Here is a 288,358-nt window from a genome sequence, read left to right on the forward strand (position 1 = left end):
AAGGGAAGGGGAATGTTAGTGTCACAATTATTTTTCCTACGTGAAAATGAAACTAAATGCTTAATTTTTCTTGTTGTTGCCAATACGAGTGGTCCTTGACTGATTGTTTAGCAAACACCCCCTCCCCACAAGCTATTTGTGACCCAATTTTGAAGTTACAGTGGCTGCACATCCTGTCCTCTGGGGATATGTTCACATGTCGGGCACTTGCCAACTGGCCATTTATAAGAAAGACCCAGTAAATAAACAGACAATTAAGTAAGTTTAAAGTAATTCACTGGGTGGTTATGAAGACAGAGCTGACCATAAAACTTTGTGATCCCACTTTGTGAAAGTATATTAAAAAAAGAAATAAAGAAAAAATGCAAATACTTTAGTAATGGCAACGTTATGATTACAAATAATATTATGATTACACCAAGACTGTGGTATAGATGGGCTTTCTGATTCTTTAATAGCTTTGCAGAAAGGGTTTCTTTTGGTGAGATCAAATGTGCATTGTTGGAAATAAACCCTCCCTCCCCAAGAGAGTGTTTATACCTCAGTTGAAGTTATAGGAGGAATATATTATTTAGGGCATGAGACCAGAGACTATCTCTTTGTCTCTCCTTCCCTTGTTGCATACCAATAAAGAAGAGTCAATTATGGTTCTTTGTTAGCTTCCAGACTTGCTGCCTATACCTCTTCTGACTCCATAGTATAGCATAGTTTCTGCCTACTCATTCTGGACTGAACAAATCCAGATGACCACTAGATGGAAGCAAAGACTTAAGAGTTTTCTCTATTGCTCTGAAGCTGTCAGGTCATTCTCTGCTGTTTTTTTTTTTTTTGGCTAGTTCTTGAATCACTGTTATTTTTTGATACTACAGGGAAAAAAATTAGGATAGCCACAGCATGAGAGGAAAGAGGAGAAAATGGATGAATTCTATCATTAACTAAAATTGAAATTCACTGGGATCCTTGATTTTGCTAAGTGTGGAAAGCCAATAGAGAAACCCAGGGTCTTTCGGGTATAAAGGCTCAATATAAATGGTATGTGGTATCATTATATTAATGGTTATTATTGTTTTATGTTAATTTTTTAAAAACAAAAATCCATGTTAATGTTTTATTCTGTGTATTTCATGGGTTGTAATCCATTCTAAGACAGGATAATATAATAAATAAATGTATTTATTATCCTATAATAAATAAATGTATTTATTTATCATTCCTCAAGACAGTATGAAACTGAACGGTGAAACACCAACTGGCATTGGTGTTTTAGGAACCATAGGACCAATCCCATTATTCACTGAAGTTCCCCATGCCTTAGGCTGTATTGGCTGAAAGCATACTTCACAGAAATGTGTGAGTGCTAAAAAATTGTAATGTGAAATATGAAGAATGGTTGCAGGAACTGGATATATCTAGTTTAATGAAAGGAAGGACTAGGGGAGACATGAAAGCAGTGTTCCAATATCTCAGGGGTTGCCACAGAGAAGAGGGAGTCAAACTATTCTCCAAAGCACCTGAGGGTAGAACAAGAAGCAATGGGTGGAAACGAATCAAGGAGAGAAGCAACTTAGAACTGAGGAGAAACTTCCTGACAGTGAGAACAATTAATCAGTGGAACAGCTTGCCTCCAGAAGTTGTGAATGTCCCAACACTGGAAGTCTTTAAGAAGATGTTGGATAGCCATTTGTCTGAAATGGTAGAGGGTTTCTTGCCTAGGCAGGGGGTTGGACTAGAAGACCTCTAAGGTACCTTCCAACTCTGCTATTGTATTATATTGTATTGTATCATATTGTAAAGTTTACTTAAAGAAATAATATAGCACTTTCAAGCAAAGGCAGAATCCTGTTACCTGAGCAAAACCAAAGCTGGCAATTGCAAGGCATTTCAAAGTGTTTCTTTTGTGTCTGTGAGTCAGGAGATGCTATTGCAAGGCAGTGGATGTTGCCTCAGAAACAGACATGGGTCTCTTATTGTGCTGGTATTGGAGGGAATTCTTGACTCACCCAGCTTCCCATCTCCTTGCAATGGTAAGATTACTACAGAAATTCTATGGACAGTTGACCCTGACCCAGAGTTAGGCAGCTTTACTACCAGAATATGTACATTAATACAGAAGAAAACATTTTGTTTTGTGAGAAAAAGGGTGCAAATACTGACTGGAGTAACAAAAATAAAGTGATCAGTTACTAATTTTTCAGCACTGAGTGCTTTATGTTCATCTGTTCCTATGATTTTCTAATAATGGATGGTGTCTCTCTCCAAGAACAAAGCTTGCAAGTGTGTGTGTGTGTGTGTGTGTGTGTTTATTCTATTCTGATACTATATATGATTTTTCAACTTTGGTTCAGGCAGAATTTATACTTTGATTAAAACTTTGATTAGTAATATGAATCATGGAATTGCTTACTAGCTATCAAAAATCACTACTGAGAGGCTCCATGATCAAGAAGAATGAGGGAATCCTTAATTCTTATGGCTTTATCCATAAGATCAGGCCAGCTAAATGAACGCTACATTTATGGCTACGCAGCAATCTGGATAGAAAGAGGAAGTGATGACTTTGACCAGGTATGGATGCACACATAGCACCTTCTGGTATCTTTTTGATTCCAATCTCTTTTCCAGTGACACGAGCCCAGAAAATTCACAGCTGTTTTTTTTTTTTAAATGTATAGATGTGATGTTACATGTATATCCATGCTCCAAATCAATTTTTCCTTTCTAATGTGGATTGTTCATAGCCATAAGAGTGTTCAACACATAATCAGTTAAGTTTTAGTAAAATCTATTGTTTAATAATAAAGTTGTGAACAAGAGAAAACAATGCAATAAATTTTTCACATGAAGTAGGTGGAGACACATTTGATGCAATTGTAGTCCAGGAAATATTGGCATTAATATCAGTCAAATGAAACTAACTGCAAGAAGATCAAGATCTAGCTACCTACCTACCTTAGCTAGATGACTGGGAAAGTTCAGGTTCAAGTCCACTTTCAGACATGGAAGTTCAACAGGTAACTTGGACCACACTTTCTCAGCCCCATCTACTTCATAGGGCTGCTTTTTGTGGGGGAAAGGGATATAACTGCGATGAACAAACAGATAAATCAAACCAAGCAAATCAGATCAAGCTTTAAAATGATCCATAACCAATTCTAATGTAAAGGTTTATAAGATTGGAATGGTGTGTGTGTGTGTGTGTGTGTGTGTGTGAGAGAGAGAGAGAGAGAGAGAGAGAGAGACAGACAGACAGACAGACCTTTGTTAGACACATAACCTATTTCATCTGTCAACCCGATATGTAATGATAACCTAAAAATTGTTGAGAAGACATTCTTCCAATTTCCAGAAAAATGTGCAGACTTTCCTGATAAAGGTCAATTGAGTCCTGTTTGGGTTGTTTTCATTATTTTCTTTGGTCACAATTTTATAGATGGGGTGTTTTGGTGCTTGTTGGTATTTCTGTGTACACTACCAGGAATCATGCTGTTTGAACTGGGCAGTTCTACAAATCTGATAAATAAATAAAAATGCAAACATATATCACTCAAGGCCTCAAAGAGAAAAGGCAAAGATTATCCTTCTTCCAGTGATGAATAACTGATATCTACCCCTTTCCCTCCCTGCTATTACCTCTGGGTTCACATCCAGCCATAGAGTTCACCATTCTCTTTTAAATCACAGAAGAGGCAAACAAGATTTCCCCCCAGAGCATCATCACTTCCTACTTTTTCTACCTTGGGCGGCAATATTCTTTCAGATTACCACTCATATTTTTCAACTGTTACAGAACCACAGGAAAAAAAATAACAGTAGAAAATAATAGATTGCTTCTAAGAAATCACCATCTGTCTACGGCCTTTGGTAGCATTCCCTATTGAGTGCCATGAATTAGCCAACAGAATACAACTGCATTAGCGATCAAGCATGGGTGTGTGTGCTTTCAGCTCATCCTTAAGACAAAGGAAAATGTATAGTCAGTCCATTAGGTAGCTGAAATAAGAAAACAATTCCATTTTTCCTGGCATGATAATTCAGATTTAGACCCTCATTCCTATTAACATGTTTAGGTTGAAATGCCCATTTGGAAGTTTTATTATGACAGAGATATATACATACCAAGATATCTATGAGTAATTGTCTGAATTTTTTGAGGAAGGAGCTTTGCTTTAGGTGATATAAGGGATTTATTTCTTTATTAGATGAATACCTCCTATTTCATTCAACAGCTCAAGGAGTTGTACAGCAATAGCATTTAGACTTACTATATTTTTCGGCATATAAGACACACCAGAGTATAAGACGCACTAAGATTTTGAAGAGGCAAATTAAAAAAAAAAGATTTTTGCACTCTGCAGACCTCCAAAAAATGGCACAGGTTTTTTTTTTAAAGGGCATGAATAGCCTTTAGGAAGCTTGTAGAGTGCTCCTGGGGGTTGGGGGGGGGGGGGCAAAATTGAGCAAAAAACAGGCCATTTCTTTGTTCATTTCTGCCCTCCCCAGCCTCCTGGAGCACTCTGAAAGCCTCCTAAAGGCTAGGCATGACTTTCAGGCTCTCTTTTGAGGGAAAAAGTTGCATCTTATACTCCGAAAAATATGGTATATTTCACAGTCCTTTACAGCCCTCTCTAAGCAATTTGTAGTCAGCATATTGCCTCCAACAATCTGGCTCCTCATTTTACTGACCTCGGAAGGAATGGAAAGCTGAGTCAACCTTGAGCCTGGTGAGATTCGAACTGCCAAATTGCAGTCAGCAGAAGTAGCCCACAGTACTGCACTTTAACCACTGTGCCACCACAGCTCTTATATAAGATTCTTTCTTCCTATTTTTCTCTGCAACAACAACCTTGTGAAGTAGTCTATGCTAAGAGTGAATGGCTGGCTTAAAAGTCACTCAGAGAATGATTGAGAACATATTTGAACCTGTGTTCCCCTTTTCTAGGCCAGAATTGCAAACAGGACCTTCTTCGATGGATAATCATCCAATCAATGCAGTAGAGGTTAATTAGCTTCCTTGTAATGATTACTAGCATAAATGCCAAAATGAGGTGATCTTTCAGAATTTTGGAATTATCATAATATTGCATAAATACTTATGATAGGTAGAATAATTCAGTCAGGCTTTCTAGTTTAAGTCAAAACTATTCCTTTATCTCTCTCAGCATAGAACAAATTGTGAATCTATTTTTTTTCGGTCATGAAATGTTTTTTCCTTAACCCCATACTGAAAATTACAAGTTTTTTTAAAAGAACATATTAAACAAATATCCACAACAATCAAGTTTCTTAAAAACAGGAAACACCCACATCAAACTAATGAGAAAAATGCAGATTCAAATATCATTTTTAATGTATCATTCCGGAATACAAAGTTTATTGGCGAGAACTTTTGTTTTTTCTATAATTTGTTTCATAAAATTTTATAAAATACATATGCTGTGAAATGACAAGGAAACTCTAACAGAATCCATCAAAACATATGCATAGCTGGTATTTTCACTAATCCAGATTCCATATGTAGAAAACTATAGTGTTACTGAAAATCAGCATAGAGTGATTGTATAAATTTAAGCTTCCTGTTTTTTGAAAGTTCTTATTTTGCAATCCTAAATACACTTAATAGACCGAAAACCTTATTCAACTTTGGAATAAAAATTCTATAATATTTTTCCCAGTGTTTTCCTACAAGTGCAGAGTCTGCTTTTTTCTTTGGATCAACCGAATTTTGATCCATTGGCTGCAACAGAATTTGACTGATCAGCTTGTCGCCCAAGACTGACACTGTAGACTGAGAGAGAAAGTGACTGGAGTTGGCTCCAACTCAGTGTTTCTTGCTTTCTAATCTTAACCACTAGACCAAACTGGCTTTCTACCGATATAAATTATATAAACTAAAAGGCTAAAAAAACCCTATAACTATACAAATAGGAGTTAAACATGTTGAACTGAAGCTACCATATTTGCAGAGTAAACATCCAGATGACCACTGGATGAAAAAAAGAGACAGTTTTCTATATAGTTTTGCCACACCTGGTAACATCAGTTTTACACACAAGCCAAATGTATAGGATTGTGCAATATATTAGAGTTTCCGGACACAGGCCAAATGGTTTGCTTTACAATAACATAGAATAATTAACATTTTTAGCAATTGTGGGAATACTGTAACATTATTTCATTATTTATTATGGATAGAATTAAACATGAATTTATAAAACATCCTCTTGCTCCCGTGCTCTTCTATTAAAATCATGTTAGATATCAGAAGAGCAGCGTATGAAAACTTTGTTGATGTGTAGTTTCAGAAAGTCTACACTTTAAATTAAAACTGTTGAAGCAACTGAGCCAAACACTAGAAATATTACAATATGTATGAGACTACTGTTTCAGAATAATTAGAAAAATGCTTGATTATCCAAGAGTACCTGCTCCTTGAGTGGAAATTGTTCCTAAATATTTTTCTTGGGTTTTACTTGGAATCTAGTTCCCATGTTTTGGCTGAAAGGAATTTGCAAAGCCGATGAGGTTAAAGCATATGAAAAACATCTGAAAAATAGCTTGGTCATGAAATGTCTATTAACACCCTCCTAACATGTGGCTTTTCATAAGAGAACAAAAAACAGCCCTAGAGCGGTTTGTATTGTCAATATAACCTTCTTTAGAATATTCCAAGCCACAATGTTATTCCAATTTCTTTTCTATGATCAATGAATTCCTTGAGTACCAACCAGAGGTGGGTTGCTCCTGGTTCGGCCCGGTTTGGCCAAACCAGTAGTGAAATTCAGTCTTGGGTTGCAGAGCCAGCAGCGACTCAGGCCTGCCATGCCCCCGAACCAATTCCTTCACTGCCGCTGGGCCACTGCTGAGCCACCGCCATTTTTGTTTTTAGTGACTGTGCATGCGCAGTTCACTGTAAATTGTTCTGTGCATGCGCGAAGAACAATTTACATTGAACAGAACACATACGCATTGCCAACCGGTAGTAAAACCAGCAGCAACCCACCCATGGTACCAACACTGCCTTCTGGCACAGTAGATGCTATGGCAAAGTATGAGGTCAAGGAGGAAGAATCTAGAAATATACACATGAAAAACAATTCTTCCTAGATCTAATCTTTAACCCTGTAGAATGCAAAGCAGCTGCATGATCCATGGTCAACTTCATATTTGTCTTTTAGGAAACTATCTTGTGACCTAAGCCTTCCTTAGCTACTATTCAGAACTTGTTCTTTGTTATCTGTAAGAATATTATTGAGTTATCGCCAGTTCCACATAACATTAGCAGACCACTCTAAAATTGACTAGGAATTTTAGGTCTAGAATAGAAAAGAACTAGAATATTGCATAAATACTTACGTTAAATAGAATAATTCAATCAGACTTTCTGGGTTTAAGTCAAAATTATTTATTTCTCTCTCTCAACATAAGACAAATTGTGAATCTATTTTTCTCTGTCATGAAATGATGTTTGCTGTAACCCCATACTGAAAGTTGAGGTTTTTTTTAATAAAAAGAACACATTAAACATATCTTCATAACAATCAAGCTTCTTAAAAACAGGAAACACCCACATCAAACCAATGAGAAAAGTGTAGATTCAAATATCATTTTAATGTCTCATTCCATCGTAATACAAATAGTTTAATAGAAATAGAACACTGATTTCCAAGGATGTCTTTGGGCCTCACATAGACTCCAAAAACATTCTTAGAAAATGAATGGTGAGTGGCAAATAGCTTTCCTGTAGTCTTTTGTGAAACAAGAACGACAACAAAGCTGAGATGATAATGGTGATACTGGAATGATAGGAAGGGTAATGGGGAACATCCTCATTATCTTGTTTTGAGAGAGAGGAATGATTTGTGACAATGTACACCGTTATGGGAGTTATTTTGTGTGAGTGGCCATGGCACATTCTCTGAATGCCAAACATGCCCATCAAATTAAATTGTCTGGGATCCAACCATATAGATACCTTGGAAGCACAACACTCCATACAAAGTAAAGAAAAATCAGTTAAGGTTAGGAGCAGGTCAACTCAGTGAAAACTGAGTAAGTGTAGGATTTGCAAAGCAACAAGCTATTATATAGAAGAATAGCCCAACAGGAAATATTTGTTGGTTGTTTCTGGCAGCAGTTCATTGGTCTTGTTTGCTCTCTCACTGGCCTTTCTTCACATTATGTTGAGTTCAGGGTTGGGCCATAGATTTCTTTTCATTTATGCAGTATAAATAATTAGTGGCTGACCTAATGGACATCTATCTCACAACCATTGACCTTTGCCCTGTACTTTTAGGACTCATTACTGTAGCAAAGAGACCTTTACAAATCTGGGGGCTTGTAGAATGATAGATAGGATTTAATTACATTATTTTTCTTAATTCTTTCTAATTATGGACTTCTGTCCTTGGAATAGAAGGAACAAGACTAAAATGTTTTGCATCAAAGTAAAGGTAACTGTGTAACTAATCATCCTCAATTTAAAACATCAAACAAACCAACAAACCCAGAAATGGTAGCAATTTCCCATTTATGTTCAAATAAATGTGATAAAATCCACATTTTTGCTTGTGTTTCTTATATATAATTTTCCTGAATTATTTTTAATGGGTATTATATGTATGTATGTATGTATGTATGTCTGTATGTATGTATGTATGTATACATGTGTATGTATGTGTATGTATGTATGTATGTATGCATGCATGCATGCATGTATGTATCAGTGGTGGGTTCCTGCCAGTTCTAACCTCTTCTATAGAAGAGGTTCCACAAATCTACAGGGCCATTTAGAACCGGTTCCAGTTCCTTCCCCCCGCCTGTCCGCACATCATCAAGATTAAGAGTGAGAGGAGGAATTCTGGGAATTGAAGTCCACAAGTCTTAAAGCTGTCAAGTTTGAACACCCCTGGGTTTTTTTTTCTAAAGGGTTAGGGATGCAAGAGTCTTGTAAGTTGACAGCTTTAAGACTTGCATGCTTCAAATGCCAGAGTTTCTGAGCCAACATTTTGGTTGCTAAGCAAGAGTGTTGTTAAGTGAGTTTCACCACATTTTACAAGTTGGCCATGCCCACCCAGTCACATAACTGCCAAGCCACTCCCACCCGGTCACATGGCTGGCAAGCAACTCCCACAAAGCAGGCCACACCTACAGAAGAGGTTCTAAAATTTTTTGAAACCCATCACTGATATGTATACATACATACATACAATACAATACAATACAATAGTAGAGTTGGAAGGGACCTTGGAGGTCTTCTAGTCCAACCCCCTGCCTAGGCAGGAAACCCTATACCGTTTCAGACAAATAGCTATCCAACATCTTCTTAAAGACTTCCAGTGTTGGGGCATTCACAACTTCTGGAGGCAAGCTGTTCCACTGATTAATTGTTCTCACTGTCAGGAAATTCCTCCTCAGTTCTAAATTGCTTCTCTCCTTGATTAGTTTCCACCCATTGCTTCTTGTTCTACCCTCAGGTGCTTTGGAGAATAGTTTGACTCCCTCTTCTTTGTGGCAACCTCTGAGATATTGGAATAATGCTATCATGTCTCCCCTAGTCCTTCTTTCTCTTAAGCTAAACATACCCAGTTCCTGCAACCGTTCTTCATATGTTTTAGTCTCCAGTCCCCTAATCATCTTTGTTGCTCTTCTCTGCACTCTTTCTAGAGTCTCCACATCTTTTTTACATCGTGGCGACCAGAACTGAATGCAGTATTCCAAGTGTGGCCTTACCAAGGCATTATAAAGTGGTATTAACACTTCACGTGATCTTGATTCTATCCCTCTGTTGATGCAGCCTAGAACTGTGTTGGCTTTTTTGGCAGCTGCTGCACACTGCTGGCTCATATTTAAATGGTTGTCCACTAGGACTCCAAGATCCCTTTCACAGTTACTACTACTGAGTATGGTATCACCTATCATACATACATACATACATACATACATACATACATACATACACACATACATGCATACATACACACACACACACATGATTACATATATGAGTGAATTCTTCAGAAAAGCCACTGGGAAGACTCAAAATACCAACCTATCATGCTGTGATGCTAATCAGGAAAAACAAAGAAACAGTACTTTTCTTGAAATTGTTCCCTTTTACAGTCAGAGTAAAATGAACCGGGTGAATTGAAATCCACAATCCCTTTGAAAATGCCTGTATGTAATTTGAACTTCCTCTAAGACAATTATAACAATGACTTAAGAAGTTGTGTGGAAAGTATAAAAATAATTAACCAATCATTTTAATTTTGTTTGTCAATGCCTAGTGCAAGGATACAAAGTGAAAGAAATTGAAAGACAATTCCTGGTATGAATATTCTAAACCACACATAATTTTATGAATGTTATAAATATTTGAGCTTACATACTATAGATCTCTGATTCTCTATTTGGTTTCTGTCAAAACAAAGAAAAAGGAGATTGTATTTCGAATGGAAAGTTTTCTGTGATAAGTAGAACAAGAAATAAAATTATTGTGTTATAACAGTGAAGGACAATAGGCAGAGATCTGTTCTGGAATGATGTTAGGAAGTTTTGTGTATGGAAGCATTTGTATAGCATAACTGTAGAGCACTCTCTATCATTTTGAATTTTCTCATCGTAACTATTGAATTTCACATTACTTCATAAAAAAGTCTATTACACAACCAATTGTAGCACAACATTCACCACCTACAATTAAGATAACATTTCCTTCCATTACGAACATCTCCAAAACCGCCATGTTATTGCAACCCCTTGTAATCGCTTTAGCCACAAAACAGCACCTCCCCCACGCCCAAACTGTCTTAAGCAAGCTCAAAAATCCAGAAGAAAAATCTGGAAGTCATTTACAACATACAATATAAATACAATGTGAAAATCACTATGCACAATGAGCTATTAGAGATTTGGCAGACTACACATTTGAACATCAGTTGGCATTCTGATGATATGAAAATCTGTTAATTTCACAGCACATGGACAAGTTCAACCACAATTTCAGCTGGAAAGCTGTTGACATTTTAAATAAATGTAGACCCCAATAATGCAAGAGAATATATGTAACTCAGAATTGAGCTGTGAGATTCTTGATGTTCTCTAATTTGATTGTCTTTTTGTAGACATTTCACTATCAGTCTGGATAGCATCATTTGTGCCGTGACGTGGAAAATGAAGTTGGTGGCTGGTTGCCCTATCATCATTATATGAGCTTGGCAGGGTGTGTAATATTGTTCTTCAATTGGCATGCTGTTGTCTGTGACTTATTGTGATTATGAGGTGCTGATTCCTGCTTGTCTGGTGTTGGTATGTAAGCATGCAGTAAGGGAGGATAAACCCAGGGCTGTTTTCTCCTTTCTTTGATCTTTGGTTATTTGTTTGGAATATTTCATAATTAGAGTCACTTCTACATGTCAACTGATTGCTGATTTGTCAGAGTGCCAAGCATCTAGGAATTATCTTACATTCTTATTGCTCTTTGGCAATATCAACCCTTAATGTCTCAGCTTGGGAAAAGGTGGAAAAGGTAAAGCTGCCTTTTACCAGATCAAATTATTTGTGTACCTGAGCCAGCATTTTGTTTCATTTTGTTTTATTTTCTCACAAAACAGTCTTACAGCATTACAGGATAGAGAAAAATAATTTCTAGACAAAAGTACAAGAACAGATGATGGTCAATAAAAAATGCTGATGATCATGTTCCTCTTTTTCCAATTTCATTAAAGTGCTAGACAAGGGTTCCAGCTAATCTTGAATTCCTTTCCTTCCTTATTAATGTATAAAATATACAATATTTAACTTGATCTTCATTAATAAAACAAGCTTAAATATCATATATGAATAGATAGTAGCTCCTACCCTATGTCAGTTAATTTTGAACCCAATCCCAGTAAGAGCTCATTGACCCAGTGTTCTTGTTTGAAGTCAAGAAAACAATTGACTGTAGAGGCATACAGTTTGCAATGAGTTTTATATGCATCACTAAGAGAAAGATGTAATATATATATAAAGATGCCTGAAATTAAACAATATAAAACACCATTTGAAAATGAATTGTGAACAAATGAGGAACATGTAATTGCAAAAATGTATAAGCATCTGTTAAGAATTGAAACTGAAGATGAGCAAGTTAAGAGAAAATGGGCTTTGCCCATTGAACAAATGGGAAAGCATGTTGATAAGTGGATTGAAATTCACATTGTGTTATAATTTAAGAGAGAATTTTTATAAAATCACCAGACAACTCTGTGACTAGTTGGATCATCCTTTGAGAAAAAAGTCTGATATGATCAGAATGAGCATTAAATTTTAGGCTGACAATTTTTTAAATCTCAATGCTAGATTGTCCTGTGATCATCTAAGAAGTGTATATATCATAAATAGAAATATAATTATAGTGACAAACGTACTTCAATAATAAGTCAATACTTTTCTAAACAGATAAATAGAATGACTATGGATGGCCAAAAAAGCAGTAGGAATAGGTGTGATTTTTGACTTTTTGCTGGTTTCCCCATTCACTTTGCTTATGGAAAGCTGGTACAGATCATCAGAAAGGGACCACGGGGATGGCCATAACTTTCTGAATAAAACTGGTGTGCACCTTGTTGAAATAGTTCCATGGGAATAAAAGGTCCTGAATGTTTAATTCATTCATTAGGTTAGTGGATTTTATGTACCTTGATTTCTAAATGAGAACATTTCATGGGGTATTTTTTTAAAAGGAAGCATGATTGTACATGATTTTTATGGGTGAAACCATGTGATGGGCTGAGCTTTGTTAAAAGAAGTGATAGATTAGGAATAGAGAGGCCCAGTTTGAAACCCTCACTGATCTATGGAATAAGCTCTCAATCAAGAAATAAAATAATCTTACCTACTACATTTTCTCTTTCATTGAGATGCCCCCCTGTGCCACTTTAAATGGTTCAGGACTTGGCTTCTTATTTTAGGATTGTAGACAGAAAATAATCAGCTATGAAGCAGCAGGAAACAATTAATTTTCCCAACCCTGCCACACCTGCTCTTTTAAAAAACATATTAGTGTTGTTATAAATCAAGGAAGAGGGTGTATAATAGCAGTGATGCCCTTGAAATCTGTTAATCCAGCCATTGGTGAGTGGCTTGCCAGAGCATTCGCTGCCCTTGGCTTCACCTTGGACTATTAGCTCACAAATCGGTCATTAACCAGTAGTAATGACCAATTTGGTAGGGATGATTGCTTAAATATCACCCACCTTGAAAAGAGAATTATTGCTTGAATGAAAAGTGAAGCTTTATTTTCAACTCAGTACTTTTTCCCCTTCTCTTGATGTGAGAGCAGAGAAATGAAGAATAGTTCCGCTGCTTATAATCACTGATTTGTCTTCAGAAAGAAAGAAAATGCTTCTATCTTTGTATTAATTCTTGAAATACTTATGGTATTTCAAGATGGCAATAGATGCAATCAAACTAATGTAGCTGAAAGTGACTGAAGGGATGATAGATTCTTTGTGAGGTCCAGAAATTTTGGATTTTCTGTCCACTACAAATGCATTTCAGTGCTATATCAGCCACTTTAAGTTTATTATTCCTGTTCTGTCTGTTTGAGCTCATTCAGGCCACAGAGGACAGAAGTTTAGGTGTGTGTGTGTGTGTGTATTTGTGTGTAATGAGAGGCCTTTTTCCAAATGGCTGTTATTTCCTTACTTGCAAAAGTGCCCACATTTTGACTGTAAGCTTGTGAAGATGAAAGAGCCGTTGGCTTTCTGTGAATTTAAAATGTGTATCCTTTTATACGAATCCTTTTGTTGGTATACTTTCATGTGAATATGTGCATATTAGCCTTGGTTAAAAAAAAAGTGGGATGGAATAAAATAACCATAAAACAAAATAAACAAGGAGCAGCTTGGTTACCGATGCTTTACTTCTTTACAGCATTGAATAAATTCATTACCAGCAATACAGGAGTGGCCACTGGTTTAGATGAAAAGAAATAGTGGATTTGCCCAGAACATCAAAAGAATCAGATACCATCATAAATTTGTAAGCAGGGCATGAAGACAATGGCCAGTCTTCCTTTATTTACAGTAATTGGCATTTAAAGATGTAGTGCCTCTGAATATGGAGGGCCCATGTAGTTCATAGAAATGGCTAATGGCTACTGATAGAATGTATTTCCATGAATGCAAATGTATTGACTCTGGTATACCTTTTTTCACTTGGACTTCAAGATCTCTTGTTGGCTCTTCCTTTTCTGGGGATGTTTGTGATATGCTTCCACAATGGTGGTACCCCAGTTTTGAAATGCTGTTTTCACAGAGGCTGAACAGGTGCTGTTCTTGATGTTATTTCAAGCAGGAATGGTTAAGTAGCAACTGGGCTTAGATTTAGACTTAGAATAACTTTATTGTCACTTTGAATATACACTAATTGGCATACATTACAATGAAATTTTGTTGCATACAGCTTTCAAAGGGTACCGACTTCTAATATGTACTACATAAACATGACAAAATAAACAAACAAACAAATAAATAATGCATATACCCACATATTTTATGACATGAGAAACAACACAGCCTAGTTCGGATGTATATATGTACGTGGCGAGAGAAATGAATCTTGTGAGTTTACCAGACAGATGGCATAGTGGCCTCAGATATATTATGCAAGGGAGAAGACGAATCAGATGGTCTTCTCTCAGTAACAATAATATTTAAAGAGCTGTTAAGCTTTCCTTATGACAACTGGCATGGTGTGGTGGTTAAGGTACTGAAGCAGTCCTCCCTTAGGCACGCAATAAGCTGGGTGACTTTGGACCAGTCACTTTGTCTCTCAGCCCTGATCAGCATCAGGCTACATGACATGGCAGGTTAACCAGAACCTCTTACTGTATTATATGTTTGTATCTTTGCCAGAAGATTAGGTGCGTGCAGCGCAAAAATATCTCAGCCTTGCAACCATGCAGGAAAAACACCTAGAAGAAAATCTTATAATTTCTTTGGCCTGCGTGATGGGAAAAGTTGTACAGCAAGGGCTGAATCTCATTTGAACAGTTAATCGCATTGTCAGTTTGGAGTGAAACTACAATTGAATTTGGACTATAAAACGCACATGTCTATGAACAAAGGCAATCCAAGTATGTCTAACATAATTCTGGAAAGTTATACCATAACTGGAGGGTGCTGACCTCTGAACAAACATAGGACAATGGATTAAAATGCTACTTCTATCTCAGCAAACCCATCTCCTTTGCAGCCTCTTGCTTATTCAAGGGTATTTGTACCGCAGGACAAGCCTTCTTTTGTGCATGGTTCACTATGCCGACAGCACAAGGCGCTTAGAAGCAATGTTGTCATGGCTCAAAGCAGGCAACTTGAGGACAGTACTGTTTTTCATGATATTTCTTATCTCGCTAGTCATCTAGACTGACCTGTGTTCAAGTATGTGATCATAGGCTAAATGCGTAACACAATAAATCAAGCCTGCCCTGTGCCTTTCACGATTACGTTGCCTGTGGTTTCCATCAGCTGACATATCAAGCACATATAAAACTGCACCATCGCAGCTGAAATCACCATGCTTGCAACCCCCAGAACATTCATTAAAAAAAAAGGGAAAGGAAAAGTTCTGAAGAAAAGATCGTCAATCCTTTTTCATTCCCTTGATAAGAAATGTGACTTTGTTTTATTCCTTGCAAAAGAAAGCATTCATATGGGTTTCTTTTCCCAGTGGGAATCATAACGATAAATACTGTAACATTAAACAGTCTCTGTGTAAAAATTAGAAATGGATGTGGATTTTTGTTGTTACAGTAAAGCAGCTTGTTAACCCATTTAAATAGAACATGTTCTGTATTGATGTAGCATAATATATGGAGAGAAAAAAATGGCAAGTATGTCTGGTTTTGATATTGCCAAGCCTGGTTGTTATTTGGATAGTACTACATTACTGATACATGGAATTAGTTCCACATTTCTCCTTTTACAATTAGCATATTAATACACAAAGCTGATAACATTAAAGGCTTCCATCCATGCTTGAGAACTCACAGTCTCTTCTTCCTGGAGTTGTAACACTCAGCTTCGTAAGGTTGCAGATATATCTCAGAGGTTTTCTTGAACACAATTTTCTATGCTCTGTCCCCCACTCTCTGAGTTAGAATAAGCAAATCAAGCTTGAATTCTGAATAATTACATGGAGACATTAATTGGGACTAAGGCAACCCATGTAATTTGCTATTGTTTTCTTTAGATATTTTTTTTTCTGCATAGTCAAGTGTAATACTCTGGATTCCCTAATGGTAACTCATCCATCTACTAAACAGAACCAACCTTGCTTCACTCCTGAGTTCAGATCAAGTACACAGCAAATATAGAAATTGGCTATAAAGGTGATGAAAGGAGAAATGTATTTTGAGATTTGCAAGATTCTGTTGATGTAACTTTACAATAAAGTTGAATTAGTTATCAAGCAATGTTTCTTGTCTGGTTTGCCTAGTAAAGTTGACATCGATCGTGCAAATCTGAAAGTACAATTCTCCTGTTATCATCTTTATAGTCTGATATCTTAGGGAAGATTTCTTCATAAGCCTGTTGCTTTGCCCACTGTATAGCTCTGGGCTATGCTCCCCATTATCTGGCTATTCCCTAGACAGCATCTCTTCACCAAGTCTCATTCCTCCAGACCACTACACTTATCCTTATTTTCTTGAATAGCTTTTTGAATTTCCAGTCTAGTCTATCCTTTTAGGATTCCTTGGCAGGCTCCGATCTAAGTATGGTTCAGCTCAAACCTGCTTCGTTTTTTGAGATCAACCAAGGTCAAACTCTGTGACAAAAAATTAAAAATATATACATTTAAACCAATACGAAATGTAGCCAAATCACACAAAATAAGTCTCTTCTATTACGTCAGTTTTTATGTCAAAGGCTAATTAAAGCACTGAGTATGGAATATTGACAGAAGGCAAGGGAAGAACTGGCCCAAATATTCTTGGTTTGGGATTTCAAAGCTTGAAAACAATTGCTAAAAAAACCTGTCACTCATATTCCCAGTGGTTGGAACTATGATGTCAGTGGGACTGGAAGAAAGGTATCTTATGACTCTCTTTAATACCCAGGTAGGCTTCTAAAGAAAGAGATGACTTTTTCAGGTATCTTAGTCCCAAATCCTGCAGGGTTTGATTCTTTCTGTAGAGGAATCTCCATGCTCAGCAGGCAGGTAGGATTTGCTTAGTGTGAGTCTCCCTTTTAGCCAACAACAAGCAGCCAGACAGTGAAAAAGAAACAAGTTGAAAAACAGTCAGCCGAAGTTACAAGAGAGCCGCAGTTATTAAAGAGTATGAAAATAAGGCAGGGATAGGCTTCAAAAGTTCCAGCAATGGGTTCGCTACCCTGTTGCTGGGTGGGCGTGGCCATGGCCTAGTTGGCCTCCTGCACTATGGCAGGAGGGGTGTTTTTTACCCTCCTCAGGCTCCGGAGGTTTTCCTCGAGCCTCCGAGAGGGTAAAAAATAATAGCCCTGGGCTCCAGAGGTGCTCTGGAGGCCGGAAACGGCCTGTTTCTGAACTTCTGGAACTTCCAGTAGGCCGGTTTTTGGCTCTCCCCAGGCTCTGGAGGCTTTCTTCAAGTCTCTGGGGGGGTAAAAACTGATTCCCCTGGACTCCGGAGACCCTCCGGAGGCCCTCCTGAAGCCAGAAACAGGGCCATTTTTGGACTTCTGGAACCTCTGGTAGGCCTGTTTTTTGCCCTCCCCGAGCCCCTGCACAGGCCATGCATTTACCTTGCATAATAAATGGGCCGCATGGAGACTCCTGGGAGGTGACATTTGGGGGTTCACTGAACTGGGCAGAATCCTAGCTAGAGGATCACCCAAACCCATGTGAACCCCCAGCAGCCCACCCCTGAAGTAAGGTTAGGGTATAAAAACTAGGTTTCAGTCCCAATAGAAAATCTTAAGGTATGAAACAAGGATCCAAACAGCCAGGCACAACAATTTATTCAATGAATGTAGAGCTCTTAATTTAATTTTTTAAATTTAATTTAATTAGCACTTCTAGACCGCCCCCTCTCCCAAAAGGGACTCGGGGCAGTGTACAGTCCATATCAAAAACATCATACATAATAACAATTAAAATTATTAGATGGATAAATACATAAATAAGAGGAGGATAAAATAGACAGAACTGTAATTGCTAAATAAATAATTTAAAATATACAAAATTTAAAACCCCAGTGTCCTATAAAATTAAGTCCCCTAAAAAACCAGTAGGAAATATATATGCCAGGAGGTAGACATTAACAATTATGCCAGGCCAGCCAGTCGGAACAGGTGTGTCTTCAGTTTCTGCCGGAAGGAGCGGAAGTCAGTGGTGGTTCTAATGTCGGGGGGGAGGTCATTCCAGAGGGTTGGGCCCATCACAGAGAAGGCCCTACTCCTTGGTGTCGCCCGTTGGCATTGCCTAGTGGACGGCACCAGGAGAAGCCCCTCCCTGTGAGAGCGAATTGGCCGCAGGGATGTGTGTGGGAGGATGCGATCCCGGAGTAACTAGGCCCTATGCCATGGAGCGCTTTAAAGATGGTGGTCAAAACCTTGAAACGCACCCGAAAGACCACAGGTAGCCAGTGCAGCTCGCGCAGGAGCGGTGTTACGTGGGAGTACCTGGTACTCCCCATGACTGCCCGCGCGGCTGTGTTCTGGACTAGCTGCAGTCTTCGTGTGCGTCCCACGGGAAGCCCCATGTAGAGAGCATTACAGTAGTCCAGGCGAGACGTCACCAGTGCATGAGTGACCGTGCGTAGGGCATCTCGGTCCAGAAGGGGGCGCAATTGGCGCACCAGGCGAACCTGGTGGAACGCCCCCCTAGCCACGGCTGCCACATGGTCGTCCATTGACAGCCGGGCATCTAGGAGGACCCCAAATTGCGTGCCCGTTCCACAGGGGGCGAACAACTATGGCCAGCGTTGGAGTCAGCTGACTGAACCAAGGTGCCGGTAGCCACAGCCACTCAGTCTTGGAGGGGTTGAGTTTGAGTCTGTTGTCCCCCATCCAGACCCCGACGGCTTCCAAACACCGGGACATCACTTCGACAGCCTCACTGGGGTGATTTGGGGTTGAAACGTACAGCTGAGTATCATCAGCGTACAGATGGTATTCAACCCCAAAACCACGGATGATCTCCCCCAGCGGCTTCACATATGTGTTGAACAGGAGGGGCGAGAGGACCGACCCCTGTGGCACCCCACAAGTGAGTGACCTCAGGGTCGACCTCTGCCCCCCCTGTCAACACACATTGCGACCGGTCGGAGAGGTAGGAGCCGAACCACCGTAAAACGGTGCCCCCGACTCCCATCCCCTCCAGCCGGCGCAATAGGATACCATGGTCGATGGTATCAAAAGCCGCTGAGAGGTCTAATAGGACCAGGATAGAGGAACAACCTCTATCTCTGGCCCTCCAGAGATCATCAACCAGCGCGACCAAGGCTGTCTCTGTGCTGTGCCTGGGTCGGAAGCCGGACTGGCGTGGGTCTAGATATTCGGATTCGTCAAGGTGTCGTGGAAATTGCTGTGCCACCACATTCTCAACAACCTTCGCTAAAAAGGGAAGGTTGGAGACTGGACGATAATTAGCCAGCTCCATTGGGTCCAGTGAAGGCCTCTTGAGCAAGAGCCTCACCACCGCCTCTTTCAAGGCAGTTGGTAGGAAGCCCTCACCCAATGAGGCGTTCACCAGGCCCAGAAGCCAGCCTCGTGTCACCTCCCAGGATGCCAGTACCAGCCAGGAGGGACACGGGTCCATTGAACATGTGGTGGGTCGCAGCCGTCCACGCAACCTGTCCAAATCCTTGGGGGCAACAGAGTCAAACTCCTCCCAGAATGGTCTCACAAGACTCACTGTTGACGGCTCGTCCGGACCACTGGAGGGGGCCCATCCGCTCCGGATCTGAGCGACTTTGTCCTGCAGATATTCCCCAAACTCCTCTGCTCTACCCTGCAAGGGTGCCCCCCGCGTCCCCTGTGACAGGAGAGAGCGGGTCACCCTAAACAGGGCAGCAGGGTGGTTATCCGCGGACGCAATAAGAGCGGCACAATGTCTACGTTTGGCCGCTCTCAATGCCACAAGGTAGGTCCGTAAATAGGCTCTTACCTGTGTTCGATCAGACTCGGAGCGTGAGGATCTCCACCTGCTCTCTAGACGTCTCCTATGGCGCTTCATCACCCTTAGCTCCTCGGTATACCAAGGAGCTCGGGTGGATCGCCGCCGCAGGAGAGGTCGCAAAGGCGCAACCCGGTCCAAGGCCCCAGCCACCGCCGTATTCCAGGCGGCCACTAGGTCCTCCAAACGAGCGCCGGTCAGGGCTACAGGTAGTGGCCCAAGTTCCGTCTGGAACCTATCCGGTTCCATCAGGTGCTTGGGCGGTACCAGCTTGGACAGGCTGGCTCCGCCTCCTCGCGGTGGGGGGTAGCGGCAGGGAAGTCGAGCCGGAGACATGAGTGATCTGACCATGACAGGGGAGTAATGACTAAGTCCCCTATTCCCAGATCACTCGTCCACTGTTCAGATACAAAAATAAGGTCCAGTGTGTGACCGCCCTCGTGTGTGGGGCCCTGAATTAATTGGGTCAGGCCCATGGCTGTCATGGAAGCCATGAACTCCCGAGCCACCTCAGATGCTGCTCCCGTCGACGGCAGGTTGAAGTCCCCCATGACCAAGAGCCTGGGGATCTCAACCGCCGTCTCTGAGATCAGCTCGAGGAGATTAGCTCCAGATTGTTCTTCCAGGAAAATATATTTCTTTCAGAAGCTGTAAGCTTCTGTCCTTCACCCAACTGGGCAGTTTCCATTCTATCCACAATAAGGGCTTTCTGGTGAAGGAGTCCCACTTCTAAGTTGGCAGCTTTGTCTCTAACTTCAAAGGAAGAAATGTAAAAGCCATTTTAGGTTGTTCCGTCTTAAATTATGTACAGCACGTGCAAATCCTGATTTGTTGAAGAGCACTTTATAGGTGACTTTGAAAGCGTGCTTCTTTGTGCCAGATTTCTTGGACAAATGTTCCTCATTCAAAAGGCCATATTTTATAGCTGTATAATTGCTTGCATCTCCCTCTTACTCAGTGTCTTTTTCTGTTAACTTGACTATTAATATTAAAGTTATTATAATATTAGTACATGTGTATTTTTTCTTATGTGAATTAGGATACTGTTCACAGAAATCACAACAAAGTTCCCAATATTTATAAACTGTGAAAAAGGGCACCTCCTCCATAAAAGGAATATAGTTTCTAATCTATTTAGAATTTAGATCCTAAAAGATTTAGAACTTGGACATCCAGGTGGAGATTACATGTGTGCATTCCACAACTTGCACAAATCCCCACCTTTTAACAGTATTTTAAAATCGGGATATATGTTTTTAATAGCCTATATATTCCACAGAAATTAGTATATATTCTTTGGCACGTGAAGCTGCTAATCATCCCATGCTGGTGAAACAGTCTGAACTCTGCATATGTAGGAAGCGATGGAAAATAAATGAGTTTCAGCTGGTGTTTGAAGAGTTGTCCGTTTCCCTTGCTGGAGTGTTCCAGAGAAACATCCTTTCTGATAAAGCCTCTGAGAAACGTGGAGGAGTTTGGAAGAATGGTTGGGAAAACAGGATGCTGAATGGCAGTTTTTGCTAATGCTTTGCATCTGTAAAGAATCTGGTAACGGAATCTGTGCTGGATTTGTGTTGCAGGCAAGAGGAGTGCTGGAGAACAAGGGAAAGTTGTTATTCATGGATGAAAGGGGAGAAACCAACAATTCTGCGTGCTATCAGGACTCATTAGCAGTATTTCTTGGTATTTCTACAGCTAATAATCTTGATTTCAGAAAAAAAAACCCACAATGCTATTCTGTACTCATATAGATTCTTTCATCTGAAAATTGCACAGGTTTAAATCCAACAAACATTATGGTTCCTGCTGCACCTGTTTAGATGCAACACTTCCACAGTGAGAGAGTGAATACTTTCAAATATTATTTTGCAAATGGGTAAACAAAGGTGGGCATGTCATAGAAGTAGTCCAGGGTTCCTAACTTAAGAATCCACTTCAAAGAGGCTTCCAAATGTAAATGATGAATGAGACATGAACTGAGTCAGTGGCAAAATTGTATGTAGATTACTTATGACTTTTCATAGAAGCACATTCATATTTATTAATCTCCCACCAAGTCTATCGTGAATTGACTTCCTTGCTGTTTATTCCACCTATTCAAGTGATATGTTCCATGGTAGTTCCTAGCTGGGCTTTACTGTTGTTGCATCAATGGTTGTCACAGTAAGAGCTCTACATATATAAAAAGAACTCCTCGGAGTTTAGGAGCAAGTAGCCATGAATCATTTAACAATGTTTTCACAATATTTTAAAATGTCTTTTGAAAGCAGGTTACTAATTTGAAATGTTGTGTGTTGCTTCTGCTAAAGGAAGGGAACAAATTTCAGAGAATCTTCTGTTCTGCTTTCCCTATTAAACTTAAGTGGGGTTGTAGATAGTGGTAATATCTGGAGAAAGTTGGTGACATAGTTTAGGGCAGGGGTATCAAATTCGTCATTGTGGAAGCATGATGTATCAGGACTTCCCCCCCCCCTTTGCTAAACTGGGTGTGGGTGTGGTTAGCATGTGATGCATCTGGCCAGTGGACTGGGATTTTGATAGCCCTGGTTTAGGGCATATTTATTTATTTAGTTTAATTTTTATCCTGCGTTTGTTATTTTTATAAAAAAACTCAAGTCAGCAGACATATCTAATACTCCTTCCATCTTTCATCTTTAAGACGGGATAGAACTCACAATTGGGAGTCTTTGGTGGATTTTAATTTGTTTCACAACCAGAAGAAAGCTGTACAATATTGGACGGAAATCCAAACCAGTGTTAATGAACGGATTGAAGCTAAGCTAGAAGAAAAATGACTAGTGCAATTTTCTTTTTCTTTTTGCTAGAAGTATTAGGATTCACTTAGGTTTCACAGGATCATCAAACCTTTCTGTTCTAAGCTGCATAACGTTTTGTATCAATCAATTCCGTGATATAAACAGGTATTTGGTGGTTTTCTGATTTGAGACCACAAGTAAAAGGGAGGGAGATCCGTGTCTTAGATGCCCTCCTCCAAAGATCTTGATTTTTTCTAAGTAATATAATCAAGTCCTTAGAAACTAAAGTGCAATAAATAGTATAATGCAGAGGTGAAATTCATTTTTTTTACTACTGGTTTTGTGGCCATGGTTTGGTGGGTGTGGTGTGGCTTGGTGGGCGTGGCTTGGTGGGCATGGCAGGAGACAGATATTACAAAATCTCCATTCCCACCCCACTCCTGGGGGAAGGATATTGCAAAATCTCCATTCCCATCCCATTCTAGGGCCAGCCGGTTCTCCGAACTACTCAAAATTTCCACTACCGATTCTCCAGAACCTGCTGGATTTCACTCCTGGTATAATGTAGTTGTGTATGTTGTTCTTATACAACAGCGCTAAAGGCAAACATAATCTGATCTGATGAATAGTTGTACTGATTCAGTGGAAGCTATTTTCTATCTTGTCAAATTGATTAGTCCATACAGAAAAAATTCCCCAGCATTTCCCCCTACCATGTATTGAAAGATAAGTTGCTTTTGAAATTTGAAGAATTTGTCCTAAATGGTGTGTGGTATCAGCATATTCAAGGCATGTGAATGAATATTCTGTCTTTTACTACACAATTATCTCTCCAGTGGAATGTAGCCTCCTTGGCCTCTCACATTTAATAACATTTCAAGGAAAGACATCACAAACACCTCCCAGTTTCCCCCCCCCCCACAAATTGGGAAGTATAAGTATCCCACAAGAAAAGATGTTTAATAGGAAACATCACTTCAGTTCTCACTTTAAAAATAAGGAATTCCGAAGGGAAAAAATTTGCAAGGAAGATTTAAGCATAACATAAATGTTATATCTTCAATCAATCTCAGTGTCTCGTGTCCCGGGTCTATTCTGTTTAAAGTTTGAATGATGACAGCGATGATGAGGATACTATCTGTTTAATTATGTCCGATTCCTGGTAATTTTATAGACTAGCTTTCTCCATGCTTTCTTGTCTTTTCTTACTTCTTTCAGTTATTTTATGCTCTGTCTAGGTTTGCCTTTGATAGCATCTACCTGCCATCTTTCAGGGCCTTCTAGATTTATCCAGACCAGATATGGTAGACTTAAAGTAAACACAGAAGAAAATAATCTCTTTTGGATTGGACTCTCTGTTACATATTACATTTAACAGCACAGAGTCCAATTGATTTTACCAGAATTTACATTCACAGAAATGTGCTTAGGACAACAGCCTAAAGCTATTTCTAATGATTTTTAAATTGCTCACCTCAGTTAAATGTGCTCTAAGTTGTTACTTGTTACTTCAGAGATGATTGGAGAAGAAAGAAGTTGATACAAGCTAGCTCTGTCAACTGTGCAAGGAATTGCTAAAGATCCAGAATGACTTTGGTGCATTTCTCCTGAAATACTAGGACTTAAGATCCTTTTGTATCTGCATAGAAGGGAGAAGAAAGCTGCTGGTAGAAAAACTGAGTCCCTTTCTTGTGACTTCCGTGGGAAACTTCCCCTTGCTTCTTGATTTTTCAAAAAAAAAAAAAACTTATTTCAGAAGCTTTCCTATTCTTATTTCTTCCTGGCTTGAATGCTAAGGAGGTTTTCTCCGAAATAAGCTTCGGAGTGTTTAGGAGGGGAATATATGGCTGTGAGATGGAAGGTAATGTCTCTTTTCTGAATTATAGAACAAACCGGGTTGAAAAAACAGGATGAAAAAACTACTGGAGAACAATGAGAATTTCATTAAGTTTTCCCAAGACTTCTCTTTTAGGGCTTTCAAGACTTGATGTGGATATACCTGGGTAATTCCTACTACTAGAAAGAGCCATCTCATTCTGCTTAATAGAGGAACTGGATTAGAGATCTTTCAGAAGCCTGGCCAATATATTCTTCACAATTTGTTTGTTACTAACTTTATCAGCCTGTAACCATTAGCTGAAACGGAAGCTACTCTTTTGCTTATCAATGTTTAGCAGATTCAACTGAAAATCCAATCAATTTGTGAAGGTCGAGATGGGAAAATTGTGCCTTTTGCTCCAAGAAGATTGTATGACCAGAAAAGTTCTCCCTGGGTTGTCTAAATTTTTAATTTTCTTCTTTAAAACCAACATTCTTAAAATTAAGCCTCTTTAAACTTTGCAGAATATTTTTAATGGTGCCTAGGATCTCAGCCTATACATATCTAATTTTGATTCAATTATACTTCCAACAAATCATTCCAAATCTATTTGATTTTTCAGTTATACAGGATTCTATTTTTCTTTTTGGGTAAGAATGATTTGTATGTATATTTAGCCATACTTTATGGGAAGTTTCACTACTTCAAGAACTGGAAAGGCATCCATCTGTATTTTATACTCTTCCAGAATGGACAAATTTAAATCTGATTTTTTTTTTAAAAAAATCTGAAATAACAGACTGAACCACAATGTTTAGATACAACTGCAATAAAATAAATTTATCTGAAAGTATTATGAATATACTATGTCAGTAATTATGCGGTTGGGAGAACTAGTAGGAATAGTGACTTGAGATATCTCCAACTCTGTGAAGGGAACTAACTTTCATATAGATTCCCACACAATCAAATGAACATACTGTCTTGTAATTATCTGAATAATCACATCTGTTGCTCTAGCATGAGAAAATTTAGGAAGTTATTCAAATTCCTCACATTACTGTCATTGGCACAATATGCTTTTCTTTTATCAGCCTCTTGTATAAAAAGATGTTTGAATGCATATCAACCCCATAGCATCTGGATTTGCTTAAACACATGTGCATGGAGATATATAAAGATAATATATGACTGGGCCATTCAGCAATCCAGTCCTAAATAAATTTACTGGGCAATTCATTCAATCACTTCTGTGGGATTTTAAAATTCTAGATATATTGGTTTACAATTGTTCTTAAGCCATGCAGTACAATCTTATATGCAGCAGACCTGGGGACCCTTAATATGATCTATTTCTGAGGCAGGGCACTCAGAATTGGATCTAATGTAAGCCTGGGATGGTTTCAATCCATCAAGGGCTTTTGACCCATAGTTGAAATTGTACTGTGGCAGAAATGGGAAAAGTGATTTTCACCAGATCTTGACCAGTGAGACAGGAGATAATCAAGGTCTGCAGGAGGGTGTGGGGAATTGAATTGACACTCAAGCTTTGATGGGTAGAAGTAGTCAATATAAAAAAAATATCATCAAGATAAATGTAAGTGAAATAATGACTTTTACTAACTTGAAAGTCTAACCTCTGAACTGCATTTCCCATTTAAATAACACCCCTCCCAATCCTACACAACTCCATACAAAACAAGAATGTGTCAATTTCAGGGGTGAAATCCACTTACCTTTGCTACCGGTTTAGTAGCAATGTGAGCTCATGCACATGGGCCATCTCCGTGTATGCACACTACCGTGTATGCATGCACAAAGGGTCAAAAAGATAAGGTAAGCGAACAGCGAGAGGGGGGGGGGAATCTACTGTGCCACACAATTTATATTAGCTAGAAGGCATGAAATCCTGCTTTCTACCTAATATACATCATGCATAACAGCTGATCATTGGTTTCATTTATTTTACCACTGGTTTGGGCAAACCAGTAGCATTTTTACTACCGGTTCGGGAGAACCTGACCGAACCGGTAGCATTTCACCCCTGGTCTATTTGTTATAATTAACTATGCAATATTCTACTTCTTTAGATACAAGTGCTTTTCATTTATTGCTGCTTACCAGCCAGAAAACAGCAACCTGGTTGACTCCTGGTTCTATTTTGATTTCCAGATCATCTGTCTGTATGTTGTGACTCAAGAGACTCAGATGTGATTGCAGGAAGAGTACTGAAGATATGTTACTATAATGTTAGCAACAAAGTTATTAGTAACATGATTATGGGGGGAAAAACCATGCTTGGTAGAAATTGTCTAATCAATCACTAATGTTGCCATTGCTATTTAATTAAAACTTTATTCCTCTTGCTCTCCCCCCCTTCCTCCTTGAATGTACTAATACATTCATTAAACGCTAGAGGGCAGGCTTTTCCACGTGTGAATCCAGTTTCCTGCATTATTGTTAGGTTTATGCAAATAGCCTTTGACCCAATCGCTTTGAAACAGTTGAAAATTGTATTATGCCTGGAGGCCAAACATTCAGACCACCACTTTAGTTATATGCAGCTGCCAGAGGAAATTGGGTTCAGCACAGGCTCCACTGCTGTATTTCACAGTGAGATTATCAAGTGGCAATAACTTTTGTCCAGGAAAGACAAACACAGATTTCTGGCAGAACCACTGGAAACATTTAGCCACCCACTATCGGATGAGATATAGATTATACTGGGAATTTCTCCTGACTTCCAAGGACATATTTTCAAGTGGGAAATCTCTATTTCTAGCTTTCATCCAACATCTCCATCAAATTAAAACTGAAACTCCAGAAAATAAATGCCCAGTAACAAATTGAAGCAATTTAAAGAGTGAGTTTAATGCCCATCAGTTTGAAGAAATCCATCTCTCTTGACGTGATAAAAGTCAGCAATATTGAATAGGTGTTTTTTTTCAAAAGTGTGATCTATTTGTCTCTCTAAGGATCTTTTTTCTGTCTCTCTAGGTTTGCAGAAATAGGTGGTGAAAGTACCCAGGCAGAGCCCCCTCTTTACCCTATGAAATAAAAGGGAAGAAAACAAAAACATCCAAAATTGGAACAACTACTGCGTTTTAACAGAAAATAATCATTTTAAAAAAAACATTCTGCATGGCTTTCTGTAGTCACATGCAGGTAGTCCTCGACTTATGACCACAATTGAGCCCAAAATTTCTGTTGTTAAATTAATTTTGCCCCACTTTATGACATTTCTCGTGACAGTTGTTAAGTGAATCACTGCGGTTGATAAGTTAGTAACTTGGGTCTTAAGTGAATATGGCTTCCCCATTGTCTTTGCTTGTCAGAAGGTTGCAAAAGGTGATCGCGTGACCCCGGGACCATGCAACGGTCATAAGTATGAACCAGTTGCCAAGTATCTTAATTCTGACAACACGATCATGGGGACTCTGCAAAGGTTGTAACTGAAAAAACGGTCCTAAGACACTTTTCTCAGCACTCTTATAACTTTGAATGGTCACTGTTGTAAGTTGAGGACTACCTGTATATAAAGCAGGGCTATCAAATTGGTGGCCCGTGGGCCAGATGTGCCACATGCAGTCCATGCCAATCCAAGTGCCGTAAACGGAGAAACCATTGCAAAATGTTACATGATGGCAAGGTGACTCTGCAAGTTTGACACCCATGATATAGAGTGATTTGTTTGACCTTACATTTGAAAATATAAAAATTAAGCAAGTTCAGTGCCCAATCAAAGCCAGGGGGACATGCAACCAGCTGAAATTTGCATCTTCTAATGCTCATAAGGAATTCTTCTGGGAATTAAAGCATATCTAGAACTGTTGCCCAAAGAATTCCAAAAGGATGCTTTCCAAAGCTCATTGGAATAAGAAGAGCAACCCTCTTGCAAGCATTAAAACAGCAGCATGCCCTGGAAAGGTCTCACAGATGTTCTGAAATCTTCCCCCAGCTGTCTGTCTATACACAGCCATTTCACTGGTGGTCCTGGCAGAATTGTGGCCTGCCCATGCCAATGCAGATAAGTGAGGGAGGTGGAAGATTGTACAATGCCATTTCAAAAAGAATGACACTGAAATAGGAACAGTCATTAATTCTTTATCTTTTTACCATCTGAATCCATCTACAAGCAGTCCTTGACTTGTAACAGTTCATTTAGTGACCATTTGAAGTTACAATGGCACTGAAAAAAGTGATTTATGACCATTTTTCACATTTAAGACCATTGCAGAATCCTCATGGTCAGGTGATCAAATTGAAACACTTGGCAATTGGCCAATATTTACTGTATTTATTTATTTATTTACTGTGCTTCTAAACCGCCCCCTCTCCCAAAAGGGACTCGGGGCGGTGTACAGTCCATGCAAAGAATACATCAAAATACAATAAATAGAAAAATTAAATATGTACAGTTAATAATAATAATAATAATAATAATAATAATAATAATAATAATAATAATAATAATAATAAAAAATATTTATTTCTTAGCCGCACCCTCTCCCGAAGGACTCGGTGCGGCGTACAACGAAACATATGAAATAAATATGTGGACAAAACAAACATATAACAGAGACGTATACCGAGACATACACAAGGAGGAGGTCGGCTGACAAATAAAACAATTAAAATACAGTATTTAAAAACCCCTAGATAATTAAATATAATTAAAATACCCAATAAAAACCCGTCAGGAGCGATATGGTTAAATCAAAGTTAAGCCAGGCCAGCTGCTTGGAATAGGTGGGTCTTAAGCTTAATACGAAAGGAGCGGAGGTCAGAGGTATTCCTAATATCCGGAGGGAGGTCATTCCACAGGGCTGGGCCCGCCACAGAGAAGGCTCTACTCCTAGGCGCCGCCCCCCGACACTGTCTAGTGGACGGCACCTGGAGGAGGCCCTCTCTGTGCGAGTGGATTGGTCGCAGGGATGTATGGGGCAGAATACGATCCCGCAAGTAACTAGGTCCTGAGCCATGGAGCGCTTTAAAGATTATTATCAAAACCTTGAAACGCACCCGATAGACCACAGGAAGCCAGTGCAGCTCGCGCAGGAACGGTGTCACATGGGAGTACCTAGTACTCCCCATAATTACCCGCGCGGCTGCGTTCTGGACCAACTGTAGCCTCCGGGTGCATTTCAAGGGAAGCCCCATGTAGAGAGCGTTACAGTAGTCCAAGCGGGACGTCACCAGCGCATGAGTGACTGTGCGTAAGGCGTCCCGGTCCAGTAGGGGGCGCAATTGGCGCACCAGGCGAACCTGGTGGAACGCCCCCCTTGCCACGGCTGTCACATGGTCATCCATGGACAGCCGGGCATCCAGGAGGACGCCCAAATTGCGCGCCCGCTCCACGGGGGCAAGTTGAATGCCCCCAATGGCCAATGATGGAATTAATTGGCTGAACCGGGGAGCTGGTACCCACAGCCACTCCGTCTTGGAGGGGTTGAGCTTGAGTCGGTTGTCATCCATCCAGATCCGTACGGCTTCCACACACCGGGACATCACTTCGATGGCCTCGTTGGGGTGGTTCGGGGTGGAAAAGTACAGCTGAGTATCATCAGCGTACAGATGGTATCCCACCCCGAAACCACGGATGATCTCACCCAGCGGCTTCATATATGTGTTGAAGAGGAGTGGAGAGAGGACCGACCCCTGTGGCACCCCACAAGTAAGGGGGCGTAGGGTCGACCTCTCTTCTCCTGCCAACACACGCTGCGTCCGGTCAGAAAGGTAGGAACCGAACCACCACAAAACTGTGCCCCGGACCCCCAACCCCTCCAGCCGGCGCAGCAGGATACCATGGTCGATGGTATCAAAAGCCGCCGAGAGGTCTAATAGGACCAGGACAGAGGAACAACCTCTGTCTCTGGCCCTCCAGAGATCATCCACCAACGCGACCAAGGCCGTCTCCGTGCTGTGACCGGGGCGGAAGCCGGACTGGCGCGGGTCTAGATAATCATTTTCCTCCAGATGTCGTGGAAACTGGTAGGCCACCACACTCTCTACAACCTTCGCCAAAAAGGGAAGGTTGGAGACGGGACGATAATTGGCCAGCTCCAAAGGGTCCAGGGAAGGCTTCTTGAGCAAGGGTCTCACCACCGCCTCTTTCAAGGCGGCCGGGAGAGACCCCTCGCTCAGCGAAGCATTCACTAGGCCCAGGAGCCAGTCTCGTGTGACCTCCCAGGATGCCAGTACAAGCCAGGAGGGGCACGGGTCCAATAAACATGTGGTGGGTCGCAGTCGTCCACGCAATCTGTCCAAATCCTCGATGGCAACCAAGTCAAACTCCTCCCAGATCAATACCTCAAGACTCGCCATGGACGTCTCCATTGGATCACTGACAGGAACCCAATCTTTCCGGATTTGAGCGATTTTATCCTGCAGATATTTACCAAATTCCTCTGCCCTGCCCTGTAGGGGGGCCTCCCGCGGCCTCTGAAACAAGAGGGAGCGGGACACCCGAAACAGGGCGGCAGGGCGGTTCTCCGCGGATGCAATGAGAGTGGCACAATATTGGCGTTTGGCCACTCTCAATGCCACAAGGTACGTCCTTAAATGGGCTCGTGCCTGTGTTCGATCAAATTCGGAGCGAGAGGATCTCCAACGACTCTCTAGACGTCTCTTGCGGCACTTCATCACCCTTAGCTCCTCGGTAAACCAAGGGGCTAGGGTGGATCGTTGCCGCCGGAGAGGCCGCAAAGGCGCCACCCGGTTCAAGGCCCCGGTAGTTGCATTATTCCACGCAACTACCAGGTCCTCTACCCGGGGGCGGGTCAAGGTTACAGGAGGTGGCCCAAGCTCCGTCTGGAACCTATCAGGTTCCATCAGGCGCCTGGGGCGGAACCATCTGGAACTTTCCGGTTCCGCCTCCCCGCAGCGGGAGGTAGCACCAGGGAAGTCAAGACGAAGGAGTGAGTGATCTGACCATGACAGGGGAGTGATGGTTAAGTCCCCTCCTCCCAGATCACTCAACCACTGGCCAGAGACAAAAACAAGGTCCAGAGTGTGTCCTCCCTCGTGTGTCGGGCCCTGGATCATTTGAGTCAGGTCCATGGCTGTCATGGAAGCCATGAACTCTCGAACCCCCTCTGATGCTTCTCCCATTGAAGGCAGGTTAAAATCCCCCATCACTAAAAGTTTGGGGGTCTCAACCGCCACCGATGCGATCAGCTCGAGGAGTTCGGGCAGGGCCGCTGATGTATAGCGAGGAGCCAGGTATACTATCAGCAGGCCCAACTGTCTCCCAGGCCCCCATTTCACAACAAGGGATTCACATCCGGACGTCTGTGGCACAGTAGACTCCCTCGGCTCTAAGTCCTCCCGAATAATTACTGCCACCCCACCGCCCCTTCCCTGGGCCCGGGGCTGGTGAAATGCTTGGTAGCCTGGTGGGCACATTTCGACGAGGGGAAGACCTCCCTCGTGGCCCAACCAGGTCTCCGTTATTCCCGCGAGGTCCGGCTCCCCCTCTAAAATTAGATCGTGAATGAGGAGGGCCTTGTTAACAACGGACCTCGCATTGCATAACAGCAGCCTCAGGCCCTGGGCCTGCAGATCCTGACCACCTAGAACGCGGGGGTTGGTACAAGCGACCGGGTGTAACCAGCACCCACGGTCTCCCAACCGACTGCGAGTTGTTAATCTGTCCTCGTATCTGCCCCTCCCTGCGACCGTTGGGATTAAAGAGCCCTGTATAGGAATGGTGTCCTCCCCCTCCTCCTCCCTTCCGCCCCTTCTGCTCGTGACCACACCTGGAGGCCCGGCTCTCACATCGCTCCTGGTCTGACCCACCCACCCCCCCTCCCTGGAACCCCCTAAAAACAATGTAAAACATTTGACTAAAAATCCCCTTAGCTTCCGTTTCTTCCACCTCTCGGGGTTCACAAACCCGTCATCAAGGCAGGCCCTTGTAAGAGCCAAGGGCCATACCTGCGAGAGAGGGGCCTCCCGCAGGCGGAGCAGGTCTAACCTTGAATAAATTGATAGAATATAAAAGCCCAATTGGGTAAGGGTGCAGGTAGTAAAAGTCAATAGCCAGAGGGCTAAGGTCTTAATGGGATACTAAAGCTGGAGGCTTTAGTATCCAGATAGTACTTGGAAAGAGGGCGGGGGGGAAATGTTCAAATATTCCCAAAGTGGAGCAAGGCAGAGATGTCATAAAAATGGGAAGCAGTCTAAGGTGGTTGAGGATAGATATAATTTCAGATGTGGGATCCTTAGTGGGTGGGGGGGGGCATTCTGAGCCCAGCTGTTTTTAATCTAGGCAATCAGTCAGGCCCATCCATAGCCCTGAAACGCGCCTCCAGTGGCCTCTGAAGTTCTAGGCCATCCCCAGCCGTTATTTTAGTTCCTCTCCTCACTTCTGGTTCCCCAACACATTCATCTTGGTCCCCATCCGGCGCCTCAGTAATTATTGCAATTTGGGTGAAGCTCTCAAAAATTATAGGAACATTCTCCAGGTTCTCCAGGTTCCCGGGAGCATGGGAGCAGCCAGGCTACAGCCAAATGTCCTAGAGGAGTCCCTGGCTGCAGCTCTTTCCACACCTCCAACGCTGCAGCCATTCCTGACTGTCTCCCTGATCTGCTCACCTCTCCGGGGCCTCCAGTGCCTCCTTGTCTCCTCTGGAGTCGTAGGGAGAACCTTGTTCTCTTTGGTGCCATTCTCTTGCTTTTTTCCCCATTTTTTTTTGCATTTTTTCGCAACACAGTTTAAATTTCGCGCCTTGCGCCGCTGCGCGCGCCGCCGCCATTGCCTCCCGGCTTCCTCCTCAGCCGCTCACAGCCGCTCCGCTCCTTCCACTCTCCGTTCTTCTCCGACCAACCCTGGTGGGCTAAAACGAGCCCAAAACAAGCCAGGGTGGTCGGGCTACCCAATTCTCGGCCCTCCGATGACATGAGGGCCGGCAGCAACCTCCTACCCAGTCGGGACGCTCCATGGTAAGCTTAGGAGCTTAGGAAGGCGACCGCCATCGCCGGAAGCTCCTCCTCCTCCTCCAGTTAAATATGGAGGAGGTTAAAAATAGAGTTAAAAAGAACTGTACAGTTAGCCAGTATATATAAATATAATTTTAAAACCCCTAAGAAACACACAAATTAAATTAAAAACAATACCCCTAAAATAACCAGTTAATAGTACGTCTACCAGGAGGTAACAGTTGTAATTATGCCAGGCCCGCTAATCGGAACAGGTGAGTCTTCAATTTTTGCCGGAAGGAGCGGAAGTCAGTGGTGGTTCTGATGTCGGGTTGCAGTGTCCTTAGACCATGTGATCATCTTTTGCGACTTTCTGACAGTCAATGGGGAAGCCAAATTCACTTAACAACCGTGCTACTAACTTAATAGGTGTAGTGATTCACTTAACAACTGTGGCAAGAAATGCAATAAAATGGGACATAATTCACTTAACAACTGTCTCAGTTAGCAACAGAAATTTTGGGCTCAATTGTAGTTGTACGTCAAGGACTACCTGTATTGCCCCAAACCATTTTTCCTCATATGTGAGAAAGTCACCTGTTCCTTTACTGCTGCCATTAACATCAGCTTCCTATCTATAGAGGGCAGAGCGGGTGGCCTCAAAAGACAAGAGGAAGGAGTGCTACGAAGGCATCAGTCAGATGAACTGGACTTGAATTCAAGCCAAGAAAATAACTTGAGAAAACTGTCTCAGATAAGCCCCTGGTCAGATCACAAAAGAAAAACGAGCGAAGAGGAAGTATATACATATAGACTCACAAGATCATGATACTACAGCTTTATGTTACAATAAAAGTAATGTCATATAGTATTGGTTTCTTAGAATGGTCTACCAGGTAGTCCTGGTGTCACTGTGACTCTTATTTGAATACTTCCTGTATACAAAAATTGCCATTTTAAGCTTACAGGTAAATAAGCACATTGGCTAGATTTTGATATCATGCTCATACTAAGCTTTGTTCATGTTTATGCAGCTTAATGCCCATTCATTCATGTTATATATAGCCAGTCATCTCACAGTGGCATACAATAGTACCCCAATAAGGAATATTAAGAATATATTAAAAATATTATGTATGAATTAGACCACTAAGGCTTGTTGAACAAAAAAAAATCTGTATTAACATTTTGATTTGTTTGCCTCTGTGAAAGGACATTTTAGCTTCCATTGTGAAGAGAAAAATGCTGCTTGCTGAGGACCAGTTCTACCATAGAAAACACATGTAGGGATTGAGGGGGCATATGACTGTATCCTTCCACTGTGATATGGTAGATCAGCATTTTAAAATCCATGTGTCCCATACCCTAAATGTATACAATGCCATCTGCCAAGCCTGAAAGATGCTTCCCAACTTTCACAGTTAAGAGAGCAACAATTAGCAGGCTCTTTCAGCCTCTTATTACGCAATGCACAGGAATAAAATGTGGTGAATATAGAAACATTATTTCAACATCACACCTAGTTTTGTGTTATATGTATGAGCCTTATGGCTCCAGTGCTATCCCTCTTGCCCTCCTTCTAGCGATGCTGCAAAAAAGAGATTGGAAGGGTTTTTTTCTGCTTCCATTTACAAAAGTCAACAACTGCTCATTGGCTGAGTTTACTTGCAGTGTCATTTGTTTGGTTTTCACCCAGCACTGAGTGAACCTGACCATTGTGGTTTGTAAACCACGATGTATAGCATAGATTACACATTGTAATACAAAACCAGACAATAGGTTACACAAATAATGTCTGGATTTCAGTGAACTAGATGTCCTATTATTGCCAAACTTTTGTAACAGTTTGCTTGCAACTCATCTCTATTCTTTTGACTGACGTTAATTTAAAGTCTGAAACATTAAAATTTGGAGGACCAAGAGTGGATGTCCGACTTAGGGGAAACATGATAAATACATACTAATATTCAAACACATTTCAATGATAAATACACAGCATTTTTAAAATGTAATTGATTGTTTTCAGGAACCATACTTAACACTAGCATCAGATACAAGATTTTCCCAAGGCAGAAGAGTCCAAAATCAGAATACAGAGCATCTTAAAGATCAAAAGAAGAGAACCCAACACTAATTCTGTTAGTATTGGCACTAAGGCATTCCAGAGGCAGGAGATCCCAGCAGGATAGTCTTCCAAAGTGCAATACAGATTAACAGAGTTGGAAGGGACTTTATAGGTCGTCTAGTCCAACCCCCCCCCACTCAAGCAGGAGACCCTACACCATTTCTGACAAACAGCAGTCCAATCTCTTCTTGAAACTCTCAAGTAATGGAGCTCCCACAGCTTCCAATGGCAACTTCTGTTTCATTGGTTGATGGTTCTCCCTGTCAGAAAGTTCCTCCTTATTTCTAGGTTGAAGCTCTCCTTGGTCTGTTTCCATCCATTATTCCTTGTCCAGCCTTCAGGTGCTTTGGAAAATTGCTGGACCTCCTCCCCTCTGTGGCAGCCCCTCAAATTTTGGAACACTGCTGTCAGCACTCCGTCAATGCCACTTTTAGGAGATAAACAGGCTGGAGACGACTATGCAGCCCTGAACTTCAGCCTGGGACTGTATGCTTTGCAGGGCCCAGCTTCTTCTTTTCTGTTACTTCCTCAGATTGAACCCTTTGGCCCATCTCCTCCTGAGTTAGAAATCTCTTCTTTCCCCTCCTAGCCCGTCTCTCCCTTCTCTTTACAATTAATTAGCTAATAATTTTGCGTCTGATCTGTTCCTCATTTTAAAAAAAGCCGAATCCCTGTGTTAGATCTGGTCAGAACAAAGGTGGGAGAATTTATGTCTTAATTTCAGTTCATTATGGCAGAGAGCCTCCCCTCTCATCCTCCTAATCCCCCTCCCTCCCACTCTGCTGCCATCCTTCAGCGGATCAGTTATCCCCGCGCCCCTAAAGGCTTCACTATCGGCAACGGCCCGGGCAGAGCCGTCACTGCCCTTTATCTTCCATTGCCTCATTAAGAGAAATGAACCTGAGTCTGAGAGAAATGACACCAGGGAAATAAAAATGTAATCCCTCGGTGCCACCTATAATGAATTGTTATGAAAACCATGAAAATATCTGTCTGTGGATATTGTTCTTTGATTTGAAGTCGGTGTTGTAAGCAGTAATTTTTGTCATTAAAGCTGTTAATCTGCTCAGTGCTCCTCATAAGTTTTTATGAAGAAAAACAGCCGGGCTGCCTACACGCTCGTCACAGGGATCTTCAGAGACACGTACTACGCGCAGAGTATATTTGAATAATTAGTTTTAATTACGGATGAGCTCGCTGTCTGTTTTGGCTGCAGGATTACTGTGCTTTGGATGACTTGTCCATCATGGCTTCAGGTTGGGTGGCCTCATCCTTTTAACTGGTCAAAAATCTCCCCCCCCCCCAGTGGCATCCAGGCATGCTTAACATGGCAGCAGTTCAACGAGAGGAACCCAAGTCATGTGGGCTGCATCCCGAAAAGCTGTATTTCAGAGGCAGCTTTCAGGGCTGGTGCATGCCTGACAGCAGCCGAGCTCAAAGAAAATAAAGGATGCAACAGCCAGTCAAGGATGCTTGGCAGAGACTCAAACAGTCTGTCTCTTTCTTGGACCCCTTCACCTTTCAAACAAGGGTTATATAACATTTTCTGAACAAGAGCTCCGCTTGGGTTTTTGGCATGTTGGGAATCCTGTTTTGTTTCTGCTTTAAAAGAGGGGTAGAATTAAGACAAAAAACCTGAATTCTAAAAATCCTTCAATCTCTAATAGATTGATCACATATTCCTCAATTAAAAATTGATTCAGTTGCTTTCTTGTCATTTTGTCATACCAAAAGTTAAAGCTTAGTAGCATTTTTTTTGGAAAGGCTGTAGCGATCATAGCCAAGATATTTTAAAGGCTGAATGTAGTCCTTATTATAAACCTAATTGTAATTCCCTGGTTTAGAAGAAAACCAAGTATTTCTTGGTAGAGTATAGTTATTATGTCATAGGGACCAGTGGCGGCTGAAAAAGAATTTGATTGAGACATGGAATTGGGGATTTTTCAGTCATTTGTGCTCATACTAGGTCAGTGTGGGCTGGATTAACTGACTTGGCTTGTAAACGATCCCAGGGCATCTGCCCAGCCATGTTAGTGGACAATTCATATTAGCTTAATTTATGTTAGAAACCTAAGGATCTGGAGAGATCCATAAAATACCTGCCCACTTAGTTCCTTCTGCATTGGGAAGCAAAACCACAAGAGGCTTTGACAAGAGTTCCCTGAGGGACTAATATCTAATTGTGACAGCTACCATTTGTTTGCAGCTTGCCATGGCCCAGTTATTCAGAAACAGAATGGCTGCTTGCGCACTTATTTATTGTTAGATCTGTATTGCTGCAGGAGCTCAAGATAGACTATATAACACTTCATACTTTTCTCCACTCTGTGGAAGGATAACAGACATAAAGTCACCCATAGCAGAGAGTGGACTAAAATTTCAGTCTCCCCGTTTCTGTTTGAACACCTTAACTACTATACCAAATCTTGCACACTTTTTTTGTATGGTTTTGTAAGACTTGTCCCTTTTCCCACCCTTGTAAGCTAATTAAAAAAAACCTTGGTTAGTAAGTGGAATAAAAAGATTTAAGAGGGCACTTTCTTTTTTTCTGACTGAGGTCAAATGAATTGTTGTGCTGGGTCAGGACAAACACTTACAATAATTCAAATACAATTTAAAGAAATGTAGTTACTATGATTATATCCTGCTTGATTATTTTCCAATTCTTCCAGGTTAAAAGTTACAATTTGGAGGCCAGTTTTAGGTGGGCCTTACTCTAAATACATGCATGAATATATCTGCTTTATTTTATTTTTTTGATATTTTGTTCTGAAGTCACTATAGCTGAATTTAGAGTGATTACTAAACCAGATTATTCAACATCTTACCATTGTATGCTTGAAACGAAGTAAAGGTTCAGTTGAATGGCATCTTTTACCAGTTAAGGTGATAAAAGTAAAGCTGAATTATTTCTTCAATCTTACCAAACTTCAGAAGACCAGAAAGGAAAAGATTAAAGTGTATATGTATATTGACTGTAATGAAACAGATGCTTGATAGTTTCTCCTGGTTATTCAAGAAAGTCTATCAAGGCATGTTAACAGAATAATAGAATAACAGAGTCAAAAGGGACCTTAGAGGTCTTCTAGTCCAACCCCCTGGTTGGGCAGGAAACCCTATAACATTTCAGACAAATGGTTGTTCAATCTCTTCTTAAAAACCCACAACTTCTGGAAACACGACGTTCCACTGACAGCAAGAACAATTCCACAATTGTTCTTGCTGTCAAGAAAGTTCTCCTTAGTTCAAGGTTGCTTTTCTCCTTGATTAGTCTCCATTCATTGCTTCTTGACCTGCCTTCAAATGCTTTGGAAAATGAGTTATCCCCCTCTTCTTTGGGATAGCCTCTCAAATATTGCAAGTCTGCTATCATGTCACCCCTGGTCCTTTTTTTTTGTTAGACCAGACATACCCAGTTCCTGCAATCATTCATCATGAGTTTTAGCTTACAGACCCTAATCATCTTTGCTTTTCTCTGCACTCTTTCAAGATTCTTGCTATCTATCACACGCAGGGGAAAGAACCTTGGGAGATCGGAGGAGGCAAGACAGAGGGGAATCGAGTAGAAGGCTATTGCACGCTGAGGAAAGACCCTTGGGAGATCGGAGGAGGCAAAACAGAGGGGAATCCAATAAAAAGCTATCGCATGCTGGGGAAAGAACTTTGGGAGATCGGAGGAGGCAAGACAGAGGGGAATCCAGTAGAAGGCTATTGCACCCTGGGGAAAGACCCTTGGGAGATCGGAGGAGGCAGGACAGAGAGGAATCCAGTAGAAAGCTATCGCACGCTGGGGAAAGAACCTTGGGAGATCGGAGGAGGCAAGACAGAGGGGAATCCAGTAGAAAGCTATTGCACCCTGGGGAAAGACCCTTGGGAGATCGGAGGAGGCAGGACAGAGAGGAATCCAGTAGAAAGCTATCGCACGCTGGGGAAAGAACCTTGGGAGATCGGAGGAGGCAAGACAGAGGGGAATCCAGTAGAAAGCTATCACACATTGGGAAAAGATCTTTGGGAGATCAGAGGACTGAGGGGAATCCAGGAGAAAACTCATGAGCTTGCCGCTGCTGTCTGGTGGATTGTGTGGCTGGACCTCTCCATGCTTCTCAGTTCACCACCTCCACTCCCAGGTATTGGACTTGACACCAAATTGGGCTAGGATAGTGCGGACGGGCAGGCGGGTGGGTGGGAGAGCGAGCGAGCGACAGGGCCGGGACAGGCATTCCGGAAGTTACTTCCAGGTCCACCGGTTGAATCTCCTCTCACTGGATCAGTAACTTTCACCATCCGGTTCTCCTGAGCCAGTGTGAATCGGCAGAAACCCACCACTGCCCCCCTCCCCCCAAAGAAAGACAAAGTCTAACTAACAGTGCTTTTTATCAGTCTGACCTTTCGTTTATGCCACTGACACTATGACACCCATTCCTTCTTAATAAGAACACTTGGACTAAGCCACAAAAACTCTACCAATCAAGGCATAACTGCCAACTATATGGTCATGTGTTTGTGTGTATGTGTGCCTTAAAGGTAAATACCACAGTGGCCGTGGACCAAATCAATATGATCTGGGCCCATGGAAAGAAACAGCTAAATATTAGTTGCTTTTCTTCATCCAGTTTGTATACTGTTCACAGCTACCATTTATATTGGGACGAGAGTTCGTATTAGTGGAGGGAGACAGTTCTTCCCAAAGCAGAAAGTTGATATGATGATTGTCATCATGCTTATCTCAGACCTAACAATTAATTCTTAAATTAGAGCCTAAATGCTCTCTATAATTAAGCTGTTTTCTGTTCCTGCAAAAACAAAGGCATGCCTTCTACTTGGCTGATGAAAATGGCATCAGATTTGATGTGGAGGATCTGTCTTTTGATTGGAAGTTCAGCGATGCTGAAGAGACACTCCTCACCTCACCCCCATTTTCTTTTTAATGTCATTTTGTTATCATTAAAATTGCTGGCAGGCTGCCAGTTGATTTAAATATGGGAGTCAATTTAGGAAGGATTGAGAGCTGCTCCCAATGTTTTTAGTGGAGAAGTTATAGAATGATTCCCCTGTGCATGTGTGCATTTGTCCCCCACGTGCACCCTGCCCTCTGCACATGCGTGGCAAAGACCAAAGACCAGCTGGCCGGTGGGAGGCATGCACGCATGTATGGTGGAGCTGGGCCGGGGCAACGGCTGGCATGCCTGCAGAGAATGCTCTGAGTGCCACCTGTGCCACCGATTCTAGCATAATGGAAGCAGACTGAACTCAGAGAAGCATGAAATACACTATTCAAATAAACAAGGAATATTGTTGTTTTACATGCAGAGTGTTGCACTTCAGAGAGTTTGCAGTGCACTAACCTTTGCTTCGGAAAGACAAATTCTTTTTAGAACAGATATCCCTGGCCTCTGAGTCATCTGAATGCAAACTAGCAAGCAGGTACAGCCGCCCCGCCTTTCCTCTCGCATCCAAGAACATCGTCATTTTAGTTTTTATAATGATTCTTCAGATGTGAGGACAGAGGGATGGGTGAAGAGAAGCACTGAAAACACCATTAACATGGTAGGCTGAGCCTGTTGACAATAAGTCAATGATTGTTTCTGACATGACTCTTAAGAGCAGCAAAAGGACATCTGTAGGTTGACTCATATTAATGGAAGAGAAGCATGTATGACTTGAGTCTTAGGACAGATGTCAAGTTCAGAAAAGTGTAGTTAAAGATCAGAGTAGCAGGAAACAACTTGTCAGGCTGAGGCTGACTTCCTGCATTTTATTGTTTTTCAGTTCTCACTGGCAAAGCGTGAAAGGGTAGGAAGAGACATCAACCTAACAAAATATAAAATCTTTTGGAATTTCTAGAATCAACACTAACAATGATGTATCCTCATTCAATCAAGGTGTCCTTGATAGGACATGGAAAAAGAGGAAGGAAACCCTATTTATATTGGACACAATTAAAATTAAAATTCTAAACAACAGAGAAGGAAAGAAGGAAGGTTGCAGCAGTGAATGCAAAACTGTCTACCAAGATTGCTTTGATGCATCATCATCTATGTAGAAGTAGTAAGAACAATTTGGCTGAAGTCTGAAGTTTCACAGATTTTTTATGTATTATTATGGTGCATGGAAAGTCCCCTCCATTCCACAACTATTCATGAAATAAACAGCTAGCAAAATCTGTGTTGTTTTAGCCCTCGTTGTAGTAACTATTCAAAACAGAAGGAACATATTTCAGCATTAATGGGATAATTAATGGTGGTTGACATTTTTTGTTTTAATTTTATGTTAGATATTTGTGTGTTTCATTTGCAACAGACATTCCAATTAATACAGGTAGTCCTCAACTTACAACAGTTCATTTAGTGACCGTTCAAAGTTACAACGGCACTGTAAAAAGTGACTTATGACCATTTTTCATGCTTATGACTGTTGCAGCATCCCCATGTTCATGTGATTTACATTTGGATGCTTGACAACTGCTTCATATTTATGATGGTCGCAGTGTCCCGAGATCATGTGATCCCCTTTGGCGACCTTCTGACAGACTAAGTCAATGGGGAAGCCAGATTCACTTAACAAATTGGCTACTAATTTAACAACTGCAGTGATTCACTTAACAAATGTGGCAAGAAAAGTCTTAAAATGGGGCAAAACTCACTTAACACATTTTTCACTTAGCAGCATTAATTCTGGTCTCAATTGTGGTCGTAAATCCAGGACTACCTGTATTATTTTCTATGATTTTATTTTATTATTAAATTCTGGGAGCCCTTCATGATAAGATAGTATTTCAATTTTTTTAAAAAAATCAATCGATGACATTTTCCCCTAATCGATACATTTTTGAATATATTTTCCATCTAGATTTCTCTAATAGTCACTTTTGTAAAAAAAAAAAATCCTTTTTGTATAAAATCCTGAGTTTATTTTTGGAGTCATTTTGCAAAGCATTTGGGTACGGTTTAAAAAGGAAAAAGAAAAAAAGGAAATGATAGACACAGACAAGATAATTTACTGCTGCAGTAGAGCAATTGGAATATATTTTTTGAAGGTTATGCCATGTTACTCCAAATTACACTTAAATTTCTCTTATGTCCCTAATGGGGATTAAACTCTATGCTGCTGTCTAGAATCTTTCCTCTTTTGGATCTTTCCTTTTTTTAATGAAGGATTCTATGAAGAAAGCACAGTGCTGTTAGTCCTGTGATTTGCTTCAAAGGTTTTTACATGAAATTGAGGAGTCAGGGCAGAAGTTAATAGGATGACACATATTTTGAGACCCATTTGGTGTCACAGTGCAACCGAAGAGTCAGGTTGTGTCAAGAAGCAAAACTTGCTTGATTCTTGAAGTCAGCTCAGTTCTCATCTGTACGAAACCCTTTTCCTGTTCCCACTCCTGTTTTCCTTTCTTTCCCCGTTTTGTTAGAATGTCTGCCTTCAGTGACACCATGTCTAGCTCTCTTGAAAACAGCTTTAATGAAAGAGCAAGCCACAGTGCACTGTCCAGTTCACACGTCCTTTAGGATGTGCTAATACCGCAATGAATCAAGCCATTGCTTCAGAACCTCAGTTGTCGTGTTTTATGATTGTGCTGACCCGGTGATGTCACACGGGCATCAGAGATGAGGTGTGGGGTCAGCAACATGCTGTCTCCTAGGAAACAGCAACATACCATGGGAGACAGGAGCATTATGGCCAGAAACCAGCAGCAGAGAGTTGTGAGGGGAAAAGAGCCAAGCAAGAATTCTCAAGGCTCAGTTTCACTGGCCCAGAGAGGAAATGGGGCTCACTGGTTTGCTTGCCAAAATTTTAACCTGACCTCCCCCTTTACCCCAGACCAAATATATCTACATTCTCTTTCATAGACAGGATGCAGTTGCCAGTAAACTCTGACATTGCAGTGACCCATTCGGCATGGAAATATCAACAAATCAGCCCAGGAAAAGCTATTTTCTCTCAATGGTGAGGCAGAGGAAAGTGCCTGCGTTATTGCATTTCATTTTTCCATCCAAGGACTTCCTTGCATCCTGCAATTTAATCCAACCAGTTCTGGACAACTACTTCTAAGCAGTTCTCTGAATGGACTATGCTTTAGATGAGTAAAATCTTACCTCAGTGCCTATAGACTTGACAGAATCTTTCGAAAATCAGAATGCATCAATGATTTGCAACTTTTTGAGGTGCTTCTGTCTTGACAAGAGGGCTGTGAAAGAAGCATAGCACTTTGAAAACTTTTGGGGTATATGTTTTTTTTAAAACCTGCATTGGGAAGGCAATGATGCAATATGGGCAAACCTGTATCATATATATGACCAGGATTCCCATTCCCCTTTTCACCTGAGTTTCTGGCAATTCTTAGATGCGGAGTGGCTTATTTTAAAAATAAAACTATTTTTAGATACATGCTATAAATTTTGTGTTTTGCAAAAACTATAATGGTCTGTGAGAATTTCCTTGAGAAGTAGGAGGAGGAGGAGAGGGGGAGAGGAATGAGGAACTGCAGACTAAGGACTGGCTAGGAAAACATGCAGCTTAACCCACGAAGGAAGGAAAGGGGAGAAGTGGCAAACCTTCGGAAAGAACTCTCCTAGTTTTTTGGACTAGGAAGGTGCAGTGTGGGGCAGAGAAATGCATTTTCAAACATGCAAGTTTCTGTAACTGAATGTTACAATAAAGGTAATGTTAGTACTCATGTTTGATGTTTCCTGTATGGTCCACCTTGTAGGACTGACAAAATGTGTGCCACTGACTTTTGTAACCAGGTTTAATATGAAGGCTGCTGAATCTGGGCAACGAGAGACAGACTGCGGACACGAAGTGACTTAACAGCTCTTTATTAGTAGTAATAGTGATCCAGCTTGTTTGGTAGTCGGAGGGTCCCCCTTTTATAGGGATTGGGCACGCCCCTCGACCAATCAGAGGGATACCTGTTTCCCGCTGTAGGAGCGGACCAGAGGGAAGACTTATCCCGATATATGTTAATATCTAACACCCCTCCCCTCCTAGATGGGACGTTACGGTAGGTAACGTAGTCCTTTAGGTAGGTGGGTGTTTGTCTTGCTCGGGAGGAACGTCGTAGTTCGGGTTGGGTTGAAGTGGTTTCAGGACTGGGTGTGGGTTGGTTCGAAGTAGTTGCAGGATCGGGTGCTTTTTCTATTTCCCGTTCTGGAGGTCTTGTGTCTTCGCTGCTCGGGCGTTCAGGAGTTTGTTCGGCTGCGTTGCCTGGAGGTTGCTCAGCTGCGTGCGTGTTGTCTTGTTCCACGCTTGGCTCGCCGGTGTCGTTGTTTCCTGTGATGGAGTTTTCTTGTGGCTGACTCTCTGTAGACAGGAAGCTTTCGTCTTCATTTCGAAGGTTGGAGTGTGCTAGGCGACCCCGAAGTTGATCGATGTGCCTTTTCCAGCTCCGCCCATCTTCTAGCTCCAGCAAGTATGATCGTGGACCCGTGATGCCAATGACCTTTGCCGGCATCCACAATGTCCCCCCTGTGTAGTTGTGAGCGTATACTGAGTCCCCTACTCTGAAAGACCGGATCTTACTTGTGGAGTCTGGGGGAGCCGTGGCGGAGTAATTCGGGTGGAGCCGGTCCAGGTGAGACCGTAGGCGACGGCCCATGAGTAGTTCAGCGGGGCTCCTACCCGTCGTTGCGCTCGGGGTAATGTGTTGAATGAGGAGGTAATGGTCAATGCGTGTTTGCCAATCACCTGGACCCATCCTGGCGAGGGCCTCTTTTGCGAATCGCACCATTCTCTCCGCCTGTCCGTTTGATGCTGGGTGGAATGGCGCGATGAGGGCATGCCGGATTCCCAACCCTGCTAAAAATGTTTCAAAGTGCATGGCCGTGAATTGGGGCCCGTTATCGGATACGAGGAGATCTGGCAGGCCATGGGTGGCGAAGAGTCGCCGTAGAACCTTTATGACTGCCTCTGCCGTGGTTGAAGTCATTAGGACTACATCTAGCCATTTAGAATAAGCATCTACAACTATGAGGAAGGTCTGACCCTGGAATGGCCCTGCGAAATCGATGTGTATTCGCGACCAGGGTGCCTTGGGTTTCTCCCATTCCGTGGTGGGCGCTTCCGGGGGTGCGGGTCTCGACTCCTGGCATGGGTCGCAAGTGGCCACCCACTCCTCTATTTCTTTGTCCATGTTTGGCCACCACACGTAACTTCTTGCTAACGCCTTCATCCTCACAATCCCCGGATGACCCATATGTAAAGCATCTAATACATTTTTTCGTAGAGCATAAGGAATAACAACTCAATCCCCCCACAACAAACATCCCTGTAGTACTGAGAGTTCGTCCCGTTTTGACCAAAACATTTTGAATTCCGGGCCCACATTTCCCTTCGGCCACCCCCTCCAAACCCAAGTTTGCACTTGCTTTATTAAATTGTCTTTAGAAGAGAACCTTGCAACATCGTAGGAAGAAACCGGTCCCGAATCCAAACAGTCAATGAGCAATACCAGTACTTCTGGAGTGGGGTCTGGCAGAATGTCGGGTAATGGGCAACGGCTGAGTGCGTCTGCGTGTCCTAAAGTGGAGCCCGGTCGATGAATTAACTTGTAGGAGTACGCAGCCAGGAAAACAGTCCACCTGGTCATGCGTGGAGACAGGGAGACCGGAGTGGGGCGGTTTCCCGCCAAAAGTCCCAACAGCGGTTTGTGATCTGTAATCAGTTCAAAATCGCGGCCGTAGAGGTATTCATGGAAACGTTTTACACCAGCTACGGCAGCCAGCGCTTCTCTGTCCATTTGGCTGTAGTTCCTTTCGGCCGATGAAAGAGTTCTGGAGTAGAAAGCGATGGGTGCTTCTTTTCCGTCGGGCATCCTGTGGCTGAGGACTGCTCCAACTCCGAAAGGCGATGCGTCGCAGGTCAAAACCAGCGGTAGGGTCTGACTGTATTGAACAAGCAGTGAGTCAGTGGTGAGCAGGCGCTTTACCCCGGTGAAAGCTGCAGCTTCGGATCGTCCCCATTTCCATGGTGCGTTCCTCTGGAGTAGACGGTGTAGTGGCTCAGCAACGGTCGCCTTCTGTCTCAGAAAAACGCTGTAGAAGTTAAGTAATCCGAGGAAAGCCTGCAACTCGGTCTGATTTCGTGGTGTGGGGGCGTCCTGGATCGCCTTAATTTTCTTTGAAGTGGGGTGTATTCCCTGACCATCAATTCTATAACCCAGGAATTCTACGCTAGGCACGTTAATTTGGCATTTTTCCTTTTTAAGGCGGAGACCCTTTTCTCTGATTCTGGCCAAAACAGATCTGACTCTTTTGTTTAGTTGCTCCTCGTTTGCAGCGGACACCAAGATGTCGTCAAAATATGGGACGACTCCCGGTATCCCTTGCAACAGTCGTTCCATGACGCTCTGGAACAATCCTGGGGCAATACTCACGCCGAATTGTAGCCGGTTGCATTTAAAAGCTCCCCTATGCGTCACTATAGTCTGGGCCTCCGCTGTGGCGCTATCAACTGGCAGTTGCTGGTAAGCTTGTGCCATGTCTAACTTAGCGAAAACTTTTCCCGGCCCCAACGAGTGCAATAAGTGCTGTACTACGGGCACAGGATATGCGCTCTGTTGTAGCGCGACATTAATTGTGCATTTATAGTCCGCGCAGACGCGGACTGATCCGTCTGGTTTGACTGGGGTCACGATAGGTGTTTCCCAGCGCGCGTGATCTACCGGCTCAAGGATCCCTTGTTCCACTAACTTATCTATCTCCTTATCTATTTTTGGGCGGAGTGCAAAAGGCACTCGTCTCGGTTTAAGTCGGATTGGCGCCACATTTGGGTCTAAATTAAATGATATTGGTTTGCCCACATACTTACCAAGACCGGGGCTGAACACATCCTCGAACTCCTTAAAAATCTTTTCAGCGCTGCTGTTTCTCACGGCGTTGATTCCGGTGACTTCTAATCCCAGGGCTTCAAACCAATCAAGCCCCAGAAGGTTCTGCAATGGCGCGCTGGCGATGGTCACGGGCAGCTGGGCTTCGATGTCCTTGAAACGGATGCGGAATGTGCCTTGGCCCACGATGGGGACTTGGTTCCCCTGGTAGTCTCGTAGCAGGACGTCTGGAGCACGCAGTTGGCTCTTTCTGAGGCTAGGGATAGCCTGTTTCATGGATGCCCATGAAATGATCGTCAGGGTTGATCCTGTGTCAACTTCTAGCTCGCAGGGTGAGCCCTCCAAGAGGACTGTGACTTTCAGCCTTTTGGGCCGCTTAGGGCGGACCTGATGTATCGTGGTGAGATACGTTCGCAACTCCTCTCTCTGGGTCAACTCTATCTCATCGTCAACATCCTGAAAATACTCTTGTTGAGCGTCTTGATAGAACGCTCTTTCAGCTCTCTGTGTGTATTCTCTCTGGGGATACGCTCGCTCACTTCCTTGTGAGTAGTCTCTCTGGGAATACGCTCGTTCAGCTCTTTGGAAATTTTCTCTCTGGGTAAACACTTGTGGATTTCTCTCTGGGCGCCCTTTTTGATTTCGCCAAGCCCCTGGGTTGGGCTTCTGTTGGCGGTACATGGGTGGCTGCCGTGAGGCAGGGACTCCGCTCCAGCACACTCGTGCGATGTGCCCAAGTTTGTTGCAATGCGAACAAACAACGTTCCTGAACCTACAAGTAGACCTGGGGTGATTCCCTCCGCAGCTTGCGCAGGGCGGCAAACGGGATCCGGGTCTCCCCCCAGGCCTCACGTGACTGCTCTGCATTAGGTGACTGTCCTCGAACTCGGGATTCTCGTAGTCGGGGCTTGTGTCCTCGTAGTGAACTCTGGTTTGCCTCGGTGCTGGCTGGTTTACGCTGGCCCCTCGTTGTATGGTCACCGATGATTTCTCCGCTGATTCTGACGCTCTTGCTTCATTTAACGCTGTCTGTAGGGTTAAACTCGGGTTTGCCAACAGCTTCTTTTGCAACGAAATGTCTCTTATCCCACAGATGAGCCGCTCTAAGATGTGTTCTTCCAGATCCCTGTATTCGCAGTGAGCTGCTGCTTTTCGTAGGGCTGCAACATATTGATTAACGGATTCTCCCGCCTTCTGAGTCCTCATGTTGAATTCCTTGCGGCAGACATGGCGGGAAGGTTTTGGCGCGTAATGGGTTTGCAGAGTCTGTTGCAACGTTGTCCACGATACTGCTTGTATTGGAGTAGGCGCGGTGAGGTCTCTGGCCGTATTGAAGACTTCTTTTCCGCAGTAGCCGAGGAAGATGTTTTTCTTCCTCGCATCGGTGATCCCCGTGTATTCGTTCGCTTTGAGGAAACACTCGAAACGAATCATGAAGGCTTCCCATTCGTCGTTTTCTGGGTCGAAAGGAGCGGGGGGAGCATGCATCGCCATCTTCTCTGTTTGAATTTGCCGCGCTGCGGTGATCTGAGATGGCTGTCGGAATTGCTGCCGAATTCCTGGGCTGGATCAAATCCGGAGATTCTGGAGGTAGCGTTCTTCGTCCTATCTGTCTCTCAATCCCACCTTCGTCGCCAATGCTGAATCTGGGCAACGAGAGACAGACTGCGGACACGAAGTGACTTAACAGCTCTTTATTAGTAGTAATAGTGATCCAGCTTGTTTGGTAGTCGGAGGGTCCCCCTTTTATAGGGATTGGGCACGCCCCTCGACCAATCAGAGGGATACCTGTTTCCCGCTGTAGGAGCGGACCAGAGGGAAGACTTATCCCGATATATGTTAATATCTAACAAAGGCTGTAATATGAAGGCTGTAATATGAATGACGTGGTGGCTCAGTGGCTAAGACGCTAAGTTTGGCAGTTCAGCAGTTCGAATCCCTGGCGCCATGTAATGGAGTGAGCTCCTGTTACTTGTCCCAGCTTCTGACAATCTAGCAGTTCGAAAGCATATTAAAAAATGCAAATAGAAAAATAGGAACCACCTTTGGTGGGAAGATAACAGTTTCCGTGAGCCTTTGGCATTTAGTCATGCCAGCCACATGACCATGGAGACGTCTTCGGACAGCATTGGCTCGTCAACTTAGAAACGGAGATGAGCACCATCCCTAGAGCTGGAAATGACTAGCATGCACGTGTGGGGGAACCTTTATCTTTAATATGAAGTTCTAGGCTAGGATGTGGAGCAACAGATTATACGCTGTCAAGAAAAAAAGCCCAATTCTTCTTTTCCATCAAACATGATTTACTCAACAAATGTTTTTCATATCAGAATATCTGGGAGGTAACCTGATGATGAAATTACTTCTCTACATTGAGATTGCAGCCAAAAGCATGTTTCTGAGAAAATAATTCATGATTATGATGATGACGATGATATCAATGCAATTCAGAAATGATCCAGTCAAAGAAGGGAAAGAGTTTCAAAGTCTAGGAGTAAAACAAGATTACTTTACAGGAAGAGATCCCATCAAAAGAGATTAGAGATAAAGGGGACATTTTTATGAGATCACAGGCAAAGGGGCATGTGAAAAGTAGGATTTTTAAAGCTAAATTACTAAAGGAATGTGATTTAATGGGTGGACTTCCTGATTTATTTGGAAAAATTCTGCTCAGCTCAGATTATAAATTTATTTAGAAAATGTAAATCAAATCAATATGCTCTTCTGAATTAATCCAGTATTTTATGTGTGTGTGCAAAGCACTGTTGAATCACTGGATTGGGTCAAAATTTTCCAAATAAATTTGGAAACATTTCCCCCCCCCAAAAGATTTGGAATTTTTGTTTAGAAATTCAAACTGAATTATTGAAGGGACCATCAAACTCAATTTCTTCATTGAATATTTATATAGCCTTCTAAAAAAATCTGATGATAGAGAGTTCAAACTTTCTAGAGATTAGGAAGAAAAAAAAATCCTTTGAATTTTATTCAAGAGTGTAAGTAGGTAGGACAGATGTTGGAAAAGACTGTCTTTACAGTAGGTCATTGCTGTCAACATGATGTAATGGCTGTCAAGACTGCTGGCACCTATGAGGCTTTCAACACAGAAGAGCCTTTAAGCTAACTAGGCAAGAGGAGAAATAAATGCATGCACCGGGAAGACACACAAAGACAATTTCTTGACCTCCATTGGAGTTTCAGCTGCAGAACAAGTGAAAGATGTTCCCACAGTTTTGGACTGGAAAGAAAAAAAAATTGTCCTAGAAGCTCAGCGACAAGAAGTGATAAATAAAATGTTAAATATAGACCTAGGTAATTTGTTAGAAATAAAAACAATATTGTCTTCCTAAAGACATGAAAAGAAAAACCACACTCTTCCTAGCTGATTGGGGGTCAGACAAAAATGTTAGAAGAAAATCTCTTCTGAAAATAATGCCATTTTTTAGCATAAACAGAATTATGTAAAGCTCTACGGCTAGTTCTCTCTCTCTCTCTCTCTCTCTCTCTCTCTCTCTCTCTCTCTCTCTCTCTCTCTCTCTCTCTCTCTCTCTCTCTCCCTCCCTCCCTCCCTCCCTCCCTCCCTCTCTCTCTCTCTCGCTCTCCCCATTCTGTTTCTGTTTGTTTCTGTTTATTTGGATTTATATGCCGCCCTTCTCCAAAGGACTCAGGGTGGCGTACAACATTAAAAAAACACACACATCCCAAAGTTAAAAAAATTATATACATATCCAAAAAAAAAAAAACAACCGAATTTAAAAGACAATACATTTAAAATAAGTTAAAATTAACAGGCCAGGCCGGCTTGCTGGAAAAGCCAACTTTTTAGGGCACGTCGGAAGGACCGGAGGTCAGGGATTATGCGAAGCTCCGGGGGCAGCTCATTCCAGAGGGAAGGCGCTCCCACAGAGAAGGCTCTCCCCCTAGGGGTCACCAGCCGACACTGTCTGGCTGACGGCACCCTGAGGAGGCCAACTCTGTGGGATCGTACTGGACGGTGGGAGGCTACTGGTGGCAGTAGGTGGTCTCGCAGGTACCCTGGGCCTAAGCCATGGAGCACTTTAAAGGTCATAATTAATACCTTGAATCGCACCCAGAAAACAACCGGCAATCAGTGCAGGCCGCCTAAAAGGAGTGTAACATGGGAGCACCTAGGCACCCCCATGACAACCCGCGTGGCTGCATTCTGGACCAGCTGAAGCCTCCGGGTGCTCTTCAAGGCAGCCCCATGTAGAGAGCATTGCAGTAGTCCAGGCGAGAAAGAACGAGGGCATGAGTGACTGTGCACAGAGCATCCCGATCCAGGAAGGGGCACAACTGATGTACCAGGCAAACCTGATAAAAGGCCCCCCTGGTCACGGCCGTCAGGTGTTCTTCTAAACTAATTCCCTCTCTCCCCTTCTTCCCCCCCTCTCTCCCCTCCTGCCCCCCTCCTTCCCTCCCTCCTCTTTCAAGTGGAGAACATACCTAATGTTCCTTGTTGTGAGGTAGGGCTGGGCTGAGAGAGAGAGAGAGAGAGAGAGAAACTGGCCTAATGTCACCTAGGCAGCTTTCATGCTTCAGGTGAGACTAAAACTCACAGTCTCCTGGTTTCACCTACACGAAACTAAACTGGCTTTCTTTCTCTATCTGCTTCTCTCCCCACATTGGTATTCCAGTTGTGGCTTTTATTATATATGTTGGTTGGCCAATGACCAAGTTCATTCTTTTTTTTTCAATATATGCAATATATACAAAGAGATAAACTTTCCCATCCAAACTAGTACATGCTATGATTGCCTAAACCCCAATGGGATTCCATCATATAATTAAGAGTTTAATTCCCTACTGGACTGCACATGTTGTGATTAGTCTGCAATCTATCTAAAGTGGCTAGATATATTCATATTGATAACAAAATCTGTCTCCTTATTGCTGCATAAGGGTTACCTGAGTGACTGCCTTTTAAAAAGTCTCTACCTGTCCAATTCGATCTAGTAGATTAAGCATGCTGCAGATCCCATCAGCCAAAGAGCGTGAGCTGGTGCGGATGAGAAAAGAGGTCTATTCTGCAGTAGCGCCTGCTCTGTGGAATATTCTCTTAGAGATTAGAATGGTCCAACCCTGTTAGCCTTTTGTAAGGCTTTAAAAAAACCCAACTGGGTTCCTGAGCCCGGAGCACAAGATGCATTAAGGACCCCATTTCCTGGCTTTATTGCATTTTGTATTTTTATTGTATTTCCTGGCCAAGTCTCTTGGCTGCTGTGTATATTTATTTTGGATATTTTAAATAGTTTTAAAACGGTGTTATTGTTTTAATTGTCGTATATATTTTTTGAATGGTAAGCTACCCAGCGTCATTAATTGAGATTGGTGGCTATAGAAATAAATAAATAAATAAATAAATAAATAAATAAATAAATAAATAAATAGGTGTAGGTCTTGTCTGCATTAACTTCAGTATAGGACTGTGAGATAGATTATCATTTACTGAGGAGGAAAGAGGTTGAGGCAGAGTGATTTTCTCTATGGACCAATTCATGTTTGTGGCACAGAGATGGCTGTACCTAGCCTTGTGGCTGAGCGTAACTCAGGCCGAATGGCTGTCTCCGGACAGCACTTCCAGGCCTGAGAAAGCCTGGGCCCCCTGTATTGTCTACCCCAGGGGTGTCCAAACTTGGAAACTTTAAGACTTGTGGACTTCAACTCCCAGAATTCTCCAGCCAGCCATGCTGGCTGGGGAATTCTGTGAGTTGAAGTCCACAAGTCTTAAAGTTCCCAAGTTTGGACACCCCTGGTCTACCCTATTTGCTCCCACCTTTACTGACAGTTTCCATCTCTCTGCTTCCCTTTCTCACCCTTGCAATATGCAGCTCAGAAACCTGGGGTTATGAAGCTAAGGAATAGTTGCAGTTATTCAAGCCGTTGAAGTGCAAGTATTTTTTGCAAGTCTGCTTCTTTTTCTGCCTGAGATCACATAGGCACACAAAGGAGAGAGGTAGCAGGGCAATAGCACAATGCTGCTATTGTCATTTTGGCAAAAGCAACAAGGCTTTGCAGATACTCTCCTCTTTTGAGTCTTGTCTTGCAAATTCTATGCATGCAATCACCTGGGGGCGGGGGGGGGGGGGAGACCTAATTACTTAGAACCAGTTTCTCAATGTGACTTGGAGTTTGACAGGTAGCATCTGAGAAGGCAAAGGGGTCTGTTTATATAATAGATGTTGAAGTCTGATTGTTTGTTTGGAAGCTGGGAGACTGAGTTGTGAAGACCACTATGCAACTAAGGGGGGTTATCTGAATAATCACTCCTAAGGCATTTGGCACTGTTCAAAATTTTGTTTTCCTAAACTTCCCATTACTTTGGGAATTGTTGTTTACGATAATTGTAGCTTCCTTCTGCGGTGTATTAAGAACACTTCTTGGAGTGTGATAACTACTGGGACAATGCCAAGCTTTGTTTAGGTAGAATGGGCAATTCCACGTCAACCTTCCTGGACAGGTGTGTTGTTGTGTGTACAGTTAACTGCCTTTTAAAGAAACCCTTTCAAACTCCAGTTACTCCTCTCAATCTGACAAGTTGCACTGGGGAATGGCTCAATTTTCGCACGGCACTTGAGCTTGCAAATGCAATGCCCTCAGAGCAGCTGTTGTTTCTCAGACCACATGCCAGCTCTATGTCGGTGCACAGAAAGTTCTTCAGAACAGATCCTTGGCCCTGGAACCAGGATGTTAGCATGGGAGTTCTAGTGGTTTCATGTTTTTATTTAGGCTCAACAACGTTTTAGCAGGATTTTTTGCTTTAATGAAATTCCCTGTTTTAATTTTGTTCTTCTGCCAGAGTTTCTTAGATATATGGGTGGCCACATAAACTGGATTAATAAAATAAATAAATGAATAAAAATAACCCTGCCCATATAAGGTTGTGATGGCAGATTTCCCAGTTTTGCTTCTTCTGTAGTTGCCAACTTTACAAGACTTTGATTGTACCCTAGTATTTAGCCCTGTTTTTTTTTAGCTGCTGCTTAATGGTGACAGCAATAGAAAATGTGGATTTTACGAAAACCCATTAAGGTGCATCTTATAGCTGTGCTTCAAGGCAGAATCACAAGTCTTTCTTCTGTCTTTGTTAATTCTAATTGAAGCATCGAGCTTGCTAATTAGGAGTTAATTAAGAAGTTTTATTTATTTTTTTCAACCTGTCCCATTCTAATTCTTAGAGCAAGGAGAAACACTAATATCAAAATTCAACAAAGCCAAAATACCAATTAAAAGAGTAAAATTCATTAGGATTAAAAGTATTCCACTCCAGTTTTAGTCCAAGTATTAAAAGTTATTACTTTTTAAAAAAAGTCTTTCTAATGTTATTAACTTTGTCTTATAGACACTCTCTTTGGGAAATGAGATTTAAAACAAACGGATAGCCCGAATTTAATTCAATTCAAATAACAACAGTGATAGGACAAAGTTGATGCAATCTGACAGTTCATGAACTAGTTCTAATAAGTATTGGGCAGTATCTGAAGCTGAGATACAATATTTGATAAATTTTATACTAATTCCATTTAGCAATTAGAACTTCATAAAATATCTGTAAACATCTAGTTAAAAGAGAGAAAAAAACCAACTTGATGTAAAACTTGGAATACTGGAAGGAACCAAAGATCAATTAGTCCAGTGGTGTCAAACTTGCAACAACATATTGTCATCATGTGACATATCACAATTCCCCCTTTCAGTAAAATGGGTGGGCGTGGCCAGATGTGACTCATCTGGCCCATGGGCCAAAATTTGACACCACTGATTTAGTCTAACTGCAGCCCAGTGCAAGACTAAAACATTCCTAAGTTAATGATAGTAATTGGGCCAGAATTTCCCTTGTTAAATGATGTGATTGTAAAGTGCGATGTATCTTAGCGATGGTAGTTCCAACACTTCCAGTTGCTGTTGTTAAATGTGACATCTAACATTTGCAACTTCCTATCGGCTTCCTCATTGACTTTGATTGTCAGAAGCCAACAGTTCAAATAGTTACTCAATGAGTGGTCGTCAAGCAAGGAGCACCTGTACTATCAAAGCATCCCCTATAGATGGCCTTCCAGTCTGTTTAAACATTTTCAGCAAAGGAGAGCCTACCACTTGCAGAGGCAGGAACAATTCTTACTCTTAGGGAGTTCCACTGAAATAAAGCAGCTCTGCATTGCTGTATTAGAACTTTTTATTTAAATGGATTTTTTTATTTCAAAAGCTCTAGGATGTCACACAATCCATCTATGGGTAGTTGAGTCCAAGTAGAAAGTACAGATTTATTATTACCCAATGTTACAACTGGCCATGCAAAATAATAGAGAGGAATTTAGGAGATGACAGTCATGGGATAAAGATCTGGAAACATGTAACATCAACAGGAACCCCAAATGTGGGGAGATTTGTAATGCCACTTTGAACAAAACACTTAAAACTATCTTGAGGATTTTTAAAAGCAAAAGATAAAATACAGAAGCAATAGATAAATTAACCAGCATTTATATATTTATGTTGGCTAATTTTATGTAGAAAGCCAGTTTGGTATATATATGTATGTTGGCATTCTCCCCCCCCCCCCCTCTGGGCTTATTTATTAGATGATCTTATCCACTCTGGTTTAAAAGGTATTGTGCTATCTCGAAGCTACAGTTGAGTTGATATCCAGGCCTTGTTGTTGTTAGTTGTGAACTCACGTCCGACCCATCATAACCCCATGGACAACATTCTCCAGGTCTTCCTGTCCTCTACCATCCTCTGGAGTCCATTTAAGCTCATACCTACTGCTTCAATGACTTTATCCAGCCACCTCAATCTCTGTCGTCCCCTTGTTCTTTAGTATCAGCTGGTGCTGTATGGAGACTAGCGACCATTGATTATCAAGAACAAAGCAACAGTCCCACTGATTTCCTTATTTCCCTAATGCAAATGTACCATGTCCTATGGGGATCTGAGGCAATTAAATTACACTGCTGAGTACTAAATACAATATGCAGCATGGAATGGGTTGAAATTATGGAATTTGGGAAAATGAGCTCAAAGAATACACAAAACAATGTTTGGGAATTGTTGCCTTTTTAACCCATAAATATATATGACTTGAAATTAGGGCTTTTGTGTAGCTCAAACATAGCCATTTTATTTAAAGAGGAAAGGATGAGAAGAAAGTTGGGATCTTACTCAGAAATAATAATATCCAAGTCCAATAAAAATTAAATGCAAACTTTTCCTACAAATCCACGGATTAAGCAGATGTTCTGTGTTCTGTTGGAAATCCATAATCTATCACTGGAATGTGAGACAAAGACTTAAATTTAATTAAATAAAAAAATGTTCATAGTAAAAGACTGACCCTTCTAGTTATACAACGATCAAATCTTTATAGCCTCGTATGCATTTGGGATATGTTTCTGCTGTAGGCTTGGAAACTAAGGTGACTTATAGAAGACTGAAAGGAAAGAAAGAACAAATTTTAGAGATCACAAAAGCGGCAGTAACCTGCCAGGTGTATGGAAAATTCAAGGAAAAAAAGTGTGACTCAACCACTCCAGCCATCAAGAATCTAATAAATTGGGTCACTGGGAGGGCATCAGATTTCTCATCTGTATTTTCAGATACGCCTCATCACTTTGCCTTGGGCAAAATTCTTGTCACAGAATATGACAGCACTGCACAATGAAGATATGTTTTAAAAGAGGTTGGCTGCTCTCAACATACAAGGCACATGCTTGGAGTACTGAAATCTATGTCCTTGCTGCATGCAGAATAAATACGATCCTTACATGTTACTGAAGCCCACACAAGAAAACTATAGCAGTAAGTTACTTAGATTCATGCAAAGTTATACGTGTATTTAGCTGGTTTCTGCTGCACATTTTATATGCTTAAGATTGCAACATGTCTCTTTCATGGCCATACTTACAAAACTTAAAATTCACTGAAATGCGGTTTCTGGCCATCAGAAGCACTGTGTGTCCAGTAATCTCTGCTTGAGTTTCTGCAGAAATTCATACATGCATGCACATATATGTAGAATGACCTCCATCCCTCTTCCATCCATCCAGACGAGGCTTATCTGAAAAGAAGGAGAAATCATGAGGCTTGAATTTTCTTCCAAGTAAAGAAATGAACATCACAGTATGTCCATTTAACTGACCATGGGCAAATACCCTCTAGTTGAGGAAGGAGTGACTTCACGTTTTTACTTCTTTTGACCTCAGAAATAGACAGGGAGTATTGAAATTGTGGTCCCATTCTTTGTATGTGGGGACTCATATAAAATAGGTATCTGAAACTTACCAAAGGCTCCACTAAAAAAAAAAAGAGAAAATCATGGCATTGAAAAATTGAATGTTTGCAGATTTTATGGTGTATTATTGATGGGAATGATTAATCTCTGAAGCCAGCACTAGCTGACAGGTCACAGGAGTCTATTCCCGTGCTTAAGACAAAGGACCAGCTTTTCGAAAGAACAGATTGGCAAGCTATCAGGTAGCACGAGGAGGGGGTACCCATATACTGGAAGCTTGCAGAGGTTGCAGGTTGCCTTGCCTACACTCTCTCCTTTCTCCCTGGATAAAGGCAAACTTGTTTTTGGAGGGTGTTGGAGAATTACACTGGAAATCCTAAGAATATTTGAGCAAAGCTTCTATGGCATTGACGGTGGGAAGATATAGAAGCAGGGTGTTCCATAGAACATCTGTGGACAATGATGACTCTTGCTATCTGTTCTTGCTATCTTTAATCTGTTCATTGTCCTGTGTTTGAGCCAAGAAGTCCAGATGGTGTGTTTAGGGTTAACCCCAACTCTCCTATTGTCCTTGGGTAGAGAAGCAGAAAACAGCCCAAAGTTACTGAGTGAGATCCTGCCAGATTAGACCGAAGGTTTTTCTAGTCTAGCAAACTGTTTCTCAGACAAGAATATAAACAGTTGCCTCTGGGAAACTCACAAGCTGGATGCAATGGTCAACAGCTAGTGATGTTGTTCCTCTTCTGTCCTTGATTTTGGAGGTGGCATACAGCCTGCATGGCCAACAGGAAGAAATTCATCATACCTCTATTACAATAAATAGATACAATATGTGAATACAGGGTTCACAATAATTTCAGTGGTTAATTTGTGAAAGGTGGTACAGCTGTACAGAAAAATATATATTGCATATATTTCTGATTTCAAAAGTGAATATATGAAAAATTTGTAACAGGGAGATTTCTATTAAAATCATCTACCTTAAAAATAACTCATAAAATTTAAAAAAAATGTAATATAGAGAAATGTAGGTGGAAAACTGTATCTGTTAGGGGATGTTGCAAATAACAAATGGACACATATTTTCCAATACATATCTTTACCTAAATGTGATAAAAGTTATTAATACAGAAAACCAAGGGCTAGTAATAAACTCTGGTTTTATACTTACTGGTGCAGTTATAATAGCTATTAGCCATTAGTAAATATAACTGCCATAAAACAAAGTTTGAACCCAGGTCTTTGAGACTGAAGTCTTTCCTTACCTAACAGAATGGAGTGAGAATGTAGTGTACTAACCTTGCTGACAGAAATTTATAGTGCAAGTCTGTCTGTCTGTCTTATTCCAAAATAAGTTGTATACGTCTTGTTCATTGTATTAGCTTTTATAGTCTACGTAATTGGATTGTATTCTTTTTTATTTTCATTGATTACTTTAATCTCACTTGGCTTCACTGCACAGAGTCTTTATTGACTGGAGCAAATAAATAATACATCAGTGTTCATAGCATCACAATGTAAATTTCTTTTCTTTCTTCCCACCAAAAAAATCTGGCTGCATTTTCAGCTCATTTGACTCAGCTGAATTTGGTGAGTCCTTCACTTCAATGAAACTTCCAACAAAGAACTGTCCTCAAGCTGCTTCACCAAGAAAACCCTGTCAGGTTTTCACTCTGCTCATTGCCATAAATCTCTGGAAGAATCCCAAACCCCACTCTGCAGCTTTCATGGGAAGTTGAGAACGAGGTGTGCATAGAATAGCAAATTTTACTGCAGATGTAGTTAGCCCTCATAACAGGGTTAAAGGAAGATTAGTTTCTTCTAACTTTAAGACTCTCACTCTCAATATCTATCAATATTTCTTTTAAAGACTATCTTCTTTTCTCTTGACTTTTACCATATAGGGGATTGATAGTCCCTCTTTCTTCAGATTTCTTTTGTTACAAACCCTATAAATTGCTTACAAAATGGCCCCCTCTATTTACAGGCAGGCCGCTTCTTCCTTGTTAGCGTTCTAATGATGAAGCAAAGGGACAGCAATCACATACTTCATTCTGTCATAGCCCCTCTCCCCATCTTCTTTGTGGGAGATGGGGTCTAAGAGTAGAAGGAAGCAAATGATTGTGATCTTTTTGCCTCATTCATTTATTATGGGAGAAGACTGAGTGAAAATGTTTGCCCCAAGATTAGTTGAAAACTAGTTGACTAGCGAGCCTCTGTGAATGTTTCTGGAGCTGTCAATGCTGGAGGAGAAGAATGACAGGAGCCTTCTTCCATAGGACTGACCCAAAGCAAATCAATGCTAACCACATTGCTGTTTTGAGATGAATGGAATCATCTCTTCATTCTGGTGAAGTTAAGCAATCAAATGATCCCAATTATTTCACTGAAGTGAGTCTTTGTCACTCTACACAGGACTACTAAACATATTATATTATGTCAAAGGTTGCACGCAACATCTGTTGACCAACAGTGGATGGGACTGAACCAAGTGTACAATGGTGTTTGAGTGGTTGAGGCTATGCCTTATCTCTTTTGCTTAAATCCCTTTTTCTTTCTCCTATTCTCCTTCCCATCTATTGTAAGTTTCAGATTCTTGCTAGAATAGGTAGTTGAACTGATTGCTTCCAGTGGGCTTTAGAAATTAAGCTACAACTCGTAGAAGCAAGAGCCACAAATTACTCAACCAGAGCACAGTGTGTACAAGTATCATCAAAGCACATGTACTTTTTTCCATTAGCTAAAGGCAAGAATTGTGAAATAGTTTGTCATTATAATAGTCGTAATCCCATATCCATATTTCCATAAGTATTTGTGAACAAGTCATCTTTTAAGGAAACACATGAGAAATTATTTCTCTTAGCTGATATAGCTTTAAAAGTATTTTTGTGGCTTTGAAACTCATAAATCATGACACTGTCAATATCTGAGCAATTGACAGAGAAAAGCTGGCTGTCAGATCATAGATGCAATTTTCTTAACCTGGAAAAATCTAAATGTTCCCAGTGGCCTAGCTATTTGTCCTTTCACATGACTATTAGTCAATATACTGCCAAGGAAATATATTAAGACCCCCAAAAGTCATGCATTATTATTAATAAATGAATGGAGTTATTTGTTATTTATTATTTAAGGCATGAAAACCAGCAAGTCTGAGTGTTACATGAAATATAGGATGGTTATGTATTAAGGAAAAATAATGATTTCTTGGGGTGCATTGTGTAACCCTATATGACCTTAAGCAGCAGGAGACTTATCAAATCCAAACATGTACTTTTAGAGGGTTTTTAAGTGCTATAACTGGCAAGCTATTTAATATAAGTACACCAAGCAAATTATTTATAGAAGTACTCTGGGAGTATTTTAGGATGTTTTATTATCACTTCTGAAAGCTGCTCTGTGTTATTGATTGTGGTGTTTAATATAAACTAAAAGTAAGGGGTACAAACAGGGCTTCTATTCCAAATATATGCTGGATTTGCTGCATCAAATAGATTTCAATGATGGTATGAACAATGGTTAACAATAACATATTGCAGCTCAGAGTTTTGGTGATCATCATGTTTCTTCTCTTAAAGTGTCAAAAAAATATTTCTCCCTTTCCTTTTCCTAACTGTTTTACTTCATTCTCTCTGACTATTCTTTTGGAATTGAACCTTGCTTTCTTGCATCTATGTAAGACCATTTACAATGGGTTTATGTAAGTGCCATCTCAAGAAAGGTGCAATCATTATTATTTTTTCTTGTATGCCATTAAAGTTATTTTTCTTTAAAATAGGATTCCCTTACTGTAGTCCTATTCTAAAATTATATTTATGTATGTATTTATAAGTATTTTTATAAATAACTCAAGGCAGCAAATATACCTAATACTCTTTTTGTCTCTGTTTCTCCCATAATAACTCTGCGAACTGAGTTAAGGAGAGAGAGGGGGGGGGGGGTTGGCCCAGTCACTCTGCTTGTTTTCATGACTAAGGCAGGACTAGAACTCCCAGCCTCCTGGTTTATAGTCTGCTGCCTTTACCACTAGAGCAAACTGCCCAAACTTGAAGTACTGCTAGATGAAGGAAGGCTACAACTTATTCCATTAAAATAGAATGTGGAAAAATGGACACACATTTAAAAAAACCAGATTCCCGATCAGGGTTAAAGGAATAAAACCACTTAATGATAAGAGCAGTTCTACAGTAGAAGTGATTATCCAATATGCAAGGAATTTACCTAGAAATACTGTAGGTTGGGTATTCTTTTATTCACATTTCTTCCCTGAGCCTGGGTTGGATTTGATGAACCTAATAGTTCCACCCAAGACTATCATTCTGTGAAGAATTTTAAATCCCTTAAAATAATACTTTCTTATATAACCGATGTAAAAAGTATTAAATGTGAAATGATTCAGTGTTATATAAATATTCTGTGATTCCGGTACAGCTAAAGTTAGAAGTTATAATGAAGAAAGTCCATGAATCTCAAAAGAAAGGACCAATTATGTTACACTTGGGCCTTTTTAATTCTAAAACCAAAATGTGAAAAAGGAAACAGGACCGGGATTTAAAAATAATATATGATGATCATTCCTCCACATAGTTTTACAACCTATAAAATGAATTATGAAAGATTTAAGATAGACAAATAGGTTTTTTAAAGAAAAAAAAATTGAGAGGTGATAGCTAATTTGTTGAAATCATTATCTTCAGAAGTGGTGATTCTGGAAAGCTAGATGGCTCTAAAAGAGGATTAGACAATTAATGGGGATTAAGACTATTGCAAAGCCCTTGATCATAATATTTGTATATTTATATTCTGTCTGTAGTACCAGATACAGATTTGATGGATCTGATTCTTATTTAGAAGGAATCTTCGGTGCCTCAGTGTAGCTATGTTATTCTGTAAGAAGGATCAGGCAAAACGAAAAAAAAATATTCACAGAATGTAATAATTTCATAATTTCTGTATAGACCCAACCCTGCACATAAAAAGTATTGGTAGGGGGTTCAAGAAAACCTATTTATTTCAGCATCACCCAATTCCAAATTGACTCCGGGCAGTTCACAATATAAATGAATAAGATAAAAAATACAATGAAATACATGAACAAGACCAAGTATTCAACCAACATTGAAACATATGCCAAACACAGCAAACATTGGTTTCTTTCACCCTGGGCCAAGGCTTGGGAAACATTCTGTCCTATTCTTTCACTGGTTGACTCTTACTGCAAGTGTGTGGATTAAAATAGGGCAGCTGTTATTTACAAAAGATTGAGTTATCCTATTTTCTCTCTGTGTCATTCTTTTAGGTTAGTGGGGGGAAATAGCTTTTTGTACCTTTTTCTTAATTGTTGGTACATTTAGTTGCTTTGCCTCTGGATTTCTGGACCTAAGTTTTATTATTTTCCTGACAGGTTCATCTTTCTATCCCAAACCAGGTGAGAACTCACCCATCCACCTGCAGCTATCATAACATATGGGCTTTTTATTTAGAACATGGAGAGGAGAAGCATTCAGCAAAAATAACTTTGGAACAAAAACAAAACATAGCATCTTAGAAGGTGCCCCAATTGTAAATAGCCCAGATCTGATCTTTTACAGAAGAATATTCAATTCCATTTCCCTGCTTTTCGACCAGGTGTTTGGCTGTGAGGAAATAGATGCCACCTAATTAAATCAGGAAGGGCCTTTTAAAATATGGCACAATTTCTCTGCATCTTTATTTTTCAGCAGACCTAGTTTTAAGGAAGTTGTTCTGTGTGCCTTCCCCCTCCATTCCCTGCCTGTTGTTTTCCCATTCATTTCTTTTAGAGTTTGTAGATTACTTTTTGAGTATGCCCCTTAAACACTGGGTAGAAGAGGAACTGCAAATATCAGGGGAGATGCTATATAGTCACTATGGCCAGAAGTGGGATTCTATTGGTTTGCCCAGTTCGGATTTACCGGTAGTTCTGAAGATCAGCTGAGAGCAAAACAGTTCTCTCTGACCTTCAGGTGGGCCCGCTCGCCCACCCCTAGGTTATACTCACCTATATTTCCTTGTTTTTTAGCCCAGCTGATAGGCCTGGCAGAGCTGATTGTGGCAGAGAGATTCCTCAGCTGTTTGGGCACACTTAAGCTGCAGTAGAAGGTAGGTTTTTTAGCTTTTGTTTTAACACACTGTGCACGCACTCAGAGAACCGGTTGTTAGACTGGTTGAACCACACCACTGACTATGGTTGCTGTCATAGGAGAAAATGACCATGTTAAAATATAAATTGTATGTTGCTTTTTCTATTATGCTTATTTCTCTTGTAATGGAGAATTAGAAAAGATAATCACATTGTGACAGTGTAAATGCATCTCTATAAAGAGCTGGGAAGCAAATGCGCAAATGTAAAATTGTTTTTGGAATAATCTGTTCAGTGACGGAAGCTACAAACTCTGCAAGATCACTATTGTCATTCCCATGGATGAGAATACCCATTACAACTCCCCATGAACAGATGCATGAAAGTGGTTTTTTTTTAAAAAAAAATATGACCCAACATATCCCATACACCTTCCCTGATTATTTCATATAGGTGCCTTTTTGGATAATTTTGATGTAGATGATGCAACAATGAAGCTCTAAAATGTTTTCCGGTTGAATTGAATTTGGGAGCACCAGGATATTTTTTGTTGACTTTTATGGTTTTTTTATTTTTACTGTTTTATTATTCCTTATGAGATGCCCAGATGCTGCATAAGTGGGCAGTTCTACAAATTTCTAACAGGGAGCATCTAGCAGATATTAGACTCCAACGAACTTTAACAAATGTTATTATCCTGTGAAAATCAGAACAATTTCTCATTGTACATTTCAGCTAAGGAAAATATTATAAAGCATTTTTTCTCCCTGTCATTCTCTTTCTTCAAGATATGAGATTGATGAGAAAGCAGAGTTTCCTATCCTGTAATACAGCGATATACAGGGAAATTTCACTGATCTCAACCTCCTTATACAATGACATAGAAATCCACCCACCAGCAAGTATCTCACTTAGAATGTAACTCTGCAAGGATTGGTGACAATTAGGACTTCCTACAGAACATTCCTTCTGCATGAAAGTGTTCTCTGAATAACAAATAACTTTCTACCAATTACTGGCATTAATTATTATACCCACAATAATTTTACATATTAATATGCAGGAGCCAGTCATCGTATGGAATGAGTTTTGAAAATCTAAAAAATAATAATAATGAAAAAACAACACACAGATCTTGGAAAACCTCAACATGTTTTCAAGGGATTTTCCATAATTTCCCACAATTTCTAAATATTCTTGGTTATATCCTGAATGCTGCAAACCATGATCACTGACTTAGTAGACTGAATTATGTAGATTAATGTTACTGTTTTTGCAGTTGATTTGATGACAAATAATTGTTGCATTATATCAAAAGTAAGTCTGTTCAAAAATTTGGTAATGAAATGGACCTCCTTTCTCATAGAACAAAACAATGTTTTAAAGTCCCATATCGATTCCTTTGAAAGATTTTCCAGCTAAATAATTCCTGGTTTTTCCATCTGTCACAGTATGTATATATATAGACTGTTCTTGGTAATATTTAGTTGAGAGTACTGATATACATACATGCAAACTTTCTCTTTCTCTCTTTTCAAATAAATAAATAAATAAAGATGGCTTCCAAAGGAAAAAAATGTAATAAACCATCAGACCATTATTAAATAATTACATGTTATATTGTTACTTTGCAATTTCCATTGATGCAGTATCTCAAAAAATAATAATAAAAGGAACCATGGGTCATTGTAAGAATGATCCAATTTATTATTGTACAAGGCTTCACAGTTATTGCCTGTTTGATGAGGTGCATCCTGAAATACAAGTAAATATACATGCATGGTTGAGTAGTGGGAAGTGAGGGAAATATTCTGTTTGCAGAAAGCCCCTGGCCATTCTCAAAACAGTTGTTGGGTGGGGACCCAAATTTCCCTTCCTTTGTGAGCTCATTAAATAGTATGATTAATGAACAATAATTGTCCTTGTTCAAGTCAGAGGAAGTGAATTTCTTCAGAAATTGTAATTCAGCTGCTTTGTGTTGACATCTGTCCTTGAACTTCCCTTGTTTAAGAATGACTGTCTTAATATCAGAGGCAGAGTCCCAGGAGATGGAAATGATATTTAAGCATGGCCATTTCTGACTCCATATTTGGATTTGTTTGCTTATTGCAAACAATTAGGTCTGCTTGTTTGCTATAGAATGTAGAAGGAAGTTGCTGACAGATGATGGCATGCATCACATTGAAAGATAAGCAAATGAATATATTTTGTATGTTGTGGTTTAATTTATTATGTTCTATAATAATGATTCCAAAATAGATATCGAACAAAATCAGCATCTGGGAATGCCTCAGGGATTCATTCCTCTTCTGAATTTCTGTGACATGGTCTAAAATTCATCAAGAGTTTTCCAGAACATGAACTAAAAGTTGATCTGTATATCCAGCAACTCATTTGTAATTAGCAGCTATTAAAAAGTAATTATCATTGCATTCACTTCCTGCACTTGATTTCCCTCTAATTTTCCATAGATGTATTCAATATTCTGTGTACCCCATGCATTTGGGATGGAATCTACAAAAGGTATGCCTAATAAATAAATTGAACTTTAACTACAATTAATCTTTAAATATTAACTCCATAAACAGTTACACTTCCCCAGGCTTCCTCAGAATTGATATACCTTCTTCCTGGCCTTACAAGGTTTTACTCAAGGAGCAAAAGGCAGTTATGGCCAGGACACCATTTTGTATAATAGTTGTGCTTACTCTTAGATGGCAACTCATGTCTGTGCTTGAACTATTGCAGCATATTCTACATGAATTGGCCTTTGAAGAGCATGTAGTCCAGAGTGCAACTGCATATACAATACGGTTTTGGTCACAACATGGTACACCTATGTCACAACCTGTCAGGTGAGCTAGTTTATAATAGGCTTCCAGGTGCAATTCAAAGTCCTGGTTGTCACCTTTGAAGTCTTACATGCAGTGGTGGGCTGATGCTGGTTTGAACTGGTTTTCCTCAACCGGTAGTTTAGGCGAACCGGTTGGCCCCACCCACCTGCACCGATGCTATCCGGTCCTAGATATCTCACTTTCCGACTCGATCATCCTGCCCTGCAGCACAGCTGATTTGCACACCTCTCCCATTCTACTAACCGTGGCTGACCTAGCAGGTGTGCAGGAAGTCGCTCCCATGGAAAAAGCCTAGTTTTAGGTATTGCGCCTAAGCACGGAAGGCCCGTGTGCATATTGTGCGTGTGTGTGTGTGCTCACATTTTTACCGAACCAGTTGTTAAAGTATGTGCAGCCCACCTCTGCTTACATTGCATAGAGCTAGGTTACTTGAAAGACGGTAAATCCTTAATGTTTCTTCCCATTCCATCGCACTGGAAGTCCCTTGGTGAAGCAATATCATTTGGTAGGTCTTGGGAGCAGCCTCTGCTCAAACAAATGTATGGTCTATATCTATTGGCCTTTCAGAAGGCTGGTTCTTCCACCAGGCATTGAAGTTAGGATGCTAATTTCTTGGAGGTGTGGTGTGTGTTTGTGCATGGGTTGTATGAGGGGAAATAATATTTTTATAGGAACCTTGAGCGTAGTCGTGGTTTTATTTATTTTTAATGGATTGAGATTTGTTCTCTGTTCAACACCCAGAGTTTATTTGCATAGATGGGCAGCCATAGAAATTTGATTTAATGCACAAGTATACCTCAAGTCTTCGTAGATTTTCCCACCAGTGCAGATTATTATGGCTTCCTCTCTAGATAATCATGCAAAATATAATCCTTTAGTCCTTTAAGTCACCCATAAATTTTGTGGTCAAGCAAGACCGGGTAGGCTAAATAGAGATGGATGTAAGTTTCATTCCAGCTCATATTAGAAGTTGATTGATTATATGGTGACAGCCTTGCTGCCCCAAGCTTTTTTTACTTTTTTTAAGAAGGTTTCCCCTCCCCCAAAATAGCTGTTTGTATAGTCCTCTTCATGCATTTTCCTGAATTGTTGATGTTTTAAAAAGTATAGAAAACAAGATTTTGCATATAGCCCTAGTATCCAATTCTGTGGACATTCGTTGAAAGATGTAAAAGAGACATATTGGCATTCCTTTGAGTCTCTCTGTACAACATGGGACCTTGATGTACTAGCAGTTCTGACTTTCTGGACAATAAACATGTGTTGAAGGGAAACTGCTTGCTTTTATTCTTCTTTTCAAGCACTTATATGTCCATATAAAGAAAAGTGTTCATATTTATACAACTGTATCAGGGGTGGGAGTCAAAACTGTTTTACTACTAGTTCTGTGGGCGTGGCTTGGTGGGCATGGTATGGCTTGGTGGGTATGGCAGGGGTAGGATACTGTAAAATCTCAATTCCCTCCCCAGTCCAGGGGAAGGTTACTGCAAAATCCCCATTTCTTCCCAATCAGCTGGGACTTGGGAGGCAGAGAATAGATGGGGGCTGGGCCAGTCAGAGGTGGTATTTACCGATTCTCTGAACTACTCAAAATTTCCACTACTGGTTCTCCAGAACTGATCAGAACTTGCTGAATACCACCTCTGAACTGTATCCATATACAGTTCATGCCATGCCAGTGGTGGGTTCCTGCCGGATCGCACCGGATCGCACACTCCCTTTCGGCGCTGAACCCGGAAGTACGTTCTTGCCCCGCCCCTGGCGATGGGACGACACTTGCTTGCGCTCCACCAGCTCGGCTGGGACCGGAGACGTTTCCTCAGCGGAGCGGAGCGCCTGAAAGGGACGCAGGCTCAGCCTGCCAGGCTGCCACCACTCCACTGAAGACATTGCTGAGCAGAGAAACGTCTCCGGTCCCAACCGAGCTGGTGGAGCGCAGGCAAGCGTCGTCCCGTCGCCAGGGGCGGGGCAAGAACGTACTTCCGGGTTCAGCACCGAAAGGGAGCGCGCGATCCGATGCGATCCGGCAGGAACCCACCACTGTGCCATGCCCAATAGCAACCTCAGAGAGTTGTGATTTTAAGCAGATGAATAGTGGGAACAGAGCTGCTTAAACCAGAGTTGGTTTTGCTATGTTTCATTGCAAACATTATTTCTATTAACCACTTTTGTCCACATGAAGATAATTTTGAATGAGGATGGAGAAGAAGGGAAAAATTGAAATAATTCCCCCACTGCAGATTTTTGGTTGTTAAGAAAAAAGTCAAGGGAAAGAGACACACAACTGGGTTTCATTCTTAATTTGGATTTTTGAATAGCAAAGAGGTTAATTTCCTGTTTATTTGATGCCTATGCCTCTTGCTATAGTATACAATAGTCAAATACAATATTGTTAGGTTTCAATGCAGGTGAATTGTTCACCACTCTTAGTGAATTACTAAAGAACCTGGAAGTGTTAATGACACAAAGCATTACTAACTGAAATACATTTTACAAAGTCCTGTAAATCACAATTTGCTATTGCCTTGACTTGCTGATGTGTAATCAGTCAGCTACTAACATCAGTTAGGGCTGGACTAGATATACAATAATGGTAGCAGTTTTGCCTTGAAAACTTTGCACTGTGTGGCTTGTATAAAAGTGGAATTTGAGCTTCTCATTTGCACACTCTTAGGATACATGATTGAGGAGTGTAGTATTGTCTTCTCTGTTTTCAAATTCCACCCTATCACAGGGAGTAAAACTGAATTGAAAGAAATTAAAAACAGCATTTTTGGGGATGGCTTTTAGATGTTCCTATTTTTACCCCTTTTACTTCTTATGCCACCAAATTATTCTGTCGCAGTCAATCCATGCTATTTTTTAATGTGCAACTTGAAACCCTACCTCAGCTTCTGATATATTTGCATATTTTCATTCCACTGGCACCGAGTGGAGCATTTGAGTTTACATCTCTGCATTTTTTAATGTTATGATATTTATTTATTTTAATTTATAAACTGCTTGGCTCCCAAATGACTCGTGGTGGCTTACATCTAAAAACAAACACATGAAAAAAATCCAAGAGACCAGAATAGTAAAATACCCCTCCCCCCAAAAAAAACTCCCTACCCAGTCTTGATTTTCCACGGAAATTTCTTTGTTTCTGTTTCATTGGCTTTTAATCTGATCAAGGTACAGCTTTTTTTTTTAAAAAAAATAAGGCTTTTCAGAATAAGTGTGATTATTCAGCATAACCTTCTTCAACTTCTCTTGCAACAGAGTTATACCTATTTTGTTGCTTTCTTGTGCCTGCTCTCTTTTGTGAATTCCTTCTTCGCAGCTCTTGTTAAAATTAGTTTTAATGGAAGAGTTATTGGAAGCCACCTTTGCTTTACATATGACAAACCTTGGTGGATAAAATAAGAAATTAATATACTTGAAACTACCGTATACCTTGTTGTTATTTTACTGGTTCCAACTTGCACTTGGTGTAAGTTTGTATGACTGTTTAAATAAACAAAAATAAAAATATTACACTTGTAAGATGCAATATCATCAAAGGTGAGTCTAGATGGCTAACAGACATTGAATAAAACAATTAAAATTAAAAGCTCTTTAATTTAAATTATCCAGTATCCCTTAGTCTTCCCCTGAGTTAGCACAGTGCACTGTCCAAGGTTCTGACTCTAGATAATTCTAGGTTCTCCTTTTTATCATCAATGAATCTATGAATTTGATATGACAAGATGAAAAATCTTGTCATCTCTCCTTAGTTCAGATTTCATTCCTATCCTGTCCTAACGATATCAAGAAGGACACATTTTTGTAGCACTATTGTCAAAGGTTTGCATGGGTAAATTGTCATGTCATGAGTGACATTCACACTGATTGTTGGGAAAAGTAAAAATATAGCTCTACTTTCCACAGTTGCAATAGATAACTTACCTTGTTCACATGAAATTCATAATTATTTGAATAAATAATTATATCATAAAAACCTAGTTGTATTCTAATCCGTTCTATGAACTACTTTTAATACTGAAAACCTCTATGGGAAAAAGTACTCGAGACTGTTACATGAATTGTATAAGTACTATGAATTGACAAAGAAATAATGGGGAGAATAATACATAGAGCAGGAAGGCAGATGGAGCAGAAATAAGTCCATATATTCACAAGCCTCATTTTCTCAGTAGTTTTTTAAATCACCAAATTGGATGTAAACATATTAAAAATGGTGCACATAACAACATTGCTGTTTTAATTAGAGAGAAGCAAACAGAAACAAGGAGCCATAAGCTATGCAAGTATTCCTGTTTTAATTATTTATTAGAGTCAATAAAATTAAATATTTTTATAGCAATTCTGAACAGGATCTGAAGTAATTACTCTGTCAAATTCATCAAAAATTCCCTCATCAAAATAAAAACCTTGATGTCACTGAATAATTTATAACACAAATACAGGGAAATTGTAAAGTATTATAAATAGAAATCTGCAGGGTAAGTGAACATGAATTAGTTAGGGGGTTATGTTTCTGAAAGAGGCTGTCATAAGCAGTATACATTTTTAATAAGCTGTTTTTGAGGTCTAATAATTTTCCCCCTGGTACAGTATATATACTAACATTTTAAAGAAAGGAAGAATAATGATTTAGGAGCACATCTGCTTTATGATACCTGCTGAACTGAATGAAATTGATGCACAGGGATATAAACAATACCTTGAATTAATATTTCCTACTGAATGAATAGTTGTGTCTCCATGCAATTTACTTGAAAACTAAATACATTGCGGTATATTTAGTAAGTATAGCATATGAAAAGGATAAAGTCTCCTTTGAGTCTTGCTCAGTTCCTAGTGAGTTCTTAGCAATTATATGCAAATAGGTTGGCAATGGCTTTGTGTTTGGTTGCATGATTGTTTTATTTCCCAGTTTAGGCTATGTCTTGGTATCTGGTCTCTAGTTCAACTACTAACCTTGTCAAACCTTGCTTAACCTTTGCTTAAATCAGCCAAGATGCTGTTCCTGACTTCAGCACTATGAAGAAAGAAGAAAATATTAAAATATGAATGAAAGAATTTGTTATTGAGAAGAGCATCCATACAAGAAGCCCTTTTTCTCTTTATGTATGCTACAGCTTTTTTTTATTATAAGGCAGTTTCTGAAATGTTACAGCTGTTGACCTCTTGGGGTAAACCAGATAGGAGTCACAATAATATGAGCCAATTCTACTTTATTGTAAAACTACATTGACAGAATCGTGAAAGGCTGAAAGTACAATTCTTCCCCCACCATCTTCTTTACAGCCTGACAAATAAGGGAAGGTCTCTTCTGAACCTCTTGCCCTGCTCCCTATACAGCTGCAGATGACATGGATCTTGGATAAGAATCCAAGATTACATTCTCTCTGACAATGTTCCTTCTAATTTTTTTTCAATGTGAGCAGAAAAGTATAGTGTTTGAGCGGCACATTTTCATGCCTGAGCACCTGAATTTTTTTCACAGATGTCACCTAAGACAACAACGAAATCAGTATTATTTGAAACTCAAAGTTATGTTTCATCAAGGTACCCACTTAATTAAAAGTGTTATATAATATCAGTATCACTTAACAACACACCTGCTTAGCAACCAAAATGTTGGCTCAGAAACTCTGGCATTTGAAGCATGCAAGTCTTAAAGCTGTCAGGTTACAAGACCCTTGCACCCCTAACCCTTTAGGAAAAAAAACCCAGGGATGTTCAAACTTGACAGCATTAAGACTTCTGGACCTCAACTCCCAGAATTCCTCCTCCAGTCATGTTGGCTCAGGAACTCTGGCATTGAAGCACGCAAGTCTTAAAGCTGTCAAGTTACAAGATCCTTGCACCCCTAACCCTTTAGGAAGAAAAAAGGAGTCTTGAAACCTGACAGCTTTAAGACTTGTGGACTTCAATTCCCAGAATTCCTCCTCCAGTCATGTTGCAGCGACGTCATCTGCATGGATGTGCTCCATCTTTGGTTTCTTCATTGTGGGCAGGGCTGCTGCTGAAGATGCTGATGATCCGGCAGTGCTGTTAGAGGAGGAGGAGGTGGCAGCAGTTATTCCGGTGGCGGCGGGGGCTTTGGGGCTTCACAACTATCATCAGTCGTCCCGTGCTCATCAAAACAAGTCCAGGGAGGTCCTTTGCGGGCGGCTAGTTCTAGCCGCCTGCAAAGGACCTCCCCAGCTTCCAGAGCTGTGGCAGTAGAAATCACTGCATGGCAGTTGAAAACTGCTGCGCGGTGTTTTCTTGCCATGTGTGGGGCTGCGCGGCCGCACACCTTAGAGGGAACATTACTCTCTGAATCCACAAAAAGCTTTATTCAGAAAAGAAAAGATGGGGAATTCCTCCATTTATGTTAAGGACTATAGCTAGTCCTTATTGTCTGGCTCATTCATATTTTCTGTGTGATTTAAGGTGCACAGAGATCTGAATAAACTAGACATATTCATATATTTTGAAGACATAGGTAGTCACGTTCATAACTTTATCTTTGTTATTGATTGCATAAATAATGCTGTCATGCTTAGTCCCTAGCACTTTAAAAGAGGAGGAATTTTCACTGGAAGTATGGAATAAATACTCTATTCTTTTAATACATTAATATTGAATTTCTATATTATTTACCTAGAAATCTCATTTATTTAATAGAGTTTATTGTTAGCTAGCTATGTACTGAATTGTATAGAAAGTATTTTTCAAGATATACCTACTTTCCACCATTTTGTGTAGTTATTCTTGTAATATTTCTTATAAGGAATGAATAGGTGTGAGATTCTCCATGTACTAAAACGTTTATTGACCCTAATGTATTCAGAACAGGTGGCCTATTATTCTTGTATCAATCTACTAGTTCAGAGTCAAGTATTTTAGCAGCACTGTCTTTTTGTAAAAGGTATAAGAGCAACCAAATACAACATTCAAACATAATTAGAATTACAACATTCAAACATAACTAGAATTGGAAATGGTGGAGCTATGAAGGATGAAATTAAAATAGATTTCAAAAACTAATCGTCCTGCAGCATTCTTTCCAGTATCTCTAACAGGCTTCTGTGGATGTTTTCTTACTGTTATTTGAATTAAAATGCTACTGCAGGAGTGTCCAATTCGATTTCATTGAGGCTGTATAAGGGTTGTGTTTGATTTTGGGGGGCCAGGGTGGATGTGGCCAGGGTGTGTGCAGCCAGCTTGATGTCACTCATGTCGGGGGCACCTGTGGTGGCCCACGTGCTCTGCCAGTGAAAACGTGGTCCCAAGCTCTGTTTTCGGTTGTGACGGCTTCCTGCAGCCTTCTGCCAGCAAAAACAGAGCTTGGGAAGGCTGCCCATGGCCCTCCTGAGCTCTGTTTTTGCTGACAGAGGCACTGCAGGCTGGTCCTTTGCTGTTTCTGGGACAGCCCCATGGACCAGATCTAAGTACCCCAATGGCTGGTTCTGGCCCTTTGATACTCCTGCGCTACTGCATCATTGCATGGAACAACTGTGATAATTTGGAAGTGTACCTATTCTCTATTGCTAAAAGAGATGTCTTAGCATTCTGGACCCCTAATTTGGTTCATTTTAAAGTTAGTATGAAAGGGAACTAATAATCTATTTCTTTTTTAATATACATATAACATCTTGGAGAGACTCATGATATAAATACTAAGCATTGATAGCTTTATCTCTCCATCTGGCTTTGAAATAATAACTTTTTAATATGTTTTTCCCCTTTTTATTGAGGTTGGGGACAGCTGAATTCTGAAAAAGAAATATGTTAGTCAAAGCGATAGTTGTCCTTGTGGCTTTTTCACTTTCCCATGGTTCATCCATCCACCCATCCAATTTGTATAGCTTCCTATCTCACTCAGTGACTCTAGGCAGCTCACAACAATTAAAATCATACTCAAATCACAAATGATTAATAGAAAACCTTACAAATCTATAAACCATTAATAGAAACAGCAGTAAAAACAGAAAAATAACCATAATCAGCAACAACACCTGTTAGTACCTCACAATCAATATAACCATTCAAGAGATTCTCCACAGCCACCAAACCCAAAATTCAATGGCAGAGACCTATAAAGGCCAGTAGGGTTCATTCTTTCTGCCAATTAAGTACTTTACAGACTTTGTTCTTCCTTACTGACATTCAATAGAAGATCATTCTTAGCCATCATCTAGAAAAATATTGCAGGAACCTTCAGATTTGAAATTCAGTTGAGAATTCAACCCTTTGATGGTGATGACAATTTACTGTGTATGCTGGTCATCATCACTATGGTACAAAAATGAAATAAAATCTATGGACTAGTCCTAATAAGGTAAAGTAAAGGTAAAATATGACAATATATGCTAGTCATTCCCAATTCTAGGGGGCAGTGCTCATCTCCGTTTCAAAGCTGAAGAGCCAGCACTGTCCAAAGACATCACTTCTGGTCATGTGACCGGAATGATTAAATGCAAAAGGCGCATGGAACACTGTTACATTCCCACCAAAGATGGGTCCTATTTTTCTACTTGCATTTTATGTGCTTTCGAACTGCTAGGCTGGCAGAAGCTGGACAAGTAACGGGAGCTCACTCCATTATGTGGCACTAAGGATTCAAACCACCAAACTGCCAATCTTTCTGATCAATAAGCTCAGTGTCTTAGCCATTGAGCCACCGCGTCCACTGGGCTACTAGTTCTAATACCCTCGATATATTTATAAATACTTTACTTCAAGGAAAATATATTCTATAATAATAATTATTATTATTATATCACTTGGTTTCATGTATTTTTGGGTATGGAAATTTAAAGTTTTCCATTACATTATTTGCTATTGCTGAATTATTCTTATAATTCTATTATTATCTATTTTGTTTCCTGCTAATCAAGGATGTTGTATATTTCTTTTGGAAGTAGGATAGAATAACAAAGCAGAGAAAAAGAATCCTATAGTTCTTTTAAAAAAAACTATAAATAGTTCACTTTTCTCTATTTTTCCAAGCAAAGTTCTAGTTCATCTGTAGCTGAATTAATTGGATGTGCAGAGCAAAGTTCAGAAAGTGAATAAAATTCTCAAAGATCATGAGATGTTGTTTTTATTTTCTCCTTTGTTTTAATTCTTTAAAATAAAGAAACTTTTGGGAAACTTGAAGAAAAGCTGTATTTGTATTATTATAATGAATGGAAATAAAATTATTTTGTAATTACATTCATCTTTTTGCCATTTCAGTCCTGAACTTGGTTATCTCTACAATTATTTTTACTCGTTGGGAATGTTCTGCTGAGTTTATCAACATTGATTGTCGACATTGCTTAGTTTTTTTAAAAAAATATTTTCTACTCTCTAATTAATTATTTTTACTCTCCCAATAATAGCAATAGCAATAGCACTGCTTATATACTGCTTCATAGTGCCTTTGCAGCGCTCTCTAAGCGGTTTACAGAGTCAACATATTGGCCCCAACAATTTGGGACCTACATTTACCCACGTCGGAAGGATGGAAGGTGTTAGGGATGTAACACTAGTCTTGGCTTGGCAATGTATATAAGCCATGATTGTAACAAATGTATCTGTTACTTTAAATGCTAGAGAGATGCAATTGGATGCTAATTGCTTTAAGCAGCCATATAAGGAGGAAGGAACTATTATGGTCCTCTCCCCGGATAGCTACTGATGTTCCTGACTGTTACTGTATGAGCTTTGTATTAGAGAGAAGACCGTGTATTGGATGGTGGCTAGTCTGTAACTAAGTTACCTGTCTACATGGTGAATTGTGCGTTGAGCAACTGTAACTTCACCGAGATGTAAATAGACTGTATATACTTCAAGACTGCTTATAGTCTGTTTGGAGACTATTTATCCTATTTTTGTTACGCAAGTAAAGCTATTCTTTGTTTTATCTTTGGTGGCTGTGAGTGACTATACAGCAGCTTATTCGTTACTACATTCTGCTGCTGAACTCTAGTCTCCTAACAGGGATAGACTTAACACTGGTTATGGGCCCAGTCTGACCATTGGTTCAAGGCCCAGTCTGCCCAGAGTACCATTAATAGCGATAGGGGAGCTGTAGTCGCTGCACACCGCCATAATAAGATAGCTATTTGTGGTAACTAATATTCCTAAGATGATAGCGAAAGAACAGGTGATGAATTTGTTGTCCGTCACCCGGCTGGATGGCACAAACTATGTTTCATGGTCCACGAAATGCAGTCTGCTATTGCAAAGGGCTATGGAATGTTTTTGCGTAACCTGCCAAATGTGTCTGCCTGGGATCCACAGAATGATGATGACTCCAAGAAGTTAGCTGAGCTTAACCGGGGCAATGAACGAGCAATGTGCATCATTGGACTCACGTTAGCAGACCAACAACTTGTACATATCCATGGTGAGGAATCAGCTGCGAAGTGTTGGGATACATTGAGAAGAATATATGTGCGTGACACTGTGGGAGCACATATTATTCTGACACGTAGACTATTCAGACAAGACTCCAGAAAGGAGGTGACATGTTGGCTCATTTGAACTGCATGAAAGCAATGTTCCAGGAGCTGCATGAGAAGGAGTTAATATTTTCTGAACTACACCAAGTCTACATTATACTGTCGTCGCTGGATGAGAGTTATGATGGGTTTGTTTCGTCTCTCGAGGTTCTATCCCGACAGCACCTAACATTGACTGATGTAACGTCACAACTGTTAGAAGAGTCCAGAAGGAGAGTGGAGAGAGAAACATTGAGAGAAGAACAAACTGAGAATATGAGTTTGACTCAATCAGCATATACTGTAAAGAAATGTTTTGTTTGTGGTGCTAGGGGGCATATATCTAGGTTCTGCAAGAAGGCAAAGGCACAGAACTCTAGAGAAGCTAAGAAGAAAGCTAACATTAATTTGACTAGGTTAGGAAACACACCTGTAAATGATACATGGATTATAGATAGTGGAGCGTCGATGTGCATAACTAGGAATAGACATAACTTTGTCAAAATGTCTTCAAGCAAACAACACGTGTCTTTGGCTAATGGGTGGAAGCTAAAGACAGCTGGGGAAGGAACTGCACATTGAATGTGTAAAAGAGAAATTGCATATGTTGTACGTGCGGAGACTTAAGTTTAATTTGCTTTCAGTATGGGCTTTAGTAAATATTGGTTACACAGTAACATTTAAAGTAGATACATGTCCCATAGAGAAAGCAGGTAAAATGGTTACTGCTAATTTAAAGAATGGTTTGTATGTAATGTCTGATGAAAGTGTAGTTAATTCTGTGTATACAAATGCTAAACCGCATGATGAATGCATACATTTGTTACACAGGCGTCTGGGGCATATTAACTTTAAAACATTACAACAAACGGCTAAACTAGGGGAAAGAATTAAGTTGAAGCCATGCACTAAGTATTTGAACTGTAACGTTTGCAGTAAGGAAAAGAGTAAGGCTAATCCTGCAAACAGGCTAGACGGCTTTAAGACTGAGAAACCTCTAGAAGTAGTATTTGCAGATTTGATAGGTCCCATGAAACCAAGTATTGGGGGGTGCACGTTATGTGTTGAGTATTGTGGACCACTATTCCAGGTATGGCTTTTGTTACTTACTGAAAGACAAAACGGAGACATTTCAGCAATTTTGCAATTGGATAAAGTTTGCTGAGAGAAAAACAAAACTTAAGGTAGTTACTATTGTAACTGATAATGGAACTGAATTTGTAAACCAAAGTTTCCAAACAATGGTAAAGAAAACTGGGATTCAGCATAAACGTGCTGCACCACATAGACCTCAACACAATGCATTTGTGGAAAGGAGAGGACAGTCATTGCAGGCAATGGTAAGGACGATGTTATCCGATTCAGGTTTACTGGATAAGCTATGGGGTGAAGCAATGATGTGTGCTAATCATCTTCTGAACAATGCTGTAAATGCTTCTACTGGAGAATTACCATTTACTAGGTGGCATGGTGAGAAACCTGACCTTAGCTACCTACATACGTTTGGAGTTCCTGCATGGGTTCATATTCCAGCACAGATCAGATTAAAGAGACAAACACGTGCATGGCAGTTAATATTTGTAGGTTATGATTCAAACCATAGATCTTATAGGTTTTGGGAACAAGGGACAACGAAGATCTACCATAGTGCTAATGCAAAGTTTCTGGAGCATGTTGGTTGGAACAAACTAGAAACTAATAATCAGGTAGTAATTGAAACCCGAGCAGACCAAAAGAATGAATCAGGAATACCAGAAACGAGTGATGAAGGGAAGGAGGAGCAAGTGATAAAGCAGGAGGACGTTCAGGATATAAGCCCTGAGTTACCCAGAAGGTCAACCCGTGTAACACGGCCACCTGATAGGTATCAGGCATCTGTTGCATGTAAGGTGGATAAAGTACCTGCTACATACAATGAGCTGACTACGTATTCAACTGAGGATAAAAAGGTAGGGCAAGCTGGATAGGGAGTTTAAGTCATTGCAGGATTTGGAGTGTTTGACAAGGCTGATTTACCTTCAGGTAAACATGCAAGGGGATGCAAACGGATATATAAGCGTAAAACCAGAGTAAATAGGAATTCTGTAAACCATTATAGAAGGGAATTAAATAAACCCTGATGAGTTCGGAGTTTTGGCGATGTTGATATAAAAGGTTCTATGTTTGATAAGGGATGCATTATGCATTGTATCTTGAACCTACATTATGTACTGTATTGTGTGTTATAAACCAATTGTTACTTGATATGGGAATAGAGTGTATAAAGTAAAATTATTGTATTGGAATATTGTATGTCTGAACACAATATAGCTCACCATTTTACTAAGGCACAAGGTGCTATAAAACACAAAAAATGTTGTGATGATTATGGATTGAAAATGTGAAGTTGTGTGTAAATACATTGACAACCAAAGAGGGGAGAATGTTAGGGATGTAACCCTAGTCTTGGCTTGGCAATGTATATAAGCCATGATTGTAACAAATGTATCTGTTACTTTAAATGCTAGAGAGATGTAATTGGATGCTAATTGCTTTAAGCAGCCATATAAGGAGGAAGGAACTATTACGGTCCTCTCCCCATAGCTACTGATGTTCCTGACTGTTACTGTATGTGCTTTGTATTAGAGAGAAGACCGTGTATTGGATGGAGGCTAGTCTGTAACTAAGTTACCTGTCTACATGGTGAATTGTGCGTTGAGCAACTGTAACTTCACCGAGATGTAAATAGACTGTATATACTTCAAGACTGCTTTTAGTCTGTTTGGAGACTATTTATCCTTTTTTTGTTACATAAGTAAAGCTATTTTTTGTTTTACCTTCGCTGGCTGTGAGTGACTATACAGCAGCTTATTCGTTACTACATTCCTCTGCTGACTTCTAGTCTCCTAATGGGGATAGACTTAACAGAAGGCTGAGTCAACCTCGAGCCTGGTGAGATTCAATCTGCCAAATTGCAGTCAGCTGGCAGTCAGCAGAAGTAGCCTGCAGTATTGCACTCTAACCATTGAGCCACCAATGCTCAAGTAAAGCTGTTCAGAGTTACTGAGACATAAACATCTGTTCTCATGATAGAAGAGAACAGATAATCCTACAGCTGGTGACTTTTCTTTTACCTTGGTGAATCTCTTTTGCCACAGTATGCCTAACTACTCTTCTGGGACTGTGCCATAGGTGCCAGAGTGTACAGTTTTTAGCAGTACAAGATTATAATTACAAATCTAATGGCCATTAGAGCCATAAGGATGTGAATAGACGTTACTGGAAGATTTTCTATGGTGAACTGGTTGCTGCAGAATGACTGTGGTAAGGCCATCAGAGGTCTGTAGAAGATGGCTCATTTTAATTCAATACCATACAGCAGGCTAGCTAGTGGGTTAGATGAGATCTTCTTTGTCTCTGCTAATAAGCTTCCAGAATGCTATGTTTACATTGAGCAACAGGGGGTTTGCAATCAACCTACATGTTTTTTTTAAATTACCCCCCATTAACTAATTTGATAAGATAAGGAAAGAAGGGAACTGTCCAAAGGCCAATTTCTGCACCTCCATACTAATTAAATGGAGGAATCTCTCAGCTCTGGCGGTTCTAAAAATGGTTGCAAGAAACACAACTTGAAATTTTTGTGAGAATGTTTCTGATGGTATGGGAGTGTTCCAGAGGGTGACACTCTGTCTCTATGGAAATGTGTGCTTTTGTGCCTTCTCCCCTTCCCCTGTGAGATATATCTATGCAAGACGTCTGCACAATTTTAGAAGGATGGTTGCCATAAGGATGGATGCTGTGATGAATGAAAACAGTTTACCTTTCTTCAGTTGATCTTCCAGGCACAGAAAGTGAAATATTACAAGAGTAAATGACAGATGTAGTGCACTCAGCAGTAGTGATTGAAGGACAAACATCTAATATTTTCTGAGCAACCTACAGCTATATCTCCTAGTTTCCACATATTTCATCATACTGCAAATATGCCTGTTGAAGATGAGAGAACTGAGCGGTAGAGAAAGAGGGGGGGGGAATCTGAGCTGTGAAATCACTTTGTAGTCAATTTATTTTAACATCCAAAAGTGTCATGGTTGAAGAGCACAGGTAAAATTGTTCATTATGAATCAAGCTGGAACTAACTGTCATAAAAGTACACCAATTAATGCCTCCCAAATCTTTTCATTTTAACTTTTCCTCCCCCTCCCCCCCCAAATATTTACATAGGGAAATACTCTCCAAATGTCTGGCTCACTAAATGAAAGTTTGGAAGTTTCTGATTCAGTTCACTTGGGAGGAAACTTGATTCAGTTTAAACCTCTCCATAATTTTTCTATGTCAGAGTGACTCAATAGTGGCCTTGGCTGATTCAGATGCATAACTGAGTTTTGAATTATTTTCTCAATGTTCCAATTTAAATTTAATGAATCAGTTTATTTGCTGTTTCTCAGGTTAAAAGACTAATTCTTCAAATTGATCCTAACATAACAAACATCATAACAGACTGAATTATTTGCAGAGTCCCTATTAATTATTGATTATTATCCTTTCTGAAGTTAGACTGCTTGGCCAGTTTAATCTGTATTGGAAGCCTTCATAATATTTTCTCCATCCTTGATATAGAAGTTGAAACATATTAAGACTTACAACAATGCATTCCCTGCAGTTACTGTTCGTGTTGCTGGAAGTAAGGCCCCAATATATTTAGCTGGAATCTGTTTTCTATCCTACAATTCTCAAAATTCCATACTGAAGTTAGGACTGGAGTAATAACTACTGTGGTGAATAATTCTGCATTATTCGTCTGAATGGATGCTATAAACTCATTTACATAGTCTTTGTTTCAAATTGTTTTTTAGAGCTATATATATAAATGTTCAACCATTTTGCAGCCATATCATCAGCTTTGAAAGATGTCTAATAGTTTCCTAATCAGTTCAGAGTATTGCCTAGTCCAAATATTCTGAATTAAAAAAAAACTTTTCACGTACACCTATATAGGCACGAATGCAATAGCATAACTTTTCAGGAGAGTTAGAACAAGAGAAAACAGGTTTAATTAAATAGAATCCAATGTAAGGAATAAGTTATATTTAAACTTATTTTTTAATGTGCTCATGACCTAGTTATCTGCAGGATCGCATCCTACCACACACGTCCCTGCGACCTATCCGCTCACACAGGGAGGGCCTTCTCCTGGTGCCGTCCGCTAGGCAATGCCAGCGGGCGACACCTAGGAGTAGATCCTTCTCTGTGATGGGCCCAACCCTCTGGAATGACCTCCCCCCCGACATTAGAACCACTACTGACCTCCGCTCTTTCCGACAGAAACTGAAGACACACCTGTTCCGACTGGCTGGTTTGGCATAATTTACAACGTCTACCCCCCCTGGCATATACTTTTTACTGGCTTTTAGAGGGATAGTGTATAAATTGTATGATATTTTAAATTTTATATTGTTTATTTATTAGCTGTACAGTTTTGGTCTATTTTATCCTCCTCCTATGCATACATGTATTTTATTTGGTGTTTTTTAATACGGACTGTACACCGCCCCGAGTCCCTTTCGGGAGAGGGGGCGGTATATAAGTGCTAATAATAAATAAATAAATAAAATGACTTTGTTTTTTGCTTTTCACCAGCATAGGAAGAAAGTGTATTAAGTACTATCACTTTTTTGTTTGGAGACGGTAGGTAATCAAATGTATAGGAAAAAAATGGATCCTGTTATGAGAGAAATAGTTTGATAAAGATTTGTGCAAAGAGGGAACAGGTAATTTCTATTAAGCTCAAAGCAGAATTCCCAGCAAATAATACATTGGAGAAAAAACCTTATGGATGATTTGAATTGGAGTACAGCAAATTAGGGGCATTTGTTCCTCTCTGGGTGAATTAAAAAAGTATTCCAAATTGCTCTGATTTCCTCTGGGTTTGGAATTCATATTAAGCTCATAGCCCTAGTAATTTCTCTTCTACTTTTGCTAGTATGATTTTGTTGATGGGGCTGATGAGATGAATTCTCAGATGCCTGCAGAGAAAAGCACATGCATTCCTTCAGCTAATGAAAATAAATGATAGTTTGGACAAATGACTTGAGGATAGACAAGTTGAAGAAGAAGGAAAATGTCAGCAGGCAGATGCAGCAGACAATAAAAGAATGCTGAACACCAAACATCTAAAATGTTCTGCAAAAAGTCAAACCAAGCCAAAGCAAGCTACAATCACGCACATTTCACAGGCCAATCTAAATTACAGGAATAATAGCTAGCCAGCTGCCAATGGTAAGTCGATTGCACCAAAGCAGAAGTAGCTCAGTACTTTTGAAGTTTTGAAGCCAGTTGTCCCTAGGGATGCTGGGTACTCCCTGATTTGAAGATGCATTTGGCCCTTTGAACATCCCACCCAACTCTTGAAACCCATGAAAATAAGAGAATGCTCATGCCTCCCTCTTGGCAGAAAGCAATTGAGTTCTCTTCTGTTTTGACAGCCTGCTGCATTTCTTTGACAGCCATAGAAAAATGAGTTTTCCCTAATCTGTGGTTGAGAGGGAAACATGGTACATTCTGTACTTTTGCTATTCTGCACAGAGTGGGTACCTTCTCCATGCTGAGCATGGAATGAGTCTTCTCAAGATAGGAGAACTGATGTACTTCCCAACCTGATTTTTCTGACAGAAATCAAACTGGGTTGCAAACCTGTAGGAAAGCAAACAGTTTTGCTCGATTCTTCTGATACTTACTGCAGTTTACATTGATACACGTAGCTTGTTTCTGAGCTTTTGGTTTAGGACAGTATATTTCATTTGCTTCCTTCACTCTATTTGTAAATTGCCTACTCAAAAGACTGAGTAGTTCTTTACTCAGTCTTTTTAAATAGCAAATCCAATGAATTCTTTTCAGTCAACATTTTTCAATAGAGAGTTCTTATGGAGAAAGAAGCTATCCAAATATATAGGAGAATAAATATAGATGTTTAATACAACAGTTGTTTTCAAGATTTTCCTTGTTATGATTGCACAGTTCCTCTCCCCCTTTTCATCCAAATTCAGTGCTGACTCCAAAGTCAATTGAGCAAGTGCATAAAAAGCTATTCCAATTACAAAACCCTCTTTAAAATCTCAAATACATATGTGCCTTTTCTGTTTATGAAAAAAAAATGTCTTGCACTGGTGGATATGCCGAGGAATGTGTCCAGATCTTATTTATTTATTTATTTGATTTCTGTCTTGCCTTTACTGCTTTACTCAAAGTAGTGAACTTAATATTCCTCTTTCCTCCTCCTATTTTCTCCATGACACCCTGTGAGGTGCATTGGGATCAGAGAAAGTATCTGGTCCAAAGTCACCTAGCCGGCTTTCATGCCTACGATAGGACTAGAACTCACACTTTCCTTGTTTTTAAGCTGGCATCTTAACCATTAGACCAATTGGCTTTAAGCATACAAAGTATGCTCACTGCAACTGTATTATGACATGGTAAGTTAACCCTGCTCTTACTTTCTTAGCATCCCAACAAACTTCCTAGACATCTCAAAAGCCTAGAACAGTGATGGCTAACCATTTTGTCCTCATGTGCTGACACCACATGCACACACACCCATAATGCAATACACATGTGACACCCTCCTGTGTCCCGCCTCCTGCACATACATGTGAGACACCCCCCTCTCCACTTCCCTGCCCCTTGCATGGGTTGCAACCCCCCTGTGCCCCATTGTGAGCCTAGCACGTCTCCCTGAAGTCTTCTGGGACCATACCCCCACGCTCCCCCCATTCCCTGCGCACGGGCGCACATCTCCCACATGCACGGCAGAGACTCAAAAATCAACAGGCCAGCAAGAGGTGTGCGCGCATGCACAGTGGATCTGAGCTGGGTGACGGCTCAGGTTCCTGCAGAGAGGGCTTTGTGTGCCATCTGTGGCACATATGCCATACGTTCACCATCACGGGCCTAGAAGAATGAAACCCAGAATAACAGGCATGACTTTTATATATGTTTTGTTGTCCCAGATTTCAAAACTATATAGGGCAATGATTCAGCAGCTCTCATTGCAATTTCTACCTTCTTCAGTTCCTAGTCTAAGCTTTGCATTCTCCTTCCAGGTGTCACCTTGAACCATTACAATAGCCACATAACAGATGAGTTCAGTCTTGCTTCCTATTCTGTCATTGAGAATGATTCTTGAAAGTCCCATTCCTTGCTAGTTAAAATAACAGCTGCTAAATAACATGCTGGCCATTAATCATGAGCAAAATGGATTTCACCAAGAGAGCCCGTCTATATGCCTTACAAAAGGAGGTGAGGGGGAAGTTGTACCTTTTTATTTATACATTAAGAATGATGTCTTTTATTATTGCATTTCTTTAAAAGATTATAGAGAACATCAATGGTGGCAGAATATTTTTTTTAAAAGAAACTTACAGAGAAATAGTTAATAAGAACTGCTACTTTATTTTCTGATTTACAGAACAAAGAACTTATTCTCTGTGTTATCTTTCAGTGGGTTCCTGAACAATTCTCCAAAAGTAGCAATAAACACGAAGCTGTCATGTAATAGACACTGTATTTTACACTGCCTACAGGGAATCACTTTTAAAAGTCTATAACCTACCGCAGATTTTTTATCTGAGTGGCTCAGTCACATAAAAATAAGAATTGATTAAAAAAAAAAGAGTCATATGCCTGGCTTCATCTTATGAAATGAGTGAACAATAAATTAAGGTATTATATTAAAACTTCCCCCAACGTGACAATTAGAAATAGCAGGCACAAATGATTAGGTTATCAATTTCAGGCTTTGAATGGTGTATGATATTCGTAGATTCCTTTAGCAATGGATCAATCCTGTCAGCTGTCCTACTGACCCACATACAATAAAAAGAGACACCCTTTTAAGGGTACAAAAGAAATCCACCACAGATTTTTCCCCTGACATAAAAATACCATGATCCACAAAAGTGGACTCTGCTGAAGCTGAATGCTATCCATGAACATTAAAAACACTTTTTCTCTGGCTATCTGCATTACTCTGACCCAACTACTAAATAAAATGTAGGGATGCTCTAAACCAGTGGTTCTCAACCTGTGGGTCGGGACCCCTTTGGGGGTCGAACGACCCTTTCACAGGGGTTGCCTAAGACCATTGGAAAACACATATTTTTGAAAAAAATACGGAAAACATAAAATAATCTTATGGTTGGGGGTCACCACAACATGAGGAACTGTATTAAAGGGTCGTGGCATTAGGAAGGTTGAGACCCACTGCTCTAAACAGTGTAGAAACATAATATTTTTGGGTGGGACAAGTTACAAAGTTAGAAAACCAGTTTTCCATGCAAAAAGTGTGGGTGCATACAGTAGGTGTTTGCCGCTAAGTATAGTAGATGAAACTTTCAAAAATAAAGACACAAAAGCCATCCCGCAATCTTTTTCTGCTTATGCTGCTCTTTTGCAGATGACTTTAATTTGCATAGTGTTTTCAGCTCAGTGACAACTTCAAACATTGTTTAATATCATAAATTGCTCTAATTATGGTTATAACTTGTCCCGCTTGCAGCTGTACTCCCCTCCCCCCATTAGTCCCAAATTCAGATGGAGAGAATAGACTGTCTTGGAATATATCTATCTATCTATCTATCTATCTATCATCTATCTATCTATCTATCTATCTATCTATCTATCTATCTATCTATCTATCTATCTATCTATCATCTATATCTCCACCCTATATTGTCCTGGTCTTGGTTTTGTGTAGTATTTCAAAACATCAGTTTTGATCATAGCTGATATACATGAAAGCCTCAGTCTTACCTTTGAAATTCCTGGGTTTATGGCATGTAACCTAACTAACTTAAACTGATTTAACTTGAAAACTTTTTTTAAATCATTAAATAACTATAGGATAGTGAGAATAGACAACATTATGATGGCCAAGTTGCCTTTTAGAACAACCTGTAAAACTTTAGGAGAATGACTCCTTAGCACTCTTCCTTTCTTGTTATTAGAGGTAATCAGTCAAGGCAATCAAGATTATTTCAATGGGTATTTTGGTAATAGTTTCAGGTCTTAAGCCAGACTGAAATAGAGCTATATAATTGGCTTCTTCCAAGCACCCATGGTCACAATCCTGTCTGTTACAAGTGAGGTAATGTTATTTCCTATTTCAAAATAGTGGGTTGATTAACTCTGATATCCATTAGGGACAAGGGTCTAGGGAACAACTAGTTGTCCTAACCTCTATTTATACTCTCAGGTATATTAATTCAAACTGATCTCATAAACTTTGACCAAACAGTGTTGCCATAAAATCCAAGAGCCGACATGGCGCAATGGTTAGAGTGCAGTACTGCAGGTTACTTCAGCTGACTGCTAGCTGCAGTTTGGCAGTTCAGATCTCACCAGTTCAGTGTTGACTCATCCTTCCATCCTTCCGAGCAGTGGCGGGATACGACCGGTACGCCCCAGTACGGGTGTACCGGTGCCTGCTGGGAGCACCAGGTACCATTCCGGTATGGTGCTCTATCGTTCCGGTATGGTGCTCCCGCCCACCCTCCATACCTGTATTTCAGCTGTTTGGGGCTTCAGCGCACGTGCACAGTGCGTACGGCGCCTGTGTGATGGTCTGCCAAGCAGCTGGAGCGTCACGGCCAGTAAGTATGCATGTGCATGCTGCACGCGTGTGTGCGCATGTGCTGCACACATTCATGTGGTGGACGCCCGCCCCTGTTGTACTGTACCGGTTGCAACAGGATCCGGAACCCACCACTGCTTCTGAGGTGGGTAAAATGAGGATCCAGATTGTTGGGGGCAGTATGCTAACTCTGAAAACAGCTTAGAGTGGGCTGTAAAAGCACTACAAAGCAGTATATAAGTCTATGTGCTATTGCTATTGCTATATGGTCTCTAGCAGGGCTGTCAAACTTGCAGTCCATGGGCTGTATGCGTTGCGCGCTGGCCATGCCCATGTTGGGTTTAGCAAAGTGGAAAAAAGTCGTGATACATCACATGACAACACTGTGACGATGCGAGTTTAACACCCTTGGTCTATAGTATAACAACTATGGTAGCTAATTTAAAGAATATGTTAGCAATCGTATCCTCAAAGGACCTGATAGTACAAATGTTATATTATGATAGGCTATTCAGTGGTCAGCTGAGAACTTGAGTTTAGAAAATGCCCCCTCCTGAGGTGGATTAAGTCTTTTCTGCTGCCACCACTGCTACACAGAACATATGATTTCATACACCGTATTTATTACCATTGGTGAATGCATTGGTCCAATTCATTATGTCTTCCTATTTCTTCAAACTGTAGTATGGTCAAAGTATCTCAAAACAAAAACATATTATGGTATGTTTTATGTCTTAATGGAACAAAAAACTGGCATTGATACTCAGATGTCTTCCCCAGTGTATATAGCAAAGTCTTTGAACATAAGGTCAGAAAATAAAGAGTTTTCCTCTCGCTTTTGAGGAGAACAACTTTTACCCATTTATCACACTCAACCCAATATGTCCCTGAAAGACTTCAGAACAGCTTAAGACATTCCCAGACTATATCCTTCAGGGAAGCAGTGAAGGAGATGGTACTGCTCAGCTTTACCCAAAGTAATCCATTCCCTTTGGGATATGGATCTGTGGAGTTTCATAATTGCATCAAATAGACTGAGAAATGATGCCAACTCTAATCCTGAATTTATTTATTAAATGACCTTCAGTATATTTAATTTATATTATATAATATATTGGCTACTGGAGGATTTGCAGCTCTTCCTCCACAGAAGCATATAGTACATCTTGGATACTTATTTGAATAAATAAATATATGTATTTAGGGGTTATATGTATATTTCTGAATATTTATGTGTGGTAGTTAGATCAGATGAAAAGGGCTTCCATTATTTGTCATTTTGTCTCAATTTTGCTATGATCTTAATGCATTTTTAAAGTGTGTAACTGATGAGTTTGCTATCTAGGCATTGCAAATAAATATTAGTATGACCCACTATGCCTTTTATCTTGCATAAGTCATACATTTGTCACCCAAAATGTGATCATAGCAAAAATCTATGGAATTTACATATTACCTATTTTAATATTTACTATATAATTCAAATGCACAGTGCTTTCCTAACTACCTAGAATCATATGATCCTTAAACCAGAAACTGTATCAGGAACGAAATGACCCTGGTTTCTTGATGGTTATTTTACTGACCATGAAAAGTCAAGTAATGTTGACAGGAGCTCCTGTAGAATGATTGGAGAAGCTCTAATAGAAGAGAACATATGTAGCTCAGGGTTGAAATGTGGAGTCCTTGGGGCTCTCTGAGCTTGGTTGTTTGCTTGCAGACTTTTTATTACCTGAGTAGGTGACATCGTGATGTTATCTAACTGGTTAATAAAACATCTGCAAGCAAACGACCAAGTTCAGAAAGTACCAATGACTCCATAGATTGAGAAATTTTCATTCCCCTAGAGTTGTGCTTCCCTCCCTGAGTAGACTCATTTTAGTGTGTGTACAAATGAACTTCAAGGCTTTTGGAACTCATTAGGGTTTGGGGAAAAAAAAACACCTGGAGATCTTGGACCCACCAGGAAAGTAGGATTATACCATTATTTGTTTCTATTGCTTTGCTTTCTCAAAGGCTTCAGATAATTCACAATCAGATACCATTCACAATCTAGTGCAAGTAGATTGTGAATGGTATACCTTACAGATTTGTTGAGCACAATTTTGTGTTGCGGCCTTCAATATGATCTGCAAAGAACAATTAAAACTCAGACCACAAGTCTTCTGAACAGTTTTTATCCCAGTGCTATAATTGCACTTAACAATGAATTAAAGAGCCATCATCAGTGAGCTGTTGGATAGCATTACTTGGTTTGTTATGTGAAAGCTTGGGTGATTTAGGGGCAGGGAATTTTGGTGTGTGTGTGTGTGTATTGTCATGTGTGTTGGGCCTGGTCTCTAGGTGTTATGTAAATTTTATTGTATGGGTGTACAGTGTATATACATACAATGAAAATAAAGTAGTCTTATTCTTATTCTAAAGGAACACAAGCAAGCAAGCTTTCAGCTTTTTGGCCTAATTTTCCAATGCAATAACCCAATTTACTGATGTGTGTTTGGTTTACAAAATGCTAAGCTATCATAAACCATACACACATCCAGGCTGCAGAAAGCTAGGTAATTAGGACAAGGTGTACAAATTAAACCACTCTTTTAAAACTTCAAACCAGCTAACTTCTGACATACAGTACTGCCAGGGCTTCTGGGACCAAACCCAATTAACATCTGAGTATTTTATAAGCATCATTTTAATTGCATTTGTATGCAATCGTCTCTCCAAATGCCTTTCAAGGTGCTAGCTCTTGTTCTGATTTTATTACTTCGGTGATTTAAATCCACTTTCTCTGTGCTTCCTGTTAATAATGACTAGTGCTCCTCCAAATGATAGCCAAACATAAACCAGTCTCTCTAAAGAATTATACTTTTAAACTATTACACTTAACTTTACTATTACATTAAAAAAATGTTTTCCCATCTCTATTGGAACGTAATGCCAGGCAATTATTTTGATCAAACTGTCAGATCTGCAGTGTTCTGCTAAGGGATGCTTCACTTTCCATCATTTAGTTATAGTTCTTCCTTCTGGCCTGCATAAAGTACTTTTTAGATTATTGATTATTGCAGACATTTCCCCCCATGAAAGCTTAGTGTGGTCTCTGGGATCGAGGAGGAGGGCAGCCAAGTCAGTAAAGACAGACAAGAGGAAGGGTGATATGATTGTTTCTTTGAGGATGAAAATATTCTCTTCTTTTGGGTTAAAAATATTCTCTTTTAATTTGTGGTGAGGATATAATAGTAATAGTTGCTGCTTTATGTTTTAGTCTCTGTACTTAATGAGTCAGTTGACATGTAAGATGCAAATTAATGGCTTCTTCTTTTTCTGGCTCTCATAATTGGTCTTTCCAGCAGAAAAGTGAGCATCAGTTTCCTAACAGAGTTAGGTACTGAAATTTACTGAAAAGGAAGCTTCTGAATTACCATGTGATATTTGTGGAGCTTATTAAAAGAGTAATGGAATTTACTCTAGAAAATGCCAAATCTTTTTCACACTGAGATTTATACCTGGTCTTTCAATGGTGTTCACTCTCCCCAAATTGGAGATCAATGTTATTTGAATTTAAGTTACATATAATAACATGAAACTATGAACTATGGTGATGGAGAAGACTCCCTTGGACTGCAAAGTGATCAAACCGGCCAGTCCTAGAGGAGATCAACCTGACTGCTCTTCAGAAGGCCAGATCCTGAAGATGAAACTTAAGTACTTTGGCCACCTAATGAGAAGGAAGGACTCACTGGAGAAGAGCCTAATGCTGGCAAAGATTGAGAGCAAAAGAAGAAGGGGACAACAGAGAATGAGGTGGCTGGATGGAGTCACTGAAGCAGTCGGTGTGAACTTAAATGGATTCCAGGGGATGGTAGAGGACAGGAAGACCTGGAGGAACGTTGTTCATGGGGTCACAATGGGTTGGACATGACTTCGCAATTAACAGCAACAACACTTTATGTAATTACTTCCCAAGTAGTTGATACAGTGACTCTTCCATCATATGAACAATTACTGTATACTGGAAATCTCTGGAGGGGTAAACCCACTATATGAGGGGATCACAGGTGATCCTGGGACTTCAGAGTATCCACACTTGGTACACTATGCACAATAACATACATGGTGCAATGTGTATATATGTGTGTAAGAAGAAATACTTGTGAAGAACAGGAGGAAGAGCTGCAACCAAGATAATGTCCGGATAAAAGAAATCTGAATTCTAGGCAGAACTGTAATCTGAGAAAATATCTCAGACAAGCCCCTCCCTCATGCTCATGAAGATAAAGGATAGGGGGTGAAGTGCATTCAGACTTGCATGATTCTCCTACTATAACCTTATAATAAAAGTTGTATTAGCCTGTGTGTCTTTGCTTTCCATGTTTGGTCTACCTTGGAGGGCTGGTGGCACATGTCCAAAAAGTAAACATGATGGTCATAGCTGCTTGATTAAAGTCCTGGTCCTCTGGTACATGCACGCTACATCCATGTACCCAGGGGCAGGGCTTTAGTCAAAACTAACATCTTGTCTTAAGGATCGCCAAGGATTCTCCTGACTGTATATTTTCATTCTTTGACTGGCAGTTCAGCTTTAACAACTTTATTGTTTTCTGTATTCTCAGTTCCCGTGATAACCCTAAACTCGAGGCTATGCTTAGTGTTAGCCCAACAGCCAAAGGTTGATGTGATAGCACTAGATTTTCAGAGGCTTTAAGATGAGACCTTGCCCTGGGGTAGTTCTACATTCTCTTTGTATCCCTGCCTATGGATTGGTCTTGTTCTTGTACCTCCTTCTCTTTCAAAAGCCATAACAGCGAAAGCAGAGGAAATGTCAAGATTTCTGGACATTAATTGCTAGCTTCTGTCTAGGATGTGGGTCTTGCAGTAAGCTGCAAGGATTGGGATACCTCTTCAGCTCTACACACTGTTGCTTTTGTTGGATCAACTGAAAATATACTTAAAATATATGCATAAAATGAAATTAGATTTTAAAAAAAATTTAAAGCATTCTATAAGATTAATTTCACCTTTTGCACCCTAGTATATACTCCATGGCTATTGCAATACTCTTCCAATCATCCCATCTAGCAACTGTGGTACTTGGGAGTTATTGGGTTTATATGATTCTGGGATGTGTATATTTTCCTTCATTATTGGGGCTATTCCAATGTATTTGGGAGGCATGCTGGGAAAGAGCAAATCATTGATACTATACCATTGTGGATTTGATTGTAAATGATTGAAAAATAGTTTAGACAAAGAAGAGTGTTGATTATTGGTTTAATATTTGATTTATTATTATTTGATAATAGTAACAATTAAATCATGTCTAACTTGTACCTTACTCAATCAGGTGCAGATTGTCAACCATACTATTTTTTCTAGTTGATCTTGTTGGGCAAAAAATGTCTTTAGTCTGAAGGGTCTAAATGCAGCAGAAATTTAAAAATCCACAGAGGAAGAACTAGTCTCACCAGCTCCCATGTCTGGTTAGTTTGAAGGTGACCAAAGGGTGCATTCTTGCAGAAGAAGTTGGGGAGAGGAGAATTAGAACCATTTGTCCATAACTGTCTCATTCCGTCATAATATACTTAAAAGGGGAGGAAAACTAAACCCTCCCTAGCCAAAGAACATAGAGTAATTCCAAATTCCCAACCCTGATTTTTTCTTCTTCCCCCATCCTAATTGCACTTACCTTCAGTTTTCTGTAAGTGGAATGCAACTTACAGAGAATTGATACTTGTGAAGTTACCCAGGTTGAATTTCTGCTCTCTGGAAAAAAATATTAGATCCTAAAAATGTAAATGGCTTGTCCTGTAATATTATAAACTTTTTCTCTTGACTGAATGTTTTGCCAACCAAAATAGGCAGCAGTGATCATGGAGCTGTCTGAAGTCATTCAGAAATGGTATTTATCATCACTGTAGTGTGTGTAGCGCATGATAAACATGAGTATGTACAAACCATCTGCCGTGGCATTTGGGATGCAGCGCTCAAAGGAAAGAGACATTTCTTCCTTCCAATGCATGATACATTCCAATCCTGTACGAGGAGACTTCACAGTGCCACCTAATGCTCTCCTCTACACAGTCCTTCCTCAAAATGGCTTTCATATTTGCTTTGCATGAGAATCATTGTCAAACTGAAGCTGTACTTGCACCAAATAGAAATGCCAGCTGGTAGGTGAATTATTTCTAAAACACATAAATAAAATTTTAATAATTTAATTATAATGTTTAAATAATAAATAATAGATTAAATAAATAAAAATAAATAAAGCAATGTACTTTCTTATATATTTGTTTTTCCTTGACTCAGTCAAGGAGAATAGGTGAATACACATTCACATTCTATATGCATCATGGTTTACTTATTTCCCTCTGTTGGAGCCTGCACATTGCTCATAAACTTGCCAACCCTTTCCAAATGTTCTCTTCTATGAACCAGAACCAAATGCTGGTGAAACAACAGCCTTGATTCCCACATGCACAATGATCCTAAGATCTGACTACGTATGTGATATCTCCATGCATATTTTAGAAGTATGGATGGAATTTGGGATCTCATCTTCTGTGACAGAGAATCCAGTTGAAAACTAACCAATAAATAATGGTATGTGCTATTACACTCATCACGTGGAACTTCTTTTTTGTGTATTCTTCCTCTCCTGTTTTCACAAGGGCAACTAGGGTTGATGCTTTGGGTTGTAGGATCCAGAACTTCCTAGGCAAACAGGCTAACTAACTAGGTGTATTAAGGGCCCACAGGAACTGATGCTGCTTTCCATGGTTGTTAATAAATAAAAGACTGGGAGGAAAGGCAGATGGTGGGGTATGCAGTTTCCTAGTCCTGTATGTCCATTTAATTGGGTTGATTTTTAAAAGCGATTATCTTTTTCAACAACAAAATAGGACCCATTCCTGAGTAATGAGCTTAGCACCAGGGCAACTGCAGCAAACTCAGTTTTATTCCTGTCATCATTATGAAGCTAAGATTTAGATGAATTTAAAATGTTAAAACTACACACACACACCGATTTTGGTTTTTCTCTTTAAATTGATACTTTTGATATACAATGTAGTAGGGTGGTCTTTTGTGCTAGCTTCGGGAATGTATAAGCAGAAGTACATAAAAGCAGAAATGAAGAAAAGCATCATTTGGGATGCTTTAGAAGTGAATTATACAGGTAGACATTGGTTTACAACAGTTCACTGAAACACTGAACAGCACTGAAAAAAGTAACCTATGGCCATTTTTCACACTTACAACCATTGGAGCATCCCCATGGCCACATGATCAAGGTTCAGACTCTTGGCAACTGACTCATATTTATGACAGTGGCAATATCCCGGGGTCAGATGCAATTACTTTTTGTGGCCTTCTGACAAGCAAAATGAATGGGGAAGCCAGGTTCACTTAACAACACTGTTATTAATTTAACAACTGCAATGATTCCCTTAACAACTGTGGCAAGAAAGGTCAAAAAATGGGATAAACTCACTTAACAAATGTCTCACTTAGCAATAGGGTCAGCCCCGGCGCTCTCAGAAGCTCGCAGCTGGCATTCCGCTGGTGGGGAGATTCGTGACTTGGATTGCTGCTGTCAATTAGAGGTCTTTCGGAAATCTGACAACAGGTCTTGCTGTGCCAAGAGCTTGAAGGACCTTCGGATCCTGCAGTGACTTTCATATGGAACAGCACCAGTGCAGGCGTGGCAATGTAAACCATCATGTCTGTCACGTCATCGGAGTATCTTGGGTGTATTGCGCATGCGTAGGAGAGAGCGGGGCACAGGAGGGTTTAAATGGTGGAGGGAAGTACAGAATTACAGCCTTGACTTTAATTCACTCATGCTTTGCACTGTGTGTGTGTTTTTTTAAAATTTTTTATTGATTTTAGAAATTTTACAAAGGAAAAGGGGTTAAGAGGTTATGGAACATTTTGACAGCTACATCGTACGGGGGGGGGGGGGGGGGAGAAGCCCCCCCGGGTCTTGCAACTTTTACAAAAAGGAAAAATAAGAAGCTATGAACATTTGCATAGATATTAGCAGTTTTAGGCTTACACAAAATTGTCAGTATGTTTCAATCATATTACTTTTGTTACTTCCTTGAAAATACATTGTAACAACATTTGGAATAGTGTTTCAATTCACTTTTGTGATCTGAGTCTTCTTGTTGTCACATCCTCCCCCCTGTCCACTGGCAGGGCCTCAGCCCCTCCCTGTTTTGTTTCTTGTGTGACATCCCCCATGTCACCTGAGAGAGCAGTATGTTTTTTCATGAAAGCCTCTGCTTCCGCAACTGTATTCATTCTGATTCTACTGCTCTCCCAAAAAATCAACATGCCTTCTGGTAACAACCACTTAAACCAAACCCCATTATTATATTTTTTTTTTTTGCTAAGAAGGTATATTTCCTTTTCTTATCTCTTACTTTCTTTGGGATCTGCTTAAGAATGGTTAGTTTTGCACTGTGTGTTTGTTGGAAGTACCGGAACAGGCTTATAAAGATTACATTTATCATGAACTACCTGCTTAGTCATCTTGTTTGTTTTCTTTGCCTGAACGGAACCTAATAAACAGAAATTTTGGGCTCAATTGTGGTTGTAAGTCCAGGACTATCTGTATACATTTTCACCTGAAGGATTAAGCATACAGGTATGTGCTTGTACGGCCTAAAATTACCTAGTTACACCACTGCTTGCTAAAAAAATCTAATGGGAACAATCATCCTGAGTTTCCATTTACATTCCTCCTGTCTTTTTATCCTTTTTGCCATTTTTAAACAACAGAAATCTTTTAGAGAATAAGAATGGGATGTCTTTTGACTAGTGGCACTAGGTGCCATCTGCCCAGAAGTGACACATTATATTCCTTTACTGAATACCTGCATATCTACATATCATTTGGGCACAAACTGCTTGCACTTACAGTAGGCTTTTCATTTACGCAAAGCTAGTGGCATATTGTACCTAGGAGATCCATGGATAAACCTTCCATGATTTAGTCCCTGTCATCTCCTTACTCACGAAAGGTCAGCTGCAATCTCGGCAGTAACACTGCATTTTATTACACGGCATCAATTCTCTGGCACAGCAAAATTTAGGCTCATGTTATAAGTCAGCATTTTCAATTTTGTACTCCTTGTTTATAGGGGCTATTTTCTCCCGTGGTTTTCCCAGAGTTGTTACTGAGAAATGATTGAGAAATCATTGAGGGTATGTTTTGCAGAAAGACAACTCAGAGAGAGCAAGACAGGCTCTGAGTTTTTCAAGCCTTCAGTTATGTTCAGATGGAAGTTTCTCAACTAGGAATGACAGAAATATGCTCAGAGAAGTTGGGAATATATCTTGATCCACGACACCATACTGAAAATGTTGTCCTCTGCATGAAAAATATCATCATCAACCCTATGCTGCAAGTTGAGGAGACCTTATTCTTTGTATCAACAAAGACCCTTTTCTTACTTACTTGGTTCCGTTCATATTAATTTGGATTGTAGAAACCACAGTGGGCCAAGTACAAAAATAATCCAAACGAATCTGAGTCAAATCAGTTTACATTCATCTAATTGGATTCAGGGGAAATCTAATTTTAAAAGTTGATTTGATGCAGTAATTATAGAAAATCACCTTTTAATTGAAATGCTAGTGGAATATTTACACATATACCAATCTGCTATTGTTTAGGAATAAATATCTTATCTTTGTACTTCATATTTTTCTATTTGTTAAGACACTGAAAGAAGAGTGTTTACTAAACATATGGGTGGCCGAATAGTACTCTGTGAAGGCGAACCTTTTAGAGACCACATGCCCAAACTGTGCATGCATGCCCAAACCGAAAGGTGCATGAATGCATGCACGCATGTGTGAACATGCACGTACATGCACGCATTCGCAGCAGAAACCCAAAGACCAGCTGGCTGGCAGGAGGCAGGGCATCCCAACACTGGCAGTGTGGCAAGAGGTAAGATCTTTTTCTTTCATGAGCTTCTGTTTCATCATTTTCAGGGAAAGAAACACCATGGAGATCAGACCTGGGGCAACGGCGTGCATGCCAGCAGAGAGGGCTCTGCATGCCACCTCTGGCACATGTTCCATAGGTTCGCCATCACAGCTATAGACTATTGCTTTCAGTGATTTCAACTCCTAGTAACCGCATAGATTTTTTCCCCATAATAATCTAACTGTATACCTGTTCCTTCACATCTCCAACAGTGCACTCCTTGCCACTGTAATTGAGTATATCCACCTTGCTGGTGGTTGTCCTCTTTTTCTCTTTCCTTCCATCTTTCCCAACCTAGTCCTCGACTTGCAACAGTTCACTTAGTGACTGTTCAAAGTTACAATGAAAAAAGTGACTTATGACCATTTTTCACACTTGTGACCGTTACAGCATCCCAGTGGTCATGTGATTTACATTCGAATGCTTTACAAGCCCTAATGGAACCTTTCACAAAATACAGCAACAGTCATCGAACAATTGTAGCAATGGAAAACATTGAAAATTATAGCAACAATAATAATAATAACACAAAGTAGTATGGTCCTGTTTTCACAATTCACTGAACAATCGTAACAAGGGGGGAGGGGGTTATCAGAACACTCCCTGCCCCCCCCAAAACCAAAGAGGTTAAAGGGCCTAGAGAAGTAATTCCTGCAGTTTAATTAAAAACAGATGTAGTCATATAAAAATTTAAAAAATTTCTAAACCAAGGAAAAAGATACTGGAGAAATGGAGTGGCTGAAAAAAGTAGCTCTGGTTGCCACTGTGAAACAATGAAGTAGCCCTCTCCATGTGTACTCGTTCGTAGCTTCTCCAAAGGGTTTCTTCAGGGTATTTGTGTGTGTTCTTATCAAAACCAATAATGTGATTCTGCTTACTGCTTCACCAATGAAGGGCATCTTCACAGTCTTAGCATTGCTTTTCCATCTCTGTAACTCCTGGGAAGTTCAGAAAGGCTACTGTTTCCTGCTGGTCCTTCAGCTTCTTATAGATTTCAGGTCTTTGGCTCACAGGAAAAACTTTCTGCTCTCTCATTCTCAGTGCATTTCCAATTGCAGGGGAAACCCCCCCTCTTCCACCCCTTTCTCCTGAATGGAAAGTCCTGCTTTTACCTTACTAATGCCATCACCATTGGCAGGTGTAGCCAGTTCAAATGAATTTGGGGGGGGGGGGAGGCAATTTTTTTTCTCCTGCCAAGGGAGCCAATGAGATCAATTTGATTATGAGACCAGTTCTCCTATGAAGAAAGGCAACTTATCTGGAGTATTTTAGAATAGAAAGTAAAAGTTTAATAGCAAATATGATAGTCAGCTATCATACCAAACCTGATTGTGGTTGATTTCAGAAATGGTACAGGCCCATTGAGAAACTTAGGTAATTGTCTACCCCGTTTCCCTGAAAATAAGACCTCCCCGGATAATAAGCCCAATCATACTTTTGAGTGCATGCACTAAAATAAGCCCTCCGCCAAAAATAAGCTCTCCCAAAAAATATTGCAACACAGCAGCAGCCATGAGGTGACCACGCTTGCACCTCAAAAATAATAGGACCTCCCAATTAATAAGGCCAAGTGCTTATTTTGGGGGTGAAAAGAAAATAAGACCCCATCATATTTTTGAGGAAACATAGTAGCATAGAACCATGAGTGGGGATAGAGTAGTATAAGCATACTTTTCAGATGATATGTATATTTCTGAATTTATTGTGAGAAAATCCAACTTCAGTTTACTGTGTTGCGTATTGCTGAATTGATGGAAATCAGTCACAGTTGATAGCTAATTTTCAACATCTTCAGCTTTTTGAAGTAAATATGTTAAATAAAGAATTCTATCTCTTAGCTTAACACCACTTGCATTTCTGACCTTAAATGTTAGTTGTAGCTAAATTTTGGTTGCCTTATTCAGGCTTATTACTTTCAAGAAGAAAAAAAATCACTAGGGAAATAACACTCTCTATTTTTTTTCCAGAAAAGAATTGTATTTTAATGTGCCGGAATATGTTGACAAGAATAGTTGACTACTGAAAAACAGACACAAAGGTAAAAGTTAGTTCTTGAGAAGATGGCTTGCCTTATTAGAGTATTTTACCAGTATAGTTTCACATCCTGTTTTTTTGGGTTTCCTTTAAAAAAAAGGAATAAAAACCACAGATGACTCACTGATGCAATTACATTAACGCTACTTCAAGTGACATCTTTAGCGTGGGAATGTGAATCTCAAGCTTCTGTTGATTGGATTTCCAATGTGCTCATTAGACTATGTAGAGTCTAGGCATCTGGTTTTGAAAACACTGTGTATGATTAGTCTTAAGCTTCGTCAACCATCAAATGGTGAGACTGAAAACCCTCCTTCCAATGTGTGCATGTCAGTGATCAATGTAGCATTTTCATTCCCTTGTGTTTGCACTATTGCACATTTGTGGGCCAGCTGTATAGCTTACCTATAAAAACTGCAATATAGCAACGTTGGTTGTACAATTTTGTATTCTGTCGACCGACTGATGTTCTGTACTGAACATTGGTCTAGTTGAAGTCCAAGAATTAGTGGACCCTGAGAAATGTGAGGACACAATTGGGATGGATCATGGCAAGTCAGGCCTTGAGGTAGACGAGGTTAAGAAACAGACATTTCAAGGATTATAGGAATGCTAATTATTGTTACAGAATTTTAAAAGCAATTTATATCAAACAGAATCAAGGTAGGAGTGCTTGGAGTTTTTCTCATAGCCTCTCTTTCTTCGGATGGAGTTTCTGTGTTTTGCCCCCCATAACAGCTTCTCCATTTCTTTACTAATAACAGTTGCAAGGAACCTTGGAGGTTTTTAGTCCAACTCCCTGCTCAAGCAGGAGACCCTACACTATTCTGGATAAATGGTTGTACAATATTTTCTTAAAAACCTTCAGTAATGGTATACCCACAGTTTCTGGAGACAAGCAGAATTAATTGTCAGTGTCAGGAAATTTCTCCTTAGTTCTATTTTGGATCTTTCCTTGATAAGTTTCAATCCATTACTTCTTATCCTGCCCTCAGGTGATTTGGAAAATAGGTTGACCCCCTCATCTCTGTGACAGCCTCCCAAATATTGGAATGCTTCTATCATGTTACCCTAGTTCTTCTTTCCCTTCAATTAAACATACCCAATTCCTGCAACTGTTCTTCATATGTTTTAGCTTCCAACTCCCTAATCATCTTTACTGCTGTTCTCTGTACTCTTTCTAGAGTCTCAACATTGTTTTTTGTATCATGGATGCAATATTCCAATTCTGGTTTTACCAAAGCAGTATAAAATGATACTAACACTTCATGTAGTCTTGACACTATCCCTCTTTTAATGCAGCCTAGGATTGCATTAAGGGACATGGTGGCTCAGTGGCTAAGATGCTGAGCTTCATGATCAGAAGTTTGGTAGTTTGGCAGTTCTAATCCCTTGCGCCATGTAACAGGGTGAGCTCCTGTTACGTGTCCCAGCTTCTGCCAACCCAACAGTTCCAAAGTATGTAAAAATGCAAGTAGAAAAATAGGGACCACCTTTGGTGGGAAGGTAACAGCATTCCCTGAGCCTTCAGCATTTAGTCATGCCAGCTACATGACCACGGAGACGTGTGTGGACAGTGCTGGCTCTCCGGCTTAGAAACGGAGATGAGCACTGCCCCCTAGAGTTGGGAACAACTAGCACATACGTTCAAGGGGAACCTTTACTTAGGATTGCATTGGCTTTTTTAGCTGCTGCAGCACATTGCTGGCTCATACTTAAGCGGTTGTCCACTAGGACTCCTTGATCCTGCTCAGTGTTCAAGTCTGTCAAGATCCTTCTGGATCTTAAGTCTATCTTCTAAAATGTTGACTTTCCCCCCAGCTTAGGATGTGCAAATCTGATGAATTCCCTTCTACTCCCTCTAATGTTATCAAGGTAGACCACATTCTGAAACCAAAGTCATGCATGCTAATGCTACTTTTATTATGATGTTATAGTACAAGTCTGAATGTGCTTCCCCTCCCCCCGTATCTTCATGAGAACTAGGAATGACCATGTCTGAGATGCTTTCCCAAATTACATTTCTGTCCAACACTCAGATTTCTTTTATCTCATCATTGTCTTAGTTGCAGCTCTTCCTCCACAAGATTATTTCTTCTGCCTATTTCAACCTCTATAGAGTTACATATATAGCTTTGGAAACCTCCTCCCTGCCTCCCCAACAGTTTTGAATCGAGATACAGGCATGCACTCATGCATGCAGATAGGAACTGGACATGCTTCAAAAAGCAGTTGGAAGAAAAGCTTTCGACCTTGGGCAGTGGTGGGCCCTCTGCACTATTCATCAAAGTAACCCATATTTCCTTCAGGCTTCTGCACTAGCCTGGAAACAGTTGCAGCTGTTTTAAGGAATTGACTCAAGATACATGGGAAAAAAAACCCAGGATATTTTTATTGCATTATGCAGCCCTTCTTTGGTGCACAAGCATGCTCATGTACCTGTATCTCATTTTTTTCAGGAATTCAATATGGACAAATAGTGTTCCCTCATCCCTCATATTTCTTCACAAATATTTCTTCACTGTGAGATACAGCAAGTTGGGCTGCAAGTCGCCTAGTGAGCTGCTGAGGCTGCAGATGGAGTAAAAACTGGATCTCTCTTGTGTCAGTCAAATACATTAGCCACTATATTAAATCTTTGCCCAAGGCATCTGCTTCCTACTTTGAAACTGAGTGTAGTCCCTTTATTCATGAAGTAAAGGCTGCATTTCCTCCTCAAATGGAAGTCTTTAAGAAGATGTTGGATAGCCATTTGTCTGAAACGGTATAGGGTTTCCTGCCTAGGCAGGGGCTTGGACTAGAAGACCTCCAAGGTCCCTTCCAACTCTGCTGTTGTATTGTATTGTATTGTATTGTAAATGCATAATCTGTTTTTCAAAAAAGACAGTTACAGTATGCTGCTACTCCAATCACCTGATCCATGACATTCTTTGCCTACCTGATGAAGTTTTTGCCTGTAGTAGAAAAGTGTTATGTATACAACAAAACTAATACAAAAAATCTGTGTGTCAGGAAGCATTAGCAATATGAACCTTTCCACTTGTTAAAACGTATGATTCTACTTGAGCTCCATTAATATGCAGGCACTATCATAAATAGGCACATATCTAATGATTATAGTGGTAAAGAATCAATGTTCATTGCATTCCTTTTGCCTTAATGTTTAAGAGATTCATCCAATTGAAAGAGGAAAAACAGTAGCCACATAAATTCCTTTTGTTAGCTTGTTTATTTATTTACTTGTTACTGTTTACATGTTGCTCAATGCAGCGAAGCGAAAAAGAGTTTTACAAGCGAAAAACAATGCTCCATTAACCTAGAAACTATCATAATCAATATAACAATGTAGCAGCAGCAGTCCTTTCCAGGAATAAAATACTTTTGTTTAGGTAACTTTTTTTTTATTAAAAGCACCTATTTATTAGGATAAAATGTGAGAAAATGTGCAAAAATCAACGCTACAGCAAACTGCATTTATACCGTATAAACAAGAAAGCGAAAAGTGGGATTACACCATCGGAGAACTGCACTAAGGATAATTATGCCCCATGAATTCTTACCAAGTGAAGGCATCCTGTATTTGTTTAATTGGAATGTGATCTATTTATTGTCCCTGAAAATCTGCTTCAGGTTTAGAAGTGTCAAAATGTTTTGATTGATTTCAGTGGAATGTGAATGAATTTCTCTTCACGGAGAGTCTCAATCACACCACCATACATGTGCTGATTCCTTTTATTTACGGAATAATTTAAATAGTAGCCAATGTTCTTAATTCAAGGCAGGGTGCTATTCTGAGAGAAATGAATGAAAACAATTGTTTTGATATTGTAAATAATACTGGCATATTTTGAGGTCATGGTGGTGAAGTATACTAAGGCTGCATTTCTGTAGCTGTGGAATTCAGCTTATTCTAAGGTAGCAGCGCCAGGTAATGTGAAGTCAGTGTAAACAAGACCAGATTATATGGTTAAATATATCTAAAGGCCTTATTGTAATTTCCCTTAATTGTCATCTTCTAAATACTTTGGACACAACTCTTCAGTTTTGGAGTTATGGTTGAAGAGACCCCAAAGCAACTTTTTTGTTCTGTAAAGGTGGCTCAGTGGCTAAGATGTCAATCAGAAAGGTTGGCAGTTTGGTGGTTTGACTCCCTAGTGCTGCGTAATGGAGTGAGCTCCTGTTTCTTGTCCCAGCTTCTGCCACTAGTACTTTGAAAAAATGTAAAAATACAGGTAGAAAAATAGGAACCACCTTTGGTGGGCAGGTAACAACATTCTGTGCGCCTTCGAGCGTTTAGTCATGCTGGCCATGAAGATTCCTTCGGACACGCTGGCTCTTCGGCTTTGAAACGGAAATGACGACTGCCCCCTAGAGTCAGGAATCACTAGCTCATATATGCAAGGGAAACCTTTACTTTTTAAAGGTATCTACTTCATATGGATGGAAGATGCTACACGCAGATTCACAATATGAACCTAAGATTCATGTATTTGTTGAATATGCTTGCGACCAAAAGTGGCTCGAAGAAAGAAGCAGCTTTACAAAGGCCAGATGCAAAACCGCTAGGATTATTTAGGCATTTGCTAAATTTAGAATGCCACCAATAAAAGTCCAAAGAGAGTCAACTATTTTGTAAGCCACAAACCTGGTTTTTCAAGTCTTCTCCAAAATTGTTCTGAAACAGAGGGCTTTCACTTTTTGTTGTTCAGTGAGTGGGCATTCATGATATTTTTCTGCTAGATGGCGCTGTTTTCTAACAAAAGTTGTACAGCAAAAGCTTTGTCCACCAGTGAAATGAAAACAGAATTTAGATCAACTCTAATTGGCAAATCAATACGCACATGATATATAGATGTAGATGCAAAAATGTATAAAGGCAGATATAGATATCAATCCTATAAATTTTCATATAATGTGTTAAACATATGTTTTCAACAACATGCCCATCATATGTCCATTAGTAATACATACATGTAAGAAAGTTGCTATATTTACTAATTAAAATTACAAGATTTGTGGTTACATAGTTGGTCTGCTTAGAAACAACCGAAGGTGGACAGTGAAACATTAAAAAAACTTTAGTGCTAACTAAAGAGAACAGAAGTTATGCAAAAAGTTACATGTTTCCAAAACTGCTTCATTGCACCAGCACCAATATAGACATGTGCTTGAGTCTCCTGCTTAAACCACTTTGGATGTAAAAATGTCCAGACTGAGAGCTACAGCAACACCTTGAATTAGAACAAACCTAAGCACAATTTGTCCGCTCTGTTGGTAAATTAAAGGTTTGCTATTTTCCTGGAAATACTTCTGGGGAAAGAGTATCCCTCAGTCATAGGTTGTTCTTGTTTATCCTCCTTTCTGAACTCCTCAGTTTGCTTGGATGGAGAATGCAAGAAGTCATTTCCAGTGAAACTTTATGGTTTTGATGGCTGTTTGGAAATGTGATTCATGACCTTAAGTTACAACTTGGAAGATCAAGCTTAATCTTCCGAGTTGCAACTTAAACAATATTAGTTGTGAAAGCACCCCTTTTCCAATACTTATAGCAACTGCATTTTTTTCCAAGGCTTATATGACTGCTTCCTACTTTTATGACTGGAAGAAAGATGGTTAATTCATGGTCTTAAGTGTTGCAAAGCAGTTTTTTTCCCCACATTATGGAAAAAGGTTTCTCCATCATGTCGAAAATCTCAAAATGTAAAGGGTAAACTTGATCTACTCTTGCCTAAATCTTCAAAACGTTTTAAAACTGATGAATGTTGCATTTGTGTGTACTTATTTCTGTTCATATTAAAAAAAATCGAGCTTCAGTGCAGGATTCTGACTTTCCTTTTTTTTTAAAAAAACAAAAAACCACAATCTCCATTGTAACTCTGTTATCTTATTTAACTTAATACTTAAGTTAACATGCTTAATTCAAAACATGTGTATTTTATCCATCACGTTCCATATGCATTGTACTATGTTGTTTGTTGGCTGATGTATCATTTGTTGATTTTCTTTATGCATATAAATTCAGGCCAAATCTAATTTTGGTTTTTTTTTTGGCATTTTACACTGAATTGCAACTTTTCTGCTGCCTCAATCATATTTTTATTTCATTTTCTTTTAATCAAAGGTATTGAAAATTCATTTGTTACTAATCAACTCACTTAAAATTTTGCATCTCCAAATCCACTCAACCCTAAGTATCCTCATCCTCAGCCCACAGGGCAATGTAGCTTGGGGATAAAAGGAATTGTTCTAGCACAGGACTGTCAAATTTGTGGCCCCAGGCCTGATGCGTTACACACTGGCCACATTTACCCCCAGTTTAGCGAAGGGGGAAAAGTCATGATACATCATGCTGCCATGACGACATGAGTTTAACACCCCTGTTCTAGCACATTGGGAAGATGTGAGGTTCACCAGCATAATAGCAACTGTCAAGGATAGCTTCTTGCAGTGTTCATAGTTCCTCCTTTCATCAATATTGTGGTTTGCTTCTGCTTTATAACTTGATAATTTTTTTGGAGGGAGATTTTGTAATCTTCTTCACTTCAACAATAGTACTGCTCAACAGTAGTAACTGTGAAAGGGATCTTGGAGTCCTAGTGGACAACCATTGAAATATGAGCCAGCAGTGTGCAGCAGCTGCCAAAAAAGCCAACACATTTCTAGACTGCATCAACAGAGGGATAGAATCAAGATCACGTGAAGTGTTAATACCACTTTATAATGCCTTGGTAAGGCCACACTTGGAATACTGCATTCAGTTTTGGCCTCCACAATGTAGAAAAGATGTGGAGACTCTAGAAAGAGTGCAGAGAAGAGCAACAAAGATGATTAGGGGACTGGAGACTGAAACATATGAAGAACGGTTGCAGGAACTGGGTATGTGTAGTTTAATAGAAGGAAGGACTAGGGGAGACACGATAGCAGTGTTCCAATATCTCAGGGGTTGCCACAAAGAAGAGGGAGTCAAACTATTTTCCAAGGCACCTGAGGGTAGAACAAAGAGCAATGGGTGGAAACTAATCAAGCAGAGAAGCAACTTAGAACTGAGGAGAACTGACAGTTAGAACAATTAATCAGTGGAACAGCTTGCCTCCAGAAGTTGTGAATGCCCCAACACTGGAAGTCTTTAAGAAGATGTTGGATAGCCATTTGTCTGAAATGGTATAGGATTTCCTGCCTAGGCAGGGGGTTGGACTAGAAGACCTCCAAGTATTGTATTATTGTACCTATAAGCTGCTACCTAGAAATAAGCTATGCATCATATCTGAGTACCATAAAATTGTTCCCAAGTGGTATTATGAGGTGCAGATTAAAAGGTTAGGTAGATTTGCCACATTGAATTTATTATAAAAATAAAGGTGGGATAAAAATAAATCAAAATCAATAAATAAAAGTGCAAGCATCTATACTTCCAGCTGGGATTGTGAATGGCAGATCCCAAAGGAAACACAGATCCAAGCAAACAATATCTCATGACATCCTGGGAGATTCTGTATTCTCAGCTAGGATTGCAAAATGGCTGCCAACATAAGAACTTGGTAAACAGCAAAGGCAGAAAAAACACACAGTGGCCTGAAAGATGTTTCCTGATTTAGGTTGTCTCTTGAAAGTACTAGAACATTATATAAGATACAAGATTCAGCCTAAGCATTGGAATTGTGCTTCTTCTCATGAAGTGGATGGTAAGCATTATGTAGAACAGGGGTCCTCAAACTTTTTGAACAGGGGGCCAATTCATGATCTCTCAGACTGTTGGGGGTCCAGACTGGCTGGGTGAGCATGGCTAGGTGGTCATGTGACTGGGTGGGCATGGTTAGGTGGTTATGTGAATGGGTGAGTGTGGCCAATTTAGCAATTCATTAAACAATACACACAAATGAAAGTTTAATTTGCTTTGCTCCTGGGAGTGTTTTAGTTGCTTTTGTTTGCATGTTTGTTTGTTTGTTTGTTTTGTTTTTGTTTGTTTTTATTGGATTTATATGCCGCCCTTCTCCCAAAGGACTCAGGGTGGCGTACAACATTAAAAAACACACATCCCAAAAGTTAAAAAGAAATTAAATACATATCTCCCCCCCCCCAAAAAAAACAAACCAAATTTATAAGACAATACATTTAAAATGAGTTAAAATTAACAGGCCAGGCCGGCTTGCTGGAAAAGCCAACTTTTTAGGGCACGTCGGAAGAACCGGAGGTCAGGGATTATGCGAAGCTCCGGGGGCAGCTCATTCCAGAGGGAAGGCGCTCCCACAGAGAAGGCTCTTCCCCTGGGGGTCACCAGCTGACACTGTCTGGCCGACGGCACCCTGAGGAGGCCAACTCTGTGGGATCGTACTGGACGGTGGGAGGCTACTGGTGGCAGTAGGTGGTCTCGCAGGTACCCTAGGCCTAAGCCATGGAGTGCTTTAAAGGTCATAATTAATAACTTGAATCGCACCCGGAAAACAACTGGCAACCAGTCCATAATATCACAGGAGGGGGGGCCAAATGGCCAAATGGCACAGTACGGTGTCCCAGGCAACGGCGGTAATACCGGGGGAGCACAACGAAGGACCCCCCTCCAACCGCGCCCACGCCAACTCCCGAAGCCATCTTCCGCTGGCGTTAGTATCTATGCCAGCTGCCTCAGCCCCTCCCCGCTGATCTAATTTATTATGTTCATAAGCAAGGAGGGCGGGGAGCAACCGGGATAACACCACGGCATGGGGAGCGGCAGCTGTAGAGACCCCAGACCGGGCGTCCCGCCGCCACCGTCGACCATACCCACGCCAGCTGCAGAGACCCCAGGCCGGGCGTCCTGGTGCAGCTGCTGACCACACCCACGCCGGCAGCTGCCGACGCTCTCCATTCTCCTTTCACCGCCCCATTTCACTCACGATAGTCTGGCTATAAGGCAGGACATCGCAGCTCAAGGGTATCCCCGAGGTCCCAGGAAGTTCTCATAACTGGACCTGGAACCAATGATGGAATAGGGTACCCCTGCAAGCCCCAAGAAGGACAATCATCTCCCCGAAGCTCTCCTCAAACATGACAGGACACCATCTTGGGCATGCGTAGTAGAAGGTTGCTTTTTTGGTTGACTTTTGACTTGAAACTCAGTTTTGCATCAATTCTTCTCAGCCCCAAGGAACTTACAATCAACAGGTCTCTCTCTCTCTCTCTCTTTCTTCTTTCTTTCTTTCTTTCTTTCTTTCTTTCTTTCTTTCTTTCTTTCTTTCTTTCTTTCTCTCTCTCTCTCTCTCTCTCTCTCTCTCTCTCTCTCTCTCTCTCTCTCTCTCTCTCTCTCTGTGGTCTCTCTCTCTCTTTCCCTCCCTCCCCCCCTCTCTCTGTATTTCTTTCTCTCTGTCCCCTGGAAGGGGGAAGGAACCCCTAAACTGGTGCTGGGTGGTAGTAATCTGACATCTGGAGACCAACAAGTGGTGCACCGAAGACCAGCTGGCCAGCAGGGAGGTGGGGCAATCCCATGGTCTTCCCAAAAATGACACATCTCTTGTCACTTGAAACTTGAAGACTAATCTGGCTGTTGGGTGGGCGAGTAGGTGGCCCTACTCCTCCAATCCAGTCCTCCTGTAACACTCTGCTGGCTATGCAGAGGCTCCATTTTGGTTGGCAGAGTGCTTCTGGAAATTGGGGAGACCAAAAACAGGCACACGAGGCTTCCGTGTGGTTCATTTTTGGCTTCCCCTGCCTCCCGTAGGAATCTGCTTGTTGGCCTTACCTTCCAGTTCCAGCCCACAGAGCTTGTGAAGGTAAATACTGAGCTTTGCTGAAGGGTGGGGACTGGTAGATGGGTGGGGCAATATGGGTGGGGCAGCCATGTGGTCCTGTATGGGCAGATTAATGGCTTTGATGGGCTGTATCCAGCCCACAGGCCATAGTTTATGGGCCCCTAATGTAGAACAAAACAGAAAAGGTTTTAAAAATGGCCTCTGCTATTCATGGCTATTGTTAGATAGGGTAAATGGATGAGACAGACTCAGGTTTCAGCAACAAACAGCTCTTTATTAAGTGACAACTATGTACAATCCAGCAAAGACTGTATCTGGCAGCAGCCCTTTTATAGGGAACTGTCAGACCTTTCAACCAATCAGATTTGAATACTGTTCCTGCCAGAACAGAGGACCTTGGTGGAAACTACCATACTGTTTGTCAGTATGTAACAGCTATCTTGAAAGCAGTCATGTGAAATTACTAATTACTTGGTCTATGACAGGGCTGTCAAACTCACAGCCTGGGGGCCGGATGCATCACATGCTGGCCACGCCCATGCCTGGTTTGGCAGAGGGGAAAAAGTCACGACACGTCATGTGATGACGCTGTGACAATGTGATTGTGACACCTCTGGTCTATGAGATGAGCTGCAACGTGGGAGGACATGATAAACTAAATGGAAAATAAAGGAAATGAACCTATAACAGAGCTCACCTGAAGCACATGAAGAAATAAGTGGTTAGACACAACAATAGAAGGAACAAAGATGAAGAACCTGTCACTTTTTGCCCCACAAAAAAAAACACTAAGTGAACAAAGCACACAGCACGCAGGTGCTGAGCCATTGAGTAGAGCAGCTGGAACTATAAATTCAGAATCATGGTGTGTATAGGGGAAGTATTAAAAGTTAGAGAGAAGTCTAAAACAAGTACATAGAAGAGTTTGAAAGGGAAAGAAAATCATCGTCACTACAGGTCAGTGGTGGGTCCCATTCCAACCGGTATGGTTGGAATGGGCGTAGCGGCGTCCACATGGATGTGCGCACCACACGCATGCGTCTTACTGCCTCTGCGAGCCTCCATGATGCTGCAGCTGCTCAGCAGAGCATCGCGCAGGTGCTGTACGCACCATGAGTGTGCGCGGAAGCATGGAAACTTTAAAAGACAGGTAAGGAGCTTGGGCAGGTAGGTTGGCCCTCCGGAGCACAGTATCGGAACAGTATCTGGTGCTCCGGGCAGGCTCTGGTATGCCCGTACCGGGGCGTACGCCATGCAACCCACCACTGCTACAGGTAATCCTCAATTTAGGATCACAATTGAACGCAACCACTCCCCCGCATCCTTCAGGTGCTTTGGAGAATATGTTGATCCCTCCTCTTCTTTGTGGCAGCCTCTCAAATAGTAGAAAGGAGTTCTACTATATCCCTTAGAGCAGTGGTTCCCAAACTTTTTCAGTCCACCGCCCCCTTGGTGCTCAGTGCCCCCACCCAGTGGTGGAATTCAAATTTTTTTTACTACCGGTTTTGTGGGCGTGGCTTGGGGGGCATGGCTTGGTGGGCGTGGCTGGGGGGGTCATGTGACTGGGCGGTTTGCACGACAGAAGAAATATAGTAACAGTAAGATTCAAAACTCTAACAATTAATTGCACATTTATTCAAAATCCAATTTAAAAACCTTTTTAGTTAATTTTAATTCAACAAAATTGTTGAACATAATCCAGTGATACCAGAGTTTTCAAAGTCTGATAGTCATTTATCAAGAACCTTAGTAACAAGTAACTTAGTAAACTCAGTAAAATTTAGTAACCACTGTTCAGTAAATTCTTAATGTGATGGATGGGCTTGATGAAGTGATACCAGCTTCCCAATATCTGGTTTTAAGTCACCACGTTCAATAATTTAGAGTTGCTTTCTTTGCTTGGAGAGAAGTTGGATGACCACACTGAAGCCACGTTCCACCAAATATGATGTTGGAAATGCAACAAGGAGCTTCTTAACTTTTAACTTATGTATTTGTGATTCCTTACAACTTCTTTAAGCTAAACATTTTTATTACAAATCAACGCATTGACATATATACCACCAATGCAGTTTCCTATCTTTTCCATTGACACAATTAACACCTTTTCATAAGTAAAGTTCAGTTGTCTCTCTCACCTCTCTTCCTCCCTCTCTCCCCCTTCTCTCTCCCTCTTTCTCCTTTGCTCTCTTCCTCTCTTTCTTTTCCTCTCTCCTTCCCCCTTTCTCTCCCTTTATACTTCCCACTCTCCTTTCTTACTCTCCTCCCTCTCCATCTTTCTCCCTCTCACTTTGTTTCTCCCTCCTCCCCTCTCTCACTTATTTCCTCTTTCCCTCTCACTTCCTTCCTCCTTCTCTTCCTCTCTCTCTCTCTGACTTCCTCCCCTTCTCTCTCCTTCTCTTTCTCTCCCTCCCTCTCTGCCTTCCTCCCTCCCTCCCGCTCTCCTCCTCTCCTTGTGAAAAAGGAAATAGCTTGACGAAAAAGAAAAATGTTTTTCCCTCATCCTGGCTGCTCTGTTGCCCCTCTCCCCTGCCCTGTATATTAAACTGAATGCTAGGTTCAGCTCTGCAAGGGAGAGCCCAGACGGAGGGAAATAGTTTAGAAAAAAAGAAAAACTTTCCCCTCCTCCTCCTAGCTGCTCTGTTGCCCTCATCTCCCGCCCTGTATTTTAAACTGAATGCTAGGCTCAGCTCTGTAAGGGAAAGCCAGATGGAGGGAAATAGCTTGGGAAAAGAATAGATACCTTGGCTGGGGCGTGGGGGAGTAGCCATAATAGAAGCAAAGGAAGACTCACCGGGCAGAGATCTGCTGGGCTGTGTGGTTGAGATAAGCGAGGGAACCACAGCAGCCTGTGCCTCTAGGCAGGCAAGGTATGAAAAGGAGTGAATGGGAGGGGCAGGAGGTGAGGGCGGAGCCAGTCAGTGGTGCATTTTACCGGTTCTCTGAACTACCCATAATTTGTCCTACCGTTCAGGAGAATTGGTTAGAACCGGCTGAATTTCACCCCTGCCGGAAGTGTTCAGCTGACTGTTGGCCAACAGAGCCCCAGGCAGAATTGTGCCCTGCGAGGGGGCCACCTCCAGCACTCCTCTGCCACCTCCCTTGCCTCTTAGTGCCCCCTTGCTGCCCCCTTGCCTCTTAGTGCCCCCTGCAACCCCCCTTGCCTCTTAGTGCCCCCTTAAGTCCTACCACAGTCCCCCGGAGGTGGTACCGCCCACTTTGGGAACCATTGCCTTAGAGCAGTGGGTCTCAACCTTCCTAATGCCGCAACCCTTTAATACAGTTCCTCATGTTGTGGTGACCCCCCCAACCATAAAATTATTTTATGTTTTCCATATTTTTTCAAAAATAGGTGTTTTCTGATGGTCTTAGGTGACCCTGTGAAAGGGTCGTTCGACCCCCAAAGGGGTCCCGACCCACAGGTTGAGAACCACTGCCTTAGAGTGTGACTAGTCTAAAGTTGTCACCCAATATTTCTCTTGACAATTGTGTAACATCAATAAATGCCAAGGGGGTAATTAAAAGGAAACAAAAAAATTGTATGGAGAAATTGTTCAAGAATTTGATCCCTTGTCCATTACATCTTTTTCCCACCAGAAAGACAGAATAATATAATATGTCAATGACAAAGGTGATAAAATAACTGCAAAAATAATTACAGAGTAACAAAACAAAATACAAATAATTATTACTAAATTGTTCAAAAGGGACAATTTGAATCCATGACAATCATTGATCTGGCATTTGGCAGTGGAATTCTGTTCCATCTAGCTTTATCTCTATTTATATATTAATCTATTAATTATGGGCACACACTACACACACTCACACATATGCTCTCAGAGTATATATTCTATCTGGGCAAGATTTGGCAGCATGTTGTATGCATTTATGTGTATTTTAATAATGTTAGCAGCAATTACAGTAAGATGGTGGGGAGCTGTTTATTTATTTAGTTACTTTACATGTTGTTTGCCCCATTCCAAAAGAACACTCAAGATGGAAAATGTAAAGCAGAAAACAGCAGAAAAACAATGAAATCCTTGACTGTTAAAGATTTGATAAAGAGCTTGTCTGCAAATTTCCTAAGGCTGGAGACAGGAGGGGCCAAGTGCATTCCGTGGGTGGGGAGTAGCACAGGCAAAGCCCTTCCTTTCCTTCTCTGAGATTGAGAACTCCAGATGAGTGTCTCCTACAGATTTTGGAGTCAGAGCAAGCTCATCAGAGGAGAGGATGTGCCCTAGGTTGCCAGATCAAGCATCATTTGCAGAATCATGTAGGTTGAATACATTGAAGGGCATTCATTTGCCTCTAACACTCAAAGCCAATTTGTCCCCTTTCTATCTGATAGACTATAGCAGGGGTGTCAAACTCAATTTCATTGAGGGCTACATCAGGGTTGTATTTGACCTCAGGGGACCGGGATAGGCAAAGCCAGGGTAGGCATGGCCAGCTCGATGTCATTCGTGTCGGGGGCGCCAGTGGTGACCCGAGCACTCTGCCAGCGAAAAGGGGCTCCCAATCTCCTCCTGCAACCCTCTGCCAGTGAAAACAGCATGTGGCCCTCCTGACCTCTGTTGGCAGAGGCACCATGGACTGGTCCTTCGCTGTTTCCTGGGCTGCCCCATGGGCCAGATCTAAACACCTCGCTGGCCAGATTTGGCCCCTGGGCCTTGAAGTTGCACCCCTGGACTATAGTGAGTATTAGGCTTATGATTTCTTTAGAAAAAGTCCAGAGTTCAGTCACTGATATGTCCAGAAAGGCTGGAAAAAGCTAGCACAACTAGATTTGAGTTGTAAAAAAACCCAGTGACCATTTGGGGAAAACAGAGAAGCATAAAAACTCTTTGCTGCTTTCTGGACTATTTTTGCAGCCAAGATAGAACATACCTAGGAATATCAAAACCTTCAAGAAAGGCTTCTAGTTTAGATCAAACCATGTTCTTACAAGTCAGTAGTCTGTTTCTATGTGAGACAGCTTCCTATTTACAATCAGCTCATTGCCCAGTTCTCCAAACCTTAATCTGCCCATCCTCAGGGAATAGAGCTCCACCTCTCAAAAGGGTACCTCCAACTTAAAAGGGGTATCCATTTTCTTCTTCTGAGTCCTAAAATGGTTTTCCTCTCTTATTCATGTGGTAATTGCATATTTTTTTTTACTGGATGACAAGAAGCAAGAGAGGATATGATTTCAATTGGGGAAATGCAAAAGCATGCTGCAACTTCAGTTAGATTTAGGCACCAGCTGTGTTGAATTAAATATAAGAATCCATAAGGGATCCTGATCACGTATCTCCTGTGTCACATTTGCTTGACCCTTTCCATAAACAATGGCTTTCCCTTCCGTATGAAAAATGAACAGACCTTTCCTGATTGGCATATATTGGCACTTTTATATATTAAGGGAAAACATTAAATTAATGACTTACGGTATATGTCATTATGACTTATGGTATGTGTCATATGCAAGGTCATATTCCTATATATTAGTCTTTTGTAATAGCTAATTTCTTTGTCTGTCCAGCTGTCTCAGAGGAGGATCTTTGGTCAATGGGTAAAGTCAATTGTTTTGTACACTGTTAAATCATGATTCTTGTGTGCTTTTTACAGCCTTGTAGCAGAGGTGATATTCAGCAGGTTCTAGAGAACTGGTAGCGGAAATTTTGAGTAGTTTGGAGAACTGGTAAATATCACCTCTGACTGGCCCCACCTCATCTATTCTCTGCCTCCCGAGTCCCAGCTGATTGGGAGAAAATGAGGATTTTTCAATAACCTTCCCCTGGAGTGGGGTGGGAATGGAGATTTTACAGTATCCTTCCCCTGCCATGCCCACCAAGCCACGCCCACAGAACCTGTTAGATACTCCCCCTTCTAGTTGTTGACAAGGACAATAGTAGTCTCCACTCAGGTCCTCTCTTTTCAGGTAGAACAGAGAGACACCTGATTGGCTGAAGCGCTGGACAGCCTCCTTTTAAAAAGGGAGCTGCCAGACCACTCATTGAGTGGATGCCTGTACTTGACCAAATAAAGAGCTGATGTTATCTCTAGCCTTTTGTGCCTTTCATTACCCTATCTAACAGAACCGGTTATAAAAACAAATTTGAATCCCACCACTATCTGGTAGGACTTAGGGTATCCATCCCCACTTTTAAAAACCTGAAGTGCTAGCTTCTACATTTGTGTAGCTGTATATTAGTTCCATAAAAGCAGCATATGGTAATGTACACTTAAATTTCACTCCGTTTCTTTCCAAATAATATCTGAAGAAATACTTTGAAAGACTGCTTTGATGGTATGTATTCATGTTCCAAGTTTTATCACCATTTATTTAGTTACATTTCTCCTTCTGGAATAATTTACTTAGGATCTCTAAGGGTGGCATGAAACCTCATTCAAACCTTAAGCAGAAGTGATATCAGAAAGCCATATACTGTATACATGTTGATTTTAAAAAAAATACACCAAATTTTGGAAAAGTGGACCTTCTAAAGTAGTTGTTCGATGAAAATTTAGTTTGGAAGTTTCTGCTGCTTTTAAGAATGATCATTCCAAAGTTTGTTTATTTATTAATTGTCCCATAACCAGAGTTTCCAGGGCAGTGAGCAATTAAAACAATTTACTGTCAGAAAAAATCCAGTTAAGTACCAATAAAATAGTATCCTGCTGTGATGTTAGCCAGCCATTAAGTTCTGAATTGCTGTTAGTCTTCCTGATTGATTATACTTAGACTGCTTCCCTACAGGAAATAAAAGATTATGAAGAAATGTAGATAATTTTTGTGGGTTTGAATTCACCACCTGGTATGATTCTGTGTCTTTTCACTTTTGAAAGTCAGTGGAGAGGGGAGCAATGAAAAAGGAAGGGAGCAACCTTGAGAGATGAGCAGAGAGAGCTGTAGACCAAACTGTTTTTTTTAAAATACCCAACACATTGAAGGCTGTTAATACATTCACTGCTTCCTTGAAAGAGGGGGAGAAAGGAAGGGGAGATCAAAGTACTCAAGATAATGCAAAGAACATTCAAACTGGGAAGGAAGAGGAGAGAGAGGATATGTTTTCCCATTGGTAACAGTAATCTGCTTAAATACAGAGATTAGGAAAATGAAGAAAGGGGATAAAATTAATCTCATAACAGAGTGAAGGAAGGGGCAAAACTTCATATGAAGGGGACATTACTTTTTTAATGGAAGAAATATCATCAAAAAACAGCTTTACGTGATATAATCTGATGATTTAAACAAAGCTGAAAATATAGGCAAAGGAACAGCATATCTCTCTCTCTCTCTCTCTCTCTCTCTCTCTCTCTCTCTCCCTCCCTCCCTCCCTCCCTCCCTCCCTCCCTCCCTTGTCTCCCATCTCTCTTTCTTTCTCTTCCCATGGTGCTCGCTGAAGTGACTCCAGACAAACTCTGAAAGTCCAAGCAGACTGTTCTCAGCATGTGGGCGGAGATGGTCAAAGGAAGGGCCAGGAATGTTACGCTCTGATGAAAGTCCAGCCCTTTCCTCTCTTCGTAGAGAAGGTCTCACTGTGTCATTCCATAAATCAGGCAAGAAAAAAAACCCCACTCTCAGATCTGAGTTATGAACTCTCAGATCATAAACCAACATTAGATGAAGTAACTGTATTAGCTGAACATAGTTTCTTCTCTTAAATCGTTATTTTTGGACTTGGGGGACCCAACATGCTAAATTTTGATTGCTCGTATTGGAAGCTAAAGCAATTTCTGTACTATTGGAAGGATTTGATATCTGAAATCCAAGTTTCATAAATCTCTTAGGATACTGTCTGGAATCCATTTGCATTAAGAACACATTCCCTCCAACAAATTCACTTATTCAAAATTGTGACCATAATGCTGTGATTTTCTCTTACATATCATTCCACTGCTGTCTTTTCTAATAATTGCAATGTTGAGCCATTCCTTGCACAGTAGAGGTTTAATCCAGCAAAGGATATTTCCTACTAATTTCCTCTAATATTCTTGATAAAATGAAACAAGAAGAAAAAAATTGACATGGCCAGAACAGAAAAAGGAAGGAAGGGGGAAGGAGGGAGGCTTAAGAATGGAGCAATCAGTGTAGTGTATTGCAAGCCACTGCCCAATTTTCCCTCCTGCAAAGTTGCATTGGCAAATTGCTAGAGATTTTGTTTCTCGGTTAGATAAGTCCATTTTTGAATCTGGTCTTTTTTTGATCAGTTTCATTCCATACTACAAAATTGGTCCTGTTCTATTCCATTTTTAAAAGTTATTTTGCATATAGAAGATTGACAGATAGCAGACAGGGAGTGTCTTTAGAGTCTGTTAGGTTGAAAAGAATAGGCCAACCAGTGGTGGGATTCAAACATTTTTACTACCGGATCTGTGGGCGTGGTTTGGTGGGCATGGCAGGGGAAGGATACTGTAAAATCTCCATTCCCTCCCCACTCCAGGGGAAGGTTATTGCAAAATCCCCATTTCCTCCCAGTCAGCTGGGACTTGGGAGGCAGAAAATAGATGAGGGCTGGGCCAGTCAGAGGTGGTATTTGGTTCTCTGAACTACTCAAAATTTCTACTACTGGTTCTCCAGAACTGGTCAGAACCTGTTGAATACCACCTCTGGGCCCAACCCAACTTCTGTGAGCATTTCTCACTTCTTCCCCTGAAAGAATGAATCCCTCTCCTGAAACAGAACCAGTTGTCCAGGATTTGCCATCCCAAAATGGGATGACAAATTGAACGTTCTTTTGCATTACATCCCAACTTTTAGCATTTATTAATCAATCAAAATTGAATAAATAATTCAATAAATTTACTTCCAATCTCTCATATCTGCTTTATTTTCTTTTGCACTACATGCTCATTTAGATGCATCTCCTTATGGGAAACAATGTTTGAAGATCTGTCCCTTCTGCTATTATGGATCATTTTCCAAAAAATCCTGAGATATAAAATAATAATCCAATAAGTAAATAGACGGGCTTTAATTTCAATGAGATATAATGTTAGTGTTCGGAGTAACTATTTTCATTCTGTCTGAAAAAAAATCTGTAGGAGTTGATGGTTCTCTAGGAACAAAGCAGTCCAATAAAATCAGCATTACCTTACCTATTTTGTATTATTGTGCTGATTTTTTCATTCTTTGAACAAAAGCAAGTTCACCAATTTAACTTTAAAAAAATAGAAAAAGCCTGCGGATATTTATTTGTGCATCAGTCAATGTAGTCGAGCTGGCTTGTTCTATTTAAATGACAGTTTTGGCAAACCTCTAATTTTCCACTTTATTTAATATCTATTCATGTTGCATTAAATTTCTAGGAATTGAACTGGAACTTTTTAACCTTCCTGAATATGGTATTTCTGGGCACTTCAATCATAAAATTTGTCTTATTGATCCCAGATGACTTGATCTAGCATACCAGTCAGTGATGGGATTCACATTTTTTTTACTACTAGTTCTGTGGGAGTGGCGGGGCTTGGTTGGCATGGTAGGGGAAGGATACTGTAAAATCTCCATTCTCACCTCACTCCAGGGGAAGGTTACTGCAAAATCCCCATTTCCTCCCGATCAGCTGGGACTCGGGAGGCATAGAATAGATGTGGGCTGGGCCAGTCAGAGGTGGTATTTACCGGTTGTCCGAACTACTCAAAATTTCTGCTACCAGTTCTCTAGAACTGGTCAGAACCTGCTGAATACCACCTCTGATGCCGGTGTTATGCACAAGACAGAAATGTTGTCTGCAGGAGTTGAATTAGAGAAGTTTTCTTTCTCTGATCATTGGTGGTTCCTTTAGCAGGAATAACATTTAAGCCATCCAAAGCTTGTTGAGATGCCACCCTGCAAAGTAATGCTTTATTCCTATCATGGACTGGCAGGTTGTTTTACCTCAAAGAACCTGCCACACTAACGTTGATTTCTTATATATTTTGTGAAATAAATGAATCCCTCTCTAACTTGTCACTATTTCAACAGACAATATCTGGAAAAAACAAACCCCTCAAAATTAAACCAATTGGGGTCCACATGACAAATTGTTTTAAACCTTGGTGGATAATAACGACTTCAATATAGTTATATAAACTTTGGACTTTGTCCATCTACGGGCATTTTGGGGCTAGAGGCTACTTTAGTCTCCATATGAGAGGAGATTCGAGAGGCCTCGTATATAATATGAAAGTCATCCCCTCCACTTGAAGTGATCAATGATAAATCACAAATCTGATTACAGCTGATTTTGTGCTTTTGCCAAGTCTCACTGAGTTTTACTTAAGAAAGAATTAAGAGAAAAGGTGAATGGTTGCTGTATTTTCATGGAAAGTTAAGAAGTTGCTAGCTCCAGTAAAGTGTAAAAATTGATGATGTTCTGTTGTTCATTGAGAGATAACATCCCATGGTTCATCTCAAAATTAATTTGGAGATGAGAGGCTATAAAAATAGTACCCAATAAAGAAACAAATAGTGTAAACTTAACAGACAAAAGGGACAAGTTGGTTCAGTGGCTAAGACGCTGAGCTTGTCAATCAGAAGGTTGGCAGTTTGGCGGTTCGAATCTCCAGTGCCGCATAATAGAGTGAGCTCCCATTACTTTTCCCAGCTTCTGCCAACCTAGCAGTTCGAAAGCATGTAAAAATGCAAGTAGAAAAATAGGGACCAATTTGGTGGGAAGTAACAGCGTTCCATGTGCCTTTGGCATTTAGTCATGCCAGCCACATGACCACAGAGACGTCTTTGGATAGTGCTGGCTCTTTGGCTTTGAAATGGAGATGAGCACTGCCCCCTAGAGTTGGGAATAACTAGCACATATGTGCAAGGGGAACCTTTACTTTTACCTTAGCAGGCAAAAGTTCCACATATTAGAGAAAACATTATATGTTATTATCTTTCCTCGGGATTAAAATCTAGTTTAGGTGTTTTGTTTTGTGTTGATTGGTATTCCTGTCAAGTTTTTTTTTTAAAAAAATGACTTTTTAAATTCTTTTTTTAAACCTTTTTTTTTAAAAAAACTTCTATTTAAGGTTTTGTTGGCTACCTGGTGGGATAATCAAATACATAACATCCCTTCTGATTCAGACACCACAAGACTGGATGAGAATGTCAATGTTACCTCTGAATGTTTCAGGGCCAATAATTAAGAAAAACAAATAAATTTTGAATTAAAGCTGTTATTGCCAAATCACAATGAGGACCATAAATAATTGTACCTAGCATATTAATCAAAGATCTAAGAAAGGGGAAAAATAAACATTTTGGATTCTTAAAAATATTGAAAACTTCCACCAATGCTTCTGTTGCTTTATTTAATCACATTCTTCTATTGCTGCAGTGGGAGTTGGAGCATTTTTGTAACTTCCTGTTTCAGCCCCAAAGGTTAAATACAGTTTTATAATTAGCTTTTATACTTACGTTAAATGTTTGACAAGGAGGGAAGAAAAAAAGAAAAGCGGATTGTTGTGCATGTTTTTTTTTTAAACTAGAATTATCCTTTATAGCTGGAGATTCTAAAATGTATACGTGTAAGTCAGAGAGAAATAAACATAAATTTTATTCCTGTCCTGCATTTTCATCTTCCATTGGATATGCGGTCATGTAGTTGTAAGTGAGATTTTGCTGGGCATGTGCTGAAAGGAAGGCAAAAATCTCTCAGATGAAGATTCATAGATGGTTTACTCAAAGTATGGCCTTGATTACCCCGATCCCTCTCTATATAAAAGCAGATCTTTCCCTGACGTGCTCTTCATAAAATAAAGAACCCTTGCCTAATAGTAAACTTGTTCCTTTTGGTGTTGGAGTTTATTTCCTGACTAATAGCTATGTTGTGGCCCACCAGCGGTCAGCGGAACTGATGGCAGACTCAGATAGTGAGGAGGTTGTGGAGGAACATGGGCCAGTCCCAGAATCTGGGGAAGGCTCTGATGAGTGCTCTGCATGGGAGGCAGAGATGGGGTCAGGGCCGTCCGACAGTTATCAGCTGTCTTTGGAGTTGGAGGCAGAAGAACAGCTGGAGCCTATTCCCAATGTACCCATGAACAAAGCTGCCAGGAGAAGGGAACAGTTAAGGAACAAGGGCTCAGGAGAAAAGGCACAGGTGGACAGTGCGTGGCCCCTCCCATAGGGAATAAAGAGAAGCGAAAGGGGAGTGGAGTTTGCTGGAGACAATTAGTTTGCTTAATTAGTGTGAAGTTTTGTTCATGACACTCAGAGATAAGTATTTTCTTGTGCAGCATTGTGTTTGGAAGATATCGGTCTGGCAGCTCTCCAAGACTGATAAGGTCTGTGGTTGTAAATCCACCATTGAAAGACTATTTGTGTTGTAAATTCACCCTTGAAAGTCTATTTGTGGTTGTAAATTCACCCTTGAAAGACTATTTGCTGGATGTGAATGAGAGAAATTCACACATTAGCTTAATAAAAAAGGGGTTTTGTTGGGACATGGAGTGTGCTTCGTGAGTTTGTGAAGCCTAGGTCAGAACAAGCTAGTCACTTTGGAAGAAGATCTGGAACTTCAAGTTGTTCCTAGAAATCTTAAGGCAAGAGAGAAGCCTCTAGCTCCCTGAGGAGAGAACTCCTTGGGATCTGTTATGGAATGCCAGCCTGAGCTGTTTCTCTGCTTTCTGCGGCATAGGCAACAGAATTGATGGACACAGAGAGAGAGAGAGAGAGAGAGAGAGAGAGGGTGTGACAGGCAGAATAGAAAAAACAGAAACGGCTATTCATAAGTAAGATAGGAGGTCTGCAAGAGGTTTCTTATTGCACGTAGCTGATTCTTAAACAAAACTAATAATAATAATAATAAATTTAATTTGTTAGCCGCTCCCTCTCCACAAGGGACTCGGGGCGGCGTACAACAGAAGCACATATATATATATACATACACACATACACATACACGCATACACATACACGAAGGAGGTAACAGTCATTAAATACATACAATAATAGTAATAAAATTAGCAATTAAAATACCCCAATTTAAAAATTGCGAATTTAAAAAGACTGTCAGGAGGAATAGGATGGAACTACGGTTGAGCCAGGCCAGATAATTGAAAAAGGTGGGTCTTGAGCTTTACACGGAAGGAGTGGAGATCGGAGGTAATCCTAATGTCAAGGGGGAGGTCATTCCAAAGGGCTGGGCCCATCACAGAGAAGGCCCTACTCCTGGGTGTCGCCCCCCGACACTGTTTAGTGGACGGCACCCGGAGAAGTCCCTCTCTGTGCGAGCGGATTGGTCGTAGGGATGTATGGGGCAGGATATGATCCCGTAGGTAACTAGGTCCTGTGCCATGGAGCGCTTTGAAGATCGTAATCAAAACCTTGATCGTAATCAAAACTCTCATAATTGAACTCAGACTGTTGGAACTCAGATTCCTAGTACTTTAGTGGGGTCCTTGCCAACTAGCTGGTTGGATTTGGGAATGTTGTGTTGTGTGCAGCTTTGTACCCTCTCTTGATTGTAGGTGCAGAATCTGAGCAAGTGTTTACAGTGCAGGTGTAGTGTAGTAATTATAGTATTGGGCTAGGAGTGAAGAATCCTCTCTCAGCAACAGAAACATACTGCATGGTTTTGGGCCACTTAGTCTTTCTTGCTCAATTTACCTCATGTAGTGGGAAGAAAGAGGAAGAGGAAGAAGGAACACTATATAAGCTACCAAGTCCTCCTGCATACATACATACATACATACACACATACATACATACATACATACATACATAGTCCCATGTATCTTGGTATGTAATGACTATATACGGTAGCACCCAATATCTAAACTTGAAGCAAGAGTGGTACAGAAATACTCCTTTCCAACAGCAACATCTTACCTTCCATAAGAGAGCTTTCTCTCTTTGTGGGAGAAAGTTTGAAAGAAAAGTTAATACTGACGTATCTTTAAGAGTTTGATTTTAATATTTGACTAATATGTTTCACATTTGTTCTACCTGTCTTTGTAAGAGGAGCATTGTTTTGTTGTGTTATTAATAAATAAGGAAGCTGTTAATTAATCTGGTGTGCTAATTTACTTGTCTGTTTTTGCTTGTCAATCAACCTAAAAGCAAAATTTATAAAGATATGGTGCCCTTAGTAAGTGCTAGGAATACAAAGGAAGTCTACTGATGATCATAGTGGAAACTTACTAAAAAAACTACTAAGTTTTTGTCCTTGACCTGTGAGTATGTATGTCTTAACTTTTCAAAGCTATTGACTTGGGAAGTAAGTACAAATCTCTCTCCTTCACATATGGTGGTACTCAACTTTCTACTCAAGAGGGAGTATAATCTGGGATCTTTCTCAACTTGCAGCTACAATTCAAAGAGCAAGTCACAGCTGTGGCCAGGAGATACTTTATGCAGGTCCACCTTGTGTACCAGTTCTTTCTTTGACTGGGAGGTCCTTCAGATGGTCATTTACTGTATATCCTGGTCACTTCACAATTGGACTACTACAATGCACAAAATGTAGATTTTCTCTTGAAGATCATCTGGAAGTTCAAGATTCTGGTCATCATAAAACCCTCCATAGCCCAGGGGCTGATTATTTGAAGGACAGTCTGTCCTAATTTGTTTCTCCCCATCTGTTGCAAGTCAAATAAACTAAATGTCGCCTCATGGGACTGAAGTCATCTGCCCTCTGGAACAGCACCCCCCCCCCCACATGACTCCTACTCTCTCGTATCGTATCACTCTCTTGGGATTGAGAGATCTTAACAAATCCAAAAAATATATAGATAAGTAAATAAAAATTAATCAAGATTATCCTTCCTTTGCTTACGTCATCCTACAAAAAAATCAGATTGTAAGCTTTATGATATACATTAATTCAGGCCAAGTTATAGACAATGTTCCATTTTTGAGGAAAAGAAAAATTGTAAGAAACAGGAAATGTAACATTATATCAGCTGACAAGGAATGGTTGGAAATGTGTGATTTATCTGTTTTGGAAAAGGCAATATTTTCAACAAATCAAAGATTGCAGCAATATGTTATTCTGGCATCATTGTAAAATTGTGACATTTTATAATGATATTTTGTAGTGATCATATTACAGCAGCACATTCATTAGTAAACCAGTGAGTGTTATTAAGTATAGATATAAGATAAAAATTTTTCTTCCTTCTTTTCTTTTTTAGTTTGCAGTTTTAATTTGTTTGAGGTTATCTCTTTTAAATTTTGAAAGTTTTTTTTAAAGTTTAGAGATGTTGTGTTAATTGTGTTTCCATAAAGTTAATAAATAAAAGTAAAAATGACAGTAACCACAAAAAATGAGGAAAAGGGAATAAGAAATCCAGGCATCATGCTTCTCTCTCTCTCTCTCTCTCTCAATTCACAAAACTATTTTCTAAAATAGAACAAGACATTTATATTAGCTGAATTTACTGATTCTTGTATTCCTACTCCACCCCAAGGGCAGAGACTATACAATGAGCTGGAGAAGAACTTCCTATGCTTTATGGTTCCTTAACTTTCTTAGAAAAAGTGTAGAAATACCACAGAGGCTGGATGCCTGCCAGATGGTATTTGTTTCAGGTTTTAAAATATTTTTGTAAAAGGCACTTAAAAAGGCTTTAAAAAAAATGGAGCAACCGTTTCCAAATATGAAATGCCTCTGGAACATGCAGGATGAGGATTTGAATATTTCAGCCTAAAGGACCTCTTCCCAAGAGCCTCTCTCTTTGAGTAGCTTGTTTTCTAAACGTGTATCTTAGGAGAAAGTTATTGTAACTTGGCTCCAACTGCAGCCCGAGGTTTCACAGGCACAAGTGCAATCAGGAGGAGGCAACTCAAATGTTTAATATCTGCCTTGAGTGAGGAGGGGAGGGCGAAGTAAAAAAAAAGAAAAAGAAATGAAAATACGGTACATGCAAGCCAGGGAAAAATGTTAGTCTTATGTCTAAGGCTCTGAAAAGATTTGTCTAAAGTGGGAGCCATACAGGTGTTTTCCATGCCATTGAGAGCCTGTGAGTAGGCCTGGGGGCAAACCCAGGAAGATCATATGGCATAATGTAACAGGAAACTTTCCGCTGCGTTATGCTTCCGTAGGAAAATGCAAATCAACTTATTTCCTTCTTCGAGGAGGATTTTAGATAAGGGGTCCTGTGGCAAAGTAACCCCTTCCTCAGTTCTTCTTCCATCGCCCGTTCTCCAGTTTTGCTTGTAATGTGCTTTGGGAAGCGGGTGGGTGGATGGGGAACAGCAGGCATTGAGGTGAGGAAGCAGATGCATAATAATGAATGAGAGAAAAGGAAGTGCATATTTGGGAGGAAGTGAAGCACATTATGATTGTACTGGTATCTCAGTGTGGAACCCAAAGCTGAGTAAACTACAAGTTTGCTCAGAGCCCAGTTGTTTAAAAGGGTCATTAGCAGTAAATTGTACAGTCCTCTCCCTCAGTGACTGGTAGGATCAAGGCGTGTGTTATGAGCAGGTTGAGCCATTCTTGGCTGAGACTAATGGAAATCAGAAAATAATCTCTCTTTTGCCCCCTAGTGAAAAATGCAGTCAGTTCCTACAACTCCAGAAGGTTATGTTTATATTTCTTTGAAATAGCACCTGGTTATCTCACCTTTAAAAGATTTGATTTCTTTTAGATTTTACAGCGGAACACAGATGTTGTACTCTTTTGTAAAGGAAATCTAGTTTTTGGATTCATTTTATTAATTTATTAGATTTATTATGATTGCCCACTCCAAAAGTCTCTAGGCAACTTATAAAATCCCTCCCAAAAATAATTAAAATCCATATAAATGGGCAACCCAGACTGAATCAGATAGCACAGTAAACAGCATAAAAATATGTCAGGGCCCCTATCAATATGTAACATCCACAATTAATTGCAGGTCTGGAAGCAGAGAGGTGGGCCTCACTCAACAACAACAACAACAACAACAACAACAACAACAACAACAACAATAATAATAATAATAATAATAATAATAATTTTATTTGATTAGCCGCAACCCTCTCCTGAAGGACTCGGGGCGGCGTACAATCAAAACGGATAAAAATACACTTAAGACAAACATATATACAAAAGAACAGAGACATATACATATGTGCATGGAGGAGGATTGACTTATAAGTGAAAGACAGTTAAAAATACAATTTAAAATCCCCTTAAATAAAATTACTAAATTAAAAAACCCATCAGGAGCGTTACGAAGTTATGGTTGAGCCAGGCCAGCTATTTGGAAAAGGTGGGTCTTGAGCTTGACACGGAAGGAGCGGAGGTCAATAGTGGTCCTAATATCCGGGGGGAGGTCATTCCACAGGGCTGGGCCCGCCACAGAGAAGGCTCTGCTCCTAGGCGCCGCCCCATGGCACTGTCTGGTAGACGGCACCTGGAGAAGTCCCTCTCTGTGCGAGCGGATGGGTCGTAGGGATGTATGGGGCAGAATACGATCCCGCAGGTAACTAGGTCCTGAGCCATGGAGCACTTTAAAGATCGTAATCAAAACCTTGAAACGCACTCGATAGACCACAAGAAGCCAGTGCAGCTCGCGCAGGAGAGGTGTCACATGGGAGTACTTAGTACTCCCCATAATCACCCGCGCAGCCGCATTCTGGACCAACTGCAGTCTCCGAGTGCATTTCAAGGGAAGCCCCATGTAGAGAGTGTTACAGTAGTCCAGGCGAGACGTCACCAGCGCATGGGTGACTGTGCGTAAGGCGTCCCGGTCCAATAGGGGGCGCAATTGGCGCACCAGGCGAACCTGGTGGAACGCCCCCCTGGCCACGGCTGTCACATGTTCATCCATGGACAGCCTGGCATCCAGGAGGATGCCCAAATTGCGCGCCCGCTCCACGGGGGCGAGTTGAATGTCCCCAATGGCCAGAGATGGAATAATCTGGTTGAACCGGGGGGCCGGAACCCACAGCCACTCCGTCTTGGAAGGGTTGAGCCTGAGTCGGTTGTCATCCATCCAGACCCGTACGGCTTCCACACACCGGGACATCACTTCGACAGCCTCGTTGGGGTGGTTCGGGGTGGAAATGTACAGCTGAGTGTCATCAGCGTACAGATGATATCCCACCCCGAAACCACGGATGATCTCACCCAGTGGCTTCATGTATGTGTTGAACAGGAGCGGCGAGAGGACCGACCCCTGTGGCACCTCACAAGTAAGGGGGCTTAGGGTCGACCTCTGCTCCCCTGCCAACACACGTTGCGTCCGGCCGGAGAGGTAGGAGCCGAACCACCGCAAAACGGTGCCCCGGACCCCCAACCCCTCCAGTCGGTGCAACAGGATACCATGGTCGATGGTATCAAAAGCCGCCGAGAGGTCTAATAGGACCAGGATAGAGGAACAACCCCTATCTCTGGCCCTCCAGAGATCATCTACCAACGCGACCAAGGCCGTCTCTGTGCTGTGCCCAGGGCGAAAGCCGGACTGGCGCGGGTCTAGATAATCATTCTCCTCCAGATGTCGTGGAAACTGAGAAGCCACCACACTCTCTACAACCTTCGCCAAAAAGGGAAGGTTGGAGACAGGACGATAATTGGCCAGCTCCGTAGGGTCCAGGGAAGGCTTCTTGAGCAAGGGTCTCACCACCGCCTCTTTCAAGGCGGCCGGGAGAGGCCCCTCACCCAACGAAGCGTTCACTAGGCCCAGGAGCCAGTCACATATAACCTCCCAGGAAGCCAGTACAAGCCAGGAGGGACACGGGTCCAGCAAACATGTGGTAGGTCGCAGTCGTCCACGCAATCTGTCCAAATCCTCGATGACAACCAAGTCAAACTCCTCCCAAAAAGGTTTCTCAAGACTCGCCACTGGCGTCTCGACTGGGCCACTGAAGGGGACCCAATCCTTCCGGATTTGAGTGACTTTATCCAGCAGATATTTCCCAAACTCCTCTGCCCTACCCTGTAGAGGGGCCTCCCGCGGCCTCTGAAACAGAAGGGAGTGGGACACCCGAAACAGGGCGGCAGGGCAGTTCTCTGCGGATGCAATGAGAGCGGCACAATATTGACGTTTGGCCGTTCTCAATGCCACTAGGTACGTCCTTAAATGGGCTCGTACCTGTGCTCGGTCAAATTCGGATCAGGAGGATCTCCAACGACTCTCTAGGCATCTCTTGCGGCGCTTCATCACCCTTAGCTCCTCGGTGAACCAAGGAGCCAGGGTGGATCGTTGCCGCCGGAGAGGCCGCAAAGGCGCCACCCGGTTCAAGGCCCCGGTAGTCGCATTATTCCACGCGGCCACCAGGTCCTCTACCCGAGGGCGGGTCAGGGCTGCAGGAGGTGGCCCAAGCTCCGTCTGGAACCTGTCTGGTTCCATCAAGCGCCTGGGGCGGAACCATCTAGTATTTTCCGGTTCCGCCTCCCCGCAGCGAGGGGTAGCACCAGGGAAGTCAAGTCGGAGGAGTGAGTGATCTGACCATGATAGAGGAGTGATGGTTAAATTCACTCCTCCCAGATCACTCAACCACTGGCGAGAGACAAAAACGAGGTCCAAGGTGTGACCTCCCTCGTGTGTCGGGCCCTGAATCATTTGAGTCAGGTCCATGGCTATCATGGAAGCCATGAACTCCCGAACCCCCTCTGATGCTTCTCCCACCGACGGCAGGTTAAAATCCCCCATCACTAAAAGTTTGGGGGTCTCAACCGCCACCGATGAGATTAGCTCGAGGAGCTCAGGCAGGGTCGCTGATGTATGGCGGGGAGCCAGGTATACTATCAGCAGGTCCAACTGCCTCCCAGGGCCCCATTTCACAACAAGGGATTCACATCCGGACGTCTGTGGCACAGTGGACTCCCTCGGCTCTAAGTCCTCCCGGATAATCACTGCTACCCCACCGCCCCTTCCCCGGGCCCGGGGCTGGTGAAATGCTTGGTAACCTGGTGGGCACATTTCCACGAGGGGTAACCCTCCCTCGTGGCCCAACCAGGTTTCCGTTATTCCCGCGAGGTCCGGCTCCCCCTCCAAAATTAGATCATGAATGAGGGGGGCCTTATTGATAACGGACCTCGCATTGCATAACAGCAGCCTCAGGCCCTGGGCCTGCAGATCCTGACCACCTAGAACGCGGGGGTTGGTACAAGCGACCGGGTGTAACCAGCACCCACGGTCTCCCAACCGACTGCGAGTTGTTAATCTGTCCTCGTATCTGCCCCTCCCTACGACTGTTGGAATCAAGGAGCCCTGTATAGGAATGGTATCCTCTCCCCCCTCCTCCTCTCTGCTCCTTCTGCTCAAGACCCCACCTGGTGACCTGGCTCCATCATCGCTCCTGATCTGACCCCCCCCCAACCCCTGAACCCCCAAAAGAATTTAAAAAATATTTGACTAAAAACCCCCTAAGTCTCCGCTTCCGCCACCTCTCGGGATTAACAAAGAAGGTGCACTTCCTCTGTCCCACAAGATGGCAATGTTTAATTGACAGGACCTAGAATATACAGTATTCGCTTATCAAATGCATATTAAGACCATTTTTACACACACACACACACACACACACACACACACCAGATATGACTGAAAAAAAATTCAGACTCATATAAATCTCAGGGCAATAAGCAAATATCTGTACTTTTGTAGCTCCATCGAGGGGAGAAGCCTTAAAAACCCTGAAGTCTAGGTGGACTTTTTAACAGGGTGGAAAAGGTACACAAGTAATATTTGTCTTTCCAGCCTTCTTTTTTTTAAAACAATGTTTACTCTCATTGGAAACTACAAGAGGAAATGGTCTACCAAACAAGGTAGTATTTTGGTTTATATCTATATAGCAGAAGCATTTTGGATCCCAAACTTTCTCTAATGCCTGCCTTTGCCCCCATCCCCCATCTAGCACCAAAGCTGTGTTAAAGTAAAGGTACAGGCCAAAAAGTCTTATGAAAGATTTGGAAGGGCACCTGAACTTAGATGTCAAAGGACAGAGTCTGCTTCTCTGGGCTTTCAGAGGAAGAGACCATAAAGATCCTAACCCAATCCTAGCGAGCCTCGTACATTTTCAGTGTTACTGTATTACTACAGTGGTACCTTGGTACTAATCCTTAATTGGTTTCAGGAGGTGCAATAAGTAAAAAAGAGGAGTATCAAACAAACCATATGACTTACCATGTCACCCTTTGTTTTGGCTGGGAAGGACTTCCTATCTGTCCCTTTTCCTGATAGAGCGACCTTCCCACCATGGCTGATTTCCTGTCTGCCCTCTCCGGCTATTCCCATATCCCGTTGAAGTACGTCGAGTACCAAACAAATGATAAGTACCAACATTTTCACATCAAAATGCTTTGAGTACCATATTGAAGCAGTCAAGTACCAAGGCACTTTGTTTTATTATGTGTGCATGTTTTTTCTCCCCTCTTACATTCTGGCTTTAATACATGATGGTTTGTCTTAGTTTTACAATGTAGTTTTTATCACTCTTGGTATTTTTGGTATTTTAAAATTTTAATTTATCAGCACACCATTCCATAAAAAGCAACCAAACAAATAAATATGGTCAGTTGGGTCAACAGGAAGCAGTTGAACGACTGTGAAAGAATGATTGTAGAGTTGAATGGAACTTGCTTGAAAATGTAGGAGCCTTATGGCTTTTTAAAGGAATTTTGGATATAGATTACATAGTCAATCTCTGACCTGCCTTGAGAACCTTCTGCTACTCATCACAGATGAAAGCATTACCTGGTTTAAATATTTTCTCATAGCCTTATCTGTTGACATAATTGAGGCAAGCAATGCAGATATTTCAAATTTACTACATGCAAAACTTTTCTCTGCTGCACAGAACAGCACTGGCAGAGGTAGACCTTTACTCTTTCCAAACTTCTGAGAGTCATCTCTGTAGCAACATAGTTTTATGCACCTTTATGTCCCACCATATAAATCCCACTATGTAGAATAAGGTTAGAAGCAATGATGCACTGAAATTAAACTCCACGTCTGCTGCTGGAGATTACTTAAATGTATTACAAAATTTGCAGTTCTTAAAAATTTGATATTTTGAATATCCTGGTTATTTGGTAAATAACCCCAAAACTGGTAGTTTATTTATGACCAAAGACTGTGCTGACCATCTCATCTACACGCAATTATATAATTGCCTGTAGATGAGATGGGCAGCACATGTATCCTATAAATAAATAAGTAAATAAATAAATTTTGGACATACTGAAGAAAGTGTGCAAGAGAGAATTTCAAAACAAAATCCATTCATTGCTGGAGGAAATAACTGCTCAGTTTTCCAAGGCAGTGATTAAATATCTGGTGCCATTTAGCTAGGATTTACTGTGGGTGTGAGATTTGAGTATTGTAGTAGAGTAGATGGTTTTTTCTTGAAACACAGCCTGCAAGTACTTGATGTAATGCTATTGCTATAATTCTTTCCATAATGCAGGTTACTGAAAGTGTTGTACTGCTGTCCAAATCCCATATCCCCAAAGATCTTCAAGTTAAAACATAGTCATGCCCTTTGAGGGCAGTGTACTCTATCTATCTGCAATACATATTTTATAACTTCACAACACCATTTGTATCTCTGCAAATTGTTCGGGCCAAAAGTCTTTCTGCAGATACAATGTTTACAATGCACAACTTGTTTACTGTTCAGAAGTGTTGACTAGTACAGGTATTCTCAAATTCTTTCATGTTGCAACAACATGCTAATTCAGGTGACTTAATTAACCATGTCATGACTTTCTAGTAGCTAATAAATCAAATAGACAAGGATACTTATGAAAGTCTTTTATCTGCTGCATTAAAAAATACCACCTCCTCCATAAAACTTAAGCAGATTTGCTGGTAACTTCAAGAACAGAGCATAAAGGACTAGAAATAGTGGCCTGACCATAAAGAAGCTTCGAATCCATAGTAGTTTGGAAGAAGTACTTCAAAATTTGCATGAACCCATTATTTTTCTTCTGTTATTGAAGGAAACCAATCTTTTGGACTTCTATGCAAGATGATGCTTTAATTCTCCACTAATGGCACTCTTAAAGCAGCAACACTTTTTATGAACTCAGGAAGAAGACTGAGTTGCTTTAATAAAAAGCAGGGAGCTGTATTTCCCAAGAGGTAGATTCTTACTTTGTCCAAGTACAAATATGTATGCCCCTAATGTTTAGCTCTTCAAGCTTTGCTTTCAACCCATCTACTTCTCAGTGATGGTAAATATAGTTGCCAGTTTTGTTTGTTGTTATTATAGAATCCTAACATTAAAAAGTGTCATTTAGGCCATAAAATTCAACCCTGATGTTCAGTAAAGGAATTCAAATGTATTGTATAGACTATATAAATGTATAGTCTGCCTACCTTCATCCCGACTTTGGATAGAGTACAACATGAGACGATTAAAATAGATTATCAAAGCCCTACAAAACAAACATATGGAAAAAGACATCAACACCACTAAGATAAACATTACATAAGGGGTCCATGAACCATATCAGTCCAAGACTGAAGGGAAGAACCAGGTTTTAAGAGCTCATTCAAATAGGATCCATTCAAATCTCCGGAGGGACATTGTTCCAGATGGCAGGTCTGGCTCCCGAGAAGGCCTGATTCCTGGCTCTCACTAGGTGATTTCATCAATGGCACCTGAAGCATGGTGACCTTTCCAAATTATAGGAAGTATATGGCAGGCGGGAGCTATGGAAATCAGATGATCCTTCAAATATCCAGGCCATATGCCATGAGAAGCTTTATATATGATCTATGTAAATTGCAGTTGGATGCCCATTGGCATTCTATGCAGTCTCACAAAGCAGTATGTTGCATGAACATATGATGACTAAAACTACCAATGTGGCTGTATTCTGGAAGATCTGTAACTTTTGAGAGGTATTCAAAAGCTTCCCACATAGAACACATTGCAGTAGTTCAACATGCAAAGTGACCAAAACGTGTACAACTGTTCTAGGTATGAGACAATTGATGCACTAAAAATCTATGGAGATTCTCCATCATCCAGATCATAGTGTCCCAAAGATGCTTTTCAAAAGACAACTGGACTTTCTTGGTTTTTTTTCCTTTGAAAATATTTTGCTTTTCATCCAGGAATTGAATAAGCTTCTTGGAGGAGAAGCAAAATGTTTTTCAAAGGAAACAAAAAACAAAAAACAAGAAAGGCCAACTACCTTTTAAAAGGCACCTTTGAGACAATTGTTGCACTAGATAAATTTGTGCAAAGGCATCCCTATCAGATGGCTGTTGGAATTCTCTTTATGCTGGGAACCTGCCCAATGTAGGTGGATGAGAATTCAATTGAAATCATTTTTTTGAAAAAAAGAGTTGGTCAAAATTAGCAACATTCCTCACTTACTGAATGGAGATGTGTCTCTGCTCTCTGCTTGCTTCCATTTCTCACCACTATTACTAGTCTGAAAATGCTGCTTTTATGTATGGCCCTCATTCCATAGCTATAGTATTTGCCTGTTTTCTATTTGTGGTCAGCATTGTGTAATAATGGGGTAGGATAGGAAGGATGTCCAGTTCGGGAGGAGGAATGCAAGAAAATGGGTGGATGTGGTCCAATGACAATGATTTTGCTTGCTTGTGCTTTTCCTCCAGAAGTCACCAATGCTTGTCACATACTATAAATTGAAATAACTAACCCTTAGACCAGAACCTAACTTCAGAGTCTTATTTGGTATGTAAAAATATTCCATTTAAAATCAGCAGTAAAGCTAACATGAAAGTGCCAATAAATAATATATGCAAAGCATGTTTTTTATCAATATATAAAGAAAATGTGTAGTTATGAAGCTGCTGAAAACAAGCATTAGGAGATGTAATGAAGGAGGAATTAGAACAGTACAGGTCCTCTGGCCATTATAAATGAGAACACCAGGTACCTTGAGAACAGGAAAACTGATGAGTACAGTCTGTTCAGGAGAGAAGGAGGGAAATTTCCCCCAGGAACACATTTCAAATTACTTATTTATGAACTGATGAACTGGGAGACCACCTATAGAGAGACAGGAGCAAGCAGCCTGCCGCAGACAGCTACACAACTCCCAACTAATTGTGCTGCTGTTGTCTGTTAAAACTCCTGCTCTCCAGCTGGGCTTTGGAGGGACAGAACCTCGGCATCAAGTCAAAGTCACAGATTTCATTCTCTCTGGGACAAATATATATACATGCAAATTTTAATCTGGCAGATTCCTTAAGCGAGAGTGCAAGAAACAACAGCTTTAGTTTTGCCAAATGTAAAAGGACGCCAGGGTGTGTAGGAGAGGAGCTTTCCATACTGATAACACCACCAATACAGAATTCCCTCCCCTCTAAAAGTCATGGGAAAAGTCAAGCCAGAGGATCCAGAATTCAGGAATATATTTACAAAATTGCAGTTGTTTGGAAGCTTTCTCCCAATCTCATCAGTCTATTTTGTTTCTATTAGGATGGAAACTTACTTCTGAACATTCATCATAACTGTTGTGACAATGCCTTGAAAATAATCACTCACCTGATTTAGGGACAAAGGAATGTCAAGAAATCAACTGCAGCATTAGAACCAATTCTGTCCCTTCTTCCAATGATTGGATTTTGCTTAATTTCTTGTTTGTTTTGTTTAATTATTTTATTTTATTTTGATTTCACAAAGAGCTTAAATATTCTTTAATATTGATATCTGCATAAAGTTAAGGAATGGACGAAGAAAGAAAGAAAGAAAGAAAGAAAGAAAGAAAGAAAGAAAAAAAAAAGAAAGAAAGAAAGAAAGAAAGAAAGAAAGAGGTGGTCATCCAATAAGTAATCCTAAAGGCAGGATTGATAGTTGATCAAACTATTTGCAGTCATAAATTAGTCATATTTTCCATACAAAGCTAGAGCAGCAAGAATCTGATACAAATCAGATTCAGACTGGATGGTCTTTGGGATACTTTTTCCAGATACTTTAGATGAGTAATACAGATAAATTGTAGCCAGTTACAGTAGGTGCAGGTTTTTTGATAAGTGCAAATCTTTCTAAATTTTTACAAATGTAAAATAAGATACAAAAGAATCAACAGTACTGTATCTAAGAATAATTGGTCCCATTACTACAGAATAATTTCCACAGCACTCCCTTAGTGTCCAATGATGTCTGCCTGAAAATGACTTAATCCTACTCAGAACTGGTGTTAAAATAACCTGTCATCCATTCTGCTATGTGGTGCTGTATATTGAAAGGAAAAAGAATGGGGGGAGGGTATAGAAAGAGAATGAAAAGAGAAATATCCATGGGCTTCAATCATTTGGAAGAAATCATGATTTTTTTTTCCAGAAGACTGTCTATTGATAGCATTTACACTATTGAAAGATGACAGTTACACTGTAGAAGGGTGGCATAATGCATTGCCAGCTACTAGGAAATTCTGTATCACTTTTGGGCTATTGAGTTATCAAATTAATGTCAAAGTAATTGTCATTTGTGAGTATAACTGCCAGGATAACTACATTTAGATTAAAAAAAACATACTGCCTTTGATCAGTCTCATAAACTGTTCACATTTTCAAAAAAGTTTTCCGAAGTCAATTAAATACTTCTTCTCATCAGAAAAATTGATTCCCTTTAGTTTAACCAGTAAAGATATCTTGATAACTTCATAAAAATAGAACCAATTGTATTTTTGCTAATCATTAACATCCACTAGTTTACCAGCTATAATTTTATTTATCTTTTCACTGAAAAAAAAATCTATAAAGCAGCAAGACAAACAAGCTTATGATCAGACCAAACTAAAAATCAGCTACACAGTACATCAAAATGATAATCCACATGGCACTAACAAAATGAAATAAGCACAAATCATACATTACAGCAATAAATTTAAAAGCCAAAGAACAATTTAGATAAAGTAAACAACATCACATCAAGCTCAGTGACTATGGCTATATGACTACGGTCATTTAATTATCTTGGCAATTATTTTAAAATATCCTTGCTTTTTTTCCAGAAAGTCTAGCTTTATGATTCTTTAATGATGTCCCATCCAGGTACAAACCAGGACTGATTCTGTTTAGCTTCCCAGCCTATTTTAAGGAGATTGTTAATGTTACTTGTTCAGATTGTTCAGGTTAACAACCTCCCACCCACATTGGCTGAAGGAAGAGCTGGATAATGTTGGATATACCTTCCTAATACCAACTCTGAACATTTTCCTCATAGTCTGAGTGTTCAGTGCTATGATGAGAGGCAGCCTGTATCACTAAGCTTTGATACATTATATTACCTTGAATTATTATGTCCAGTTCCGGACACTGTTTTTTAAAATGTTCTCAAACTGGAACAGATGCAAAGAACTGCAATGAAAATGATCAGCAAAGTAGAAGTTGTCCAATAGGAGAACATAAGGGAATTAGATACATTTAGCCTTGAGTACCCAAAGAAATGTCACACAAAAGAGGGCCATACTGTAGTCCATACAGAAGTTTGTCTTTCTAAAAAAAAGGAAATAATATACATCTACTGTATCCAGTGATTGAATGGCTGAATGTTAGAAAAATGTTCTAGTGATAAGAGCTGCTTGAGAGTGGAAGACACTGAATGTTCAACCAGGAGCTGACCTGCCAACTGTTGGGCATGATTTAATTTGATTCCAGCACTGAACAAGGATTTGGAGGACTTGATTACTTAAATAACCCCTTTCAACTACATGATTTTATGATTGATCTCAGTCCTACTGTTGGGAGAGAATTTAAACTGCTTATTAATGTCGTTGGGCTCCAACATCATGTATATTGTGATTGAGTGGAATTAATCGAATTCGTATTTACATTAAGGACAATCATGGCATGAGTGAATATCTACATTAAGTAGGGCTTCGGAGATGAGCATTATCACAATGCAGAAAATACTCAGCTCTGTTTATAGCTGATTCAGGTTTGTTGTGGAAGTGTTAAATCAATGCTATGAATCAATGATGAAAAGGGAAAAACCAATACATTGATCCTCATATCTTGATAATATGGAAGATGCACGGATCACTTGATCTGCCTAGGAAGGTAGTGTTCATTTCTTTAGATTGAGGTTATATTCTTCCAAAACTAAAGAACCTAAAGGAACTAACAGAGTTTAAGAGCTCTTTCTGGTCCACCTTTGTTGTTAGGATTTATGTGGCACTATTTTCATGGTGTATTTTTTACTAATTGATGCTGGTGTGTCAACTCTAATCCTTGTGGAATAAAACCAGTTTAGATATGTTTTTCCCAGTATTTTATGTGGAATTAGTTATACTTAATTCAGATTTTAGCTGCTGGGTTAATTTAAAACTGGCTGAAAGAAAGACATCTTCAAGTACCATTAGCTACTGTTTAATTTCAAAGCATTAGAACTTGATGGTATAATTGCTTTTCCCTGTTGGAATTTCTACTCTTTCTCCAGGTAGATCATATACAATTCTGCTCTTTCAGGGGTTTTTTTTGCAGTCATTTTCAAAGGCGTATATATGAATGTAAGTATGTACGTAAGCATGTATGTATGTATGTATGTATGTATGTATGTATGTATGTATGCATGCATGTGTTTGGGTCTTCTGTTACTTTTTGATGTAAGCATTGCAGTAGTTTATTGTTGATATAGTGATATGTCACTTTTTCACGTTTTCAAATTGTTTTTAAATTGTGTGTTTACTTGAATGGTTATGAAACAGTTGTTCCATTCAAGACATGTTGACATTGCAACACCCTTTCTCCTGTTGCTCTGGATTACATAACTGCTACAGAGTTAACTTTGGTCTACAAAGAGCATATGGTTTCACAAGGCAATATGGGGAAATCTGACTGTTTCTAGAATTTCTAAGTTACTAAATGCAATACAATTCATGCTGGTGAACAAGTATACATTCTTTTCTGTTTACAAAAGCATGTGTGTATTATATACATTTGAAATATTTGAGAATGAAAGTGCTGCCTTAAACAATCTTTTCTGCTTGCTTATGTGCCATCATCCCCAAATGTATACTGGTTTTTTGGTCTTTCAAGAGCTATCACTAAATAAATACAAAGGACCCCCTCTTTTATATAGCTAAAAAAGAGAAATAAAAAAGGAGAAAAAACATGGTTGTATTCTGAGTAACAATTCTGTGGACAAGTTTAAAAGTATTTTGAGACTTTTTAAAAACACAACTAACCGGCAGAGGAAAAAAAAACCTGTACATATTGAGGAATTCAGACTTTTCAGGAACAATAAAGAGCATATTGCATTTTTTCTGGCAATTAATTTTTCTGGAAGCAAGAGCCTTCCAAGTAGGAATTTTCAGAGTCCTGGACTTTGAAAAGCTGCATAGAGAATAGAGTACTATAGTATCATACAATTATAAAAAGCAAATTCTGGCAATTGTATTTGCTGGATTACCCTTTCCTGCAAGCAATGTGACAGAGGCAATGCAAAAGAAAGGAAGGGACTCCTATGCCAGAAATACAATGTTTGAACGTGGGAATGCGCGCGCGCGCACACACACACACACACAAACACACACAATAATCCCCTCTCAAAATCCTCTGAGCCATGTCAGGAACAAATTTGTTTGCTGAAAATATAAAATTGGTAGATCTATTGCAACTGATTTCAGTAAATTATTTAAAAAGTTTATTTTCCCATAGTGAATACGAAATGGGTCCCAGAAGGAAAAAACAATACTGCTGTGTGATGTAGAAAAAATATATGAGGATTGGCTATGTCAATGGGAAAATCAATTCATTAATGGCATGATTGGTACTGGAATGGATGAGTACTGGAGAAGTCACTGGATGGAATAATTGATTCCCTAAATCTTTCTTTTATGAGTGATGAAGTCAGGTTTGCAAATATCCTTGGAGAAATGGATTCCAACAAGGACCCAGGGAACTTGCATCTGAGTTTGGAGAATGCAGGGTATTTCATTGGACAAGGTACTGCAGCAGAGAAAAGTTTAGCCTATGTTACTCCTTCATTTAAAACAATAAGCAAAACAACAAACTTAGCAAGCTTCCAGTATTAAAAACAAAAGGCTAATCTCTGGATGACAAATTCATTGGATATCAGCTCTTCCTCTTTTGTTAGAAGATTTGTCTCACAAATTCCTTCCTTCCTTCCTTCCTTCCTTCCTTCCTTCCTTCCTTCCTTCCTTCCTTCCTTCCTTCCTTCCTTCCTCCCTCCCTCCCTTCCTCCCTCCCTCCTTCCCTCTCTCCCTCCCTCCCTCCCTCCCTGACTTTTCTATGGGAAAACCACATTGGAGGGCAAATCCAGTTAGGGTTAAATTAAGTCCCCATGAATTTGTGGAGTAAAATAGCCAATAGATTCGGAGCCTATGGGTATTGTTACGAGGGCTCTGACTTTTTGAGACCTCCTTTTCTGAGTTTCCTTGGAAAATACATGGGAAAATCTCACTGCAGGGTAAAGATTAGGTCCCTCACTGTACCAGGAAAGATCTGTTCCTCCTCTGGGTTAAGAGAATAGTGGTTATAAGAAAGGGGCAGGCAAACTTTATGTGACTAGAGGAAGCTATACTTTGCACCAAGTTCACTGGGGATTAGGATGGGATGCAGGACACTAACATCAATATCATAAAAACAAGTGGAGAGGTGCCTAGGGTTTGCTGTTGAATTTCACAATCATGTCCTTATGGAAAGTGGGAGGCATAAACATGGGTTCATGTATTCTGTAAACTCATCCTTTCTGGGACATCTTGGCTTGGCTGCTATTTGTTTTTATTTGTATTATATATAGGTATGTAGTGAGCTCCCTCCCATATTTGGGCATACCAGGGTTGTAACACAAATACATACCTATTTCCCTGGCTTAGCTGATAAAGGAGGAGAGCCTGTGGCTTAGTGGCAATTACATCGGCCTAATATGCAATACAGCCCTGGTTCAAATCCCAGTAAGGGTATGGCTAGCTGATGAGAGCTAAATAGCTTGAAATGGATCCATACTAGTCTCCCTTTATTTATTTATCAGCACAAATACAACACACAGACACACACACACACACACACACACACACACACACACACATATAATTTTTATTGCAAGGCACCTAGGCCTACATACAAACACATATACTCACACAGGTAATATAAATAAACTTCTTCCTACCCCCAACTCCATTCCACTGGCTTCATTTTCTCTGTGATTTCTGCTGTAAGTTTTAGATTTCCTGATTCTAAAAAAAATTATTATAGCCATTTTTAGTTTTCAGAGCTCCTAATCACCCAGAGTATCTGGGAGAAATATTTTCAATAGATTGGGGAGTAGGTAATGCTGTTACCTTCCCACCAAACACGGTCTCTATTTTTCTACTTGCATTTTTACATGCTTTCGAACTGCTAGGTTGGCAGAAGCTGGGACAAGTAATGGGAGCTTGCTCCGTTATGCGGCACTAGGGATTCGAACCGCCAAACTGCTGATTTTTCTTAGCCACTGAGCCACCTCGCCCCTTTAAAGACTAGGTGGGCTGAAAAGTGATCCAGAAACCAAATGAAATCAAGAATACTGCAGGACCTGGGTAAAGGCTAAGGTGGTTGGAGCCCCTTGTTGGCTGTGTGGTATATGCTGTGGTAGTGTTGATCAGATTTGCCATCTTGTTTAATGTTTTCTATTTTGATTCTGTATTTGTCATTTTGCTTTCTATGTTATATTGTGAGCTTCCCAGAGTGGATACAGAGTGGGTGGTAAATCAAATTAATAAATAATGCTACCATGCCATGGGAATAACTGACTTTATGACGGCATTCCCAAAAAGGTTTTCCGTGATTTGAATGCAGTAAAAGAACTCATCAGGAGGTACTTGGAATCACCCAGTGTAAAACATTTGATTGTAAAGCAGTTGTTAGACATGCAAATGAATTGCCCTTCCATGCTGTGCTTGAGGAGATTTGAAATGTGCATTCCCCATCTTTAGATTCTGTTTCATGCCCAAACAACCTGGTTTCATTTTATATTTTCTGCCCCAAAGGTACAGAAAATGACCATTTAAAGGTCTGTTTAGCATAACCTTGCTGTGCTAAGATCCCTGCTGCCAACTGTCTTACATTTTGTTTCCTAACTAGAAAATTATTTTCAATTTACCTAGATGTTACTGCTTTAAAGAAAGTTACCAATGCCTTCCAATCACCCAGTAAGGACTATAGAAATCTATTTCTCTATCTCTCTATCTATCTATCTATCTATCTATCTATCTATCTATCTATCTATCTATCTATCCATCCATCCATCCATCCATCCATCCATCCATCCATCCATCCATCCATCATCTATCATGCTCTCCATCCTTCCTACTAGGGACTAGATATCTCATTTGATTCATCTAATGTGCATATAAATAAAAAACTTTGGGATACACTTTATGGCAGTAAGTCATGCAAAAGTTTATAACATTGTATATAAAGACACCCTGATACATTACACATAATATTCATAATGCATTTAAAGAGACAAGCCTAGAGGTTCAAGGCTGAACATTTCATATATCAGAAACATAAATTTTGTTCAGTTTTTCACAGCTAGCGTAGGAACAGCATTGTCTCTAATCCATAGCAGGATCATCAATGTAATATAGAGGAATGCCATCCAAAATCAGAATTTACTGTCTTAATCAGCTGTCAGAAAAAAAAGCTGTACAATGTTCTTCTTATACAGATAAAGCCTGAATCTGGAGAATATCAGTCCTAGCATATTTCAAGCCCTCTCTTGCCCTTGTGCTCCCCCTCCTTTGTGATTAATCTCTCATTCTGCAGCTGCTGCTGGCATTGTTCACCATGGTTGCCATTTGGGATGGCTGTCATGACTGCTTTAATTTTCAGGTGCTGATGGGCATGGACACATAAATTGGCCAACCTGAGTTCACAACATGACAGGATAGCATGACACTAAAATGAAAATGACTGGGTGGCTGGAACGAAACAACAGAGCCACAGCGTGGGTGGAGGTGGAGAATTAAAGAGGCACTGAAGACTAGAAAGCAAGAAGTCCTGGTAGATGGTGGCAGATGATTTGACTGCAAGATGATCAGACATTATTTGATACTGGCTCTTTCCATCTCTAACTGCTCTAACCTCAAATCAGAGATGATGAAGATCATAGATTGATAATTTCTGCAAGGCCTCAGGTTTACTCCCCTTCAGTTTACCAAAAAGAGAATGCATTATCTTATTTATAACTTGGTAAATCATAATAGCCAAATAGTTATAATACTACTTCGAAGTACTACCTGAAGATTTGAAATAATACTACTTCTAAGTACTACCTGAAAGATTTGCAGATAACTTTGGTGCAGTCAGCTGGATTTTCTTTTTAATGGTGTCAAGCAAGCAATAGTGTAGACCAGTGATGGAGAATCTTTTTGGCATCGAGTACTGAAAATGGAGTGTGTGCGTGGTTGTCTGGCCCACAATCCAGAAGACCTTCCCAGGGCGCATGGGCCTTGGCCAGCTAGTCTTCCAGTTACTGATGCACATGCATGCACATGCATACACAGTGATCAGCTGGCTGGCATGATGTTCATGCAGGAAAACGGAGGACTAGCTCTTTCAGTTTCCTGCACTGCTGCATGCACGAAGGCAAGCTGATTGTCGCACACACAATGAAAACCGGGAGAGAAGCGGGCAACGCTGCACGTGCCATGCAACATGGCTCTGTGTGCCATTTTGGGCATGCATGCCATAGGTTTGCCATCATGGGGGTAAAGAGTTCTGATGCTACTAAAAAATGAGGAATACAAATAGTAGCAGCACAGTAAGTTTAAAAACCATAGTCTAACTATAGACTATAGATCAAATGTATTGTGTGAAGTTTCCAAAATATGACCTAATTAATTTACGAGCCTCGAGACAAAGTTCAAAATAAATCCATTCATTTATTAGGATCAATATTTTGGCATGTTCTTCTGCGGAGTTGAAACTGATTTTCACTTAATGGCATTTGAACTTTACCCCTGAATCCCCTCCCTTCTGTCCGTGTCATAAATCACATCCACCAACAAGGTGCTGTGGCAGGCTATGAATTTGCGCATTTCACATGCTAGCTGTGGAAATATGAGACCTGACTCTGGCCAAAGGTATGCATAGCATTCTCCTCTCTTTTCTCTCTTTTTTATGTCAACTTGATAATAGTCATGGAAATGCTTTACAAGTTGACATCCAGTTCCCCCCACTTCCCGAAAGTAACCTGTGTGAAACAAAAACAATTTGAGTAATATAATTTAGGGATGCGTCCCTTCCCCAGACTTGCTTGGATTTTCTGCATGGAATTTTGCTATAAAGCTATCAGCCTGGATATTTCTATTGTTTACCCAAGATGCCTCTGATAAGGGGTAGCCCTTTCAGTTGATTAAGTATTGGAGTTATCTCCTGTGCCACCTCGAATCAAGTACTTGTTGAACTTCATAATGGGTTTGGCCCCCTATGACCACAGGGCCCAGGGTCTCCCGGGTAGTGGTCTCAGAGTGGATCCGATCACAGGTTTTAAGAGGCTACTATGAAATGCTATGTGTCTCTTTCCCAGCAATCCAGGCAGTTTCATTTGCACTGTGACTGGGTTGATAATCTGTACTATGGGGAATGGTCCCATAATCTTCGGCCCCAGTTTCTTGCTAGGCAGTTTTAATCTCAAATATTTTGTGGAGAGGTAAACCTTCTCTCCCACCCAGAATGGCTGTTGCAGAGCCTGGTGTTTATTTGCCTGTTTCTTATAGGTTCATGCCACTTTAGCCATGCTTCTTTGACATTTTCCCAGGTTGCTTTCAGCATCAACATCCAATAAGTCAAGCTGACTGAGGAGGGGGGTCCCTTGGATATTCAGGCATTGGGACAAAGCCATTCCGCTCACTACTTTGAACGGCATGAATCCTGTGCTACTGTGAACAGCATTGTTGTACGTGACCTCAGCAAAAGATAAAATTGGACTGCTGATAGTTCATGTAGCACCTCAGGTATTGCTCTACCATAGTATACAGTCTCTCTGCTGCTCCATTGTTTCTCGGATGAAAAGCTGAACTAAGACCCTGAGATGACCCAATGGACTGCAGTAAGTCCCTCCAGAACTTAGCCATGAACTGTACCCCTCTGTCTGAAATAATTCTTTGAGGTACTCCATGCAGTCGGTAAATATGCTTCACAAACAGTTTAGCCAGCAGGGTATGAAGTGTGCCTGTTTGGAGAACAGGTCTATTATAGTCCAAATCACCATGTTTCCCCCACTTTTTGGCAATTCTACTATAAAGTCCGGTGTGATCTCCTCCCACGGCCTTGTTGGCTCTGCTACTGTTTGCAGCAGTCCCGGTTGTCTCTTCATCGTGGTGCAGATGGTACAACTTTTTACGTAACTATCCACATCTTTCTTTATGCCAGGTCACCAGAATTGCCTCCGGGCTAAGTGTAAAGTCTTTAGGAACCCAAAGTGGCCTGCCGGTTTGCCGTTGTGGCTCCTCTGGAGAATTAGGGTATGTAGGGATTCCGGGACATAGAATTTTGTCCCCTTCCATGTGAGGTCGTCTTTTTTTGTCAAGATGTGTTGGTTGTTTTGGAACCAGGGGTCTGCTAGCAATTCGGTATTGAGTCTTGAGGTTAGGTCGCTTGCAGGTTGGTCTTGCCTGTCACAGTGTTGCTGCCTAGTGGTCACTTGGGCAGCTATTTGAGTAGAGAGAATGAAGGCACCCACAACCTGCTCCCGTTCGCATTTGTACTGTGGCATGTGGGAGAGAGCATCAGCTAGAAAGTTCCTCCCCCCTGGGATGTGCCTTAAAACAAAATAAAAATGGTTGAAATATTGAGCCCATCAGACTTGTTTGGGTGATAGTTTCCTTGGGGTCATGAGTGCCTCCAGATTTTTGTGGTCAGTCAACAAAAGACTTTGAACGGTTTCTGTCCTCTTTCCAACAGGTGTCTCCAGGTTAGAAGTGCCCATCTCACTGTGAAAGCCTCCTTTTCCCATGTGTCCCATCATCTCTCTGTGTCTGTGAGCTTGCGGGAGGTGTAGGTGCAAGGTTGTAAGTTTCCATGGTTGTTTCTTTAGAGTAGCACTGCTACCACTGCTATGTCACTGGTGTCTGCCTGGATCACGAAACGTTGCTTGGGATCAGGATGCTTCAGCACTGGCTCCTTTGCAAACATTTCTTTTAGTGTTTTGAACACCTCTTGGCAGGTTAGGTCCCACTGTAGGGGTTGTCTCAGGTGAAGTTTTGTTCCTGGGCTCCCTGTCTTCAGGAGGTCTGTCAGGGGTTTGGCAATCTTTGCAAAGGAAGGGATGAATTGCATATAAAAGTTTGTGAACCCTAGGAAGCTGTGTAGCTGTCTGTGTGTGCAAGGGGGTTGCCAGCCTAGGACGGCTTGTACTTTGGCTGGGTCCATCTCTATTCCCTCATTTGACACTCGGTAATCCAGGTAGTCTAACCATGCACGGTGGAATTCACATTTTGATACCTTGACATACAGGTTGGGTGCCAGAAGTTTTTCTAGTACTTGGTGGACCAGGGGTATGTGGACATCCATGGTCTCAGTGTAGATGATGATGTCATCAAGGTAGACAAGGCCCCCCTTGTAGAGGTGCTCATGCAGCACCTCGTTTATTAACTGCATGAAAACCGCTGGGGCCACCTGCAGTCCGAAAGGCATCACTTTGAATTGAAAGCTCCCTAGGGGACAGTTGAACACTGTTTTCCACTCATCTCCCTCTCTGATACATACTCGGTAGTATGCTTATCTGAGGTCCAGTTTGGTGAAGACTTTTCCCTTGGCCAGATGAGATATCATGTCCTTTGTGAGGGGGAAAGGGTATAGGTCAGCGATGGCGAACCTTTTTTGGCTCGCGTGCCACAAGTGGGGGGAGCGGGGGGGGGGTCGTGTGCGGGCGTGCCGCACCCATAATGCAACGCCCCCCAGTGCGCATGCGCGCACAACGTGCCCATTTTTGCATGATTTTTTCGCCTTCCCCAGGCTCCAGAGGCTTTATAGGAGCCTGGGGAGGGCGAAAAGAGCCTCCCCCGCCCCCCCCCGGAGGCTTCAGGGAACGTCCGGAGGCTTCCCTGAAGCCTTCGGAACACTTAAAACCTCCCCGCCCCCCCGGAGGTTTCAGGGAACGTCCGGAGGCTTCCCTGAAGCCTTCGGAACACTTAAAACCTCCCCGCCCCCCTCCGGAGGTTTCAGGGAACGTCCGGAGGCTTCCCTGAAGCCTTCGGAACACTTAAAACCTCCCCGCCACCCCCGGAGGTTTCAGGGAACGTCCGGAGGCTTCCCTGAAGCCTTCGGAACACTTAAAACCTCCCCGCCACCCCCGGAGGTTTCAGGGAACGTCCGGAGGTTTCCCTGAAGCCTTCGGAACACTTAAAACCTCCCCGCCCCCCCCCCCGGAGGTTTCAGGGAACGTCCGGAGGCTTCCCTGAAGCCTTCGGAACACTTAAAACCTCCCCGCCACCCCCGGAGGTTTCAGGGAACGTCCGGAGGCTTCCCTGAAGCCTTCGGAACACTTAAAACCAACCTCCGTCCGGGTTGCTCGGATGGTCGTTTTAAGTGCTCTGAAGGCTTCAGGGAAGCCTCGGGACGGTCCCTGAACAGGCACGAGACGTGCGTCTCCATCGCCCGGGCCCGGATCGCCTCCACCGCGCGGCGCCTCAGGCTCGGCGTCCTTGCGCCCTGCCTTCACATCGCTGCCGCCACCGCCGCCACCGCCACCACCGCCGCTAGGACGGGGTCGGCCGAAGGGAAGTCCATCAGGCTTCAGCTGCGCCGCCCTCGCCTCCTCCACCACCTCCTCTAGCCGTGCCATCGCAAGGATTAAGGCGAAAGGGGGCGGGGGCGGGGAAAGCGAAGGGGGCTTTGCATGATTTTTTCACCTTCCCCAGGCTCCAGAGGCTTTATAGGAGCCTGGGGAGGGCAAAAAGAGCCTCCCCCGCCCCCCCGGAGGCTTCACGGAACGCTCGAACGCGGCGCCGGGGCCCGGCAGGCAGCGAACGAGTCGGAGCCTGCTGACTGGAGGAAGACGGTGAGAGGGGGGTCCTGTGAACGGCGGCAGCAGCGGCGACAATAGTCGCAACTCGGCTGCCTGCCGCCTTTCCCCTCCTTTGTCTCCCAGCCGGGGCGGCCAGCCGGCAAGTTACGACTATTGTCGCCGCTGCTGCCCCCGTTCACAGGACCCGCCTCTCACCCTCTTCCTCCAGTCGGCAGGCTCCAACTCGTTCGCTGCCTGCCGGGCCCCGGCGCCGCGTTCGAGCCGGTGGGGGAAAGGAGGAGGAGAAGGAGGACAACAAAGCCCCCTTCGCTTTTCCCACCCCGCCCCCTTTCGCCTTAATCCTTGCGATGGCGCCGCTAGAGGAGGAGGAGGAGGAGGCGAGGGCGGCATCCTAGAGGCGGTGGCGGCGGCAGCGATGTGAAGGCCGGGCGCAAGGACGCCGAGCCTGAGGCGCCGCGCAGTGGAGGCGATCCGGGCCCGGGCGATGGAAACGCACGTCTCGTGCCTGTTCAGGGACCGTCCCAAGGCTTCCCTGAAGCCTTCAGAGTGCTTAAAACGACACTCCGAGCAACCCGGAAGTCACTTCCGGGTTGCTCGGAGGTTGGTTTTAAGTGTTCCGAAGGCTTCAGGGAAGCCTCGGGACGTTCCCTGAAGCCTCCGGGGGCGGGGGGGGGCGGGGTAGGCTCTTTTCGCCCTCCCCAGGCTCCTATAAAGCCTCTGGAGCCTGGGGAAGGCGAAAAATAGCTTTTAAAAAGGTGAACTCAGCTGGCCAGCGCGGGCACGCGCGCTGGCCAGCTGACAGGGCAGCGCCTCGCGTGCCCTGACAAATGGCTCCGCGTGCCACTTGTGGCACGCGTGCCATAGGTTCGCCATCACGGGTATAGGTTGTGTACGCACATGGCATTTATCCCTCGAAAGTCCACACACAATCTCATAGTTCCATCTTTTTTTTTTCTTTGAAGAGGACCCATGGCTTGGCTGGCTCGATGAACCCCCTTGTTAGGTTTTTGTCTATGTATTTGCACATCTCTTGCATTTCCCGGGGTATCATGGCGTACAGTTTGTGCTTGGGCAGGTTTGCCCCATTTTGATGGCACAGTCTGCCTCATGGTGAGGAGGCAGAATATTGCACTCGGCTTCACTGAATACTTCTGCAAGGTCCTGATATTCCCTCAGGATCTGTTCGGCCTCTGGGGTTGTCGGATGTGTTTGCCAGTTGTTCTGGTGGGTTCTTTTGGGGGGTTTCCTCTGTGGGTGGTGTTTCTGCTTGCTGGTGTGGGAGGGGTTGGGAGCCCCTTGATATCCTAAGTCTGCGGGTATCCCCTTGCCACCAGATGTTCAGTCCCCACTTGTCTGACCAGGAAAGTCCCATTTTGGGGGCTATTACGAATCGAATTACTTCCCAGCGATCCACTAGCTCTAGCCTCACTGGTTCAGTCAAGTGGGTGGCTTAGGATCCTCCCATTAGGGACCCGTTGACCTGTTCGAACCAGATAGGGTGGGCCAGTCTTTTTGCTCTGATTTCCAGTTTCAGGACTGTGGTTAGATTGAACAAGCACCTCGTGCAGCCTGAGTCTATTAGTGCTTGAAAATCCCCCTGGTTTCATGTTTTTGGGGCTATGAGGCATTTTGGAAAAAGGAAAGAGTGAATTGGTTCACTCACCATTGGGTCATTTTCTCCCTTGTCCTCGCTGTCATAGGATTAGGGAGACTGGTTGTCGTTGCCTAGGGTTTCACCACTTTTACCTGGGGAGGGAAGTGGCCTCTGCAGCCTGGAGGGCTTTCCAGGATGTGTCAGTGGTCCATTTGGGGCCTCATTCTGGACATGCCCTTAGCAATGGGTCTGGCCTTGGTTTGGGGGCTGGGGTTGGGCATGCAGATGCCATGTGGCCCATCTCCCTGCATCTGTAGCATTTCAGCAGACTTCAAGGGAGGGTTGATCTCAAAGCCTGCTGTGGTGCTGTGGTTCCCCATCGGCTGGGTGGTTTCAGGTCAGGTTGACCTCTCTCTTTTGTGCCCGGTTGCTTTCTCATGTCGCTGGCACACAGCCCGCTGTCGACTTTTGTTGCTACTCAGAACCACTCAGACAGTTGATTTGGGAAGTCACAGTATGCCGTTACCTGGGCAATTTGCTTGCCCAGGCTTGTTCTGAAAAAAATGCACTAGCAGCCGCTCTGATAAAGGGGGCAGCCTTCCAATGACCCTCCTAAATTCATGGATGTGCTCTTTAATGGGTGGCCCCTCTGCTTTAAATTGCTGAGTTACTCTTCCACATACGGGTCTTCCTCCGCCTCCTCAAATTGGCCTCTAGCAGTTGCAGGAAGCCATCTATGTCTTGCAGTGGGAGGGCTCTCCTCTTGTGAAGGGCTGCTAACCATTCCCTTGCTTCTCCCTCTAGCCCCTCTGCAATGTATTCACCATGGCTCTGAGGGATGGGTAGGGATGGGTAGAGGTGCCATAGCATTCTAGGTGGATATCAGCTGAATCCAGGAATAGAGCTAGCTGGTCTGAGTCCCCATCAAACTTTCCCCTGAATTGGGGTGGGTCATTCAGCCCTACTCCTCCAACCTCCTGTCGGCCTCTGTATGCTTGGACCTGATATGGCTGGTCATCTTTCTCACCTCTAGTTTAGAGGGAGGGAGGGGGTTGCCTGTCATGGGCAGTGTGCCTGCTGTGTGGGAGAGGTACTAGTTGCAGTTCAGGCTCCTTCTCCTTCTATTGGGTGAGGAGGAAGGCTGCGCTCTAGTCTGCATCTCCTCCCCTCAACAGGATCAGATATCCCTCCCCTCTCTTTTGGGTGGCATGATGGCCCCTCATCATGAAGGGTGGTCCGGTTAAAATTCTCCCTCTGTTGCTCTATTGCAGTCTCCAGGGATTCCATCTGGGGCTTTGGGAGCCTGGCTTGTGCCCAGTCCCACCTCCAGTCCAAACCTGTCAGCTCACTTGAGACCTCTCCCTGTATCTGGGAAGTAGGGTAAGGGAACTCAACTTCAGCTGCCTTAGGGGCTAATTTCCACCAGTACTCATCCTTTCTTGCTTCTGCTGCTGAGAAAGGCATCACAGCTTGGCTGTCTGGAGCTTTGATGTCTGGAGCTAGCCGCATACCTCCAGCTGCAATCAGTGTCTCTCTTCAGCCATGGTTGCCTGATTTTCTCAAATATTGGGGGAGTGCTTGGAGAGCTCGGGATTCAGGAAACCTGGAAATCTTGACAGATTTTAAAAGTCAGTTTTGGCTCTCTGTGAAGTTTCCAAAAGATGACCTAATTAATTTACGAGCCTCGAGACAAAGTTCAAAAGAAATCCATTCATTTATTAGGATCAACATTTTGACATGTTCTTCTGCGGAGCCGAAACTGATTTCCACGTCTGAACTTTACCCCTGAATCCCCTCCCTTCTGTCTGTGTCATAAATCACATCCACCAACAAGGTGCAGAGGCAGGCTATGAACATGAGCATTTAACACGCTAGCTGTAGAAATATGAGACCTGACTCTGGCCAAAGGTATGCATGGCATTCTCCTCCCTTTTCTCTCTTTTTTATGTCAACTTGATAATAGTCATGGAAACGCTTTATAAGTTGACATATTGTTGATGTGTTTTTATGAGAGAATTAGTGAAATATAGTATATAAACATGCCCAGAAGATTATAAAATACTTACCTGAGGTTCTCCTCTGGTGACAAAGTAGAAAATAATGGAAGAATGGACTTACAGTAATGGTTCTATTCCATATGGAATGTATATGAGGGCCTGGGTGATGGAATCTATTCCAGGATCAACATATATCATAATTTTCCAGGAGTCAGAGACAGACCCTGTCAGGCAGATTCCACTTAGAATACAAAACTTTCCATAACATGGTGAATCCTTTAGATCTGCAACAGCCTGCTTCACTAGATCTCAATACAAAGAACAACGCTTTGACAAAATGGACAAATATTTTAAAATGAAAAAAATAGTGAATGGGCCAGAGCAACAATATGATGTTGAGATGGGCAACAAGCAAAATAAATAATAATTAAATTATAGCAGCAAATATGTATCAGCAGAAACATATTAACGAACGTAGATACCTGAATATTGCAAGCAATTTTGCTATAAAATTTGCAATATTACCAATCATTTCTCACCGCACCATTGAGGACTGCAGAACCAAAGTTGTTTCTTTGTTTGTATATTCTTTACATTCATATTTGGAATAACAAGTTATGAATTCTATAGCAAGATCTTCAGTATTAATCTTGTTGTTGCAAAACTTTCTGGGGAACAATGAGTAAAAGGATAAATTTGAAAGATGTCATGTTACAACTATTTATGTCCAATAGCTATAAGAATTTACTAATTCAGATTATTAATACTTTAATGGTTATTTTAAGAATTAAGTTAGGGTGGTTGAAATTTGCAGCTGTGAAGCATAGACATAGGAATATAAGCCTTACTTTGTTCACAGCCTCCCAAATCATCCTTGACTGCCTTCGAAACCCAAGGATTGTGCTTTGGGAACGCTCCAACTTTCTGCAGAAATATTTATTAGTCTTGCCACATTTCTTTTTTGAGGCTGACATTTCTGTCATAGTATTCTGTTATTTTAGTGCCATCTATTAGTTTTCCCTGTAGGAAAGCAGAAAGCTGCGGTACATGGAAACACTGGGTCTTGATCTTTTAAAAATCTTTCAAATGGGTTGCTTCACTAGAAAAAAGCTAGAAGGACTACATCAGTCTCCACCCCTCCCCCAAATGATATGATGTTGCTCTTAATTGCTTTTAGATCTGATGAACTAAACATGTGCTACCTAAACATTTTTACTTTTCGTTACTAACAACAATCAAACAGAACAATGTATTTTTTGGAGTGGGGGTGGGGGTGGGTTAGTCAATTTAGTTAAGTGCCATTGAGTAGGATTTAACTTCCAAGTACAGTACCTGTATCGGCAAATTGCCTCTATCTAGATTTATCTTCAGTGGCCCTCTGTAGCTCTTCTAACAGTTCCAGTGATAATGTTAATCTTTAATCCACTTTAGCCATTGGATTTTCTTTTTTATACTTCCTTCAGTCTTGTACTTTCTTCAAGCTGGTCAAGGTTGTTTTTTGTTTTAGTACACTTATCTTTTTGCATTACATGCCCAAATTTGTGAGTTTCTGCTTGCTAATCATAACATGAAGGCAGTAGTCTTTAATTCATCAAGAACCAACTGATTTGTTCTTCTCGCAGTCCCCCTTAGGAAAAGTCTCCAAATCCATAATTCAAAACATATATTGAAATATATACAGTTCTCACCCTCATGACATTCTGAAAGTCTTTGAAAATCTGGCTGTTTTCCTAGGCCAAGGCTGAGTACTGAACTCCTGTCAGTTGTTGTGTTATACTGTATGTTTCTTTGTTTTTGTGGATGGTTTATTTGGCTCACTTTTCTTAATTTTAAATGATTTGTCTCTAAATTTACTAAAGTAAATTAATAAATAGATACATACCGCCTTTCAAAATTCTCCATCAATATTATAGAAAAATGATTGGGAGGGGAGTGATTCTTCTAAATTTCTTCCATTCCTTCTTCCATTCGTATGAATATCTGCAAAATATTCCACTTCGAACTAAACATTGATGATCAAGCTCTCTTAATCAAGGTGAATGAGAGCTAGTAGAAAGAATGCAGTAGAATTTTTTTTAAAAAAATCAGGTGTTATGATGAATAAAATATTTTACAGTATGGTACAAAACATGGTTCAGTTTGGTGCCATTACAAAAAGTACAACAGGAAAGGAGGGCATTAGGAAAAGCAGAAAGGAGTTCAACATCTAACTTTTCCAAACAAATCCATAAAGTTAGTAGTTTTCAGATCCAGCAAATCTCTTTTAATAAGAGGAGACTAGCAAAAGCCACTTTGGCAATTCTACAACCTGTCACCGAAAAAGATTTAGTAAAGTCAATGAAGCTCATATTGTTTTCTTGTAAGTAGACATGCATCGGGACTGTAATGAGGAAATGAGAAGGTAAAAATGAAAAAAAATGCATCTTGCTGCAATCTGGTCATTGTTTTTCAAACTTAACACTTTATATCATATATAGATTAGGGTTAAATTTCTTGAAATAAGGAAGTCAATCGGTGGCAATATTAAGTGGAATGTAATATTCAATTTTGTCAATTTAGTCTCAAGCTCTATTGTAAGATAAAGATGCTAAAATATTGTTATGCATTCATCTAATTCACATAAACACATTGTTTATAATATAGTTGTTACATTTTATTTATTTTTTGTGGAGGCTGTTTTGGGTCAGGTTTTTTTGAAATAGGATTTACTCTTTTTGTTCCAAGATATTTTTTAGAACTCAGAATGCTTGCACCAAATTGTCACCTAATGGCTATTAAAAAAGATCTGAATATTTCTAAAACTGAAAACTCAGCTTCCGTAACTCCTCACTACAATCTGAGTATGTTTGTGAAATGTTTGTGTGTGTATGTGTGTGTATGTGTGTGTGTATATATATATATATATATATATATATATATATATATATATATATATATATATATATATATATATATATATATATATATATATATATATATATGTTTTCGTATGTATGTATATATATATATATATATATATATTTGTTTTCGTAGATTTTCACGGGTGTAGGTATGCTGGTTTTGTTGTATTCGGGTCTTTTCCCGTGTAAAGTTGAGATTGTCTTTGCAACGTTTCGGCAGGATCGCACCTGCCATCTTCAAGCGTGGGCTCAAAATGTGGGCAAAACCAGCATATATATATATATATATATATATATATATATATATATATATATATATATATATATATATATATATATATATATATATATATATATATATATATATATATATATATATATATATATATATATATATATATATGTATATATATATATATATTTGTGTTACAACCCCTGGTATGTCCAAATATGGGAGGGAGCTCACTACTCCCCCTTTCTGTCCTTCGGCCCATTACAGAAAACCATCCAGGCAGAAAACCATATTTTTATTTTTAATGTTGCCTTTTTATATTTGTGTTGTATTTGTGCTGATAAATAAATAAAGGGAGACTAGTATATATCTATTTCAAGCTATTTAGCTCTCATCAGCTAGCCATACCCTTACTGGGATTTGAACCTGGGCTGTATTACATATTAGGCAGGAGTCTTAGCCACTAAGCCACAGACTCTCCTCCTTATCAGCTGAGCCAGGGAAATAGGTATGTATTTGTGTTACAACCCCTGGTATGCCCAAATATGGGAGGGAGCTCACTACTCCCCCTTTCTGTCCTTCGGCTCATTACAGAAAACCATCCAGGCAGAAAACCATATTTTTATTTTTATTTAAAAATTTTAAAAAAATGGTTTTCTGCCTGGATGGTTTTCTATAATGAGCCGAAGGACAGAAAGAGGGAGTAGTGAGCTTCCTCCCATATTTGGGCATACCAGGGGTTGTAACACAAATACATACATACGCACGCACGCATGCACGCACGCACACCATTTAATGATGGAGCTAATTCAGTAAAAGCATGCCAAGGAAAGTGGCATGTACATCAGAAAAATCCCATGCCTGTTGCCTGAAACATATAATTTCCAAAGAAATAGTACCAATGTACCATGATTATTTTCTAATAATTATGTGGATGATGTATGTATGGTTTCTCCCCTTAGTGTGAACTGCACTGAACTCTTTCTTTGTTTTCTATATTGGGTACTAGTTGGTATGAGCAATAACAACCTCTGACCCACATTTCTCATATGCCTGGCTGTATCCTGATACACTCAAAATCTCATCATCACTTAATTTATTTGAAAAACCAGACTATGCAAGGTGAGGGTGAAACTCTAATGACTTTTTCCTGTCAAAATTAACTTTGCATGATTCGAACAGAGACCATGGGATGGAAGAAGAGAAGATCTCATCCTTTTCTTTCTCCATTCCATACTAATCTTCTTTTGAAGAATGTCTTTTAATTCTTGTTTACCATGCCCTGATTCCTGTAAAAATCACCCATTAGGCTATGAGGCAAGGAATAGGACACTTAATGGTCCTTTATATTTCTCTTCCAGGTTTAATAGGATGAGTATGTTTCCGTAAAGGTTACATTCTTTGTTATAGTTCCATGTCAATGGGTCTAGAGTCAACATTAGATAGGAAGTTATCTTTTCTCCTCCTCCTTCTTTCTCTCACTCATCCTGCAGTTTTAACCTGTCATCTCTTTCATTGAGACTGGAAATAACAGATGGTATAGATATATTTGAAGCTCTTAGATTGGCTAAGTCATTTTAAGAGTAACTGCCTGGAACTGCTATCATTTTATTTCTTCCTTTTCATTCTGATTGCATGCTTTATGTTTTTAACTATGCCTGACACCCATTATTTGTTTTACAATCTTTCTCTAGTTGTGTTTAAGGCGAGACATGCAGTTTTTTTAAAAAAAGAACATTTCACACAATTTGACATTTAGCTGCTCTACCTCTCTTCCTGACTCTTATTTGCTGTAATTTTGATTTGTGTGTGTCTTTCCTCCCCCCCTCTTTTGACTTCTGAAAACACGGAGAATTCTGCCTTGCTCAGGCCATCAGTATCAGACAGAAGACAGGTTAATGATGAAAGCATATCAAATGCAATCTATGCAAATCATCCCCATCAATGGATATAAGGTGCGGCGGCTTCATTGCATTCTTTTTTTTGAGACACATTTTCACATTAAGCATGTTGCTATTGTATAAAGCCTCATATTAGAGTCTGAGTACATCTGAGTACATGTACAGCATAATTTTCTTTCAAAGGACATTTTTAACCTTTCTATGTTTCTCTGCTGTACATTGGATGGATGTTTTGTTTTATGCCAGCTTTGAGGTGAACAGCCTTGCATTTGGTGGGAATAATTCCTTTTTGTGCTTCTTATATCAAAGATAAGACAGATTTAAAGGAAGGAAGGAAGGAAGGAAGGAAGGAAGGAAGGAAGGAAGGAAGGAAGGAAGGAACCAAGCCATAGCAATAGCATTTAGATTTATATACCACAGTGCTTTACAGCCCTCTCGAAGTGGTTTTACAGAATCAGCACATTTCTCCCAACAATCTGGGTCCTCATTTTACTGGCCTCAGAATGATGGAAGGCTGAGTCAACCTGGAAGTATGGAAGTAAGTAAGTAAGTTGGGAGATGATGCTAACTAACAATTATAGTTGCCTTGCAGTGAGATGGACAGTAAACCAACAAACTAACTAACTAGCCAACCAACCAACCAACTAAATGGACCACACATTTCTCATTCCTGACTAAGGGACAAGGACTGAGCTACTTCCAATGCATTGAGTTTATCCATGTAGTCTGGACCTATCGTGGTTGTGAGTAGGAATGGAAGGAAACCTTCACTGCAAGATTTCCATTGCCTTATTGTTATCCTTTTGGAAATGATTACATTTGGTGGAGATAAATGCCACAACTTTTAGACTTGCTGCCTAGCTTTTCAAATGGAAAATCCTTATTGAAGAGTTAACCTGCAGCCACAAAGGTATTTCTGAATTTTGCATCTATATTTGATTCTCCTTTCTGACACATTAGCTCACTCACACATTTTAATCTAGCTGCAAATGGACCCTTGACCCTTTTGAATTAGAACAATAAAACTATTTCTGGACTTCCGACTAGAATGCTTGGTCTTGGACTGCAAATATAAATTTTGATTGGCTGCTTGTTACTGAAATTCATCCAATATCTGACTAGTAAACATGAGACTTTGAACAGTCCTCAACATTTCTTTTAATAGATCTTATATCGCATGCATCGTTTTTTAGTTACAGTACTGCTTCTATTCCTATGTCAGAAGATGAAAGGCTTAATAACACTGAAACTATAATGACTAAAACTCATTAATGTAGTAGTCCATTGGCTCAAATGCTATGTGCTTGAGAAAAGATTGGCCCTTCTTTCTTCTGTGTTCTTTATCCAACATCTTCAATCACTCTTCCTCCTTTAAGCAGCTTCCCTAACAACTGTTTTCTCCTGTGAATCAAACTTTACTATCTCATTCATATTTATGCAACATAAACAGTCTCCCCATTATCTGATCTCCAGTTATCTTAGACTCCAAATTACCCAAACAGGGTGTATGCCAACATGTCAACAGAGAGTAAAACAGTTTGTATGAGATCAAAGCTGCTGTTTACAACCAAGAGGTTAAAATATAGTTAAGAAAAGATGTATGCGGTTCAGAAATCAAAGACTGCTTAATTTATGCTTGGCAGAGTTTTCCATAAGAGAGCATGTTAGGCTGTGCTGAGAATCGGATGGTCTGTTAATTAATATTCCTGAATGGAGTGATTTGAAATGGATGGCTTCTTTCTTAGTACTTGATGGAACTGAAAAGGCCACTTGTAATCTAGCTAATCTGTGTTCCTTGTGACTCAAATGAATTTAGGAACATTTTCTGTGCCAAGGAAGATCTAGCCGAAGTATTTGATATATTAGGCACAAAATCTTACATATGCATCTTCTCTTTCCTGAACATTTGTTTGTTTGTTTATTTATTTATTATAGCTACCCATATTGAGCAAATGACGTGGGGTGGCAAACAATCATAAAACAGTTTAAAAAGTTGAAATTTAGCACAAAATAATTATATACAGCATCCAAGGAATATTCTGTATATATCATAGACCATAGGTATCTATACAGCCCGGAAACATGGCTCTTCAAACCTTTGGGCCTTCAAGGTTTGGCACAAGCCCAGGTCTTTAAGGCTTATGAAAGGCCAATAGGTTCAGAGCTGGGGTGGATTCCTGCACAAATTAGTACCAGTTCACTTGTGCTCATGCATGCATTGGCCGTGCATTGCTTACACATGTACAGTTTGCTGTAAATGTTTGTGCGCATGCGTGAAGACCATTAAAAGGTAATAAACAAGATGCCAGCAACACCAATGGAGACCGGGGAAACTGGTTTGGGGGCGTGGCCAGCCTGGGTCACTGCCGGTTCTACCGATAATCAGCAGGCCAGATTATCACTACCAGTTCACTTGAACTGGGCCGAACCGGTAACAACCCACCTCAGGGTTGGAGGTATCTTTACTCTGAGGAGAGAATGTTCCAGAGGGCAGGGGCCACGGCAAAGAATATAAACAGGTTATAGTTATAAGTAACTGATGTTTTGCTATTATTTTATGAAACCAGAGCCTGGCCTAAGAGCAGGGAGAGTACTATCAATTCTATACCAATCAATCAATAGACTACTCAAGAAGACCTGGATTATTATTCATCCATTAACAGTGCATTTTACAGTATTAATGCCCAAATCAGGCTTGTTTTTGGCTAATCCAAAAATAATAGCAAAATCATTTAGATTAGAAGATAATATTTCCATACTGTACAGTAAGTACAGTATATTAACATACTGTACTTGAAGAAAATAGAACAATGGATGGTAAGAGGGGAGGATAAATAAATAAATAAACAAACAAATGGCAATAGCAATAGTCCTTAGATTTATATACTGTTTCACAGGGCTATACAGCACTCTCTAAGCAGTTTACAGAGTCATCATATTGTCCCCACAATCTGGCTCCTCATTTTACTGACCTCAGAAGGATGGAAGGCTGAGTCAACCTTGACTTATAAATAAATAAGGCCAGATTTAATTTTGTTTGTTTTACTCTTATTTTTTGTTTAAAATGTTCAATAAATTGTGTAAATATAACAACCAGATAATATGATAAAGTACAACCAAAAGTATAGCAGTGCTCAATAATTAATAAATGAGTGATACTTGTAGAAATTAAAAGTATATACGGTACATTAATAATATCTTAAATGGTTGAGGTAGTTTTATAGTTTTAACATTTTATGTACTGTATATACTTTTAATTTCTACAAGTATAACTCATTTATTAATTATTGAACACTGCTATACTTTTGGTTGTACTTTATCATATTATCTGGTTGTTATATTTACACAATTTATTGAACATTTAAAACAAAAAATAAGAGTAAAACAAACAAAATAGAGCAAAAAAAAAAGGAAAAAATGAAAAAAAAGTAAAAGTGCAAAAAAGAAAAAGAGTAGCAAAAACAATTTACAAAGATATAAAGTTATGGCTTCCAATCTGCTTTATAGCAGTTATAATTACAGCGAACTTTCACCCATGGATTATCTTTTCAGAGATATTTCTTTAAATAAACAAATGACCATGGGCAGGCCAAAAAGCTGTGGGAGCAGGAGCAGGAACAACTTCTGACTTCCTGCTGTTTCCCCATTGGTCTGGTTTATGGGTTGGGATTAATTCTTTTGTCTAGTTCAAATATTTCTAATAACTGTTTATAGGAAATCCACTGGCAATTGTTCCTTATGTTATCAGACCTTCTCTTATTCATCTTCTGTTCCCTTTGAAAGAATTCTAGTCTAATACTATAAGTTAGCCACTTATGTTTACTTATCATTTCTCTTCTACAAAATGCTTCTTGTGTTGAAAGTCATATCGTGATGACCTGGAGTGTGGCACGAAAGCAACAAAGCCAGGGAACAGGTCTAATTCCCCTTTATTGCTCCAACTTTGCCCCAAACATCCTCACATTTACTATAATTCCTGGAGGAAAGCTCTCACATGCACCTTCAGCAGCCTCTGGCTGTGAGTAGTCCATAAGCCAGGTTAGCCAAACAGTAACCAGGACCAGCAGTCCAGTAAGCCAGGTTAGCCAAACATTAACCAGAGCAAGAAGTTCAGCAAAGCAGGTAAACCAGGCAAGCCCCACAAGACAGAGCACAGTAATCTCCAGGCGTCAGCAAGAGCACATGAGGCTCCACAGATTCAATGCTTGTTCCCAACAAATGCTCCTCCCACCGGCACCTCCTTACATTTCAGTCCCCAGGTGTGCCTTGTGAAGGGGGGAGGGGCACTCTCCTCCCTCGTAGCCAGCTCAGTCTGTTTTGTTCTGCTCTTCACCTGAGCTCTATCTCTTCTGCTCTTCCCTGTCTGCAAGCCTTCCTAATCCTGAAAAGCCTTGCCTAGACTGAGTCTGCCCTTCCACAGTTTCCTCCAAGGCCAATGGAGCCGCCCTCTCGATCTCTGTCGCTCTTGTTCCAGCTCATCTTCCACCACAGATTCAGACTCCGAAGAGGGCATGACACACTAAGTGGTTTTGGGCACTTTGTATGTATTCTATATTCTCAATGTGGCACATCCATTATAATGATTTTTGAAATCTATGTTAACCTTGACTTTATTGGACCTCAAATATCCATGCCACCTAAATCTTAGGCCATGTCCTTCTTACAGTCTACTATTTCTCAGCAACAGAGACTCTTTTATCTGATCCAATATCAAGATGCATAATACAATTTCAAATCAGCTGAACTCAATCTTCCTTTTCCCTTTGCATCTTGTAAGACCTTATATTTAACTTGTGGCTTTCCCCCTTGCTATACAAGCTTCGATATATATTTTTGCCTTTGTTTAATAAAATGGTACATCTGTTGCCAAAGATAGGTATTTTGGGTATGATCTTTACAATTGTCTATAGATAGTCCTCGACTTACACACAGTTTAATGACTGTTTGCAATGGTGAAGGGCCATGGAACAGATGTTTTACAACCCATAAAACACTTTCAAACCTTATAAAGCATTGTGCTGACCTCCAGTCAGTCACATGACCACATTTTAGACCTTTGGCAAACTGTTTGCACATATCACTGGTTGCCACGTTCTCTGCCATCGTTTGATTACCATAGCAAAGTCAACAGAGAAGGTTGCAAATGGAGGGCTCAGAAGATTTGAAGTGTGCTGAAGTATTTCCCCTCCTCTCACATTTGCAAACCAGTAGGGAAAGTAAATGAATATCATCCCTGCTCGTAACATAACCTAGGCTGCACAGATGTCTAAAATTTAATTTATATACAGTATATTTAGTACATTTATATGCTGCTTTCCCCCCATGAAGTCTTTAGCATAGAGTTCTCAGGTGTTTCTCAAGGCCTAGATGTACTTAGTTTCAGCCAGGTGATTGTATCATGTGAATGACAACCTTTCCTTGGAGACCTGCCCTACCACTTAAATGCAGCGCCTGCGTTGCCTCAATGCTGGGATGTGTTCATGTACTCTCATGGAGCATCCTTCTTTCCATCTGTATCTCTTTCCTGAAGGATTTCAACAAAGGGAAGATGTTTCATAGAGAGAAATATGTTACAAAATATGCCTCCTTTTGAGGTTTAATCCTAAGAACTAGCTTCTAAACTATCAGAGTAGAAACTAATTAATCATTGGCTTTAATGGGAAATTGATAAATTGCATTGTTTCTCTTTTACTAGCATAAATCTTTGATTTAATGACTATGGTCTTTTGATTTATTGTGCACTAGGTCAGTAATCAATATTTATGACATTTGGATAATTTTATGTACTGCTCAGTTTGTAATATTTGTTACATATGTATTTATTTGCGTATGTACACACATACTCACATAGTTGTATAATTATCCACCAGGGGACTGCCCAAATCCACAACCTGTTCTCTCAATTCAGCCAACGGAAGAATCACTTTTTTTGTAACAGTGGATAATAAAATGGTGAGGGTCTTGTGGGCGATAACGTGAAGTGATGAGATACAAGACTATAACAGTTCAAAGGAAGGCATGAATCATAACTTTCAAACCTCTCACCAAAAAAATGTAGCCTTCTAGTACATGGTAAATTAGCACCTAAAGACTATGTTAAACCAAACTGGATCATCTTATAGGACAGTGGCAATAAAGCTAATTGTTTATCTAACAATAAATGATTAGCCTCATTCCAATAATCTTTAATATCCTATTCACAAATTATTCTGCTCTGGCATTACCAGACTAGACATTTCACACTGTCTTTGCAGACTACTTCACTTTTTTATTTGTCTATTAGTCTTTTCTATTAGTCTTTTCAGCATATGGGTAAATTATATTTGTCTTTATCTAGATTTACATGAAGTTATTTCTAGACAGATATTGAAAAATAGGCACACTTCCAATATATTACACTTGAATTAGCTCCAGCCAACATGGCTGGTGGCAAATTTGTTGTTCAAAACATCTAGAGGATATCATATTGCTAACCACATGATCTAGAAAACCCAATATTAACAACAACAACAATAACAACAACAATCCATGGAGTTGCGGCAGCACTTAGTAATTGCAACACATCTGTTAGCTATGATTTCTGTAATGTGGACTGTGACTAAGTTCTCCAAAATTGTAGCAAAATCATGTTCATTTGATAAGTCAAAATGTGTTAGTAATGGATATCTGCCCCTATGAAAAAGCAAATGTAACCCAGTAAATAATTAACTGACAGTATTCATTTACTATAAACTGATGTAAGGTGTAGTTTGCTGTTTATAAATGAAACACTTCACAAAGAATCCAAAAACGCTCCTTTGTAGTTAGAAAACATTGCAACATGTTAAACACCAAATATAGCCAGAAATAATGTGTAGCATAAGTATTGTATACTATCATTAAGATCAATATATTAATTGTGCTGCAATCTTGAAGCTGCACATATATTATTAGCTGTCTTGAAAAAAGGAAGTAGACTCTGAAAAAAATTGCCTTGAAAAGTATTGTTTCAATTTGAATTCAAATTCAAAATAAATGTAACTATCCTTTAGAACAGAAATACCTGGCTTGATTCAAAGTTTTTATTTGAAGGTTATTCAACTGAATCACTGCAAACTGTTTACATCCTTTGCCTCCAATCAAATGTATTTGAATTAATTCAATACTTCAATGGGCATTTGTGAATGTGCACATGGGTTTTAATAAATGTTTGGGTTATTTGACAATTCAAATTACAAGTTCAAGCAGAAACTGACTCTTGAAATGAAACTAAAATCAGAATTGGCTGAAATAATTATAAATTTGAATGGGAATTTGACTGTTCTACTACCAGTCAGCACTTGAAAATAAATTCTTGAGAGTTTCCTTCTAGTTGAAATTTTTGACAACGTCTCAATAGCCTGAGCTTCTGAATGGCTGAAAGCTGAGCATTCTTCAACAAGGTCCTACGTGGGCCATGAGTCGCAATGAGGGTCAATGAAGTGGTGAAAAGAAGCTCATTGTCCTGATCTTGATCTAAGCCACTCAGAAGCCACCTGAACCATGAAAGTGGGTGGCAAATAAATTTGTTAACTAAATGCAATAAAAATGATGTTCTTAAAATCTGTGTGGCCTAAACAGAAGAACTCTAATCTCAAGTCATTGGCTTCTGAAGAGAGCACCAATGACTTGAGAGACCACTGCTTTTTGAAAATCCATTGCAGTACTTATTAACTTTCATTTTTTTAAACCTAAGCCATTTTGTGTACCTGCAAAATATTAAAAACTGAAAATCAGAAATGGCAAATTTTATTGTTGCTGTCTGAGCCTGAGCAATTGTTCCTAGTAAGGATTAAATAACCCCAGATATAGGCTACTTTAGAAATGTAAAAATAAATCAAAAGGAATCCTGCCTTATCTAATATCTTGCTAGACATAACCAGGTTGCCAAAATCATTCATTGAGAACTACATATGCAGAACCAACTAATTAGTTCAGAATTGCTTTCTTCCAATGGAAAAACAGTGCTGACCCAGTTCTCATGACTAATGTTACACTTTGCGTTAAGATAAATGCATTACCATAAATAAACTAATAGATTGCAATAGTCTAAACATAATTTTGATGCACTGAAAATTTCTAAAACACTGCCCTCATAGGCATAAGAGCATCTCTCATGAAATACTCTCTATCTCTCACAAAGAATTCTTATGTGCTGTATCAATGAAGGAGTGGGATGGTCAGCGGTTAAGACACTGGGCTTGCCAGCTGGTAAGTTGACAGCCCAGGCTCAAAACCCAAGTGTGCACAATGGGATGAGCTCTCATTACCTGCCCTAGGTCCTCCCACCTAGCTGTTTGAAAGCATGCAAATATAGATAATTAGGTACCACTTCAGTGAGAAGGCAACAGCATTCCATGTGCCTCTGTGTATAGTCATGCTGGGCCATATGGCCATTTTCTCTTAGGACAGTGGTGGGCAACCTTTTTTTTCAACTGAGCCAAATCTCGCCAAAACCATGATTGAAATTTATTTTGAGAGCCACATTTTTAAAACCGAAAATACATAGGATGGTATTCTAAAATTCTAAAAAATTTCTAAAAAATTTCTAAACTCCATACTACTTGCAAATTAAATAGATTGTTAAAATGGCTCTACCATAACAAATAAGAGGAAAAAAACACCTTCCTTTTGTTTATAAAGTAGTGATTTTAATTTGCTCCAAATGATTTAACATTACAACGTGGGTGGGACTGGAATTTTTATTAGTCAGAAATGTGGTCACAAAGCATGATGTCATGTCATGTGACCGGGCTCTCCAGGGATCTGCAAAATTGGCTCTTAAGACTGGTGGACTTCAACTCCCAGAATTCTGAGAATTGAAGTCCACCTGTCTTAAAACAGCCAACTTTGCAGACCTCTGTGTTAGCCCAAAGCCTGGCGCTGGGCAGGCCTTGCTCCCCCATTGGTGGAGCCCCAAGAAGCGAGGAGGGAGAAAAAGAGACGGAGGCCAAGGAGCTTCTCCCCCCCCCGCAAAAATCTTATCAGGGTACCGGCGGGCAGTAGCAAATTAGCTGATCACGCGGCATACACGGAAAGCGAGGTTTGACCGGGTGGGGCAGTGAAACTCCAGGGCTAATTCCCCATGAGAACTGTTGCCTCTGAAGCGATATTTTGCTCCAATATTTTGAAACTTTAAGCGCCCCTTTCCCTTTTTTCTTTTCAACCCACAATGATTAGGGAAGATCCTGAAGTCGGGCAGGGCTGAGAAGCGAGGAGGCAGAAAAAGAAACGGAGGCCAAGGAGCTTCCCCCCGCCCCCTCCCAGCAAAAATCTAACTGGGGAGCCGGGCGGGCAGTAGCAAATTAGCCGATCACGCCGTGTGGGCAGTAGCAAATTAACCGATCACGCGGCGTGATCGGCTAATTTGGAAGCCGTCGGGGTCTGGATGGGGGACAACAGACTCAAGCTCAACCCCTCCAAGACTGAGTGGCTGTGGTTACTGGCACCTCGGTTCAACCAGTTGACACCATCACTGGCCATAGGGGGTGAGCAATTGCCCCCTGTGGAACGGGCACGCAATTTGGGCGTCCTCCTAGATGCCCGGCTGTCAATGGACGACCATGTGGCAGCCGTGGCAAGGGGGACGTTCCACCAGGTTCACCTGGTGCGCCAATTGCGCCCCCTACTGGACCGGGATGCCCTACGCACGGTCACTCATGCGCTGGTGACGTCTCGTCTGGACTACTGCAATGCCCTCTACATGGGGCTTCCCCTGGGACGCGCCCGAAGACTACAGCTAGTTCAGAATGCAGCCGCGCCGGCCATCACGGGGAGTACCAGGTACTCCCACATAACACCTCTCCTGCGCGAGCTGCACTGGCTGCCTGTGGTTTTTCGGGTGCGTTTCAAGGTGTTGATCACCATCTTTAAAGCGCTCCATGGCACAGGACCTAGCTACCTGCGGGATCGCATCCTACCGCACACATCCCTGTGACCAATTCGCTCTCACAGGGAGGGACTCCTCTGGGTGCCGTCCACCAAGCAATGCCAACAGGCGGCGCCTAGGAGTAGAGCCTTCTCTGTGATGGGCCCAACCCTCTGGAATGACCTCCCCCCCGACATCAGAACTACCACCGACTTCTGCTCCTTCCGACAAAAACTAAAGACTCACCTGTTTCGATTAGCCGGCCTGGCCCACTCATAGTTTTATCTTACCTCCTGGCAGATATTTTAATTGGGAATTTCATGGGTAATGGGGTATTTCTAGGGGTTGTTTTTACATACTGTTCTTAATGCTTTACTTGATGGTACAGTTTTATATAGCCTCCTCCATTTATGTATTTATATATTTATGTATTTATTGATATGCATCCCATTTGTGTTTTAGCCTGACTGTACACCGCCCCGAGTCCCTTTTGGGAGAGGGGGCGGTCTAGAAATACGAAATAAAGTAAAGTAAAGTAAAGTAATTTGCTACTGCCCGCCCGGCTCCCCAGTTAGATTTTTGCTGGGAGGGGGAGGGGGGGAAGCTCCTTGGCCTCTGTTTCTTTTTCTGCCTCCTCGCTTCTCAGCCCCACCTGACTTCAGGATCCTCCCTAATCATTGTGGGTCGAAAAGAAAAAAGGGAAAGGGGCGCTTGTTTTGAAGTGCCCCTTTCCCTTTTTTATTTTTGACCTACACTGATTAAGGAGAATCCTGAAGTCACAAATCAGGCGGCAATGAACTGCGTTTAGCTGGAGCTGGCTGGAGACCACGTGCCCACACCAAATACGCGACGCTGGCGCTGCGCGGCAGTTAGAAATTAGTGCACGGCGTACTGTAGGCACGTGCGGGGCCGCGCAGGCACGCATCTTAGAGGGAACAGTGCACATGACCCGACTGGAGCTGTGTGGAGCTGGCCGCCGGGGCTGCACACAGGGCGCGCACTGACAGAGGCTAGCTGCAGAGTCCTGACTTTTGGGGCGGCCGCCCAAGAGGAGGGAGGGGAGCGGGCGCCCGGCACACAGAAGAGCCGCATTAAAGTGTGTAAAGAGCCGCATGTGGCTCGCGAGCCGCGGCTTGCCGACCACTGTCTTAGGACAACACTGGCTCCCTTGGCTAACAAAAGGAGATGAGCTGCTGAAGAGACTACAGGGAAAGAGAAAACCCTTAGAGTTGAAAATGACTGCAAAGAGAAAACTTGTACTTTTACTTAGATATCAATATGTCTTGTGTCATATGGTGGCCAACCAGATGCCATAGGAACCCACTAAGCAAAACATGGGCTCCCATCTATAAATCTCCACAGCATCTGATACAGATAGATTTTTTTCCCTGGTATTATATGCAAAGAGATTATTATATTCAACTACTTTAGTGAGTCAGTTAGGTCTTTGCAGAGTCCCAGGTAAAGGGTTGGTTTTGTTTGTTATCTGCTAAATTACATTTTAAACTGAAATTCCAGAATTTGCACTTTGGAACTTTCTGGGTTAAAAATGGGAGCTCTACTAGCATCTTCATGGAGGGCATATTTATATACACCGCATAACAGTCTTTACAGAAAAGGCTTTGTGTACTTTTAATGGTTTTTTTAGTATTAATACTACCACTAGAACTATAATTCTTCTGCCAACAGCCTCCACAACCTCATTTTGAAAAATGTGTAAATTGGATGTAAGGAGAACTGCCAAAATGAGATGAATAGGAATAGGAATCTTCTGTTGGTGTGTATTGATGAAGCTCTGCTGCTCAAAGACAGGATATTTCCTTGCATTCCCTTTTACATTGTTCTTCAAAGCCTGTCAGTTCAATGTGAATCCGATCTCATGGATTATTACATCGGAGTCTGACTGTCTGCAGTCTTTCTGAATTAGAAACTAATTGTGGGATAAGAGCTATGTATAATTTAAAAGCTATGGATTTGTTGTTTTGCTTTCAAAGGGCTCCCTCACTTCGGTCCCCATTGCTGAGCATGAATTATAGTGTAGAAGTTTGCAAAAAGCTGTTCTTCTGGATCTATGCACTCAGTTTGGCAACAGAAAGGATACAGGGTGCTTGTTCATCTTCATCAACAACATCTAATATTATTCCTCAGTTCCTTCTCTTTTTTTTATGAAACAAAGTAGTAGCACTGATACAGAAGAAAGCAGTAGTCTTTGGTTGATAAATTATGAATTATTTCAGGATCACACATGGACACGATATGCACGCCCACATACACATTAAACTGGGTAATACATTAGTTTTCTCTTCCCCTGTAGTCTCTTCAATTACATTACCGTCTCCTTGCTTTTCAAATTCTTATGAGAAGTAATAGTAACTCTGCCGTTTTGAATTATATTTTAAAGGTACTTGTATTAAAGAACTTCTCAAATCAGTGAAAATTCCAATTTAAAGCATTTATAGGGCACATAAAACATATTTAGGAAATCACTTTTCTCAATCTACAATTGTGTTTAAGAGATGGGCGGATGAAAGGAGCAGTGGAGAAGGATGTGTGACGTTGAGGAGAAAGAAATAGTGTGTCAGCTATGTGCAGTATCTTTTCATGTCTTTTTGAAATGAGTTATTAGGAAATGCTTAATGGTTCATTCAGTCTGCCCTCTCTACTAAGACTTAAGAATTCCTGTGTTAATTCAGGCATTTATTTACAACTAATTGAAAAACCCAAGAAATAGTCTCAGCGAGATGCAAACATGTGTACGCAAGCAGAATTAAGTTTATTAAATAATCTACAATAGTCTAAACTGGGTTCTTGCAGAATGAATGAAACCACAGTTGATACTGAGATTAGTAGAAAAAAAGTAGTAGTATTGAATAAGGCAACACTGAACAACTTCTAGACTACAACAATCCCTCAATGGCTAACAAGAATATTTAGTAATTACATTGCTGAAGTGTTTAAAAATATTTTAAAAATAACTGAACCTATTATTATATTTTATAGATGAGGAATCAGAAGAAGTAAACATAAAAAGGACAAGAGAAAACTGTGAACAAAATACAAAGCAAACATAAGATAGACCACAGATTCTCTGCAAACATCTAGATTGCCCCTAGATATTAAAGATGGAGTTTTCCGTATTATTTTGCTGCCAAAAGCAGCAATTACTTTGCACCTAAAGATCATATGGATTTTTAGGCAAAGATCTTTCTCTTATCCTTGTGAAAGGACCAGGGGAAATAAGCACAGTTTATCTGAGTTTACTGGGGAAACTGCCAAAGCCTATGAGACATCTGCTTCCAAGAAGTGTTGCTCCTTGCAACCAAGGAAGAAATGATTATAGCAGCAATAGCAGCGTTCTCCTCTCTAGATCCTTCTCTAGACCCATCTCTAGATCCTGCCTTCATTCAGTACCACTATTCTCCTGAAAGTTTTGTTGCAACCTGCACTTGGATTACAAAACAGTGGACTTAATGAGTCTCCCATTTTTTTACAACCTAGATATAGGTCTGTTGAAAGCCACTAGAAGAGAATATTTGTAGTTCAGGGCTGAACTACAACCCTGGGGTCCTTAATGCTCTCTCAGCTTAGTTGTTCAAAGGACAGGTCAAGAAGTTGGGTGGCCAGAGAGAGGCTGGCAGGTCTTTAAAGGCAGCCTCCTCCTCTGCCTTCACTGCCTGGTTAGTTTTCTAGTAGTTATTTGAATTTTTTTTGTAGCTCAAATATATAGTATACCTAACAAAAACCTATTAAAATAACCTTAAAAGTCAAACAATGGTGAGTCATTTGGACTCTTAGAAGACTGAGTTCCAAAGATCTAAGGGGTCTTGCAATGAGTCCTGCCAGACTGATGATTTCAAAAGTTTATTCATGTCCTGTGCGGGTACAATCTGACCCTAACCTATTTGTCATTGTCAGGATTTAGAAATGCACCACAGTACTGAACTGATGGTACTTAATCTAATCTGGCTGTAATGAATTTTCTGCTTGCCTAAGATCTGAAAAATATTTAAGTCATCATACATGTTTCTTTTTAATATTGTTAGCCATACTGATCCTCATTTGAAAATGTAAGAATAGCATTGCCCTATTCCTTAAGGCTATGCTTAATTTGGAGTTGGTTTATTAAATTAAACATAGTTACTACAATGGAGTTCCTTTGGAAATCTAATATGAAATATGCAAGTGTCTTTTCTTTTCATGCATCGAGTCAATACATAATGAGTTAGACAAAACAATAGGCTTTGAACTCCCCCCCCCCCCGTAGAGTCATAAGTTTTTAAATATAAATAATATAATATATCTACTCTGGTCTGGAATGCCAGTTCCTCAATTTCTGTAAATTGCTCGTTTTTCTCTGGATTTTCTTCAATACACAAGAGAGGAAAATGATTATTTCCCATCTCTTTTACTTGCATAGCCAGTTCATATAATGATTATATATTGATTCCTGATTTATAGAGAGGCAACTCAAAGTTGTAAATACTTGGGCTTCAAGGTATCAGGACATAGGGCAACTGTAAATTTTGTTTTTGTATCTACACAGACATGCAGAATCTCTGTTTCACAGAAATCATATTGCTCTTCCATTGTCATACAAATTAACATGGCCTTGACTTGTTTTTCAATCAATCAATCAATCAATCAATCAATCAAACAATTAGAAGGATTTGATGATTTTATTTTGGAACTCAGACTGGAATCTCAGGATACTAAAATGATAATCAATCCAGTCATTCCAGGAAGCCTAACTAGCTTGCTGTTCATGTATCTGGGCTACTTTCCTATTTGTGGAAAATTACTGGTTGCATTACATTTCAGAATACATGAAATATTCAAACTGTGACCCACCATTTAGCTGCATCTTTGATTGTTTAATATGCACTCAATAAACCCAGCAAAGTTCATTTCATTAAACAAGTTAAACATTCCACATTAGAAGTGTAATTGTGCCACATTCAGCCTGATCCCCAGTCACTGATAGTTGGTGCAAAGAGTGCAAATATCTGTGGAGTTAGCTTAGAGAAGTATTGTCCTAGAACAATAAATCAAGTTAGCTTTAAATTCTCATTTTCCCACCTTTCCTTCAAGTAAAATAATATTGACTCTTTATTGGAAGCAGACAGTGGGGCCTCTTCACTGTTAACATTTTCAGTTTCAGTTCAATCATTCCAACAAACTAACCAGTTCCTGCTGTTCCGTATTATTTATTTTGTTGCCGTGAATACCGAGAGTTATGGCCAACATTCTTCACATATTGATATACATTACGAGAGTTTGGAGGGAAACCATTCATCTGCCTTGCTTCTCTCTAAGTCTGGATTTCCTTGATTGCAAAGTAAGATAAACCTGCTATCTTGACTTTAAATACCCTGGGAAGGAATGCACATTTTCTTTTTCTCTCTTCCTTCCTTTCTCTAGCATGAAACACACATACACACACACCCAACTATCCCAGCCCCCAGTTTCCTATTGATGGGCTGGCAACATCCATATTTGTTTTCCTGGCAGGCTGAGAGTTTTACAGCTGAAGATTCAGGAACCTTTGAAGTCTCTTGGGGAATATCATTTCATCCCCTTTGCTTCTGGGTCAGAAAGGTAGAGATTGATCTGTGGAGTTCATTCCCCTTGATGGGAGGATGTTCCCCCACCAATTAACAGCAGCAAGCTTGGTGAGCATGCCGGCTCCCTCAAAGCATTCTGGGAAAGAAGCTTTTATTTTATGGTTTCTATTTATGGAGATGGAAGAGAAAGAGGTGGCTGTCGTACATGGTCCTAAAAAGAGATAAGTTAGAAAGTCAAACAGCCATCATGGCTGATAGGACAGTGGAAAAAGTAATGGATACATAAAGTTAAAGAAGGGAAAAAGGAATTGGAGAAGCTCTTCCTGCAAAGAAAACATAATAAATCTAGGAGCTACACGTAACCCTGAGCATTTTATGACCAGAAGCAAGCATGAGGGAATGACTCGAATGTAACTAAAGCCATTAATTACCTGACTACGATCAAAACCTAAGTAAAGCAAGTATATTTATGATGCACCTTAGAAGGGTTGCTTCAACTTTCTGCTTTTTTTATTAATTGGTTTGATTAAATAGATTTAAAGAGCTTGGGCAGGGATTCCTAAATCATACTCCATATTGATCTAACAAAATACTCAATAAATTTTCTAATATGGTTTCTTTCTTTTCTGGTGTCTGGAAATTTTGCTCCTAGTCATAACTCAACACAGAGCTCACTGTTGTGACATTTGGATTGTAGCAAACCTGTGAATAGCTCTGAATATGGGAAGACTTCTATGATTAATAAGTCTATGTTGCTTAATGCTTGTATATGCTGGATTAACATAATAATGAAGCAGCAGTAGTAGAATTGGCTGGGAATTCTATCCTACCCTTTCCTATCCTATCCTATCCTATCCTATCCTATCCCATCCCATCCCATCCCATCCCATCCCATCCCATCCCATCCCATTGTTAATAAGAACATACATTTCCAGTATTAGAAATAATCACCGCTGCTTTTGATGACCAAATAGGGTGACTTTAAAAACAGTTCTTCATCTTGTGTGTTGGTACAGCTGGGTCCTCTGTTGGAAAAATATTCTTTGTTTGGAGGGCAATGTTTGGTGTTGGAGAGAGGTAGCATCCTTGTCACATCACCTGATAACACTTGGACACTCAGCAAGCATGCAGAGTACCTGATTTTATATATTTCCATGCCCTCTTTTTCTGAAGATGCAGTTCCTCTTGGCAGTCTGTTCTATGGTTGGATCAGTTTTCATTTCAAGATGCAATTTGTGGAAGAATATTGTTTACTTCTTTTACTTGAATCACACCTAATGGAATAAAAATAAAAGTAAGTTCCATTGGAACTCTACAATGAAGCATCCCTCTACTGCAGGGGTGTCCAAACTTGGGAACTTTAAGACTTGTGGACTTCAACTCCCAGAATTCCCCAGCCAGCCATGCTGGCTGGGGAATTCTGGGAGTTGAAATCCACAAGTCTTAAAGTTCCCAAGTTTGGACACCCCTGCTCTACTGTGTGCGTAAAAATGATCAATGGAAAAATGTGGTGTTCTGTGAAAAATACAGAGCTACTTATATATCTGTTGTTTGCCAATAGAAAGTGGCTGGAGCACAAATCAGCTCCTCTAGTGTGTAAATGTGTGTGCTTCCCTGCAGTTCACTAATGAGACTAGTAAAATAAATGACACACTTTAGACCTTGTCTGAATGAAAACTTTGCTTGTTGAAAACAAACACCCCTGGAAATTAAAGAAATTATCTGGAGTATGTTATTTTTTCATTCATATTTATTTTATTTTGTTATTTTTCCCAAAACTGCTGAGGGGTTGCACAATTGTTTCAGTCATTTCTTTTCTAGTTTTCTAGTTGGCTCAGATTAAATAGTTCCTTTTACAAAGGCAAGGAGTTTGTCGTAGTACCATTTTGTATTATGCTAGACAACAACACTAAACTTCATCTATGCTATGGATGCTGTAAGTTTACTGTCCTAAACATCCTATTTGTTTGGAAGAGATTTCCTGAACTTGATCCAGAACAATGGTGCACATGTGGTTATATTTATAATATTTGAATAATTTATTCTTCCAAGATTCCTGCTAGATACTGAAATAGGTGTGGAAAGAATATTGTTGATATTGTATTTTGTAACAAGTCTTGGAAACAGGAGGTAGCTTGTGATTTAATTCTGATCATAGAATTATGCAATGTAGGACTTGGCAGGGACTTTAATGTTCTTCTAGTCCAACTTGATTAATGCAGGAGTCCATTCTTATACCAGTATATGGACAGATTTAACTAACAGGTAAGAGTATAATGTATGAATAGATCTGAGTCAGGACTGGGAATGTCTGGCCTCCAGATATTGTTGGACTACAACTCCATAATGTATCTGTAGGCTATGGTATCTGGAACTTATGGTGCTGAATCCCAAAACTGCTAGCAGCCCACAGTGCCCCCATACCTCTGTCACAAACATAAAATCTTTAAAACTTCAAGGTGCTAGACTTCATCTTTGGTATATTCTGGGTCTGAAATACCTCAGAAATACCTCAGAAAAGATCTGTATCTGCTTCTTGTAATTTTTCAGGGACCATCCTCCAATGACATGCAGAGAACCATCAGCAAAGTGCTTCATCTGTCTAGAGTTTTCATGATACCAATGCCTTTCCATATGTAATGCAGTGGATATCTCCCTCCTCCATCAAGCACCCTAAAAAAGGAAATATATTTTTATCTTAATGTTTACCCAATGATACATCAAGACACTCAACTTGTACCTCTTGGAGGAAGTATATTTTCATGGGAGATCATTTTTGCCATGCTTCCCAGTTCTGGTCACCCAGCTTAATATTTCTTTCCCATGTAAAATCAGTTCTTTCCCATGTAAAATCAGTAGCTGCAATCAGCTTCCAGTATTTATCTCTGTAGTCATTTATCTATGCATTGCTTTGACTCATCTTCCTTTATTTCCCCCCCCCCCCGTCCTCCAGCCAAGTTCAATATGGATCCAAAGTCACAACTATTCAGAGAGTAATAGAAATACAGTCATGCCACAGCACTATTGATCATGCTCATTATCTCCAGCTTTGCTTCTCAATTCATGACAGTGACACTGTGGCATCAGAAAGGTTTATTTGGATTTTTTTTTCAATTGCTCTTCCCCCACCCCTATTGAGCAGATCCATAGTAAGGGTGTTTGTTTGGTTAATGACAGGACAAATAAAGAACCATGGATTATAGACAGTACTTCTAAGAAATGCTTTCTTTCTCTCTCTTGTAGTAGGGGGTAAAGGGATTTTTATTAAGTCAAATACAGGAGCTCATGAGCAGTGGCACATGCAGTAAACTATGATGATGACAAAAGGGCATCACATGCAATGCCACTCATAGAAATGCATACTTGTTTCAGAAAGTGATTGCAATGCACATGTTGCACTGTTTGCATGACTACCTTATCATGCATTTACCATTTTTGGACACACTTTTAATCTTCCTTCTGCAGAGCCTCAAAGTTGCTTTCAGAAGGAAAAAGGGATGCTAAGTAATCGTAGTTGCCCTGAGACAAAAAGTGGATTTCTTCCTCCAACTAATAAAGAATACTATTCTCTGTAGATATTCATTCTTTGTGCAAGATACATGTGATAAGAAAGGGGAACTGGAAGAATTCGTATGCCTATTCACACTTTCCCAGAAGTGCAGAGCTTATTTGTGAGGAGAACTATCGAATAGTAAGAGTGCATCTGAATGAAGTTAAATTCAAATTCAAACCTTTATTGTCAGAGTACAACATGTGTACAATGAGATTGGCTGAGCCTCTCTTCGTGCACCCCCCCAACACAATGCAACTCTCAGTAAAAATCCCTAGTTGAGTGTATCCTACTAACAAACATCCAGTCCTATTGCACCATGAGAACTTATTGAACATTCTGCCAGCCCCGAAAGTCAATCACACTATGTTGTAGTGTTATTTTTCATTCAGGCACCGAACCCTAGCGATGTCATCTAGTTGTATCAGGGGTCAGCCCACAATGTTTTGTGCTGTGCTCACCCCCCTCTGTAATGCCTTTCTATCAGCGGCTGTCAAGCCAGTATGCCACACCATAATGCAATGGGGGAGGGCACTTTGCGATACCTTTACAGCCCGTTGATCCTTCTTGAATGGCTTCATTTGGAAGTTATTGAGTTATACTGCACTGCAAATCCCTACCAACTGCAAATCCTTGGCAACTTTTAAGACTTGTGGCTATGCTGGCTGAGGATTCTGGGCGTTGAAGTCCACAAGTCGTAAAGTTGTCAAGGCTGGACACCCCTACTATAGCATATAAAAGTTTTCCTCCTGCTGGAAGATGGTTAGCCCGAGCTCAAAACAAAACAAAACTCTCTGCTTGAGGACTGCAGTTATTTTTATTTTTATTTCTTTTAGGATTTCCTTGAGAGAAAAAAAAGTTCCATGCCTTTGCTGTTGGCTTCCCATTTCCTTATTTACAGTATTTCTGTGAATAGGAACACACAGCAACTCAGAAGGAGGGGACATGTCTGAAACATAGGAGAATGTTTTCCAAAAGAGTCCAGGGCCTGAGTTTGAGATTCTTTCTCTGGAGTTGTTTATGATGGGTACTGCTGGATTCTACATAGCCATGAGAGTGTCAAAGAGACATCCTGCTGCAGAGGCAAGTTATTTCCCATGTCTGATAGGATTCATAGTTCCCAAAGAAATTATACAATCAAAAATGAGAGAGAGAGAGAGAAGAATTGGAAAATAATTTTACCAGGGAGTTGTTTTTTACTCTCAAGCCTAATGCTTGAGGAAGGATCTAGAAATAACTTGTTGAAAACCATTCCTTCACTGCATTTTATAATGTAAGCATGGATGAAAACAATGACCCAGAGTTTAAGTGCTAGAGAGCTAATAAGAACTCAGACGAGCTTGAACCTGCTTCACAGAATGGTTTGGGCATTAGGAATAATGCAAGTTTGTCATCTGCCTTTACTGAACACCTAGGTTTCCAAGAAAGGTCTTTCCCAGCCATAAAACTTGAGATCTACTATATGGAGATGCTGAGAACTGACACAAGGATGTTTGGCATGCAAAATATGGGATCTATTACTTTGCTAATGGACATTAATAATAACTATCAAACAGAGATAATGGAATCTGTGATGATATTAAGGGAGGGAAATATTGATTTTTTAAAGGGTTATGTGTCTGTAATGCTCTGAGTTTCAAGCTAAAAGTATGCAGCAGCACATGCATCAAATTATTTTCTTCATCCAACACAAAAAGTAAGCACACTCAATGGAGAGAATGATTTGATCATATATGGCGAGTTGTCATGAGCTGAATGCTAAAATACCTTCTGAATACAGCTATGCAGCAAATATAGTTTTGCTAGTGTATAAATGCGATTCTTGGGCAGTTGCCTCTTTGACAGGAATACGCTGAAGTGATCTCATGTTAATTTACTCCAGAAACAATTAGTGGCCTCCTGTCTGTCTTCTGAATAACTCTGAAATTAGGGAAATAAACAATATTTAATTCTGATATCCTGAAATTAAGTCTAGGCCAAATTTTAATATTTGGCTTTGTGTCAGACGTGACCAAAAATAGTAGAATTTTCACGAAAACATGGGTCTGAATGGAGAGAATGTTGAATTTTATGGGAACCATTGTTAGTAAAAGATTTTCTAACCAGTGTATCCTTTAATCTATATTTATTATAAATCAGCAGATATTTCAATGGGAAGCATGGAAATGATCACAGTAATCAGAAAACATGGTTGAACACATTATTAATGCTTATGACTAATTGTTTCTTGCACCATTTTTCTCAGATATGCCAAGATAGATTATAGCAACTGTGAACCATTTTGGACTCTTCTACAAAAGGGATTCCTCAGAAGTCATTAATGTTTGTTTCTGTTTCAAACTACGGAGTGCAAAATATCCCCAAAACAGGGGATAAAAAATGAAATTGGCTATTTGTTAATAACTAGTTGCCAAACTATTTTTAATCTTTTTTTTTAAAGATTGATTTTATGTAAAAGAGCAAACATTAATTTTGGTTATTCCTCATAGTTTAGACATCTCTTTAATATTAGTCCATTCATTCAACTTGCTTCTTTTGAGTGACTTAATTTGCATAGAAAACACAGCCACTTTTGGTGTGGGGATGGTAGCAAATGGAAAAAAAAAACATTTAAACCAGTGGTGGGTTCCGGCCAGTACACCCTGGTATGGGTGTACTAGTGGCCACTGGGAGCAGCGGCCACCATAGTGGAACCCACCCACCCACGTTCTTTACCTGTATTTAAGCCAACCAGGTCATTTGTGCATGCGCGCACAGCATACAGCGCCTGTGCGACCTCTGCCGAGGAGCTGGAGCATCGCAGGGCAGTGGGTGCGTATGCATGCACAGTGTGCGTGCCCGAAGTAGATGCCAAGCCCCGTCTCAGCATACTGGTTGCGATGGGATCCGGAACCCACCACTGATTTAAACATGTTGCATTTTTAAAAGAATATACTGTGTACATTATTAGAAATACATTATTTCTACCACTTTTGTCACTTGGAAAGATTACTTTAAAAATTAGAAGGAACATTTTTTGTTGCCATTATCTTCTTTTTCCCCTTTTCTAAAATCCATCAAACTGGATGGATTCTTGTCTTACAATATTTATACTACTAGAGATGGATTGGTATTCAACAACCCACCCTTCAGAGGAAATAGCTTTTAAAAGTAGAATGGAAAAGGTGATAATCCCTCTTTCTTTGAAGTACCCAGAGGGCCTTCAAAGCCTGTTCTCTGAAACCGAGGAACACCTTTGGAGCAGCAGATACTCATGTGCATGCAAAGGGAGAAAAATCCTATGGGATTTTCTCCAATTCATTGATTTGTGTGAACATGTCTATGGAATTGTTCATATAATGCATTAAATAAAATTTAATTTTAATTGACTTTAGTTCAATGTTATGAACTAAATGTTATGAAATTGTCATGCCCATCATTTCCGATCTCAATATACTTTTACCATATCACCATACAGTTAAATACATAGTATTTATGATTTAATATGTAACATATTTAAAACACCTTCCGACTCAAGGTAAATGTTTAAAGTTAGGTTGCAAGCTGACTACCAATCTTTCTGCCAGCAACATGAAGGTAAAGGTAAAGGTTTCCCTCACACATATGTGCTAGTCATTCCTGACTCTAGGGGGTGGTGCTCATCTCTATTTCAAAGCCGAAGAGCCAGAGCTGTCCAAAGACGTCTCCATGGTTATGTGGCTGACATGACTAAATGCACAGAACACTGCTACCTTCCCACCAAAGTGGTCCCTATTTTTCTACTTGCATTTTTTACATGCTTTCAAACTGCTAGGTTGGTAGAAGCTGGGTCAACTAATGGGAGCTCATTCTGCTATGCGGTGCTAGGGATTTGAACCACCAAACTGCTGACCTTCTGGTTGACAAGCTCAGTGTCTTAGCCACTGAGCCACCACATCCCTTGCCAGCAACATAGCACAAGATAATTAAATGCATTTTTCTTGCTCTCTTCCAAGCAAGACTCTTCCTTTTTACTGAAAGCCATTTTCAAACATCACATGTCTAATGGTTCAGTAGGTAACACATTTCCAAAAGGTTTAGCTGCTAGAAAGTGTTTTTTAAAGTAACATGAACATCTGGGCTGACCCTAACTCCCCCTTCCAAGTTTCAGCCTGATGTTAATTAAAACAGGCATGTTATAACCTCAGGAAATGGCAGCTGACCCTTAACTATGAATGTAACATTACAATAATATGCAATAAAAACAAGTCAAAGTAGAGCTGTTATCCAAACCACTTCTGGAATGATACTGCTGCCTTCCAGATTTTGTTTTTTTAATTCAAGGAAACTAGATTAAATCTCCTTCTCCTCTTGTCACCACCATCATAACCACCTTGATAAATTTCCATTCCAAACAGAATGCTAACATTTTCTCTTTTAACTTGCTACAAACTCCAAACAAAACAACAGTTTCTTTCTTTGAATTCCCAAGATTCCCTACTATTCTTTGACCATGCTTCTTGGAATTTGAATTCCATCAACTAATGACTTCTTTCAATGACCTCAAAATGCATAGAATTTATTTAGAGGGAATAAAACCTCTAAAACCGTTTTTCTTTGTTTGTTTTTTGATGCTACACTGCCCATCTAAAACTAAATAAAACAGCATTATTTGGGGGGAATCCAAAAAGCACAGCACTTGAAAAGTTAAATCATATTGTTCCAAATGGGTATTCATATGCCACATGGCTTCACAGAAAGATCTTCCATCGATGTGATTTCAGTGGGTGACAGCATATGCTAGTTCAGTATTAATTACAAGTGGTTCCCAATTTTCACATAAGGAAAAAAAAGACTCTGTTTAACTGGGATTCTCTGGAATAAAAGATGCTGTTTCAGTGAGTGCAAAATAGTATGTAAATATTTTCTAATAACCATGAAAAAGGAGACATTTCCACATGCCGTGTAGTAGATTAATGTCAACGATAGCAGAAGAATCTAGAGAGGAAGAGAAAGGACTCAATAAAAGTAACCATTATTTATTCTGCATGTCCATTGTCTATCTCCCATCCCACTCCTCATCTGTGGAGAAGAGTAGCGATCAGGAGAGATAGAGAGGCTTGATCAAACATCTAACTTATGGGCAAAGAGGTTTCTGATTTAGAGCCCTAATTATATGCAAATCTGCTCCCTCCATACCATTTGAAGTAGCAGAAAAATAATTTGTCTTGTCTTTTCTGTTATGCATTAATATGCAGGGCAGGGATAATAGCTAAGAAAAGCAATATTCAAGCCACAATTACAGGTAGAGAACTCTTGAACAAAATCAAGTAATGAAATCACTGAGTTTCACTTCAATTACAAACTAACTTGGGAAGAAGAAAGGATCAGTTTGCACACCAGATGAAGATTCAGAGTTTTCTTGTTGTTGTTCAACCTGGAGGAAAAGGCTGCCTTTAGATAGTTTTAAATAGGTGCATGTAGATATGCTGTGAAGGAGAAGAGTTGAGCATCTAGAAAGGAATTTCTCAGAAAAGGAGACAATCAGTTCAAGCTGCTTTGGAGACTCATCCCTTAAAACTTTGCCTGATGATATACCTATTATAGTGTTAGTCCTGCATAAAAATATGTACTCTGTATCTCTTTCCAGTCTTTTGGCTTTATTTCTGTTTTATCCTAAACAGTTTTAGTGACTGATGCTGTTTTGTGTGTATATGTCTCTGGTTTGATTTGATAAAGCCATATTAAAATCTAGTTTAAATTCTAAAAGAAAAAAAAATCCTTCATTTCTGAAATCCAGCAACTAGCCTTTCCATCAGACTGAGTATTTATTCACAAATAGTTATCTGTGAACTCTCCTCTGAAAATCTGATTCTTCCTTTGAAATGTACGATTCTCTAGACCAGGGTCTGCAACCATAAACACTCAAAGAGCCATTTGAACACGTTTCCCACAGAAAAGAATACACCGGGAGCCACAACTTGGGTGGGCATGGTCAACTCAATGCCACTCCCACCCAGTCACATGACTGTCTCTCTCTTGTATCTCTCTCTCTCTCTGTCTTCCCCCTCTCTTTCTCTCTGTCTTCCCCCTCTCTTTCTCTTTCTCTTTCTCTTTCTCTTTCTCTCTCTCTCTCTCTCTTTCTCTCTCTCTCTCTCTTTCTCCTGGGGGGAGGAAAGGACCCCCTGAACTGGTGCTGAGTGGGGAATCTGACATCCGGAGACCAATGAGCCCAGGAGCAGCTCATCAACGATCATCTGGTTGGCAGACAGCCAAAGACCATATTCAGAATATTCAATTCTATGATAATATGAGAAAAAATGAGAAAAATATTTATAAATATTATAAAACTAATTTCATACCTATATCAGACTTATAAACTTTGCATATTAAATTGCTAATCAAATGCTTATTTACTGTAGAACTTTTCCCAAAAGCTTGTTCCTGAAAAAAAATCATACCCAAAATCATATTATATAGTTCTTTTGGAAATGTACAAAATAATAAAAAAATAAGGAACTATTTATGATTTTATGGTAACACAAAAAGTAAAAATAATCCTAATAGTCACTATTAGGTAGTGGTTACATTAATATCATTAATATCACTGTTAGGTAGTGTATATTAATATCAAGTCTATATAGTTATTGAAATAGTAGAAAGAAATTCTAGCCCTAATCCATAAATATCTACCCATCTTCTACTGATTTTGACGCATAGTCCCCTATTAAGTTCTTCCTTATAGCTCTAGATATGATTCCTTTTCCACAATGCACACAAATAGCAAAACACGATTCCAATCTGCACATGGATTTTATTTCATGACCATACAATTTTGACCGAAACAATTTGGCTATTTTGTTATATTCAAGGATTCAAGGACAATATGAGAACCCATACATCTTCTATCTGAGAACAACTTCCACTGAACTCAATGGGTTTGATTTTTTAAGTGTATATCAGTAAGATAGTACAGGAAGGTTTTGAGGTTTTTTGAGGTTTTGCCATGTCCCAAAGACAAAAACACAGTGGCCTTACATAGCCACTGAAATGCAAAACTCAGATCTAAATAATTATATATTTACTGTTAAGAGCAGAAGGATTTTATGCTCTGTGAGAATCTGATGCTGTAGTGATATGAAATCACAAAAGGCAGGGTTATGATGGATATACCAGTGGCCCTTCCCTCTGTTTATGGCATGGGAAAGGTCAATGTTTGTCCTGTACACTATGTCACTGCTAAAAATATGACTCCAGAATGTATAGCAAATTGCTCGGCTAATTTACTACAAACTATAAATAACACTGCTTGAAAACACAGCACAAAATATTCCGGCAATAAATAAGGAAACTATTTGCTTGATTCAAACCATACTGATGATAGCATATTAATTGGTGTAGTCCAATTCTTAAATTGTATTATGTGTAACAACATGTTTTACAGCTTTTATAGTTATAAGCATTCATGTGTCATTTTGGATATAATTAATTAGAAATAAGCATTATACAAACCCTCCCTTCCTTTCTGGGTTCCAGCGACTGTTATGCCCTATAGCAGGCTTTCCAACCTGATTTTCTCCAGATGTGTGCGCTTACAATGCACATTGTTCCCATCCAACATGGCCAATGACAGAGTGGGACAGGTATATTCCAACATATTTGTAGTGCTATTTTCTTTATGTAAGGGTATCCTGATTGCCAATATATTTCTGGAAACCTCAACCATTAGTTCAAAGGAAGCCTTTATCCCTCAATGCTGCAAAACTAAGAACAAAAAAGACAAATACGGATTTCCAACCTGTAGAAAACAGTGTAATAGCATGAAAAATGAAAACCTCAATTTGTTGGCTTCAGACTTACTAAATTTAGATTATCCCATTTTATAATTAAAAAAAACCCTCAGGACAGAATGTTTTCTTGGACTGATATACTCAAATGGCAGTCCCTTTGCAGACCACCACAGCTGCCCTTGATCGTATTGAGTAAATATGCCTCACTCTCCAACATGATACAGTTCCTAAATCTGGTTTCAGATGCAATTTTGCAGCATATTGTCAGCCTGAAGCATTTTCTAACTTAAGGGTATATTATGGACAACTTCATCCTTTTGATCTCTTGAATAGATTACATTTAAAGAAACTGTAATGCATTTCCATAGCTTTATTTTAGGCTAACCTTGAGAAAGTGCATTGGAGATGAAGCTAAGTAATTCTGAAGAAGAGGAAGGTAGAAAATATGTTCACCTACTACAGTCTCATTGTTTGTTATATATTAAATGAATAGTAACTGTGTATGAAAACCAGGCTCTTTCAGGTCATCAGCTCTCATCAATTTATGATAAAATGTCTAATCCACAAATTCTTCTCCAGTGACTAGGTATTTCCATGACCGCAAAGAGTTTTGATCTGAAAAGTGATGAGCATGACTAGTGTATTTGCCAGGGCCTTCAGTTAGCTCTGTGTTGAAACTGGCAATTCTAATAGTTATCTGAATCTGATCCAATTCACTGACTTGTAAAGCAGTTGGTGGTAGAAACTAATGCCAACTAATTTAATAAAAATTGACATCCTGGAGTAACAGGCTTTGACTGTAAAGACAGGGTGCCTTTTGTGTTGCTGTTAATCCAGTGCAGTTTTACAAGTTATTGGCCTAGTTCATGAAAAGGTACAAAAAAAACCCTCATTGCTATGTAAAGGGACTCTGTTGGTAAAGCAACATTTTCTCTGCCATACTGATGCCAAACATGCCACTGAATTCAGAAACATTAAATGGCAAGATTCATCACAACTAATTTCTGTATGCCATCTATTAGGCTACATTGTTTTGTCCTCAACGTCAGGTTAAATAATGAACCTCTTGGAATTGAGTAAATTAACCTCCACTTTATGTGCATGTCATTGTCAAATGGAAACATCACTTGCACAAATGAAAAAGATTCATTAGTAACACTAATGCGTAAGCTCCACTCCAGCAAAAGATAAGAAGGATTGAGGTCCTGTCATAATGCAGTGTTGAACTGCCGGTTTATTATTTATGACGCCTGCTATAATCTTTGGAGATTATTTTCAGCCATGGTAATTAGCACACAATGCATCAAGAACAATTATGGAACAATGTATTTGCTTGACAGGTACGCCACACTGCTGCAGGCAGGCTGTGATCCATGAGAAATTCAATCAAATCTGCACGCTGCCAGGAGTTTATTAATATTTCTCCTTTCTGAAGCAGCTTGAAAGGCAGCTTCGCTTGACCAGCCATCCAAAAATACTTAACAATGTGACATGAACATGTTCCTTGTTAACATGTACCTGCTAGCACCAAGCCTTCCAACCACTTAGGCCAGATGAGAAAGTGTCACTTCATTTACATCAAGAGGGCAAGTTTCTTCTTCTCCAACATTTCAATATATTTTTAAGGCAGATAATAGGTATATCCTTCCGAGGTGGGTAAAATGAGGACCCATATTGTTGGGGAAAATGTGTTGATCTGTAAACCGCTTAGAGAGGGCTGCCAAAAGCATTGTGAAGCAGTATATAAATCTAAGTGTTATTGTTATTGTTAAATTGTAGCACATTTTACAAGAAAGAGAGAGCAATGTGGAAGCATTGAATGAGGGCCCCCACTATCTGTAATCACCTAATTTGCTAATTTGATAGCTTCTTTTATGACATTTATTTATTTGTCATTCCAATTTATATAGCTATCAATCTCATATATATGACTCTGGGCAGATTTAGCGGTCATCTGGGACTGAACTTAAACTTCAGGTGGGGAGTCTTGTGGATTCGGGCTTCAAATTGATCAGTCCTCAAGAAGGAAAAATATAAGTGTAAGAGAATGGCCTCACCTATTAACTTTCGTAGCTTTTGACCAAAACTATATCTTCTGGATACCAGATCTGCAAAACAAGAAGCCGAGCAGCAATTTGTATTTAGTAATGTTTAAAAGTGAAAGGGATCTCAGAATCCTAGTGGACGATCACTTACTGTAAATATAAGCCAGCACTGTTCAGCAATAGCCAAAAAAGCCAACACAACAGTTCATAAAGTACTATTCCTCTATCATCTACTGTATCTCCTTTCAGGTATTTTACTCCTGTGAGAAGATCATGTAGAAAGTGGTAAGTTAAGTATATTATCTCTGATTTTTGTAGTATCTATTTCTTCTTTATGAGAGAAGAAGGACGAGGGGTGACATGATATCAGTATTCCAGTATTTGAGAGTCTGCCACAAAGACGTGCCACCTTATTTTCCATAGCACCAGAAGGCAAGGCAAGAAACAATGTATGGAAACTAATCAAGGAGAGAAGCAACCTGGAATTAAGGAAAAACTTGCTAACAGTGAGGACAATTAACCAATGGATCAGACGTTGTAGGGGCTTCATCACTGGAGGTTTTTAAAAAAAGACCCTATACCATTTTAAGAAATGGTATAGTGTCTCCTGCTTGAGCAGGGGGTTGGACTAGAAGACCTCCAAGGTCCATTCCAGCTGTATTCTGATTGATTGAGTTGGGAGGGAGAAAATCTTTATACAGAAAATGCTGACTTGGATATAAGGTGAGAAATTATGGAATTTAATACCTTAATATTTATTTTTAGACTGTTTTTACATCAACAGCTCTTGAATGCATACATTCAATAAAGGAAACTCTACATATTAATAATTTGCACTCCATCACAATTGTCATCAATATGGCCACAGAGCCAATGAACCAATATATTTTCAAAACTCTCAGCAAATCTCAAAATTGAAATAGTCAGACTGCTTGAGATCAAAATAAAGCTAGCGGGAGGATTTAATAGAGTACATCTTGGAAGGCTATTTCTAAGCCACCCTCTGAAATGGTTAAGAATGTTAATGAGAAAAAGCTGTTATATGATTACATTTATTACACCAATATGTTGAATCTACATAGAATTATAATGCCAAGATAAAGCATTTTTTCCCTGTGTGCCTTAACTTACCATCACACTTGAATTGAATAGAACTTAAATCAGGGGCTGAGAGAAGGGGCTGAGAGAAGCTGGTTTACTCTCAGGTGTATATTTCCCATTACAACTGAGGAATTTTATTTTTTCCCTACTTCCCTGAGGATCACTCTTAACTTTAGTAGAGAAACCTCAAGATAATTAGGTACAAAATAAATAAAAGCAAAAAATAACAGCCAATTGAACCACCCTTCTGGGGAACTCTATTATTCCCAGGTGGTGACAAGTAATGGCAGTCCTAATGCACATATGTGGCATGCATGTTGTTCAGCAGCTGTACTCTGACACATATGCAGGGTGTCTCAGTTCACAGAATTCAGAAATGCCTGAACTTTGGGTTTAAAAGGCAGAGACTGTAGAATGAGCAACAGTTTGAATCTGTCAATTCAGAGCAATTAAGCAACAAGTCTCACTCATAAAAGCTTTTGCTTAAATAAATTTGGTCAGAGTGAAGGTGCTATCAGATTTGGTGTCAGCTCTGTTAGCATAGACTAACTCTGCTATTTCTTCATCGCAGGAATCAGTTTGTGTAAGGAGTATTTCTTACCCTGACTGCCCTTGGCTCTGGCTGTTAAAAACAAGCCTATTTATAGGAGAAAAATATATTTGGGTTCTGATTTGCATTTTGAATTTCACATTCATTTCTGTGAAAGATAGAGCTCAAATGAATTTGGCTGCCCAAAATGTCTCCTTTGCAAATTGGGATGCTGAACTTTTTCCAGATATTCTTGATGGCTTACATACGCTCTGAGTAGGTCCAGTTATTTGATATCTGTATCTGGCATCAAATGGTCTTTAAAATCTGACAGCTGATATCTTGAAATATTTGCTGTATTTGATGATAGCATTCAAAAATACTGATGACTGAAGCTACATGATCCATCATAATGGGTTAAGACTTTCTTTCTTTGATGATCACTGTCTATGAATGGGTGAGCCTCTTCTAGCTAATTCCAAGAATGAATCAGATTCGGATTCATCTCACATTCAACATTTGGGAGGAGAAAAGTACCTTTCCCTCATTCCTTAGGCCTGCAGTGCACTCATAACTCCCTCCATCTTAAAAAAAAATTTTTTTTTGCTCACATTGTCTCTAACAAACAAAAGCACTCAGAACAGATTGCAGAGAGCCTTAGCTAAGCTTGCTTGATCACTAGGAGAAAACGACGAGAATAACACATCATTTTCCATTCGGTATCATGATCCTTATTTTGGCTGCAAAATTATTGACTGCAGGAAAATGTCTCGCTGGCAATCTCTCATTGAGAACTTTTAAAGACGGGATGACCTAGTAAGAGTCCCATCACTGTGGCATCTCTTCAAGGAATGTGCCTTGTTAATGTGACTGGAAATGCCTACTCAGGAGATTACCTGTAGAAAGTAAGGTAGATGAGTAATTTCCATCATGGTCAAGCTGCATCACCAGGATGATGGAATATATATTTAAGCCAGAACATACAGACAACTTTGAAAATACTCAGACAGATGGCTCCCCAATTATAAGAAGGGGAAGGAAGTGTAACACACTCAGATTTTCAAGATCCTATTGTTATAGTCAATCTTAATAAAAGTAATGAGCACCTTCCCGTGGAGGTTGGATTTTTTTGGGGGGGGGAGTGTCTGGTCTACCTAGTGGGGCTGATAGCGCCTGAGCAGCAGGCAAAAGAAAAATAGTGCTTGCTGATTCCCTTCACCTCCTGTTCACGTCTTCTTGATGGCTATCTGACAGTCGCACAAAAGGTCTGAATCTTATCTTCATTATCCCAACACTCTCCATTGTCATTTTCATTGTCATTGACATGTTAAACATGTCAAAATTGAATATCAGTTATAGAGTTGATCTTTGTTGGAATTCTGAGGGATAGAAAAATTAAGGTTCCTGTCCACAGTATTCACTGCCCTGATAGGAATCAAGGCAGGAAAAGCAGCTGGGCTGTAGATGATGAAATTAATTTTACTTTATGAGCATAACCCCTCTTCTCTGTTGCTCAGCTATTTCCTGGAAGTTTACACCACACACCTTCTATCCATCCGTTCACAAAGCTGAGAAAGCTTTGGTTTGCTAATCTCACTTTTCAAGTAGTCAGAGGTGGTCCAACACTCTCCCACATAATTTTGCTGTTTTATCTGGATGAAGAGACTCCAACCATTCTTAAATGACAAGGTTATAAATTGTACTGTTCAATTTCCTTTGTGAAGTCTAATTGCGTGTCCACTTTATTGTTTCCATTCTCCCAACCACTTCAGAACTATTTTGAAACTGATTTGTGACTGCCTTCCATTCCACTGATTTGAAATGCTGAAAACAAGGAACAAAATTCACTGCACCCCAGCTGCTGTTGGTTCCCCATAACAAAAATCCCCTCACCATTAGCCCGATGTTTTGCAAGCTTGCTCTTTTCTAGGAAAGCAAAGGAAAACTGATAATGGCCTTGACACTTCCTCCTTTTATGTGGAAACACCCTAAGTTTCAGCATCCATTCCAAAATTCAGTTTAATGGAGCTAAGCTAATCAAATAACAAATAATAAAAGTTTGCAAACACAGGAGTAGTTTTGAAAAGTTTGTTCACAGTATATTTTTTCCACACCGATGCTGTCTCTCTTACAAAATACTGGTTGTTTACATAAATAATTTTTATCTAAACAACTTTAGACTGGAGTCATTCTTGCACTGCTGGTGACTAGTTTGCTTGGGAACAATATGAAAATTGATAATGTCCTAAATACTATGTGGTGGGAAAGCGGGGACACAAACAAACTTCTAAAGTTTGATTCAGTTTTACCTTTTGTATCTGAGCCAGTTCTAACTGTTATTCTATGTCTGTTATAAGAATGAATGGGACCAGTCTGGTCAAGTGAGGAATAAATAAAATAAATAACAATTATGATTTTAATCAGATTGCAAAAAGTTTTATAGAATGAGTCCACAGTTATGAACTCAACTGTCTTCTCTGAGTCATAGGAATAAATAAGAAAGTTCATTTGCTCTTCAGAAATCTTGTAATATATAAAATGGTCACCACATAATATATCAATGTCTCCTGAAACAGGCATGTATTTTAGCTTTTGGAATAGATCTGAAACACTTCATAATGCCCAAAGTCTATTTTACAAACCTGCCTACTTATTTAGGACTTTTATGCAGCCACTCATCTCACAAGCAAGACTCTGGGTGGTCTACAACAAGGCAGATGGTTAAAAACAAATATAACAACTTTAAAAACAATTAAGCACAAATAAAACATGAATAAAAACAAGCCTGAGAGAAAACAAATAACATCCTAAGCACAATGCAACCATCTTGCAAACTTCCTGTTCTCATGGGATTCCCATGTTTGAGAGAAAAACCAAGTTTTGGGAGTTTCTGGAAAGCTGGAAGAATCACAGAGTTGGAAGGAACCTTTGAGGTCTTCTAGTCCAACCACTGCTCAAGCCAAGAAACTCTACACCATTTCAGACAAATCGTCCAATAACTTCTTAAAAACCTCTAATGTTGGACCACTCAGAACTTCTGGAGGCAAATTGTGCCATTGATTAATTGTTCTAACTTTCAGGAAAGGGGATGGGACTAATTTAATCTCATGAAGAATGATGTTCCAGAGAACAAGGGCCATGGGAGAAAGGGGTCATTTCCTGGGTCCAGTCAGTTGGAACTCTTTAAGAGAAGGGATCCCTCCTCCTGAATGTGATGGAACTCTCTGCCTCTCTCTCTAGTTCTGGCCTAGCTAACTTTTAAAATAAAGGGAACTTAGGAAACATGAATTTCTTGAAAAGATGAAAATGCTTTCAGTCTGCTATGCATTAATAACTGAAGACTCATATGTTTCTTACTGAATAGGTCTGTGATCTTTATACACATATCTGGAAATTAGTCTGATATAACTTAAGTTTCTGTCTCTTGTAGGATCAAAATCTACCCCCTCAGAAGTCTGATAATCGTTTTGACTTGAAAAGTTTTCTTCTAACTTTGTTTTCTGTGTTTTGCATATGGCCCTTTCCTGCATGTAGCTTAAAACCCTGACTGAAATCTATTTAATGCCTATTGGAGAAATCTGTTTTTCACTTACAGTTCAGGCCTCAGTTGCTGATTTGAGGAACCAAACTAATTTCATGTGGTTCTCTCAACACCCCTCATGACATTTATGACATATTTTTCTGTTTAGAGAGAATGATTTTTTCCAGATGCCAGCTGATTTGAAACTACCTAATGAGATTTCCACAGATGGAGAAGAGGGAATTTTTTAATGGGATTTTGTGTGGGATTTTTTTCATAAAATATGATGCTCTCCAACAAAAATATTTCTCTTCCAAAAAGCATTACAAATATAGTTGGATGAGTGCTAGATTAATGAACACTTGTTCAAAAAAAATAGGCAGGAGAAGTTACTCAGTCTTTCTCTCCCTTCTACTTCCCCCCCCCCCACAATATAAATCTACACTTATACCAAGGCCACAACCCCCAGTTTGAAATTAGCAAGTAAAATAAATGGACATTATTTAAACATTTTTTTTATTTTGAGCCACTAGCCTAAATCAGAATACATTTTGAAAGAATTTTAAGGAATAGAAAGATTACTGAAGATGTAGTCCAAATGTTCCACAGGTCCCCATTTTAGTATTTCTTTTGGCCATTGCTTTCAAAATGATTTGCACAAGTTATTATCTAGAAAGCAATTCAAATTGAGATTTCTTGGAGAAAGTCAAACATTTCATACCACAACTAATGATGCTTTTCTTTTCCCTTTGAAATGTGTGCCTGTACATGTGCATGAAAAACTTAATATAAACCTTAAAATAGTCTTAAAGTAACAACTCTTCCAAAGTTAGGGGGAAAAAAGGAAAGGGAAGAATAAGAAGGACTGCAACTCTGTTGATTTGAATAGCATTGTTTTTCCTGAAGGCCTTAAAACCAAAACCAACCAACCAATGTGGCCGTAGCCCTAAAAATATTCTCTACTCTTGATTTATTTTCAAAATGCACATAGTGCTTCAACAACAAACACTGCCATATATGATTGGGAGAACTAACAAACACTGAACTTCACCTAGGTGAGAATTGTGATACTACTTTATGGGTTTCAGAGCCATTGGTTGAGTGAATGGATTTTTCAGCAAAATCTATAGAGAGAGATGAAAAGATGAAATGGAAGACGATTGCCAAGATTAATGTAAGATTTCATTGCCAATGTAATTCACTTAAAATATTAATTGGGAGTTGGTCTTGAGCTTCTAAATGCCATCTATTGGCCTGTTGGAAGATTCCAATAGGAAGTCTCTCCGGGGCACTTTAAATTACACATTGCGATTTTAACATATAGTACCATATTTATAAACATTAGAAAAAAACAAGCTTTGCATTCTTTTGTAGTGGCAGCTGATAGTTATTATGTGACTATATATACTGTTATTTGCCATTTTGATGAATTATTATTGTGCAAGTGACTTTATTTTCCCTACTCATCTTCATAACTTAATTATATACGTGTAGGAAATATATGGAATTTTACAACAGCTTTAATTAATTCTTAGATTTATCTTAAATTGAGCTCTTTGTTAAATGTCAGATATTGTTTATATTTTTACACACAAATGTTATATTCTTTTATTTGTTTGCCTCAGTGCTCACCCAGATGAATTGGGTGATATTTAAGTGATACAAGACAAACCAGGCTCTCCTGGGTCGTTGTTTCAGAAATATTTCCTTATCTAAACAGAAACAAAATCAACACACGTATGGAAAAAAGTGGTGGTGGTGGAGGGACCTCTGACATCCTGTCAGTTTTCCTATTGGGTTTCCTCCTTGTCAGAATCAGGCATACTCTCCCTCCCTCCTTCCTTCCTCCTTCAATATTAGGCAGGTAAGTGGCAATTGCCGGATGGGGCAGCAAGCAAGAGATTGCAAGACTAGCTGAGAAATGGTCCTGGAACGTTGAAAATGAAGACCACATGACTGTAGCAACAGCCCATCAGTGGAGGAGCAGCCAGTAGCACTGAAGCACACACAACTTCCCAAAATTTCATTACCTTGGGACTCATAGGTCCTGGATGAAAATGGTCCTTGACACATTTTGTAAATAAGCCCATTTGAGGTACCTTAATTCAAAATTTGGTACCTTGTGAGGCACCATTTCACCCTGTTAAAGATTATGACAAGGAGAGTTTTAGCACTATGTAGATTTCTCTTGCTATTGAAGGAAATGAACATGCACAAGTGACCAAGTCAGGGCTATCGCCCCTTCGGGGTTGAACTCAGTTCTGCAGATGTCTGTCACCTGTTTCTAAGGAAATGTGCAAGTGTTTGGGAAAGAGAAGAATTGTTATTATGGGAAGCTGAAACCACATTGAACTTTACCCTCACATTGCCTGTGAAAAAACATTTAAAGACAAAGAGAAAAAATCCCCCTTCTGTGAGGAACTAGTGAAAACTCTGCTCTCTAAAATAGTACACAATTGAATGGCTGGAGAAGCAGTTCCATTTCTGGAAAACATGCTCAAAGTCCATGAAGAAAAGAGGATCAAGTGTTACTTGGATAGCCAATCATCTGATAGTATTAAAACTATGCTATAAAGAACACAAAAACTGCCCAAATATCATTTGTTTTGCAGGACACATGGCTTTAATACTGAATTGCACATAGTTGTGTATTGTTGCAATACACAATATTTGTTTATATACTCAAAATAATCTAGATTGGCCTGGCTTTTGTATCATTCTTCTTTTTCTCCCTCTTTTTCACTTAGCAATATAGTTTTGATTAATACTGTTTTTCTCTGTTTGGTTGCTATGTAATATAAGCTGCCATGAGCACACTTTGGAGAGTGGGAAGGTATGCTAAAATCCTATAAAAACCTCAAACACAGCAAATTGGTTCCTAAACTGTATTTGCAGGTCAAATGGTTATTATTATTATTATTTTAAAAAAATCATATTTTCCTCTAGTAGCTACTGGACATAGCTTTAGACATTCTTATTGCTATTTTGTTTTAAATTATTCGGTTAAGGATTCATTTGCACATGCAATTTTTTTATTTGCAGCTTAAAATGACACAAGCTAATTTGAGCTTGTATAAACTGCCCACACATTCTTTCAGAAGAGCAGTGTATAGGCAGATGCTATGTTAAACATTTTGTGGAATTTGTGCAGTGGACCATGGGATGATTTACTGCCAAACACATAAATACTTTGGAGATGAAAATATATCATGAAAAACCAAATCTTTCACCTGGTTGCAGTTTTTTTTTTGCTCTTGAGTGCCAACAAATTGTCAAAATTCCATTACCGACTAGATTTATTCTTGCAAATGTGATATGCTTTCTTTATCTCAGTGTAACTTCACCCTCCACAAAACTGTGCCAACATATATTAAAAGGCAATGCTGTTTTCAGTATTTAATCATTTGCATACATGTTTACAGCCCTATTCTAACCATATCCTTTCAGAGGTCAGTGTCACTGAATTCAAAAGGTTTTCTATCTGGTATGTAAGATTTCAGTCCTAAAGCAAAAAATAAATATCATATAAAACTTAGTTTCTAGTTTGCTGGGTGCCTTGCTCCTGCAATGGTCCAGATTGGAATTGGATCTCTATTCACAGCATGTAAAATATATCCATTTATCCTACCTCCTTGTGATATATTCTCCATCCAGCTTGCTTTCCAACACCAGTTATTTTTTAAAAAGAAAATTATTACCTGAACCATGATTACATTCAATAGAACAAGTATATAAAATAGGTATGCAAAGGGTGCACTGCATTACTTTAAATTTAACATAAGTAAAGCAAGGATAACTGATGATAGGTGAGCCAATTCAAGAAAGATCACAACTGATTCATTAAATATGTATACATATATGTACAAATTATGATACCAAGTATGCAGAAAAAGTGTAAAAAATAATCAGCTAAATAAATAAAGGCATAAGATAAAAAAAGCAAAGGAAATATAGTTAAAACTAGTGTGCTCCGAACAATATACATCTTTGTAACTTTCTATTCTTGCAAATCATCCTTGCTTCCACCACAATCCCAACATTGTTTCATATACTGCCTTTGTTCTTTAAAGTTCTCGCATCTTTTCTTTTCATGATTTCATTTTGTCCATCCAACCAATACTGCACTGATGACACTACCTAGTTTGGATAATGAAACATCTGGAACAAAACAACCATGTTCAGAGAGTACCAAAGACCCCTCAACCATAACTTTCTTGGACTTCCAAGACTTCCTCTTCAGCATCTGAAAGAATTCCTTGGGAAAAGAAGGTTGGTAAGGAGTCAAATAATAATCTGAAGATAAATGTATTTTTTGAATGTTGAGAATGTAAATAGGCAAGATTATATATGGTATAACCTATATGACCTATTGTGGTGTCACCCATGTGATGTCTTATGAACTATTCAACATTTCATAGATAGAAGGCTGTCAAAGTCCTGGCCCTGTATTACCTCTCCATCTTTCTCTAGCAAGTGGCCAAATTACAATTATACCACCATTGGTTAATCTGATTGCAGTCTTTGGATAAGCAGCTTGATAAGACCACAGAGAGAACGCCTTTTGAGCACTGACTGGGAAATGCAGAACATAAGAGATCAATGATAAGTGAATGTGTTGGTCCAAAGCAGAAGTGTTTAGAATAAGTGGCTGCTATTGTGTCCAGGCAAAACAAAGACAAAAGAATATGATGATATGCACTCAAATTATGTGAAAGATTGCTATGTACAAAATAGATGGAAAGGAAACTCTGCCTCTCTTCCCATACAAACTGTTCCATTTCTATCTAAATACTTACGATAGGTCTACAGAGATATGTGGGAGACTGTTGGTAAAGACTTTGGTTCAGTGTATCTAGAGTTCTTCACTAGAAAGTCTGGACAGTTCTCTATGCAGGAAGAAAGGCATGAAAGATGGTGAGCTATGAATATATTGTCAGTGAAAACCTGAAGAGGAACATACTTTTAAAAGGGATATCTTAAAAAACACACAAAGAAAATCATCCTAGCAAGTAAGGAGATACATTTTATTTTCAAATAACGCCCCAAAATCTGGTAGCAAATCAAATAGAATTGCATCAAAACAATCTAGATAAGTCAATTCCAGAGCACAAACAAACTCCCAAATCAGATGATGCAGTTTCTGTATATTGGATAACTTCTACTTAAATTTCATGAGACTATTTTCAACTACCACCCATTGGCTTTTACAAGGATCATTTGACATAAAACTAGAAAGGGAGAAAATATGAGCATAACAACTTTGGAAATAATCCTCTTTGGTCCAAAACCAACACCAGGGCAATTGCAAAGGTGAGCATTCTGACATAAAAAAAGTAAAATATTGCCACAGGAAATTTATCAGCTTCTTAATTCTATTCTATAATGCTTATTTAACAATGCTAAAATACAGCATTGTTAAGAGTTTCAGAAATTTTATTAAATAAGGCTTATGCTTAGAGGTTTTTTTTTCTGTAAGTGGTGAATGAAAGGCATTCTTTTGCCAAAAAGATGTCACATGTTCCCTTTAGTAACTATCCTTCTTAGTTTTTTTAAGTCATTGAAGCAGTTTACTGGGTTTTCCAATAGAACGGGCTACAAGTAGACATTCTTTAATTAAAGTAAACTTATTCATAATGTTATATGGAAAGTAAGCTTTCTCAGATGTAAATGCCAGATTGACAAGCATACTGCATATGAAAGGTGACACAGAATAATAATTAATACTGATTCTACTAAGTTAATTTGTTACAGAAAACAAATATCTAAATCCGCTGCTGTTACAATAGATAAAGGGTGTTGTTGTTGTTAGTCGCGAAGTCATGTCAAATTCATTGTGACATTCATTCGTGGACAACATTTCTCCAAGCCTTCCTGTCCTCACCATATCCCAGAGTCCATTTAAGCTCAGGTTCACTGCTTCAGTGAGTCCATCAAGCCACCTCATTCTCTGTCGTTCCCTTCTTCTTTTGCCCTCAATCTTTCCCAGCATTAGGCTCTTCTCCAGTGAGTCCTTCCTTCTCAGTAGGTGGCCAAAGTATTTGAGTTTCATCTTCAGGATCTGGCTTTCTACAGAGCAGTCAGGATTGATCTCCTCTAGGACTGACTGGTTTGATCACTTTGCAGTCCAAGGGACTCGTAGGAATCTTCTCCAGCATCATAGTTCAAAGGTCTCAATGTTTTGGTGCTCAGCTTTCCTTATGGTAGATAAAGGATAGACCAATTCTTTTTTGTGGATGGAAAGCCACACATTTTAAGATGCCAGGACCTTTGTATTGAGATATCAACAGAAGGGTTCATTTTGACTTTTCATTTTTCTTTTCATTTTACTATCTAGGGAGATAGAATCTTGGAAATGTCTCTCACAAAAACTGGCCAAATATTTTTCTCCTCTCTTGTAGCTGAGCAGAAATGATTTTCTTTCCATCCAGTTTTTCCTCATTTGATTTTTTTTCTTTCTCTCTCCTGGTCTGATCTGACAAAGTCCACGCAGAAAAGGTTTGCTTACCTATTACCTTTTTCACAGCCGAACAGGCAAGCCCAGTTCAGCTTTTCAGCCTCTCTGGTCAAACGTTACCTTCCCAGAAACTGTCATGGCATGATAACAAAGTGAACTGCTGGGTCATTATTGGCATGCAACTTCTCCGGAAGAAATAGTTGCGAGTCATATAACATGAATGGTTGCATGTAGTACAGGGTTCACGACCCTTAGACTTCATGGCATTGAAAAAAAAGCTCAAAGAGGCAAAGAATGCAGGAATGGTAAGGAAATTTTCTGTTATCATTGGATTGGTGTCATAGAAAGCTACCATAGGAACAGCCTTACATATTCTGTATTTCACCAAGCCAAGCCAGGCTTTCAGTGATACACTATTATGTTTGCTGCTTTAAATGCTTTTCTATGTATTCATACTGGCAGATATAATCATCAGGAATATTTGGTTGATAAACTATCCTGCTTCTCAAGATTATAAGTATGAAAAGCCATGGATTTTGAAGGATCTTCTTTGGAGTGGTCTAGATAAAAGAATATTTGCAAAGTACTAAAATGTTTCCTTGTATTTATTCATGTTTTGCATTCATGCACATGTTTCTCAAGCTTAGATTCAGGACCATTTTTGACTTCTATCCAATTTACACAGGAACCCAGAAAACATAAATGAGAAGAAGCTTTATGTATTAGTTTTAGGAAAGATATTTTTCCATTCAGCAATTTAAGAATCATCTGGAAAACATCTTATAATGGATGAGGCAAGCCATGACATCTACAAAAAATATTTCTGCTTCTTATATTTCTCTCTTCTCTGCACTCCATCAAGTGTTTCATACATTCAGATTTTTATAAAGCATTTAGTAAATAGAGACATTCCAGAGATTTATATCAAAATGAAGATGATAACATGCTTTAAATGTGCACATTTCTTTGTTTATATTTCTTGTCCTTTTCTGCGCAGGGCATGTACTGTATATGTGTAAGAGAATATCAGTTTGCTTTGTTATGGCTATCTTGTAAAAGCATATGGAAGAACCTCGGTGGTTTCTTAACCCATAAGGTTTAAGTCAGTTCTTCTGGGTTGGTAGTAGCATACAGGAATAAGTGGGCAATCTTGACAATAGAAGGAATTAGCAGATGGTTGGCCATTAAGATTAGTTCTATTTAGTTACTTCATAAATGAGTTGGATATGGTCTCATTTTAAATGGGGTTGGGGTATAAACTTAAATAGACTAGGAAGAACTCCAGAAGAATCCTTCAAGACTGGGTAAATTAGGATTCAGTGCATGTAGGTGTAAAGCAAATTGAGACAAAGTGTAATTGCACATATATTTTGATCTGAGTATGCTTTCTTTGACCCATTGCAAAGGCAGCCATGGTTCAAATATGGAAGTTGCTAGAATAAAAGGTCAGAGTTCTTTAACTTATAAGACCTCCCAAATTGTACATTACAGTTTTAACAAAAATCAACACAGCTTCTGCCTTGTCCACTTCCTACTTCTTTTTCCCCAGAAGTCCTCTGAAGAAATGCAGCAATTGGCCATGACTAAAGATTTCTTCTACACCATAGCCATTTTTATTTTAAAATCCAAGGTGGCAATGCTACTGGCTGCTAAAGAGATGGGCAAGAAAATCTCCTTCCCTCCCCCCCTCTCTTTCTCTGAATGCCAGAATGAGGGACCTTGGAATGTTGTAATATAAGAGGTTGCAGTGTTCCAAAATATGTAAAGATAAATATTTCCCTGTCCAACCATTTCTGACTTTAGTGCGTAGTGCTCATTTATGTTTCTGGGCCGAGGGAGGCAGCATTGTCCATTTTCTGTGGTCATGCAGCCAGCATGGCTGTACATCAAAGACACACAGAATGCTGTTACTTTCCCACCAAAGTGGTATCTATTAATCTACTTACATTTGCAGTTTTCAAACTGCTACGTAGGCAAGAGTTCATCATACCAAAATATATGTGCCATACCTAAAATACATATATTGCCATACCTAAAATGTAATGAACATAGATTGAAAATATAAATATTCTGGTGGAATCTGGATTGCTTAATGGTTAATAATGAAAGCAAATTTAGGTAACACAAATTTGGTGTTATAAATTATGAGGGAGAGAATTTGAAATATGACAACCATACTTGGTTGTGTGCAACAGTATTATTAGTGCAACTATCTTTTTAAAATAGTTTTACAATAATACAATACAATAGTAGAGTTGGAAGGGACCTTGGAGGTCTTCTAGTCCAACCCCTGCCTAGGCAGAAAACCCTATACCGTTCCAGACAAATGGCTATCCAACATCTTCTTAAAAACTAACAGTGTTGGAAATTAACAATTTCTGGAGGCAAATCATTCCACTGATTAATTGCTCTCACTGTCAGGAAATTTCTTCTAAGTTCTAGGTTGCTTCTCTCCTTGATTAGTTTCCACCCATTGCTTCTTGTTCTGTCCTCAGGTGCCTTGGAGAATAGCTTGACTCCCTCTTCTTTGTGGCAACCCCTGAGATATTGGAACACTGCTATCATGTCTCCCCTAGTCCTTCTTTCTCTTAAGCTAGACATACCTAGTTCCTGCAACCGTTCTTCATATGTTTAGTTTTGATTGCCTTTAAAAAAATCTTTTTCCAAACAAAAAAGAAAGATAGAAATAAAAAAAGAAAGAAAGAGAAAGATAGAAAGATTGATTTATTTTTAAGCTTTTCAGGCTTCTTTCATTTAAAGAAAAAATAGAAATCATCGGGGAATGGGAACAAGTTTTTTAAAATTATGCATGGTGTGAAGGAAGTGGAGATAAATTATTCTTTCTCCCTGTCCCATAACATTAGAACTCTGGGTCAACAGCAAACCAAAGGAAGTGCTTCATCATTCCAGACATACTTAATTTATAAAATTCCCTGCCACCAAATGTGGAGATGGCCTATGGGAGTTCAGTTAGCCATGAGAGGAGTAGCTGTAAATCAGGAGAATCTCCAAGTTTCAGATTTGGCCCCTCATTGATAGTGCTTCCCCATCAAGAGACAACACTGGAACTGGTGGAGAACTACGAGTAACAAAGAGCAGTTCTATTTTGCCTTGGTTCAACTTTAGCCTGTTTTGTTCCAGCCTGTCTCCAACAATTTCAACAGATCATGACAAGGTTTTAACAGAAACTCTAGCCCAGCAGGGTAAGAAAATATGATACAGACATTAATGATAACAGCCCCTAAAGAAAAGGTTTGTTTTCTCCAGCAGTTTCATTAGATATTAACAGAATAGAGAGAATTAAGCCATGCAGTACCTACAGTGGATTCACCATCTGATTTCTTATCTCTCACAACCATTAACTAAAACTTCCTACTATGAAAGGCATGGAATCACTCTAAAACTGTGCCTCCAATACCCGACTCTCAAAGCAGTCCAGAAGAAAGCCAAACTTAAAAGGATCCATACTTCATGTTGCTATATAAGACAAGGAATAAAATGCATGATCTGTATTTCCCAAATCTTTGACATTTCAGGAGAAGAAATTCAGGCATAGATGTCTGATTATCTATCTACTGTTTTATGCCATCATAGTCATTAAAATGGGCCAGTTCTATTTGGCACCACTGCTTCCGTCTCAACTGGCCCACTCACTGCAATGTTCAATCAATCAGAATAGAATTGGAAGGGGTTTTGGAGGTCTTCTAGTCTAACCTCCTGCTCATGCAGGAGACCCTATACCTTTTCAGATAGATGGTTGTCCAATCTTTTCTTAAAAACCTCCAGTGATGAAGCCCCTACAACTTCTGAAGGAAAGCTCTTCCACTGGTCAATTGTCCTCATTGTTAGGGAGTTTCTCCTTAATTCCAGATTGCTTCTCTCCTTGATTAGTTTGGAAAATAAATTTACCCTCTCTTCTGTGTGACAGCTCCTCAAATATTTGAATACTCCTATCATGTCACCCCTAGTTCTTCTTTCTCTAGACTTGATTCAACTCCCCAGAGAATGGCTTCCTCCTCACTGCCTTTGTTCCTGTCAAAGTATACACCTCTCACTCTTTCAACTTATTTCTGAATTCAGTTATTCATCTGCACTTTTTTGCTACTTTTTTATTGGTCCTTCTATTTCACTCCAGTGAATCCAATTTCATCCCCTAATTTTGGGGGGCTTTTGAAAGTCACTTGTATTTCTTTATTTTCTTTGTCTTGTGAGATTTATCCTATTTGTATTCCTTTTTCCCCCGTACTATTTTCCCCTCAAATTGATACCTAGTTTTCAAACACCATATGAATTCTTCCTCCCCTAGTCAAGTGAAATAACCCCAGTTCTATACTCAGTTGGTTTTACATATTCTGAATTTGTACCTACAGAGTAAGCTAAAAGTATGAGAAAAAAAGTTTTTCCATGGGAAGGCTAAATACTTGCTTGGCAACCATACTGGAAATTTAATTTGAAAGCTCTTCAATAGGTAGAAACATATTATAGAAGTATGGACATGAGTATATGTTTAGATAGGATGTGTGCATTTTATTACTATTCTTAAATGAGAGTCACAAACTGACCCATAGATCTATCAATGGGCCCTAAAAGCTATCCTAGCAAGACTGTTGCAAGGCTTATTGAGAGAACACCAAAGACCTCTGAAACCTCCAAAGACCACACTGCTGTCTAAAAATGTATGGATAAAATAACACTTAGAACACAGGAAGCCAACATTTGTATATCTGTGTTGGCTGATTGCACCAGTAGAGGCTAAACCAATTTCGTTGTATACTTGATGTACAATGACAATAAAGGCTATGATGATGATGATGTGCTTTGTAATCATGTAATCATCTTGATCATGATTTATTTATTGCTCACACTTATATAGCCTTACATCTCACAAACCTGACTTTGACAGATGAACGTCAATATTATTTTTAAAAAGTTTAGAACAGAGCATCTTTGATGTTACAAAAAGCGTAGCCATCTTAACTTGAGGTTCTCACTCAGAAACACCTTTACAGAAATGAAAACTTTGTTTTTCATGAGACATTGATGGATGATGACTTTCACAATCTAATGTGGATAAAAGTTGCTTTAATATAGGTTTTGGGCTTTGATCAGTGATTCCCAATGATTGCATTTTATGTACTGTAGCTTAGCATATTTCTTAAAAGGCAAATCATGTTTTTTTGAGATGGAAGCTAGATTGCAAGGGGTCATCATAATGAAAATCAATAGTATAATATTCATGATCAGCCGATGCAAATATTTATGCAGCTAAAGTCATTAGGGGACTTGTCCATTTATTTTCATATGGCTAATATCCTTCAAAACCATTCAGATTGATTTTTTCCCTCTGGAACTTTACGATTTTTCACCATTAGCAGGTAATTTCAGCTTGCTTCCTCAAAGGATCTTATTTCTATATGAGTATACATAAAATTAACTTTGTTTCAAACCTTGAAGAACCACATTGTGTCATGGAAGTTCTACTATGCTGCTCTGGATAGGCTGTGGTTTCATAAAATTGAAATAAAAATATTTTGGTTACTCCAGTTTCAATTGAGAAAAAATCCAGAGGAACCTTACAGTGGAAAAACAGTGGCTTGTACCTTGCTCTACTTGCTAATCTTCTGAACAACCATCTTTTCCCCCTAACCCTTTTGTACTGCACTTGAAGCCAAAGGTTTTGGGAATAGCAGCTTTCTAATTAATCCTCCTATCTTCAATTCTTCTCAGTAACATTTTTCCTTTACTTCTCCCTGAGCTGCCACATCAGCTGCATCCAGACACGGACACCAAGAACTGTGTGAAATAGTTCACGAACGAAACATTTTGCATGTACCTACTTGTTCTGTGCTTCTGAGATGTCTTTGCAAAAGCTTCATTTCCTGATCCCAGCTTCAACTAAAGATGAACTTCAATAATTGAAAAATAAGGCCATCTCAATATTCATATTCACTTGGATAGAAATATACAGATTTTTTAAACTGAAAAAGAATGTATAATTGGAAGGAATACACTTGATGAATTCATTTATTAATGCTGGTCTTTAAAAGTCTCAGTTGTTCAATTTATCCTTCCTATCCACAGAAGAGGACTAGAAATAGCAAGCAGTTTGGTGCAAATGACCACTGTCTTTGCAAATTATGTTGATCGGCTTTCTGGGAACATGGAACTAGGTAACTTTGATGTTATATTAGCAAATATGTAAAAGAAACTTAGTTGAAGTTGTGGAAATAACAGTGATACCAGGAGACATAATTATATTAATTATCATCCCCATCCTCCTGTATTGCTTTCATAGTTCCCTTCATCACACAAATCTTCTAAATTAATAATTAGAAGTTTATTTTAATCCATTTTCTATTAAATCTATTAAGGGTTTCTGGTCTTTTATCAAAGTAGTTGTAGTTCCCTTCTTAATGAAACAAGTAGTTTCATTAAGGAAACTGAAGTTGAGTGTAGTCAAACATGTAGCTTCTATTTCATAAAAACAAACATTAATAATTTCATAATAATAATCAAAGTAAGATTTCATGATGGGAAACTGATGTGCGACAATTTCTTAAAACAGAATGAGTAAAATTAAGCATGGCAAATAATTTTTATGAGGGAAAAGATGGAGAATAGCATTAGAAAATTGTGTAGCTGCACAATAAACTTAGGGACCATCTGAAAACAAAAAAGGACAATGTGGTAGATGAAAATAGAGCCAAATTATTGTGGAACAATGCCAATTGGTAGCCTGAATGAATTATCTGAGATTAATAAATTATCAAAGAACAGTAAAAAAGCTTGTTTAGATTTAATAACTTCTTTAAAAAAATCTCTAAAGCACTTGCTCAGTGAAGTTGACAAAATGTGAATGAGTAACAAAGAAAAGTTCCCACCATCAGTCTTTCTTGATCGGCATCTATTCTTTTGTCAGGCTAGCCTCTTCTGCAGTTTCAGGACATAAGAGGCTTTAAGTCCAGATATAAACTCTCAGCATCAGAGGCAGGCATAATGAGATCTGCATTTGACTTTTCAGAGATATTGTTTGGACTTGTCTCCCGAGTATCTAAAATGTCAAATTTCTTAGCCTGGTCTTTCTCTTAGGAAAATGACCTCTCAGATTGCCTCAACTAGAGTAGCAAAATGGCATTTAACAGAAACAATTATTCAATTAGAAAAATGTCTACCGTGCAGAATAAAATATCAGGTTGGTGACTCCACTTATGAACAAGATGTTAGAATAACAGTCGATTGAAAACTGAATATGATTCATCGGTATGATGTATACAATTGAAAATAATTCCGATGCAATGCTAGGCTGCATCAACTGAACTAGAGTTTCTAAATCATGGAAAGTGGTCATTCCATTTTGTCTGCTTTGCCCAGGTCACATCAGCAGTACTGCATCCAGTTCTGGACATCACACTTTAAGAAGGATTTAGACAATCTGAAACAAGTCCAAAGGACAACAAGGATGATCAAGAATAAGTCCTGTGAAGACTGACAGGAGGAGCTGGGCATGTTTAGCCTTGAAAAGAGGAGAGTGAAGGAAGATATGACACTACTCCTCAAATATATGAGAGAATATTACACATTTCTATCATTTCAGAATGCCGGATTTAAAAGGAAGAGACATCTTACAGTTATCATTAGAAATAGCAATTGAATAGAAGAACCAGAAAAGCAGTGAATTTCCACATGCATCCAAGATGCTTTAATATTCCTGACTCAACTGAGGATTGAACTTGATGGCTTCAGTGGCCGCTTCCATCTCTATCATTCTGTGATTCTAAAGTTATTATTATTATCGTTCTTTCTTTCCTTTCATTACATAGTAATATTTAACATTGAGGCAAGAATCCTTTTTTTCTATTTTGTATGAGATTTAAAGTGAGGTTTTCCTACATGGTATACTTAGAGAACTTCCCCAAATTGTTGGAGATTATCCCTATCAATGTGAAATCATTTAACAGAGCCAGGATTTCCCTCTTATTCACCTTTTTATGTCTGATCTCATTATGAGGCAAACTTTTTTTTAAAGACTTCTATTGTTCTCTGACACAGCCACCCTGAATCTTGCCACTCTTTTTGTGACGGTAACAACAATAGGAAATTGGCCTTCCTCCAAGTTCCAAGGAGCTTCCAGTGTAGTAAAAGTGAAATGGAAACGTTGTCACTTGAATGGTAAAGCTGAAGAAAATTACTCAGTCATTAGGCACAACCACTAGTGTGTAATCGAGATCACCAGTGTAAGAATGGAACCTAAATTCTGCACAGAAAAGTCTTTAATTTTAGAACGCAACAGACACACCCTATAAATTTTATTATCTCACAAGTGACCTGCATTTTACCTTTCTGAATACACTTTTATTTTTTATGGCACAGTCAGCACTCTTTGTGCACTTTTTAAAAGAAAATAAAAACACCTCTAAATTCCTGAAATTGAGGAGGGGAAGGGAATGCAGCTGATATTCAGGATGATGCCTGGGTTTTGGTGCCAAGACATTGGATTTTCTGTACTCTGGAGAGACTGATGAACGAGAGAGAGGTGCAAGGGGGAGGGAGGGAGAGGAGATAGAGAGAGAGAAGGAGGGGGAGGGAGGGAGAGAGAGGGGACAAAATATGGCACTTCTGTTAATCTTAAACATTTATCTTCCCCCATCATGCCAATGAGCAAACCTTTTTTTATGCTATCCTTGATCCTCAAGACATGTATTAGAGGAGAAACATGGTGCTTCCATATCGTATCTTAGATTAAGAGTCATTGAGAGACATGCTTTCATTACTGTGACAGTCGTGTCAAAAAGAATTGATCTATTGTCAGTTCATCCAACCTAACCATATTAATGGACCTTTCAGACATGCCATTGTCCTCATTTGTTTCTTTCATGGCTATCAAAGCAACAATAGAAGGTAGTTATAAAACTCTGGGGACTGCGCATATTTTCATTAAGAGAGTCCATGATAGCTCTTTGGGGTGCTTACAACAAAGTAAGAAGAGAGGGTAGACCGGGGGTCGGCTACCTGCTGTTCCCGAGCCACATGCGACTTTTTCGGCCTTTGCTGCAGAGAAAGGGAGAGAGAAATGAGAGAGAGCTGGAGGGAAAGAATGAGAGAGGGGGAAAAGAAAAGGAAACAGAGAGAAAGGGGAGAGAAAGAAAGAAAGAGAGGGAGAGAAAAGGGAGAAAAAGAAAAATGAGAAAATGATGGAGAGAATGAGAGAGAAAAAAGAGAAACAAATGAGAGAGAAGGGGGAGAGGGAGAGAGAAATGAGAAAGGAAAAAGAGGCAAAATTGAGAGAAAAGGGAGAAAAAGAGAAAGAAAGAAAGAAAGAAAGAAAGAAAGAAAGAAAGAGAAAGAGAGGAAGGGAGAGGGAGAGGAAAAAGAAAAAAGCAGAAAGAGAGAGAGAGAAATGGAGAGGGAGGGAGAGGGGGGAGGGAGAGAGAAAGAAAAGAGAGAGAGAGGGGGGGAGATAGAGAGACCCATTTGCCGCAGAAAACACCTGAAGTTACAAAATCCAGATAGACGTGGCTGGGGTAGATCATGTGACTGAGTGTGGGTGATGTTGAGTCGACCACGCCCACCCAGGTTTTGTGGCTCCCAATGTTTTCTGTGGGAAATGGGTCCAAATGGCTCTTTGAAGGTTGCAGATCCCTGGGGTAGATGAAAGAAAGGGAGTAGTGTTTCAACAGGCCTGAAACTTTGACTGCAACTTTGTAGTGTTTTGGGTCATTATTATAAGTGGTTGATTGTGATTCTGTACCTTGAGCCCCCTTTATATGTTATGATTTTTGAGGCTGTCTAAAGATGTTTCAAGAAAGCAAGGAGTGGACAAGCCCACTGCTGCTACTGGTGTCTTTTCTTTGATCAATAGAGAAGACAAAACAGTGAAACAATGTGGGATCCCAAAAAAAGAGGAGGAAAAAAAGCCACTCAACTAACTCCTTAACCTCCAGAGGGTGAGAAATAGCAGTAAAAAATAAATAAATATAGAGGAAGGATAAGTTTGAAGCAATGGGGAATAGGGGAAAAAGTCCAAGAAGAGTCAACTTTGTGGTAGCAGGGTGGGGAGAGGGAATGAATGGTTTAGTAGTGCCAAAGATACCTAGAACTTATATGCAGAAAAAGCTGAACATTTTTTTACAGCAAAAAAAAAAAAAAAAAAAAAAAAAAAAGACTTGCAGAAAACTATTGTGGCAAGCAAAACATACAGCTTCCAGCTTCTTAACTTAGAGAAGTTAAGTGGGCCCCTTCTCTTGCAGAACTAGTAAAAATATTTATTTTTATTTATTTATTTTGTCAAGCATGTATTAGACAACATATATAAGTATAAACATGATTTTGGATAGATGAAATGGATATGAATAAAAATGAACATTATGACAGGGACGGTAGGCATATTAGTGTGCTTATGCATGCCCCTTATTATGCACGCCCCTTATGAAGGAACATTTGACGCCCAAGTCAATCTTGGCTGCAGAAAGTTTGAAAAGGCAAATAGGTGGGGTGGTGTAAGAAAAGAAAGATAGCATTTGCCATGTTAAGAGTCACGACAACCTCCCTCCCTGCCCCAATATACTTCAGAAGAAGAGATAGAGTCCTCCGAGGCAACAGACTATGGACAGCAATTTACTAAGGTGAAATAAAGCACCATTATTCCCTTAGGGAAGATTCCCTCAGATGTGCCTTATGTTGAGAAACAGAAAGAGAAAAATGCCTTCAAATCAACCTCAAATCCTGGTAGCTTCATGGAAACATTAATGCAAATTTCTTGGCAATAGAACAGGTGGCTTCCCATTGCTTTCTTTTGGGATTTTTTTTTATTCCTCAGCCTTGGAATTTCCTAATGGTATGCCACCCATATACTAATAGAGCCTAGTCTGCTCTGATTCCATAGCCAAAATCAGCCAGTACAACATTCTGAGAATTATTAGGGTTTAGCTGGCTGATATTAATTGATGTATTTATTTGTTTCCTACTTTTATTATTTATATAAATAAATCAGGGCAGTGAACATATTCAACCCACCTTCCTCCTCCTATTTTCTTCAAATCAACAAAAACCTGTGAGGTGGGTTGAACTGAGACAGAGTGACTGGCCCGAGGTCACCCAGCTGGCTTTCATGACTAAGGCATGACTAGAATTCATAATCTCCCACTTTCCAGCCTCCTGCCTTAACTATTAGACCAATTTGCCTTTCCCCCCTCACATATCAATTGCTAGGTTACATCAGTTAGCTGATACATCTTACAATGTGTTGTCTCCAAGCCACATTCATTGTTTAATTAACATCTGCCTTTAATGGGCAGTCCTTCCTCAAGCGATGTTATCTAGCCAGTTCCTGCAAGCTAGTTGACTCTTTTTCACAAATTCTAAGCAGAGGTGGCCAGCAGCAGTCAAGCATCTCTTATGCATTTGAATGGGAATCAAATCTATGGACCCAAATTCCCTGAAAAGTTTTGGATATTTCTTCAATGGCAGGAATTGGGTATGTCAAGTCTAGTGAAAAGAAGGACTAGAGGTGACCTGATAGGGCTGTTCCAATATTTGAGAGGCTGTGTCACCAAGAAGAGGGAGTCAAGTTACTTTCCAAAGCATCAGAAGGCAAAACAAGAAACAATGGATGGAAACTAATCAAGGTGAGAAGTAACCTGGAATTAAGGAGAATTTTCCTAACAGTGATAACAGTTAACCAGTGGAATGGCTTGCCTTCGGGAGTTGTGGGTGGGTGTTCCATCATTGGAGGCTTTTAAGAAGGGACTGGATAGCCACTTGTCTTGGAATGGTGTAGGGTCTCCTGCTTGAGCAAGGTGTTGGACTAGAAGACTCCCAAGGTCCCTTCCAACTCTGTTATTCTGTTATTCTTGTCATTCGAGCCCAGAAGAGCATGAAACAGAATATTCTTCCTCTTTTGCTTGGATAACTATCCCTTGGAGAGGGACAACCCCCAACCCCACTAGAGGAAGCTGTTTCTGAGTGTGTGGGCCCCAATTGCTTCCTCTGCTCAAGAACCAATTGTTGCATAATTTAAACAACACTCCTTTCCCTTCTCACACTGGTCCATTAAATCAAGTGTTTATATACCTCAGAACAGTTCATTTTCAAAGGTTGGTTACCAAATCACAGGAGAAAACACATTTGTGATTGTTTACTTCCCCTGTCCTGAACATTGTGTTTTTATGGAGCATATCATAGCTCAGAAGAAAATTGTACTACTAGCATCAAATGTCTTTTTGTACCATAAAATTGATCATGAAAATACGAGGAAATAATTGAAACCACTTATGTGGATATTTAAGTTTATGAGCATCTGACAGGCTGATATAGCAGACTAGATCTTGAATCCCAACTTTAATAAAACTGAAAATGAATACTCCAATACAGTGCTGCAATGACTCCAGTTGCTATTATATCCCACTGTAGAGCTTTTGAAAGATTGCAGCCAATTGACATTATTCTAGTTTGCTTGTTATTCCTGCAATGTTGGACTCACCCATTTAACAATTCACTCATAAGTGCTTCTACCATTATATCTCCCTCTGCAGCCTGATCTTTTGTTGGCTGAATTTATCAAGAGCCTTTTTTCTTTGTTATGTCGTACTTGCAGTGATGATATTAATATGGAGAAACTGTGCAATATTACCCTTTACATAAAGTACAATCCCTAAGCCACCAAAGAATTGTTCCAGTAGTGTGATGGGCAGCGTATAAATTTAATAAATAAATACAATAAATGGATAATTTTGGACTACAGGATTGCCTTTACAACCCGTTTCCCTCTATTGCTGTTTTGGATGATGAGATACACTATCTGGGAAAGAAATAGAGACCAGTTCTCCATGTGATGACCATCATCAACAAGTTTAGGTGTTCATTCATTCGGCATATTTAATGATTTATTTCCATTATTGCATTTCCCCTGTTATTTAATCTGCAAAGGAGATTTGATGCTGATGTGCAGAATGGGTTATATTTATTTTGTAGCCTGCCAGGTCAGAGGCAGAAAAAGCAAATATTTTGAGGAGGAGAAGAAGGCAGGATATGTACTCATCCATGGATCCTTTCAACAATTACAGCAGGGGAACAAATCTGCATGTAAACCATGTATAGGTTTTCTTCCCCACAACAGCACCCTGTTTTCAAATGTGCTTTGTGGGCACGTAAGATTGTATAAGGAGATTGGATCAGAGGTGGGTTCCTACCGGTTCGGCCCCGTTTGGCCGAGTAGGTAGTAACTCGGCCAGCCATGCCTCTGAACCGGTCCTATTGGTGGTGCCATAGGGGCCGCCATCTTGTTTTTTGCTTTTGCGCATGGGCAGAAACAAATTTTTTACTACTGTGCATGCGTGTGTAGCACACACAAAGCATGTTCCTGAGTGAACCAGCAGTTACAGAAGCTGGAACCCACCCCTGGATTGGATCTGCCCCTCCCCCAGCACTTTTGGAAATGATTTTTCAGCTCAAATCATTACACACAACACTCTATTTGCTGGAGCTCTTCTTGAGGATTAGCAAGAAACTTACAGAAAGAGAACTCTGTGGCCCTGTGACTAGTCATCTTGTATATTTAATAAGGCAAGCACAATCCCTTCTGCCCATTTCTCCATTCATTTGCGAATGTTGAAAGTTAGAGGAAAATCTTGTTCTGCAAAATAAATCAATAAATGCATATTTTTCAGAGTGCAGGACATTTTACAAAAGTCTGGGATGGTATTTTGCAGAGCACAAACATTTTAAATAATAACATTCTCTTTCTTATATCTAGCTTCGCATGCAGGCCTGCTCACCTACTATACCCTGTTGTAATTTATTTATTTATTATTATTATTTTTTATTTTTGAATAAACACAAACAGACAAAACACAACCCCCCACACAAAACCATCTTCCATTACAAATTACAGAAAGTGTGTCGATTGGTTACAAAAGCTTCCATGCATCCCTTCCACATTCGTCACCTACAATTCATGTCAAATCATTTTACATCAAATATATTTATATATATTACTGTCATCATACCTCAACCTTCATTTGACTGTAATTGTTTTTACGTCCTCTTATCTAAAATATTCCAGGTTTAAAGCAAAACCACATAATGGCATTATGCTCTTCCCAATATCATCCAATAACATTACATCTTTATAACATGTTCTAAATAAAAATTGGTTATATTTAATAACAGAGTTTCTAAACCTCCTTTTATAGTTACCATTTGCAATTTATATCAAATTTCCTCTTATCGAACCAATAATATATATACATTATTATCATTATCAATCATTTATTTAACTATATCCATTATCACTTCCTTTTTTATCTAATGTTCTAAATTTAACTAAATTTGACTTAATTTTTTATTATAAGCTTTCATACATAACAGTTTCTAAACCTCCTTTCATAGTCACCATTTGCAATTTATATCAAATTTCCTGTTATCAAACCAATACATATGTATACATTATTGTTGTGGCCCAGCAGGAGCCGTTGGAGTTGCCACCAGACTCCGAGAGCGAGGGTCCCTCTGAGTCGGCTCAGGAGGATGTGGAGGACCCTGGACAGGGTTCCGACTCTGAGCAGGGTGCAGAGAGGCTGGTTGGCCACCAGGAGGCGCCTGAGGCATGGAGCAGTGGTGAAAGCCAAAGGAAGGGGGCTCCTGATGTCAGGCCTTGGAGCAGTGGGGAGGAGTCACAGGACAGTGAGTCAGACATCAGCAGTAAACTATTAGATGCTCGTTACCTACGTGCTTCCCAGCGTAATAAGCAATTGAGCAATTACAGGAGGTAATTGCTCTCAGCTGCTGATAATTAGACTCCTCTCCAGACTATAAAGGGACTGCTTGTGGACACACCCTTTGCAGGAATCAACTGATCATTGGAGTTGGAGAAGCTCAGATCTGTGTCGTATCGTACTTTGGCAGGCTGGATTGCTGCCAAAGGGTTTACCTGGATTGCTGCCAATCTGTTCCCTGGACCTTGGCAGGCAGGAGTGCTGCTAAGGTGATTATCTGGAGCTTGGAAGCTGGATTGCTGCCCAGAGTGCTATCTTGACCTTGGCGGGCTGGATTGCTGCCAAGGTTGAACCTGTATGTCAATAAACATCTCTGGAATAGTCTTTGTGTTGGAGTGACTTGTTATACAAGAGGAGGGGGTCAGAACACATTATTATCATTATCAGTCATTTATTTAACTATATCTATTGTCACTTCATTTTTTACATAATGCTCTAAATTTAACTAAGTTTGGCTTAATTTTTATAATAAGCTTTCATATATCAACCTGTGTCTTTCCAGTAATAGTGCAGTCTTATGTCTCTTGCCATTTGTGGCATTAGTATTCTGGTTAATTCCTTAGTAAATTTTGTATGGACATCTCTTCGCAACTTGTTGCTTGCTGCATATCTTGTATAAACTCGAAATCCTCCATCTGCTTCTTCAATCAGATTATCACTAGTGCTTCTAACAAGATTTCTCTCATTGGTTCCATACATTTTTCTCTCCTTTCTTCTTCTATGTCTTGAAATCTGGGGTAAGGCTCCAGTCCATCTTTCTCCCCTTTCCATATTCCACTCTCCAACCACGCTCAATTCACTGTCGGTATCAACACTTTTCTTATCTCTTTGTTTATTTTTTCCTTTAGCGTTTAGAGCTCTGACCTCCACTTTCTTCATTTGATGATTTTTCCATCAAATTTTACTGTTCTACAATCTATGATCTCCAATCTCTTCTCAATTTTCTCTGTTACTTCTAATAATTTTTGAATTTCAGACATAATATTTTGCAATGTTAAGGTTTCTTTTTCATGTTGTGCTATTCTTCCAACTTGTAAACACTGCCACTCTGGCATTCAAAACTTATTAGGTTTAAACCAAGTTCATTTATAATCTTTCAAGACAAGGCTTTGTTTTCATTCCACTCCAGCTGCCCATGATGTTCCCAAAGAGCACCTGTATAAACAACCCATGCTCTTCTCACTATCACTCTCTGTAAACAAGCTGTAAACATTAAAATACAAAGTCAAATGATCAAAAAGAAAAAAGGACAATATTTCCAAGATTCAAGCCTCCAGCCTCCAAGTGGCAGTGTTACTTCCTTTCCCTCTGTTCTTACAGCCCTCTTTGTATTCCTTTTATATCTAATTTATATTCCAGGCTTAAAGAAAAAAAATTCTAAGTGGAGAATCCATAGGTAAAAGAAAGAATATAAAAAATTAGTAGAAGAAAAACTAATCCATTCAATTTAAGGAATAGGAAACATTTGTGGAAGTTCCATCCATAAAAAAGAAAAAAGCATAACAAACTGTCTAATGTGGCTTAATTGCGCCACTTCTGTTTTCAAATTTAATTTAGCTTTCATTTTTTTGGGTAGACTCTTTTGTAACAAAAGGATTTCCTCATCAGATGGACACACTTTTTTTCCCATTTTCCTCCTGTTCTGGGCCTGTTCCAACTTCAGCAGCTTCAATGGTTACGCTTCTGTCACTGGCAAAAAGAGATTCTCCTGGATCAATCAGGGATTTTGCGGTGTCCCTGAGATCAGCAGGATGTACTGTTCCCTATCACTGTCTCTTCGGGATGGTTTAGGTCCAAAAGGACCATCCAGCGGCAAAAATATCAACTGCAATCTTGGAGCTCCAAGATCACACGTCGTGTCATCGTGATGTCAGCATCCTCTCTCCTATTTATTATTTATTCTTAATGAAGTTTATATAGCTGTCCATCTGACAAGAAGTGACTTTGGACAGCATGCAATATCAATCAATCCACTCTTAGCAAGTACAATAAAATGTTACTTTAAATGTGCATGCAAAATACCAGCTAAAATGGAAATAAATTAAAGAATGAAATGGTAGCAATGGTAGCAATAAATGAAATAAACAAAATCATGAAAATGCTGTTCAGAATGATTCAGTTTTAATAGCTTCTCAAAGGTCCAACTTTCAATGAGAAAGCAACAGGGCCATCACAGAGATACAAAAGTATCTCAGATGCTCTCACACAACCAAATGGACAACCGTTTGCCTGAAATGGTATAGGGAACCTGCAAGGTGTTGGACAAGAAGACCTTCAAGGTCTCTTCAAACTTTGTCATTTTGTTATTCTGTTTTTTTAGAAGTGATCTTTTTAGATTTCTTCCAGCATCAGGCATTTATAAAGCTCTTTTCAAGTATTTGAATATGGAAATTACTGAGGAGAAAAGTGGTTGTCATCTCTCTCTGTCTCTGTCTCTGTCTCTGTCACTCTCTCTCTCTCTCTCTCTGTCTCTCTCTCTCTCTCTCTCTCTGTCTCCCTCCCCCTCTCCCCGCCTCTCCATTTCCATCCTCTACATCTTGATATGAGAGATCAAAAAAAAAAAAGAGAGAGAGAGAGAGAGAGAGAGAACATAATTTTTAAATCTATTTTATCCAACTATTCTGGATATATACTATATCTAGGCACAGTATATTCATTTAACTTGATATTTATTGTTTCCTTGTTCTGAAGCATATTTCAAAGAGATAAACAAAAATAAAAAAAGAAAATACCCATGTGTACATTTTATAAATGTGCAATGTGTGTATTCTGAATATAGGTAATATATCTCATTTTAAAATAACAACCACCACCACCAAATCCTCTAAGTGACTGACGCAGGTTTTACTGTACAGCATATTTTGAAAATGACCTAACTTAAAATAACTTTGAGAGCTTCTTTGAATATGCAATCTTCTTTGCAATGGAAAAGTGTGCTAATGTGCCAACATGAATTGCGCTCCTTCAGTTCTCTATTCATTAACATTCTGTTGCTCTACGCATAATTCATCTCTGTTCAGTTATGTTCCTTGAGGGTTCGCTACCAAATAGCGGGGGAAAACCTGGTCTCTGTCGCCAACTAACATCCAGACATCTATGTATACCTTTTGGCAAAAGAAAAGAAAAAAGAAAAAAAAGCAGCTACATTGCAATGGTAGGTGGAAATCACTATGGGAAACAGGGCAAAAGAGTCACAATCAAGGAAATTGTCAGATAAGACCAAAGCCCACACCTGGATAGTGGCAGGGCAAGAGGCTCAGAAGAGAGCCTCCCTAGTTTTTGGGGGGGGTATAAAAGAGATTGGGGAGGGGCATGCTGTAGAGATGTACTTTCAGATTTACAAGTTGTAGCTTTAAAATAAAGTAGAATTAGTGTTTCCTGTCTGGTCTACCTTGTACGTTGGCATGGATAGGTAGAGCAAATACTTGGTTCCCTAAAGGTAATGGCATAAAATCTTTTGGCTTTGCTCCAGAAAACTAAGAAAATTTATTCCCAAGCATCCTGAGTCAACTTAATAAAAATTAAACAAAGGTAACCTTTGGTTCATCAAAGAGGCTTTCTTTCAGTCTTAAAAGTAGGAAGATAAAAGCCACAGGAGAAACCCCCCATTGCAATAATATTTCGAAGATTCCTAGAGTTAACAGATATGACTGATATCTAGGACCATTAATGGATACATTCTTAAATGACCCATTCATATATAGCAGCTCAATGAAAATATTATTCCACTAATGCTTTGCAACTGCTGTAGAGCTCTTGTGGCAGAAAATTGCCCACCAGGGATATGAAATCGCACAGACAAGCCCACATGAAAAATGCAAACTTACTCATTAAAATTGCTGTTATTTTAATATATGCTTGCTGCTGTCACTCAGGTATTGGTATCCAGCCTCAGGCCCCCTTGCTGAATTGCAAGGGAAGCCGTGCACTTTTCTTGCAGTCTGAAGCCTTGGGGCTCAAGAGAATTTCTGAAAATAGATTTATTGGAAGAGCTCAGGTTACAGAATACCTCACTTTAGGTTTTCCCCTTGAAATTAATGATGCTATTAGGGATACTGAGGCTTCTTAGAGCTGTCATTTTAAATTATGGCCATTCTCACTTTGATGCAACACAAGAGCCTCTCTGAGAAGTGATAGTATTGGGGAGGGAGGGAAGTGTCTGATTCAAAACCTGAATGTGATCTCCAAAAGGGCAGGTATTTTCTTTTTCCAAAAGATTAGACTTGACTGGAGTTAATAGCAACATGTGTGTTTCAATCTTCAGGGAATTGTCTCACTTTCTGAATTCCCTTCTGTAAGGCAACAGGCCAAGGATATCAAAACATGGAGCAGTGAGAAACAATGATTAATTAGTATGGCACAGAATGAGATATCTAGGTTCTTTAAAGGAATATTTAAAATATTTTAGCCAACGAGAAACATGGCTGAAGAGTAAGACTTTCTGGGTCACATCCTACTTTTTGACAAAATCGAAATCTGTTTCCATTGAAATAAATATCTGGCTTACAAGATTTCTCTATGTACATGGACACACATGTGCAACCTTCCCCCCAAAAGTACTTTTTTCCACAGAAAAGTAGGGCATCTCATATTTAGAAGATCTTATTTACTCAGTAGTCAGGACAAAATCTTCCCACTCTGCCTATATCGATTATATAAAGGAAGAACAGATAGCAGTGCTAAGTAATACATACATGTTTTGGTTGGTTGAAGAAACATGGTTCTCAGTTATGACAATGCACAAGAAATCCTTCTCAATTATGAAGATGTTTAGTAAATAGCCAAAGCCATCTAACTTCTTACCAAACTTACCCCTGAAAATTGTTGTAGGGGAAAAAAATGGCATAACTCTATATACATTTCAGATACCTCCTTGGGAGAAGGAGCAGTAAACAGAATCAGTTGACATAAACAAAAACCAGTTCAACCTTAAAATGTAAGGCTACAAAGGATCTGATGCCAGGAGACCTTTGTCTCAAACACTTTGGGACTTGATTATCTTTGAGCACATCAATGCCATCTAGATTCTACTGTTCTGAAAATGTAGCAAGCGTCTATCAATATCTATTGAGAGCTGTGGCAGGTGAGTCCCTAAATAAGGCATTTTTGATGGAAACTCCCCTTCTTTAGAACAATGGGTCTTCTGAGCAATCACGGATTTCCAGAAACGTTTTTGCACTGGAAGGTTCTGGCATTTCCATGCCAGAAATTGTTCAATAATAATTTAATTATGTTTTGCCTCCTATCATGATGTATTATTACACTATTGTACTTGCTGCTCTTAGAATTGGTTGACTGAAGTGGTCTATAAATTGAGAAAGAGAAACAGAAAGAATTTCTGCTCTGATGGCTCCTTAGCCACCTCTCCTAAACTTTACATTTCAAAATTTTGACACTACACTACAGTTAAAAAAAAAGAAGCAGCCTTGATATATTTGTATGTGTGCATGTCCTTTACATACATGATGACCTCCTCATGATTTTTGAGAAATGCTTTAGTGTTGTATCCAAAACCCATTTGTATGAACCAATGTTTCTCAACCTTGGTAATTCTAAGCTGTGTGGACTTCAACTTCCAAAATTCCTAGCCAGAAAGAAATGGGAAAGTTGAGAATGTTGGTATGGACATCACATCACCTTTGTAGTTTTCTTTTGACTCTCTAGCTTACACATAATGTGCCCTTACAAATGCAGGTAATGCAGAGGAAAGCATCTTAAAAATGATGAAACAGAACACAACAGCAAACTGCATATGCTTTTTAAACTAACATTATTGGGAAATAAAAATATGAACAAAGGCTAAATTTCTAATTCAATTATTTTCTTCACACCAAAGCTATATAAATGAGCATCCAAATTTAAACGGAACTGCTTAATTGATTTTTAAACAATTTATTTTAGCAGAAACTTCAAAATATTACTAATAAGAAATACAGAAAAAATATCAATAGAAAATGTATTTACAAATTGTATAAGCTTAAATTAAAAGTTTGGAGTAACATTAAGTCAGTGCAGGTATAAAACAGTTTTTGTATTAATTTAAAATTTCAAAACCATTACTAAGATCAGGTTGATTTTCAGTAATTAAATTAGTGAGGACAGTATGAATTAATCAAAGTGAACTATTAACAAAATCTAGTTTCAATCTAGTCTAAATTTTTATCCTTATGTAATGATTTGAGCTTGAGTTAATGTATTAAGGCCTCATGTTGAAAAATCTAAACTTGAAATATGGTACTAGTCCAAATATAGAATTATAATGTATAAATGGTTTCTAAGTTTAGTTAAATCTTGTATGAGACTTGGTTTTTTAGTATGAATTTATTTATTTTTTGACACTGATGCATGTTCCTACAGCTTAGTTTGCAATTCTTCTAAATAGGAAATTTTATGTGATTTCCAATAAAACCATAAAATCTCCTATTAGCTGTTATCATATATAGAGCTGACTGGGTGTACTTTGTTGGAATACAAAATTTAATAGAAAAACAACTGCTATGGAAAAATAATTCATCATTTGAATTTTGTTTCATTTTATAATAAATAATCTTCTGGAATTTCTCCATTTCACAGCATTGTCACCAAATATAAAATAATGATCCTGCCTAATTATTTTAGTTCCAACCAGTTTTAGAAAATGAGTTACCTATTTTGGCAATCAACACTGTGGTATAACATCTTGTACCAGTTTTCTGTAAGTGTGACATTCACAATGAATTTAATATCTGTCTTTTATTGATATTCCTATTGTTGCACATTGATGGTTCTGTTTACATTATGCATGCATTTAAACATAATCTTTAACTCATTCAGTTTCTGAACTCTATTTCAGAAACAAATATTCTGAGTTATGTACTATAAGATTTCAAATTGGTTCATCTGAATGTATTCAGAATATGGAATACCCTGATTTTATAATTTGTTGTGTACTAAACAATCTGCTTGAGAGTATTAGAACCAAGAAGGTGATTTCTACCTTTTTAAAAAAATGCATCTTTGTTTTATTAAGAGGTAGGTCATGCAGCGTGCACAAATTATTATCTCTCCATAGTTCAAACTTTTTATGTATTTGTCTTCATTAAAATGTATTTAAAATTGATAAATATTATCAAGCCAAAAGTATTTATGCAAACGATCTAAGAATACTGTTTCCTTAAAGAAATAACCCAGCCTTAAGGTGATACAATCACCATATAGTCTATGATCCAAGTAAGATAGCTGGCACAATAGTACAGTTGAAATCTCATATTACAATCAACTTTATACTGACATATTTTGTAAAATCTTAATCCTGGGTCATTTATTTAACCATATATGTCTCTGCCAATCATTTAATGTCTTGTCTTTGATTGTTAATGGGATGATTTGAAATAGAAAGTTGAGCCTTGGTAAAACGTTCATTTGTACTAATGCTGTTCTTCCTAATAGGGACAATTTTAACAATTTTAAAGTATTTTTTCAATATGAGGAACAAATGAATAATTATTCTTAAATAAGCAATTGTTTATTTGTTTTCTTTTTTGTAAAATAAATTCCCAATTATTTGATCAGTTTAAGAATATTTCTCCCTTTTGTTTACTACAGATATTGCTTTTCTTTCAGGTAAATTCCTGAAAGAATTTGGATCTTCTTAATAATTTGATGGCCTGACACTAAATCAGATTGATAAATCAGTTCCATTCATCAGTTCTAGAGAATCTCTTAGATGAATAATTGTAAGAACATCATTACTTGCTTACATTTTTACTTGGTGCTCTTTTTGCCACTTTAATTCCCGAAATATTCTTTTCCTAGTTGTAACTATCTTGTAAAAGTTTTTGATACCAATAAAAAGAGAAGGAAGCATTATTATACCCCTTTCATTTATATAATATTGAAACTCTCATGTCTGTTTGATTGTTTGTAACCTTCAAACCAAATGGGGCATCATAGGCCAACAAATTTTGATCAACTTAACATCAAATGGGCTAATTTAAGGAATGTTCTCAAAATCTAGGACCCATGACTCTTTTGGGATTGAAATTGGGAAAAGCTGCTTTATTCCTGCTGCACTTTCATGTTGCCATAGTCACATGATTGTGACCTCCAACACGCCCTGCCAACTTCCTACAAGGAATGTAGGAATGGAGAAGATGGCAGGAAATCAGAATTCCTACTGGTTTTTTTACTCACCCATGATCATTCTATTTCTGTTTAGGTAAGGAAATATCTCTGAAAAGGCTTATAGGTTGCCTAGTTGTAATACACTCTTTTTGTGATAAAAGTCCATAAAAGGTGATGTTAAATTCAAACGAGAAAGGGAAGCATCACTAACAAAGAATCACGTTAGAAAGAGAAAAGCACATTTAGCTGGTGCATATAATGGATTCATGCCTTTGAAGGTTAATTCAAATGGCCTTCTTGTGAACATAAACTCATTTTTTTATGTTTCCTTTTCCTTATTCTCCAAATCTGCTATTATAAGGCTAATAGGAGGAAAGTAAGCAAATGTTTGAAAATGGCATTTTAGCATTCCCATTTGTGACCAACAAAGTCCCATCTCTAATCTCTTGCACAGAAACTCATATAGTCCTTTTTGATGCTTTGGGATTTACAGAGTTGGAAGCAGCGAAAGTGTTTATTACTGCAATGAAGGTATATTTGCAAACATTGTCTTTAGTTTGGGAAGTTCTGTGACAAAATTGCTCCAGATTGCTAATGCTCAGTCCCACTACATATTGAGCAATTAAAACTGAATGAGTCATAAAACCTGAACTTTTTAAAATAACTGTTTCATTTCTAGCTATATAACTAGTACAGCGTATGAATAGCAAGCAATTTGTGATAGGTAAAGTTTTCACTACACAAAAACTTGACTGCGTCAATATACTCTCTCCTTTTACCAACATAGAGGCTTATGTCTTCAGGAGGAAAAAATGTCCCAAACAGATAAAGATGGGATCAGTGTACAGTTGCTCCCTATAGTGACCCACCTAACTGTAGATCACATAATCTGTATAGATAGAGAGGTACCTTAGAACATTGAATGGTATGAACTCCACTCACTGTTCCCACCATTTCAAACTCTTGAATACAGGAAGGAATGTATAAGACAATGCTGAAGTATGCTTGAATATAAGGTGACCAACCGTCCTCCTTTAGAGAGGACAGTCCTTCTTTTGTAAGTTCTGTCCTCCCTCGAAAAGTGTCCTCCTATATGTCCTCCTTTTTGATATTTGAAGGCTAATCTGTTGCGCATTATGTGACGTATTTTATTAAACAGTTTTTAATGGTGTTTTTTTTTACTTCATCGCAAGTATATTGAATAGATATTGAATCTTGTGTTGAATTTTTATCTAAAGAAATTCTAGACATTAAAATAGACAACAATTGTCTCTTTGAAGAAATTAGAAGACTGAATGTATATTTAAATTCTGAAAAATTAATACAATGGGAAAATCAACATGTTGAAATTGATAAAAGATGGGTGGATATTTTCAGCCATTTCAAAAATGAACATATTCCATGTGAACATTTATTTATACTTGTTCAATTTAGGTTGTGCTGCCCTGGAACTAATGCAGCAGTTGAAAGAGTTTTTTTTTCAATTGCCAATGATTTTTCGACAAGTGAGAAATCGAGATTGAATGTTGATACTCTAGCTGCAGCACTTGCCGTTAAATTCAATATGAAGGATATTTCTTGTTCAGATATTTCCAATATATTGTTAGAAGATGATACATTGACAAAAAATATTAATTCAATGGAAAAGTACTCATTTAAATAATAATTAACAGGCATGTAAGCATAATTACAATATAAAATGTTGCAAATGTTTTATTATGCATATATCATATTTTAGTGTATTATTGTTGCAATGAATAAAATATTTCTTTTATTTACGATATATTTTTTCCAATTTATTTGTCCTCCTTTTCATTGTAAAAAAGTTGGTCACCTTAGCATTTTGGACAATAGAACGTGTTTTGTCCTCCTTTTCATTGTAAAAAAGTTGGTCACCTTATTGAATAGCAAGTGTATTCAGTGCACTCAGTTTTGGTCGCCACGATGTAGAAAAGATATGGGGACTCTAGAAAGAGTGCAGAGAAGAGCAACAAAGATGATTGGCGACTGGAGACTAAAACATATGAAGAACGGTTGCAAGAACTGGGTATGTCTAGTTTAATGAAGAGAAGGACTAGGGGAGACATGATAGCAGTGTTCCAATATCTCAGGGGTTGCCACAAAGAAGAGGGAGTCAAGCTATTCTCCAAGGCACCTGAGGGTAGAACAAGAAGTAATGGGTGGAAACTAATCAAGGAGAGAAGCAACTTAGAACTGAGGAGAAACTTCCTGACAGTTAGAACAATTAATCAGTGGAACAGCTTGCCTCCAGAAGTTGTGAATGCCCCAACACTGGAAGTCTTTAAGAAGATGTTGGATAGCCATTTGTCTGGAACGGTATAGGGTTTCCTGCCTAGGCAGGGGGTTGGACTAGAAGATCTCCAAGGTGCCTTCCAACTCTGCTATTGTATTATTGTAAGCAAGTGGTTTTCTAAGATCTGATGTACCCCAAGCAGAAGTGAAATTCAGCAGGTTCTGACAGGTTCTGGAAAACCAGTCTTGGAAATTTTGAGTAGTTTGGAGAATCAGCAAAAACCACTAGCCTCAGAGTGGGGAGGGAATGGGGATTTTGCAGTATCCTTCCCCTGCCACACCCACCAAGACACACCCACAGAACTGGTAGTAAAAAAAATTGAATTTCACCACTGACCCCCAAGGTATCTTTTAAAAAAAAAATCTTTGGCATGATTGTAAGAATTCTTGTATCGTCTGTCATAAAGCAGGCACCCAAAATATAAGGCATTTAACAAGCAAGATAAAAGTAATAATAAAAAATAAAACAAAAATATAGTTAAAATGGTTTAGTCAAGCATTGGGGTAGGATGTAAAAAAAATGATGCCAGGTTACAGATAGGCCTTGACTTATGAAATTTCTTTTGCTAAGGAAGACCGTTGTTAAGTGAATCACTGCAGTTGTTAAGTTAGTAACATGGTTGTTAAGTCAATCTGGCTTCCTTATTAACTTTGTTTGTCAGAAGGTCACAAAAGGTGATCGCATGACCCCGGGACACTACGACCGTCATAAATATGAGTCAGTTGCCAAGCGGTTGAATTTTCATCATGTGATCATGGAAGTGCTGCAATAGTGTTTTTTCAGTGCTGTGGTAATTTCAAAGAGTCCCTAAACCAAGGGTGTCCAAACTTGGGAACTTTAAGACTTGTGGACTTCAACTCCCAGAATTCCCCAGCCAGAATTCTGGGAGTTGAAGTCCACAAGTCTTAAAGTTCCCAAGTTTGGACACCCCTGCACTAAACGAACTGTTGTAAATTGAGGCCTACCTGTACCATGGTAAATATTACATCCTAATTTACTAAATGTTTCTGCTGCCAAAGCTATAAATAGAAAGATTTTCTCCTTTTTGATGTGGCAGAACAAGGGACTAGCAGAAACATTATTAAATCAAAGGGGCAAACTTGATAATATGGACAGTGCAATAAAACATGGGTGACTAACTCAAGCTCTCCCTTCCAGAAAGGGTCAAAGATGATCGTGAAAAGGAATGTTGGGAAAGCAAAATATTAAATCTGGCCAAGAAGGTTCTCCGTGTGGAACAGACAAAATGAACTGATTAGGCTAAAAGGCATTAAAAACCTGGCTATGCTGTCCAGCCTGGGCTACTGAGAGTGGACGAGGCCTTTGTCTAATTATATTGATCAGGTGGTATTTGATTGTTCTTGGATGCTATTCTATGTTATTATGTCTTATGTTATTTAGCTATAGCCAGTTTTATCTAGTAGTTAAGGCACCAGGCTAGAAAGCAGTTCTAGTCTACTTCAGCCATGAAGGTCAGCTGACCTTGGGCTAGTCACTCTCCCTCAGCTGAACTCACCCTGCAAAGTTGTTGTTTTGGAGGGAATAGGAGAGGAAGGTGTGTTCCAGAGGTTGTATTCAGCAGGTTCTAACCAGTTCTGGAGAATCAGTAGCGGAAATTTTGAGTAGTTCGGAGAACCGGTAAATACCATCTCTGACTGGCCCCGTCCCCATCTATTCTCTGCCTCCCGTGTCCCAGCTGATCGGGAGGAAATGTGGATTTTGCAGTAACCTTCCCCTGGAGTGGGGAGGGAATGGAGATTTTGCAGTATCCTTCCCCTGCCATGCCCACCAAGTCACACCCACAAAACCGGTGGTAAAATTTTTTGAATCCCACCACTGGTGTGCTGTATATGTTCACTGTCTTGAATTATTTGTAAAAATGGTAAAATGGGATACGAAAAAATTAATGTACGTTTTCTCTTGTTTTACCTTGTTCCTATTTTGTTTTAATTGTTAGGTGCCCAGAGTCATATATAACATGGGTGGCTATATAAATTTATAAATAAATAGGAGAGAAATACTCTGATGTTTCAACCTCAGGTGACTACTGGAAAATGGTAATGCCTTAGGTTTATATCCACTGGCAGCAAAAATGCTGAGGGGGATCATTGCTCACCTTTTGCCAGTTGCCTGGAGTTCCATGCAGTGGGGTGGGGGGTGGGCAGCAGCAGTGAGTTCCAAGGGCAGGTTTGCAAACAAGGTGGTGTGGCGCACCCAGAGCTGATGCTTCTTCACAACAGCCAAGGACGGAAGAGGTGCCTCGTCTGTCTTCGGCTGTTGTGAAGAAATGGTGGCTTTGGGTGCACTACGCCTGCTTCATTCTCTGGCCCCTCTCCTTCCCTCACTCTGCTGCTATCGCTGGGGTGCCTCCAGGGCAAGCACAGTGTGTGTGTGTGTGTGTGTGTGTGTGTGTGTATAAGTGGGCATGGACCATTTCGCACTGAGGTAGAAGCAGGGGTCTACTGCAGCTGGTGGGTGGGGGGCACTGCTAAGGATCAGTGCCTGAGGATTCTCTGCCTGACATGCCCTGGACCACCGGACATACCGTGTCACCTTCTCACCCCCAGGAACCTTCGCTGGCAGCTGGAGCCAGCAGGGATGCCCAACCCATAAAAGGGTGAGAGAGAGCTCTCCTGTCACTTGGTGGGCTCCTCGTAGTTCAATGGACTGATGCCACAGAAAGGCAGAAGAGACCTTCCCTCCCGCTCCAGAGAGAGGAGGCAGGGGTGGGTCTCAAAATTTGTTACTACCAGTTTGGTGAGCATGGCTAGGTGGGGAGGCATGTGACATCAGTCACACACATACCCACTCAGTCACATGCCCCCCTAGCCACACCCATAAAACTGGCAAAAATTATGTTTTGCCAGCTAAAGGCTGGCAAAGAAATCTCGCTTTCTCCACCACTGCAGCTGCTTCTACCTCAGCGCCAAATGGACTGACATTGCAGGAGGGCAGGAAAGAAGCCGGTCTTGGGAGAGACATTCCCTTCCCCTCCAGAGAGCCCATGTGGGGAGAGAGGAGGTGGGCTAGTTTGAATGCAGATGGGAGGTTTGTGGCTAGAGCCTCCTTCACTCATTGGGCAGGCGTAGCAAGACGGATATTGTAGTAGTACCCGTACCACCTGCCTGGGTGAAGACAGCACACAAGTGGGCTAATTTTTCTTTCCCCCTCTCTCTGTCCCTCTCTTTGCCCACCTGTCTCCTGCTGCTTTTCCTCCCACTCCTCCCCTGCGTTGTCTGGTCACAAGGGTCGAAGAAATGATGGCGGGTGGGTTAAGCAGAGACAAAAGGATGCCCAGAGGCCGCTCTCCTTTGCTCTTAGCAGCGGGGGCTGCTTTATCATGCTCCTCCTTCCCTCGCTTGGTTGCTACCACTGGGGTGCCGCCAGGGCAAGAGAGGGAAGGAGAGGTACCGGAGAAAGAAAGAAGGCATGTAATAAAGCAGCCCCACTGCCAAGGGTGAAAGGCAGCGCCCCTCTGGGCATCCTCTTGTCTCTGCTATCGTGCACCTCTGATATTGTGTGCCTCCTTTCTTTCTCTGGCCCCTCTCCTAACCCACCGCCATGTGACCTTGTGGCCAGACAATGCAAGGAAGGAGTGGGACGAAAAGCAGCAGGAGGCAGGTGGGTGGAGAGAGAGAGAGAGAGAGAGAGAGAGAGAGAGAGAGAGATATGGAGAGAAGAAAAAGTAGCCTGCCTGCGGGCTGTCATCACTCAGGCAGGCAGTGTGGGCACTACTATGACCTCCATCTTGCTGCTCCTGCCCCAACGAGTGAAGGAGGTGCCAGTCACAAACCTCCTGGCCGCATTCAAACCAGCCCACCTTCTCTCTCCCTGCACAGGCTCTCTGGAGGTGGAGGCAATGTCTCTCCCAAGACCAGCTTCTTTCCTGCCTTCCTGTGGTGCCAGTCTGTAGGGGGAGGGCATGGACCATTCCGCGCTGAGGTGAAGCAGAAATTTTTGCCAGTTTGGTGGGTGTGGCTAGATGGAGGGGCATGTGATTGAGAGAGCATGTGCATTAGTGACATCAAGTTGGCCACACCCACTCAGTCACATGCCTCCCCACCTAGCCACACCCACCAAACCAGTAGTAACAAATTTTGAAATCCCACCCCTGTTCTAATCTCACCAGGCTCAGGATTGACTCAGCCTTCCATCCTTCTGAGGTGGGTAAAATGAGGACCCAGATTGTTGGGGCAACATGCTGATTCTGTAAGCCACTCTGAGAGGGCTGTAAAAGCACTATGAAGTGATATATAAGTCTAAGTGCATCACCAACTGAAAACAGTACTGTATTTTAAGGGAGGAGCAGGAGTGCTGCCAAACAGCATTCCCATTCGTAACCTTCAGACATGGCTCAAAAGGATAGAATGATTGATAGTATTGAGAGCTATTAATCAAGCAGGACCGAGAAGATCACACAATCCCTATTCCAGTCCTACCAGAGATTATCTATAATGGGTTCTGTGGAATAAAAGGGTTTTCCTAATTATGTCACATTTGATACATATATTATTTTTTAAATGTAAACATAAGATCCAAGACAATATTTCTGATTCTGTTAAATATCAAAATCCATATCTTGATGGACACCATGGGCACTTCAGTTACAAGGGCATTTTAAGAGTGGGTTTTTGCAGTGCTGATGAACATGAGAATGAAAAAAAAAGACTTCCTAATAAGATTTTGATGGATTATTTTTAAAAGAAATCGCAATGCTATTTCCATCCCACTGCTCTAACATGTCCTATGGTTTCCTGCTCTCTCTTTGTCAATGGCTGAATCCGTGCCTCTAGAAAGTTTCCAAACAAATTAAGCTTCTTTACTGGAAACAAATGAAAAAGAAGAATAGGAAACAGGCAGAGCATCCCATGCTGAGCAGAAGCTGCATAATTGGATTAAAATCTCTGTGTATGTACAGTAAGGAGATCTGAGGACCCCCGCTGCCTCTTTGATTCCTAAGGAGATGGCAGACTGAGTGAAAGAGCATCACGGATGGAAGCATGAGCCAGCAGTGTGTAGCACAATGTGATTTGCCATCCAAAGCCCGAGGATTTACTCAGTGGTGGCTTCCCTGGAGAAACAGCGGGCTTCTTTCAGCAGCTGGGGAAGGGTGACCAGCCGAGCTCATTAGAAACAGATCCCTTCTCATACTGAATGTAAATGAAGAAGCCATGTTTGTGTTTGTGGTTCATTACAGTCAAAGGTTTTGTCCAAAGTACATAATGGAATAGGTTTGGGAGATAGGTGCGGGAGATTCTATGCTGAGATTTCTTATGCATTTGAAATCACTTGCTCCTGCTTGTCTTTTATCTCCCTGTAATGTAAAATGAATTTGAGTTTCAAATCACTTTACTTCTCTTCCATGAAGTTGTCGAAGTTTTCTGGGTGAAAAACATGGCTCCCAAACAAACCAAGAATACGTATCCAAAGACCAATTTGTGTATCCCAGTACCCATATATGTGCACCCAGCTTCAACAAATAAGGTTGAAATAAAGCTGCCAATTAATCCCCCATATCAAGCTTTTACAAATTCATTTGTAAAAATGAATACAATATGTTAACAATTTTTTTAAAAAAGAAAATTTGAAATAAGTTACTTCATACTCCTACTGCACACAACATTTGTCAATAAGAATTTTGGAATACAGCTTCATTGTTTAAAAATGAAATCCTGAAAAGGTATGGCTGAAACTTTGAAGCATTTGAAATTGTGGCTCTCTTGAATTTGAAAGGCTCAACTTCGCACTTGTTTAGGTTTTACATACGTATTTGTTCAGCTTTCAGGAATGAACTTCAGTATCGATCTGAATTAAACAAAAGAAATGTATAATTTTTTTTCATTATATCGCTGTTAGATACATGCATAGTATTGTTTCAAACTATTGTCCTGTCAACAAATGTGGCTGGACTAATCACCTGATCTATTTAATCACATAAAACAATCTTAAAGTAATTTTAGAAGGTACTCTGCTTCCAAAGCCAGACAAGAACTTATTTGCATACAACAACAAAAGAAAAGCAATAATAAGAGCAACCAAAAGGATGCTTGATTCCACAAAGTGACTAAACAAAGTGCTGATAGAACTCACCCAACTTTTGTAGTATTTTACAAACTTTATGGGCTGCAGATGAGGACTGCAGCCAAGCAAATAAAGATGATTGCTCCTGGGGAGGAAAATGTTGGCAAATCTAGGCAGCATACTAAAAAACGAGAGACATCACCCTGCTAACCCAACAAAAGTGTGTATAGTCAAGGCTATGGTTTTCCCAGTTGCAATGTATGGCTATGAAAGTTGGACCATAAGAAAGGCTGAGCGCCAAAGAAGTGAGGTCTTTGAACTATGATACTGGAGAAGACTCCTGCAAGTCCCTTAGACTGTAAGGCGATCAAACCAGTCAGTCCTAGAGGAGATCAACCCTGACTGCTCTTTTGAAGGCCAGATCCTGAAGATGAAACTCAAATATTTTGGCCACTTAATGAGAAGGAAGGACTCACTGGAGAAAAACCTAATGCAGGGAAACATTGAGGGCAAAAGAAGAAGGGAATGACAGAGAATGAGGTAGCTGGATGGAGTCACCGAAGCAATAGGTGGGAGCTTAATGGATTCCAGAGGATGGTAGAAGACATGAAGGTCTGGAGGAACGTTGTCCATGGAGTCGCGATGGGTCAGACACGACTTCACAACTAACAACAACAACTAACTTTATCAGAAATTCATGAAACATTCAAACCTAATTTAGTCCAATGTTTTAGGGATTATAATACACTGAAATAATCTCATTCTGGAATCCTTCTGTTCAGCTAAAGATGATTGTCTTGTTTTTAGGGAACTGAAAATTATAGTGCAGGATATTGTTGGTGTTTATACTAATATTGCTGTTCATGTTAGAACTGCTTCCAAAAAGAAGTTTGTAAATAGTTTTGATTAGTAGTGGCAACTGGTCAGACGAAATGTGCATACAAACTCCCACTATTATAAACTTGTGAATGTATATTCATATACCTATCTTGTAATTGCATGAAAGTAAATCCAAAGTTAAAGAATTTGCTTTGGAAGGAGTTTTGAGATGACTTTGCCTATCTCTTCATGAAGAAAGTTTGAATATCTTATTGCTAGGATAACTTGGGTAGTTTTCTAAGTCTATTTAACTTATAATCAAAGTTCCGGTAGAATTTTCACATTTAGAATTACAAAAAACAGTTGGGTGGTTATGATTTAGTAGTTGACAATACAAATTACTTGTACATCACTTTTGCTTTGATTTTTTCTCTTTAATTATTTATTTCCAGAGAGATTTGTAACTGTAAATTAGGCATATTTACTAGAATACATATTTACTATACTATAATGTACCTGTTTGTTCCACAATCAATTTATATTTTTTACAGTATCAAATCATTATATTGGACACACAGATGGATGAAAAATTGAAATAAATCAATCCTGATACATTTTCCCCACAATATTTTACTGATGCACAAATATGTCATTGGCTCATAGTAAAGAATTGATGTGGTGACTCAGTGGCTAAGACACTGAGCTTGTCGATCAGAAAGGTTGGCAGTTCAGCGGTTTGAATCCCTAGCACCATGTAATGGAGTGATTACTTGTCCCAGCTTCTGTCGGCCTAGCAGTTTGAAAGCATGTAAAAGTAGAAAAATAGGGACAACTTTGGTGGGAAGGTAACAGTGTTCTGTGTGCTTTTGGTGTTTAGTCATGCTGGCCACATGACCACGGAGATGTCTTTGGCCAGAGCTGGCTCTTCAGCTTTGAAACCCGCCCCCTTGAGTTGGGAATAACTAGCACATATGTGGGAGGGGAACCTTTACCTTTTCCTTTAAAGAATTGAATACATTTTCATATTGGTTCTTCTGTAATATTTTACTAAGGTACAGAGTATATATTTATCAATAAGATAGTTCATAATGAAATGCTGTTGCAATTACTGATTTTTTTAAAAAAATATTTATTTAAATTTATTAGCTACCAATCTTCAGCAGAAACATCTTAAATGTAGACAAATGAAAGATTTCTAAACAATGTCAAGCAGTGTGTGATCCTTTTAGTTTTTAATCTGTAACTAGTAGAACTTTCCGCATGTCCTTATCCATGAGTGCCCGATATAAAATTTTTGGAAATTAAAAGGGGACTAGAGAAAATATATTTGTTTCACACCAGTTCAATAGCAAAATCAGTTAAAACAATATCTGACAATGAATTCAGAACAAAACCTTACGCAATGTTCCTTACTTTAAAGCTCACTATTTCCTACTTTTTCAACTCCTGAAAATTGATTTATTTATTTTTCCTTGAAAGTAGTAGATTAGGATTTACAAAGCACTAATCTAATTATCTTTAAAAGAGTAATTCTGAAAAAATTTTCTTTTCTCATATTATAAACGTGGCCATAACTCTTCTTGCTTTCAAACTCCTTTTCTGTAATCCATAGGATCCCTTCAATATTATTGAAACAAATTGACATTTCATGGAAACCCTGCCTTGATAGACTGGGTTTGTTTTTCTTGCTGGGTCAACTAGCTTTGAAGTCTGTCTATAACCTGTCAGAACTGGTAGAAAGATAGTGAATAATGAGTTTCTGGTGAAACAGTAGGTTTTCTGCACAAAATGCAGGGAAGGCACTTATGTTTTAATATGAATGAAGCATCTGGAGTTAAGCCATCAGTGGACTGAGCGTCCCTTTCTGCTACTGCAAGTCACTCCTGAATGCCTTTTTGTTACTGCTGCTCTTCCTCGGCTTCCAGTGAAGGTTACCTATTCCTCTCCTCTTCCCTGTCCTTCTTTCTCCTTGGTAATATCAATGCGCTAAAAAGGATTAACTGTCCCATAGTCTGTATGAACTTTTTTTTTTGCAATACACGCTTTGCCTATCTTCTGTCTTCATCCATCAGTTGCTTTAGCAGTCAAAACAGGCCTTATGTAGAATTTGCTTTTTCTGTTTTGTTTTTATCACACAGTGGCTTGGTTGAAAAGATCCCTTTCAGGTTCATTGCTTTGGAAGAACAGGCTGGTATCTGCCTTGCAGCTTTTCTTTTTGATATCAAGGGATAATCCCTCCCATAAGGCAGTTGTATCAAAGCTGCTAGAGAAAGAAATCTGAATCCTTCCATAATACAGAACATATGTAAGAAACAAGAATTTGACAGCTGTACCATTTTGGGTTGGCACTTATTATAAGCTAATTTCATTTTCTCTATTTGTTCATATTGCATTTATTTGTGGAAGATGCTAAGCTAAGACATTTGATATTCCACTCCATTGTTTGGCACAGAAATATATCGTACATACAATGATTTCAGTAGCATCTCACAATCCCTAATAATAAGTTGTCTGCACTCAGAACAACCAAATGAGCCGATTCATTTATTTATTGAAAATTATATAACACCTTTTGAAGTGGATATTTTCCCAAGATGTTTTACTAAACCGTATAAAAACTATAGCCTAAAATATTAAATTTCAAAAATTTCTACCATATATACAATAATAATTTAGAAGCAGATACTAAATCCATATGTTTTTGTTAAAATGTTTACTAGCTAGTGAAATAAAATATTCAAAATATATAAATATGCATGACAATCATGAATTATTTTGGAGAGGAGGTGGATAAAATCTCAAGTTAACTAAGAGATTTCCTGATAATTGCTAAAGCTTATTATCTCTAGGTCAGAAAATCTTCTGAATGTTTCATTTGAACACTCACATGCTTGACAGAGGAATTCAAATATTCAGGATTTTTTCCCCCCAAACCCGATTCTCCTACATATACAGCAGTGGTGGGATTCAAATAATCTAACAACCAGTTCTCTGCCCTAATGACCATCTGGGTAGCTGGGGCTCGGTGGTCATGTGACCCCATGGGTGTCGCCAACTCAATGTCACTCAAGTCAATGGGCGCTTCACCTTAGCTGTTAGAATGTAATAAGGGTTAACCGGAGAGGCAGTTTCTGTAAGCAGGGCAATAAAATTAGGCTAGAGACAACACCAGAGTGTTCCCTTCCTGCCTTCCTTACAGGATTAGCTCTGCAAAGTGGAAAAAAACAAAAGCAGATTTCTTCCACAACCGGTTCTCTGAACTGCTTAGAAAGTTAACAACCGGTTCTCCCGAATAGGTGTGAACCAGCTGAATCCCACCACTGATGTACAGTGAATTCGGATAGTGTTCAGACTTTGGGCTAAAAGCTTTGGGTTTTTAACTTGGAAAGGCCTAAGGTCTAATGCTACACAAATCTAGTAGGCTTTAACAAATTAAATAAATAGAGTAGGCATCTCAAGCTCCTGACCGACAGGTCGAATGCATCACGCACTGGCCACGCCCAAGCCCGGTTTAGCAAAGGGAAAAAAGGTTGTGGCTGCTCCATCACTGGAGCTTTTCAAGAAAAGATTGGCTAGCCGTTTGTCCAGAATGGTATAGGAATTTCTGATCAAGCAGGGGGTGGACTAGAAGATGTCCACGACCCCTTTCAACCCTGTTATCCTACGTTTTAAGATTAGCCAGGTCTTGTTCAATTACATAAAGCTCTATTTAGATTAGATTAGATAATTATTCTGAATATAAGATGTATAAGAAAATGTGTATTGTCAGGCTTAAGATGAAGAAATCAACTTCATATTAAAATTAAAAGGATTTTTATTAAGACTGACAATAGTAACATAATGACTATGTTTTATTTATATAACCATCCATCTCACAAAAGGTGTTGGTTTTACTCCTTCCATTTCTTACATTCATGTGAATTAGGGGTCTGAGACATTTATACATAGCCTTTTCACTGTTTTAATTTTAACAACGTTTCCTTCCTTGTTGTGAAAGTATCCATGGTAGTAGTACTACATAACAACCTAAGTAAATACGCTAAGATTGAAATACTCAGGATCATGGACCTCATCAATCCTTGCCTTACCATCTACTTTCAAATTGATGGACAAACATACCTCTTCAGGTAATGATAATGAAACATTGGCAACCAACATCAGAGAGTATTACATGATGCTTTATACCTATAATATGCAGCATAGCCCATATGTTTCCCATTTTAAAAAAGGTAGAAAACATGCAGAAAGTAAAAACAATATTAAAACTGCTAAGCACTGAACATTTACCAGTAAGTGCTCCAGTTAAATCCAACTTCCCATCCCCAATTGTCACTCAGAACCAATGCATATACACTTGCAGTGGCTAGTTCTCCTTCTGCAGAAGTCCAAGTTGTATAAATGGATGCTTTCTGAATGTAAACATTTCAAAAGTGAGATGAAATAGTCACATTGGCAGAATTCTATGATTTTTTATGATCCAGTGGTCATTGTGCTTTGGACAAATAATGCTATTGCTTTTTTGTGTAATAAGTATAGCAGTCTGCCTACTTCAGAAGAAAATCAAGCTCTTTGGCTAAGAGCAGTCATTTTAGAAGTATATGAAATTCATATGTATCCAATATTTAATCTGCCAGTTTCATAGAAATTAATTGGTATGTAGCTGCCTAATGCAAACCAGCCAAGATTCTGTTTTCTGCTTGGAAATATAGATTAAGGAAGAGCTATGTTTGAAAAAGGGTGGGAATGGGAAAATCTTGGATTCACTCAACCAAGGGGGTTGGCATGCAGAGATGATCATTGTCAGCCACACTCCTGGAAGATTTCTTCCCCTATTGTTGTGGGATGTGATTAAATTACATCATTTTCATTTTTTCCATGCCTAACTCTCACCACTTTAAATGATTTGTCCCATGCAATCAAATGTGATCTTCAAGTTTCAGTTTGATTTTTTTTAAATACACCCCCTTCTTAAATCTGCAAAAGTGTTTTCTAAGATGAGAAGAAAGGAAAGAAATTAGAAGGGAATCTATAGTAATTCACTTTTAAAATACTGTAGAATCCAGCTGAGTTTTTACTCCAAACATGCCTCAATGAAAACCAGACTGTATTTCTTGTTCCCTGGAAACTGTCAATATGTTAATTCCATTTCTCTATACATAAGTTTATAAGGCTGCATCAAGGATGGTGGAGAAATGGAGAAATGGGAGTGGGGATGGAAAGCAAGAGAGCAAAGTAAAGCCATCACTACTCCTTAAAAGCATGACAAGGAAATAAAACATATTTAACCACAAGGTACATAATTCCCTACCACTAATATATGTGGATTTGTGATTTAATACCATTAAAACTTTCCAAACAAGACCAGTTGGGTATTATTCTGAACATTAAGTACAATTTTGAGTACTTACAGTGCCATCTAATGCAGGATTGGGAAGAGAGACTCAATGTTTTTCCTCTACATGGACAACATTTTTCTTGTACAGGAGTAAATTTTCTTTTTTTCCTACTCCTGTTGTTCAAACGACTCTGAAAATCTTGTGCTGGAATTGTGATTGATACAATTTAAGCTCGTTTAAGATAATTGACAGTTTTAGATCTGATGGAGCCAAGCACCACTGATACAATTAGGTGGAGCACCCTGCCTCTGAGATATAGTGAATATGAAAATGGTACCTGTGCATCTAGTGATGTCTCTCCTTTCAAGACAAGATTTTAATTGTACAAGATCCATCTCAGATTCACTTATTTATTCAATTTATATGGTCACCCGTGAGAAATACATGATTCTACCAATACTTAAAATAAGATTAAAACAATAAAACAAAATAGCTAACATACAGCAGCTGAGAAACCAACCAACCAACAACAGCTAAGACATTCATAATATGGGCTTGACCGCAACCCAGGTTTAATGACAAAACCAGTGTTCAAAGCCGTATGGAAGGATACCAGGTTTGCATGTATGCATATATTACTCCGTACAGTTTGCCAAGGTCAGCCAGCATGTGACTAGTCTTCATTGTGATAGTAGATTGCATATGTAGGCCACATAAACTTCCAATCTCATTACAGAGAATTTCACTTAATCCATTTAATGAAAATATTATCATTCATATTCTGTCTTTCACAGGCTTCTTTGTGTAGAATTTGCAATCTTAAAATACCAAATATACCTACATTGCAAAATTGGCAATTAAGACATTTTGAATTTCATGAGAGATGCCATCCAAGAAGCTACTACTTAGAAATCTTTTCTAAGATTTCCATTGTCTTGTCTCCTATCATTTGAGGAAATAGGTTGGGGGTGGATAGAGATATGTTAGATTTATTCCAGAACTGTTTGCTTCTCTTCTTTTTCCTTCCCTTCTGGCCTGGAAATGTCTCTGAATAAAACAATGGTGAATTTTCCTCAGCTACCAACTATATTACAGTTTGCAAACATTTGTTGTAAAGCTGAACTGGGTATTTTTCTGGAGAAAAAGTCACCAAATTGAGTGGCTGCCTGCTTCGAAGCCCTGGGATGGAGGTAATTAGCTCACAGTGTGTGGATAGTGATCCACTGGAGCTCATTCATGGGACTGAATGTCAGACCCTGTTTATCATCTCTACTGCTAGGCCCAATTTGGCACCAGTGGTAGTGGCTACTCAGGGGAAAAGACAAGGCCTCAGCCAGCCTGGATGATTAATTATCTTTCACACAAACACTGGTCCTCTGAGGTCAGAAATGAGGCTGCAGGGCAGTGAATATATGTGGCTTTCTTTATTGTGCTTGAATGTTGTGGCTGCTTAAAGGAAATCAGCACTATTAGTATAAAGCCTAGATGAATAACATTATATAGGAATAAGGAAATTGCATATGTATATACACAAACATACTCAGATTCTGTGACAGAAGTTTTGAAATTTGCATTCTATTTTCAGGGTAACCAGGTTATTGCATAGTCCCTTGTATACATCTACCAGGTCTTATGCTTCTCCCACCACTGCCATAGCAGGGGTTTTCTCCGCTTCCATTGGGAATGTCTTTTTACATTAAAAAAATGTCCTTTTAAAGAATGAAAGGAGGAGAGGACTGCCTTGGGGGTAACAGTCACTGATATTATTGTCAGTCTATTTCGTACTACATTCTAATGGACTCCCACTAGGACTTCATAAGACAAGAAGCTGTAAAAAGACTTTAAGATAATTCTTGCCATTTAAAAATGCAAGGCCTAATGATCATAGCTCAGTATGCATCCTGAAAAAATGCACATATTGCAATAAATGCATATTCAGAAATTGAAATCCCCATTGTAAAACTGTACCTAACTTTAGAACAGCTGCACCAGTAGTGGGTTCCTACCAGTTTGGACCGGTTCAGCTAAACTGGTAGTGGTTTGTCAGCCTGGGTTGCTGGAACCGGCAGCACCTCAGGCCTGCCACGCCCACCGAAATGGTTCTCCTATGGCACCACCATCTTGATTTTCGGTTCTGCGCATGCACAGAACAATTTTCATTGCAGAAATTTATTCCTCCCCCCCATTTTTTAAACATTTTGCATGTGCACAGACCTATTTCTGTCAGAGAAACCTATTTCTGTCAGAGTGCACATCTGGCAATGCGTGTGAGCGAAGCAAACACACGGGTTCAAAATTTTTGCATACATTGAACCAGCAGCAATCCACCCCTGAGCTGCATGACATTAGCATTATTTGTATAAATTGTCTGCAGGTATAATGATATGTAGATTAGGAGTTACATCATCAGGCATAACTGCCTGCTACCTTCCTTTCAGTTACCATTTTCTGTCACATGCATGCCCAACCTCCCTTGAAAATACGGACCTCAGTCATAGACTCAGTCAGATAGTCCTTCTCACATCCCATAGTTTTGATGAAAGTATGAACTAAGAAAGGTTTGAATCATATATGACTTTTCTGTTTGATGAACAGAAGCCCTTGGCAGTAGTGGTACGGCATTTGTAAAACAAACCCGCTCCCAATTAAATAAACATTTTTACTTCTAAAAAATAATGTGGGCAAAATTTCACAAGATTGCAAAATCACAGATCATTTTACTATTCTCTCATGAGGTTTTGTGCATGTAAGTGTTGAAATCTCACAGGATTTGGTTGACAATTGTCGGGGATGGGAGCAGCAGTATCTGAAAGGTTGTCAAGGTGTGAAACTTTAAATATGTGTATATGAAAGGCAGGAGCCTCTCAAAATTCAGTTGATCTATTTATGCATAGTTATTTTGTGTGGATTTGGGATTGGGTTTTGTATGTGGAAAAAATGGATGGGATAGCCATATTCCCTTATATTTCCCTTTGCTCTCTATTATCATCCTATATTGTTCTAATGAGGTTTTCTCTGAAGCACTATAGAAAGTGACATTGGTCTTCCATTAAGGAAAAAAATATATCTTTATTTCAGAGGGAAGCTTCTCTGGGGTTCCAGTTTTTTCTACGAATAGAAAGAGGCCTTCAGTTGCAGACAGTCCCAATGGCCGTAACCCATGAAGCAGATGGAGTTAATTCAATTCACCATTCCTACATCTTACCCTCTGAAGAGGTGATGCGGAACAAACTCTTGGGAGCCTTTTCTGTCTCATCTGTCTTAGATCCTTGAAACAGAGTTGCTAGGGATTGACCATTATGTATGCATATATGTAAATTATGTTTATTTGTTTGAATTTTTCAGCATGTGGAAACAGCAGCCCAGAATTACAAATACTTACTCTTGGATCGCAGTCCCAACTGCTAGCATCATTATATTATCATTTTTTAATGTGAAATCTGCTAAGGGAAGGGAAAAATAAAAATAAAAAGTTTCACATTTTGTCCCACATATATTTGGTTTCCTTAAACTTCCTGAGAAGAATATATTGTGGCTCATTTGGGAAAATCAAATTAAAATCATCTACTTTTAATTCACCCGTATCTTCCCAGGGTTGCATCTTCCTCTTTTTCTTACCAGAAAGAAAACAAAACAAAACAAAATCAACTTTCTGGGATAAGTAATTGAGTCTCCAAGAACACATATTGTGATTATTCTTTTCTCTTTTTTTTAAGGACTGTGTTTTTGACATAAGGAGGGTTTAATGACTTGATTTCCCCAGGCATTTAGAAGAAATTGAGGGTACAGGAGTCAGTTGAGGGGAGTCCCCTTTGGGTTATTTTGTTATGCTGCTTGGTCAACATTTTATATTTTGTAACTTATATTTATACATTGAACATGTTTTAATGTCATATGTATGTGTAGGGGAAATGTTTACTGTTTGGTGTGTGTGTGTGTGTTTGTGTGTGTGTGTGTGTGTGTGTGTGTGTGTGTGTTGTTTTATTCCAACCAGAGTCACACTTTGACTTTGACTTTGGTGGGCTTATAAATCTAGTAAATAAACAAATAGAGACATATTCTGTTTTAATCTTCAGTAAGCAGTCTTTTCATTATAGTTTTAAGTTGATCTTTTTATTATTCATAAGATGCATTTCTAGCTACATCTACTTTCAAAAATTTAAAGAAACAAACAAACATGAAAGATCACTGAAATGAAAAAGAACACATTACTAAAGTATAATGTAGCACCTTATTTTTCTCTTTGATGACTTCTCACAAATATATATTTAGTATTTAGCAGTATTTTAATTATCTATTTTAATAATTAAGGATTAGTACCTATATATTGTTACAATATTATCATAAAGTAGATAATATTATTATACATGCATAACTTTGTAAGACCACTGTAGTAGATGCAGTTTGGAAAAAGACATAAACTCAGAGAGAAATTTCTGCAACCAGAACTTTTAACATCAATGTTTCACAAAATAAATATGTTACCTTAAAGTTGATAATTTTATTTCATTTATTTTTAGACCACTTTTTCTAGAATTCACTGTTTCCAGAGTTCTACCCTATTTCCTGCCTAAAATATCACTTTAACCCTGTAACATGGTGCTTTGTTTTCTATAATTCTATTTATCTGCTTAATGTTGTCATGACTTATATCATATTTAAAACCCCATGCCTTAAATTATAGTTTGACCTGAACTTTATTGCTTCTTTCTAACACATATTTTACTCCCTTTTGCCCTTGCCGATTCCAACCAACTTTATGTCCATTGACTGAGGCTAGGGCTTATTGGTTGGTGGTTCACCAAGTGGTTTGGAAAGATTGTAGGCTACTAGGACTTTTGGGCCTTTTTAAAGGGTTGTCAGTACTTTGTGTTTTGTTGCAGCCTTCCTGGGCTGGAATGTCAGCACTCTGGGCTTCAAGGTAATTCCCAACACCTTGGCCTTAATTCTCTGCTAGTGCTCTGGGCTCCAGATAATTTGCTAGGAATTGGCACTTTATGCGGTGATGGTGGATGGCATCCTTTGTTTCTCCATAAGAGAAGAATGCCACCAGATGCTTTGGAGAAAATACACTTATTTAAGGAAGCAGATCATTTGGTGGTAGTTAGTAAGACTCATTCAGTTAGATGGGGATTGGAGAATGGAGGTTACTGAAGTTAGATGGTAAAGAGAGATTGGTGTAGCTGGGGACAAAACTATGTATTAACAGGAAGGCTGATCTCTGCACTTCTGTAAGACATTTCCTACCACTCTACCTTATCTTTATCTACTTATCTACTGTTACCTTTTAGACAATAGGACACACTTCCAAATGATACAGTAGACGAAAGGTTGTTGTCAGTGTATTTCTGAAGCACTTCTGGAAAAAAGGTGAGCCTGGAGTTCTACCTTTTATCCTGCCAGATTATCATTAAATTTAAAGTATCTTAAAATAAATACAATAAAAAGGGGCAGGAAGTCTGACTGGCACCACAAAAGGTTTCCGTAGGCACCGGGTTGCACACTTTGGCCTTGAGGATTGGTTACAATTAATAAATAACAATAAAGGTTGAGAAAAATTGCATCCCCATTGAAGTGAATGATTATGTGTTAAGCTGTGATAGATGTGCAAAGGCACCCGATCACTTGCTAGGTAGAGAGTCTGTGGCCCAGTGTTTCTCTGCCTTGGCAGCTTGAAGATGTGTGGCTGTGGAATTCTGGGACTTGAAGTCTGTAGATGATTGGCCGTAGGGATGAGGCGAGACACGGCTGAGGCGATTCAACAGCTTTATTAACAACAGACAGCAGTCAGAACTATATACAGGCAACATTCGGCACTTTCCCCGCTTGACAGCTATTTATATGGAGCTGTCAAGCAGGGCAGCCAATGGTAACGGCCTGAGCAGCCGGTGCTCAGCCAAGCCGCGTCTTAGCCAATCAGGTGCGTCTTGGCTGTTGCCGGCTGCCAGGTCGTATGTCGAGGACATAACACCCCTTTCCCCCCAGCGAGGACGCAAGTGCGTAAGTAGTGCATGCGTACTGGCTGAGATAGGCGGGGTGGCGCCGGACCCGCCCAGAACGCCTCAGTTGAGGAGGAGGAGTCGGCAGAGGAAGAGGTGCCCATGGTAGCCCCTCCCTGAAAGGAGTGTAGCTCTGGGTGACATCATCCAGGCCTGCACCAGAGGGCGGATCTGAAGGCAAAGGTAGGATGGGGTGAGGGGGCGCATCCGTTGGAGGTGGGTTTGAGTGCAACTGCTGGTAGGCGGCATCTGGGTAGGCGAGGCCTGACAGGGGAAAGGCCTCACAAGGGGTTGGAGTTGTCAGCCGTGACGGTATTGAGGCCGGCTGCTGGGCGACGGTGGCCGGCCTTGACGAGTCGGTTTGAGCAGATGCCTCGGGTGGGTGGCGGCACCTTAATTGATCCCACCTTCATCGCCAGTGTAGAGGATTGGCCGTAGGGATGAGGCGAGACATGGCTGAGGTGATTCAACAACTTTATTAACAACAGACAGCAGTCAGAACTATATACAGGCAACATTCGGCACTTTCCCCGCTTGACAGCTATTTATATGGAGCTGTCAAGCAGGGCAGCCAATGGTAACGGCCTGAACAGCCCGTGCTCAGCCAAGCTGCGTCTTAGCCAATCAGGCGCGGCTTGGCTGTTGCCGGCTGCCAGGTCGTATGTCGAGGACATAACAAAGTCCACACATCTTCAAGCTGCCAAGGCTGAGAAACCCTGCTATAAAAATTCTGTTTCAGGTTTACAGCCGCAGCAGCAGCATGGAATTATTAGCATTTGGAGCAGCTGCCTGGAAGCACAAGGTTGGTTGCACTTATCTTGCTTATTAATGCTAAATGACATTTCAGGGCAAAGCTCTGGCAGTGAAAATCTGCTCTAAAACTAATCCATGGTGAAACCTGGCTAGCCGAAGCTTTGGCTACAGCACTTTTTAAAAGCAATTCTGCAATGTTAGATTTATGACTTTTTATTTTTGAAGGATACAATCCATTAAGCCCTCCCCCAGCAACAAAGTTCATTGATTTCAGTGAAACTCATTTTCAGTTTATTGCTAGATGAGGATTAGCAGCACAATCTGATTTATGTTTACTCAAAAGTAAACCCTATGTTCAGTTGGCCTGACTTCCAAGTAAAAAGGAATAGAAAAACACTCTAAATTACCAGTTTCCATCTGATTTCTTTTAAAAAAATTGCTTTTCTCTCAACATGTAGCAAAGTGACAGGAAAAAAAATAGTTTGGGGCAGAGAAACCCAAAGGGATGTCTCTGTGATGAGCATATATAGCAAATCAGAAAGGCAGCACATACAACTGCTGGTTTGACAGAATCATTTCCACTCAATAAAAAAGAAGAGCCTTTCCCAGGAAGATCTGTGACCTTGATTCTTCAGAATTGGTTAACCTGTTGTGTATATTTCACAGATGAATTCTGCCCCACGATTTTCACTTTGCTATACCCTGTGACAGATAGAGACACACAGCATCTGCTGTTCATGCTCCTTCTCAGACTCCTAAAGCCAATCTCGTGGTGCCAAGGGAAGCACTAACGTAAGCAAGAAAAGAAATTATGCAAAAGAGGGGAGAGCAGATTTACTCTTCCAGCTGCTCTTCCTCCACACTAATCAAGGCCCTGTCTAAGAAAGCCTGTCTAGATAGCATTTGGCTACTGGAGATCCTACATGCTGCTTACCAATCTTTGGAAATTTCCACCTTGGGAAGCCTGAAGAATTTATAATGAATCTCTGTTGCAGATTCTGTCACTACAGTAAATCATTTTGGAGGCAGTTCTAGGACTGGCTACAGCAGTCTCTTCCTGAATCCTGTGCAGATGTAGTTTGTGATCAGCGGGAGAGATGGCACTACAGACGTTTCAGCCTCAAGGAAGCTGCTTTCTAACATGCTTTCTGAACCTTTACATTCTTTCCTTGTGCCTCTGTATTGCTGCAGAATGAAGTTAGCATCCTCTTCTCTTTGGGGAATATCTATCAGTTGTAATTACGGAATCGAGGCTTGAAATTTCCAAACAAATTCAAGTCTTTATTGCTGCAGTTCAACACCAGTAAAAGACAAAAGTAAGACAAGATAGTTGGGTGACATCAGGGCAGAGTGTGCTAGAAGGACCAGTACTAAAAGTCAACAATGTAAAAGAGTGCTAAACAGAAAAATTACAAACAAATGCAAATAACCAATAATACTAAATCCTGAGCTAGCAAAAGCTAACATTAGCCCTAAATCTCAAACTGGGGTGTGGTGGGTGGGTTGAAATTTGTTGATGTGAGACATTATTGGTTTATTTTTTATTTTTGTATCCTTATAATAGCAATAGCACTTAGACTTATATACTACTTTACAATGCTTTACAGCCCTCTCTAAGCAGTTTACAGAGTCAACATATTGCCCCAAATTTGGGTCCTCATTTTACTCACCTTGGAAGGATGGAAGGCTGAGTCAACCTTGAGCCTGGTGAGATTTGAACTGCCAAATTGCAGGCAACCCGCAGTCAGCAGAAATAGCCTGCAGTACTGCACTCTCACCACTCTGCCACCATGGCTCAATGTTTTTGTTCTTGTTCTATGTTTTCATTGTTAAAATAATCACAAAGAGGAATTCAATTAAAATAAACAAAGAAAAAGACAATTTCACAATTGAAGAGAAGTCACAATTAAAAGAACTAAAACATTCAGTAATTTTTTCCTTTTTACATCAAGATAATAAATATAAAACTATCAGCTTTTTAAAACATCTAAGATACCAGACAACAATTCCAGAGGAAATACAGAGGAAATACAGAAGAACACATTCACTGAGTTACTGTAGGTTTTTTAATCAACTATTTTAACATAACTTATTGCATATATGCCATATATATGTCTAGTATAATGGATATTTTTAAAACAGATAGTAAAGGTTGAATCCAATCCAATCCAGTTTCGAAGCAGTTACTAGAAAAAAAGTATATCAAATGGTTGGTCAGCTAGAATGTCAAAGTAACTAGTTATACCACTTTTGATGTTATTAGTATCTACATGAAAGATGATGAGCAAGTCCAGGCTAGTTAGATTGAGATGCTGAAAAATCATCCCAGAAAAAGGCAATAGTTAAAACTATGTATACATTGCTGCCAAGAAAATGAGATGGATGTGTCCATTATATTACTAGGAATCAAACTCAACTAAAAGGACTCTTTAATTTAATTAGCAAATATGATTGCAGGATATCAATTCTGTTTTCTTTAGGTAGAAAATTATAATAATAATAATGATAACAATAAGTAAAAGTGACTGTGTTCAATTTATGACCAAAGGATTATTAAGAATTCTGGAAGATGTAATTCAATACACTCAAATGATAAAGGGTTAACAGACGGTTAAAAGTATTAAGTATTATTTTTCTATGTTGAAACGAATCCATTTCTTATTCAGAAACCAGATTTAATTACATCACTACAGTGCTGAGTCGGCTGTCTTGATATCTAAGTAGTGGCATCATTTTATTAACAGTCGCCATATGCCCTTCCTATTAGCAGACCTTTTAATATCATTACATTAGCCTAACATTAACAGTATTTTGATATAGGTTAGGAACTATGTTTCAGAACATATGGATTCTTACTATATTCAAATTCACTCTATTTTTGTAAAGTTAAAAAAGTATGGAATTTTGCTGATTGACCATAAAAAAGTCTGATGATTTTTCTCCCTATAGTGTCCTTTTATTGGACTGAAACCGCCTTGGACACAAGTGGATAACAGAGAAGTCTATTTCACTGTGTAATTGTATTAACCAACAGTTGACGAGTTTTAGCGGATTGTGTTTTAGGAAAAAATGTAATTATAACCATGATGCTGACACAAAGTTCACCTACTTTTGAAAACAAGCTTGGAAGGGTTTGGGAGCTAATGAGCTGCAACTAAAGGAGTGAACTTGCTTTCACTTCTTTGAGCTGATCTCATTTGAGGCCAACTCATTGCAATCTCATCACCGCCTGCTTTTCCTCTCTGCTCTCCAGTGACTCACCATGTTGACATTTGCCTTCACCTCTCCAAGACTCATTCCTATTAGCTCCAGTTGGATAACTGTCAACAGTTTCCATCTGTTTTCGCAACATTAAATGTACATATTTTCCCCCACGCAAACCATTTCCCCCCCTTAGAACAAATGATTTTAAATGAGAAAAACTTCTCATACCATTCAAGGCAAAAACCTGCAGGTTCTTGCATGGCATCAGGCAACATGATAATCCCAGAGTAACTGGGATTACTACTGCGTGCTTAGCACCTGGAAAAGGGGAAGGACTCCGTGGAGGAACTAACGCTCTGCCAATCTCATAACCCAGCAATGGCAAGGTTAGCACAACTTACTAAGCTGACTACAGCAGACAAGCTTTGGCAAACTATTTTGTTTAACCAAATCCAGTTGACATATTGTTTATAGTTTAGTATGCAATCAAACCAGAGGTGGGTTCTGGATTCCGTTGCAACTGGTATGGTGCAACGGGCCCCGGCGGCCACCACATGAATGTGTGCAACGCACACGCACACATCGCCCACATGCCTCCTTACCTCCTGCAATGCTCCGTGACGCCTCCATGACACTCCAGCTGCTTGGCAGAGCATTGTGCAGGTGTTGTACGCTCCATGCGCATGCACAGAAGCACCGAAGAGCTCAAACACAGGTAAGGATGGCGGGTGGGTGGGTGGGCCCTCTGGAGCACTGTATCGGAACGGTACCCAGTGCTCCCGGCAGGCACGGGTATGCCCATAGTGGGGTGTACTGCCTGCAACCCACCACTGAATCAAACTATTCACTAACTTATTATTACTATAAGTCTTCGCATCATTTCTATCACCCATTTGCATTACTTATGACTGCATGACTGTAACCTTGTTGCTTGTATCCTTACAATTTATATTGATATTTATTGTATCCTGATTGCTTATTTGTACCCTATAACTATCATTAAGGGTTGTACCTTATCATTCTTGACGAATATATCTTGTCTTTTTATGTACACTGAGAGCATATGCACCAAAGACAAATTCCATGTGTGTCCAATCACACTTGGCCAATAAAGAATTCTATTCTATTCTATTCTATTCTATTCTATTCTATTCTATTCTATTCTATTCTATTCTATTCTATTCTATATTAAGCAGTTGGGCTATTGAGTAACCATGGTTCAGTGAACCATGGATTAGGTTATCACATGAACACACATCCATTGTGTTCATTTTAAGATTTTGAGAGGATCTCAGCCTTTGAAGCTGCCTGAGCTGACACTGTCTAGCACTTTGACTGAAGGATCACTGAGTAATCAGACTGTCTAGAGCTTTATCATAATAATCATCTATCAGCAGAAAGGTGAGAGACACCATCATTATTATCATCATCTTTAATGAATAAATCAAAGTTATTTTGGATGCATCATTGTGCATCTAATTCTTGCTTCTGCTGGATCAACAAATATCTGCATATCTGTTCCATTACGTGTAATTTGTAAAATTGATACCCGAGTCTTTCTCACAGGTCAAAGGATGAGAATGTTAGATAAGAAAGATAATCAGTTTAATGATCTTTTCCCATTTAATGTAGAACTTTCACTTCAACGTTCACAGTAACTTTCAAGAAGTAACTGTCAGCTTTCTTATGTAGTTATTTAAAATAATAGTTGGTATCATAAGCAAAAGTGTTGCTGTATCATCTCATCCACATACCTCCAAGTTCTCTCTCTCTCTCTTTTTCACACCCACCCACTCACCACAAACTACCATAGCTGATTTGTCCAAAGCAAATTTGTATCTTCATCATCAATACAAAGACTGACAGGAAGGAAGGCTAGATCACAGCTGTCTTTTTATCCTGATTCAGGGATCTTGATAGCAGCTTCCTTGTTATCTAGGGGCCTCCCTATCTCATTCTCTTTAGAAATGATAGCCAGTGACAAGGATTTTTTAAAAAGTCCAGTTTGATTTCCAGGAGCAGATAGTTCAGCCAGTGACTACTACAGTATTTTGACCTTCAAACTAAGTGGATTTGATATAAGCGTTACAGAAGGGAGCATAAATATTGAATACTTATGATGTCATGTTAATTTGAACAGCTGCTTATTTAGCCAAGGTTCCACCAACTCTGATGCTTCAGTTTGAGATCCAAGAATAAAACCCAACAATTTCCATTTAATCTTGCTAACTACTCCTACATTCAGAGCCATTTAAAAGCAGAGTCATTAAAATCTCTTTGGAAGCATTGTTCCTGTACAGCTGTATATGCTGCTAGTTTGAAATGTCTGGAGAAGAAAACTCCTGAAGTAAATAATTTTTGTGTGTTTACATCATGGTGCTTGGAATGTGTGGGTGTGCGTGTCCCTACACACTTGCACAGAACACAAATCTGATGAAAGATTGGCATGCAAATTTTATCTTAGCTAAAGGTGCAGGCCAATCAATCCTCAGGACAAGTTTTTTGTTCAGCTTCCAAATATTGGCTTCTTAAATATATCCACAAACATAACATGCATGCGACAAATCCATCCCTCCTTATTTCCAACTTCTTTAAGTCAGACATTCATCTTTACTGATTTGCACTGCTACTACCAATATGCAGCACCTTCAGAAGTTGTGGGAAGGGGGTGGGGTGGGGTGGAGGAGAGAATGACAGCCATGCAAGAAATGAACAACCTTGCCACATTGAGTATGAAGCAGATATGGGAACAATCACAAGTATCATATATAATGCAAGAAAGCTGTCTCTCTGAAATACAAACAAAAGTCCTTTCCTGGAGGATAAACATTTGCAGTGACAGCATCTTCAGCCAAGCACAGGCAATCAAGAAAGACTTCATCCTGAATGCTTGGGATCTGACTTGCCTACTTTTGAACCCAAGGGTTCAATGGCTTTTGGTCTTTATTGGGAAATGTCATATTTACATGCAGCAACCTCCTCTTCCATCCACCTAATAGAACAATTTAGGCACCCCCCCTCTTGTCGCCTCCTCCCTAGTAATTTCTTACAAAATTTCAAAATGGAGGGAGGGGGAATGAATTACAGAAAATATAAAGTCCTGGGAGGAAAGGTTTAATTATTAGATCACTCCTTCTTGTAAGGAAACCTTCAGGATAAATTCTGGCAGAAATGGAGTTTAGGAAGGGTCACCAAAAAGCAAAAAGGGCATCTTCTTCACACACAAAATTGCAAGACCTTCAGTAGTACCTTAAAAGTAATGGTGGATGGGACAATCCAGTCTCTCCCCAAATATCCATGAAGAAAAATTAAATCTGTGCTGCAAGGGATATGCCCTCACTTTGCAGAATTTTTGAAAGGCAAAATAACTGAATCAGATAGAGCTAAGTAGATGTGCCTAATGCCTTCCTTTTCTTGCAGGGGAAAGTCAAGAGCAAGTTGCAAATCCTTGGATGCTGGTTGGACGTCAGAGTGATAAAAAAAAAAAACCTCAAGCTCAATCACGAGCTGGTTTGAATTTTATCCCTTTGGCATTCTCAGCTTACTTTTTCAAGCTGAAGTGGCCCAAATGTGGTACCTGAATTTCTGTGGTGCTCAGACATCTCATTTATAGTGGGAGTATAGCTAAAGAAGTGAGGCATGCTTAGCCCATGTATGGGTTTATCTTACTTAAGCCACAGCAACATTTGACCTAAAATGATGTTCCCAAGGTCATGCACTGAGTTCCTCTGCATTAGCCAAATCCCAAGGGAAATTTGTACAAGCCTGCACCACCAACTCTGCTCCCCACCACTTTCATAACTTCTTTTTTCAACATAAATGAGAAATCTTAGGAAAGAAAGATCTGAGCCTGAAATATACCACAAACAAAAAATGCCCATCTTTTTTTAATTCTCAGTCCAGCCCACTCATGTGTTTCTCATGGAATAAATAAAGCCCTGATGAGAGAGCAGTTTAAAGACAGGGTGTGGACTTCTACAGGTGACCTATAGTAATGTGAATAGATTTAAATAGCAGTAATTCCCTTGTGCTTGTGGCAGGGCAGAGAGAGACAGAAAAGGCACAAGTTACTGGCCCCATCTTATCATTACAGGATTCTCCCTCACAATATTCTAGCTAATGATTTAAACCATCTCATTATTTCAAGGGCTCCAGAGACCAAGGTTTTATTATTTTTCGGTGGAAATCTCTGGAAAAAGCAGGAAGTATACATTTTGTCTGCTCTGACTTTTATTCTAAGATGCATATTTAATTTTAAATATTCCTCTTCAATGGCTGTTTGCTTGTTTGTCAGGATCTTTTGGAATGGAAACATTTTCTATATAGCTGTTTACATTTTCTTTTTTTAAAAAATGTGCTAATTACTATAATATGCATATTCCTCCTCTACCCAATTTTTTAAAAAATGGTTGAAGCACCATTTATAAATAGCTATCCCAACTTTCACTCAGTCATTGTCCTCTTGATTCCTTGGTGTCACTGTCATCATATTTTCCAGTTTAGCATGCAAAACTCTGCAGGAGGCCAATTCATAAGTATTGTTCAGTTGCTGTGTACATAGCTGATCTATGGTAATTAGCTAACATTTCTCTCTCTATATGTATTTCATAGACTCATAGGGCTAGAAGGGATCTTGGAGATCTTCTAGTCCAATCTCCTGCCCAGGGCAGAAGTTCTTATTCCACCCTGGATAAATGGTTGTCAAGACTTTTCTTGAAAATCACCAGCAATGGAGCACTCACAACTTCAATAGGCAAGCTGTTCCATTGACTAATTGTTCTCACTGTCAGAAAATAAATTTCTCCTTAATTGCAGGTTGGATCTTTCTCTGACAAGCTTCCATTCATTGCTTCTTATCGTACCTTCTGGTGCTTTAGGGAGTAAATAAACCCCCACTTCCCTATGACAGCCCTTCAAGTATTGGAAGACTTAGTTACCACCAAAACAAATTGACGTGTCTTTCTCTTGGCCCTTCATTATATGGTTTAGTGTCCAGACCCCTTGTTTTCTTTGTTCTTGTTTGCACTCTTTCTAGGGTCTTGGCATCTTTGGATTTTTTTTGTGTGTGTGATGACCAAAACTGGATACAGCATTCTAAGTTTGTGGCCTTACTAATGCAGTATAGAGAAATGATGCTATCACTTCTCATGATCTTTATGCTATCCCTCTGTGGATGCAGTCCAGAACTGCATTGACTTTTTGGCATTGGTTTTGATTGCTGGCTAATAATTAAATGGTGATCTACCAGGATATCTAGATCCCTCTCACAGGCAGTACTATTGAGCCAGGTATCACCTACTTTATACCTGTGCATGTGGATTTCCTGCCCAAGTGCAGGACCTTACTTTTCTCACCACTGAACTGCATCTTATTAGATCCAATATCTTACTGGATTTTGAATTTAATTCATTGAAGTTAAAATTTTACATATATAAGTCTAAGTGCTATTGCTATATTTACATAACTTTTTTCCTAATCTGTATCCATTGAGTATCTTCCACTATAATTGCCCCCTCATTCTTCAATGAAGGAGTCTATTACAAGACTTTCATTTACATCTTTTTAGTCTTCAGTTCTACCCAGAAAAGTTGAAGAATTTTCAACTGATCTGAAATGTACAATTTTCAGGTAAAATAAAACGATAGTCCAACTTTTCAAGGAATTTTTGAAAAATACTAATTATCTGTGTTCATTTCAACCAGACATTTGGCCAGGATATGGATTGAGATTGCTTTGGTCATCTTGTGAGATGACCTTTACCCTGAATTGATTAAGTCCTTTCTTAAGCAATCATGAATAACTTTGCAAATAATTTTGGAAACATGTCACAGAGAGAGGCAGAACTTTTCCCTAGCAGAGTTTAATCGATCTTGTACAGGAATGCATAATGATATACAATAAGAGGAATAAAATATACAGCAGAGGCTCAAACAACAGAGTACGTATACTTGTGCTTAGCAATATTCATCCTTGGTAATTCACCAGCATCACTCTAATGATCAGTTTAATTGCTTCGTTTCTCAGACACTGGCAATTAGAGAAAGGCCATGCTATTTCCTGCCACAAGAAAAATCCTCAGAAACATCCTCAACAGGTGCCTAGAGTGGACCACCTTGTCTGGTTCCAGTCTTGAAGAAACTGAGGGTTCATCTAGCTACCTCTGGAGCAGCACATCTGTTAAGGTTTCTTGAATCATAATCACTACCAATCCCTGTATAGCTTTGCAATCCTGGCTGATGCAGAAATTGAGAATTGGAAAAACAAATCTCTCACAGCCAAATCTCAGTTAATATAAACTATGTCACCCATCACAACATGAATGGATGAGATCTTGTATGGAAAGGTCTGGAATTTTCCAGAAGCTGCCTAAGACCAAGATACCCATACATCTTGCTTCATGGCCCCAGAAAAGATTTCTGTAATGCAGATCCATCTTTCTTCTGTAGTGCCCCATCAGGTGTCTTGCTGAAGTACCATCTCTGAGTCCTCCACCACATAGCCATCCCTAAAGTCCTCCACCACTTCTCAGGACACCTCTCTTACAGGTAGCTTTCTTGGGGTTTCAGGACTCCTTGAAAGCTTCCAAAGAAGATAGACCTGTGATATGTCATATTCTACAATCTAGCCATGACCATTGAGACCAGAATCCAAAAACTCTCTCAAAAGGCTTTATCTATCCTTGAATATTTTTTGGGGGGGCGTGGGGATTTTAGTTAGTGCAAAGTATGGCAGCTAAATATGTTTGCCATATTTTCCTCATGTTGAAATGGGATGCCATTTGCTCTCAAAGCACAATTCAAGGAGAGCTCTAAAGGTCCTAAGTGTCAATATGCAAGGCATTAAAGTTATCAGGAAAGGATTGCTTAAAGATAGATCCAATTTCAGAGCCTCGCTTATAGAATGCATGGGAAATACAGACATCAGCAGCAGGGGCATGTGATGACAAGACACGAACCTCATGACTTATGTATTTGCATCTGACATCAGGACACAAATGTAGAATGTAGAGTCTGTGTTACAGTATCACAGTGTGCATGTTGTCATTTCTTCATCACTGGGTATTCCTAGGATGGGAAAGAGTTTTACATTCTGTATCCTGAATATTTAAAAAGGGGTCAAGTCTTCATCCTTCAACTAGGCTTTTTAAGGGTAATCATTTTACCTTCTGCTTTGGTATTTTTAATATGACAGTGATAACTTTACATTCTGTATTTTTATTTATTTGTCAATAAATGTTTGTTAACATTTGAGTATGAATAGAGAGGCTTTCATTAAAATAATAGCTAAATTTTAATCCTTAGTAAATGAGAATCAGATTTTTTTTTCTGATTTCTTCAGAATATTCCATGGCTGAAATCTCTTGTTCTTCACCCTTAGATCAAAGATAACTGGAACTCATGTATTAGCTTGTATTGGTTGTTTGGAAATAAACATATAATATTTAATGGATGGCTTAAGGCTTTATTTCTCAACATTTAAAAAATATGGACTCTGACCTATAGAGTAAGGGTTAGCTTTATTTTGGAACAATGTGTGAAAATGTCTCCTTTGTGCTCCAGGTTTGAGAGAAAAGATAATTTTCTCCATTTGTTTCCATTTCGTTGTATCATTAAAATGCCAAAGCAAAAAATTCCAGTCACAAACACAGTGGTATTGCTTCACATGCTAAAAGATAAGAAGGTTGTCAGATGCATAGCTTATTGTGAAATTTGTGATCTTTCTGGAGGAAAGGAAGTAGCTTGTGTTCTGAATGTTCTTGTTTTTCAGAACAAAAGATCAGATTTTAAAAATAAAATTAAAAACCCACATCTCAGAACAGCTAGGAAACCACTGCATATTTAGCATGTGTCAAGAAAATTCTGCATATCTACCATTTTTCTTAGCACATACAGAAATATCAGCCATGATCTGAAATGTAGCTTTGTTTATAGCAGTAGGTTTCTTGAAATATACATTTTTCATATCTAATGGATAAATGCATTTTACAAATTTTAGAATATTGTTGGTGGTAAAATCAAATTTGTTTTAGATGAGTCACTAACTGCTAACTTTATTCTGTTGTCTTGATAAAATAAATATTTCTCTTATATAAATAAAAATAGAAAACAGATTGTGATGTTCTAGCTATCACTGTACAATAGGGCCTTTCATTTCTCATAACTGGCTATGCTAAAGGGGAGGGTTGACCTACCCATGTTATACTTTGCTATAGTTTGATCAGTCAACATAGTTTTTAGTCTACTGAATATCAGACATTTGGTCCATTAGATTTAATAGTGATTAACAGTTGTCCATTATTTCAGATTTTTTTTCAGTATAGTCTGCTGATAACATGAATAGGATATAGAGTTCTATCATGTGTTATGGTCCTTGCAACTGTTGAATAATTTTACCCTATTATGAAATTTGAGAGCTGTGTTTCAGTAAATGAATGGCTGAATACATATTTATTTTGAATTAACCTTACTGAATTCAGTGAATCATCCATGTGAGTATGCTCAGCATGATGGCTATATTGAAATAAGTATGTCTAGAATCAAGATTATCTATCTATCTATCATCTATCTATCTATCTATCTATCTATCTATCTATCTATCTATCTATCTATCATCTATCATCTATCATCTATCTATCTATCTATCTATCTATCTATCTATCTATCTATCTATCTATCTATCTATCTATCTATCATCTATCATCTATCATCTATCATCTGTCTATCTATCATCTGTCTGTCTGTCTGTCTGTCTGTCTGTCTGTCTGTCTGTCTGTCTGTACCTTTACCCGTAAAGCAAATTACATATGTATTATGTTTCCTAAGATATTGTTTTATTTTGTTTTCTCTCCTAGTTGGCACCTATTCCTTCTCAAGCCCAGCAGACATCGTATTATTCATATATATGGGATTGTTAAGATCTCATATAAATTGGTCAAAAACGTTGGTAGCAAGAAGCTTTTTATATTTGTGCTCTGTAATTATCCCATCGTTTACTGAGCAGGAGACTGGGATGTTTTTTTTAAAGCTTATATAAATATTGGTTCTTGGGATTCATTTTAACACAGTGTTTCTCAACTTTGGCAACTTGAAGCTATGTGGACTTCAACTCCCAGAATTCCACAGTCTTAAAATTGCCAAGTTTGAAAAAAAAATGATTTAAGGGACATTACAGGTTGTCATTTCTCCACTGAAGGGTGTGAGAAGAAATGGGAGCCATGGCAATTGAAAAAATGTCTGGCTTGAAGTTTTAAAATGAACTGACAAAAAAGGTAAGACAAATCAAAATTGCTGAAGAAAAAACCAGTAATGTTAGTGCTAAGTGGGGGAAGGGGAGGAATTTTCTTTTAAATCTGTCAAATTTTTAATTTTTCCATGAGTACTGAATTCAAATATCAAGAGCCAGGACAAGATTCTGATAAGAAGCTTATTCTGTGGAAAGAAACAAAATTCATATATAAACAAATGCTTCCCAAACATTTAGACTACATTGTTAGTCTAAATGTTATATTAGATAAAAAGGACTTTCTGGTAAGTGATTTTACATAATGAAGGAAAAAAGTTTAAAAAGCACTGATAGATAGATCAAATAATTACAGATCTACACAAAGGATAGCCAAGGAAGAAGCAGTATTAGGTTATTTTTTGCCTTGCCTTTGAGTTATTTATAAAAATATATAAAAGCAGGATTAAAATATCTAGGAAAAATCCAGAAAATCATAGTTCTAGATTCATGATGCTGCCCCACCATCTTCAATACAATACAATACAATACAATACAATACAATACAATACAATACAATACAATACAATAACAGTTGGAAAGGACCTTGGAGGTGTTCTAGTCCAACCCCCTGCCTAAGCAGGAAACCCTATACCGTTTCAGACAAATGGCTATCCAATATCTTCTTAAAGACTTCCAGTGTTGGAGCATTCACAACTTCTGGAGGCAAGTTTTTCCACTGATTAATTGTTCTAATTGTCAGGAAAGTTCTCCTTAGTTCTAGGATGCTTCTCTCCTTGATTAGTTCCACCCATTGCTTCTTGTTCAACCCTCAGATGATTTGTAGAATAGGTTGACCCCCCTCTTCTTTGTGGCAACCCCTGAGATATTGGAACACTGCTATCATGTCTCCCCTAGTCCTTCTTTCTATTAAACTAGACATACCCAGTTCCTGCAACCGTTCTTCATATGTTTTAGTCTCCAGTCCCCAATCATCTTTGTTGCTCTTCTCTGCACTCTTTCTAGAGTCTCCACATCTTTTCTACATCGTGGTGACCAAAACTGAATGCAATATTCCAAGTGTGGCCTTACCAAGGCATTATAAAGTGGTATTAACACTTCACATGATCTTGATTCTATCCCTCTATTTATGCAGCCTAGAACTGTCTTCATTATGGCTATTGTTCCCCTTTTCCTTTAAAAAAGAGTTATTTGGAGCCCACAGTGACTAAAATATTCTTACAAATAAAAGATTCTTGAAAAGTCTTGCATCTGCAGGCTTTAGTGATTATCTTCTATCGGTAGGGGAAAATATCTTTTTTGCTATTAAGAACGTGTCAAATATACATGCCTTTAAAGAATAGTTCCAATTCAGTTTTAAAATGAAACCTTTTCTTTGCTATTACATGGATTCCTGTGAAATTACCACAGAGTGTTACTCCTCCAATAGAAACACTTGGGCCTTGACAGCAGTGATTGCTGAATGTGTCAGAAATTCCAAAACCATAGTTTCATCTCTACTTCATACAATAGGAATTAAATGATTTATTTAAATTAATAAGTAGCTTCACTCTCTCTTAAACTTAGGCAAAGATGGATAAATGTCTTCTTCTGTTTTAATTTTCCTACTCCTTTGTCATATCACTCCGAGCTCTTAACAAAATGTGAAAAATCACAAATGTTTTGTGCATATTATTTTGCAGAGTCCTCTCTGAGCTTCCATGTTTGCTTATAGACTTTCATTTTCCAACTTGGAAACCTTTGCAATGCCCATATATCTGGAAAAAAAGTGCAATTATATGTAGGTATAACATGCACAATTTTGTAAGTATATGAAATATCAGCTTTGATTATTTTCTCTTATTACCCAAGTATTGTTTATGCTGATTTTTTTCCCACATGTACTTGCATAAGTTTTGTTTGTTTGCTTGATTGTCTGGATAGCTGTACCATAACATTCTGAAAATTATGAACTAGGTTTAACTTTGTGAATTTATACATCAACTAAAGGACCATAAAAAGAATGAATATAAATATTTGCTTGAAGGAAGGGAGGGAGGGAAGGAGGGAGGGAGGGACAGAGGAAGGAAGGAAGGAAGGAAGGAAGGAAGGAAGGAAGGAAGGAAGGAAGGAAGGAAAGAAGAGTTTCCCTTATTTTTTTCCTTGTTAGTTGTTCCCTTTTATTCTATCTCCCTGTGCATAATATTTAAATAATGATAATTGGATAAATATTTATCTTTATGTTATTGTTAGGTACTGGTGCGATTAAGCACTAGCAATGAACCCCAGGTCGAGGTTATAACAGAGCAACCCTGTAAAGTATACGCAGCGTGAGATAGATAAAGCAACCACACTGAATAATGGATAGTGAAGTAACAAAATAAACTTTACTTTTTGAAGAATATAGCAAAATCCATAAACACAGCCAAAAAGTCATACACAGAAAAAAACAGTCCAATACTACCAAGATAACTTGGATACAAGTAGCAAATAACTTACACACAGTAAGTAGTAGCAACAGTAGTAACAGTTAGACAGCAGTTATCATACATCAATAGAGAGAGAGAGAGAGAGAGAGAGAGAGAGAGAGAGAGAGAGAGAGAGAGAGAGAGAGAGAGAGCAACATCAGCTGCAATTTAAATGCTGTAATCTACTAATTAGCAGAGCTCCTCTCTTAAAGATACATAACATGCCTTGTGCAATATATTGTCTACCCAACTTGTTGGTTACACCCTAACATTCTCCCCTTTGGGTAGATCAATATATCCACTCACAATGTAAGATGATAACCTTCACATGATGAGGTATGTTTCACTGAACTTTGTGCCTTAGTGAAGTTGTCTGCTAAATTGTCTTCAGTTGAACAATATTCCAACTTTATCAGGCCATCCTTAATGCTTTGTCGAACATTAAGATACCTCAAATCAGTATACTTCGATCTCGTCTTAATAGCTAAACTAGTCGCCATTTTTATTGCTGCCTGATTATCTTCATAAACAGTAAAAGGTTCATTGATACTTAATCCCATATCTATAAGCAACTGCTTATAATATATCAGCTCAGTACATGTCAACGACAAACATGAAAACTCAGCTTCCATTGTGGATAAGCTTATGTGTTTCTGTCGTATTGACTTCCATCCAATCAGTACACCACCTAGCATAAAGGCTATGCCGGAAGTTGACTTCCTATTATCTATAGCAGCTGCAAAATTCGCATCAGCATACACAGTCAAAACTAAATCCCTATTCGGTTCTAAATATAATGCATAGTGGATAGTTTTCTTCAAATAACGCAGCACACGCTTTGCTGCTTGCCAATGCCTCTCTGAAGGACTATCATTGAATCTAGCCAGTTGGTTCACACTAAATGATATATCTGGTCTAGACCAATTACTTAGGTACATTAGGCTACCTATCAAAGATTGATAGATTCCCTTATCAAAACCAGTACCCTCAGTAACCTCAGGTTTAAACTCCAATGCCATTGGTGTCTTTGCAGTCTTACATAGCTCCATGCTATATTTCTTAAGTAAATGATTAATTTTACCAGCCTGCGACAGCTTAAAACCTTTACTGGTTCTAACCACGTCTAAGCCCAGATAATGCTTAATTTCACCCAAATTCCGGATTTTAAATTTACTCTCTAATTGTGAAACAATGTCAATAGCTTCCTGCTCAGACCTAGTAATAATAGCTATATCGTCCGTGAACAAAAGCAACAACGAGATCAAACCATTTTTCACCCGTCTAAATAAACAAGGATCAGCCAAACCTGGAATAAATCCCATAGCTTTTAGTTCATTTACTATACATCTGTTCCACTCAAAACCGGACTGTTTTAAACCATAAAGGCTCTTTTTAAGTCTCCAACAACCAGTCTGGCCATTAGAATCCACACCTGGTGGCATCTTCATATAAATGGTATGCTGCAATGGAGCATGTAGATACGCTGTTTCAACATCAATATGGGTAACATTACACCGATACTTAGCAGCCCACACCAATGCTGCCCTCAACGTAGAGGCTTTCAAGCTCAGAGCAAAAACATCATCGTAATCCCTCTCAGTTTGGGAAAACCCTTGAGCAACTAAACGAGCCTTATAAATAGCATTGCCAGCAGCATCGTTTTTAATTTTAAACACCCATCTACAGCCAATTGCACTCTCCCCTGAAGGGAGCCTAGCTTCTTCATAAACCTTCAATTCCTGTAAGGATTTCAACTCCTTCTCCATAGCTGTTTTCCACAATTTCTTTTCCTTTTCAGGATACAGCCTTAACTCTGCAAAACTAGAAGGTTCTATGCTAACTTGCAATACTACACTGGCTTGGTATCTGTCGGGTGGATGCCTGTCCCTAGTAGACCTCCTAGGCAATACAGGACTTGCAGAATCATCCTGTTCCACCTCACGAGTAGATTCTACATCTACATCTTCCTCCCTTTTCAGAGTAATAGATGGACCATCCTGATTCTCTAACTGCTCATTTGGTGTATCATGATTAACCAAACGATCAACATCTATATCATCACAAACCTTGTGAAACTCTTGTTCTAGCTTCTCCCAACCAACATGTTCTGAAAATTTAGCACTAGCACTGTGCATAATTCTCCGAGTTCCAGGTTCCCAGAACCTAAACGATCTATGATTGGAATTGTACCCAACAAAAACCATCTTCCTAGCTCTGCTTTGATCCTTCCGTCTAGTCTGTGAGGGAATATGCACCCAAGCAGGGACACCAAATGTGTGTAAATAACTCAAATCAGGCTTCCTACCATGCCAAAGAGTATAAGGAATCTTACCAGTAGTTGAGTTAACTACTATGTTCAGAATATGGTTTGCACACATTATAGCCTCACCCCAAAGCTTTTCTGACAAACCAGAATCAACCAGCATAGTTCTGGTCATTGCCTGCAATGATTGACCACGTCTTTCGATAAATGAATTATGTTCTGGCCTGTAGGGGGCAGAACGCCTATGTTCTATACCAGCATTCTCCAACATTGATGTAAACCTATGATTAGTGAATTCAGACCCATTATCAGTGACTAGGCAAAGTACTTTTTTATCCATCTTACGTTCAACAAACGTTAACCATTTAGTAAAATGTTGGAAAGTTTCTGCCTTTGATTTCATTACATAACAGAAACCATACCTAGAATAATGGTCCATAATTCTGAGTATATAGCAGGCACCTCCTAAGCTAGGTTTCTTAGGGCCAATTAGGTCTGCAAACACTACATCCAGTGGTTTAGATGTCTTGAATCCTTGAAACCGGTTTGCAGGGGTAACCTTACTTTTAGCCTGGTTACAGGCATTACAGTTAAGATATTTTGAACAAGGTTTCAAATTGATTCCATTAGATAGAATAACAGTTTGACGTACCATTTTAAAATTTACATGGCCTAAACGTCTATGAAGTAGATGTATACAGTTATCATGGGGCTGTTTATTCTTATAACCAGGTTCAGAACTCGCAATATTTAAAGAGTTCTCATGTAGAATAAATAAATTATTCTCCAAATTGGCAATAACACTATTACCTTCCTTTTCAATAATGCATCTATCATTCTTAAATGTTACTGTAAACCCACATTTCACAAGGTCTTTTACAGATAATAGGTTAAATTTCATTTTAGGTACATATAACATTTCCAATTTTTCATTAATACATGGACAATAAGCTGTACCTTCACCTGAAGCCTTAATTTTCCAACCATTTGCTAAGGAAATGTGCTGTTTGCTAGCCTTCATAGTAACAAACCTTTCTTTAACCTTAGTTATAGAATGGGATGCGCCACTGTCAACCACCCAGAAACTATGGTTTACAGCCTTATCTACCTTAGCTACAGTTACAGTAACATTGTTGCTTTTTCTTTTACTATTAGCAACACTCCTTTTCTTGCTATTTTTACAGTTCTTAGCAATATGCCCCTTACCACCACAAGAATAACATTTCTTAACAAAATTTACAGTTGAAAACTGTGTTTCTTCTTGTGATTGATTGTCTCTGAACTGAACTCTATCCTCTCTTCGTCTGGACTCTTCAAGCAATCTCCCGGTAACCTCAGATAATGTCAGTTCATCTCGTGAAAGAACTTCCAATGAGGAAACAAAAGAGTCGTAGCTTTCATCAAGCGATGATAGAATAATATACACCTGTTGAAGCTCAGAAAAAATCAACTCTTTTTCTTGCAAATCCTGCAAAGTTTTCTTCATGAAGTCTAAATGAGTCAACATATCACCACCTTTTTGCAAACGGGCTCTAAACAGTTTCTGTGTGAGATGAATATGAGCACCCACACTGTCCCGAACATAAATTCTCCGCAATGTGTTCCAACACCTAGCAGCAGACTCTTCGCCACGAATATGGACCAGTTGCTGGTCATTCAGTGTTAGTCCAATAATGCAGAGAGCTCTCTCATTGTCCCTGTTAAACTGCGCAATCTTCTTCGCATCCTCATTATCAGCAGGATCCCAATCTGTAACATCTGGTGGGTTCTGAACCACAAACCACAGTCCTTCTCTACGCAGAAGTAGGGAACACTTCAAGGACCAGGAAACATAGTTGGTTCCATCAAACCGGGTAATCATGGAGAGTGCAGCAGACTGTTCTTGTGCCATATTCACAAAAATAAACTATCCAAAAAGTGGTGCTTTAAAAAAAAAAAAATTATGGTTAAGGCAGGGCGTCTGGGCCCATTACCAATGTTAGGTACTGGTGCGATTAAGCACTAGCAATGAACCCCAGGTTGAGGTTATAACAGAGCAACCCTGTAAAGTATACGCAGCGTGCGATAGATAAAGCAACCACACTGAATAATGGATAGTGAAGTAACAAAATAAACTTTACTTTTTGAAGAATATAGCAAAATCCATAAACACAGCCAAAAAGTCATACACAGAAAAAACAGTCCAATACTACCAAGATAACTTGGATACAAGTAGCAAATAACTTACACACAGTAAGTAGTAGCAACAGTAGTAACAGTTAGACAGCAGTTATCATACATCAAGAGAGAGAGAGAGAGAGAGAGAGAGAGAGAGAGAGAGAGAGAGAGGGAGGGAGGGAAGGAGGAGAGAGAGAGAGAGAGAGAGAGAGAGAGCAACAACATCAGCTGCAATTTAAATGCTGTAATCTACTAATTAGCAGAGCTCCTCTCTTAAAGATACATAACATGCCTTGTGCAATATATTGTCTACCCAACTTGTTGGTTACACCCTAACAGTTATGTTATGTCATTTATTTATTTCTATAAAGTACTGTGAATACTGATACCAATGACATAAAAATAAAAGCAGATATTAATGATGCGGTGTAGGTGCTAAGATTTTCTAAATAAACAGTTATGGTGGGCCAAAATAGCAATATCACAAATTGCCTTCAGTCTACTTTTATAGCCTAGTTACTAGTAACACAAACCTGCCACTCAGAAATGACTGTTGCTGTTCAAAAATCTTACAAACTAAACTGTTATAAGGCAGATCCAACCTTTTAAACAAAAGGGAATTGCCATTAGATATAATGCCAGAATTGCTGCCTTGTCAATTTCAGAAAACCTCGTTCCTTGCCTTTAATGCAATAAGTTTCTTGGATGCCCCTTCTAAGTGACTGTGTGGGTTATTTCTGGCATGTTTTAAGCCTTCATGCATTTTTAACGATTTACAAGGCAAGAAAAAAATTCTTCTCATTTACTTTCCTCTCCCTCCACCTTTAAAAGAAGAAAACAAAAATAAATTAAGTGAGTTAATATACACGAAGTGGAACTGTTGGTTTGTGGTGATGGTTTTATAATTCCAGGTTGGACGGTTTTCTTCCCCCTATTTAATTACACACAATAACCTCTGTGGTCTATAATGTAATAACTAAAGCAGGCACAAACCTTGGCATGAGTTGCTGGGTTATAGAAGCGGAGGGAGCAGGATTATATTTTACATTGGAAATAAAAATTTATGGGGGGAGAGAGAGAGAGAGAAGGGAAAGGGAGGGAGGGAGAGAAAAGGAGGAAAGGAGGGAGAGGGCGGGAGCAGGATTATATTTTACGTTGGAAATAAAAATGTATGGGGGAGAAAGAGAGAGAAAGAGAGAGGAGGGGAGGGAGAGAGAGGGAGGGGGTGGATGTGTGGAAAATGTCTTTTGAATTAATGAGCCCTATGTAAACTTATTTGTTTTCAAATATTTGGTAGAATTATGGGCCTGTATTTAAAATAACAATACATATTGAATTTAAACTTGATAATATTTTCTGACACTTAGGAATGACATTGAGACTTGGTAACTCCAGATGTTGCTGCCTTCCTGTACAACACCACAACTGGTCTAAGAAGAAGGTATTCTATGTCTATGGGATGCCAGGAGCCATTACTTGTTCATAGTCTCATAATAGCTACTGTAATAACTTGATCAATCTGTTGCTGATGGACTGACCTGGAGTCCTCAGGAGTTTTCTGCTTTCTCAAGGGTAAAAATGATTACTTGATGAAAGGTTGTTTGTCATGAATATTGACTTGCTACTTAGATAATAACAACCCTTAGATGTCAAACTTGAGATCAGCAACTGGCAATGCTTTAAAGTTGAAATGACAGCAGGAGGTCATGTTGTCTTGAGGTCCTAAAACTTGGAAAAATGCCCAATGTGAAACCCACAAGGAACTTTTTCTATTTTAGCTAAAGGCAGAGAGAGAGAGAGACTGCCATTCCAAAATTTGTCAGTAATCAATCCTAATGAGCTTATTGCTTGTGCCACTATCTATTCTTGCAGAATTAGCCATGGGATAACTACTCATACAGTGAAAAAAAAAAAAGGAGAGGCAGAATAAGCGGATGTTTTGATTTTGCTTGAAAAAGCAGCTCCCATGTTTTATGATTATATTTCACTCTGATTGATGTCCCTTAACCTAAAATGTACAACTAATAAAATACAACTCACCATGTAACACACAACACAATAAGTAAAAATGTAAAAGTACGAAAGCATTGAAATGATGCTGACTAATTAACACAGCAAGCAGCATTCAAGTGGGAAATGAAATAAATATTGCTCTTAATTAAGAGAGCTGAGGTTAATATTAAAAAGTAAACAAAACAATAATCTTTTTGTTTGGGACCCAATTTCGAGGTCAAAGAACCAGGGTCAGCCAGTGTTTACTCCCTCAGTGCATTTCAGATAGTGAGGTTATCTGGAGATTGTCCACTGGTGCTCATCTCAGTGGATAAATGGCTTGTTGCCAAAGAGAGCAGCACAAGAAAGATTTGGCATCCCCAACCTGAATTGAGCTCAGAGATTTACTGGTAGGTAGTGAACGTATCAGTCCTGATAGTATCCTAGCCCTATTGTTTAAGTACATGTAGTCCTCAGCTTACAGTCTGAACTGAGCCCAAATTTCTATTGCTAACTAAGACATTTGTTAAGTGATTCCCCCCCCCCCAATTTTACTACGTTTCTTGCCATACTTGTGGCAAATTAGCTTAGTTAGTAACACCATTGTTAAGTGAATCTGGCTTCCCCGTTGACTTTGCTTGTCATAAGGTCGCAAAAGGTGAGGACATTACAACTCTCATAAATATGAACCAATTGTCAAGCATCTGAATTTCCTTACGGTTTTGGGGGTGGGATGGGCTCTTTTTACCTTATTTTATTGCCATCAAATGGCAATATGCTGTTTTTTTTTCTCCTCCTGACATGGATCTCTCCTTCATTTGCAGATTCCCTAGCTGGACCTGCTTCTTCTCAGAAGGAAAATCCATTGAAGGCAGTCTTTGTTGTGTTTCCTCAGAGGATATAACTGAAGCATAAAGAAACCAAGGAGGCTGCAGTCTGTTCAAGAGAGATTATACAGCGAAAGGCAGAAAATTCCTTAATATTGAATCATTTAAAGAGGCAAAAGGAGAGTGACACTTGTAGTTCACAACATAGTGACGTAAGAATGTGAACAGAAAGCCAGAACACCTGGTATCTGCTTTTGTTCTCTAACTTTTGATTTGATACTTTTGGGACTCATCTACCTGGATATCCCAATTCCAACCCCCCCCCCCCCCAAACAGTGAAATGAATATTTTTAAAAGGAATGGGAATTGGAAAGAAGTTTATTTGGAAACTGTATATTTCATGAATTAGGTATTTTTTTTAAAAAAAGATAATATCAGCTTTCCTCTGTTCTCCTGTCTCCCTTTGTTTACACCACCTACACCAGGGGTGTCCAAACTTGGGAACTTTAAGACTTGTGGACTTCAACTCCCAGAATTCTCCAGCCAGCATGGCTGGCTGAGGAATTCTGGGAGTTGAAGTTCACAAGTCTTAAAGACTCATCTACCTGGATATCCCAATTCCAACCCCCCCCCCCCCCCCAAACAGTGAAATGAATATTTTTAAAAGGAATGGGAATTGGAAAGAAGTTTATTTGGAAACTGTATATTTCATGAATTAGGTATTTTTTTTAAAAAAAGATAATATTAGCTTTCCTCTGTTCTCCTGTCTTCCTTTGTTTACACCACCTACACCAGGGGTGTCCAAACTTGGGAACTTTAAGACTTGTGGACTTCAACTCCCAGAATTCTCCAGCCAGCGTGGCTGGCTGAGGAATTCTGGGAGTTGAAGTTCACAAGTCTTAAAGTTCCCAAGTTTGGACACCACTGACCTACACTATTAACTCGCCAAAGGCAGATCCGTTATGTTTCTCTTGAGGAAATAGAATTTTTGGACATTTTTATTTTTCAGCCAACAGGTGGGACAGTAGGCTTGCGGTCTTCAGCCCAGACATATTACCATTGAGGAGAAGAGATTTTTCATTTTTAATTAAAATTCCAGTCAATCTGGAACACTGCTACATTTTAGTAAATATGCAACAGGATATGCCAATATGGTCTCATGATACAAAACACCCACCCCCACATACACATATTTATTTAATTTCTGAACCAACCCTTGTAATACTTTACTAACACTTTTTGGAATTTCTGTCTATTAGGGATAAAACATTTAGCAATCTCTGTAGGTCCATTCTGGTTTGATTTAGCTTTTCTTGAATAATTATGTTAGCATTTATATATTATTATTCTCATAATGAATGGGCAAATCTACTAATATTGGCTAATTTTGTCATGGTCATCCTCCTCATCTTAGTACTTACAATTATTTTTTATTTATAATATTGATATCCTATATTCTAATTAATAACAAGACAGAATGGTTGCAGAGAACTGAAACACAGTAGCCAGCTGTAGACTATTCAGATCAAAAGAAAAATTGGCATTCTAAACCCACCATAAGCACCCTAAATCAAATTAGGAATATTTATTTAATTTATTTATTTATTTGTTTGTCTAACATGTACAAGATAACAAGTATAAATATGAACATAAACATGAACAAAACAAGTAAATACAGATAAATGGGGACAGCAAGACAGAGATGATAGGCACGCTGGTGCGCTTATGCACCCCCCCAATGGGGTGAGGTCCATGGTAGACAGTTTGAAATTGAAGCTGTGAGGGTTTGAGGTTGTAACAACAGAGGCAGGTTGGGTGTTCCAGGTGTTGACCACTCTGTTGCTGAAGTCGTATTTTCTGCAATCGAGTTTGGAGCAATATAACAATACAATATCATATAATACAATATCATTATTATATGATCATTTGAAGAAAAATAGGTCAGCATGTAAAATTGTAAAGTTTTAAAAACTAGAGCTTGGGGCAGTGGTGGGTTCCCACTAGTTCAGACCTGTTCAGCTGAACCAGTAGTAGCTTGGCCTGCGTCGCTGGAACGGGCAGTGACCCAGGCCTGCCATGCCCCTGAGCCATCTTATTTTTTGCTTCTGCGCATGCGCAGAGCAATTTTAGTTGTACTGCACATGCACGCACAGCGCACATCAAATGCACACGCGGTGCATGCCTGAGCGAATCGGCAGTAGTCTCTGCTGGAACCCACCCCTGGCTGGGGGATGCTTTCATTAGAATCAATATTAATAACATGAAAGAGAGATTATTGTAGTCTTCAGCCAGCCAAATGTTGGAAAACAACATCAATGGAAGAACGTTCCAAAATTAAGTCGGGTTTATACAGTTCAAAGTGGCCCCAAAATGAGGTTTGTAGACTAAATGCAGGGCTGGTATTCTTATTGTTGATATCAAATGACATTAGATATTAGAAACAATGGCTATGAATGCTTCTTTCAATTCTAAAAACAGAAGGACTGTGACTGGAGCCATTCTATTATTAGGTATAAAAATTGACAAGGAGAGAGTCCTTTTCATTTTATAGTGGAGAGCTTTTGAAAAGTCATATAAAGATCAGCTTGGGTATTAAGTTGTTGCAAATGTCATCCGCAGAATGATCCCCCCTCCCCCGTCACTACAACTAGGAAGATTTTCCAGCTTTCTTCTTGAATAATAATTAAAATCTCACCTACCTGACAGGTAGCCTGTTTAACAAGGGCGTTTTCTAGCATTAATGTAGCTTTAACATCATTTATGCCAAGGGCTGCCTTTCTCGTGGAAGTACAAAGTGGTTGCTTGTAATCTGCAAGGCATCTCTATCTAGAATGTTGAAGAATCCACACGACTGAGAGGTTCTTGAGTAGTTTTTACTTTTTCTGTCTCTGTGAGTAAGAACTTGTTTCTTTTGGATTTAATTGTGTTTCCCCCCACAACAGAATATCTCTTTAACAATTGTACATGATTTACCAGGCTGTTTAGCAAAGGAGAAGCTAAGGCAATCTGGAATTGATACACAGTTTTATTTGGGAGATTGTAATCCATTCTATCATAACTACCACTTTGACCAGTCTTCTAAAAGCTACTGATATATACCCACCTTCACTTCCCTACCTCTGTTTTTGGCTGCTATTTGAATAAATCTGGAGGCTGGAGGTTACTTCTATTACCTTAGTGCCTTTCCCCCCTGTATAGCCGTTTAGATATTAAACTCATGTGTACAGTTACTTCTCCAACTAGCTAGGATAAGATGGAATGAGGGCATATTTGGTGGTGGCATCTTAACAATTAAATATTTTCCCAACAAAGACTCATCTCACACCTTCTTTGAGGTTTCTTAAAGTGCAAACTTGTGAGGAGGGCTTTAGGGTAGGGGAGAGAGTCTTTTTAAGGATACATGAGGAATTTGGTTTGGTTTTGTGAAGATTGTGTTCTTCCAGAAATAATTTTTATTTTATTTTCTACCTTTATTATTTTTACAAATAACTCAAGGTGCCAAACATATCCAGCATGCCTTCCTCCTCCCTGTCAGGATAAAAGATGGCTTCCAGGCCTGACAATACTATTTTGCCCACAACACCACTCTGCGAGGTGAGATGAGCTGAGAGAAAGTGACTGGCCCAGCGTCACCCACCTGGCTTTCATGGTTAAGGCCAGACTAGAACTCACCAAGTCTGGTTTTCTAACCTTGTGCTTTAACCACTAAACCAAACAGGCTCTCTATAATCTATCCTGTTCTATCTGTTGCTTACTGGTATTAGGCAAGTCTGAAATTGGCAATGGATAAAGACAAAATCTCACATTTGTTTTCATGCTTCATAGTTATTCAGGTGCTACACAAAAGCACATACCATTTGGATTTATTTCTTTATGTTCTTCTTATCCAATGTAAGTTATAGGTGGAAGGCAGAAGATTAAAAAGCAGAATGAACTGAATCAAATCTTGCAAATGTTTCATATGTAATAATTCTTTTAATAATTCTCTCAATAGAAATACAAACGCTTTCCCTTGGAAGTCCATTGGAGGCAGACAGATTAACTGGTCCTGCAGGATCACTTCCAGTCCCCGGAGGCGACGGATGTTGCTGTCCACTGCTCGTCTCTCCAATGGTAAGGCAGCTTCGGCACCCACCTCTTCTACATCCAGCCCAATGACCCAACAGACAAAAATTTCATCATTCTTACAACAAGAAGGGGCTGGAGAGAGTTCAAAGGACTTATCAGTTACCCAAATGTTCCAGGCTATTATGAAGGGACAAGAAGAACTGAAAAAAGAGCTGACAGATTTTAAAGAACAACTCAGAGATGTACAGCAGTGTTCCAAGGGAAGTCCATGTTAAATTTCTTAGGAAGACCACGAGGGATGAGGTTTTGGGAGCCCAAAGGGTGGGGGACCACTAAAATATAAAGATAAAGACATTGCCATTCTTAAACAAATTCTGAAAAAAATAAGAGATAACAGGAGGAAGTATTCCTCCTTATCAAAGAAATTATATAATAAAGGAGTTTGGTTTAGATGGTTATTGCCAGAAGGAATGTTGATCTTCTGGGAAGGAAACAGGATTAGAATCAATTCAGTTGTGGAGGCAGAGACCTTCATGAAAAAACACAATCCCCTCCTAGAGGACGAAACCATAAGAGGTAGTGAAAAAGGTGATAATACACAAGATATGAGGGAGGGAGGGGCTGTGGCTCTGCCAGAGGACAGGGGGGAGGGAGCAATATCCAAAAGGCTCAGGTCACAAAAATAAATGTATTTGAAATATTATTGTAATTGTTGATATATTAGAAAGTGGTAAAAGAGATGATTGAACATATGGTTGATACAATGTATAACAAGATGCTGGTTTTGCTTATCATTTATTTTTTGTTTTCCTTTCTGTAAAAATTGTGAGATTTGGAGAGATTTCTACTTTCAGCACGATGTAGCTGCCAAATTTTTTTATATATCCATCTACTCTTCCCTATAAATGTTTAAAAACCAATAAAATTCTTTTGAAAAAAAAGAGATTGAACTGGTCCTGCAGAAGAGGCAACTGCCAACAACTCCAAGGTAACAGAGTGTGATTGTAACATTTCCTAATTCCAGATCTAACAGTGTCTCCCACTGTGAGCTGCCCCAGCATCTTAATATTCATTTGATAGGAGCTGGTATGATCAGATGGCCTTTTTAAGTAGACATCTTGCCTTGGGTGTTGCAAGAATTGGATGCCTGTGAGTCCATATTGTTTATCTAATGGTGAGAGAAATGTCTTTCAGTTATAGGATGTTATTTTCTGCTCTCTGCAAAAGTGGCTGACTTTGCTGCACACATGGAAGTTTTAATCATTATATTTAAGCAGCCCTGGGAGAGTTCCCACTCCCACCCCAACATGGAAACAAGGTCTACATTACTTATTACGTGGGTCAGATTTCAAGAAAGCCAGGCAAACATCTTGAAAACAGCAAAAATGTAATTTGCAAAAGAAAACAATCCAAGCATTACTGCCAAAGAGTTTTTCAACAGGAAGGAAGAAAGAATTTCATTTTCCCCTCATACTCAGAATAAATGTACTGTATATTTAATTTGTAGTTTAGGTTTTTCAGGAAACATTCACCGGTCAGGGGTTTTAATGCATTGAAGTTATGATGTATAGAAATGTCTCATCTTTACAATAATGGCTCATATTACTTACATGACCTTCCTATATCTACTGTAAAGGTTTGTCCCAGTCCAAATTCTGAGATGTACCCCACTTACACCAGGACAGCAGAAATCAAAGTGTAATACATTGTTGCAAAGAAAAGACAAATAATATGATTTCATGTCAAGTTCCATTTGTTGTTTAGATATTTTAATGTATTAATTTTCAAATAATTTCCTTAGTAATATCTTAGTTTTCCCAGTTTCTTTTTTCATCACCTTTGTATTATAGGTTTTGTTTTGTTTTATTCTTTTCCTTTAATGTGGTTATATTAAAACATGAAAAAAATAAAGAAATAATAACATGATTTAGGATGAAATTGAAGTGAAGGTATATTTTAGAGATTTGTGTGGGAATGAACTTGAATAAATGCTATAAGTGCTAAAATCCAAGGGAGGCAAAGGATGTAAAGGAAACCATAAATGCAACGAGATACATAAATGGTGAAAAATGAGACTATAGGGGTAGAATGATGGTGTCTTTGTAGAAATATGGTTGTGGTTTGCTTATGGAAACACTGTGTGCATCTTGGTGTAACATGAGCGTGAAGACTGCATCTGTGTTTCACAATTGGAAGAATGTTATGATTGATCTATTATATGATTGTGCACAATATTTGGCCAGTGGGTATTCTTAAACTATTTTACATTGCTAATCTCAATGGTAAAATCAAGAGCTGATTAGATATTAAGCAGTAAAGAAATCTAAAGGAACAATAGGTTGGGGGAAAATTGATAGATATCTAGACTCATAAGAAAAATTTGAAGAGCAATCTTTTGATTTTCTTAAACTTGGGTATAAATCCACTAATTTATGCTACCACTTACATATCCTTAAATGTAATAAACAATCACAGCACAAAGCTTTACTTTGTTGAGTATTTGCAGGGAGAAAAAGCAAAGGAAGAGCTGTGAGATGCTGGACATAGTAGTGGTTGGCTGAATGTATCACGAACATATTGCTGTTATTAATGCAGGCTTTTCAGGCACAAGCATTGCAACAGCTGTGCTCCATCTCCAGTGCATATTTGTCTTTCTCTTTCACTGTTTTGTCATCATTGGCAGATGGCAGAAGGAATCTTAGGTGGAGCTGTTCTTTTAGCAAATTAAACAATGACCCAAGGTTTCCTCATTTCTTGCCTCATGATTTCAGATTTCCATTTCTTCAGCCTGGTTTAAGCAAAACCTCTTTGCTGTGAAATACAAAGAGAGGGGGCATAGAAGCCATTGGATCTGCAGGTGGACCAGTTCTCAGAAGCAGACAAAAGCATGTGGTTTGAGTCAATCTTTATTCAAGCTGGTTGTCTGATTACTCTGTCAGTCATTCAACTTATCCACTGGGCAATGATGAATTTTGCACATTGTAAACCCATGTAGGAGGGTTTGCAATTAAGCAATGCTTAAGAATGTAAAGAAATTCGGCAGTGACCAAAGTTTGTTTTCAGGTGCAATTCAAAGTACTGATTTTCAACCACAGAGTCCTTAGTGTGTATTAAATTTAGACTTTAGACTTAGATGCCTCTTCCTATTAGAAATCGCCTTCTCTTTTTAGTGGCCATAACAATGAGATGAATTGAGTTGGATATTGTGACATCTGCCAATTCACATATGAATTTGTACAGCATCCTGATTTAGAATGTGGAATAAAAGCACTAGTGGATAGGAATTAAATAGGGATTAAAAACTTCTAAGTATGATTCTTTACTTAATATGACTAAATATGTTTTCATGTATCTTTAGCTACAGGCAGAAATTAACATTCCCCTTCCAAATCTTCTTGAATTCAGGCCCAGTCAACCCCTTTTGTGATGGACAGCTGCAGGAGAGACTAAGAATTTTGTCCATTGCTTGTACTCATTGTACTGACCTACAAGTTTGATCAGATACAATATGATTAATATTTAGATATGCTGTTCCTTTTCTTCAAGATTTTTTAAATCTTGTTTTTTTTTCAAAAAGTTTTATTGGTTTTTTAAAACATTTATAAGGAAAAGGGTAAGTGGAATGGTTACAAATTTTGGCAGTTGCAAGTGTGGCAGACGCCCCCTCCCTCCAAACTCATAGGTTACATCTAAATATCAAACATTAATACATAATCATAAAAAATCAGCATATTAATTCTAGAAAAAATAATTTTCAATCAGTTTATATAGTTATGATATATAGTCTAGATATAATTTCATTATTACTTTCGGTCTGTTTATAACATTGTGGTTTTCTTATTCATTTTTGTGATCTGAGCTTTCTTGGTGTTGCCCCTTCACCCCCCGCTGGCAGAGCTCCGGCCCCTCCCGTGTCCTGTGTGACCATTGTGGTATCTTCTGTTTTTTCTAGGTTCGCTTTATTTTTTTCCATAAAGGCCTGAGCCTCTATGGGTGTGTTGATTCTGTTTCTTGTCTCCTCCCAGAATATCAGCATACCTTCAGGCATCAACCATCTAAACCACACCCCCTTCTGGTATAGTTTATTCGCCAATTGCGAATAGTTTTTCCTTTTCTCCCTAATTTTTTTGGGAATCTGCTTCAGAATGGTTATCTCCCTGTCATGGTATGTCAGTGTTTGCCCCCTTTGTACACCCAGAATTTCATCTCTTGTGCTTTTCCTAAGGAATTTAATATGAACCTCCCTGGGTACATTGTGTGTTCTGGCATATGCTGAATTCACTCTATAGACCAGATCTATCTCCCATTCCATCTGCTGTTTATCTTTGTGTATGTATTCAGCTAAAATATTAGTCATAATGTCCCTTATGTTTTCCCCATCTGTTTCTATTACATTTTGAAATATAAGTTAAAAGGACATTCTCTCAAACTCTGTTTTCATTTGTTGGATATCAAGTTCTTTGTTTCCCTTCTGTAAAGCCTCTACCCCCCCCCCTCTTGCCTCCACCACCCCACCCTCCACAAGGTCCAGTCTCTGTGAGTTCTTATAAATTTGAGCTTGATTTTCTTTAATTTCATCTTTCATTTCCCTTAGCTGTTTCTAGATTTCCTCCTGGCCCTGTAAAATTTGTTGAAGCATTTGTTGAAGGTCTATCTCTATAGTCTTAGGTTGCATCAGTTCTGTTATCTTTGACTGTGTGGCTGGACTGGATGTTGCAGATGTTGGAGCAGAAGTGGCAAAGCCAGGTTTTCCAGGACGTGGTCTTTTTGGAGACATGGTTTAAAAAGCAAAGAGATCAGTCAGTGTAGAAACTGGGCAGCTGGAGAAGTAGAGCAGGCAGGCGAGTCCAGAAGGCAGAGGATCCAAACAGGTGGGAGTTTCTTTAGTCACTCTAGCAATAGATGAAAGTTTTTTCTCCAAAGAGTTCAGAAAATCACAATCCCCAAGAGATTCCTCTGGGCGACTCGGAGACAAAGACCGGAAGCCTGAATTTTAAAGGTGGAGTCAGGTTTCACAGTTCATAAAGACAACGGAAGTGTGCCATCTTGCCCTGCCAGCTTTGGGCTCAGAGGCATAATTTTTTTTTAAAAGTTCAAAAAGTTCTCAGATCATCAATAAGTTCTGGATCTAAGTCCCATGAAAAGCACTTTTGCTGAGGTGAGGCATCGTTAGTTGGCTCTCCCCCCTCCTCCTTCCCCTGGGGGCGAGAGCAGAATTTTAACAAGCCGCTTGTCCAAGGGGGGGGGGGAATCCATCCCCTCCCCTCTAGCCGCTCCTCAAAGAGTGAACCTGAAAGGTTAACTTTTAAAATTACTGAAAAGTCTATCCATTCAAAAGTAAGGGGATGAAGAGAGGAAGCATCTCACCGCACCGCCGCTGCTTCCTTCAGTTTTGCATTCTCCGATCGGCATGGGGCGAGACGCAGGTGCGTCCTCCAAAACTGCTCCCCGGTGCCTGGAGCAAAGCGGAAAAGCCCCCTTCGGCAGGGCGCCTCTTCGGGGTGTCCTGTGCCCCCCCGAAGACGGGGGAAGCCCACCGAAGAGCAGGAGCGGGCAAAGTCCTTGCCCGTTGCCGTAGCCGCCGGAACCGGAAGTCCCCTTTTCTTATTGTTTCAGATGTCCTTGTTTGTGGGTTTATTAATTCTGCTGCTTCAAAGATTGAGAACAGGTGGAAATACAATAAGGTAAGAAAAAAGTAAATGTGAAAACAGTTGCAACCTGATTCAGAGATGCATTACTTCCTAGGCTAAGCCACTCTGTGCACTAGAGTTTGCTGTAAATGGTTGAAACTATGAGAGACTTTGTGGGGCCAAGCAGTTAGCCCAAAAGGAGTTCCTCCAGAGTAATTATGGTCTTTGTTAACAACTAGCTTCATTAGGTAAAGCCAGGTGCCTTGGGAAGTCAAAACAATATGGCGCAGAGGCATCTTAACAGCCTGCAATAGCTCAATAGCCCTGTCAACCACTGCTGAAAAAGTAGTAGCTTTTGCCCAGTGTCAGAATTAGTTCTTTTTAACTTTGATTTCTCCCTTGTTACAATACCACTTGAAGTACAAAGTCTCAAATGCCCTATTGTGGAGACTGTATTAGTGACCATGTTAATATTATTATGATCTCTCAGCAATCCTAGATGGAAGAAATAGAGTACCAGTTTAAATCACAAAGCAGAAGTCAGGGAATCTATCATTATTAATCTTGCTGTCAGATTTAATACTGGGGACATTACCTCACTCGGCACTCACAGAAAGAGCTGCCAAAAATGATGATGTCATCATCAGCAGGCACCTCTGACCATGACTGCAGCCATTAAGCTTAGCACTATGTGTAAACTGGGATGTTATGACTCATTCAAGACACAACAGGTTTTACACACACACACACACACACACACACACACACACACACACACACCTCAATCGTATGCATAGTATGGATCTTCTTCAATCTCAGGTCCTCTACTAGAGGCCTGGGAATTTGAGGGTTCTATACCATATCTTAGCTGTTCCTAGCACTGCACTCCTCTGGACAGAAAACTTAAATCCTAAGATCTGTTGGAGCCACTTTCCCAGCTTAGGAGTTCCTTCCACCACTGGAACCACTTTGGACTTTACTTTCCACATCTTCTTTAGTTTCTCCTTGAGTACTTTTTTTCCTTGCCTACTACCATGATGTCTGGTTCAATGGCCAGTACCTGTCTATCTGTCTGTTTGGATCTGGTTCTTATCCCTGTTGTTCTCCATCACTGTCTGTGGAACTTTTAAGGCTCTGGTGCATCTACTACTATATATAGATGTTCCTGCTAGCTACGTACTTGGTTGTGCTGCTCAGTATGTTTTGTTCCTACTAGCATCTCACACTCTACCATTATATGTTGGACTGTCTTTGAACCTGCTCTGTACAGACTGCACCTCTGATCCTGCCTACAGAGGTAAACCTCTGCTTCTATGGATCCAGTACTTAGTGCCTCTTCTTGTGTCTTAGTGCTGTCTTTTGGTCCAGCACTTTCCAGCCACTTGTAGAATTTCCAATGTCTTTAGCTATCTGTAGATGGTACATCCCATGCAAGGACTTGTCTTTCTATGTCATTTTTATTTTGCTAGAACTTCCTCCCATATCTACTGCTGCCCCAAGCATTCTCTCATCAGCTCATCTTTGGGTGCCAGGTTAGTGATGTACTCCTAGATGCTTCATGTTTCATACAGGATGGTGGCTTTGACATGCACCAGACCCTTCCTGACCTCTTTTAAGATGGTGTACAGTCTCTGGGTGTTGGACTTGGGTAGAAACCTCTGTACATTGTATGGAGGTTCTGGGTCTTCACATTGCCAGGCTCCATGTTCTGTTTTGGTCAGCTCAGTTTCCTGGTAAAGTATCTGATGACATATATGTGGATGTTATGTGTCTTGTTTTTCGCATTGCGCTGGTGCTTTGGGACCTGTCTTATCCTTTGGCAGTGCTTGGATGTTGCTTCTTCCTCGCCTCCTCTTTATAGTTCCTATGTGATTATGGGAAACCTATAGCTGGTGTATGCTATTTGACCTGGTGGTATTTCCATCCCATCAACTATCTTCCCTCATTTTACTACTACCAGGAATAGAAGGAGGAGTGTTAGTCTTGCCATTTTTCAGATATTTATTTCAGGAATGTAATAATATTACTGACTTCCAATTCAGAACAATGGAAAATAAACAAGATGAACTATTTTGTTGCTTAATTGGCATATTTATACAAGGTAGCATGTATAGCCCTCAACTTAACCCCATAATATATTGACTACTATGTCAGATGAACAGTAGCTTTCCTTCTCTGTCTCAACATTTTCCATATATTTAAACTGTAGCTTTAATCATACCATTTCAGATGTTCTCTTTCCATTTTATTTCATCCAATGCCACTGATGGTCCAAACTTTATCTTTTGACACCTATACATTAGGCAAAGAAAGGAGCTTCACTCTAATGATCACAATTGGCAAAGAAAGGAGCTTCACTCTGAGGCTCACAATTGGATGACTTATTAGATAAGAAAGTTGATATCCAAAGGGTTGATATCACTCCACTCTGCCTCTTTTTTTATTTGTTTGACACATACTCTATAAATATTAGAATATGTTTTCTTTAGGGCAGGGAGTACCTTGTGTGTACATCATCTTCAAACTACTTGCTCTCCTGAGGCCCCGAGGCCTGCTTGGGGTCCTTAGGTGCTACTGCACTTGGAATAATGAATGAATAATGCATGAGAATTTTACCTCCTGGGCCTACCTCCAAATATAACTGTAAAACGAGACAAACAAGGTATTCACAGGGTTGCCAGAATCCCATGTGGGTAGCATCATAACTGCTCCTGGGCTTATACAGTTTTTGCATGAAAGAGTAATTGAAGAAGGACTCATGTAAGTGAACGAAATGCTTTGAACAGAGGGGCAAACCCAGAGATTTCTACACTGGGGAAAACTTTCAAACACAGCTTGCATGAACTCAGATGCATTTACTTTTCAAAAATCTATAAATGAACTTGCTCTCCATTTCTGCTACTAAGGGATATATCTTTTTTTGGGTGGAAAGTAAAAGCTCACAACGCTGCTGTTTCTCTTTTTGGTTTTTGTTCTTTGGTGTTCTAATCACTCAAATAGACTCAGGACTAAATAGGGAAGGGGGGTTAATGGTGAAAGTGAGTGTGATGTTAATAATAAGGATGAAAAATATAGACGCTTGTTAGAAATTGAAGTATTTTGTGGAAAAAAAGGCATTAACTTCCAAGTTTCTCTAGTCAAGACTCGCCTCTTGACCCTTTCTTTCAGGAATTGATGAAGTAATAATGGGGGTGGGTGGATTGTACAGTTTGGAAATATCCTACGTGTGGGATGAAGCCAACTTGGGCTGTGTGATCTCAACAGTGAGAATATTAGCCATGTTATAATTATGTATAATTTCACCGATGATAGCACCTCTGTCACAAATGTTTTATACAAACTTGCCAACTTACTTGTTCTTTTCCTTTGTAAAACCAGAAAGTATTAGATGGGTCAAGTATCATCTTCATGATCAACTGGAACAGGACAGTGATTCTATGCATCCAATTTATTCTCAAGTGAAGTTCAAGGAATATGTGAATGCACATGATCCAACATAAAATGTCAGCATCGCATCGGGAATTCCTTATCTGTTTGCAATATTGACAAATATGGATCTAATAATAACATGACTCAGACTACAATAAATAACATGTTTGGTCTAAATTAAATCATTATACCAGATTCTTTATCTAAAACTTGATCAAAGTTTTTTTGGTTGTTTTTTTTAAAGCAGGCTTGTAAGTGGCTATTTTAAAATTCAAAAATCAGGAATCATGCATGCTTGGGATATTGGTGATGTATAAAGGCTAAACAATTGGTTTGCAATTTGTTTTTAATTTGCTTGGTTAAGCGCGAGTTGCTCTTACTTATTAGTGTGCAGATTATAGAAAATGCTATGCCTCAAAGAGAAAAATAGGTTTCAGGTTTTGATTTCAATTTTGCAATGGAAGCCTGTGGTTCTGATGGCCAGATAATCAAAGGTTGAACTGATTGCTTTCATGAGTGAAAATGCTAATTAGCCAGATAAATAAGTATTAAGGTGACCAACTTTTTTACAATGAAAAGGAGGACAAATAAATTGGAAAAAATATATCGTAAATAAAAGAAATATTTTATTCATTGCAACAATAATACACTAAAATATGATATATGCATAATAAAAACATTTGCAACATTTTATATTGTAATTATGCTTACATGCCTGTTAATTATTATTTAAATGAGTACTTTTCCATTGAATTAATATTTTTTGTCAATGTATCATCTTCTAACAATATATTGGAAATATCTGAACAAGAAATATCCTTCATATTGAATTTTACAGCAAGTGCTGCAGCTAGAGTATCAACATTCAATCTCGATTTCTCACTTGTCAAAAAATCATTGGCAATTGAAAAAAACTCTTTCAACTGTTGCATTAGTTCCAGGGCAGCACAACGTAAATTGAACAAGTATAAATAAATGTTCACATGGAATATGTTCATTTTTGAAATGGCTGAAAATATCCACCCATCTTTTATCAATTTCAACATGTTGATTTTCAACATGTTGTGTATTAATTTTTCAGAATTAAATATACATTCAGTCTTCTAATTTCTTCAAAGAGACAATTGTCGTCTATTTTAATGTCTAGCATTTCTTTAGATAAACATTCTTGAGTCTTGACGAATTGTCATGTCAAATACAAATACGTCACATAACGCGCAACAGATTAGTCTTCAAATATCGAAAAGGAGGACTTATAGGAGGACACTTTTCGAGGGAGGACAGAACTTACAAAAGAAGGACTGTCCTCCCTAAAGGAGGACGGTTGGTCACCTTATAAGTATACTCCAAAACCCACTAGCAAGTTGTACCTGGTATCTCCTACAATCATATCCAATTGTCATCCCATTGATTGAAACACCCGGCTCTAATTCTCCCTTCAAATGAACTGATATTCCTAGAAGTTCACACACTTTTGCCCCATACAAACATTTATCTTTGGATCATTTTCTTCAATAAATTAATGAAAAGTTATAATGTTTTGACTCATGTGTTTAATTTGGTTCTCTTTATCTTGTTTTAGGACATGTGAACAACAGATCACAAATACTGAAAATTCAAAAAAGAGTTCACACACTTTTAAACACTACTACTGGGTGTTACAATTTACATGCAAGCATATATTACTTTAGAGAAAGGGAACTGCAAGGATGAGATGGAGTTAAGACTACAGTATGTGTGTTGTAGGTTTTTATGTATTAAATTAAAGTTGGGATTGATTGTTAAATAGATTTCCCATGTCTTCATTCCAGCATACATGGAGAGTCTGTTTGCTTTAGACATTTAGAGACCAAGGCTTGCCCAGGATCGCTTACATGATAAAGAAGTTTGGGGAGGTTTGCCAATCTAGTTGTTATTGAACAGAATTGTGCATGCTGCAATGCCGTGAATATGAAATCATGGAAAAAGAAAAGCTAGTGAAAAGTCAGCTGTCTGAGAAGTTTGATCTGGAATAAATGTTATCACAAACAGAATTTTAGACATGCAAGGAAGGAGTTCAAATCCCTTTGTCTCACTGTATTTCTTAAAAGCAAAGATTATAATTATACAATACAATACAATACAATACAATAGTAGAGTTGGAAGGGACCTTGGAGGTCTTCTAGTCCAACCCCCTGCCTAGGCAGGAAACCCTATACCATTTCAGACAAATAGCTATCCAACATCTTCTTAAATACTTCCAGAGTTGGGGCATTCACAACTTCTGAAGGCAAGCTGTTCCACTGATTAATTGTTCTAACTGTCAGGAAATTTCCCCTCAGTTCTAAGATGCTTCTCTCCTTGATTAGTTTCCACCCATTGCTTCTTGTTCTACCCTCAGAGGCCTTGGAGAATAGTTTGACTCCCTCTTCTTTGTGGCAACCTCTGAGATATTGGAACACTGCTATCATGTCTCCCCTAGTCCTTCTTTCTCTTAAGCTAATTATGGTACTATACCTTTATTATTAAGGCTTCCATAAGTGATACAAAAAAGAATCACACAGTCTTTAAGCACCTTTTAACCCAAGTGTTAAAAACATCCAGCCTATAGACATCACTAATGTAGCTTCATCCTAAGGGGGTAGCTCACATTTTGCATCCACATACACATTCCTAAAGAACAAGGCCAATGTGGTCTTGTGGAGGAAATATATGAAAATATTCAGTGATACACTATTATAAGGGTGGCAGTGAGGGCTTCCCCAAAAAGGATCAGTCCCAGAGACCTTGTAGATAGCATTCCCTCAGGGAATGGAGTCTCAGCAGAAGAGGGGGGGGGGAGCAATAGTGCCAATCCACAGAAGGCACTCTTGTAGATATCCAGCTTTGTAACTTGAAGAGCTTTAAGAATAGCAATCAGGCTCTTGAATTATACCCAGAAGTTAACTAGCTGTCAATGAAGCTCCCACGTTACCAATGCTATTTGGGCAAGTGTCATTTGGGTCTACTACTATGTGAGTGACATTTTTTTAATCAAATGAAGCTTCCAAAAGATTTACAGTGAGAACCATTAATGAGTGGAACGTCTTGTCTGCAAAAGTTGTGGGTGCTCCGATGCTGGAGGTTTTTAAGATGACATTGGACAACCATTTGTCCAGAATGATATGTGATCTCCTGCTTGGACAGAAGGTTGGAATAGAAGATCTCCAATGTCCCTTCCAACTTTGTTTATATTCTGTATTCTTCAAGAACATACCGTACAGGATAGCAATAATCCAGTTGTGAGGTGACAAGGTATAAGTGTATATAAAGTTCTTCATCCAGAAATCATTGAAGTTGATGCATACAGTGCCATTCTATAAATGGTATCCTGGACATGACTTCCACCTGATGTTTCAGGAGGAGTCATATGTACAGGAGATCTTCTAACGTGGAAGCCAACTCTATACAGGGGAGTGACCCACTTCGGATTAAATGTAGAATATTTTCAGATTCATTGAGCTCTAGATTCCACATTTGGTCTTGCTAGGATTCAACTTACATTTTTTCCACTTCCAGGAACCAGATCAGGAATCATCCCCATACAGGCAACAGTTCATTTTGTACTAATTAGTATCATCCCCCACCAATAATTTTTTGGTTTGTTTGTTAAACTTCTATGCCACCCATCTCCCCTACAAGGTGACTCTGGGTGGCTTCCATTTCATTTAGATTTTAAAGAGCAGGGGGAAAGGGCACAGACCCATCAAAACCTGGACTCCAAGAGGAGGATAAAGGGTAGGAAATTTTATTTATATGTGTGCATATGGTTTTAGTTTTCATTATTTTTAGTCAATAATGTGCAGGTTCCTCCCACAGAATTCTAGGCAAAAACCTATACCTTCTGATGTTGACTTATGCTATCAATAAACACAATGTAATATTTGAGTGTGTAACTTAGATCAGTCTGAACTGAAGAACATTTTACCCCCAATAAAATATTCTGTTGTTCAATAAATAATATTTGTTTAATCTCTTCCCTTTATTTAATATAATGTATTAGTTTAATGGGCTCATATGTTTCTTAAACAACTTCCAATAGATAAAGTACATGAAATTTTGGCCCTGAGAACTAAATTATAGACATATTCCTTGTGAACCAATGGGGCATCATCCAGAATTTCTATTGCTCTGGACAAATCAGAAAAGTCCATTGTATTGTTTCATCTTATAAGATTTCTGAACTAATAAACAATCCCAAAACATATGAAACAAGATCCCCCAAACCCCAGAAACTCTTGAACATTAGTCACAAAATCCAGCCCCATTCCCATGGTCCACTGATTAACTTTGAAACTGGGATGGCCTCCCATAAATTTGGCTCTGTTTAAAGTTGGGCAGGAAACCATTCATGTTGGCTCCAGTAATTTTCCAAAACTACCAAGTTCCTCCCTCTTCTGGCATTTATGCCCAGAGTTTCTTCCTCACATCAGACTATTGGCATCAACTGTGTACAACTCAACTGCAGCTATTCAGAAATATTTCATACGTGCATAAGTGCTTGCATATATTGCAGAATGCACACTGGAATCCATGTGATTATCACAAAAACTAATGAATTAGATTATTTTATATGCATTAATGAAATGTTCTAGTTTATATAGAGTTGGAGATATGCGTAGATTGGATTACATTCTTTTAATGCCTCCCTTTGCAGAAAAAAATACTGAGTCAAATAATAACATTTGCTAATTCAGAAATATCTCAGCACTATTAGGAGCTGCACATGTAAATTCCCTCATGTGTGAAGCTGAGGAAGAATATATCTTAAGATGTGACATGCCAGCAAGCTACTCATGCCAAGAGCACAGCTGAAAAATGTCTTCCTTGAAAAGATTTGGAAGAAAACTTGCAAACAATAATCCATGGCAAGGCAGGGAAAAACTCTTTCCTGCTTGTTTTCTTGCTTGTTTTAGATTTAGCATTCAAACAATCTGCAGAAATTAAAACAAAAAGGATAAATGATGACTTCATGAAAGAAAAGACCCACACCCATGTCAAACTGGGTGTGGAAATCATATTCATTATACATTGAATCAAGAAGTGCTGAAGTATTAGTACCACTTTATAATGCCTTGATAAGCCCACACTTGGAATACTGCCTTGATAAGCCCACACTTGGAAAACTGCATCCCGTTTTGGTCACCACAATATGAAAAAAGATGTTGAGATTCAAGAAAGAGTGCAGAGAAGAGCAACAAAGTTGATAAGGAGACTGAAGGATAAAACACATGAAGAACGATTCCAGGAATTGGGTATGTCTAGTTTAATGAAACGAAGGACCAGGGATGACTGATAGCGGTGTTCCAATATCTCAGGGGCCACAAAGAAGAGGAAGGTCAACCTATTTTCAAAAGCACCTAAAGGCAAGAAGCAATGGAGGGAAACTAATCAAGGAGAGAAGCAACCTAAATTTCCTGATGGCAGAACAATTAATCAGTGGAACGACTTGCCTCCAGAAGACATGGATGCTTCAAAACTGGAGGTTTTTAAGAAAAAAAATGGGCAACTACTTATTTGAAATGCTATAGGGTTTACTGCTTGAGCAGGGAGTTGGACTAGAAGACCTCCAAGGTCACTTCCAACTCTGTTATTCTGTTATTTTGGAAAAGCACATTTCATTTCATTGTAAAAGAAAAAACATATTTTTAGTTCTACAATCAAATTTTTATGACTTTCAAGTGAGAATCGTGAATAATCCACATACATGTACAGTATAACAACAATACAGCAAGTGAGAGGTGACAGAAAGAAATAGATTTTTATGGGATCCCATGGCAGCTGTTTTTATGTGGTGCTGGAACACGATTATCCACAGGTAGGGTAAAAACAATTTAAAATGGGGGCTACAATACCACCATAGAAGTCTCAACCCTCTTTCACAGACATTGACACAAATAAAAAAGGAATGAGGCTTTGATTACTGCCATCCTGGTTTTACACACACACACACAAACACACACACACAAACACACACACACACACATATATGCATACCAGGGGTTGTAACACAAATACATACCTATTTCTCTGGCTCAGCTGATAAGGAGGAGAGCCTGTGGCTTAGTGGCTAAGATTCCTGCCTAATATGTAATACAGCCCAGATTCAAATCCCAGTAAGGGTATGACTAGCTGATGAGAGCTAAATAGCTTGAAATAGATCTATACTAGTCTCCCTTTATTTATTTATCAGCACAAATACAACACACACAAACACACACACACACACATATGTTCTGAAAAAACTTTTGAAGGAGGTGTTAGAAGAATTGCCCAACCTTAAAATTATTTACAACTAGAATACTTTTAACTATTTCACAGAACCCGTGCACCTCCATGACCATCTTTCACTCTCCTTGTGAAAATAATAGTGGACAAGCAGTTTAGATAATATTGTATATTGATGTGAATGCAGCAATTCCAATCCTTGTTGAATTTCCAAATTAATGTGCAGCTGAAAAATAACCAAACAGGATGTTTCCCCAGTTTTCCTCTTCAGTTGGCACACTGGGGTTTCACTGGTTGGCCCAGTGTAGCAAAATTGGCAATTAAACATAAACTCAAGAATAGATGACAAGAAGTAGCAATCTTCTTTAAAACCAATACCAGCTGAAAATTTCACTGCATTGTTGAGTTTTAGAAAACCTTTTTGTTTTTAGAAAACCTTTTTGTTTTTAGAAAACCCGCTGGAATTTTTTTTTTTGGCAAACTCAGTTATTTTATTATTGTATATCATACTTTATTTACCACAAAGTTAATGCAGGTGGGAAAAGTACATTACATAATGACAACAGCATTAAAATTAGAAAATTAGAACATGTAGTATGATGTTGGAACTGCCTGTGTAAGGTGGGATTTTTCTAGTATCAGGATGCTGGCATTACCGCTTCCTCATCCTACCTAGCAATGCCTCTGAGGAGGAGGAAGATTGTAAATTGCAGGCAATGTCTTATGAAATGAGATGATTCAGTTATAAATAGATTATTTTGGAAAGTGCCTTTTAATGAAGATAACTGAGTAGTAAAATGAACCAAAATCTGCCTCCAATAGTTTAAGCAGAAGGACAGTTTCAAAAAGAAATCTAGAATTTGTGGAGTAATTAAGGCAGTGTTTCTCAAACTCAGCTGACTGGGGAATTCTGGGAGTTGAAGTACACACATGTTAAAGTTGCTGAGATTGAAAAACACTGGATTAAGGTATTGGACTAGGAGGGCAGAGAACTGGGTTCTAATCCATCCTCACTCATGGAGTCTGCCTGGGTATCTTAAGGCTAATGATTCTCTCTCAACCCAATCAATTTCACACGGTTGTTCTGGGCGGAAAAATGGAAAGAGGGATTCCATGTATACACCTTGAGCTCCCAAATGAAAGTGGTACATGAATTTAACAAACAAGAACAATAATGTATCCATTGACAGGACTTTGTTGGGTAATGTCTCTGAATAGAGATGACTAGGGCTGTGCACAGGTAACCTAAGTAGTCTGTCACTCTAGTAACAAAAGTTCCAGACTGTTGGGAGAAAAAGTGAAAAATAAACCATAACACACAGAATATTGGAAAAAAGAAAGGAAACAGCATAAGGATATGGGCTCTCAGGTTTGATTGTTATCCTTTTGGCATGGAAGCATGGCAGGTAGCATGGAAGACCAACAAGCTATTTTCAATTGTATTATGCCGGTGCTCTGTGAGTATGCTGTAATGTTGCAGATGCTTCCACAGGTCAAAAAGTCAAGATGGCAACCGCGCCACCATGACTAATGCTTTGCCTCCTTTTTTTTATAACATTGCGTATTTAGAAAGTGTTAGGTCATCAATCATGTAGTCGCAGCTACCATATTGATTTTTCTGGCCCACAGACACACCCTCTGACGGGGGTGCCTCTGAATATCCACTTGATTGCATAGTATCTGAACTGTATAACCTTGATCAACATGATCAGTATTCCACATAAAAGCCAGGGACTGATAGAATCATTTTTTAAAAATGTTCCTCAATAGCTTAAGTTTTATTGCTGTTAAACTGAGGGGGAAAACATTATCCAGCAGGGAAAATAGATCAGCAAAAGGAAGAAAAAATCTTACAGAATAAAAAACCCAAGATGGCTTATGAAAAGGTAAGCCTTGTTTGTTCACATTTTGGAGTTATTTGAGAGGCCAATAAGGGGAGAGAAGTTCATCTGGTTGATATGATTCAGCCAAGCTTTCCAGCGGCCTTGGCAAAGTCTCTCAAAAATTACTCCTGACCAACAGCAGTCGTTGGATAAAGTTGGTGTTTTTTCCCCAAAAAAGAAACAAAACAGAAATAAATAGATCTAAAAAGAATAAACAGTAGAATTCCGTGTGTGTGTGTGTGTGTGTGTGTGTGTGTGTGTGTGTCTGGACTGGAGCTGGGGCTGGGTCTCTTTATTTTCTCATGCAATAACTTGAATTTGATTTTTGCAGTGAAGTAATCCAATTGGCTTAAAAAATAATAGACAACCAAGAGTTCAAAACAAAATCAGTCCAATTTAGACAAATGGGCACTAACGGTTGAACAATTATGGTTGAACGTAACACACAAAAACTGATGCACTCTGGGATGAAAATCCTGACTTCCTGCACAGTTCTTGGGCTCTGAATGATAGCGTTGACTATGGAAATGTATTCAAACATCTGTACTTTATGGCCTTATGAAAATGATGGCCCAGTTCGGCAAGTGATTTGGGGGAGGCAAATTCCATATGGGATTCATTAGGAAGACACCAATTTGTATACATTTCTTGTAATGCTGGGTAACAAAGTGTGTCTACATCGAAAAGTAATCGTAGAAAAGTGAAATGTTCACAGGCTAGAGATATTCACCTCTTTGGAAAAAATACAATACTTGTGATTTCTTTTAAAAAAGAAAACATAATTCAGATATGGTGAATATGCGTAAAACTGCTGGGAATAAACAGAGAAGGATAGTTTTCCCTTTATCTCACTTGTCTTGCAACACAAAAATGGAAGCATTCCTGCCTGAGCAGGAGGTTGGACGAGAAGATTCCAAGGTCCCTTCCAACTCTGTTTTTCTATAATGTTGTTAGTCTGTTATGCTTAGTTATTTATTATCGAATTCATTACCTAAATAATCCTGTACATTAGAATTACCAAAAATTCATGGAGGAAGTCCTTTCTCCTGCCCACCATCATAGCTCCAAATTCAGAACTAAGTGGGAATGTGCTAAATCCTACTGGAAGGTTTTTCACTGATAAGGTAAAGGTAAAGGTTCCCCTCGCACATACAGTATGTGCTAGTCGTTCCTGACTCTAGGCGACAGTGCTCATCTTTGTTTCAAAGCTGAAGAGCCAGCGATGTCCGAAGATGTCTCCATGGTCATGTGGCCAGCATGACTAAATGCCAAAGGCACATGGAACACTGTTACCTGCTACATGGCACTAGGGATTCGAACTGCCAAACTGCCGAACCTTTCTGATCGACAAGCTCAGCATCTTAGCCACTGAGCCACCCTTTTCACTGATATCTTAGACTATATAGAAATTATTGAACTATTTTTTTCTCTTCCCTGAGAGCTTTATGAAATTTAATCAGAAGTTAGGTAAGCAGGGGTGTGTTGCTGTCAGTTTTACTACTGGTTCTCAACCCATACGTGCGCCAGACATGCGCTGCACAAGCACATACACTGTTCAATGCAAATTGTTCTTCGCACATGGGCAGAACAATTTACAGTGAACTGTGCATGCGCAGTCACTACAATCCAAAATGACGTCAGCCCAGCAGCGACGAGGGAATTGGTTTGGGGGCATGGCAGGCCTGGGTCGCTGCCGGTTCTGTGACCCAAGCCTGAATTCCACTACTGGTTCAGCTGAACCAGGCCAAACTGGGAGCAACCCACCTCTATAGGTAAGATTTTGTTCCAAGAGAAATGAAGGTAAGGTCTTGTTCCCAAAGAAATGCAGTTTTCCAGTTTATCACTGCAGAAATGAATGGTGTAAATGTCACCCACTCTGACTGTAGAATGTTTATTGCAGCTTTGTACTGGAGCTATTTAATTCGTTTCTTAGCAGTCTTCTATATCTTGGAAGAGGTTATTCAGAACCAACTGCATGTCATTTGTGTTCCTTTCTGTTGCCTGTTTCACAGAAACATAGGACTCTTACTGCTAAGAAGAAGAACTCTCACCCTCTGTCTGTCTATCTATATATTGTCTATCTATCTATCTGCCCTTCATACAATCCACTTTCAGGGTAAGCAACATTAAGCAGAGGGCAGAAAAAGAATAAAAAGCAGTGCCAAAGAAATTAAAGGCATAAGAGTGGGAAAAAAAGGAAAGGAAACAGTTAATCTACTTTACCCAGTGACCCAATCACTTTTTTGTATTCTCCCATCTAGACAGAAGTTACAGATTTATTTTCCCCCTGCATTGCAGTCATTTAGAATATTGCAAAACTTTTCCCAAAAGCTCATTTCCGGTTCTTCTATTTTCAGTATAAACTGGAACATAAGACATTACTGTCACTAATCTGTGGATTATTGCTTTCATTAAATCTACAACTCAGATATTAATTCATATTTTTTGGCATACATTTTAGCCCTTTTATCTATTGTTACACAATTCCCTTTGGTTTCTGCACAGTTCATCAATTCCACTGTACAACATTGGCCATCTTATATTTCTTTTAGGTTCATAGACACCAATGTTTTTTTTTAATATAATTCCACTGAATTGTTAAGTCACACCATTTTCAACTTATTCTATTTGTGCTTCAGATTGCAATCTTCCACTAGTTGTCATTTTCACAAGGACTCATAGATGTTGTCTTCTGCTTTCCCTCTTACTTGGTTTCATACAACATATTTTAAGTAGGTAGAGAAATATAGAGCAGTTTATCAACCTTAGTCTTACCTGTGCAAAATGCAGCATTCCCTAGAGACAGAAGGGGCAGTAGTGATAAGTACTGTACTTTGGATAGTATGACCAATGCATAACCAAAGACCAACTTTACCTCAAGCAGGCCTACGCTGTTGTTCACATGGCAAGATCTCTCATCTAGAAGTTACTTTGAAAGCTAACAGATGCATCATTCATGTATACGCACATATATAAATACACAAACAGCCATCCTTTCTCCCATATAAGAGGTTCATGCAATGTTTGGACAGCCACTCGGCATTTAATAATATAAATATATGTGATTTTTAAAAAAAATGAAAACTGAAATATAAACGCAGTTATTTGAAAAAAAAAATAAGTGTAGCTTTAAAATTGTTGCAGTATTACATGATGATTACAATCATTGTTGCATGTAACATGAATATTCTAATGTTCCTTTTTGGCTCGTAGCCTTTCTCCTTTTGTGCTGTCGCTTTAGATATTATCACGAGAACCTGCACTTGGAGTCTATCTGCCAGTAGAATAGCATACATATGCTGCCAAAAGAATATCATCGCCTGGATAGGATGGCATGACATTTGGAGTTATGTTGGACAATCCAAATGTTTTCAAGTTTACCTTCCTAAAAGCGTCCCTTTTTGCTTTCCTTTTTCTATGCTCTCTTTCTATCACCTTTTTAAAACAGCCACCATACCTGGGCTGCAATAATCTGGACAGGCACCAGATGGGGGCAAAGAATTAGCTTTGTCCCTTCCCCCCTGGTCTTTTTTGGGGGAGGGGGTCATTTAGAGGCAATTTGGTCATTGCAAGCCAAATAAGACACTCTCCCAACCTCTCATGGTGGGAGACTTGGAAGAAAAAAGAATGTGTGTAGGCGTGAAATTAATTTGGCTGGCTTCCGAGTAGTCTGTGTGGTGGTGAAGTAAAATAGCCTGGACAGGAAGTGAGAGAAGTATAACTTTGATTTCAAGCCATCCTCTCTCCCCAACTTGGAATTGCCAGTACAAAGTTTGAAAGACTGATACCAGTACAGCTGATGGGCCTGCTAAACAAAGACCCCAAAATCTCGTGGGTGTGTTTATAATGGGGGAAGAGAGAAAGAAACAGGCAGTGTGCACAACAGCAAAGTATATATGTCACAGTTAGGAAGAGAGAGAAGCAGGATACTTTATAAATGTGGTGAGAACACAACTGACATTGCTCCTTATTATTATATTTTCAATGGAAGCACTTCACTGGTAAAATAATAACTTCTCATTACATTCCTACTTTCTTTTATCATGTCCCCCCCCCTTGAAAATATTTTAGTAGCCACCCTAAATTAAGCCCCTATGTTGCTTGCAGCCCATGACACCATATGTGAGATTGCTGGGTGAAAAATATGTAGAAGGTACGACTATGGAGATTCTCAGCCATCTGAGTCATGGTTGACCCAAAGATGCTTCTTCTAGGAAAAACAAAGAAAGTCCAGTTGCCTCTTGAAAAAGCATCTTTGGGGTACAGGATATGACCTAAAGCACAAAGAAATGTTACAGCTTTGCTCAAAAATGGCAGCACTAGCCCCTTTATATCAGCTGTATTGGGCCAGGATGAAAGCAAGAATGAATCACACAGGTTCTGCACTATGCATTAGTCATAATACTTCTTAAAA

At 39.6% G+C, this 288,358-nt stretch overlaps 1 long non-coding RNA gene across 1 annotated transcript; it reads left to right on the forward strand.

Moving 5' to 3' along the window:
• Positions 1-77,710: 77,710 nt before the first annotated feature.
• On the forward strand, positions 77,711-204,236 carry LOC309384082. The gene is made up of 5 exons (XR_014173961.1): positions 77,711-78,592; positions 130,120-130,185; positions 194,130-194,257; positions 202,524-202,612; positions 203,814-204,236. It is a non-coding gene; the product is annotated as an uncharacterized lncRNA (long non-coding RNA).
• Positions 204,237-288,358: the final 84,122 nt, after the last annotated feature.

This window comes from Natrix helvetica (assembly GCF_964273705.1).
Source record: "Natrix helvetica genome assembly, chromosome: 1".
NCBI classification, from domain to species: Eukaryota; Metazoa; Chordata; class Lepidosauria; order Squamata; family Natricidae; genus Natrix; species Natrix helvetica.